The sequence below is a fragment of the Engystomops pustulosus genome, chromosome 10 (genome assembly GCF_040894005.1).
Source record: "Engystomops pustulosus chromosome 10, aEngPut4.maternal, whole genome shotgun sequence".
NCBI classification, from domain to species: Eukaryota; Metazoa; Chordata; class Amphibia; order Anura; family Leptodactylidae; genus Engystomops; species Engystomops pustulosus.
The window spans coordinates 47,863,463-48,151,820 of record NC_092420.1 but is presented as its reverse complement, the minus strand read 5'-3'; the positions used below and the strand labels follow the sequence as shown (position 1 = coordinate 48,151,820).

Sequence of the window (288,358 nt, the reverse complement as noted above, 5' to 3'; positions counted from 1 at the left end):
AACCCCATTAAGAACCTCTGGAGCATCATCAAAAGGAGTATCTTTGATGGCGGGAGGCAGTTTACATTTAAGCAACAGCTTTGGAAGGGTATTCTGTCCTCATGCAAAACAATTGAAGCAGAAACCATCCAAAAACTGACAAATTCAATGGACGACAGAGTTGAGAAGCTCCTTTCGAACAAGGGGTCATATGTGCAAATGTAACCTCGCCTAGAATACATTTTTGACTTGAAAACTGTTTGATTACAGTTTGTAATATCCTGCTAGTTCTTATAATGTTACAAATGACCATTTTTATTGTTCTTAATAAAAATGAAAAGGTGCATTTTGAATGTTTCTTCTTTTTTTTTTAAATATACTGTTATCATAGGCAGTTTGTTTAAAAACATTTCAATTATATTTGAATAATTGATGACTGGAAAATTACAATGACTGCAATTCATATAGGTAATTTTGGAAAATATGCAGTATAAACAAGCAATTTTTCACTTGTTTGCCTAGAATTACTTAATTCTGTGGATGAGGTAGGGTCCATTCTGGTGCAACTACAGTGGGAGTGCATGTACAGGACCAACTTTTATTGCAACATATGAACTGAACCTTAATATGATTTACCTTATTTGTCACATCCAGTAAATTAAAGTTTATTGAGACCAGTGAATCACCGGACAGGTGTGAATCATACTTGCATGCAGGGAGGGAGAATGCAGCAGAGTTTTTCAAGCAATGTAACCAAAAAGACACTCTGCTGATGCTGAGCACAAAAGCATTAGAACATAAAGTAACCACTCTAGCAGAGAAAGAGATCCGCCTCTTTTGGACCAATCATTCCCTACGTCCGTATAGAGACAACAACAGGGTCCCTAGAGGCCTTAGGGTCTTTAAAGAAGCAGCGGAGTTTATGAAGGCATGGAAAGAGTTGCATCTCCAACATTCCTTGAATATTATGCGACTTGTACTGCAGCGCAATGAGATTGAATACAGCAGGATCATGGCTGAGCTATGCAAAGCAAAAACGGAGTTGAGAACCAGGATGTCAGAAAGTAACTGGCAGAATTTCATGAAGAAACTAGAAAAGAAATTAAATCTGACACAAGTTGAAGTAAAGGAGAAGAAGAGGGACAAGTTCCTACGAGACAAGGCCGACTTTGACCTTGATAAGATCTTTTGCTGGAACACTTCTATCCCAAGAAGAAGACGCACCAGAGGGCAGCAGAATCGGAGGCTGAGAGCCACAGAATTTTGGACCACAGAGTCAGACTCCGGTCGGACTTCGTGGTGTATGTGGTCTACTGCCCCTGTGGTCGTTTCTACATTGGGAAAACCATTAGGAAATTATTTACCCGATTTAGGGAGCATCGAAGATCCATTACTAAAGGTAATGGAAGCCCCCGTCTGATTGAACAAGTACAAGGGCCACCCAGATGTTCTCTGGCATTTGAGAGGATTGAGCATAAGGGCGTGGGAGGGGACCGTGCAAAACTCCTCCTTCAGCGTGAGAGCAGGCTCATTAGTAAATTTGGGGCCCTGGGCCCTTTGGAGCTCAATGAACGCAACGAGCTCAATGTATTCTTGTGATATTTACTATCTCTTCCTTTTTCTTCTTTCATACTGGTCAGGCTACCTTGGCCACTTAATCCCAAGCCACCATTTTACTATAACTTGGAGCATATGCTCATACAGTATTCCGCGACCTGCACCCCTTATAGCACCCTGCGCCCCTTACCCTCTTCAAATTCTAGGGTGGTATTAATAGTTCACTGTACATAAGTGCCATTTAGCGTGGATCGACGATTAGATTGTCGCAGCTGTAGTGTCTTCTTGTTTTTAACTTCAGCAGTGGGATTGAACCTCCGGTCCGGGTTTTGGAAGGACCTCCATGCCGGGCCTGACGATCTATCATCCTCCCACTTACCTGAATAGTTTTAATTATCACCTGGTTGTCACATATACTTTGTCTCCTTGTGTGTTTATATAAGGATATTCATGTGCATCACTGAACTACTGTTGCGGTCTCATTCTCACAGGTGTTGTAATGCATTGCTTGTTACTAGGTATGGCCACGCCCACTAGGTATGGCCTAGAGAAAGCGCCACAGTGCGTGAAACGGCCCCGTTGCCGGAACCTGTCTGTTTACACCCCTGCATGCTTCCCCACCAATAAAGGATGCTTTTCATGCTTTTGGAACCGGTGAGTGCCGTCATCCTTCTCTATGTTTATGTAAAGTTTAAAGGGGTATTCTCGTCTGGGAATCTCGTTTCTAAGGGACAACATGGCTACATTTATGAGAAATTATCTTCACACAGGAACATTTTTTTTATTTTTGAAGAAATGCTTACATGTTGCAAATGAATTTAATTAAATGTGAATGCACCGATTGGAATACCCCTTTAATTTAAACAAGTTGAGATGAAAAAAAGGAAATTAATTTCAAAAAGTCGCCCGGCTAGCGACCAAAAAGAACCCTTTTCATATCCACCAGGGCTATAGTAGGTATTAGTTAAGACGTAACCTTTATTTAAATCATTGTTTAAGAGCAAGACATTGTGTATTAAAATTACAATTACAGTATCCACACTGTTAGGATCATCAGGGGATATGGCCTCTAGACTGGCTGCTAAGTAGTATTATACTCAGAGTGGGTTGATCAGTTCCCACCTATTTGTAGAGGGTGATAGAAATGGCAGCTATGATATAGAGGTCACCACATCTCCCTTTACTGTACTTGGGTACAGCAACAATTGCTATAAGTTCCCTAGGGTGTATAATAGCTAACCCCTACTTCATTCTCACAGTGCGGGTAACTGTCTATTGCCAAATTAAAAGTAGAACAAGGTCAGCTTTGCCCACCCGACATGTTTCGCCCAACAGGCGTCATCAGGGGTTAGGGGCTGACTGCAGCGTGACCATGTGAGTTCCAAGTATATATAAACTATCCCTCAATTGTCATCACCCTGCGCCACCAGATGGATTGAAAATTAGCCAATGGGACTCCGTTTTATATTACCTAAAGTCTACGGATCCTTTAAGGTTAGAAGGTATAGGTGGATGTGATCCGTGAGGCATACCTTGCGCCGGATGTTGTTATTGTTCGGGGGGTCGCAAGGTGATGACGTCTGTTTTCACGTCAGACACGATGCGACCGGCCCTACTGAGTGACCCGCGCATGCGCAGTGCAATCAAGTGATCACCGAGGGACCAAAAGGGGGGGCGCATGCGCACACTATTCTACTTCCCCCGCTGGAGATTAAGTAATGGCGCGTGCGTCAAAATATATTTGGCGCACGCGCATACTGTCCTGCGACTTCGATTCAGGACCAAGTCATAGCGCATGCGTATTAGGGTCCCTAAGATTCTTTTCGTTGAGACACAAAGCGACGCTCCAGATTATATGACATTATGCAATGTACAGTCAGGAACGCAGGTAAGTTCGATCGATGGTATATATTAAAGTATGTTGTATGGGAAAATCAATAGTCCACTTATTCAAAGGGACCATCTATATTATCCAAATGATAATGATATATGAGGAATTATTTAGAATAAATGGTACTTTGCGTGTCGCATATTAGACATACGTAGGGTATCAAGGTGACTTGATGTGTCGCATATTTGGGCATACGTAAGGTATCCAGGTGACGTTCAGGTGATCCTAAAAGGATATATATCAGTACTTGTTTAAAAGAGTTTATAACTCATATATAGGATTTATTGAGGCAAGATCATATATACAGGGATGATTGTCTGTTCTTAAATTGCAATTAGTACAGAATTTTCATGTAAGGTGCACCATATAAATCTTGGCTGGTTTCTTCTGGGGGTAACTAGTCACAGTATATAAATTTGCGGTAGTTATTGACAATAAAGGAGGCTTCACAGGAAAGATGAAAACGAAAAACCCTCGTTTAGACCCTTTTGAAATTAATTAACAGTGTGCATACCCCATCCACCTGTGGCCTGATACCAAAAGGGTCAGTAAATCTACCCCCTTGAGGGTTTTGAACTGTGTAGAAGAAAAAAAGGAAGGCACACAAATTATCTAAAGATTAAATTTTACAACAAGAAAGGTGGTAGAATGTATTCCCTAGCCAAGTAAAGGCTTATAGGAACTGAACTAGGGCTTCCAAATCTCTACCCCTACCATGGTGATGTCTAGACGTTACAGCACACTAAAAGTTTAAAAAATTGAGACTATTGGTATAATTTTTTTAGAACACAGAACACAATATATAATTAACATAAACACAAAGATTGTCAATTATTGATGAAATCAAAGACTGTCCTATGCTTTACATTGAGGATTACAGGTACACAACTGCATTGGAAGGAGCCAGAAATAAAGCGCAAAGTATAGGCTTGAAGAAATTTTATTTTAATGAACCCCTTTAAAACAATATGGAGGACCAGTTACATTCGCTTTATAAAAGCAAAACAATTAAGTTTTGTAATGAGATTTTTCATAAGCATTAACATTTTCATACAATAACATTTTATATGCTGTAATCTCATTTGTCCATGTTAGTAAAAATCTAATAAATCAAGTATCACAGTGCAGTTTTACAATACATATTGTACAATCTACATATGGAGGAAGAGAAGAATACAAAATCTTACAAGAATAGATTTCATTGTGAACTCAAGAGATTATAGAAACGGAAGGTTTATGATTGTAGTATATTTTACCTTTCACAGTGTTGTGAAGTGGGCATGAAGTATTAACAATAAAGAGTTTGTATTACATAATATATATTTCAGTTTCATCTCTATGTACAGGCTATTTGTAGTTCTGCCCACACTCTACTGGTTTACGTCTCTGTTGAAAATGTAGATTCATGTAGGTTATTTGATCCTGAAATGATGGGGGGAGGGCATATACTGCAATTGGTTTAATAGGTAGAAAGATGAACCATAGGGAGCCCTTTAAGGACAGGAGATTGTATAAACAGAGGTGCATTAGGACAAGTACAACACAGCCTGAGCGATATCCTTTACAGGCGGTCCCCTAATTAAGAACACCTGGCTTACAGACGAGCCCTAGTTACAAACGGACCTCTGGATGTTGGTAATTTACTGTACTTTAGCCTCAGGCTACAATAAACAGCTATAACAGTTATCAAAGGTGTCTGCAATTAAGCTTTATTGTTAATCCTTATGACAATCCAACATTTTTAATATCCAATTGTCACAGACAAAAAAATTTTTTCCGGAGTTGCAATGATAAAATATACAGTTCCAACTTATATACAAATTTAACTTAAGAACAAACCTACAGAACCTATCTTGTACTGGGGACTGCCTGTATCAGTCTGCTTTTTGTAGTTTAGCTGTCTATATCAGTATATGGACACCCTGGAGTAAAATAGGACTGGTGCAGTGCTTAAAATACGCTTAATACTGTAAAAGGTTTGTTAGCAAAACAGAATATTTGGCATTGAGGCATAGAGTATATCAGATGTATACTAAATAATATCAAGGTGATTTTGTCACATTTTGGCTGTTTGCTTGTTAAACCAATCTTATTTGGCAATATAAAATGTAAGTAAATAATGATTCGGTAATAATAATTGGTCATGTGACTGAACCCCTCTTGCAATGTCTATGGAGTATTGAATGAGGGTTGGGTTAGTTCAGTAACCAAATCAGCCCTCTTCTTTCTATGTCAACAGTGACAGGCACAAAGACACCTGGTTTAGCCAAGTCTGACAAGTCTGCACCAATGTCACAGACATTAGAAGAGAGGTGAAGGAAGAATTGGAACTCAACTAAAGGTGGAGGTGCTGCTACCACAAAAAAAACAGGCACTGGAAAGTGGTCACTTTATTTTCCTGGATAAACCCTTTAAAGGGGATGTCTTATTTAACCCCTTAACGCTCTGCGCGTAGCTCTAAAGCGCAGAGGTATAGGGAATGTATGAAGAGGGCTCACAGGCTGAGTCCTCTTCATACAAGGGTGGCAGTTGTTGCATATTGCAGCAAACCCCCACCGCTAATAACCGCAGTCAGTGCTTGCACGGATTGCGGCTATTAACCCTTTAATTGTAGCCGTCGGCATTTAAAAGGCGATCGGTTGCCATGGTAGCCTCGGGTCTTCGTTTGAGGCATTCATTTCAATGAGCCAGTGGCTCATTGAAATGAATGAGCTGCAAAAATGCCATATATTGCAATACAGAAGTATTGCAGTATATGGTAGGAACGATCTGACCATCTAGGGTTAAAGTACCCTAAATGGTCTAAGAATTAGTGAAAAAAAAAAAATTTAAAAAATAAAAAAAAATTAATAAAATATAAAAAATTCGAATCACCCCCCTTTCGCTAGAACTGATATAAAACATAATAAACAGTAAAAATCACAGACACATTAGGTATCGCCGCGTCCAAAAATGCCCGATCTATCAAAATATAAAAACGGTTACAGCCGGCGGTGACCTCCGAGATGGGAAATGACGACCAAATGTCCGAAATGCGACTTTTACACCTTTTTACATCACATAAAAAATGATCAAAATGTCGCACAGACCTCAAAATGCAATGCAAACGTCGGCTCATGTCACAAAAAATGACCCCTCACACATCTCCGTGCACCAAAGTATGAAAAAGTTATTAGCGTCAGAAGATGGCAAAAAAATTTTTTTTCTTTTTTGTACACATTCGTTTAATGTTTGAAAATGTATTAAAACACAATAAAACCTGTATAAATTTGGTATCATCGCGATCGCACCGAACCAAAGAATAAAGCTGAGGTGTTATTTTGACAGCACAGTCAAAGTTGTAAAAAATGGGCCCACAAGAACGTGACTTTTTTTTTTTTTTTCAATTTTTCCACATTTGGAATTTTTTTTCAGCTTCGCAGTACACCGCATGTTAAAATAAATAACATTTCGGGAAAGTAAAATTTGTTACGCACAAAATAAGCCCTCACACAGGTCTGTACACGTAAAAATGAAAAAGTTATGGATTTTTGAAGGTGGAGAGTGAGAAATGAGCCGAAAAACCCTGCGTCCTTAAGGGGTTAAGCAAATAATTAATATTGCTTAAATAATAATAAAGTTATACAATTTTCCAATATACTTTCTGTATTGATTCCTCTGTTTTCTAGATCTCTGCTTGCTGTCCTTCTATAGGAAACGTCTTTGTTTACTTCCTGTGAATAAAATGGCCTAAAATCATATGATCTACACAGGTGCACACAGCTCGTTAGAGGCACAGTCAACACTAGTGTATTATAATGAGTCATGCACCTGTGTGACTTCGTATGGCCTTGGACTGTTTTATCCACAGGAATTAAACAATAAAGACAGCAAGCAGAGATCTAGGAAACCATGAGAAACTGATGCAGAAATTGTATAACTTTTTATTACACAATTATCAATAACTATTTCTTGAAAGTGGACAACTCCTTTAAGCCTTGCTGTCTTTTCTGAAGAAACCTTGTGAAGAGCCTGATTATATTCTCATTTCTTTGTACAGCAATGTGGGGATCTGTTACATTTGCATCTATTTGACTATCAGGGAAGATTCACAGACATACAAGATTTACAAAGTTGATTTGATTAAGCCTGAATGCTGCTTGAAGCAGTGACTGTGTTTCCTCTGTACAGGGAAGTGACTTCACATCCATTTATCATGTGTGCAGTTCAGTCCTAATAAGTGAATAGGGCTGCAAAAGCAATCATAGCCCAAGTACAATATACGTACAGTACTGTACTAGCTGAGTCATGCAGTCTCTTTACACCGCAAATCCCAGTATACCACATTGAAGGGAACCTATCATCAAAGTGGTCATTTTTCAATTGTCATTTTCATAGGTAACTGCTGCAGTATTCAAGTAGAAGCTTTCTGCAGCAGTGACTCATCACAGAATTTATTGGCGCACCAGCATTCATGTGACACAAAAGGGGGGGGGGAGGGGACGTCGGACGATCCGACTGACTCAGACTAAGCGCGGGAGCAAGATATCCGGCGCACGCTCATAGTGAATCGCGGCACAATCCATGATCGTCGGACATTCTGGTTCGGGGATTGCAACGTGGATAGGTAAGTAAATGTGCCCCAATGTTCAGCTTTATATGGTGAAACTTCTTAAAGGTTCCCTTTAAATGGTTTTTAGAAGATGTTAAGAACCTCAGATGAACCCCACATAGATCCCTTTGAGTTATTTATTTAATTTAAAATACACAAAAATGGAAAAGCCACGTGTAGAGGACTAAGTACACCCCACAAAATAATAGCTTGTAGTGATCATTTTCTGGATGATCTTAGGACACAAGATATGTCCACTTTTCTCAAATGTGTCATGAGATTCTCTGAAAGTTGCAATTTTAGGCACACAATGGATGCTGTTCCTGTGCTAAATCATCTATTTTTGCCAGATTCTGGTGTTATATATATGATAAATCTCCCCCAATGTCCTAGAAGTCTTGTAGTTTAAGATGCAACTTTAAAAATGTAGCCCATTCTGCAATTCAGTTGTTGGTTTTCTTTTTAAATGAGAACAAGGACAATTATGTATAGATTGAACTTTTAATGTGCAAATTCACAATGGCACACTCAGAGGCAACTTGGGGGATTTTTTACTTTGAACATCATATTGGGTGAATTTGTTGGGACATCCACTCCTTAGAAAATCAAAGGCTTTCTTGCATGTTTATTCCTATGTGAATAATCTTTCTCACTGTAGAATGATGAACTTTAAAATAGATATAAGGACTAGTGCTTTTCAAACAGATTGTTGGTCAGCTCCATGTTGAGGTCATTCTTTCTTTCTTAGAGTTGTGTTTCAAGACAAAAAAACCTCCAAAACCTCTGCTGTTATAAAGGTGGTCACACTTGCTGCTGATCAATTAAAGGGTTTCTCTACAATTAGAGTTTATTTTTGGATATGGTCTGTTGATGGCCTCATCCTGGTACTGATGCAGGTGTCACCTCACTGAACTGGAGAATAGTACGTGTAACAGGCTTGCTACCTGAGCTCATTCTAAAAAAAAAAAAAAACCTCTGATCCCAGAAAATGCCTTAATGCAGCTTCACAGGCTGCCCCATTCAGCATAGAGTGGATCTTAATAACTGCACCAGTACCCATAAATAGGGACAAGTTTATTTTTGGTAACTATATTGTACATTGCATTTAAAGGAAATCTACCATCAAAATCAAGCATAATAAACCAGCGACACTTACTAATAGATCCAGGCACTGTAACTCTGATAATCTTCTTGTATTTGTTATCCATGACCTCCTTCCTTCTAAAATCGACTTTTATCATTATGTTAATGAGCTGAAGGGACCTGGTGGGTGTTTTCACAGCCCCTCAGTGCTATAGCTTCTCAGGCTATTACACTATGAATAGCAGATTTCTCTGACCCATTCACTTACTGCTGCTAGATGACACAGGCAGAGGGACGAGTGTAAATCTGCAGGACTGAGGGGCTCTGGTAACAACCCCAGAGTCCTTTAGGCTCGTTAGCATAATTTTAAAAGTTGGTTTTAGAAGACCGGAGGCCTTGAATAACAAATATAACAAGATTACCACAGTCACAGTGCCTGGATCTATCAGTGATTGTCACTTGTTTATCATACTCATTTTTGATGGTAGATTTCCTTTAACAGGCTTACACAATGTACAAAAGTTTTTTTTTTTTTATTTAGCTTGCTGAATATAGTTTCTATGATTGGCTGGGTGGTTTAATGCGTATGAATGTCACTACATCAGAGACCTTAAGCAAACATTGTTCTTTTGGTATAGGTTCAGCATAGTGAAGATTACAGAGTGATCCCGGTAGTGATTTAACACTTATTGTAACCTATGGTAAAAAATAGATTTACTGTTAAATAGGTCTTTCCATTGTATAGCATACATAATCAAAGATTTGGAAGTGTAATTGGAAAAATATAAAACATATGACAAAAATATTTTCTCTTATAGCCAAATGAAGAAGCTACATTTGTCCACAAAACCTATGTTACATTATACAATATATAATACATACATCTCAAACATTTGCATATTTCAAAACCCACATCATTGTAATTAGTATTCCTGGACAGCCACCTTCCACCTGGTTTCCATACATACATACATACATACATACATACATACATACATACATACATACATACATACATACATACATACATATGAAAGGATGCTGGAAATTTGATGAATTAAATTTGAGGTCAGTGACACCGACACTTTAAGACAACCATTCTTCATTAAAAGAGTATAGGAATCACAAACAATAACAAATGGAAAAAGTTATATATTTGCTTTAAATTGTAGCTGCCATTGCAGTAGTACAAGTGAAGATGAGTTATGTATATTACAGAAGATGTTCTTTCTCCAGATATCAGACTCCTCTCCTTTTCCCTGCACTGATCTATCATTCACAATTTACTTCAGCTTCAGCTGCGCAAAAGATTTTCTATAGAGTGGAGGGGAAGTAGGAGCTCCTGGACAGACTAGTGATGAGCTGACCCGAAGCTGCAATTTTCAGGTCCGTGTTGTTAACACCTGTGATCGGTGCCTTGATTGCGAGTGTTAACTTTTTTAAAAGCCACCATTTTCCAGAGGATCGTTGCTCCCTGTGATGTCATGGGGAAGAGTCGATCCTCTGGAAAATGCCAATGCACATGTGTCACCCTCATTTTAAGGCTAAACTTGGTCTTAACATGTCCGCTCATCCCTAGTAGACACACATACAATATGATGCTGCTGGATAGTTGGTGTTGGATTAAGCATAACAGTTTAAAGTACTGCTCTATTGAGGATTATCTACAGAGACATAGGGGGAAGAATAGAACAAAGTCATATTTTCTTTGTGTATAATAGCAGGTTTTCTGAGAACAACTGAAAATATAGACCCAACCAAAAGAGGGGAACAGTTGAAAAATCAGAATAAAGACTCAAGCCTGCACTTGTGACCCATCTGACATGGGAAATGATTGCCTGGGCACATTGGCACATTCTCGGTGTGATAGTGCATGCACCACACTGTGAAAATGCACAATAGAAACTAATGGGGCCATGAGTTAGCTGCTGCATGTGCACATTCATGTGTAAGAGGCCTAAGTTGTATATATGAAAACCAATATTTTTTTTTCTGGACATTATGACTGAAATTACAGCTATACTGTCACATTGTGATTTGGTCCTGATCAAATCAGAGTGGAAAATACTGTCACTTAATACAGTCTTCTTAGCAATTGCCAATACCATGAGTAATATTACACGTGACTGATGTCAATGTAAATGGGGGAATATTTTCAAAAGGGTAAGGTCTATTTTATATGAAACTCTAAAACTTCACATTATTCTCATAGGCATAGTTGTCAGACAATAGTGACAAGTATACAAGTCAAGACAGGACTGTAAATTTTCACATCACTAAAAGTTAAACTATTAGGAATAGATTACATCTGAGTATGATCTCTGGAATCACAATTTACTTCCTGCGAGACCATCATTTGAATTTTTAATATTGTGGGTGCAGGGATGTGGTGAACATTTTTCAACATTAACAAATTCTGTTCAGTTTGTAAAAAAAATAATCAAGCTACTCCCTCCCATACAGGCGTATTCCAGCCTGTATTGTGTGCTCCGAGGGAGGCTTCATGAGCTAACATATAATCTCCCTGTGTTTGGTTAAAAAAGCTCTAAAATGGAAAAATCTACTTCTTCACTTTCAGCTTCAGATCTTTGAAAATAATACTCATAGCATACTGCAGCCAGGGAGAGAGCAGAGAGAGTTAACTCTCACAGCTGTGTAACAAACGGGAGAGGAGAGGCCTGCCTTCAATCCTGAAGACAGATTTGCCATTTCTTTACAAATAAGCAGAATTTCTTAATGAAGTATATTAGAAAAAGTTCACAACTCTACCCCTCCTCCCAAAAATCATCTGAAATGACCATTACACTAAGTTTTTTTGTAAGAAAAAAACCCTACATTCAAAAACTTCTCTCCCAGATGATATCATACAGAGTAAATTACAGCTGTGTATGTATACCTAAGGCCTGAGGGTCAGAAGGATTAGGTTTTGGTACTAATTGGGAATGGATATGAATTAGAACATGATTTCCTCCATACATGTAGTAAACCATCGGATTAAGACTGATGTAAGTTTATTAAAGGGTCTGTTTTGCTACTACCATGTATCCTTTCATAGTCTTCACAGTATGGAGGATTAGTATCTGATCACAAGGGGGTCCAAATAGGACACAGGCGGAGATTTATCAGAAGTGTCTGAGAGCAGAACTGTTCTAGTTTCCCATGGGAACCAATCAGAATTCAGCTTTGATTTTTCAACAGCTGTTTCTAAAATGCAAGCTGAGCTTTGATTGGTTTCCATGAGCAACTAGAACAGATGACATCTGCATGTGGTATGTTTTTTTTTTTCTCAAATGTTGCTAGGCAACCAACTGGGCAGTGCGGAAAATAAATTCGAAAACCATCCAGTTTTTTTGTGGACATGACATATGGATGTAGAAAAAATAGATGCAGATAGGGACTGCACACAGCTATCACGTGTCTGCATTTTTTTGGGGACATGCCCTTCTGAACAAGCCTACAGCTATAAATGTGAAATATGCACAGAAACTGCTTCTAAACCGAGAGAGGTTGGAAATATCTATGTTAGTGAACTATTATGTAATGCAAATACATAATTATTGGGGAAAGAGTTTGGTATGAGAATTCACTGGGAAAAAAAAATTGCAAAACTATATGGGATCTGGTGTTTTACAACGTCACCTTAGGTTTTATAATTTAACGTATATTCAAGTAATGGTGGGAATGTGACTGCTGGGACCCCCATTAATCAAAGGAATAGGGGTTCAATGATAAATTTGCCCTTCATGTTATTGTTTTAAGCTATACATACAGTGGGTACAAAAAGTATTCAGAGCCCTCTTACTCTTTGTTTCATAGCAGCCAGTTGGTAAAAATGTTCTTTTTTGGCTCATTAATGTACACTCTGCGGCATACCCTGACAGAAAAAAAATGAAATACAGATACTTTTTCTAATTTATTAAACAAGAAAAACTGAAATATCACATGGTCATAAGTATTTAGACCCTCTGCTCAGCATTGAGTTGAAGCACATTTTGAGCTAATACGGCCACAAGTCTTATTGGCAATGATACAACAAGGTTTTGTACACTGGGGGATCCTCTGCTATTTTTTTTCTTGCATTTCCTCTCCAGTTCCTTGAGGTTGGATGGTGAATGTTGGTCGAAGTCATTTTCAAGTCTTTCCAGAGATGCTCAATTGGGTTTGGGTTAGGGCTCTGGTTGGGTCAGTCAGGAATGATGGTCAGAGTTGTTCTGAAACCACTGCTTTGTTATTTTAGATGTGTGCTTAGGGTCATTGTCTTGTTAGAAGGTGAACCTTAGGCGCAGTCTGAAGTCCAGAGCACTCTGGAAGAGGTTTTCATTAAGGATATCTCTGTTCTTGGCCGCCTTCAAATTTCCTTCAATTGAAACCAATTGTCCTGTCCCTGCAGCTGAAAAAAGCACAGCATGATGCTGCCACCACCATGTTTCACTGTTAGGATTGTATTTGACAGGTGATGAGCAGTGCCTGGTTTTCTTCAAACATACTACTCAGAATTAACATTAAAAAGTTCAATCTTTGTTTCATCAGACCAAAGACGTTTATTTCTCATAGTCTGGGAGTCCTTCATGTGTTTTTTTGGCAAGCTGCATGTGGGCTTTCATATGTCTTGCACTGAGGAGAGACTTCTTTTAGCACACTGTGCCATAAAGCCCCGACTGGTGGAGGGCTGCAGTATTAGTTGACTTTGTGGAACTTTCTCCCATCTCCCTACTGTATCTCTGGAGCTCAGCCACAGTGATCTTGGGGGTCTTCTTTACTTTGGTCACCAAGGTCAAGGAAGAGTTATGGTTGCCCCAAACCTCTCCTGTTTAAGGATTATGGAGGCCACTGTACTCAAAGGAACTTTGAGTGCTGCAGATCTGTGCCTTGCCACAATTCTGTCTCTGCGCTCCTTAAGCAGAGTCCCTTAGACCTGATAAGTCTCATCTGCTCTGACATGCACTGTGAGGTCTTATATATAATAATTAAACACAGCTGGACTAAAATGACGGAGTTGAACTATCTCAAGGAGGATGAGAAGGAAATGAACAGCAGGGTCTGAATACTTATGACCATGTAATATTTCAGTTTTTATTGTTTAAAAATTAGCAAAAATATCTACAGATCTGTTTTTTTTCTTTCAAGATGGGGAGCAGAGTATACATTAATGAGAAAAAAACTTTTTTGATCTTACCAATTGGCTGCAATGAAACAAAGCAAATATGTACTTCTATCTTGGGTTATGTAATAGTTTTTTTTAAGCTGGTCACCTCATGCCAGATATATCTGGAAATAGACACATCTGTAACTCTGGGAGCTCATCTGGGATGGAGCAGTTGCATATGCTGAACAGTTGCTCCATTAATAAAATCGTACAAGGAACCTACATGAGTGGAGAAGACTCTGTACATAAAGGAAATCTTAAGTTAACTTTTAGTGTTTTCTTATAACTTTAAGATTTTAGCAAATGAGCAGGCAACCAACATATAGTTCATGAGTTTTGCTGGAATGTTACACGTTTAGATATCAGTTCCTTATATATCATATATACGCGAGCAACATTCAAGGATAACTTCAGTACACAGCAAAAATGAAAATGCACAACCAACACAAAACATGTTTATTTTAGTAAAATAAAAAAATATATATATAAAAATGGGAAAAATAAACACTAATATGTGCAACAAACTGCAGACTGAATGTCACAAAATTGTAATGGGAGAAGACAGAATAGGCAGGTATCCCCCATACTGCTACCAAGTGAAGAATAACATCAGTTCTGCCACCTGTAATCTCTCGAGCAGTGCAGTGCCCTCTTATTGGTGTCTGGCCTAAAAGTATCTAAACAATAATCTGGAAGCATAAAAATCTCCTGCTACAGTATTTCAGCTTATGTTCAATTGTCAAGCGGCCATGTTAAGGAGAATTATAAGCGTAAAGATACAGTATTGTTGTCTTCATCAAAAGAACATTAGGTCAACAGATCACTTTAAAACATTGCATTTTGCTGCCATAGGATTTCAGATCTCCTTTCCATAGGTTGTTTGGTAGAAAATATCCAGTGGGTAGTACATAATAAAAGATATTTACACACTTTCTACAGGAGATAACACTCATGTTATGTCCTCCTCTTCTGAGCAATAGTCACGACCCTTGAAAACAAACATCAAGAAAACAGTTTCACATTATTATTATTTTTTTTTTTTTAAACTAACAGAGAAAATAAGGTTACCAATGATCTATCATTCCCCAAGGTGTCCTCCAGTGTCCTCCAGTTACTACATAAACTATTAATTTACAATGCAGCTATTTAATCATGTGGCATGTGTAATGGAGAAGCAATGGTAGTCTTTACCTGTGTGTGTATAGTTTATTTGCATATATTTTGGCCCACAACTTTTCCCTGTTAAGCACAACCCATTTGTCTTACTATTCGGAAAAGTGTCTGCTTTGTGTCACAAATTATGAAAGAATTCTGTCGCAAACACCTAGATAAATATGTGCCACTGATCTTAAGCGCACAAGGAGAACTGTGAATGTACACGAGTCCTGTGTCGGCTAAGTAATAGCAATATGGTGTGACTATTATGTTAATACAATTATTTAGTTTTAAATAAAATTTAAATTAACAAAGAAAAGAGAACTTGGCTCTCCTTTTAGGTCAAAAATTCTGGAGAATTTATTTAATCCAGAATAAACAAAAATTATTATTTTACAATGTTTCAGCCTTATAAATTCAGACCTTCATCAGGCATGGATTGCAAGGTATAATTGGAAATGGAGATGAGATGCGGTGCTATGACCGCTGGAGCGTAGGTGGAAAGGAGGAAAAGCGAGCACTCATCTCCCCAGCGGGAGAACCTGCTTTTCCTCTCCACCTGCGCTCCAGCGGTCATAGCACCGCATCTCATCTCCATTTACACTTATACCTTGATATCCTAGCCTTATGAAGGTCTGGATTTATAAGACCGAAACGTTGCAAAATAATAATTTTTGTTGGATTGCTATACTGTTTATTCTGGATTAAATAAATTCTCCTCAATTTTTGACCTAAAAGGAGAGCCAAGTTACCTCTTTTCTATAAATACGGTGTAGTAGCCTACTCGAAACATCAAGTGACATGTATTTTCTCCAATATAAATTGGCAAAGAGTCCTAACATTTCTGTTTTACCTTGACCACTTCAATGTATGGTACAAATCTAAATATACATTATGACATAGGAAGATGAACAATTATTTCCATTAAAAAAAATGGGAGGGACTGAGAAGGGTATAATCACCCAGAAAAATATACACATTGGAATAGCCTCTGTCTGTCCGTGCAGGCTGATCTGCATATCCCTAATGCATCTTCACCCCTATTGGTTTCTACTGCTATTATTGTCCCCACACCATATATTTTTGGTTTCAGAGATGTAGTGCCCCCTTTGTTGTTGTTGAGATTTGCAATATGTATGTTCCTGCATTGATAATTGTGATACAAGACAGTAGGTTGTTTTATTCTGAAATTGATCTGTTGTGAAAACTTTTAAAGGCTGTGGGAGAAATGCACCAAGACTGGCGTTTAAAGAAAAAAAAAAAAGTCAGTCTTCTTTGTCCCTGTCCCCCCCCACCCCATTTTCTTACATTGGAATATATAACAGCCAGCAACATTTACATCAAAACTGTAACATTACATTTTATTATTTACCTTTTCAATTTTTTCATCCAGCATTCTGAAAAACTCCTGCTGACTTTCAGAGATGTGTATACTAAAACCAAAATAAAAATACATTTTAACTAAAAATGTAAATGATGTTCTGAATAAACTCATGCACAAAGCTATGAAATCTATACGAACAATCTGCAAGGACAATTGGGCCTAAAAAAAGAAAAAAGATGAAATGTAGCTTACTTTATCCGATGGTGATGACCAGGTCCAGGAGCTTCAGTATTATTTCTAGGTCGAACGTTATGAGCGGCACTTTTCTCCTAAGATACAACAGATACAGTTGTACTGACAATTAATCAAGCCTAAGAATTTCAAGTATAAATTTGTTATCCTCTGCACATTAGAACAAAAATGTAATATTTTCCTGAATAAAGCAAAAAATGTATATGTGAATAACCTCCCACTAGTCAGTAATGTGCACACCAATAAATTCAAGATTACATTGCTGAAATAATCTGTGACAAATGTGTGTAAAATTGGGGCCCTAATTCATAAGGCAACTATCAAGAAATGCTATTTGCATGGTGGTGCATGTAATTCCCAGATACAATCATGGAAACACGGTTTACTTTAATAATAATATGGCAGTGCCGCCTTACCCAAGGGTATGGTCAGGCTAGGTGCACTACTGCCTTCTCTAAGGTTGTGAGTGACAGTGTGAACCGAACAAAAAAAAAGATGGCATTACATTAATTATATTATATCCATTCCCTTATATAAGAATATTATGGCTAAATGCAAATCTCGCTGTTGAAATAATCTATCACAACTGAAAATTGCAATACATTGGATGTCTGTTAAACGTCCTCCTCCACTCTGTTACTGGTAATGGCCCACATTTATCAAACACAGTTTCCTGTGAATTGTGCAGGGTGCGCCAGAGTCATGAACTGTGGCACACGTTGTAAAAGAATCTGTCTCTTCAATGCCCTGACACAGAGCACCCACTTTTTTTGTTGCACCTTTAACATAGGGGATGCTACACACTTCTGTCAGAGACTTCTTGATAAATGTCTGACTGTGCACCGTAATACCCCTTTCAGTGCAGAATTTTGTGTCACGTCGGGCAGGGGAGTTGCTAGAGTGGTAAAAGATCAGGGGCACGGGCTCCAATGCAAATGTAGCACACTTACAGTAATGCCCCCCTCCTGTACATAACCCCTTCACATGTGGTTGTGCCAATAACAACTTTACTGAGTGTATATACAGCTACAGAAAACACTGGAGAAATCCCCACTTGTTACATCCAGTGACTGCAGGTGACACATCCTCTATGTTCCCAATTAGGCCCAGCGTAACCCCATCTTACTTTACTTATTGTCCCTAAATCCCTGACAGTATTATCCTGGTGCTACTCCGAACACTCTCCCCAAATGCTGTAAGGCTGTGTTCACACGTTTGCCTTGCATTTAAACAATACAAGACACCAGGTGCCCATTACCAATTGCATGTGTTTCACTGGAAACACATATGACATCAAACCGAGGCCCGTCCTAGTGCCACTACCTCATGCATGTGATCATTAAATCATTGCAGGTCCTGTAGCCTTGCGGTAGTAATATTCTCCCGGAGGCTAGGGCCTGCAGGGGAAAGCAGTAATGCACACTTTCTCATCTTGGTCTGTGTCCCAGGACACAGATTGAGATGAGAGAGGGGAGAAATGCCCAGGCAGCAGGACAAATGTCTGGCACAAGCCCCGATCTTTTGACCTAGTGACGCCCCTGAATTCGCGTAAAGTGCAGGACTGCAGATGTGCAAAGTCAGACAAGAAAACAGCATCGCGGTTTTGACAAATCTAGGCCACTTATCCACTACTTATGTGGGCCATTACTTATCCACCACATGGCACCTGCCACACCTGCCAAATACAGTTCACATTTAAAGGTAGCACTTCCACCATCCTGGAGCACACGCAATCCTATACACACATGCAAATTACTACAATCAGTTATTATTCTTTTAGGTTGAAAACGACTAGGTCATCGGATTTAAACATGGTGTCCCCCAGATATTTAATAATCAAGATTATTTTATACCCAATTAAAAGGACACTTATTTCCCCTTATTGTACATACCTATACAAATTCTGTTGATCTGTTTGATAGTTTTATGTTATTGCTTATATTTTTACTGCCAGAAAGTAGATGCCTAGAAAATGCTTGAGAAAAACGTTTCTCAAAGAACATGAGTTCCAGGGTAATGACTTGACCTCCAGTACTAGATTTCTCATCTAACTTTAGGCAGCCACGGACAATATTCCAATAATTACCTCTAAGTCTCATTTTCTTTGATCTCAATGTCTTAAAGCTCTTTTCTTTACTTGCCCTCAATTAACCTTCATGGGTTTTTTTTATGTCTTCTCATCCTTTTCCTCGCTACTTTGGTAAGAACCACTATAGCTTCTCAGAAGCTGAAGTCCAGTAAAGATTACAGAGATCCTGTTCCTCTTAGGAATGACAAAGTGCTGAGATCCATTAAGAGTTTTCATATTTTAATGAAAATCAAAGCATTACCTTTCTTATAATGTCTGGCTGATGAGAGAAACCAGTTTACCCACATAAACTGAGTTTTCAGTTGCTGTTTGTTTGTTTGCCTTTCATTGGAAGCAAAGGAACCCCTTACCCACAGGGGAAAGACGGACAAAAACTAGAAATGTGAGCATAAAATTGAATCTTTATTAGTGACACATATACAAAGATAACATGCACACGAATGGTGCCAGCATGAAATGGCACTATATTGTGAGTACCAGTAAAATGCAATAAAATACCGAGTGGTGTGGCACAGAAAGAAAGCGGACCAACCCGGGCAATGTGGGGAAGAGGTAGTATACGAGGTATAGTAAGGTGAGGCTGGGCACAAATGGACATGGGGCCTCCTAATAAGGGAAAGTGATGGAACTCCACTGTCTGGGAGTTCCAGACATCCCGAGCCGAAACGCGCGTCAGGGACGCGGTCTTTCCCGGACAGTGGAGTTCCATTATTTTCCCTGACTAGGTAAGAGCTGCCACTTACTTTCTAATACTCGCCAAACATGATCAGTACCTACATAGGGTATAGGGTATTAAACAGATGGTCCATTTGTGCCCAGCCTCACCTTACTATACCTCGTATACTACCTCTTCTCCACATTGTCCGGGTTAGTCCGCTTTCTTTCTGTGCCACACCACTCGGTATTTTATTGCATTTTACTGGTACTCATGATACAGTGCCATTTCATGCTGGCACCGTTCGTGTATATGTGTCACTAATAAAGATTCAATTTTATGCTCACATTTCAAGTTTTTGTCCGTCTTTCCCCTGTGGGTAAGGGGTTCCTTTGCTTCCAATTTAGTTAATTTGGACAAAGCAACTAGGTGCGTAACTATATTGGGTGACCAAACAGAGGGCTTCATTTATGGCCCTGGCATACATATAGCGATTGTTTCAATCCTGCCAAAAAAAAAACACTATCTGCATCCAGCCTGCTTATTAATTTGTTTGCCTTTCAGTCTGAAGTTTTTGTCTTTAACCCCTTAGTGACCAAGCTCATTTGTGCCTTGATGACCAAGGCCTATTTTTCAAAACCAGCATATGTCACTTTATCCAGTTATAACTATAGAACGCTTTAACTTACCCAAGTGCTTTTGAGTTGGTTTTTACGTTACATTTTGTACTTCAAATCAGTGGGAAATTTTGTTTGATACATTTTACATTAATTTATGAAAAAATGTGAATTTGGTAAACATTTAAAAAAAGAAAATTAGCTATTTCCAAACTTCAAAATGTTTTTGAACTGGTTTTCAAACTGATAGTCTTACTACCCAAATTACTTACTAACTAACAATTACCATATCTCAGCTTTGTGTTGGCGTCAGTTTAGAAGTGTCCTTTTGTTTTATTAAGACGCTAGAAAGATCACAAATCGATCAGCATTCTCTCAAATTTTCAAAATTTTTTTTTTTTAGAATCAATTATTTTAGGGACAGTTTCATTTCTATAGGGGTTTTGGAAGTTCTGTTAATAGAAACCCTGCACATATCACCGCATTCTATTAACTTCACCCCGCAAACTATTCAAAGCAGCAGGTAGGAAGCTTGTTAACCCTTTATGTATGTTACCGAAATTCAAACAAAATGAAGGTTTAATTTAGAATTCACCAATATTTATCATTGATGCAATCATTTAGCTGCAAAATTTACCCACATAAACTGAATAAAAGTAGAAAATGCATCTAGGAATATATTGTGCAGTTTTTTCAACACCCCATTTGTGGATCTAACCGACTGTGAGGGCACATGGTGGGCATGAAAGGGAAAGAGCACCATTGAGCTTTTGTAGGACAGAATAGTTTTCAGGTGCCATGATGTGTTTGTAGAGCCCTCGAGGACACATCACACATGGCATGATCACATGTTGAGATAAGATTGCCTTTACTTTGCATTTAGTTAACATGTTGGAAACACAATGGGGCAGATTTACTTACCCGGTCCGTTCGCGATCCAGTGGCGCGTTCTCTGCGCTGGATTCGGGTCCAGCTGGTATTCACTAAGGTAGTTCCTCCACCGTCCACCAAGTGGCGCTGCTGTGCTGAAGTTCCCCGGAGGCGCGCTGGAATGCCCTGAAATTCACCGGCCAATACCTAGTGAAGTTAAGTGTAATTTTCGCAACACATTTTTTTGTTTTAAATGCGGTGGTTTTTCCGAATCCGTCGGGTTTTCGTTCGGCCACGCCCCCCGATTTCCGTTGCGTGCATGCCAGCGCCGATGCGCCACAATCCGATCGCGTGCGCCAAAATCCCGGGGCAATTCAGGGAAAATCGACGCAAATCGGAAATATTTGGGTAACACGACGGGAAAACGCGAATCGGGCCCTTAGTAAATGACCCCCAATGTAACCAAAATATGTGATCACGAGTGTAGCCTTTGGATTGCATTTCCAAACGTACACAATCCTTTATCCCAGAGAATTTGTAAACTTTATCATGTGGTATTGGGGGCATTTTAACCCATTGTCCCTGATGGGCTTTTTCCATTTTACTTTCTGTTTATCGCTCTCTACTTTCAAAAATCAATAACTTTTTTATTTTTCTGTTTACAGAGCTGTGTGAGGAGTTATTTTCTGAGTTACAAATTGTACTTCCTAGTGAAGGTATTTTATATTCCATTCCTTGTACTTGGAATTGGAAATACAATTCAAAATGCTGTCAAATTGACAAGAAACCGCATTTGCGCTATTTTCTTCTGGGCTCTGTTTTTACACCTTTCACTGTACATTCCAAATGGCATCTCTATTATATTTTTTGGTTTGGTTCGGTCACAGGGATACCAAATTTATACAGGTTTTATTAGGTGTTAATAGATTTTCCCAAAAATTAAAAACATGTACCAAAAAAATTATTACCTTTACCGTATTCTGACTTAAATAACTTTTTCATAATTAGGAGTAATGATTTGGCAAAGGTGTCCTCTTTACCGGGACAAGCTGGCGTTTTCATTGCTACCATTTTGGGGACTGAGCGACGTTTAGATCACTTTTCATTATGTTTTTCTATGGGTTGTAAAACGGCAAAAAAGTTTTGATTCTGACATTTGAATGCATTTTTCCGTTACAGAGTTTACCGCCAGGAATAACTGGTTTTATATCTTTTATAGATTAGAAAGGGATGTGGTGGTACCTAACTAGCATTTTTTTTTAACTTTTTTAAAATTACTTTTATATGTGTAAGGGGCTTTTGGAACATTTTTATGAATTTTATTTTTAATATTTATAAATCTTTTATTTTTGTTTTTTAACATTTTTTTATTTTTACATTACTAGTGATCATGTGATCACTAGTTCATACTAATGCACTGCAAAAACAATGTATTGCAGCGCATTAGAATTTTCAGCCTATGCATCTGCACACCAGGGGCTGGATCGAGCAGGCAGATGCCGAAGGCAGAACCGGAGGCCGTCATTAGGTCCCCAGCTGATATGCACTGAAGACGGCACCATGCAATCGCATCAGAGTGCTGGGAGGAGGAGGGAGCCCCCTCCGCAGGTACATTGACCACGGGGTCAAAGGGGTTAACAGCCGAATCGGACTCTACTGTTAGAGCAGGGTTTCGGCTGTCATATGAGGGGCACTGCTCCTCCCTGCATGGGGGCCCCACGAAAAACCTGTCGGCCGAGCCTAAGGCCCCTTAAAAATCCGTAGAGAAATCCGTATGGGCGGTCACTAAAGGGTTAAATCAGTTGTTCACTTTCAACAAATAATGTTTTGTGTATCAATTTCTTACAGTTTTCTAGATGTCTGCTTGCTGTCCTGCTATAGAAAGCTTCTATGTTTGTTTCCAGGGGCTAGAAATCTGTCCTTGAACATGTGATAGAGATGCAGGTGCATCAGCCACTGGTATCAGACATCTCTCATTACTCTCTGTGATAACGGCTTGTGTACCTGTGTGACATCACATGATCATGGACAGATTTCTATCCACTGGAAGTAAACATAGAAGCTTTCTATAGAAAAACAGGTGAAAACCGTGAGGAATTAATACAGAAAGTATATTGGCAAATTGTATAACTTTTCATTACACAGACCAATTTCAATTATTTGCTGAAAGTGGACAACTCCTTTAGCAAGTGAAGTGCAGCTCAATTGGGTAGAGATAAGGTGATTGACATGGCCATTCAATAACATGCCAGCTCTTGGCTTTCAAAGGCATAACTAGACACACGTAGTCCCTATTGAGAATTTTGAATTGGGGACCCATAAACCTTAACACCTTCTACCACCCCATCCCGCATATTACACATACTCACAGCATCATACTCTTATACCAGCTTCCCCTGATTTATGAAATGTCCAGCAGCCTCCATTATTCATGAACTGTCCAACAGCAGCCTCCCCTCACAAAAGAAATGTCCGGCAGCATCCCCTCCCTGTCTGTGCACTCTTCCTGCAACAACTGTATCTGCTGATCATTGCAGCCTGGGACTAAAGAAAAGTATCCAGAGAGGATCACCAGAGGTCAGTGGGCAGAGGGGTCTATATGTAACTAGGAGTTGTCTGTAAGTCGGGTGTCCATAAGTTGCCCTTATCCCTAAATAGTTCCATAACTTTCCATAGCTGCAATATTACAAAATCAGTTTGTAAACCCATATGCAACTCACCTGATGTGAGTCCAGTGGTATTAATGGAGTCCTGCATATTACATTTTTCTTGCATTTCCCTGCCTCCTTGTTCTTCATTGACAGGTCTCACTGCTAGGACATGCTACTGTGTGGAACTAGTACTTGGGCACTGTCTGCCAATATTCAACTACATACATATAAGGGTTAGAAAAGCTGTGTCAAATGTTTTATACAGTGCCTTATTGGAACATTGAGAGGGAGCTCTGTTACCTCATTGAGCACTTCAGGTTGTGTGACCAGGGATGTATCTGATTACATAAAATCCATGCATCCAAAGAGGTGTGGGGATGAGTATAAGTTAATGTAGGCATGGTGTGATTCCATGTGTTCAAACTCTAACCCATTATGTATCTGAAAATGTAACTGGGTAAAATGACCCAAGCAGGACATGCCCGCTCTAATGCCAGGCAATCAACATAAAGTTGATTTTGTGGCGATGCGATGGAAACAAATTTTAGCTAAAAGAAGGGTGGAATTTAGTTAATATGACTTGAGTATAAGCCTAGTATATAGCCTGCCAGCTCATGACCCTAGTATATACCCAGAAGCCCCTACTCCCCATTATATAGCCTATGGTGATAGAGGAAGACAAAAGTCTAAATGAACCTTGATGCCCAATGCTGCGCAATTTTATATATGTACTTATACTTGATATATACAGAGCTCCCATAGTGTGTATATTCTTACAGTGCAGATGCAGCAGGCTTACGCATGCGCAGTAGAACTCTTCGGATGCAGAGATGAAAGATATTAGGAACAACACGCATGAAGACCATGAGTACCATATATACTCTAGTATAAGCCGACCCGAGTATAAGCCAACACAAAAAATTAGAAAACCTATTGACTCGAGTATAAGCCTGCATTTTTCACAGCCTCTCCAGCCCCCTGCCTCCCATTCTATGGCTTTCCAGCCTCTGACCCCCAGTATACAGCCAGGACCTGCCCCCCCCCAGTATATAGCCAGCCAAACCCTGCCCTCACTATTCAATCAGCTCCTGCCCCCGAGTATACAGGCTGCCAGTCCCTGCCCTTAGTATATAGCCAGCAGCTCCTGCCGCCCCCCTCCCCCCAGTATATGGCCTGCCAGCTTATCCCACCAGTATATAGCCGGACAGCCCATGCCCCGACCATGCTAAGATTATTAAAAAAAAACCTTAACACTGTAACTTACCTTTTGGAAAGGTGAGTACTGTGTTAATTGTTTTAATAGACTTGAGTATAAGCCGAGTTAGGATTTTTGTGCTGAAAAACTCCGCTTAACTTATGAAGAAAACTGGGTTTTATTAAACGCTATAATTGCGATAAATAGTCTTGACTACAACCTTTGAAGTCTTCCCACAGAAACTGAGTTTGATTAATGAGTAAGACTACTGTTATATGAGATCCTTATTGGGAAGCATAATGGTTCAAAGGTACATCATTGTAAGTCAGAAGGGCTACATTTACATTATTGCATACAATATATGTATGAGGCTCGAGGATATATCAGTTCAACCATTATCCAATTTTTCCCATTTTTAATGTGTTATTTTTAATTGCCATTTGTTTTATAAATTAAATGTGTTTTTACTGATATTTCGTCTTACAGTTGTGGTGCATAAGGACATAGGTGGGATACACTTGGAAGTGGTGCTCTGGATAACATTATTTATTTAGTGCCTTTACATTTTCTCTTGCGATATCCAATAAATCTGAGCACACTATCTAAGAGTATTATCTTTTAAGGGGAGACAGTGGTTATGCCTTTACATTAAAATATTGATTTCAAGAAGTCAAATAAAATCCCACTTCGTCATTGGCAGCCATCTCCGGTTGCACACTAGTACAGGGGATGCGGTCAGTTCCTCATAGGACTATTCTGACTACTCAGAATAGATTGATATGCGGCTAAATGCTGGAAATCTCCCTAATCGATTCCCCTGAATCATGTCTGTAGTACCGGCCGATGTTTAGCTGTCTCAGGCAATAAAATAGGACAACCCCTCTAAGCCTTTTCAATGTCAACTTTAGCAATAATGACCACATTCCAAAGAGGCAGTTTACAGAAAAAAGTTAATTGAAAGGTTACTTCCCTAATTTGTACTTTAATCCAGGAGCAACCTACGTTATGTACTTTGCTCTGCCCAATTATATTTGTTAAAAGACAAAAAGAATAAATTCATATTCAAATAAATAATATGCATTTGTTAAGGATATTACACTGGTCTCCGACGCCATTTTACATACTGTCAGACATTTTAAAGATTCAGCATTCATTTCATATAACTTTGTGTAGTGATAACTAAAGTAGGGTGGGGTTCGTCCCTGAGCACAGCACACAAAGGCTTAGAGCTCGCTAGCACCACCTAGAGGAAGGTATCCAGGTGAACACCTGGGAAGTTTCAGTATTTGCATACAGCCAATAGTATTAGACTCCTTTGTGTGAAGTTACCAAATAGGGTTACATTTCCTGGGTGAGGACACCCAATTATATTGCTGCTTTTCTATTTACACGCCTTATATAAAGTGCCTTATAGTTTTCTATAAATGTTTCAGTCCCACAATAAACGCATCAGTCTTGTTGTGCGCTAACTTTCTGCAAGGACAGGTTTGTCTTTTCTTTTAAGTTACTCAAGACTCCAGCGCTGGAAACAGACTCCTATAATTCGTAACTCACCTTTGCAATGTGGACGAGGATAGTTAAAGCCTCGTGAATCCAAAGACCCTTATGGTCATTCTCTCTGATACATTGTCACAACCCTAGTCTATAGAATGTTTAGATCATATTCAATTATATTAACATATTTACCATCTGATCTGTTCACATATTCTATCATATAATCAGTAACATGTCTGCAGACACACATGCAGCAGTAAAGGCTTACCAAATTTTCTTGGTTCTTTTGAACAATTTTCTGCTCTTCCTCTTCCCCATTTTTCATGTACTTGACTTCTTCAACTGGTTTGATCCTGTATTCATCTATTAAGAAAAAAATATATACAATTGTGAGGGACAGCAATATCTACAAACTAAACATTTTATGTAAATTGTTGGGCAGTTCTGTAAAATACTTTTTTTTTGTATTTCTGAAATAAGACTGCTTGCTCAGTTCTTAATGATTTACAATAAAAAGTTAAAGGATACCTAAAGCACATATAACAAAGTAGTATAATCTATTGAAAACTTTTTTTATACCTTAATCATAAAAATTGTATTAAGAAAGATTAACACAAAAACACATTCATTCAGATGACATCTCTCTCCGCATTCACATGCTTCCAAATTCCAAATTGCTTGGTACTTTTCTCACCCATATCTCTTATTGGGAGGAGGAGTTGGCATACACATTGGATGGTCATCCTAACCTGCTACAAATGGTACATTTAAACAATTTACATCAAAAGTGTGTAGTGTCCTACACAGGGGTTTACACAACAAATATTGGACGATATGGCTCCAAACACAGTACCAAATATTTTGTGAACACAGATAATAATGCTATAAATTATACATATAAATAATGTTGCCATGCCAAACCGTTGGGTTTGGCATGGCAACATTATTTATATGTATAATTTATAGCATTTATATGGAAATATGGAGGGCAGGATTCTCTTTGTATTGAAAAGCCAAGTAAATAAGATATCCACAACAGCGTACAGTACAGAAATGCATAAACGGTACATTTTTTAAAAAATTGGGAGCGAGCATATTGGCGGACCCATCCCATTGTATGGCCATCTCGCAGAGGTATCACAGCTAGTGGTTGGAGGTAGATGTAGAGAAGTCGCCCAGTATATTTCTCTTACACAAGACTCCTAAATGTAATGTGAACAGCCTAACCTGTAGACATATACAGATTATAGTTCTAGTACTTGGGTAGCCTATATTACGCTTTATGTATGTATACTGGCTTAGGCGTGGGCCTAAAGAGCCTTTATGTTTTGCAGCAGTCAAGCTTATTGATCTATTGGGTACATAATAATAATAATAATAATAATAATAATAATATTAATCTTAACAAGAATATTTTGGGACTGTTGATATTAATGAGTTATTAACGTTAATGAGTAACCGTCATTTCAGATGATTTTTGATAGTGTGTGTGGGAAAGTTGTGAACATATTGTGAACATGTTTCTAATATCTTTCATAAGAAATTCAGCTTAGTTTGAAAAGAAACAGGCAGCAACATACCCATTAATTACATTGTTACTTCTACTTCTAATTAGCTTGATTTCTTTTACAAACTAAGCAGATTTTTTTTTTTTTTAAATGAAGCATATTAGAAACATGTTTACCACATCCCCCACACACACAATATTAAAAGTTATTTCCAATGAGGGTTACTCTTTAGCTACCCACGCTGTCTGAGTCTATGTACTTCTATAGTCATAATTATCTGTACTTGTGTGATAATGCCATTTATGTAATAAGACGCAGTTCATTTATCAGGAACATAGCCCACAGTACAACATATACCTGCAGCCCCATTAGCTGTGCTTCCCTGATATAAACATACTAGGGCAGATTTATAAAAAGTGTCCTGCAGTAAGACAGTGCAGAGTTAGACTAGACCGTCTTAATCTGCACCAGATTCATGAAAGTGTCTGATGAAGGATGATAAATCTGTCCTATAATATATTATCAGTCTCTGGCCTGAAATTGCACATTGACTATCATGTATGTTGGCTGACATGGACAACTTACAAAATGTGTGCACTAACATAATGCCCCAATACTTGGGTCATCAATGAAGGGACCATCCTTTTTGGGTGGATGGGGGGAGGTTATGTCTATTAAAATAAAGACCCTTTCAGCAGAACAGGATGCAGTATTTGTAAGAAAGAAGTCATTCTTCCAGCACAACTCTGTGATATGTGGAAATGAATCAATTTTATTGAGGTGTATAAAAATAGGACAGAAGGAGTCATCCAACCTACGTGTCTCAGCTCCTGGCCTTCCTCATGACCATGATTTAACGCCAGGAGCTGAAAAGCCCATGTCGGATGATTGCCTCCTGTAGATAGATGGTAACTTGTTCACTTATTCTAATGTTTTAGCTCCCAGAAGTGTAGCTTTCATATCAGACATAGATCAAGATTGCTAAATTTGACTATCACTCTAAGTGAGGGTAAAGAGAATTAGGGAGATTTATTAAAAATATAGCAAGTAAAACAGTGCAAATTTAGACAACACGGCTATATGCAGTGCCAATTTTTTTGACTGTCTGTTAATACTTTGCACCATCTATTAGTTGGTGTAATTTACAGCAAAAAAAAAGTAGTGCCAAAAATTTTGCACATTTGCATAAACTATAGGGCACAGTCTTTTCCTGCGAGACTATGCATAGTCATACTAGTTGAAAAAGTTTCTAAAACCCTTGATAAATGTGGCACTGGGCATTTTAGGCCCAAATTTCAACAGCTGTGTCACACAAAGATAAATCGATCATAATACATCTTTTACAGAGCTTCTTTTTGTCAAGCTTCACTTTTTTTCTTAGGTCTTATAGCTATAAGCAGGTTTCAATGGCTTACTGTAATACATAAGCAAGTACCCTTATTGTCCTGGTCCAGTGCATCTATATATAGAAAAATTATATAGAAAATAGGCTTTTACTAGTTTTCCTATATGGAGACTACCAACTACACCAAGCATTATAACCTGTTTGCAGTATGTTGAAAAGAAATGCACAGTGTATACATAGTTGTATTATTTCTGTCCATTATGCCCTTTCCAAGATATTCCTAGTTTAATCTGTATACTAATGAGGCAGTTGGTTCCATGGCCAGCGCTTGCACCCTGCTTACCTGGGCAAGTGCTGCGGCCCCATAAGGGCCCACAGCACACACTGGCAACACATTTGTCGCCAATGTTATTGAAAGAAGGGCCTCACTCACAGTGCTGGCACGGCTGACGGGGCGGTGACGCATGTGGACCCTCACATAATGTAACTGAATAACAATTTGCCCTACAGCTTTAGTTAGCTTTCTTTGACTTTTGTACTCATGAACTCAGATAGCCAGAGGTTCTTGTAATTTAATTCCTGTAGGGGCACAGCCTACATGAAATATTGTTTTTAATCATAAACTCAATATTTGCTGAAATGGTTTGATTGGACTATTGGAACATGAACATTCAAAGGCCATGAAACATCGATTTACACTGTGTTCCATATTATTATGCAAAAAGTGTTTAGGAGTGATAAGGTAAGAATGTTTTTGTTTGTCAGTTAACTCCTTGATGGTGATGTGTGCCAGGGCTCTTTATATGACTGAAAGCACTTGCAGACACCTGTGCTAATTAGTTTGGCAGGTGTGTCCAATTAAAGGCAAGAATACTTAAGAAATCTGAACCACATTATTAAGCAGCCTACATTTTCAGCCAAAATGGATAAGAAAAAGGATATGTCGGCTGCCGAGAAGCAACAAATTGTGGAGTGTTTAGGTCAAGGCGTGGCTACATTCAACATTGCCAAGACACCTCATTGTGATCATCGCACAATCAAGAAGTATGTCGCTAATTCACAGGACACACATGTGCATGCTGATTAGGGAAAATTGAGGACTCTTTCTAACAGGCAGGTTAAAAGAGAAACTGCAAAAATGCTTTGTCATATCAGCAGACAAGTTTTTTTAAGCTGCTGGTGCCTCCAACGTCCCCCGAACAACAAGATGCAGGGTCCTTCAGAGGTTTGCGGCTGTGCGTAAGCCATCCTGTCGACCTCCACTGCACACAATCAGAAACGGCTCCAGTGGGCCAAACAATACATGAACAGTGACTTCAAAACTGTTTTGTTCACCGATGAGTGCTGTGCAACGCTCGATGGTCCAGATGGATGGAGTGGAGGATGGCTGGTTGATGGACACCCCATGCAAACACAGCTACGGCGCCAACAAGGAGGAGATGGAGTAATGTTTTGGGCTGGAATCATGATGAGTTAGATTGTCAGCCCCTTTCGGATACCTGAAGGGGTAAAGATGAACACTATAATGTATGTGGAGTTTCTCAAATCGCACTTCCTGCCATGGTTCAAGAAGAAGAACTGTGCATTCAGCAGAAAGATCATTTTCATGCATGATAATGCATAGTCTCATGCTTCAAATAACACATCTGCATCTCTGGTTTCTATGGGCATAAAAGGGGACAAACTTATGGTGTGGCCCCCATGCTCCCCTAACCTCAACCCCATTGAGAACCTCTGGAGCATCATCAAAAGGAGTGTTTATGATGGCGGAAGGCAGTAAACATCTAAGAAACAGCTCTGGGAGGGTATTCTGGCCTCACGCAAAACAATTGAGACAGAAACCGTCCAAAAACTGACAAATTCAATGGACGAGAGAATTTGGAACATGGTGTATATGGAAAACACATGACTTCCCCGAGTACTGTTACCAGTGGTTAACCTAGCTTCCCTGCTGCCTGAGGAAAACTATAGAATGACGCTACACTGCCCCCCCCCCATGCAGTCACAATAACGTGATGAAATTGTAGTAAAAACATTTGCACTAAATTTCTTTTGGACACAGTTTTTACTGCTCTTATTGTAATTTATTGCTGGAACTGGTACGATCACAGGAATACCAAATTGATGTAGGCTTTGTTATGTTTTAGATCATAAAAAAATTAAAACCTTTTGTACAAAAAAAATTCCTAATTTTTCCCTATTCTGGCACCAATAGCTTTTTCATACTTTGGTGTAAAGTCTTGTTTTTTTTGTGGCACATAATGACGTTTTCATTGGTACCATTTTTGGGATCTTATTTTTGGCAAACAAGTCGTGTTTCGGACATTTGGCCGCTATTTTCCCTTAAGACTTTCTATTTTGATAGATCGAGACCTAAAGGACGTGATATCTAACATGTTTATGATTTTGTTTATTTTTATATCAGTTATAGGGAAAAGTAGTGAATTAAAATTTATAGCTTTTGATTTTTTTAGCAAGTCAGGAGGCAGAGAGGGTAATGGCATGGTGATGTCTACAATAATTGTATGACATCATTTTAGCTAGGGGGATGTGTAAATGTATTGGGTATTGTCGAGTCCTTGGTTACTAATGGGTGGCATGGTGACCAGACCATGTATGTGTCCCATGAGGGTGCATTCACACATGGTGTGTTTTACATGCACGCCCTCTGCATAATTAGCATCCCGGAATTCCAGATATCTCCTCCCCATGCTCTGCCTTGCTAATTATAAGTTTATGAAACTCTTTGGTAGAGAGTTCCAGAGTATGGGATATGCATGGGAGAAGTCCTGGAGACCGTTGTGAGAAGAGCGGATGGTAATAGAGTGAAGATGAAGGTCCTTTGAGGAACGGAGATTACGTGTGGGATGGTACTGGCTGATGAGTTCAGTGATATATGGGGGGGCAGATTATGGTTGGCTTTATAAGTCATTGTTTAGTATTTTAAATTGAAATCGCTGTGCAATGGGTATCCATTAAGAAGAGAGGCTTAAGAAAAGTAAGGAGACAGATGTATCAAGTGGGCAGCAGAGTTAAGAATAGATTGCAAATGCAACAGAGAATTAGCTGGGAGACCACAGAGAATAATGTTGCAGTAGTCAGAGTGGGAGATGAGTGCATGAACTACTAGTTTGTAGACTCTGGATTGAGGAAGGGCCAGATATAAGAGATGTTCTTCAATTGGAGACGGCAGGTTGTAGTAAGTACTTGTATGTGAGGATAAAGGATAAGGCAGAGTCAAAGATGACTCCAAGGCAGCGTATTCTAGGAACTTCTAGGGACTGTGGAGAGTCTAATTGAGACACAAACTCAGAAGTGGTCAGTATTGGGCCTTGTTGTTTTTAATATTTTTATCAATTACCTCAGAGGGTTTACACAGTAGAATTCTGAATTTACCTTATAGAGCTTAGCATCATCTGCAAATAACACAAAAGTGGGTTGTATAACACTAGAGAGGGGTTTAGGAAGGCTTTGGCATTTGAGAATTGGTGAGTGAAGTATAATTTAGAGGTTAGGTTCTAAGGCAAAGGAAAGAAGAAACTTACAACTGTGGCAGATTCATTTATTTTTAACAGTAACACTATTAATGTATCAAATTCAAGAAGAAAAATGGCCTATAATTTCTTACCACAGAAGGCATCCCCATTTTGGTAGCTCTTGCCGTTTTGAGTATCCTCATCATTCTGCACTGTAGATACATGCTTAGCTGAAGCACATCCCATATTTATTCAGTCAGCTCCAGACTGACTGCTTAGATGAATCATTTCTAGGGAAAACTTTTAAAGTCAGGCCAAATACCCAGCGATGTATCCAGCATTGCTGAACCTGAAGGAGAGGAGAGAGGAAAAAAAATTAGTATAAGGTCATACAACCATTAGTACATTGAGCTGTCTTTGTGATAAAGAAAAAAATTTCCTGAAAATATTTCCCTTTACCAAAATATAAATTGAAAAATAATTCATTATGAAGAACAAGCATCAACTGCACTTTGAACCTTGAAAGAGGGTGGATTTTTGTATTAGAATTCTCTCTTTCATATAATATATTTGGAATATTAATATACACAGTAAGAAGCTGCAAATATAAAAAATAAAGATTCTATATTTGGTGACCAGAAATGTATCAATATGCTTCCAATGACCTAGTGTAACTCAACACAGCATCTATGGCCATGTCTTGTATGCTATGCCTTGTGTGCCTGTGGCCGAGTTAACTCTATATAATTAATATGGTATGACGTGTTTAGCTAACCGTGAAGGGAAGCTGGAGAAATAGGACACACAGAAGCACTGGATGTCAATCACAACACCCTATATTATCACAGGGCTCAATCAACTGGTAATTTTGGCTGAAATTAGGGCAGAAAGAACCTGTACATAGAAAAATGGAGATGACTGCAACACCCAGTATTATCTGTTTTTTGCCACGGTCTCCCACTTCTGAGTGTTGTGATGACAAGGGGTATTCCAGGAATATGAACATCTGATACAAAAACCCATAATGCTATAAATAAATGAATAAAACAAAACTCAATGTCATTAGTCACAAAATTGAGCTTAAATAGTTTGATTTTATGACTTACAAAATTGTATGGGCTTTCTAAAGTAGGCAGAGTTATAACCAAGTTGGCTGCCACTGGAGACTACAAGTCCCAAGATCCTTTAGTTCTCAGTAACTCCTCCTCCCTCTTATGCTCTGCTCCCAGTGATGATGTAACAGGTTTACTTGCTCTGTAACCATAGTAATGATGTGTAACTGCCATCACCACAACACTAGCCATACTGGATGTACTGCATCCAACCAACTACAGCCAAACATTGTGGTGATCACATGACCTGCCCAGGCAGGTACAGGACATGTGATGTGGACATGTGACCAGCGGCCATCTTATTTCCTGTATCTGCTTCCTGCAGGGAAAATCAGGGTCTGATGAAAGGGTCAGTAGCATTTTAATTCATTACTGTGTACATTAACAACATTTTTCTGCTAAGGGGAGCAAAATTTTAAAACTACTAATTACATATTAGCTCATATTTTAAAGACCAATTTGTACATGAATTATGTTTATTCTTGGAATACCCCTTTAATTTATCCTGAGACTAGAAAGACAAAGAAGGCAAAGAAAATCTATTTTAATGCGTCAAACATCTTCATATTATTGATAAAAATGATTTACAACTTTTGATGACCATTTTATTCAACGTAAATTTGCCACTTAAAGTGATTCTCCAAGTGTTCAAAAATCTAGGACCCGGGCTGGTAAAAAAAAAAAAATGTACTAAAAACCTTGTTCAGTGCTCCGGATGTCCTGAGCCACGGTCCGGCAGAGCAGTGCCCCTGTAAACATACAGCGCTGCTCTGACTAATTCTGGTCAGCCCCTGTGCCAGCTCTGTATCAGAAGATGGAATATGGTGAGGCGAGTTCCTAGATTTTTATAACACTCAGACAGCCCCTTTGATTATCATCTTCTTCAACATTGAGAACGGCTTTGTTCTCAAGACTGAAGTTACAAAATATGTCACACATAAATAAAAATTATGTAACATGACTCCAATCATTGTGCTTCATGGTAATCATGAAGACTGAATACAACCATCACATTCACAGAAATACTTCAAGGAGGGACCTAAGAAAGAACACGGTAGGGAGGCTCCACAAATAAAGCCAGAAGCAGTTATGGAAGCAGCTTGATGCTTGGATCAAAGGTCGTGTATGCAACACCGCTATCAGTAATATTAAGCTGTATGAGGACTTGTTTTCTGCTTACCAAATTATGGAAAAAAAATCTGTGCCATAAAACAATGGTTCAGTATGATCAAATATATACAAAATTTGTATAGGTTTTTATTACATTTAAAAACCTTTTGTACAAAGAAAAATGTTTTTAGTTTCCTCATATTCTGATGCCAATGCCTTTTTCATACTTGGAGTGTAAGATGTAATCTTTTGGTGATTTCATTTCAAGCCAAGGTCTTGCAGCAGAGCCCCCTTAATATCCTCCAATGCTCACCCTTGCCATCCTTTTTTTTTTTAATGCACTTCACAGTTTGGATATAATAATATGATATGTGTTTAGCCCAGGTCACTACAGGCGTGACAATACCACTTTGGGCATTTCTTTTTCGTTTGTTTAACCCACTTTATATAATATGGCGAAAACTGGGATTTTTGAGGTGTTTTTTATTTTATTATATATATATTAAAAACTTTATTTACATTTTTTAACTGTTCCACTACAAATACCTTGTTCCCTTATACAACACTTGTATCTGTTATTATTTTAATGACAGTTTGAGAATTAAACACAGACTATTAGGCCTCCATACATGGAATAGTACTCAGGACCATATTAACAAAAAATCACAATACATAAACCAATGCAATACATTACTTAAATTTTATTTACATCCCCTTGAGGAAGCGTCGGCGAAACGTACGTCGGGGTGCTGCGGTGGTGGTCTTGAGAGCCTTATGGTAGATTGGTAGGCTTTTATACATGTAACGCCCTCTTTTCACTAGGGCAAAATTGACTATTGGGCCTTATTATCTACATAAAAACATATGTATATGGTTCTCTATATTTACTCTTATATCTATTCAGGTGGATTTGTGTTCCAATTGACCACCACCGCTCATGTGTGTTTGTTGTTGTGCATTTTTAGTGATGTTTTTAAATTGTTTTGTCCTTTTTGGTTACCTTGTGTGAATAAAATTTAAGTAATGTATTGCATTGGTTTATGTATTGTGATTTTTTGTTAATATGGTCCTGAGTACTATTATTGGTATTTACTTTTCGCTCTCAGTATAGGGACGTGGTAATTTTGTAGTGGTTATCCTTTTTTTGGTATTTACTCCATACATGGAAGTTACTTAGGTGTTGTTCAGACCTCTGGCTCCCATACCCACCGATTGTGTTGCACGGTGCCAGGGGAGTAACAGAGGGAATCCTTTGCCTCTGTCGGGCTTGAACTACCCTGCATGAAGAGATTTCCATGCTGTGCAGATGCAACATGCACCAGGCTTTGTGTAACTGCTGATCAGGCTGACAGTCTCACAGTGCCAGCCCAATCATCAGGTAGAGAATGTTTGTCCATATTCGGCAATGACTCGCTAATTAGGATGAGCATTCCTGTAATAAATATAATTTAGTATTAAATTATTAATCTGGGAAAGGTGGAATTGTACAGATTCATATATGACTAAGACATGGGATACTTCCAGATATCTGGTCTGAAGGACCATCAACACGATGGAGCTTTTTTTAATTTAGTCTTAATTGCTTGAAAATATTAGCAAGAAGAATCCTTGTATATTGTGCTTAGGGCAGGACATTTCCCTAAGTGCCAGGGGATATGTAACTTTTAATATGCATTTCCACATGTTTTATGTGTTATGCTTTTTAATATTTGAAGTACAACCAAATTGCTGACATTTGTATCATTTCACATCGCCAGCGACAATTATTTTTAGCAACAAAATGCAAATGAAGTCTTATAAAAACTCCCAGCTGTCTTTGCAATTTTAAACAGTGTTCTTGTACATGAGCCCACACAGTGACGCAGCCAATGGTAGCTAAAATCAGTTTACATTCTGTCTTAAAGTCTGTGCCAATAAATGTTGTTATGGTAACATCTAATTCATGACTAGTTATCAGCAACATTCTGAAGCAACTATCAAGAAACAGCTAAGAATGCTTTTATTCTAAGTAATTCTGGTTAGTGCAATGGTTCATTGGAAAATAAAGAAGTCTCACAAAACGTAAACCAAAGTAACTAAAGACCAATATGTTTCCTCTATTTTGATTTAGAACGCAAAAAGTGGTGCATGCTTTGCCTAAGAGGGAAAGGAAGAACACTCTGAAATTTCTGTGAAACATGTTATATTTCAAGTTTTCCTGAAAAGTCTATTTAGCTTTTGCTTGAACATCTATGGATTCTAAAGGCATATTCAGATATATTCATAAACAAAAGCAAAAAGGGAGTTCCAATGAATACGGCTTCATTAGTAGTAAATAGAAAAAAACCTGTGATAAAAAACAAGTCATAAATGATCACCTGGTGGGACTTGATCCTTGAGGAGAAGTCAGAAAATATCTACAAAATGCCCAAACTCATACATTTTTCTGGTTGTGAATGTTAAACTACAATTGCTAAACCAGTGGGTTGCAAAAGTACATAATATTAAACTTTTAATCGTTTAAAAAAATTACAGCACCAAACCTGAAATGTATAAATGACCTACAGATCTTGTAGGTCCTACATCCTTTTCATGCTGCCGGTCAGAATGGACCCAGAAGAGGGGAGATTTACATCACTTAGATAAGTACAAGAGATTGAATGGATGTAGCAGTGCTATGTGTGTTTCAGAGAATGGATGTAACTTCATTCCCTCAAGCGGCACTGCTACATCTTTGCACATCTTACACACACAGCTTTGTGTGTGAAGAATATGTAGCAGAGCTGCTTGTGTTTTAAAGGCTTGAATGTATGTTACAACCAATCCCATGCACACATATAGCTATGCTACATCTTTCTACATCTGGTACACATAGCTTATGTTTCAGGGAAAAGATGTAGCAGATCTGTGTGTTTATTAACCCCATTGCACTCCAGAACCTACTGTGGTATTACTTCCTGGTGCTGTGTGTGTGTGTGTGTGTGTGTGGGGGGGGGGGGGTTGTTTGGAGAGAGCTGCAGCTGACACCTGCCTGTAACTTCCTCAGTTGGTGCTGTCACTGATTGCGGCAGTTAACCTGTTAAGTGCCACGGTTGAACCCGACCACTTCAACTAACAGTGTTGCTTGTGGGCACCACCATCTTGGATGGACTATCAGCGCTCCCTATGATGTCATCAGAGTGCGCCAATCGGTTGCCATGGACAGTGATCTCAGAGATCAGCTGTAAAATTACTATATACTGCAATACAGTGGTAAGATTTCCACAAATATTTGAGGTGATAAATTCATGAAAGGTTTTATTTATTCAGCTCGTGGTATAAGTAATAGTGATAAGGTAAATTAAACAAAAATTGTGTGTAAAAGTTGAAATTCAGTCACTTTTAAAGACATTTTTTGACCTCACATACAGTATGTCATATCCTTAATGAAGGGCCATCAATAAAGACTGTGGATTGCATCAGATAAACATCTAGGGGTCAAGCCTCAAGCAAGAAAATCTATAAAATTCTATACTTACACAAATTTTTTAATTTGCATCCAAACATATCCATACAAAAAACATGTGACTATTCCATACAACTACACATGTGTACACCAAAAGTTACATTTATCCCTGGTATTCACACCCCTTTCCCAAAATAGAGCCTCCAAGTATTAAGTGGCTATTAGTGCCCTACATTCCAGTGTTAATTGAAATTCAAACAATGGCTTCCACTTATTATGAAATTTTTATGTTATAAATGAACAGTCAATTGTTCCATTCTTCTAATCTCTTCTACTCTCTGCAACCATTCCTGTACCTTAGGTGAAGAGATTTTTTCCATTTGGAAGAATTACTTATTATAGCTTTATTAACCAAATGCCTAATAACCGACTTCTTATAAATTTTTAATGGGATCTGTGATATGTGTAACAAGAAAAAGGCTGGTGAGAAAGTTATATGAGATGCTGTTAACTTGGATATCTTTTTCCATATAGTCTTCCAGTAAGGTTGTAATAATGAACATTCCCGGAATATATAAAGGAGAGTACCTTCTGTATTGACACATCTCCAACATATGTGAGATATACCTGGAAACATTGAATGACATTGAAGACAAGATGGAACACAATACCATCTTGCAGGTAATTTGTATCCAAGCTTCTGATAATAACTAGAGATTGATGTGGTATGGACCATATTGAAATTGTTTTACTTTTGTTTGTCAGTAAAAGATATGTTTAAATCAGCTTCCCACTTTTCGTTAAACCACAAACTCTTACCCAGAGATGGAGATCTCAACATAGCGTACATCTTAGATAAGGCTTGAGCTAGGCGACTTCCTCCTGTACAGATTTCCTCAAACTGAGTCAGAGTTCTTTCAAAATGATCAGCTTTAAGTAAAGAACCAGGGAATATGAGAAAGTTGAAGCGCTCTCCAGAATCCTAAACTACATGGTACATTTTGTGCATAAATCTGCTAGGGCAATTCATTGGTTCCCTTTTTAGAAAATGCCTTTCTCTAATATAAGGTGAAGGACAAGGATACAGGTGTTTACCTCTCAGGAATTTGGTACACATATAAAATGTAGGTAAAATAATATCTGTCGTGTCTGTCTTATGTCTTTGCCAATCAATCACTCTAACCAAGTGAGATGCCACATAATAGGAGGTCACATCTGGTAAACCCAAACTGCCTCTTTCTTTTGGCAGCTGTGAAACCATTTTGAACACGCAAGAATGATTGTTCCTCTAGACAAGGCCCCCCCCCCAATTTTTTCTTTTCTAAGAAAGAACGAGAGATATATATATATATATATATATATATATATATATATATATATATATATACGTAAAGATTGAATCTAAGACAAAACACGAGGAAGAATATTTATTTTTATGATTGAGCATCTGCTGAACCAAGAAAAAGGTCTTTCAGACAATATAAATTTTTTTCTCTATTGCGTAGTCTGTAGTCTGTCCAATGTCCTCTATGGTTCAACTATCCGATCCAATCCTACCAAGGAAAATAACAGCATGCACTACTCTGATCATTGTTGTGTGGGAAACTCTCCCATTAAACTCAATGGGTAGGTGAAAAATATAAAATGCATATCAGCCTAGTGCAGTCAATTTTTCATTGCTTTGACATGTTGGGGAAAAAAAGCAGGTATCAGCTCCAAGCAGATTAGAAAATCTGACACCGCTAGGATGATCCTTTGACAGATAGGACTAGCAGTGGAACTGGACCGAAATTGGACAGCTTTCAAAAAATATCTGTTTGTGTATCACGTTTATGTTAAACTGGGTCAAGTTTGTACAACAGAAGCAATGGGGTTATAAGTTTTATCTTACTACTTAGGAGAAAGCAGATTCATTTTCATTATAGAGACAGTGGGGCTTATTTACTAAGGGTCCCGCGGACGCATTTTCGTCGGATAGTCCGGATGGGGGATTGCGGCTCGGATGGGCAAGTAAATGTGCCCCATAAGTTGCAAAGTGAAATCATTTTTTTTGTGATCATTTTCTTTTCATAAAATGTAACAGAACATGACCTACAGAAGATGCATTGTAGTGAGGATTACGTAAAATGTCTACATGTCGTTTCCTGTCCATGTCGTGCCCTACGCAATCAGATCTTAGTCTATAAACTGCAAGTACAAGACGCGTCTTTCTTACAATTGTCTTTCCAAGGGAAGAAAGTATGCTAGACATTATTCCACATGACATCGATGTACTTTTGATTGTATTTTCATGCAAGGGTCATGCTGTATCTGCAGACCCATGTGAAGGTCTCTGCGCACATAGTAAATGTTTACCGCGCTTTCTGCTTCTGGACGCCTGCCAAAGAGACATTGGCTTTACAGAGCTCTGTATTCATTTCTATAAATAGCCTTCTCCCTCATTTACCATCCTGTTTAGTTTATGATTTGCTGAATACAGGATGAAACAAAGTTAACTACTCTGCTCAGAAGAAAATGGTTCAAGGTTACTTAATAAACCTATAATAGACATTATTGGTAAAGTGAATTTCCGTAATGTAATAGAACATGAAATGATTCACTCCCACCCATTCTCTGCCTCTTTATGATCATACAAAGAGAGAGACTGCTCTTTGTCTCCATAGTGTTTAGTTAATAAGCCAGGAATATGACATTTTTTACAAATATGTTCAGGAAAGCAGACGACAGAGATACTAACTTGCAGCTATTGAGCAGTCATCAGTATAACTGAATTATGGTTCAGGGCAATATCAACCCGATTTGTGCTAGAGAGATCTTCAAATATCATTAAATTTAAGTTTCTATCTTAACAACTAACATGCAGGTTTGTAACAAAGGAGTTTAGTTAGTCCTAAAAGTGATCAAGCGGTCCTACTTTAAGGTGGATATTCACAAAGTCAAATAACACCACATCTGTAGCACAATGACTTGAGATAGGGCTAAACACTGCACTATCATTCATGTATACCTGTATTTATTATATTCCCTTCTCAAAAACTCAAAACATTTAATTTAGCTGGAAAATAAGATATTGGAGCACATTTATAAAACTGGCTGCACCAGCTTTCCGGTCGCGCTGTGTCAGCTGCGACACAAAACCTTGCAACTAAAGGGGAGTTCTGGTGCCGGATCACACCGGGCACCGCATTTATGTTGAAAGTCCTACATAATTGTGGTGCATGCCTGTTAAACTGAGTGCAGGGTGCGCCAGATTATAGAAGACATAGGGGCAGATTTACTTACCCGGTCCATTCGCGATCCAGCGGTGTGTTCTCTGCGGTGGATTCGGGTCCGGCCAGGATTCATTAAGGCAGTTCCTCCGACGTCCACCAGGTGGCGCTGCTGCGCTGAAGAGCATCGGAACACATTCAAGTTCACCGGCCTATTCCTAGTGAAGTGCAAGCTCTGCAACACTTTTTTTTTTAAAAATGCGGCGGTTTTTCCGAATCGTCGGGTTTTAGTTCGGCCACGCCCCCGACTTCCGTCGCGTGCATGCCAGCGCGGATGCGACACAATCCAGGGCAATTCAGGGGAAATCGCCGCAAATCGGAAATATTCGGGTAACACGTCGGGAAAACGTGAATCGGCCCCTTTGTAAATGACCCCCATAGTGCAGTTTGCCTCACTAATGATAAATATGGGCCATTGTTGTTAATTCAAGCATGGGAGATGACAGGCGTGATATCCTCCAACCTTTCTACTGATTGAAAATGGGTGCCAATTCGGCCACCAGTTTCATAAAGATAAACAGTGCACTGTATAAGTGCTTGCTATAATGTTAGGAATTTTTTTTTTAATATAACAACTCCATATAAGCCTTGATATAATTCCGTAATATGATAAAGAATAAGGAATTGCATGTTAATTGTGTGTCCTCTATTGTTGTTTTTATAGTACTGTATAGTACATCACAGAAGAAATACAGATGTAAAACTAATAAACATGACTAAAAGTGCGCCCACTTAAGGGACAGATATAAGGGGCAGTTTCTTGTATTATTACCTAACACTACGGACTGGGTCATCATTTCTGATTGATGTCTTAAAGGGGTTATCCGCGAGTAGTAATAACAGGCTGGGACGGGCTTTTTAAAAATAATAAAGCTGTACTCGCCTCCTCCGTAGCTGCTGTCCCGGTGCTGTCCCGGTGCCTCTGTCCCGTGCTGCACTCTGAGAGCTTCCGGCCAGCAGAGGTGGCCACTCCCTTCCGTCTCTATCTTTCAGCGTTGTAAGCACTGGAATATGGTGCAGATTCCGTGCCACTGTAAACATACAGGGGCACAGATCAGACGGAACGTGCCACGGGACATCAGCAGAAATGGAGCTGAGAACCAGGAACTGAGATGTGCTGCTGTACAGTGTAACAGCAGTTTGTAAGGCCAGAGCACAGAGGGGGTAGGTTAGCCCTTCTAGCTCATTACTATAATGGATAACAAATATAAGATTACCACACCCACGGTACGTGGGAGTAATTGTTCCTGGTTTATCAATCTTGATTTTTGCTTGTAAATCTCTTTTAAGAATTCTAACTTATTTCATGGTCATTAACCATTTAAAGGACATCTACCGTCAGTTTAGTAGATGTGTAGATGTGTCCTGGTAAAAAATTCCATAGGAACATCATTTCTCAGGACTTATTTTATTATAAATCTGTATCCTGCAATCATGTAAATGCACATTAGCCTGGGGCGCTCAGGCTATGTCACCTGAGCGCCTCAGGGAGCCTAGTATTTGAATGTATATACACTGTGCGTACATTAAAATGCTAGGCTCCCTGAGGCGCTCGGGTGATGTAGCCTGAGCGCCCCAGGCTAATGTACATAACTCTATATTTCTTTGATTGCGGGATATAGAGTTATAATAGCCGAAATACTGGGGACCGATGTTCCTCAGGAACTTCTTAGTAGGACACATCTACCATCACTAAACTGATGGTAGATGTTCTTTTAGAAAATGGTTCACTCGCAGACTTGGCAGTCTTTGGAACTTTATACTGTACACAATAGTGAACTTCCTGTCAGACATTTAATGTTGAAAATTTTATACAGCAAATTAATTTGGGTGTTACCAGAAAACGGGCTTCCTCAGGAAATGTCACTTTAAACTTATACAATTACAGGTAGATGGTAAGAAAACAATCCTAGACCAGCTCAGCACAATATATTCCTACACTACTATACTTGGTTTCTATGAAAGAAATTGAAAACTATAGATATGGATTTGCCTGGATTCTCATTAGGATTTGCAATTAGCGGTTAAGATTTTATTTTTATTCATTCACTTTTAGTGTTTACTTTGTGCAACCTACAAAGGCCACATCCAAGTTGCCATGGAATTGTACATGTCGGAGGTACTGCAATCACAGTTCATAAATAGTTATTATCACAAAATAAACCTCTTTGTGTATAAAAAGTGGTTAAAGGCTGACCATATGCAGTTTCAGGTTGTTGTCCCAATAAGATCGGGAAACTCTTGGAGGTACTACATTATATATGCGGTTACCACTACAAAGTCCAAAAGGTTGCTAGCCCACTGCGATATACAGAAATGTAATTGTGGTTGGGATCCATAATTATCTCCTCCACATTCTGTGACAGTGATGGTGAACCTATTATAAACTGAGTTTCCAAACTACAACCAAAACCCAGTACGGCAACTTTGCAACAAATCGTAAATTCTTTTCTCCCTTCTCTGACACCACTGTCAATCGTATCAGGATAATTAAATAAAATTCACCCCTTTAGTAGACCTCCAAAGCCCTTTGAACAGAAAGAATCACTAGCCCAGAGGAGGAGTCCTTATACCTCCAATGATGATCCAACCCCTTCTATACCTCCTCACTTCTCCTGCAGTACAAGGCAGTCCAATATATGTCACAGACTGCCCAGATTCACAGGCTGCACTGCAAGGACAGGAATACTTGCATCATACTGATGCAAGGAATCCCTACTTCCCCCATGTAAACGGCAGCACCAATGTTGTGAACAAATACTCTGACACAGGCTGTTAACACACAGGTCAGAGTGATTGATGCTTATTAAGCAGGCAGCTTAAGGCCAATTGTTTTACAGCAAGGGGGTATGGAAGAAATCCTTTAACAAATAGGAAATAACCCTTTGTATAGAAGTGGTAATATAAATAAGAGGAGAGGAAGGGATATATTACTTGGAATTTAAGCTTTTTATTGCACCTTTTTGTATTTGGTGTTCACTAGAACACCAAATAATAATCTGATCAACTCTTTTGACGCGTATAATAAACATCTCTTATAATAAATCTGTTTGTACTTGGCGGCCTTTATCAGGCTATTCATTTTGCGGAAGAATACAGTAACAAGAGACTAGGACATTCAATGCTCAAGTGTCAGCAGATTATAAAATACCAGTCTAGCACTTCTCAGCATATGCAGAAGAGGACTTCATGATGCAGCAAGATAACAGATTGTGTCTACACATCGAGCCCCAGGTTAGGTTTTTTTTTTCCACAGCTTAAAAAAAATAATTTAACTATTCAAACAAGTCTTGAAATGAAAGCATGCGACATTTGGTAGAAAGGTTCATGATATAAAGGAGATGTTTAAATGGCACTACAATCAGAAAAAAAACTCTATTTTAGTGCACTAGATTTCTTTAACAGTGATCCTAAAACTAGCTTGTTTCATCATATAAAACAGAAAATTAAAATGATAGCGTTATTGTTGTTCAGTAGGCCTAGAGAAAGTAGGTCTAGACAGACAGGGACATTAAAAAGAGCTAAATTTCTATACTTTATAACATATAGAAGTGATCGCGAGACCGAGTGCCCAGACAACAACCAAAATCCACTTATTTACCGTGAAGTGCCAACACATCTTTTAATTGTATCGGCTGCCTGAGGCCACCAATACAGTTGAAAGAAGGAGGGAAAAATCAGACTATAATTGTAGCTTCTCTCCAGGGTCTCTCTGGACAGGAAGAATGATGGGTCCAACAGGATGACCTCCAAAGATTTTCTGTCAAAACCTCTTCATTTTTCCCGCAATTTCAAACAGTCAATGAAGTGTCGCTTTAAAATAGCGCTGAGAGCAGTTGCCTGGGACTGCAGGAAGATTCGGTGGATTTGGTTCTGTTTGGTGAACTCTGTCCTGGGGCGATGTCCTGAGTGCCCACAGAAAGGGCTCTAAGTGCCACCTCTGGCACCCGTGCCATAGGTTTGCCACCGCTGACATATAGTCAATTAAATAATTTCTCTATTAAATTTACTATAGACAAATGTGCAATATTTGTGGTGATATATAAAAACGTTAGTCACAATCGTGACACCGATATGAACACAAATAACTTGAACAACTACGAATACAAAATGAAAACAAATATCCTGAACACCTACAAAACTACAGCGTTTTACTCACAGGGTCTTTTCAGGGTCTGTAACAGATCACAGAAAACTTAGCGTAAGGGTGTATTCCCACGAACACAAAAGAACAAAAGAACACAATCTCTAATTCAATGTTATTAACAAAGATACAGCATTTCCCAGATATAAATCCAACCTTTATCAGTCCTGGTGTGAACAATTTTGGTTGCCCCTAGACTCGACCCGATCTTCTTCGAGTTAAGGGTCGGCAGCCATCTTGTTTTCTTGTCTGTGCCTGCGCTGAGCTCCTCTCTGCCTCTAGCCTCACCCTTGCATTCCAGGACGAGCTCACACAGAGAGAGACTTCCTGCCGACAAACCTCAACACATCATGAGGAGATTAAAGCTACAGTCAGATAAGATATCTTTATATCAGGGTAGGGAGGTATATAGCAGAACCTTGTGTGCTATAGGTGAGTTAGCAGGGCTGACTATCATTGTGTGTTATATCCATCTCATGATATCATCTCTGATACGTCTCCTCTCTCTTTCTATGTGTCAGATACTAGTGAATGTGCAGAAGCTAAATGAAAGTGTATATAAACCTGCACCCTGATAATCTAACCACATTGTTACCACACAGCACTAGAGGAATCATGAAGTGTCTGCTTAGAGAGTTCCCGCCCACAGAAAATTTAAATTGTTACTGTAATATCACTTACATGGTATAAAGGGTCTAGAACCACTATATGTTAACTTTGTATAAAGTTAAATTGATACATTGGGGGACCAATATGATGTGATTAGCCCCCATAGTACGGAACCCCTAGCTACAGTCATCTCTACTATGATATCAGTGCTCACAGAAAGCAAGAGAAAATGCAGAAGGGACTTTAGTGGGGTATAATCTGGTGACAGGTTCCCTTTAACCCCTTACCGACATGTGACGTAGCATTACGTGACATGCCGGGTCCCGGGGCCGAGCCCTCTCCATAGCCGGTAAGTCTTTGCTGCATATTGCAGCAAAGGCTTACCGGTAACCTGGCTTACCAGGCTTACCGTCCAGCACCGATCGCGGTGTTTTCAGGCTGATCACCGCCGGCAAAGCTTTCCAAGGATCGCCGCTCCCCGTGACGTCATCAGGGATAATGATCAGTTGCCATGGTAGCCTCGGGTCTCCCGAAGACCCGAGGATACTTTGGGTTAACCCATGGATTACAATGTGCTATCAGCAGCATATGATAGGATCCTACAGACAACCTAGGGTTAATGTACCCTAGGGAGTCTGAAATATAGTAAAAATTAAAAAAAATTTTTAATAAGTTTTAATAATAAATATAAATAAACTCATTAGGTATTGCCGCGTCCGAAAATGCCCGATCTATCAAAATATAATAAAGTTTTTTCAATGCGTTTTCCCCGTAACGGAAAATCGCGCCCAAAGTCGAAAATGGCACTTTTTGCCATTTTTAAAAAAAATTAAAAATTCTATAAAAAGTGATCAATAGGTTGCACAGTCCTAAAAATAATAACATTGTAAACGTCATCAAAATCCACAAAAAACGACACCACCCACAGCTCCATACACCAAAGTATAAAAAAAAAGTTATTAACGCCAGAAGATGGCAAAATCCCCCCCCAAAAATTTTGTACAGGAGGTTTTAATTTTTTTAAATGTATGAAAACATTATAAAACCTATATAAATTTGTTATCCCCGTAATCGTACCGACCCGAAGAATAAAGTAGACATGTCATTTGGGGCGCACATTGAAATCCGTAAAATCCAAGCCCACAAGAATATGGCACAAATGCGGTTTTTTTACCAATTTCACTGCATTTGGAATTTTTTTTCTCGCTTCCCAGTACATGGCATGAAATATTCAATACCAACATTTTGAAGTGTCATTTGTTACGCAGAAAATAAGCTGTCACACAGCTCTGTACATAGAAAAATAAAGTTACAGATTTTTGAAGGTGGAGAGTGAAAAATGAAAACGAAAAAGGCTGCAGCGTTAAGGGGTTAAACTACTAGCACCCTCAGCAAGGGTATGACATTGTTTTCTCATGTTCTTCATGTTAGTTGAAAAATTGTGATGGTATGTTTTCCGTTTATATATGAAAAAAACTTGATAAAGAAATGTGATAAAAAATTGAAAATATCTGGTTTATGCAAACAATGGTTATCTGGTAAAAAATTGGGAATGCTTTATTTATGTTGGCATGGTTTTTTTATGCATCCTCTCATTTTTGTAAGATGCTATGGGGCTTTGAACTTTGAAATTTTTCACGTTTTCATAAAAAACACAAAATCATGCTATTGAGGGACCTGCTCAGGTTTCAAGTCACTTTAACCTCTTAAGGACACAGCCAGTTTACAGCTTACAGAGCACCTGTCACCCATAAATTTGGCACTAAATTACTAAAGTAAGCAGCTCCTAGTGCTGAAGCAAACGCAGAAATGTTACAATGATAGCGTTATGAGAACCTCCGATAACGCTATCTAACACCACTGCGGAGTAAAATAGAAACGCCGGACCGCTCTCAAAGCGGTGCGGCGTATTCATGAGGGGGCGGGATTGTGGGCATGTTTAGGGGCGGTGACTGCCAAATGACACGCGACAGACACTATGGACAGAGCTATGGAGCTCCCAAAGCGGTACTACGCAGCAGTGTTAGATAGCGTTATCGGTGGTTTACTTTAGTAAGCAGCTCCTAGTGCCGAATTTATATGTGACAGGTCCTCTTTATGGCTCAGCCCATTTTCAAATCTGCACCCACAAACTATCAGAGACAGCTTTTAGGAAGATTGTTTACCCCTTGAGTTCTTCATAGTAATTGAATCAAAATGGAGGTGAAATTTAGAAAAATTTTGTTGGTTATACATTCATTTAGCCCTAAAATGTACACATTTCCAAAAGATAAAAAGAAAAAAACCCTAACAATTTGTTATGCAATTTCTCCCGAGTACAGAGACCCCCTACATGTGGCCATTACTTGTTTTATGGGCGCACGGCGAGTTGCAGAAGGGAAGGAGGGACCTGCAGCTGCCTGGATTTCCTCATTTGCCCATTTTTTGCAGGCTATAAAATTTTTCGCTTTTTCATTATTGGGGCCATGTGACAGCATTTTCTATGTAGGATGAGATGCTTTTTCCAGTGTTACCATTTTGGGGTTGGTATCCCCTATTGCTGAAAATTTAGGAATTTTTTTTTGAGGGTAGGAGTAGAAAAGCATCAATTCTGTGCTGGATTTTTACTTTTTTTTTTTTTTTGGTGTTCACCATATAGCCTAATAATCATGTTGTCTTTATTCTATGGTTCGATACGATTACAGGGATACCAGACTTCAATATTTTTTCTTATGTTTTACATAATTTGCCAAATAAAACCCTAATGTGGGGAAAAATCTATAATTTTTGCATTGAAGTCTTCTTGGAGGTGGATGATAGCTTGTTTTTTGCAGGGCATGTTGCACTTTGCAATGGTATCATTCTGGAGTACACATGTTTTCTTGATCACTTTTTATTGCATTTTTAATGGGATTCAATAGGGAAAAAAAAATCCCTGTCTGACACTGTGCCTTTAAGATGAAGTCATCTACGCCATTTTTCAGGCACTATCAGCAGGCAGCTCTGGGGTCCTGAATGGACCCCAGGGCTGCCATACCAACGATCGGTGCCCCCGAAGATGGTGCCGGGGGAGGGGGCATTGTGGTGGAAATACCCCCAAAGGCACATTAAATGCTGCGGTCACACCGACTGCGGCATTTAACGGGTTAAACACCCACAAATAAAGCCCACTCTGACCGAGAATATTACATCTGGGGTGTCCGGTATTAGTTATAGCCGATACCCTGTGTATCCCGATGCCGGTATCTTGATCGGAACCGGCATCAGCTCTGCGCCAGATATATCGGACGCAGAACCCTAAGGGGTTAAGAGGCCTAAATGAAAAGTAAAACCCCATAAATTGTCCCATTCTAGAAACTACACCCCTTAATGTATGTAAAACAACTTTTTGTTAACCCTTTTTAATTGTTTTACAGGGGATAAAACAAAATTGTGTGCAATTTTGAAATTTTCTTTTTTTTTTTTGGCTAAATGAAGGTGTTTTTCAAAAAATGTACAAATTCTCAGTGGAAAAAATACCATATCGCTCCACAAAATGTGATTTCTTCTGAGTATAACAATACCACATATATGGTGGTAACCTGCTGTATGGACACAGGCCAGGGAATTGAAGGGAAGCTGCGCCAATCACAGCAGATTATGATTGTCCCTTTATAACAGCTATTCAATCTTTTTTTTTTTTTTGATAATTTGGCTTATTTTCAGTGACAGATGCACTTTACAAATACTTTATTTTAGTTGGTCATTATCTTATTAATGAGATTTTATGAACTCTTAAATGTAAATAGGGAAAGAAAATCTTCAATTTTGGTTTCCTTTCTTCTTATATATTTTTGGCCGTACACTGTACCATAAAAATAACATTATCTTTATTCTATGGATCACTTTAGTTACAGTGATGCCTCATTTATATAGTTTTTTAATATATTTTTTACAATTTTACTGAAGAAAAACTAACAGAGAAAATCTCATTTATTTTCATATCGCCATCTTCTCAGAGACCAAACTTCTATATTTTTTGGTTATCCTTTTCAGTGGAATTATTTTGGTGCACATAACTTTTTTTGAGCACTCTTTGGAACATTTTTGTGAAGGTTTTTTTTTTTTTTTAAATGTAAATTTTTGGCAAGTTTTTGGGGTTTTGTTTTTACGGCGTTCACCAAGCGTGGTCCAATAAAGTTACTGATTTATTGTACAGATTGTTACGGATGTGGCAATACCAAATACATGGGCTTCTCTCATAATTTTGTATTTTTTGTACTTTATTAGGTATGTATAGGGAATAAGTGTTTTCTTTTTTTACTTTTACAGGTTGTCTTGAACAAGGGATGCTTTGATCGCTTGTTCAAGCTCTTATTCCTATAACACAGTGTAATTCAGATGTAGTACACTGTGTTATGTAACACACGGAGCATGCTCCGGACAAGTGGATCCCCACCCCCGGTAAGGGTCTTTCGCACTAGATCAGAGGAATCTCCGATTGCTGGTGTTAGCGGCAGGTGTTGGCTATAAAATACAGCCGAGATCCCCAGCATCTGGCACTGGCGCCGTTCGGTACGTCCTTGCCGCACATGACGTAGTACTACGTCCAATGTCAGGAAGGGGTTAAAGTGTTTGCACCAGTTTTCTGCCTGACTTTGCACTAGTAAGAAAGTGCAAACTTCTTGCACACGTATTTATAAAGTGTCTGCGCCAGGTTTGCGGCGTGGCTGCACTGTGTCCACAAGACAGAAAAAATGTGCACCTAAAGTCAAATATTGGTGCTTATTCGGACCATGTGCTACAATTGTGATTGCACCACAATGCTTCATCATGAACAAAGTGCACCAAAAATAATGGTGGAGACTTTCATATTAAAAGAGGAGATTTAGAAATGTAAATTCATATTCTACCTGAGGGCACTAGTAGTTTAGTGGGGTAAAAACCTGGTTCCCTTTAAATAAAATGACCAAAAAAACAGAGCTCCAGGCCACTATTTTTTACATGTCATATGCTGTTTGTCAATATGAGGAAACATGATTGAGCTTCAGATGACTCTAAGCAGAAGGAAGACCTAACAACAGATCATTATCTCTAGATCTAGGAAAGCTAGATAAGACTTCACTTGTAAAAGATATTATATTTCCTTAGTCAGGGAGTCATATAGAAAGATTTTGTAGAGGTCAATGTATGACAGAAATATAACTAGTGTACTCCTACTTCTCTATAGAAGCATCAGATTGAAATGACTCCCTAATGGCTGATAAGGAAATCCTTCTGTTAATAAAGCTCTTCCACATACAGCAATGCCTTTGGGAGCAACAGCTTCCATCCAACAATATTCACCCTGATAGAAATGTCTGGGGGATGCCAGAAAATAAGGTGGCGAGCAAGGTAATTCATTGGCATATGCTTTATTTACTTACCCAAAGGGAGCTGCAAAGTGAATGTGCTTACTGGAGGCAGAAAATGTATCATTCATATATAGTAAATATAATGTGTTAAACACTGCTATCAAATCCAGGCTGCAGTCAAAATGGAAAAACAATCATTTACAGTTAAAATTCATAAAATTCTATTTTATTGGGAAGATGCATATATTTACATGAAAACATTAAAAAGTTAAAAGTCCAGCAGCACTATAGCAATAGCAAAGATGTTGAAGGTGCATATCCCAATTCACATGACACACCAGGCAATTAATTGCACTTCAAAAAAAGTCTCGTTTTTTGGAATACATGCAAACATTAGTTATGTCACTTTCCTATATGTATGGAGTGTCTCATGTCAGAGGAAAAATGCAATACATTCAGAAATTGTTCACTAGTAAGTATAAAAAATGTAAAAAGTAATTGACAATCAACATATTCTTGATAAAGGACAAAACATGACTTCTGGTTTCGGCGACGGCATGGATGGATGATTTTAGCTGAGCTCCATACCCCCTGGAAGCTTATCTTTACCCTGTGGCTCCTGATACCTGCCTATCGGCACCAGCGCCCCTCACACACCTGCCACTAACCAGTAGTAGGTATATGGATTGGTACCTGCAGAAGATGGGACCATGGAAACATTCAAAGTGCTCTAATAGACGCCGTATCCTCTACCCTCAAAGATCTCCAACATGATGCAGTGCAAGAAAACCGCTCCAGGAGGGTGGTTGGGATCCCACATTCGATTCCTCAACACATTCTTTTTTTTATGTCTGTGAGACGTTAATCCTGGATCTTCTGGGTCTCCTTTACCGCTGCAAGGTTGAATGGGCCAACCGTATGGTTCCAGATCCCAAGCTTACATGAGAAGTCGGTGTTTACCCAGGACTAGCCCAGTACAACCGCAATTTTTGGATATTATTCTAAAGAGGTGACAAAACGGAGAAAGGCCTTTCCACTACTCTGCACAGAACTTTACCGAAAACAACTGCGATTGGCTCTAGCATTCCCATCCGCATTAAGAATATTCCATGTAGATAGATGAGTGATAAACCAGCATTGCCCTGAGGAGGTAAAAGCAGGATCTGCTGCAGACACAATGGGGCTTATTTACCAAGGGTCGCGCTGCTCACTTTCGTTGGCATTTTAGGGATTAGCGCCGCTTTGACAGGCATTCAAAAGAAGTTTGCGCTGGGATTGTGTCACACTCGTTTGGATTGCGGCGCAGCTGCGCTGACTTTCATGCAACGGAAATTGGGGACATGCCGTCAGACGATCTGACTGATTCGGACTGAGTGCGGGATGGTATGTCTGCATTATCTGGCACCACTGATCCCACTGGTCTCGTATTAGCCGTATTAGTCTTCACCTTTCTCACTTATGTTTATTGGTATGTGTGAATGTAGACCTATTTCCCTGCTGTTTCCTCCCTATTTTCTTCCTTCCTTCCTTTTTCCACCCATTTCTCACACCTAATAGTAGTCACTGCTTAATCATGGTTGTATAAATTTAAGCTTAGAGGTCCTCTGACCTAGGTTTTCTCTCACCTGTTATCACCATCTCAGATACTCCTTGCCTCTGGTTTCCCCCAATCCAGGGGCTTTCAAACATATCCCCACCGTTCCTCCAGCCTTCTTCCATAGACCTCTATTATCCAAATCTTGTAACGACTCTAATCTATAACCTATCCACCTGACCCGCTCTGCACCACCTTCTCCACCCTCTCTCTGGAGCATAATGGAATGCATGTTCCATATGCAACAAAGTCACTGATATTGATGACCTCTTTATTCCCCAGAAACTGTCTTTCCTGGGCCTGACAGAAACATGGCTAAATCCTTCAGACACTGTTTCCCCTGCTGCGCTCTGTTATGGTGGCCTCCACTTTACCCACACTCCCCGACCCTGCAATAAACCTGGTGGAGGAGTTGGCATCCTTCTGTCTGACAACTGCTCTTTCAGCCACATCCCACCTCTACCCTCTGTCACCTTTTCCTCTTTCGAAGTCCACTCCATCCCCATCTATACTTCCTCTAACTTCCAAGTGGCTGTCATCTACCGACCCCCTGGTCCTGCCACTGCTTGTATTGATCACTTTGGTACCTGGCTTCTTCACTTCAGCTGTAACGCTGTGAATTTCCCCACTGTGGGGCTAATAAAGGATTATCATATCTTTCTCTTCTCTGACATCCCTTCTATCATCATGGGGGACTTTAACACTCCCATTTATATAGCTCATTCTTCTACCTCTAAACTCCTCTCACTTACCACCTCATTCGGCCTCTCACAGTGGTCCTCCGCAGCCACTCACAAAGAGGGCCACACACTTGACCTCATTTTCACCCACCTCTGTCCTCTAACCAATCTGTCTAACTCTACTCTCCTCATATCCAACCACAACTTACTCACTTTCTCTACCAATCTGGATTCAACCTCTCCTGCAGTCCACAGGCTTATACACCCACTTAGGAATCTCATCTGCAAAAAGATCTGGATGCCTGCAAACTCTCCGAGACTCTTCTACCTCTCTCTTCCATATCCTCATTCAAGAAGGTGGAAATTGCTGCCACCTTCTACAAAACCACATTCTCTTCTCCCCTGGACTCTGTAGCCCTCCTTACTCTCACTACATCTAGACAACTGAACCAGCAACCCTTGCACATGGACCTCACAAAACATCTGAGGCAGAGTTCCAGAAGAGCTGAAAGGCATTGGAAGAAATCCTGCTCAAAGGATGACCTCCTGTCCTACAAGCAGGCGGTCTTCACTCACAAATCTGCACTTGCATCTGCTAAACAGGATTACTTCATTAATCTTATATCTTCTTTATCTCACAACCCCAAACAACTATTTTCTACCTTTAATTCCCTTCTTTATCCTCCTGCACCATCCCCAACCTCCTTCATTGCAACTGAGGAATTTGCCTCAAACTTTAAAAACAAAGTAGATGACATCAGGGAAAGTTTCAACCTTCATCCCCTGCAACCGACCCACAATATCCAATCCCTGTTAACCAACAGTATGCAATCCAAGTCACTGTTAACTAACTACTCTTCCCTTCCTGACAAAAAAGTTTCCTCTGTGCTGTCAAACTCACATCTCACCATTTGTGCACTTGACCCAATCCCATCACATCTTATCCCTAACCTCACCACTGCGCTCAATCCACCCCTAACTCGCCTCTTTAACCTTTCAGTATCCACTGGTATTGTTCCATCTTCCTTTAAACATGCAACTGTTACACCCATCCTAAAGAAGCCATCTCTGGACCCATCCACTCTATCGCCCTATTTCAGTACTTCCATTTGCCTCAAAACACCTGAAACAACATGTCCACCTACCTCTCGTCCAACTTTCTCCTTGACAAACTACAATCTGGTTTTCGACCCAATTCTGATGACCTACTGTCAGCTAAGCCAAAACATCACTACTCTGCTTCTCTGCTGTTGACACTGTCAACCATTCTCTTCCCCTGCAGATGCTTTGCTATCTTGGCATCACTGACCGTGCCCTCTCCTGGATCTCCTCATTCCTTTCCAACCGGACATTCAGAATCTATCAATCTCATGCCACCTCTTCACCTCACCCCCTCCCTGTTGGCGTCCCTCAGGGCTCTGTCCTGGGACCCCTGCTCTTCACCCGATACACATCTGGCATGGGACACCTAATAAGGTCCTAAGGCTTCCAATACCATTCATTTGCAGATGACACACAGATCTATATTTCTGGTTCAGACATCTCCTCTCTTCTAGCCAGAATTCCAGATTGTCTGCAGCCATATCCTCTTTCTCTCCCTGTTTTCTAAAACTTAACATGTACAAAACAGAACTCATAATCTATCCTAAACCTAACACATCCCTCCCACCTGACCTGTCACTCTCCACACTCTTCCCGGTCCCTAAAGCCATTGCCTTGGAGCCACCTTTGCCTTATCCTATAAGCCTCATATCCAGGCCCTTACTTCAACCTGCCGCCTCCATCTCAAGAACATATCTCGCATTCACCCCTTCCTCAATCCAGAGTCTACAAAATGAATAGTCCATGCCCTCATCATCTCTCGCTTGGACTACTGCAACATTCTTCTCTGCGCTCTCCCAGTTAACTCCCTAACACCCCTCCAATCTATCCTAAACTCTGCTGCCCAGCTAATCCATCTGGCTACTCAATTCTCCTCTGCATCTCCTCTCTGCCAGTCACTCCACTGGCTACCTATTGCACAGTGAATTCAATTTAAAATACTAACCATGACCTACGAAGCCATCCACAACATGTCCCCTCCATATATCTCTGAACTCATCAGGCAATACCGCTTCTCACAGGACCTTCAGCTTCACTCTACTACTATCCGCTCTTCTCACAACCGTCTCCAGGACTTCTCCCATGCGTCCCCCATACCCTCGAACACTCTACCAAAATGTGTCATACTGTCCCCCACTTTCAAACCTTCAAACGTAACCTGAAAACCCACCTGTTCAGGATCACCTACAATGCACAATAACTGCACTGCTCTCTCACCTCATTGGTCATTAGGATGATTGGTCACAGACAGGGGGCATTATACTACAGTATGTTTGGGTCAATATAATACTATGTTTGGGGGTGAGGCAATGGTCATGATTAAGAGAAGTGGAATTGACCTTTTGCCCTCTTTCCCTAGTCAAATAGTTGGGAGATGTGCACAAGCTATACCATAGCAGTAAAGAATGAGGTGGTTAAAGAGTGTAGAGAGCCTTTGTAATGCCTGCACTGTCTCGTTTACCCCCTCCTCTAAACCATCCTGGAAACAAGCTAAGACTGACTATGACAGATGGTTAAATAGGAAAGAATCCTTTAACCGAACACAAATGAAAGCTAAACTACTGAGATATCAGAACAAGGCAGGAAATATTTTAGCCTGTTTTGCTAAAGGCACCAAGCTCCTCTAGACATATTATGAACATCTTTATTCTGCACCCCTTGACCAACCTTCTAACCCCCTCCCCCCCTGGCTCTGTTTATTTGACTTACCAAATCTTAATGATGTAATCTGTAGTCTGGAAGACCCTCACCTGAGAGCATTACATTTTTTTTTAGAAACCAAGAGGGCATTGTTGGCTAGATGGCTACAACCCCCCAGTAAGTACTTTGCCCACACAACACCCCCCCCCAGTAAGTAATGTGCCCACACAGACCCGCATGTTCTCCCCCTTCCCTTAGTACCTTTCATGTCTCCACCCTCACCTCACATATGCATCTCTGCGCATTGCTTTCCCCGCCGATCATGTGATCACAGGTCCTTCAGCTTTCGGGGTATTATTTTCCTAGAGGGTAGGACCTTCAGGGGAAAGTAATGCACACGGTCCTGAGGACACAGATCGTGATGAGAGAGGGGAGGAGGGCAGATGTCCTGCTGACCCAGGGCTCCGGCCAAAAGATCCCAGGCACAAGCCTAGTGACTCCCCTGGCTCCAGTAGTCCCTGATTGTGGGCTTCTTTACCAGCCCCATAAGAAGTGCCCCAATACTTCTCCATCTCTGCTGCAGTGAGAGGGTTCCACCTGTGGGGTTGTGCATAAAATGAAGTGGGGTTTTGGGCAATATGCTGTGCAGCATAGAGATTTGTCTGGACTACAATCAAATTCAATAGCTCCTCATCAAAAATTACTTTAAAAAGTCCACAGCTCTGAGCCCTGCCGTGTTAAAAACATTTGGAAACATTCAAATATTTCTCTTTTGGGACCTATCACTATAAAACTAAATCTGTAAAATCACAAGCCTATAGCCAAAAGATGATCAAGCCTTTAGCGCTAAAGCTTAGAGTTTTATAGTTTTCTACGAATTGATTCAGTATTTTCATGTAAAAAGCTGCCAGATAGATGATTCTTTACCCACATAAGGTGACTGACAGCTTTCCATTGTCAATCACATAGTTAATGGCAGAAACTTACCAAGATAGTTCTGGAATCTCTCACTTTTTTAGCGCACAAAAGCCCAACTTAATTTTTACCGCTGTGACAGGGTCTTAGATTACCCACAGACATCTATGTAAGAAAATTTCATTAGCATAGGGTTGGCTCCATAACTGGCAAAGAAATTGTAAAGATGACAGCTATCCAATGCTGCAAATTGTAAAAATATATAGTAACAGAGGTAGAGAATGTATATGAACACCATTTGCTATCATATTTTTTTAGTTTTTCCTATAAGCCCTGCGGGCATATACAGTGTTTTATGCAGTGAATGTCAGTTGTGGTAAGCTATTAAATCCAATAGTTGCATATTTATAGAATACATTTTACATGTAGGATAGATTCTGAATAGTTTAAAGATGCCTTACAATATATCCCTTAAAGCAGAATGATGCAGAAAAATCCAGAATCAATGCAAAAGTCTGCAAGAGGGCATCATAACTGTATAGGGCATCATAACTGTGGAGGTCATATGCACACATGACCTTCTCAGCCGTTACATAAAGAGTTAGGACACGGCTTGAAGCTTGGTATAAATGAATGGGCAATAGATAAGAGGAATTTCATTCAGTAAGCGGGTTAACATCTTTACTTACATGGCACAGATTACATGTACTCACTGATCAAAGACAATTAGTTCAGATGTTAAGAAAGTGAAGGATAACAGGATGAGCTGCACATGAGGTTTAGCGGATAAATTACATCCAGTGACAGAAGACAATTATTTAGCGATGCCATCATTTCAGATATTGCAGCTGAAGTTCTGTAGCAGCTTAGTGATAAGAACACTACAATCTCAGCAAATGTTCTTCAAAAATCACATATAACAAGGACAGAGGAAGCTTTCAATCCAGAATGTTGTTTCTTTTAGCACTAAGAGACTGGAGCTTTACCCAAAAAGAAGTTCTTCCAGCCGTGACTACAAAACATGACATATATTTTAACATTTAGAATTGATGGTGGGGATGGGGGGGGGGAGTGGGAGTGTGACCAAACCATCTATGGGCTGTGGGGCCTCTGGCTATAAAACACCCGCTGAAGCCCTTCTCCCCTACCTATCTGCTCTGGACCAGAAGTACAGATCTAAAACCTCACAACTTTTGCAAAGGTAAAAGAGGGACAAAACATGTGGCGCGCTGCATGTGTTCTGCGGAGGTTTGCCCCCTAGGCCTTGCCTTTTGTCCCTCCCCTTAATCAACCCCTTTACTGAATTATTCCCTACCATCTCCCCTTCATAAATCTGTAAATCTGATTTTAGATCTACATTGGGTGTGCATGGTCCAGAACTGGTGACATTTTTGTTGGAGTTGATTTTGTAGCTTTTTATGAGGCAAGAAAACTCAAATGTTTTTCCAGGAGGAGACCAGGACTGTATAAGGTGGCAGAGGCGCTGGAGGTGAGATGCAGACATGGTGGTGGTGGCTCTGAAGGGTGTGCATAGTAATGTGACATAGGTTGTATAGTTGTGGGCATGGCGGGGGGAATTAATTTGTGGCACAAGGTATGTTTTCTGGTGCCCTTCTCTTGCACTGGGAATTTACAATGTTCCATATGGCCTTAATGTATTAAGAAGAAAAAATGGGCGTCAGAAATGACACTCCATATTCAGGAAGGGGTTTATAAGTTGCATTTTGTTGGTTTAGTGCACCAAAAAAGGTGTCTGGAATCTAGAAGTGCAAAAGTGTCATAAACAAAACCTCAAATATAATGATAAAAAAAGTTTGTCAGAAAACTGAAGTTTTTGTGGCATCAACACTCAGTATGTAGAAATGCCTCCTGGTCATGATACCTAGGCTGGTCTTCAGCTGTATCATGTTGGGACTGGCTTCATTTTAGTGCAGGACACATCTGGACAACCTCCCAACCCCCTGGGAAGGTGGGACAGCAGTAAATAGCCAGGACTGTCCCACTAAATCCATGATCGCTGGGAATTATGCTAATACTATGCACTGCTATGAGATTTCCAGCCGATAGATGGAGGGGTAGCGAGTGAAGTAGCAGGGAGGCAGAGGAGAAGGACTCTGGGGGGCATGTTATAGCAGGAGGCCCTCAGCCCGAAGTTCTTATGCTCCTCATAAAAAATATTCTTGGATCTACCGAGCAGCGTTAATAGTAAATCAACCATAAGAGGAAGTGGTAGATATCCTTTAAAGCTTTTTTAGCAGTTAAGTATGCTCCTCCATGTAAGGACAGAATATTAAAGCTACAGGTAGGTATTCACTGATAGTAGCCAAAATGACAAACATCAAAGGTTATGTTGTTTTGGTATTAACAATGTAAAAAAAAAACTAATGCGCACCACCATGTTTTATGTAGTAATATTATGAATGCCAAGTATGCTGCTGCTTTTTTTCTATGGACTTATAATGTCTCCCACCAACTTGTAATTGGAATGTGCCTTTTAATACAGTATCTTGTGAAATGTGGACTTAAAGAAGGGATAATTCTGCCTATGAAACATGCAGTCCTCTCAAACTAAATTTTGTATTTTAAACCTAATCCACACTAGGTGATCTAGAGGCAGTGGGGGAATTCATTAGGACTGGTGTTAGCACATTGTAATGAATGCGTTAAAAGGAGACAGCCTGTCACAGCGACGGATCGCCGGCAAGATGGCGGTGCCCGTGTTCTGCCATCTTTTTGAAGCCACCGGCAGCTTTTCCGGCGGTGATCAACAAGATCGTCTTTGCTGCAATACCGGCTATGGAGCCTGTGAGCCCTCTCCATGCCATGGCACCCAAAGCGTGCAGTACTATTATGCCGCACGTCGGTAAGGGGTTAAGAGTCTCTGGCTTCTTAAAGAATATGAGCGAAAACTTCACCAGCTGTAGACCAGATTGGGACTGGAAGAGGTTTTTACTGTAGTCTCTTCCATTTTTCCAGCAGAGAACCACATATAGTAAATGTGGCAGGCCAGGGTTGCAGGTTGCATAAGTCAGAAAATTAGAGGGGAGGAGGGAGAGTCATGTACCTTCAACATAAAAACTGGTGGAAAATGCATAATGAATCCCCCCCAGTTTGTCTATTTACCACCTTTGACTTTTATCCTTCCAGGCTTCCTTAACACAATAGGGTACATTTACTAAGAATGGTTCAAACTGCACCAAGTGTGGCTTGCCTGTGTATAATGCAGGGTGTGCCAGATTCATGATTTCTAGTGACGGTTCATCATGAATCTGGTACTCCCTGAACTGACCCAACAGAATGCACCATTTTTTTTTTTGGTCTATCTTTAACATGGGGCATGCAACACACTTCTGTCTGACTTGCATGTTAAATCCAGCTCACAGTCGACTGAGCACTAATTTGTGTGACATGAAGTCTAGCACAGCTGCTTGACAAAATCTTAATAATTAGTACCTTGATGTTAATCTTATAAAGGGCACTATTCCTTACTTTACTGGTCTATGGTTTTCCATGTGCGTTCATACTCTCTACATTGCTTGCTTAGACTTGGCTAACTAGTCTTTGCATTTTATGTTTCATCTATATTATGTGGCTTGCCTCAAAAATGTTCTGATAAAATGCCGATAATGGTAAAAGTTAAGCAGCTGACATAAAGTAAAGTAACAATTGATATTGCATGTCGACTCTTGCAATTCTCCAAAGGGCTCAAATTCCACAGAGTATCTGATTCCATTCTGCAAGATCACTGGCTATGACGAACTGCAGTTAAATATTTGGGGTGTGACTGTGTAAGTGAAAGGTAAAGATATCTGTGTTTGGTAGTGATTTGTACTTCTCTTCCATTTTACTACATAACAATTATGTAGGCTGAACAGGTACAGTAGGTTGCAAAAGCATTTACACTTGTTGAACTTTTCTTCATGTTTTTGTACCATTCTTTTTTTCATGTTCACATGTGCAAAATAAAATACAAAGTGAAACTTAGGCAAACCGAAAATAAAAATTACAATAACCTATTGACAAGGTACAATAACTTAAGTCAGATGAAGTTAGTAAAAATCTAGCATATCCAGAGCAGACAGGGGATACAATCGATGGGCGGCAAGGTGGTTGCAGAAGACCGAGCCTAAATATGCAATCTAAACATGTCACGGCAGATGGATGTAGCCAAAATGGCAAACAAAAATTATCTTTATAAACTGTGAAAACTATTTAAAAAGCACATAAAGGCTATTGTAGACAATAGGAGTTCCTACAAAACAAGTATATTGAAGTGATCGTGGGAGAAAAGACAGAAATAGGGGAGAGGGATGGGGTAGGAAAGAAGAAATGAGAAAGATGATACGGGATGTGATGTAGAAGAGACATTGCCAGAGTTGATGTTGTAGGGCACGTCAGTCAAAAGTAGCATAAGATGGAGATTTCTGAAAATCAATCCAGGGACCCCATGTTATAACATTTTGGATAAGGAGAAGTCTGTGTTAGAAAGGATTCAAGTGGTCTTCCACAACCGAGTGATTAGTGATTGTGTATCTATCAGGATGTAACTCAGTAGTGAGTGTTTTGCTGTGCTGGATGGGAGTAGTAATGAGAGCAAAAGAACGCTGGTTCATTAGCAAGGTCACGTCCAGTCACCATCTTAACTAATCAGAGAGCCCTATCCCAAAACGGCTGAAGCAAGGGACAAGGCCACCATATTGTCACACTATTCCAAATCACATATCCTAACAAGCTCCTGCTCCAAAGTCCAAGCATAAGCTTGCTCAAATTCGGCCCATCTATCAAGATACAAAACTGTATGCATATTCCCACCTTGTGCAGCCAGAAGCCGCAACTAGAAAAAAAGGTATAGAGGTAGAGAACCAATTACTTTTACCTCTTCTTTCTAAAAGGAACACAGAAGCATGACTTTTAAAGATTTGGAAAAACCCTTGAGGAACAATTCCTATTAGCTTTCCCGATGTGCCACTAATTTAGACTTGACCACTGAGGACTGTGATTAGCTCAGCTATTATGTGTTCAATGTAGATGAATCCATCATGCTTCATACGCATGTACTATACCACTGGGGAGGACAACTACATAGCTTAAAGGAGTTATCCTACAAGTAACATTTACTACTTATCCAATGTATACTTATTCAGAGTCCCACTTTTATAGCCACCCTTTCCTCCTTACAATGGAGTTGATCCATTTTATGTATAAGGGACTGTGTTCTGTGCTACCCAGGGTATATACATGTAATTTATTGCACATTTAGTTGAGCGAGTATTGAGAATTACACAGTCTAAATACTACCTTGGCATCATGCACATTTCCCCAGTGTTTTGATCCCACAGAGTCTGCAGAGAACATTTTTATGGGGAAAGCTCTACGAAGGGCATGTGGGCTCACAAATGTGTGTGCTCTAGGCAGGCGAGCACATGCATAACCTTTCAATGTAAATACATATGACTGTGCTAATGTTCTTATTTGTCATGAAACTGGAAAAAACATATAGCATGTGTCCGTTCTGGAGCATGTGGGCTGGAGCAGTAACCTACCATTACTGAGCAAATATAGATTACAGTGAAGGCTGCAGACTTTAACTACTGCAGTTGTTGAAAAGCTGCAATTAACTGAGAAAGAAGATATGAAAAAGATGGTGTTAAGATGTGGAATAAAGTAAACCCCACTGTGAAACACAAAGCTATGCAAAGGCTGCCTGACATTCTGTGCCCACATGAAAAAGCACACGCTGCATGGTCTGAAGTAGGCAATGTTATCATTACAGTTATAGGCAAGGAAATCAGATGCCTTTATCACAATATTGTATATGAGGCTTATTGTTCATTCTGTTCTTCTCACTTTGAAACATAGTTTTAGGATCAAAGCTGGAGCTATTTTTAGATTAATATTCCTGGACCAGATGATTTGTTCCTACTAGGATTAGATTGTCCGTTTGACTCTCATTACAAAGCTCTTGTATGGCCTTCAAATAATGACTGGTACTATGGCCTAGGAGAGAAGCAAGTAGTGTTTCCATATTAAGAGGCATATACTGGCAGGGGTATAAGATAGCTGACCTAACAACTCAGTTTCCATGTCCTGACATAAGCATGCAATACAATCCCATTAAGTGAGGGGAATCATTATTAGGCAGATTGGTGAATGTGGTTGAAAGATGATCCTTAAAAGCCCTTGTAGACAGGGGCACAAGGTTATAAGCCTCCTGCAATGAGTGGACTGTTAGAAGGTCACCTAGTTCTGTGAATATGCCCAAGCGTAAATCACATGTATGGAGCTTTACGCACATAGCAGAAAACCTGCATCGCCTTGCGCTATATGTCTTATTATATTTGTATGCCAAATGAAACAGGAATTCTCGAGCATCTTTTATAACAGCTCTGCCAGATCCTCTCAGATGCTCCAAGGAAAATTATCCATTTATTATAGTACTCTGCAATGAAAAGAGACAAGCACCTTGAAACAGTTGTCTATAGTGAGTGTCTGATTTGCCACTTTATAAGGCCTGTTTAAGTGTTTAGTACATGTAATGAGGGTTTGATTATTGAAGAGTGAAATTATATAATGCACTTTTTTTACCGTCTTTTCATAAACTACAATACATTGTTCATTTTAATGTTATATTATCCAAGAGGACTAGCATGTTAAACTGCAGATTTAATGATTAGATTGCTTATTAAAACTCTCATAATTCCAAGTCAAACACTGTCTACTGCCAAGGCTACAGTATGTTGTGTTATAGTTACTTCATTATTCCATAAATTATTTGTGACCCAGAGGAACAATTCAGAAGACAAAAGGCTCATTTTAAAACTGTCAAATATAAGCACACCCCTTCCAAATACCATGAGGAAGCTCTTCATCTGCCCTAATTATCTATTACAGTAATATGTAGAAGTGCCATGGCTTTTGGAAAGCTGAATAGCTAAAGAATTAGTAAAGAATTGGATGGTAAATCCAGATGTGTAGTGTAAATCCATTGTTATGTGATAGGAGGTGGTGTACAGATCGATAGGCCATTGGATAGATTATTTTGAATAAGTATTTGGCGTAACATAGAATTAAGAATAGAAAAACCACTTCTACTCCTTTGTGTGCACTTTAAAAAAGGGAGTGTGGTTTAAAATAAATAATAGACCTGCACAAAACGCACTAAACCGCCACCATGAAGCATTGCGGCTCATTTCCTAAGGGTCGCGCTGCTCACTTTCTTTGGACTTTGCACCATTTTTGGGGATTGCATGGCATGGACAGGTATTTAACTAGTGTTTGCACTAGGATTATGGCACACACAAAATAGTTTTTTGGGGCAGCTGCGCTGGCTTCCATGCAACACAATTTAGGCCTCGTGCCATCGGACGATTGGAATGATTCGGACTGAGCGCGGGATTTAACTTTCAAATTGTGTTGCAAGCTCAAGCACTTACATGCACCACAAAAAAAAGATGGTGAACTCTGGCAGACCTGAGGGGGGAAGCGACACACGTTTATGACTTTTTATTCCATTTTTTATGTGATGTAAAATGGTGTAAAAAGGAGCATTTCACTATTTTCCACTATGGGGGTCACTGCTGGGAATAACCGCTTTTATATTGTGATAGATCAGGCATTTTGAGATGCAGCGATATCTAACATGTTAGTGATTTTTACGGTTCATTAAATTTTCTATCAGTTCTAGTGAAAGGATGATGATTTTTAATTTTTTATTAAACTGTTTTTAAACTTTTTTTTACAATATTTTTTTTTTTTTAGACCCCTTGGGTACTTTAACCCTAGATGGTCTGATCGTACCTACCATATACAGCAATATTATTGCAGTATATGGCATTTTTACATAGTATTCATTACAATGAGCCGCTGGCTAATTGTAACAAATCTTCAGAAGCCATGCAGCCTTGGCTCTGACAGAGACCTGACATCCCGGGGGTCGATGATCGTAACAAAGATGGCGGTGCCCACACTCCACTGTCTCTTAAATGCCGCCGGTGGCATCAGAAAAGTTAATACTTGCGATTGGTGCTATCACTGCTTGTGGATATTAGTGGTGGATGTTTGCTGCAATATGTAGAAAACCCTACCTCATAAAGTCTCAACCCCTCCGTGCTGTACATGTAAGGAGCAGAACGTGTAAAGGTTAATGGATCAGCCCAAACATCGGATAAAAGCATACAAAAGATCGACAGGTTTCAGAGCTAGCCTTAGTCTTGATCTATATAGAAGTCTCATTTTAAAGATCATTTAAAAAGTACTGCCCCATCATGTATCTCTAATGGGCCTGGTAAAATTCTGGCATCATTCAAACAAGCTTTACTAACATACAATGTACAATGGTACAGTATTGTACTCTGTAGTATCATTTGAGAACACAGTATCATTTATCTAGCAATATGAGCACCAAACTCACATATTGTTACATATGTTTGTCATTATCTGATTCTGTATCATAATGTGTATCAAAAATACTAAATGAATAACCAGAAATGTAGTCATAGAAATTGATATCACTACAAGAGGATCAACACATGTAATTTCATGAGCTTAAAGCAAAACAGATTATTCCTTCATTTGATAGCCATAGATAATCTTATCAATAACACAATATCAAGTCATGACGTTTTTTGAATCCATATGGCTGTCTACTGTTCAACAAAAAATCCAGACGGATTCCCTGTTGATCAATTGTGAATTGGTTTTCATACTCTCTTTATCCTGACAGCTTAATGCGTTGATGCTTCCTGTGTGGATATTCCTTAAAATGACAGGTTAATGAAGACACATTCACAGTATCGTTAGGGATATCTGAAATGTGCCTTATAATATGCCCTTTCAGCGGATAACTAGTGCAGCCAACTTATTGCAATCTACATTCGGTACAAGTCGCCAACTATACTGTATTAGCAGTATTGCAATTAATATAGGTTTTGATCTTACAAGATTTTTGTGTCACATAAGAAGGGAACGTATTACCCCTACTTATAAAATCACGCGCTTTGCAGTGTCTATGTCCACATTTATGGCAACCTGGATGATACAACCACGAGTACCCAACATCACTCCTTTCACAGCTACTGAACATACTTGGAGAACGGGAAGTAATTATTGTAGCTGATTTTTTTTTTTTTAGCCACATTTAATTTCTTAATTTTCGTTTTCTTATTTTCCAAGAGCATCTAGATTTATTTTTTACCCTATTCATTGCCTTGGATATGCAACCTGCCAGCCACTATGTAGGCTTCTTGATTAAATCTTTTATCATTAGAACAATTCTGTTTTGATTAATTTACCATTTGGAATATTGTTAATGACATGGTTAGGATGGCAAGAAGTAGAAAGATTTGAACATTAAGAAAGGCCCTTCAAAAACATGAATACATTTCAGGTTCATCTAATTCATATTAAAAACAATCATATGATAGAATTCACTTACTGACCACCAAACCCAAAACAGGTCATCAATATATTTACCCATCCATTTGATATGCCTATGAAGGGGAAAATTTCGCCCCATGAGAGTTAAATGTATTAAAGGGCACCTACCACCCCGATTCTACCTATAAAGGTAGAAGGGGTGGTAGGTGGATGAATGGGACGTGAGGATAGCCCTTTTTTGGGCTAATCCTCACGTCCCGGGTGTCTTTTAGAAAACTTTATTACATGTATATGCAAATTTTTTTATGCAGCTACTCGGGCGTGGAGTAGCCGGACATGAGGCTACTAGTCGCGGCTACTCCACGCCCCAGTAGCCACGTTACTCCGCCTACCAGGTAATCTTTGGCGCGCAGCTCCTGGTAGCTGCGCGCCCTCGTACGGGTCCCCTGCGTTCTGCGCACGCGAGCTGCGCGCCGAAGATTACCTGGTAGGCGGAGTAACGTGGCTACTGGGGCGTGGAGTAGCCGCGACTAGTAGCCTCATGTCCGGCTACTCCACGCCCCAGTAGCCGCATAAAAAATTTTTCATATACATGCAATAAAGTTTAATAAAAGACACCCGGGATGTGAGGATTAGCCCGAAAAAGGGCTATCCACACCTCCCATCCATCCACCTACCACCTACCTTTATAGGTAGAATCGGGGTGGTAGGTTCCCTTTTAAGGAAAAAAACAAACAAATTTTAAATCAATGTAAAATTACGTGAAGAACATGTAGTACCTGCTGATTTCTGGTCACAACATGAGTGATGGCCCTCATACATATATGCACCCTAACAATAAACCAATGTGTACTGTGCTACAGGCAGATAGTAGCTGGCTTTACAAAGTAAATGTAAAAAAGACTGGCACTAGTAGACATGGTAAATTTGGTAAATTAACATGGTCATAAACTTGGTAAATTTAATTGATTTAATAAACACTAATAAAACCATTAATAATAATAACCATAATTTATGGTTTTATTAGTGTTTATTAAATCTATGAAATTTACCAAATTTATGTATTTTACCATGTGCCTGTCTGTTTAACATTTACTGTTAATTTACATTTAGAATGGGGATATACTTGAATGAAGGAAGATAATTATTTGTGGAATAGCCTGCCTCAGGAGCTGGTCACAGTAGGGATAGTAGGGGGCTACAAAAAGGGTTGTCTAGTTGTCTTCTTACAGCTAAATAATATTGATGGTTATGTTATGATATAGAATTCTCTTCCCTTTCCCTTCATTGGTTGAAGTTGATGGACATATGTCTTTTTTCAACCATGCTAATTATGAAATTCTATGGATGGTGAGGAATGGACAGCGCAGTTCAATGTAATTGATACAAATCTCAAAATATGGTATTACTCCCGGGCAGGTCTGAACAATATACCGTATATATAAAACAAATCTCCTGGCAAATCACACTGGAAGTTAATGGAAACATTTAAATCCCACAGATTTAGTGACAATTAATAATTATCTGATAAATTTGTATTTGCTGAATAATCCCACACAACTTAAGTCTATTTAGACCAAAGAAAAAAACAACTGGATTTCCATTAACACAACAAAAGCCATTTTATCTTAAGCTGTTGATTGATCCATTAAAATACACTCGGCACCATGCAAATATTAACCAAGCAGCGTTTCCTGACCTATATTTCAGACGTAGCATCTGTGCCCAGCAGTTAACTCCACACACGACTCAATATCAATGAATTATTTAGTCTGCTATATGGAGCCTTCTGTAAACATCAAGACATTTCATTACTTTATTAGATGTAAGCATTTCATTTCTGGTTAACACACTACACACTCCTGTTCCAAGAGCATTTAAGACATAGCTTTAAATCTTTTTTTAATTGATATTTTTGCCATTTTATAAAGCTGTAGAACAATATTTCTCCAAGTTATCCAAATGACAATTTCAAGACACTTCTCAGATGCTGGTTACATTCCTGCTCTGTGACATTGCTCTGTACCCGACTGCCTTAACTCCCCTTACAGTCAATGCAGGAGATAAGGTCTATGTTATCTTCTACTAATCCTTTTTCTTCTAAATGATTAGCTTGAGCTCGTTAGTCATTTTGCTCTTTATTAAATCTTGTATATTAAGTCATTACTTGATATGGTTAAAAAACCAAGGCCTTATTGTGTTGCTCATATGTTCTGCCTTGTGATCCAATCTCAGCTTATTCCATAACAAGTTGCTTAGAAGCAATGTAATAATGTGTACTGTCACTTACATAAATCATTGAGTACATCAGCACCATATTCGTTGTAGCACTGAAAGGCTTATTACATGATCTGTTAAGGGTGCTTTTACATTCTTTCCCTGCCTTATGAATACTTTGTCCATTTCTTTAAAAATGGTTAGGAATATCTGACTATCCATATAAGACAACCTTCACAAAATCTGCATTTGTGCGAAAGAACCTAGAGAAAACCTAAAGAGAATGTTGGAGCAGCAGAGTGCTACATAGTGTGCCAACCGCTCAATACTGAACAGCTGTGCACATGGTACTGCTGTATGCAGGACCCCAACAAGAGCAATGTTTCTTTATCTTAACTTCTAGCTATACAGTATATATTGGGGCATATGAAGATTAAAGTGGAAGGTGTCAACTGTTTAGGACCTCCCTTGTTACTTAGTCATAAAGCAACAGAGGCTTTTATTCAGGTAGGCCATTTGAATATTTATATTAGTAGTATAATTTTGCTGATTAGTTCTCCTCCAAAACTCGTGCACTACTACAACCTCCGCACATGACGTGTACTACTACCACCTCCACACTTGGCGTGCACAATTACATCCTCTGCATACGGCGTGCACTGCTACCAACTCCAAACACGTCGTGCACTACTGCATACACTGCTTACCGTGTGCACTACTACAACCTCCACATGCTCTACTTCTACTATCACAACACACTTACAAGTGCGGTTGGGGGCGGAGAGAAAACTGACAATAGGGGGCATAATGCAAGGAAATACGGACAGTGGGGTGTGTGTGTAATAGTGATTGTATCACATGTATCTCTCCAACACCACCAAATGCAGAATGGTGGCATTGGAGAGCAACGGATCTATCCTGACTTACATCACTGTAACTTGCCAGTCTGCATTGACTGGCCAGTTTCAGCGATGGACATCACAGGACCAATCAATTTGGTCCTGTGATGTCAGCCGGTGGATGTCGTCTTGCAATCCCTGCCGCTAACAATAGTCTCCCTGTCACAAGAAAGCGAACCAGAGAACCAGAAGGCGCTTGCATTTGATATATTGGACGCAGAGCGCTAAGGAGTTAAGGGGGTGCACCAGTAAACATCATAAAATACAGCAATAAATACTGCCCCACCAAACAAGTACCACATTCAGAGCAGACAATAATAATACGGGAGACCCCCCAGAGTAGACAATAATAATAACGGTGTCCCAATAGAGTAAAAATACTGAAAACCTTCCCAGAGATTTTATAGTGAAATTTGCTATGTAAAGTACTATGGGCCTCATTTCAAAAAAAGGTCTTAGGCCTCATGCACACAAACATGTTGCAATGAAGTAGCCATTTCTTTCCGGCTATCTAAAGACTTGATTGAGCTTTATAGGGCTAGGCCATAAGGCAGTACTCAAGCCATCTATCCGTGCCGGAAATTATAATACAGGTCCGATTACTGTAGTTTTTTCTATTGTCATTCGCAGTAAACAGGGGATCACATATTTGTGTGCATGAGGCCTAACCGTAAGATTCTTTCTTTCCTATAAAAATGAAAAAGAGCTCAGCTTCCTTTATGTTAATGTTCTTGAATGATGAAAGCAGAGTCCTGGTTGGTTTCTATGGGCAACAGACAATCATTTTAAGAAATTAATCCCATGCGTGTACCCCATTGCACACTTCTTGAAAAGAGTAACTGATTATCTTTCCGATTTACTTTCCCTGCAAATGCCTCATTCTTTTGAAATATGTCTACTTGAGTTACTATTGGTCTCACTGGTCATATGCCTGGTCTCCTAGCATGGATTTTTTTGGACAGGAATCAATTTTCATGGCCAGAAAATGTATTGTTTTAATTTTGTACCATCCCAATATTCCAACTATGAGGATGTGGAAATCGTGAATACAGGCGGTCCCCTACTTAAGAACACTCAACTTACATACGACCCATAGTTACAAACGGACCTGTGGTTATTGGTAATCTATTGTACTTTAGTCCTAGGCTGCAATAAACAGCTGTAACAGTTATCAAAGGTGTCTGTAATTAAGCTTTAGTGTTAATATTGATTCTTATGACAACCCAACATTTTTAAAATCCAATTGTCACAGAGAGCAAAAAAGTTCTGGCTGGGATCACAATGATAAAATATACAGTTCCGACTTACATACAAATTCAACTTAAGAACAAACCTACAGACCCTATCTTGTATGTAACCCGGGGACTGCCTGGTACATGAATCGCGCCGGACTTAATCTTTGTCAGACCCTCCGGATCGGGGATCGCAATAGGACCGGGTCAGTAAATTTGCCCCATTGTGTTAGCAGTGTGTCTAATGCCAACATTGATTCTGAGCCAGTTATTATAATTTTAATCTTTTTATTGGGTCTTGCAGACATTTCTATAGCAAATCCGGTTTAAATCCAACCAAGAGAAAATTAAATTGCAAGCCTCAATAGGGACAGGAATTAATGTGTGTGATGATCTCTGTGCCATATATATATTACTTAATATTAGCACTATATAAAAAAAAAAAGGGAAATTGCATCAAAGGTGTTAAGCTGCTTACATAAATGTACACTTCCACATATCAGCCAAAAGACACTACACCATGCCCAGGTGGTCAGTTTAACTAACATAATATTTTGCTAATAAACACCCATGATCCCCGTAAAAACAAATGACCTTAAACCATCAAAGTTCATTGGGGGTCGAATTAGCATTTTTGACCATGTTTCAGTCTGGGGGAAAAAGGACATAACCAGTTGCATACAGAATCTCCCAGTCAGTCCGCTTTCACCAAAATTCAGTATGGAAATTTTTACCAAGGGGGAGGGAAGGTGAGCGTAAACATTTTTGATTCTTACAAATTACAAATACTCATGTTCTTGCTTTGTTTAGCCAGAGCATGGTCCCTCTGGCAGACTACATAAACCCCAGGAAAAATGTAGGAGTTAATAGAATCAAACAATTTAATCCAGTAGGTAACCACAGTCTATATTATACAGGCAGTCAACATCTTAAAGGTGTATTCCCATATGGGTAATCACATTTATTTAATTAATCTGCCATATACTGTATATATTTTTTTCCATTTGGATGTATTTGTTTTTTTTGTGCAGTCACATTAGTAGAGGTAGTGTTATCCAAGGACAATCCTGTTTCTAAGGGACCACTTGACTACATTTATGGGAAATTATCTTCATACATGTACATTTAAAAAAAAAAATTCAATTAAAGACATGTATATATATCGAAGAAGAATTACATTACTATGTAAATGCCCAGATGAAAATACCCCTTTTAAGGACACCTAACATACAGACAGAGCTCTCTGCCCACTGTGACCCCTGATGAAGATCTCTGGATGCCGGTAATTTGCTTAAATGGGTATTCTCATGTGGGAATCTCTCATATACATAAATTTCTTCAATTGGAGGTTATTAAAAATATGTACCTGTGTAAAGATAATGTCCCATAAATGTAGCCATGTTGTCCCTTTAGAAACAAGATAGTTGTCCTTGGATACAACCACCACTGCTGGAGGTATTGCACAAAGAACCAAAACTGTTTTTGTATATGAGGGATCTGCGGAGTTACAGCATGTCCAGACATACTGCCACAGACATAACTGCAGTGCCCAAATGCACAAAGTGTTACCCTTTCACTAACTTGCCTTGGACCCAGCCTGACTAGGTGGACACATCCACATCACCATTGTTTTCTTTCCACGACTGCAAGATATTATAACTTTCTTCAAAATCATAGAGTCTAGAATAGTTTAGTTTAAAGAGAACCCGTCATGCAAAATAACCCCCCTAAACTAAATATATTTTCATAAACTGCCATTAGAGAGCATTGCCTCTATCCCTTCATTGTCCCTTTACATTCCTGAAATCCTAAGCAATGAGGTCCTAAAGCTGTATGCAAATGACCTGTGAAATGTCCAATGAAGCATTAGCATATTCAAGCTGTCCACCTTATTCATGAGTCGGAGGCACAGCCACACCCCCAGTGCATGACTGACAGCCTGTGTAATGATGTGAGGCTGTTTAATGATGTGCTTCCTGGTGCTGGCTGGCCCCTACAGCCTGTGTGTGCATGTGTGTATGTATAGGAGAGATACAACAGCTCCAGGCAGCCATGTTACAGCAGAACACGTCAGGTACATATGTAGCTGATGTCTGTGTCTCTCACCTGTATATTAGGAGGATGCAGCATGTCAGCAGATACAGCACATACACTAGCAATACTTTACTATACATTACACACAGACAGGAGCAGGGGGAGGAGAGGGGAGGGGTAACAGGGGTGACACAACTGCCTCTGACCATGTGACCAGCCTCATTTACATAATAAAGAATAGATGATTTTGCAATGATTAATGTATGAAATGAATAGATAAAGGCTGGGATGGGATCTTTGTGAGCTGCTCCAACAGGTAGTGGTGACAGGACAAGTGACACAGACCTGATGACAGGTGTCCATTAAATACTTCGGAATTGATACATATTCACGCAGCGCTGACTGACACCATTTAAAGCGAAGATGTGATTAGACTTTCTTCATCATTGATATGTATAAAAAGCTGTATATTCCATTGTTCATTGCCCCAACATGATTTTTATATTCGTCAATAAACAGTTTAAAAAAAAATGAATAAAATGATGTGCAGATATTTAGAAAACTGTGAGGAATTGATACAGAAAGAATATTGGAAAATTGGATGACCTTTCCTTATCGGCATCCAAAGATCTTCACCAGGGGTCACAGTGGGCAGAGAGCTATGTCTGTAAGTCAGGTCCTTAAAGGGGTATTCTCATCTGGGCATTTACATAGTACTGTAATGTAATTCTTCTCCAATATATATACATGTCTTCATGGAGTGATTGCGTGAAGAACTGAAACTGTTTTTGTATATGAGGTGTCTGGGAATTACAGCATGTCACACAGCTGTGCTGTGGTAATGACACTGAATTTGGGTGGTCAGCTGCCTCAATCGCAGATGTGTGGCCACCATTGACATTGACAACATGGCCACATTTATTGGAAATTATCTTCACACCGGTAATTTTTTTTTAATAACATCCATTTGAAGAAATGAAAATAAATATTTATATTAAGTGTATATTATATAGTTTATTATATTAGTATCTACCACCAGGATCAAGGATTGTAAACCAAGTACACTGACATACTGGTCTGTGCTACCTCTGGCAGGATCTTCTCTTCCTTTAGCTTCTTATGCCCTGTTTTTTTAGAGGACTTGAAATTATGCAAATGAGCATGATGGGCTCTGGGCTCCACAGGTGTTAATGGCGGCTGGCGCCCTTCAGGCTCATTTGCATAATGTTTAAAGCCTTTTTATTCTTAATAATAAGGGCAAAGGCAGCTTAAATGGGGTTTGCCCATGAAAGAAAATTCTCAAATTTCAACCCCTTCAGCAACTACTCTACTAGATATATAATTTTAAGAAAGTCTAAAATAAAATATTCACATCCTACAACATTTCATTACTGTATAAATTCAGAGTCCGACTTTCCCATCCCATGGGTCCAGCAGAGGACAATCCCATTTATAGCCATCTCTGGAGACAATCATTTGCTACTAGAGTTGTGTTATTATGTGTAGATTTCCAATTAAACCTTCCACCTTATTAACAATAGGCTGCTGTATGCAATGACTTCATATACATGACACAGTGTTATTTTAGTCACATTGCACATCGCCTACCATAGCTAGTTAAGGCAATTAAACATCACATCACACAAGTCATCACATGTCCGCAAGAACATAGTTCACTCTACATCCCGCCAGTGACACAGTGGTATTCTCCAACTCCTTGTAGTTTAAATAAACCCAGCTTTATTAGAAGTGAGGTATCATTCACCTCCATGTACTATGTGCATTACACAGAAACTAGAATTGTCAAGAATGCTCAAAAAACATTAGTCCTCAAGAGAACATTCCACCCAGTAAAAACATGTCAATTAAAAAATGCAACTGAGGTTGGAGAATGCCTTAAAGGGAACCTGTCACATTGCAAATTATGTCCAATCTGCAGGTGGCATCTTATGGTCAGATCAATGTATACTGTAGCTTTGTGGGAAAAAATTCAGTAAAACTAGTCCTAAATATTATTTTCAATCTTTGTTCATTCTAGGCTTTAAAGTCTAGTGGGCGATCCTAAGTAGAGATTGGAAGCTATTCGTGTATGGACACAAAAAAAGGGCAGGGCCATCCACTAGGCTCAGCATATGGTGACCCCTGAGACATACAGTTCTTTCTGGGGGTCACTATCTCATGTATATCTGTATGGATATTGGAAACTGCATCTAATAAAACTGAATGTGTGAACAAAGGCTAAAACTGACTAACAAGGTGTCTGAAAGCCAGTGGTGTAACAAGGAGAGACAGGGCCCCCTAGCAGGCTACTCCATGGGGCCCCCCTTCCCACCTAAAAAATATACATATTAGTATACTCACACATGCAAGTTACAATCACGTATAAATACACTCATGTGCACACACAGCATACACACACACATACAGTGCCATCTGCAACATACTCACATACAGTGTATACAGACACCATATACACATCACAGATACTGCATATATACATCACAGTATATGTTATATACTGTACATATTATGCTGGACAATGTGCAGTACAATATAGATAGAATGGTGCATCCTCCATTCTTTAATGTGTCAGGTCGGTTGACAGGACCCCCAGACACTGTGGGCCCCAAAGCGGCTGCTATGGCTGCTACCGCTGTAGTTACGCCCCTGCTGAAAGCCTTGTCTAGCTGTTTTCTTACACCCTAGTTTTTGCTATCTGAACATACCTCTTTCATGACCAAGCCAATTTGTTTCTATTTTTGGATCATTCTCTTCCAAGAGCCATAAGTTTTTTGTGTTTTTTTGGGGGCTTGTTTTTTGTGGGATTAGATTGATTTATTTTTTTACAGTGGTATTTTGTGTTTCCTATTTGTGTTTACTGAATGCACTAGTGAAGCTCCTGGTGCATGTGTTAAACAGATGCCTATGAGTAGATTCATACAGTCAGTATACACAGCGGGATTGTCACAGGGAAGTGCATGTGGGAAATATGTGTATTATAGTGTATATATTGGGGGGGGAAGCAACACAGCCATAGTAATGGTGGGTGCTTTCTTATGACACAATAGAATAAGACAAAAGACAATAGAATAAAACAAAAGATAGCAAGCACTTCAACTCCACTATTTTTGTTTTATTACATAAGTATTATAGTGACTTCAACAGAGATTAAACACAATGTGCTATGATTCTGCATGGAAATCAACATGAACAGAAGTCAAGATGATTAACATCAGATCTCTTCTTCATCATTGGTAGAGAGGAAAACCTCTGTGGAATTTGTAGCAGAATCCCAATGGAGAATATGCCCCCATGTGCATAGATACACTAACAGTGACATCTGCCAGCCACACAATTCAATAATGAAAAAGAAGGATAGCACACGGTATAAATGGATTTTACTGCATGTCTCTAGTGTAGTAAAGTGTAAGAAAACAAACATTTGTTTCCCTCAGTATATTGTGGCCCATAGGCTGATACTTCCGGTGTGTCCAAGCCTTTGGTTGCCCAAGCACAGAGTGCAGTGCCCTCAGCAATATCAGTGGAGCAAGGCCACGAGCTGTTTGCATTGCATTTATCACCATTAATGGTTGTAGTCATCTATAGAACTACACAATATTGTGGTCCGTGTATTGCATATTAATTTGCAGACAATGACATAAGGCATAATACAAAATTTGATTTGCTTATAAAAATACCTTTTTATAAATATGCTTATTATTTACTGAAATATAATTACCTCATGATCATTTTATAAATATATTTCAATCTATTCTACATCCTACGTGCAGAGGTTTGCCATCATGTATTGACAGCCATCAGAGGTCGCGGTCGGTGATCAGTCCTGGTAGAACGCAGCAGCCAGGAAGAGTTCATTAGTGATCACCTTCTGCCCTATTGTACTCTAGTCAATGACAGACAATACTTCTTGGAAATGCCAATGTGTATACAGCAAGGAGACATGTCCCAGGCTATAGGAAAACCATCCTGGACTTTTTCCTGCTCACTTCTACTTCCACAATGCAGCTTCATATTTTACAACCCAGGTTACACAGATATTGTCAAGCCCATGAAACTATTTATGATTAATAGGAATTTCCTGTAGAGTAATAAACACTAGCACAGTAGTCATGCTGCAAAAACAGGAAGAGGAGAGTCTATGTTTATCATTAAAAAAAAATGGAAAGGGGAAGTTATAGACCTACTCCTGGCATAAAGAGAGTTAATACATTATATGGTTAAGAAACATGTACACACATACACCATCTGTATGTATATTACCAATTCACTACAGGAGACACAAGAACAAAGTTCAGCTATCAGAGCTACGTGCTAGAATATCAGTCAAAAAGGAACTTTCAACCTAGAAAGTGGTAACAATATTCCACATTAATAGCCACATGATAATAAGGTATAGCAGAGAGGTAAAATGAAATTCCAATTAGAAAATAACTGGTCAATGTAACAAATACACTGATGGACACTATAGTAAACAGTAGAAATAATATCACAATCAAAACCTTTCAGAAAAATGGAATAATATAAAAATATAGATTATATATATTCTAGAAATAAATATGGATGCTTATAAGCAAGCAGTCTGCTATAAATAGACCGGAGCAGGGATATACAAGACACCCAATCTTTCCTGTCTGATAGGAGACTGCAGGCCTTTCACCCTTGTAACCTACATAGAAATAAACAGCAGGCAATTGAAATCACAGCAGGAATGATTCTGGTCTCCCCATTGACTTGACTCTGCCTCCCCTACCTTTCAGCGATGATGATGATGCTGCTGTTGCTGCTACGTTAAACAATTTAGAGCTTTTTTGACTCCAGAGCGCAGGAAAAAGGGAAGCAATGACGTTGGGATGAATAGACGTTTCGGGTGAACACAGCTGAACACGAGTGTAAAAGCTCCTTTTTGCAGTCGCTCAGCAGGAAAAGAGAAGAGCAAAAAAAAAAGAACAGGAGAGAGGAAAAAAGGGAGGGGATGGGAGGGGTGAGAGACAGCTACTCATTTAGACAGCCGGTCTAGCAGGCCTTCATAATGCTCAGGCACAAAACACAGCTGTGGCTTAAGGCAGAAATGCTGCTTATCCCTGGCTGCAGCATTGTCCTGGAGACCTGCGTTTTCAGCATCTGCGCACATTATGGCACATCTGTAATACCTGGACAGTATTGCATAGTACGATAGGCAGAAGTAAAAAGCTTCTGGCACTGAATGTGTTAAAGTGAAAGGCGCTGTGGATGCTAAAGATCACTGAGACTTGGCACCATTCATTTTATGAGGCAAATATAATTCAAGTTTACTGACACCGGTCTGTACTTACATTCTATTGAATGAAGGCAGTGTTTTAGGCTGAGGTTTCTCACAGTTAAAAACACATATGAAAAACACATTTATTTTAAATGTATTAAACCATAAGTAAAAAATCAGCACGGGGCAGTTCTAGGATGGGTTCTTCATTGGAGATTGGTGGTCCTGCAATGATCAGCTGTTATTAGCACAATGTATAGAGGCCATGTATACACACTGGGGGTCATTTATTAAGGGCCCGATTCGCGTTTTCCCGACGTGTTACCCGAATATTTCCGTTTTGCGCCGCTTGTACTTAAATTGCCCCGGGATTTTGGCGCACGCGATCGGATTGTGGCGCATCGGCGCTGGCATGCGCGCGACGGAAATCGGGGGGCGTGGCCGAACGAAAACCCGACGTATTCGGAAAAACCGCCGCATTTAAAAACCGAAAATGTGTCGCATAAGGACCGCTTACCTTCACCTGGTCCAGCTCGGTGCATTCCGGCGCGATGAGTTTACTTTCAGCGCAGCAGCGCCACCTGGTGGACGGCGGAAGAACTACCTTATTAAATCCCGGCCGGACCCGAATCCAGAGCGGAGAAGCCGCCGCTGGAACGCGAATGGACCGGGTAAGTAAATTTGCCCCACTGTGTTTAAATTGTAGGAGTTTCTACTTATTGCATATGCATTTAGACCGAAATGCTCACAATCAGGACCAGGCATTTTACCGATAAACAATGTAAAACATGTGTTGCTCATTCCCGAAAACAAGCGTTTAGATCTAAACACATATGTTTTCGCACTGTATCACTGACTGCCGGGGTCTGAATTGTGTTCATCATAATTATATCATATTGATATATGATGCACGGACTTCCTGCTTCCCTAATGTGCAGGAGAGCGGACACTGTAATGATTACAGTGTTGGCTCTGTTGTATATCGGGTAAACAAGATATATATGCATCATATATAAATATGATACAAGGAGTTGAGTCCATGACAAGGCACTTTTCACATTCTGTGGTCCCGATTCTCAAATCCCTACAGTTCTCTAATAAATAACCTTTGGTAGGATGGGATTTGGTGGTATTTCCGTATTACTTTCACATCCTATTCTTGTCAGGGTTCATTGGTGGAACTACCGCCATAGTGGCTGCTATGGGGCCCACAGCATTAGGGATGCATGGCCTGGTTCATGGCCCAGGCCCAGCAAGCAGTCACTTTATTTTTCCCAATGCATTTGATTCAGAGAGCTCCACTGGCAAACCAAATTAGAACAATGCATGATCACTTGTTTTTTTCAGAAAAATGGGGCATATTTACTTACCCAGTACTGTCGCGATCCCCAATCCGGACGGTCCGACGAAGATGAAGTCCGGCGCGATTCACTAAAATTGTGCGCCCGAGATCCTGCATGTGTCGCTTCCCCGCTGAGGTCCGCCAGAGTTCGTCTTCTTCTTCCTGGTGTATGAGAGTGCATGTCTTACGACACAATTTGAGATGTTAAATACCGCGCGTTGTCCGGATCAGTCAGATTGTCCGACAGCCCGCCCCCCGATTTGTGTCGCAAGAAAGCCGGCGCCGATGCACCAAAAACTGATCGCATGCACAAAAAACCCAAGTTAAATTCAGTGCAAAATGGAAAAATTTGGGAAACCCAACGGAATGCGCTCCTCGGACCCTTAGTAAATGTGCCCCAATGATTCCATTGATCAACATTTTATGGGTTTTTGCAAGGCATACACCATGTCACTAGAACAGTGTTTTGCAAAAACTATAGTATATCAAAATAAAACCTTTATTATGGATTATGTGATAATCATAATTAGAGAACAACAATGACTGTAGCACAGAGAAAGATTATAATAAAAGGTGAAGCATACAACAGTCAACAATCAGTATGAACTGCACGGCCTTTTCTACGAATGACTTGAGCACATCTGTGGCCATAGGACATTTTGGTCTGCAACACCCTCGCCGATGCAATGGCGAGTGGGTGCTTGCGAATAAGTCCCATAACATGTCACCACATCACAAAGGGGAAATTGCAGTGGTTAGTCCTGCCTGGCAAGGCAGAAGTTAAATCTGTATATGATGTAAAAGTCCAGTATCCAATGATCTGTGTTACATCCTGTCTCTGTGAACTGAGAGGTAATTGGAGGAGCAGCCACCACCTGACCAAAGGGAGGTAATAAAACCCCCTGGCCAGGAATGTTCTAGAGAGAGTTAGGAGAGAAGTCTCTCTCAGGAGAGAGAGGAGAGCGGTCTCTCCCAGAAGGGAGAAGAGACCGGTCCTAGTCAGGCCCTCTGGGTCTGCAGGACGCATGCAGAGAGTAGTTAGCTGAGCAGCAGCTCAGAGTCTCTAGCACACCGGAGCAGTGCAGGAAGAGCCTAGCCCCTGCCTGAAGTGGAGAATAAGACTAGAGTTAGTGTAGTGAGGAAAGGGGTATCATCCTACCTTCAAGGGTGATACCTGAAGAGATCCAGGACCGAGCTGAAGCATCCTCTAAGGACACAGCTGCCTCCCAGCCTGCCCTCTACATCCAGGCTGGTGACCTACATCCTGTGGCTCCCTCCAAATACCTCTCCAGTACTCCACCATCTTGTTAAAGGCACATTTGCTGCGGTTCCTGCGGTTCAAATAAAGAACTGTAAGTTGTTTTCTTCAACTTCTGTCTCCGTCTGGTCCCTGCTAATACGGCTGCCTTCATCACCGGCACCCTGTCCATCACCCAGAGACTCACACTCGGGACATTAAGGGGTTGCCCCAGGGAGATCCGCTACAGCAGCCTCTCCCTCATCATTTCTTGCCAACACCACCCTGCTGGAGACCTGCCAGGCTATAGGACAGCCCTCCGGTTCCCCCATACCAAGCACCGTGACAACAGCGTGCTTAGGCCGCAACCGCCAGCCACTCCGGTACTGCGGGCCCCGGCTGACTCCAGGCCTCACCTCAAGGGCTAGGCCCCGGTGGGGGATGTTGCAAGTGGCGTCACGAACAGGATATATACTTCTGTGCCTTATCCTGGCACTAAAGACTGTACTTTATTAAGAAACGATTGTACTGCCTAACCCTGCTGCCATTCGGGTATAGGCCCAAGTAATTGTGTGTTTCACATTGAACTGTTAGACTGCTGCCACGTGCTGTCGAGCGCCGCTCCAGCACTCAAGAGGTTAATTCCTGCAAGAACTGTGTCAGCTCTGCTACATCCGGCGCTGCTGCGCCTGAAGCGTTTACCTCAGAGGCGTGTGGCGCAGCAAGTATTTTCAGCCCGCCAAATCCTCACTGGCGGGAACTCCGGAGGCGTCACTAGGCTCCGCCCCCTGCGCGAGTGGCGCGAAGCACCGTGGAGGAGGAGCTGGAGCGTGTGCGGCCGGCAACGAAGAGGGTTAATCGGCCATCTTGGATTTCGGCGCAGGCCGCGCCTGAAGCCTGCCAGCAGTGTGCGCCTCATCCGGAGTTCCGGCGCACGTGTCCTGCGACTGGAGAACACCGCTGAGCATCACCGAGCCCCTGCTGCCTGTCGGACATCGGGAACGGAGACCTTCGTGCACCGGAGCTGTCCTGTCACCGCGGCTGATCCTGAGTGAGTACCGCTGGGGAAGTTAAAGGGGGGTAGAGATTGTTTCCAACGCTAGGTTATTGGCTCGCCTCCCAGGGAATAGTGACTGTGTCTTAAAGTGCCCACGTCCCATTCTAGCCATCGCCCATAGCAACGGACATTATGTAACCCTACAGACTTCCCTCAGCTAGGCCAGTCATGTCCGCCCAGGACGAAGATACGGGACTGGCGCAAGTCCCGTCTCCTGGTCCCTCCTCAGGGTACCGGAGCATGTTAAGTCCTCCAGAGAGTCCCTTCAGCCCTGCTACAGCTAGTGCCCTGGGACTCCCACCATGATGCCTCTGACTATGCCCTACTATCTGGGGGCCCCCTGGTTACCCTACTACGAGGGAGAATCACATACTCTCCCTGAATTCAGGGACAAGTTGTTAGCCACCTTCGCCTTGCTTCCATTCACAGAGGAACAGAAAGTGGGCATCCTCATCGGGCAGTTGAAAGGACCCGCTCTCCGGGAAGTCAAGTCTTGGCCCCGAGAACAGTGTCAGAATGTGGTCCGGATTCTTGATAGGCTACGCAACACCTTTGACAAGTGTACTGTCTCCGAGTTGAAGCAGAAATTCTTCGGGAAAAGACAGAAGCCCCAAGAGTCCCTCCGAGACTTTGCCCTCTCCCTACAGGAGACATGGAAGGCCATCACCTGCCTTGAGCCCAAAGACGCTGAAACCTCTGACCAAACCTTAAGGGAACAATTTATCAATGGACTTGTTGATAGAAATCAAAGGTGTCAACTAAAGATCATCTCTTCTCAACATGCCCAGGCCTCCTTCCTTGAGTTTAAGGAAATTGCCATTGACATATTAGGGGACCGACCGCCTACTGGACCGCAGAAAGAGCCTGAATCCGTGGAAATGGAGGAATCTGCTCTAGCTTGCCATCCAACGCAGTCGACATCACCTACTCCTGCGGCTACGGAAGTTGCTGACTTAGCAGGACAGGTCTCTAATCTGGCGGACACCCTGCATAAAATCCTCGATCGGTTGACCCAGTTGGAAGTGACTGTCTCCGCTATGAGGAGGAAACCTCCAGAGAACCCGGTACGGTCAGCTACTCCTCGTGAATCTCCGACTCAACAGCGCCCAAAAGAAGCGAAGTCGTTAAGCACCTGGAGTCAGAAGAAACCCCGTCAGCGGTGCAGCTACTGCCATAAATATGGGCATGAAGAGAATGACTGTCGTCAGTTAAACGACAAACCCTTGGAGCTAAGGGACGACCTCCAAGGGAAGAACTTGTAAGTCCCCGAGATGCTAACTGGATGCCCAGGTTCGTGGGGACTCGCCCCATGGTTCATGTAATCATCAATGGAGTTACCCTACCGGCCTTAATTGATACCGGCTCTCAAGTGACCACCCTCCGGAGTGCTGCCTTCGAGAAATGCCGAGGAAAAGCATCCCTAGTCCAGCCTCCAAAGGCTTACTTGAACATTATTGCTACGAACGGAAAACCCGTACCCATCCGCGGCTACTGGGAGCCCACGCTAACCATTGGAGACACTGAGTTAACCAGACAGGGCGTAGTGGTGACACGTGTGCCCGAAAACGGTAACTTCTCCCTGGTACTGGGTACCAATGTCCTCCGCAATTGCTACCCTGAAGTGCTGAAGGCTCTCCACGACTCCCTGCCAACCGTGCCCAACGGTTCCCGGAAGGTAATTCAGGAGACTATGCAGGTTCTAGCGGCGCAACAGAAGTTTGCTGGCCCTAATGGTGAAATCTGCAGAGCCCGGATCAAGGATCCCCAACCTGTCCGCCTTCAACCTGGGACTGAGACGCTAGTATGGTGTCGAGCCTGCATGGGCGTCCAAGGTCAAGACTACCAGGCGATAGTAGAACATGGCACACACCAATTCTGAATTTTTCAAATGATTTTTATTTCAGTGATTCTATCACATAGCAAAGCCTTCAACATAGCAAAAAGAATTTTAAAGAGTAATTTTTCACAGATCTTTAAACATTAAGTACGACGTTTCGGTCATCACGACCTTTGTCAAGTAGGATCTGACCTAGGGTGGAAAAACATGCAATAAATACAAGGCTAGAGTAAGCTATAAAGGGGAGAAGGGGAGAGGGTGTAGTACAAATATATACATATATACAGGACGTCCTTTGTAAGAGATATATGCAGGTGTTGAGATACATATCAAAGGTAACATTGGCAAGACTGAAGTGGTAAGAGAGAAGTATGGGGTAGCGTTAGTGCAGAGGGATAAAGGTATGTAGGGGCGATATAGAGTGGGATCAATGGGGCAGCGAGAGAGGGCAAAAGTACTTACATGAGAAGTTTGGGATATGGAGGAGTAGTGAGGCCGCCAGTGTGTGTGGCCACAGGGTGGTTTAAATAGCGTGTGCGCGTCACCGGAAGTGTACTGCGCAAAACCGGAAGTGACGTCACCGGAAGTGCACTGCGCATGACCGGAAGTGACGTCCGGGACACTACAATGCAAAACCGGAAGTGACGTATGGGTTGCTATAGCAGCGAGACGCTGTCTGGGGACAAGAGCGCCGGCACATCGCTCACCTTGTAAAAAATATAGGGTGTGATATGTCGCATCTGGCGGACTTGGGGGGCATATGTTGAGAAGAGAAAGTATGTAATTGGGAAAAAAAGGGGGGAGGAGCTGTAGGGGAACAGTAGATTGAGTTCAGAGTAGATAGTATGAGTAAAGTATGTTGAATGGATAGTAATAAAATATAACCTTAGGATAAGGTCTAATGATTGGGTGTACTATGTGTGGTAATTACCATCCTGGGAGAGACAAAGAAGAACGATGCAGATTCTATGCTGTTATTTTTTCTGTAAGAGAAGGGAAATAACATAAGTTAAAGTAAATCACATCAATGTGGCATAGAAACATACATAAATGAAATTATATAGGACATTAGGAAAAGGTTCGGTCATAGGCCCTATTCAGGCCCAATGGTTCGATTGTCTGCAGGGTGTGGATCCAGTAGGATTCACGATTGCGCAAAAACGCTATCCTGTTGCCCCCTCTACGGGGGGTTTCCACCTGTTCAATTATTTGGAAGCGTAATTGAGAGGGGTGGTGGTGGCACTTGACAAAATGCGCTGGAACTGGTAATAAAGTTTGGTTTGTCCTTATCGTTGATTTGTGCTTACTAATCCTGTCCTTTATGGGGTTTACAGTTTCTCCCACGTATAGGAGTCCACATGGACATTTGAGGAGGTAGACCACAAACCGTGAATTGCAGGTGAAGTATCCTTGTATAGGGTACCGTTGTCCAGTTCTGGGATGGGAGAAAGATTCCCCACGATGCCACATTGATGTGATTTACTTTAACTTATGTTATTTCCCTTCTCTTACAGAAAAAATAACAGAATAGAATCTGCATCGTTCTTCTTTGTCTCTCCCAGGATGGTAATTACCACACATAGTACACCCAATCATTAGACCTTATCCTAAGGTTATATTTTATTACTATCCATTCAACATACTTTACTCATACTATCTACTCTGAACTCAATCTACTGTTCCCCTACAGCTCCTCCCCCCTTTTTTTCCCAATTACATACTTTCTCTTCTCAACATATGCCCCCCAAGTCCGCCAGATGCGACATATCACACCCTATATTTTTTACAAGGTGAGCGATGTGCCGGCGCTCTTGTCCCCAGACAGCGTCTCGCTGCTATAGCAACCCATACGTCACTTCCGGTTTTGCATTGTAGTGTCCCGGACGTCACTTCCGGTCATGCGCAGTGCACTTCCGGTGACTTCTGCCAGGAAGGAGATTGGAGTAGTCAGTCCTATGTTTTTCTTGTATTGCTTTGCACCTGAATTTCTTCAGTAAAGAAGGAAACCGTTTACAATAAACTCCCTGACTATCTGGGATTATTTCTCATTGGGGTGCACCACACCTAACCACCCTTTCCGGAGAGCAGCAACAGTGGGTGATGACTTGATGGTGCCGGGCAGACCCAGCATAGCATTGGGCCACCCCTAAACTAGACACTGCATATGTATCTATTAGAGATGAGCGAACATGCTCGTCCGAGCTTGATGCTCGGTCGAGCATTAGGGTACTCGAAACTGCTCGTTACTCGGACGAATACTTCGCCCGCTCGAGAAAATGGCAGCTCCCGCCGTTTTGCTTTTTGGCGGCCAGAAACAGAGCCAATCACAAGCCAGGAGACTCTGCACTCCACCCAGCATGACGTGGTACCCTTACACGTCGATAGCAGTGGTTGGCTGGCCAGATCAGGTGACCCTGGGATAGACTAGCCGCTGGCCGCGCTGCTCGGATCATTCTGTCTCTGGATGCCGCTAGGGAGAGAGCTGCTGCTGCTCAGGGAAAGCGTTAGGGTGTTCTATTAGCTTACTGTTAGGCAGGAGTGATTCTCAAAGAACCCAACAGCCCTTCTTAGGGCTACAATAACGTTCTACTTTTTTTATTTTAATTTGCATCTTTTACCATTTTGTGAGGAATTAGCAGGGGGACTTGCTACCGTTGTGTTTAGCTCTTAGTGGCACACATATCCATAGCAAAGACCGAAGTGGGAAAATTCAGTAGGGGTTGGATTTCTATTAGGCAATAACTCAGTGTCATCTCATCTGGCATAGTAGTGTGCTTCCTTTGATACTTGGCTAGAAAATAGCCATAGGAGAATACAAACAGCTTCTTGAAGCCTACAGTAGCGTTCTATATATTTGATTTCTGGTTGATCTGCTGGTGGCTGTAGTTTCTGCAGTGCATGTACTTGCCAATTCTGAGCAATTTGTAGTGAGACTTGCGACCGCTGTGTTCTGCGCTTAGTGGCGCACATATCCATAGCAAAGGCCGAAGTGGCAAAATTCAGTAGGGGTTGGATTTCTATTAGGCAATAACTCAGTGTCATCTCATCTGGCATAGTAGTGTGCTTCCTTTGATACTTGGCTAGAAAATAGCCATAGGAGAATACAAACAGCTTCTTGAAGCCTACAGTAGCGTTCTATATATTTGATTTCTGGTTGATCTGCTGGTGGCTGTAGTTTCTGCAGTGCATGTACTTGCCAATTCTGAGCAATTTGTAGTGAGACTTGCGACCGCTGTGTTCTGCGCTTAGTGGCGCACATATCCATAGCAAAGGCCGAAGTGGCAAAATTCAGTAGGGGTTGGATTTCTATTAGGCAATAACTCAGTGTCATCTCATCTGGCATAGTAGTGTGCTTCCTTTGATACTTGGCTAGAAAATAGCCATAGGAGAATACAAACAGCTTCTTGAAGCCTACAGTAGCGTTCTATATATTTGATTTCTGGTTGATCTGCTGGTGGCTGTAGTTTCTGCAGTGCATGTACTTGCCAATTCTGAGCAATTTGTAGTGAGACTTGCGACCGCTGTGTTCCGCGCTTAGTGGCGCACATATCCATAGCAAAGGCCGAAGTGGCAAAATTCAGTAGGGGTTGGATTTCTATTAGGCAATAACTCAGTGTCATCTCATCTGGCATAGTAGTGTGCTTCCTTTGATACTTGGCTAGAAAATAGCCATAGGAGAATACAAACAGCTTCTTGAAGCCTACAGTAGCGTTCTATATATTAGATTTCTGGTTGATCTGCTGGTGGCTGTAGTTTCTGCAGTGCATGTACTTGCCAATTCTGAGCAATTTGTAGTGAGACTTGCGACCGCTGTGTTCTGCGCTTAGTGGCGCACATATCCATAGCAAAGGCCGAAGTGGCAAAATTCAGTAGGGGTTGGATTTCTATTAGGCAATAACTCAGTGTCATCTCATCTGGCATAGTAGTGTGCTTCCTTTGATACTTGGCTAGAAAATAGCCATAGGAGAATACAAACAGCTTCTTGAAGCCTACAGTAGCGTTCTATATATTTGATTTCTGGTTGATCTGCTGGTGGCTGTAGTTTCTGCAGTGCATGTACTTGCCAATTCTGAGCAATTTGTAGTGAGACTTGCGACCGCTGTGTTCTGCGCTTAGTGGCGCACATATCCATAGCAAAGGCCGAAGTGGCAAAATTCAGTAGGGGTTGGATTTCTATTAGGCAATAACTCAGTGTCATCTCATCTGGCATAGTAGTGTGCTTCCTTTGATACTTGGCTAGAAAATAGCCATAGGAGAATACAAACAGCTTCTTGAAGCCTACAGTAGCGTTCTATATATTTGATTTCTGGTTGATCTGCTGGTGGCTGTAGTTTCTGCAGTGCATGTACTTGCCAATTCTGAGCAATTTGTAGTGAGACTTGCGACCGCTGTGTTCTGCGCTTAGTGGCGCACATATCCATAGCAAAGGCCGAAGTGGCAAAATTCAGTAGGGGTTGGATTTCTATTAGGCAATAACTCAGTGTCATCTCATCTGGCATAGTAGTGTGCTTCCTTTGATACTTGGCTAGAAAATAGCCATAGGAGAATACAAACAGCTTCTTGAAGCCTACAGTAGCGTTCTATATATTTGATTTCTGGTTGATCTGCTGGTGGCTGTAGTTTCTGCAGTGCATGTACTTGCCAATTCTGAGCAATTTGTAGTGAGACTTGCGACCGCTGTGTTCTGCGCTTAGTGGCGCACATATCCATAGCAAAGGCCGAAGTGGCAAAATTCAGTAGGGGTTGGATTTCTATTAGGCAATAACTCAGTGTCATCTCATCTGGCATAGTAGTGTGCTTCCTTTGATACTTGGCTAGAAAATAGCCATAGGAGAATACAAACAGCTTCTTGAAGCCTACAGTAGCGTTCTATATATTTGATTTCTGGTTGATCTGCTGGTGGCTGTAGTTTCTGCAGTGCATGTACTTGCCAATTCTGAGCAATTTGTAGTGAGACTTGCGACCGCTGTGTTCTGCGCTTAGTGGCGCACATATCCATAGCAAAGGCCGAAGTGGCAAAATTCAGTAGGGGTTGGATTTCTATTAGGCAATAACTCAGTGTCATCTCATCTGGCATAGTAGTGTGCTTCCTTTGATACTTGGCTAGAAAATAGCCATAGGAGAATACAAACAGCTTCTTGAAGCCTACAGTAGCGTTCTATATATTTGATTTCTGGTTGATCTGCTGGTGGCTGTAGTTTCTGCAGTGCATGTACTTGCCAATTCTGAGCAATTTGTAGTGAGACTTGCGACCGCTGTGTTCTGCGCTTAGTGGCGCACATATCCATAGCAAAGGCCGAAGTGGCAAAATTCAGTAGGGGTTGGATTTCTATTAGGCAATAACTCAGTGTCATCTCATCTGGCATAGTAGTGTGCTTCCTTTGATACTTGGCTAGAAAATAGCCATAGGAGAATACAAACAGCTTCTTGAAGCCTACAGTAGCGTTCTATATATTTGATTTCTGGTTGATCTGCTGGTGGCTGTAGTTTCTGCAGTGCATGTACTTGCCAATTCTGAGCAATTTGTAGTGAGACTTGCGACCGCTGTGTTCTGCGCTTAGTGGCGCACATATCCATAGCAAAGGCCGAAGTGGCAAAATTCAGTAGGGGTTGGATTTCTATTAGGCAATAACTCAGTGTCATCTCATCTGGCATAGTAGTGTGCTTCCTTTGATACTTGGCTAGAAAATAGCCATAGGAGAATACAAACAGCTTCTTGAAGCCTACAGTAGCGTTCTATATATTTGATTTCTGGTTGATCTGCTGGTGGCTGTAGTTTCTGCAGTGCATGTACTTGCCAATTCTGAGCAATTTGTAGTGAGACTTGCGACCGCTGTGTTCTGCGCTTAGTGGCGCACATATCCATAGCAAAGGCCGAAGTGGCAAAATTCAGTAGGGGTTGGATTTCTATTAGGCAATAACTCAGTGTCATCTCATCTGGCATAGTAGTGTGCTTCCTTTGATACTTGGCTAGAAAATAGCCATAGGAGAATACAAACAGCTTCTTGAAGCCTACAGTAGCGTTCTATATATTTGATTTCTGGTTGATCTGCTGGTGGCTGTAGTTTCTGCAGTGCATGTACTTGCCAATTCTGAGCAATTTGTAGTGAGACTTGCGACCGCTGTGTTCTGCGCTTAGTGGCGCACATATCCATAGCAAAGGCCGAAGTGGCAAAATTCAGTAGGGGTTGGATTTCTATTAGGCAATAACTCAGTGTCATCTCATCTGGCATAGTAGTGTGCTTCCTTTGATACTTGGCTAGAAAATAGCCATAGGAGAATACAAACAGCTTCTTGAAGCCTACAGTAGCGTTCTATATATTAGATTTCTGGTTGATCTGCTGGTGGCTGTAGTTTCTGCAGTGCATGTACTTGCCAATTCTGAGCAATTTGTAGTGAGACTTGCGACCGCTGTGTTCTGAGCTTAGTGGCGCACATATCCATAGCAAAGGCCGAAGTGGCAAAATTCAGTAGGGGTTGGATTTCTATTAGGCAATAACTCAGTGTCATCTCATCTGGCATAGTAGTGTGCTTCCTTTGATACTTGGCTAGAAAATAGCCATAGGAGAATACAAACAGCTTCTTGAAGCCTACAGTAGCGTTCTATATATTTGATTTCTGGTTGATCTGCTGGTGGCTGTAGTTTCTGCAGTGCATGTACTTGCCAATTCTGAGCAATTTGTAGTGAGACTTGCGACCGCTGTGTTCTGCGCTTAGTGGCGCACATATCCATAGCAAAGGCCGAAGTGGCAAAATTCAGTAGGGGTTGGATTTCTATTAGGCAATAACTCAGTGTCATCTCATCTGGCATAGTAGTGTGCTTCCTTTGATACTTGGCTAGAAAATAGCCATAGGAGAATACAAACAGCTTCTTGAAGCCTACAGTAGCGTTCTATATATTTGATTTCTGGTTGATCTGCTGGTGGCTGTAGTTTCTGCAGTGCATGTACTTGCCAATTCTGAGCAATTTGTAGTGAGACTTGCGACCGCTGTGTTCTGCGCTTAGTGGCGCACATATCCATAGCAAAGGCCGAAGTGGCAAAATTCAGTAGGGGTTGGATTTCTATTAGGCAATAACTCAGTGTCATCTCATCTGGCATAGTAGTGTGCTTCCTTTGATACTTGGCTAGAAAATAGCCATAGGAGAATACAAACAGCTTCTTGAAGCCTACAGTAGCGTTCTATATATTTGATTTCTGGTTGATCTGCTGGTGGCTGTAGTTTCTGCAGTGCATGTACTTGCCAATTCTGAGCAATTTGTAGTGAGACTTGCGACCGCTGTGTTCTGCGCTTAGTGGCGCACATATCCATAGCAAAGGCCGAAGTGGCAAAATTCAGTAGGGGTTGGATTTCTATTAGGCAATAACTCAGTGTCATCTCATCTGGCATAGTAGTGTGCTTCCTTTGATACTTGGCTAGAAAATAGCCATAGGAGAATACAAACAGCTTCTTGAAGCCTACAGTAGCGTTCTATATATTTGATTTCTGGTTGATCTGCTGGTGGCTGTAGTTTCTGCAGTGCATGTACTTGCCAATTCTGAGCAATTTGTAGTGAGACTTGCGACCGCTGTGTTCTGCGCTTAGTGGCGCACATATCCATAGCAAAGGCCGAAGTGGCAAAATTCAGTAGGGGTTGGATTTCTATTAGGCAATAACTCAGTGTCATCTCATCTGGCATAGTAGTGTGCTTCCTTTGATACTTGGCTAGAAAATAGCCATAGGAGAATACAAACAGCTTCTTGAAGCCTACAGTAGCGTTCTATATATTAGATTTCTGGTTGATCTGCTGGTGGCTGTAGTTTCTGCAGTGCATGTACTTGCCAATTCTGAGCAATTTGTAGTGAGACTTGCGACCGCTGTGTTCTGCGCTTAGTGGCGCACATATCCATAGCAAAGGCCGAAGTGGCAAAATTCAGTAGGGGTTGGATTTCTATTAGGCAATAACTCAGTGTCATCTCATCTGGCATAGTAGTGTGCTTCCTTTGATACTTGGCTAGAAAATAGCCATAGCAATAGGATAGGATTGTTTGGTTTTAAAAACTCAAAAAAAAACAAAAAACACAAAAAAAAAAAAAAAACACAAAAAAACACCAAAAAAAACAAAAAGAAGTAAAAAAAAAAAAAAAGTTATAACTCTCATTTTAAAAATGTTTAACCCGAGGGCTAGGGGTAGAGGACGAGGGCGGGGACGTGGGCGTCCAACTACTGCAGGGGTCAGAGGCCGTGGTCCTGGGCGGGGTGAGACACCACCTGCTGATGAGGGAGCAGGGGAACGCCGCAGAGCTACACTCCCTAGGTTCATGTCTGAAGTTACTGGGACTCGTGGTAGAGCACTGTTGAGGCCAGAACAGTGCGAACAGGTGATGTCGTGGATTGCTGACAATGCTTCGAGCAATTTGTCCACCACCAGTCAGTCTTCCACGCAGTCCACCCATGTCACCGAAATCGCCACTCCTCCAGCTCCTGCACCTCAGCCTCCTCCCCCCCAGTCTGCCCCCTCCCAGGAAAATTTGGCATTTGAACCGGCATACTCTGAGGAACTGTTTTCTGGACCCTTCCCACAGTCACAAACCACTTGTCCGGTTGCTGCTGAGCAATTTTCCGATGCCCAGGTTTTCCACCAGTCACAGTCTGTGGGTGATGATGACCTTCTTGACGTAGTGGAAGTGTGTAAAGAGGTGTCCGACGATGAGGAGACACGGTTGTCAGACAGTGGGGAAGTTGTTGTCAGGGCAGGAAGTCCGAGGGGGGAGCAGACTGAGGGATCGGAGGATGATGAGGTGACAGACCCAAGCTGGGTTGAGAGGCCGGGTGAACACAGTGCTTCTGAGACGGAGGAGAGTCCTCGACCTGAACAGGTTGGAAGAGGCAGTGGTGGGGCCAGACGGAGAGGCAGGGCCAGAGCTGGTGCATCAGCGCCACTGTCAACTAGTGAAGCTCCCGTGGTGAGGGCTCTTGCGGCGAGGGCTAGATCTTCAGAAGTGTGGAGGTTCTTTAAGGAAACACCGGATGACCGACGGACTGTGGTGTGCAACATTTGCCAAACCAGGCTCAGCAGGGGTTCCACCACTACTAGCTTAACTACCACCAGTATGCGCAGGCATATGAATGCTAAGCACCCCACTCAGTGGCAACAAGCCCGTTCACCTCCGGCCGTGCACACCACTGCTCCTTCCCCTGTGTCAGCTGCTAGTCAGCCCCCTGCCCAGGACCCTGGCACAAAAACCCCATCGTCGCCTCCACGATCCTCCACAGCATCCACCAGCGTTCAGCTCTCCATACCCCAGACGCTGGAGCGGAAACGCAAATATAGTGCAACCCACCCGCACGCCCAAGCCCTTAATGTGCACATCTCCAGATTGCTTAGCCTGGAGATGCTGCCCTATAGGCTAGTAGAGACCGAGGCCTTTCGCAACCTCATGGCGGCGGCCGCCCCTCGGTATTCGGTCCCCAGCCGCCACTACTTTTCCCGATGTGCCGTCCCAGCCCTGCACCAGCACGTGTCAGACAACATCATCCGTGCCCTGACCAACGCCGTTTCTGACAAGGTCCACCTGACCACGGACACGTGGACGAGTGCTGCCGGGCAGGGCCACTATATATCGCTGACGGCACATTGGGTTAACTTGGTGGAGGCTGGGACCGAGTCTGACCCTGGGGCTGCTCATATACTGCCGACGCCGAGGATTGCGGGGCCTACCTCGGTCCAGGTGTTTCAGGCCTACTATGCCTCCTCCTCCTCCCACCCCTCCTCCACCTCCTCCTCCGAACTACCATCCGTGGGCACGGCGCCATCAGTCGGTAGCTCTAGGCACAGCAGCAGTGCCGTCGCTAAGCGACAGCAGGCGGTGCTCAAACTGCTGAGCCTAGGCGACAAAAGGCACACCGCCCTATTACAGGGCATCACGGCGCAGACTGATCTGTGGCTGGCACCGCTGAACCTCAAGCCGGGAATGGTTGTGTGTGACAACGGCCGTAACCTGGTGGCGGCTCTGCAACTCGGCAGACTGACACATGTGCCATGCCTGGCCCATGTGTTAAATCTGATAGTGCAGCGTTTCCTCAAGACATACCCCAATCTGTCTGATTTGCTCACGAAGGTGCGCCGCATCTGTGCGCATTTCAGGAAGTCCAGCCCAGATGCTGCCACTCTCAGGGCAGCGCAGCTCCGCCTCCAACTGCCCGCTCACCGACTGTTGTGCGACGTGCCCACGAGGTGGAATTCAACACTGACCATGTTATCCAGAGTTTACCAGCAGCGCAGAGCGATTGTAGACTGCCAGATGTCAACTTCCACCAGAACTGGTAGTCAGGTCAGTCAGCTTCCTCAAGTCTACAATGAGGAGTGGACGTGGATGTCTGATATCTGTCAGGTGCTGAGTAACTTTGAGGAGTCAACACAGATGGTCAGTGGCGATGCCGCCATCATCAGCCTCACCATCCCGCTGCTTGGCCTGTTGAAAAACTCTCTGGTCAGCATGAAGTCGGAAGCTTTGCGCTCGTCACAAGAGACGGGGGAAGAATATTCCCTTGTTGATAGCCAAAGCACCCTGAGGTCTGTTTCTCAGCGCATATCGGAGGAGGTGGAGGTGGAGGAGGATGAGGAGGAAGAGGAGGAGAATGTTGGCGAGACACAAGAGGGGACCATTGTTGAGTCCTTCACTGTTCAGCGTGTATGGGCAGAAGAAGAGGAGTTGGAGGAGTTGGAGGAGGAGGAAATGGACAGTCAGGCCAGTGAGGGGAGTGAATTCTTACGCGTTGGTACTCTGGCGCATATGGCAGATTTCATGCTAGGCTGCCTATCCCGTGACCCTCGCGTTCAAAGAATTTATTCCAGCACCGATTACTGGGTGTTCACTCTCCTGGACCCACGGTACAAGCAAAATCTTCCCACTCTCATCCCTGGAGAGGAAAGGAGTGTGAGAATGCATGAATACCAGCAGGCCCTGGTGCACAAGCTGAAACAGTATTTCCCTTCTGACAGCGCTAGCGGCAGAGTGCGTAGTTCTGCGGGACAAGTAGCGAGGGAGAGTAGGCGAGCAGGCAGCTTGTCCAGCACTGGCAAGGGTACGCTTTACAAGGCTTTTGCCAGCTTTATGTCACCCCAGCAAGACACTGTCACCTGTCCCCAGTCTCGGCAGAGTAGGGCTGATCTTTACAGAAAGATGGTGAGGGAGTACGTAGCTGACCATACCATCGTCCTAAATGATCACACAGCTCCCTACAACTACTGGGTTTCAAAGCTGGACATGTGGCACGAACTGGCGCTGTACGCCTTGGAGGTTCTTGCCTGCCCTGCCGCTAGCGTCTTGTCCGAGCGGGTTTTCAGTGCAGCTGGTGGCATCATCACCGATAAGCGTACACGCCTGTCGACTGACAGCGCTGACAGGCTGACGCTTATTAAAATGAATAAAGGCTGGATTTCTCAGAATTTCCAATCTCCACCAGGTGAAGGAAGCTCAACCTGAATAATTGATCCACTCCTCCTCCTCCTCCTCATTTTCCTCCTTCTCCTCCTCTTTGTACAGTAAAGCAGAGGAAACTGGCTATTTTTTGACAGGGCCCACTGGCTCTTGCTATAGTACTTCATGCATTTAATTTTTCTGGAGGGCCACCTACCCGGTCCTCTGTTTGAAACAATTTTTGTGAGTGCCACATACAGGCACTCAATCTATTCCATTTTTCTGGAGGGCCACCTACCCGGTCCTCTGTTTTAAAAAATTTTTGGGACTGCCACATACAGGCACTCAATCTATTCCATTTTACTGCAGGGCCACCTACCTGCTCCTCTGGTTTGAACAATTTTTGGGACTGCCACATACAGGCACTCAATCTATTCCATTTTACTGCAGGGCCACCTACCTGCTCCTCTGGTTTGAACAATTTTTGGGACTGCCACATACAGGCACTCAATCTATTCCATTTTACTGGAGGGCCACCTACCTGCTCCTCTGGTTTGAAACATTTTTGGGACTGCCACATACAGGCACTCAATCTATCCCATTTTACTGGAGGGCCACCTACCTGCTCCTCTGGTTTGAAAAATGTTTGGGACTGCCACATACAGGCACTATCCAAATTAAATTGTCTCCATAGCAGCCTCCACACGTTGTCTCCATTGCTACCTCCAAAAGTCGTCCATATAGCTGCCTCCATACATCGTCCCTTTATCAAACGAGGTGTGTCAGGCAGAAATTTGGGTTGTTTTCATGGATTCCACATCAAAGTTGTTAACTTTGTCGCCACCCTGCTGTGTTATCCACAAAATATACTGGCAAACTTTTACCATTTAGGGATATTATTTCAGCGCTTCTTGCGCATCTGTTTACATTCCCCTCACCCGGCATATCCTAAACTTATAAGAACGCTACTACACTTGATCTTATACAAAAGGTTCTTAGAAGTGCTGTTTGGGGAGTAGCCTAGAGACAGGGGCTTGGATTGGCGAAAGCTCGCCTGGCAGCGGAACGCCAGCTCCATGCGCATCATGCGCTTCTTGCGCATCTGTTTACATTCCCCTCACCCGCCATATCCCAAACTTATAAGAACGCTACTACACTTAACTTGGTGCAGGCTGGGACCGAGTCTGACCCTGGGGCTGGTCATATACTGCCGACGCAGAGAATTGCGGGGCCTACCTCGGTCCAGGTCTCAAAGGCCTACTATACCTCCTCCCACCCCTCCTCCACCTCCTCCTCCTCCGAATTACCATCCGTGGGCATGGCGCCATCAGTCGGTAGCTCTAGGCACAGCAGCAGTGCCGTCGCTAAGCGACAGCAGGCGGTGCTGAAACTGCTGAGCCTAGGCGATAAAAGGCACACCGCCCAAGAGCTATTACAGGGCATTCCACATCAAAGTTGTTAACTTTGTTGCCACCCTGCTGTGTAATCCCCAAAATATACTTGCAAACTTTTACCATTTAGGGATATTATTTCAGCGCTTCTTGCGCATCTGTTTACATTCCCCTCACCCGGCATATCCTAAACTTATAAGAACGCTACTACACTTGATCTTATACAAAAGGTTCTTAGAAGTGCTGTTTGGGGAGTAGCCTAGAGACAGGGGCTTGGATTGGCGAAAGCTCGCCTGGCAGCGGAACGCCAGCTCCATGCGCATCATGCGCTTCTTGCGCATCTGTTTACATTCCCCTCACCCGCCATATCCCAAACTTATAAGAACGCTACTACACTTAACTTGGTGCAGGCTGGGACCGAGTCTGACCCTGGGGCTGGTCATATACTGCCGACGCAGAGAATTGCGGGGCCTACCTCGGTCCAGGTCTCAAAGGCCTACTATACCTCCTCCCACCCCTCCTCCACCTCCTCCTCCTCCGAATTACCATCCGTGGGCATGGCGCCATCAGTCGGTAGCTCTAGGCACAGCAGCAGTGCCGTCGCTAAGCGACAGCAGGCGGTGCTGAAACTGCTGAGCCTAGGCGATAAAAGGCACACCGCCCAAGAGCTATTACAGGGCATTCCACATCAAAGTTGTTAACTTTGTCGCCACCCTGCTGTGTAATCCCCAAAATATACTTGCAAACTTTTACCATTTAGGGATATTATTTCAGCGCTTCTTGCGCATCTGTTTACATTCCCCTCACCCGGCATATCCTAAACTTATAAGAACGCTACTACACTTGATCTTATACAAAAGGTTCTTAGAAGTGCTGTTTGGGGAGTAGCCTATAGACAGGGGCTTGGATTGGCGAAAGCTCGCCTGGCAGCGGAGCGCCAGCTCCATGCCAAGATCCAACTAACATAGTTTTAACTGCAGCACCTTTAATCTACTACTAGTTCACTGCCTCCATACATCGTCCCCTTATCAAACGAGCTGTGTCAGGCAGAATTTTGGGTTGTTTTCATGGCTTCCATGTTAACTTTGTCGCCACCCTGCTGTGTAATCCACAAAATATACTGGCAAACTTTTATCATGTACCGATATTATTTGAGCGCTTCTTGCTCACCTCCTTTGGTTCCTCTCTGCCACCCATTGGTTTGAAGCCTGAGTCCATTTAGGGTATGTCGCCATGACACTCTCTAGCCTGCTGCCGCTGCCTCTGCATGCCGTCCCCTATAGTGTCAGGGTCAATTATTGGATGTTTTAGATGCTATCTAGCTTCATTCTGTCACTCTGTCATGGCCATGCTGTTGCCCATAATTTTGGCATAATGGTGCAATTATGCAGCCTCAGAGGCATCCATGCATGCTGCCCCTGCTGTTTCCTGTCCATTTCCGTGGTGTTTCCATCCTTTTCTGAGGTTCCCAGGTGTTTGGCCAAGCTTCCCTGTGCAGAGCCTTGGTCCCCTTGAAAAATGCTCGAGTCTCCCATTGACTTCAATGGGGTTCGTTATTCGAGACGAGCACTCGAGCATCGGGAAAAGTTCGTCTCGAATAACGAGTACCCGAGCATTTTAGTGTTCGCTCATCTCTAGTTAGCAAACTTCACAAAGGTTGTTTAGAAACTGCACCCCTCAAAATATTAAAAAATGTCATTTGTGGGAGTTTTCTGTCATATAAGCTTTATAAAGTCACTTCTATTTCAATTGGTCACCCCAGAAATAGGTTCTGATGATTTTAGTAAAAATCTAAAAAATCACAACTAAAGTTATAAATCTCCTAACATCCCCAAAAAAGGAAAGAATGTTTCAAAAATTAGTCAAAGTTAAAGCAGACATATGGAAAATGATAGTTATCAAGATATTTCTGTGATATAACTAGCTTTCCAAAAAGTAGAAAATCTTGAATTTGTTAAACATAGTTTTTTAAAAAATTTTCACCAAATTTCATTTTTTTCATAAATAAATACTAAACATATTGCTTAAATTTGTAAACCAATCTCAAAATCACCTGAATATTTTAAAGGGTCCAAAGTGGTTGTCCAGGATGATGCTCATTAGTAGGGTAGGCCATAAATAAAGAAATAGATCCCCTACTTGCATTGCCTTACGCCTGTAGCTCTTGTTTTTTGTTTTGAAACAAAGGCCACAGCGGTGATGTCTGGTCGATGATATGACCTATTATTGTGATCATATTTTGTATGTCTTTTATACTATGTGGCGGCACACTGCATGTATCTTATTTTATATGGTTGCATGCTGTATGTATTTGATACTGTAACGGTCACACATACAACAGAAGGTACCTGGGAGTACCCAGGAGGAAAGTCTCTATGGGAAGAGTCCAGAGGGAGGAGTCTGTGGACCCTCTGGACCACCACGGGAGATGAATAGAGTACTAGCCGCAACCCGGGACCAGAGTCTAAGTAGCATCCTGGTCTTCACCAGGGCCCGCCGCAAAGCGGGATGGTCTTGCTGCGGCAGGGTGCCTCCAGGTCGTTCCACAGGTGCGACTTAACCTGTGGTGGCAGCCAGGGATGACAGGAATGTAGGACACAGTCCGAACCTGGGATGACAGCAGGAGTGCGGCTTGGAAGGATGAGCTGGAACTCATGGCAGCCAAGCAGGCAGTAGCTGGCCCAGGCGGGCAGGAACAGAGAGGCCCTTGGAGGAGAGTTGGTGGCTTGGAGGCATCTGGGAACGCTGAAATGCGGGAGCCACCAGGAGCGTATGGGAACGCTGGAGACAGGAGACACAGAGGCGTCTGGAATTGCTGGAAGACAGGACACACCCAGAGCATATGGGAACCCTGGAGGCAGGAGACACGGAGGCGTCTGGAAACGCTGGAGGAATGCGGTGGCAATTACTTCAACAGGAACCGCTGTGGGAAGCGAGGTGTGGAAACCTTGGAGGTTCCAATAGAATGCTGAAGATCCGGCCAGGTAGGAAGGGAGGTGCCGGATTATAAGGGCTGAGCGGGATTAGCCAGCGCCAATCAGGAGGACACTTTAAGGCTGAGAGAGATGTGCGGGTGCGCAAGGAGCAGGAGCGCGTGGCCTAGTCAATTGGGAAGCAGGCTTGTGGAGAGAAGTCCGGGCCGGGGACCGCATCGCCACGCCGGGGGACAAGGATTGGGCATCCGTGACAGATACTATATGATGGTATGCTGTATGTATCTTATACTATATGGCGGTATGCTGTATGTATTGTATACTATATGGCGGCATGCTGTATGTATTGTATACTATATGAAGGCACGCTGTATTTATTGTATACTTTATGGCTGCATGCTGTATGTATTTTATACTATATGGTGGCGTGCTGTACACATTTTATATTCTATGGTGGCATATTATATGGTAAGCTTCTCTGCAGTCCCACTGACCTTGTACTTTGCATATAAGGGCAGCCGATGACTGTTTCAATCAACACCATCTTTATTTATTAAAATATTTTATTCTGTTCCCTTATAAAGAATGGTTAGTCCAATATACAAAGAGTAGGCAGGGAGGTGAAAGATCACATGGGCAAACAAGCTCACTAAGGAAAGAAATCTCCATGGAGACATGGAGAAGAGATTACACAGCAGGAGATGGACTGTACAGGGGAGAAGAGCACATGCTGAGAGAGAGATCATAATAGCAGACACTTTGGACAGCCATGGCATGGAAAAAGGGAGCACAAGTAGGAGAGTGTGAAGCTGAAAATGTGCAAACTGGAGAATCCGAGGGGCAGAGAACAGTGAGAGAGGAGAAAAGGGGGAATGGCATCTACAGAGGGCCATGTGCTGCCTACAGAGAGTGGAGATAAGGGGATGTGCTGCCCACAGAGGGCGGGGATAAGGGGGTGTGCTGCCCACAGAGGGCGGAGATAAGGGGATTCGCTGCATACAGAGGGCGGAGATAAGTGGATGTGCTGCCTACAAGGGGATTTGCTGCCTACAAGGGGATGTGCTATAAGGGGATGTGCTGCCTACAGAGGGAAGAGATAAGGGGATGTGCTGCCTACAGAGGGATGAAATAAGGGGATGTGCTGCCTACAGAGGGCGGAGATAAGGGGATTTATACAGTGATTGCTCCCAGCAATCACTATATACAGCTCCCCCAGCAATCACTGTATACAGCTTCCCCAGCAACCACTATATACAGATCCCAGTAATAAATATATACAGCTCCCCAGCAATCACTATATACAGACCCCAGTAATAAATATATACACCCCCCTATAATAACTATATACACTCCCCTATAATAAATATGTACGGTCCCCCTATAATAACTATATAAACTCCCCTATAATAAGTGTATACACCTCCTATAATAACTATATATAGTCCCCCTATAATAACTATATACAATCCCTCTATAATAACTATATACACTCCACTGTAATAAGTGTATACACCCTCTATAATAACTATATATAGTCCCCCTATAATAACTAAATACAGCTCCCCTATAATAAATAACTATATACATTCCCCCTAAGTAAAATAATAAAATTGTACGCACCTTCCATCGTTCCCCCGATGCACGCCGTCCTCATCTTCCCTCCTGGTGTCAGGTGGATATTGGGTTTAAACAATGACGGCAGCGCCCTGCTACAGGCGGCGCCGTGATGTCACACACTAGCACGTCACACTAAACGCCGCCATCTTTGTTTAAACCCGATCGTCTATGGCAGAACAGGGGACTTATTGTTCCCTCGCTCTGCCATAGACTAAAGTCTAAAAAAACTACTGGCAATTCGGAATCGCCCGCATTTGGTGGGGGCCCCCTTATGATCCGGCCCTGATGTAATGCAAATGGCTGCTAGGGCCAGAATTTTTGGAATATTCAGCTACATATAAATAACTGGTATCTGTGTAATTTCTTTTCATACAAAAACAATTCTTCACTCCTAGACTCCCATTGATCCCAATATACTTGGATTGCCATAACTTTTTATTAATTGTTTCCTTTAAGAGAACCTGCTATGCAAATAACCCCACCCAAATTGTATACTGCATTAAAAACTATGATTAAAAAGCATTACCATTATCCCTAAATGGTTTATTTTCCTAGCTCCAATGTTAAAAAAAAAATCAGTTTGTATACTCATATGCAACTCACCTGATGTGAGACCATCCTACTATGTAAGTCCAATGAAGCAAATTCAGTGGTCACTGCGTTGCACTGCCTCCTTGTTCCTGATTGACAGGTCTCACTGCTACAGAACATGCTGCTCTGTTACATCATTGGCCACTTAATGTCATGTGACCAGGGTGATGTCTACCCTATATATGTATTTGATCACATATTTGATGTATTTAGTGATTGCTGGGGGAGCTGTATATAGTGATTGCTGGGGGAGCTATATATAGTGATTGCTGGGGGAGCTGTACATAGTGGTTGCTGGGGGAGCTGTACATAGTGGTTGCTGGGGGAGCTGTATATAGTGGTTGCTGGGGGAGCTGTATATAGTGATTGCTGGGGGGGCTGTATATAGTGATTGGGGGGCTGTATATAGTGGTTACGGGGGGAGCTATATATAGTGGTTGCTGGGGGGCTGTATACAGTGATTGCTGGGAGGCTGTATACAGTGATTGCTGGGAGGCTGTATACAGTGATTGCTGGGAGGCTGTATACAGTGATTGCTAGGAGGCTGTATACAGTGATTGCTGGGAGGCTGTATACAGTGATTGCTGGGGGAGCTGTATACAGTGATTTGCTAGGAGAAGTATATAGCAATTGCTGTTCCCTGTCTGGATTACATTTAATGGGGGCCCCCACCAGATTTTGCACCCATGGGCCCCCACCAACCTTAATCCGGCCCTACTGCCATGTGATCAGATACATACATGGGGTGGAAATGAGTAGATTGGACACGCACCCTCTGATACCAGTTAATACAGGATAAAACTAGCCCCATCTGCAATCTTAGTTGCATTGGATGTGTCCAAGAGGACTTATAGAGAGCTTGGAGATAGCACATTCTGAGAAGTGTAACTGAGAGATTGCGCCTTTATTGCTAATGGAAGTGTAACAGAGAATCATCAGTAAAACAATGTGAGCAAGCTTGGTAGCCACCACCACCTCCTGTATGTTTTTATTGCCCACAATTTAGTCACATCACACTCTCATCATAAGCTTGCCTGAATGTCCGGCCTGATCGCTCAGAGACAGGGACTGAACTGACATGCTGAATTCAGCCCAGTTCCTAAGTGTTCGGGCCAAACATTCAGGCAAGCTTACGATGTGAGTGAGATGTGAGTAAATGACCTAACACTCCCTCGTAGGCAATCGGCCTCACACCATCAAGAGGTAGATATTTCATTACTAGGACCTGCCAGGAGACCTGCCCCCCAAGGGTTCTAGAAATCTCCCTTTTCCAATTGCAACACCAGTGGCCACAAGAACAAGAGACAACTGTTAGGCCCATGTAAGATAAATATATATTTTCAGCATAAAGATGCATTAGTAAATTTGTTTTACTTTACACCACATATTAAGCATATATTTGCGTTGCATTGTTTTCTATAATTTCAAGGATAATTTCTACAGTAAGGCTATGAAAATGGAATATAAGTAACACAGCCTGTTACTATCTGTGTGATGTGTGCTCCCTTTGGCGTAGGAGAGACCCAATAATAGCATGCATGGCAGTAGTGAATTTTGTGTTCCTATTTCCCAGGAGAATCCTTGTAGAGCTTTTATGATGCTACATTATAGAGAACCAGTGCATTATTTGCTGCCCATATTTTCTTGTTTTTCCTTTTTTTTTGTTGCTAAAGTTAAGAACCAATTCCACGATGGAAGAAAGAATTACAGCTTCCCTCCACTCTGCAATGACATTCTTGACAAAACAAAAATAAGATTATCTTGTCACACACTGCGAAGCGCCTAAGATACTGTATACATTGGCAAAGTCTATTGCTTTATTAATGATATTTTATGACCCTTAAGGCTATTTCACACAAGACAGCTCTACAGCAGACTTTCCCATCAGGCAAAATCATCAGCTTTTCTGTTGTTATTTGAATTCTGCCACCCATAAGAATTCCTAATATAAGGTATTTTTGTTGGTTTACTCCCTCTGTAATCACATAGGCATGTGGATTTTGTTTTTTTTTTATCTACTCCTCCAGTTGTACACTTGACAATCCTTATCTATGTGTGACCCATGTACTCGCACACGTCTCCAACTTGTAGGGGGCACCAGCCATGGGCACATAGTTTTGTTTGCCTTCTTTGAATTTGTATATATGTCCCAACATGCCCACCTGTCCCTATGTCCCAGGGTTGTTTCAGGCACAAGGACCTGGTGACGGGTTGGCTTGCCCCTGTAAACATGCTTGTAAACATGTAAACTCACTGCTGATAACCCTGAACACACCATCCTCACCATAAACCAATGTTTATTACTATTTGTTTTGGTTTTATATATTTCTTTTACACATAATTCCACTCAATTTCATCATATTTACTTTTTCTCATCACATTCATATATTTTTTTACTGAATGAGGCACACTTGTAAGATCGTGGCCATGGACAGGCAGGAGGGCGAGACAGGCAGCACAGGATCAGAGTCAATAACAGAACCGGACCACTACGGGTATTCGGAATACAAGCACAGGGCATCAGACACAGCTTTCTCTAAGGCTGCATGGCTCAAAGATCTGGTGGGGTATGCAGGGAGAGGCTGGGTTATAAGGGATTCTAGGAATGGGCAATCAACAGTGCACTGACCCTTTAAATCTTCGGGATCCGGCGCGCATCCCTCTCTCCCTGGGCGTTCTCGCCACATCCTGAAGATTTAAAGTGCCAGCGCACCGTTGATTGGCCACGACCGCCAGAGCAGGAATGGGGAAAGGTGAGTGAAGCAGCGGGCGCGCTGGAACACGGAGAGGGGCACGGGGAGCACCCGTGACACTGTGTAAGTTATGGTAAACTATTGTGTACCCCTTTCTTACTTTGTCAATTGATATTCATTTAGAGTGAATTCCCGTGTCTACACTGCTCCTTGGCAGGGCCGGGGTCTGACAGACGCCACACCGATGCACTATGTCCGGCTCTAGCCCTGCAAGCGGTTTGCTAATGATCCCCTATGCAATTAGTATAGCAGGTGGTATTACATCCTCACATCTCTTGTGCCCACTTGGAGAGGGCCGATCCTTTCATTGTGGAGCAGAACTGCAGGTATGTGGATGTCTAGCAATTAGGGAGTGAATACACAGAGGTATGTGCCATTGGTTAAAATTTCCATTTAAACATGGAATAGTCATAAAGCACCACCACTTGAGGAGGGCTCGGTTCATAGAAACACATGTTGTGGTGGATGCTGTTTGACACCTCAAATTATGTCATATTGGGGGTGTAAAGGCTGTGTAGACTAGAAGGTCACATGGGATGTATGGATTACGCGGCTTGTCCGTGTAGTTGGTCTTCGTGTGCATTATCTAATTTTTCTGTGTGCCGATTGTGCGGTTTATCCGTGTATTTGGGTGCACATTATCTAATTTTTCTGGTGCACGTTATCTTATTTTTCTGTGTACAATGTCTCAGACCTACACCGTATTGGAGGCATACAACATGCTGGAAAGTCCAAGGACAGAACGGCACTTACTTTTCTCAATCCCCGATTCCTTTATTCAAGCGTTAAAACATCAGACATCTGAGGACGCCGGGGTCCACAAGGTAACAGCCTGTTTCGCGTGTATAGCGCTTTGTCAAACCTCCTCATCATGTCCAGGACTCCACCCTTATAAAAGCCAAGGGGGAGGTGCTTGTATCATGGCGAGCAGTAAAAGTTACATTCATTAGTGCACAATACAAAAAAACCTATTCGTAGAAAATTACTGGTTAGCATTTGATTGCAAAAATTACAATGTCCACATCTAAAGTTGCCTTTTGGGGTACATGTATCTAGGCATGTTCCCGTAGGTGTACTGAAGCGGCTATCAACCAATAGACTTCTAAGGGTTTTACTTCTTCTAAAGGCTATTATTGGTTTTTGAACCGCTAGTTCTTTTAAGTGTGGATCCTGTTTAAGAATACCCCAGTTTCTGTTTATGGAAGAGCGGATCTCCGCTTCAAAAGTATTATACTTGAAGGAAAAAACAAAGCGATCCTGTTTTTTGGTGATATTTCTACTTCTCACTTACTGCTAACCAGTGATTTTCTACGAATAGGTGGTATTACACATAAAGTACATGATTTCATAAACTGTAGATCGTCATTTGTTGTAATTTTTTGCCCGTGCAAACGTTTTATATTGGTAAAACCATACGTAACCTTTTGTAACTCTATTGCGACCCTAAAAGGTTCCCCAACATTGATTCAGCATGTCATTGCATCCCATGGTGGTAATGCACGTTCTTTGAAATTTGCAGGAATTATACATGTGAGGAATAACCCAAAGGGAGAGGACCGTCAGAGGGAATTGCTAAGAGAAGAAGCAAGATGGATTATTAAGACGGGGGCTATGGGTCCGAGTGGACTTAATGATAAAAATGACTTGAGCGTATTTCTGTGAAAATTATGTCTGATGCATACTTACTAATTGCACTGTAGTTTACATTGTTGTTAGTAATAGAAAGGTGGATGTTAGGAATTCACGGTAAAAGAAAGTTTTATTTTAAAAAAAATATATATTTTTTTTTTTGTATTGTGCACTAATGAATGTAACTTTTACTGCTCGCCATGGTACAGGCACCTCCCCCTTGGCTTTTATACGGGTGGAGTCCTGGACATGATAAGGAGGTTTGACAAAGAGCTATACGCGCGAAGCAGGCTGATACCTTGGAGACCCCAGCGTCCTCAGATGTCTGATGTTTTAACGCTTGAATAAAGGAATCGTGATTTGAGAAAAGTGAGTGCCATTTTGTTCTTGGACTTTCCACTACTGGCTTCTATTCTATTGGGAACAGAGCAGCACAATAGATCCCATTACATCAGCGATTGGAGAAGGTACCGTCCTGTGCTATTGGGGAGAGTTCACACTGTGTTCACAGTATGGAGAGACTTGGGTAGTGCCTGTTCTTCTGCATCTTTCTATATTTGAATTATACAACATGCTGGCCTCTGACACTAAATCAGCTAGTAGGGATGATGTCCCCTTTTACCTGTTCTATTCCTCATCTTCCAGTGACCTGGAAGAACCCCGAAGAAGGAGCCATAGGGTTCATGCGGGAGAAGTGCCTGGGACTTCCACTGACCCCACATGGGTGACCCCAGATAATTATGCCCCTCGGGTTACAGACTTTATGGAACGCTGGAATTAAATTTGATAAAGCAGGGCTCAGAGCTGTGGACTTAAAGTATTTTTTTGATGAGGAGCTATTGAATTTAATTGTACTCCAGACAAATCTCTATGCTGCACAGCATATTACCCAAAACCCCACTTCATTTTATGCACAACCCCACAGGTGGACCCCTGAGATGGAGAAGTATTGGGGCATAATACATTTTATGGGGCTAGTAAAGAAGCCATCAATCAGGGACTACTGGAGCAAAGACATTCTGTATGAAACCTCGATGTTCCACATGACGATGAGCAGTGCACTTTGAAGCCATCCATAAGTTTTTCTATTAAACCACAACACACAGTGCCCACCCAGAGACACAGGGAGGACCCCGGTTATGATCGTTTGACTAAGGTCAGGCCCATACTAGCCAATTTTAGTGGTAAGTTTGCCCAGGCATATTCCCAGGGCCGCATCTGCCATGAAGCAAGATGAGAATCTCGCCTGAGGCGGCAGATGTCAGAGCCCTAAGGGGGGTGGCAGCAAACGGGTGAATCACTGTTCGCCTTGTCATACTGTTGTAAGTGTTGCTGCTGAGTCCTCAGAAGTGCTGCCAGAATCCCAATGGCGACACCGCACTTACTGTTAGTGCCCATCCACACTTTTGGTCAGCTGCGGATGTGATGTGAAATGGGAGCAGAGAGGAACTGTGCAGTGTGTACTGGAGCAGAACCCTAAAGAGAGGATTGGAGAGGAGTTGTAAAGAAAGGAGCAGTGAAATGAGGGCGAAAGAGGTGCGGAGCAGAGAGGAGTGAGAAAGAACGGAGAAGAGAGGAGCAGAGGGAGGCTGCACAGAGAGGACTGGAGACGAGCTGTGTGGAGAGGAGCCCTGCAGATAGGACCAGAGAGAAGCGATACAGAGAGGACAGGAGAGGAGCAAGTCATAAGTGTGATCAGTCCATCTATCTGAGGGCCTCAGGCAAGTATCTGGGCCAGTACACCAACAAGTCAGCTGTGAAGCCCTGTTGCTCTAAGGGTGAACAAAGTAGGCATCGTCACTGGGCCAGACATAGGCCATGCTGATTTGTTAACCTTAAAACGCTAGGACATCACCAGTGGCGACTGGCAGATCCGGGCCCATGAAAAGGTATAGAGCAAACTCTTTTAAAAAAGTCTCACACATAGCCTTTCCCCAACCCATGAGGAACATTGTGCCTCAGTTCCAGAGACCAAGTTCCAGAGTGACTGGAGCTCTATGACCCTCACTAGTGTTGCAGTGATGTGCAGGGTCCTATCTCCTGCTCACTGTCTCCTCTCATTGCCGCCACTACATGTGGGGGAGGGGTGCATAGAACTTGGTCTGGTACTCTGTGGACAGGTGTGCACCTGGAGACCTGTGACACCACTGAGCAGAGGTTAGAAGCTGTCACTGATGACCATAAATTACAAGACCCTTAAATATACACAGAGCCCAGCTACACGCCTTGCTGATAAACCTTGAAGCTCAGTTCTTCTGAATGGCTGTAATTTATCAGAATTTAAATCCTTTTTGCAGCTTTCTGCCCATCTGACATTACCTATAGCAAGTTAGCAAGTTGATCATTAACATTAGAGATGGGCGAATTTGTTAAAATTCGTTTCGTCCCGATTCGCCAAATTTTTCGAAAAAATTTGATTCGAATCAAAACGAATCACGTTAAAAAACAGGCATTTCCTGGCTGGTGAGAGCCTGTACGGTGTTATAGAACATTGTGCCATGCTTAAATATCCATAGGGAGCGTGGTTTGGTCTTCAAACAATGCTGTGTTTTAGTATGACACGCACATGACAGCCGCGACTCTAAGAATCGCTGCACTCTTCACTTCCATGTGCACTTACATAGGCCAACTTCCCCAAATAAGCGAAGCGGGAATGCAGCCTGACAAGATAACGTCTGTGCCAGCTCAAAAGGACCGAGGTGAGGGCCAAGATCCCACTATAACATCAAAGAGTGCACTCTTTTTACACTGACATCAGATGATTCCATAGATTACGACAGAACCTGTTCTGTTAAATGCGGATACATGTGGAAAGCCCCCCAAAAGAGTGCAGAGGATATCGGCAGTAATTTTGCATTGACGTCACTGATCATTTTGCCCTTCTTTTCACGCGTCAGTGTCCTCTTTCAATAGGTCAATAATCCATCGGTATTGCTAAAGCCAAAAACAAACAGGAGTTGATCCAGAATAGAGATGAGCAGCAAATGGGATACTTTCATGTCCTCTGTGTTCTGTATCCACTCCTGCTTTTGGCTATCAATCCTGAAGCTTTTCATTCTTCTGACAGATGAAATGAAGGGGAAAACCAAACATAGTGGCAATGTCATAGAGTGATGGAGGGTGAAAACAGCATTAGGGAAATCACAGGGTGTTCCAGGGAGACAGCGGTCAGTTGGCAGCAGCATGAGTAGGCTGCAAAGTGGCAAATGACAAATTATGGAGGTGGCGGAAACATGGTAGGCCACAAAGTGGCACAATGATAAGAGTGTGGAGGTGGTGGCAGCAGAAGCAGCAGCAGGAGCCCACAGGTGGCAGCAACATGGTGGCAGCAACAGGGATAGCCACAGAGTGGCACAATGATATAGTGTGTTGGTGGCATCAGCAGCAGGATCCCACAGGTGGCAGCAACATGGTGGCAGTAACAGGGAAAGCCGCAGAGTGGCACAATGATATAGTGTGTCAGTGGCATCAGAAGCAGCAAGAGGGCAGAGTGGCACAATGATATAGTGTGTTGGTGGCATCAAAAGCAGCAGGAGCCCGCAGAGTGGCACAATGATATAGTGTGAAGGCGGCATCAGAACCAGCAGCAGCAGGAGCCCGCAGAATGGCACAATGATATAGTGTGAAGGTGGCATCAGAAGCAGCAGGAGCTTGCAGAGTGGCACCATGATATAGTGTGGAGGTGGCAGACAATTCCAATCCCTGGTAAAGATGTAAGGAGGCAGATGGTGCAACTAGCAGCAGATATGTTGCAAAAAAGGTATGGCAATGTGCGTTATACAGATAACCCACAACTGACAGCTCACTGCTTCAGATGCATGAATGTCAAACAGATTTCTTCCTATTCGATTTTGTCACTAAATAGAACTGCTATTTGGGGTATATAGAACCCCCTTAGAGAACAGCGAGGGATTGCAGCAAGAATCGCACAGTACAATAGCAGCAGCTGGACGCTACAACATGAAGTGTGAAGTGCTGAGATAGAAAATGGCTGGTTTTATAGGGCTGTGTGACATCACATAAGCCTGCTGGTCGCTGATTGGCTTACAGGTCTACAGATCTGGGTTCCTTTCTCCTACCCAGAGTTCTCTGCCCCATGTAATATGTTGTTCTCGCGCCCATTTAGCAGAAACATGAGGGGGAAAAAAACCAACTTCGTTCCCGCGAATCAGCATAAACTTCGGCTTCGTGACGAATCGAATTTTTTCTGAAATTCTAACCGAAGTTAGAATCATTAGAATCGATTCACCCATCTCTAATTAATATGTACAGGGATACCCCATGGTTATCAAAGGTGACTGCAAACCTCAGTGGGTGGTGCTTAGCCCAATCACATATGTTTCCATTCAAACGCATGTGATCAGTTACTGTTTATCTAGCATTTTTCAATGTGGCATTATAATGTAAGTGACTTGTTTTAAGGTGCACAGTTTTGAGATGTGCTGCCCAGAGCTGAAGACGTCTCCTGTTGAATCTTGCAGCGATAAGTCACAGCCAGAGAAGTCATCAAAGTTCCATAACTGATGGAGAAGAATTGTCATCTCTCAGGAGCCCCTAAGAGGAAAATCAAGACCGATAAAAGCTAGAAGGTTGGGGCAACAACTGATTTATTCAGTGAGTGATGTCTGTATCTCCTTGGAATGCAGTACATTTTAGAATAGAATAAAACTTGACTTATTTCTTCGCTTTAGCCACCGTATGGTTAAATAGTTCTATTACCTTTGGGATGAAGGAGTTGTGGAACCTTGTGGTACGGCAACACACCTGGCAGTAGCAATGAAGTGTGTCGTGTAGTAGGTGGGTGCCGTTTTTTGCAATGACGTCAAATTTCCTAAGGCATCTGGTTTGCCAGACTTCCTCTAGTGGACACAGCGGGGCAGATTTACTTACCTGGTCCCTTCGCGATCCAGCAGCGCATTCTCTGTGGTGGATTGGGGTTTTTCGGCGATTCACTAAGGCAGTTCCTTCGACGTCCATCAATATATATATATATTGATGTGCACCTATATTTAAGTTACTTATATTCTTATATATAGTGTGGGTGTAGCGTGTGTGGGTGTATGTGTGTGTGTGTGTGTGTGTGTGTGTATATATATAATATATATATATATATATTATATTAGTGCTGGGATTATATGCTTGTTATGCATATATTGGAGCACATTTACTCACAGGGTAACCGGAGTTCACAGTGCATTGTCCATTTATAATGCAGCGTGCGGAGATTCACTAAGATTGTGCGCCTGAAATCATGAATGTGTCGCTTCCCCGTTCAGGTCGGAGTTTACCATCTTTTTTTGTGGTGCATTTTAAACATAGGGCTTGCGACACAATTTAAAGGTTAATTACAACGCTCAGTAATTTGCACCACATGGAAGCCAGCGCAGCTGTGGCATAAATAGGGTCGCGTGTGCCATAATCCCAACGTACACTCTTTTAAAATATCTGTGCAAGCCGTGGACTTCACTGCTTACTTACTTACTGGCTGCAGCAATTGACTTGGTTTAATCCGTGGTTAAAATCCAAAAGATCTTTATTCAAAAAGTATCAAAAAGTTAAAAGATCAAATTCATCAGGATGAGGTTGCTTGTATTTCATCATGATGAATTTTGTCTTTTAACTTTTCGATAGCCTAATTAAGATTTTTGGGATTTTAACCATGGATTAAACCAAATCACTTGCTTCAGCCAGTGCCAAAAGCTCCTCTTCTAATTGAGTTATACACAAGTCTGGCTGTATATGCTATCTACTGGGGTGTCTGGCTGTATGTACAATCTATGGGGGATATTTGACTGTATATAACATCTATGGGGGATATCTTGGCTGTATATAGTTTCTATAGGTGGTAAACAAAAAAAGCCACGGACGGGCACCTCGTGGAGAAGTCCCACAAGGAAGCTTAGCTTGAATAATGGACGTTCTTTATTTAATAAAAATGCACATAACCAACACAAGAAGATATTGGTTGACACGTTTTGGCTTAGCGTCTTCGTCAACCGATGTCTTCTCGTTTAGGTAATGTGCATTTTTATTAAATAAAGAGTTGGGTTGGGTTCAACTCAAATGGTAGCTTTTTTAGAGAAGCGCCAGGCAGCAGTCTTTCTGGTGAACAAAACAGGTGTCCTTATTTTGGACATAAGTATAACAGGCAAAAGGGCTTGCTCCAGCCGGCAAAACAAAACGCATAGTCCATATGATAAATCTCAGTCCATGTTATCAAGCAAAGTTCACATTCACAGGCACAGTACCATACTTCACCCTCCTGGGTTAGGAGCACTTTTCCAGTCCTCAGACTTCCCCACACAGCAAGCCCAGCTCTGGTTCTGCTATCCATTGTGTTCCACTCAGCTACACAAACAGGTAGGGATCCACCCCATCTTCACCTGACACAGGTGGCTTTACACATAGGGCTGTAAGCACTGGCCTGGGACGTGGAAGAAGCCATCCCACCCAGCACTGTGGCTGCTCCAGAAAAAACTCGCCCCGGATCAGCTGCATTCCTGCTATGCTAAAATAACAAAAGTGTGTCAGTGGCCGAACGCCGCTGACACCAGCAATACTGGTTTTTACTTCACCGAGGCCAGGCACCACGGTGACACGTATATACCATCCACCACAACACCTTGTCCCTTTCTGCAACTGTTAGGGGTTTCTGTCAGTATATACCATCTATATGAGGGTCTGGTTGTATATACTATCTTTAGGAGGCTGTATATAATTAAAATAATGGGGATATTTATATAGGGGCTGAATTTTAATGGGGGTTGTATATGGAGTACTGTATATAATTTTATTTAGGAGCATGTATATGAGGTCCGTATATAATAAATTGTGGGTGCTGTACATACTATTCGAGGGACTATATTAAGGAAGTTTCATGTGGTAATTGTTTGTTCAGTCGTGTTGAGAGGAAAATATTTATTTAGGAACACAGTCCATTATACTATAACTGACTGCACATCATTCAGATAGCACTATATACTTCTTATGTGTTATATCGATGTGCAGGCCAGAGGGGAACTATTTTTGAATTTCAAGAGGTGGTTATTAAGCATTTTCTTTCTGGAAGCAAGGCCACAACACATATTGCACCAGAGCAGCACTTCTCAGGAGAAGTTCCATAAACTGCAAAGTAGGGGAAGACACAAAAAAGGTGCAAGGTGTGCTCCAAAAAAGGCATTTGGAAGGACACCATTTATTATTGTGAGACATGCCTAGAAAAGCCAGGACTATGTATGAAAGATTGCTTCCATATTTATCATACATTTCTGGACCTTTAGATTTAGATTTTACCCTGATGCACTCTCCACAGCTTATACATCATTCTGCATTCCGCACCTTCTCTTCTAAGCCCTGCCGTGTGCCCACCCTGTAGATTATTGCCACATATGGGGTATTGCCATACGCAGGAGAACCTGCATCATGATTTTGGGGTCTTTGTCTCCCGTGGCAGGAGCTGGGCACAATATGACATAATGGATATTTTTTACTATGCACTATCCATTATGCATTTTATTTGGGCTCCACCTGTGAAGCTAAAATGCTAACTATACCCCTAGATTAATTCATGGAAGGGTGTAGTTTCCAAAATAGGGTCAGTTCTCAGGGGTTTCTACTGTACTGGTCTCTATTGGCATCTACAAATGCTTCATGATCCCAAAAAAAAAAAATATGTAAAATGTCTGTGCTCCAAATGTCAGTTATTCCCTTTTGACCCCTGCCGTGTCTCCATCCTGCAGAATATTGCCACATATGGGATATTGCCAAACCCGGAATAAGCTGCAGAAAGATTTTTGGGGTGTTTGTCCCCAGTAGCATGAGTTGGACAGATTTCATTAGTCACTTCAATGGCACATTTGAGAAAACAATGCAATTTCTATGTTGCCACATTCAATTTGTATTACATTAGGTGTTAAAATGCTCATACAACCCTAGATATTCTTTGAAGGGTGCCCGTTCCTAAAATGGGGTCACTCATCAGGGGTTTCTATTCTACTGGTACCTCAGGGGCACCCCAACAGCAGTCTAGTTAAACCTGAGCTCCAAAAGCTAACCTACTGAGCCCTGCCGTGTGCCTATGCTGTAGTTTATTGCCACATATAGGGTATTTCCCTAACTGGGATCACCCGCAAAATGATTTTTGACGTGTTTGTCCCCAGAGGCATGAGTTGGGAAAAATAAACATCATGGCATATTTGAGAAAAAAAATCTTTTTTACTCTGCTCCATTCATTTTGTAGTACATTTTGGCCAGCATCTCAGGGGTTAAAATGCTCACTACAACATGAGATAAATTAATTGAGGGTTTATAGTTTGCAAAATGGTGTCACTTCTTGGGGGATTTCTATTGTACTGGTACCCAGGGGTTTTGCTAACACGACATGGCACTCCAAAACCAAACCTGTGAAAACTTGCTTGTTCCCTTCTGACCCCTGCTGTGTGCCCAACCTGTGGATTGTTGTCTCTTATGGGGTATTTCTGTACCTGGGACAACCCGCAGAATTATATTTGGGGCACTTGTCACTCACTGGTATGAGTTGAGCTAAATTTATTTAGCACTAAAATAGCACTTTTGAGAAAAATTACATTTTGACCAGCATGTTGGGGGTTAAAACGCTCATCTTAACCCCAGATAAATTCCTTGAGAGGTGTAGTTTCCAAAATGGTGTCACTTCTTGGGGGTTTCTATTGTACTGGTACCTCTAGGGCTCTGTGAACATAGCATGGCACTCCAAATGCAAACTCTTGAAAATGGAGCTCAAAAAGCAAAATTTAGCTCCTTTCATTCTCGGCCCTGCTGTGTACCCAGTCTGTTCATATCATGACAACCCGCAGTAAGATATTTGGGGTGTTTGTATGTAGTGACATGAGTTGGGCACAATATATTTGGTTATGTTATTTGTATTACATTTTGACCTGCATGTTGGGGGTTAAAATGCTCACCACAACACCAGATAGATTCCTTGAGAGGTGACGTTTCCAAAATGGTGTCATGTTTAGGGGTTTTCTATTGTACTGGTACTTTATGGGCTCATCAAGTACGCTGTGGCACCACAAAACATTTGTAGACAAATTGGCCTGCCAAAACCTCATAGCATTAACAATTAATTTTGTGATATATATTTACCTCACATTACTTCTGAATGTGTACATATACACAAAATTTAAAATACCGTATATACTCGAGTATAAGCCGACCCGAGTATAAGCTGAGACCCCTAATTTTACCACCAAAGGGTCCATTCACATGCGGTATGCCCGCCGTGCGCGCATACCGCCGTGTGCTGGAGAGGAGGAGGAGGTGACCCCTCCTCCCTCCATAGAGAATAGCGGCGCACGGCCGCACACACGCCAAAAGATAGAGCATGCAGAGTATCTGCGCCTCGTCGCTATTGCCTTCTATGGGGACGTACATGTGGCTGCAAATTTGCGGCCACATGTACGTCCCCGCAGACGGCCATGTGAATGTGCCCAAAAACTGGGAAACCGTAAAAATCATTTTACTTGTGGGGGTATATAATCTATAAGCCTAAGTCTATGTCACTCAGTCTCCCAGTCTGTCTCTCTGTCACTCAATCTTCCTGTCTGTCTCTCTGTACCTGACTGTCTCTATCCCTATTCATCTTACCTCACACATAAGCTGTATTATACTCATTGCCTATAGTAACCAATGAAAGCTCAGAGCTGGTATTAATAATCTGTGGCAAAATAGAAGATGAGTTGTGATTGGTTGCTTATAGCCACAGCCATATGATGGTTATTATATTACTACACATCTTACTTCACACCTAAGATTGTGTTCACACGTTGCGCTTTGTTTGCATTTACGCATACGTTTTCAAACGCATCACAACATCTGAGAAGAGATCTGCTAATTGCTGTCAACATTGTGTTTACATCGCCTTAACATTTGCGCTTTGTAAACACAGTGTTGACGACAATGTAATTAGACAAATCTCCTCTTCACAGCTGTTGTGACGCATTTGAAAATGCATACGTTAACACAAACAAAACACGTGTGAACGTAGCCTAAGCTATATCATACTCATTGCCTATAGTAACCTATCAAAGCTCAGAGCTCATATTAATTACCTGTGGTAAAATAGAAGCTCAGTTGTGATTGGTTGCCACAGCAGACAATGGCTTTTAGTATCTAGTGGTTATCATATAACCTTATATTACCTCACATATTACTTCACATCTTACCTCACACCTAAGCTGTATTATATTTATTGAATATAGTAACCAAGCTCAGTGCTCATATTAATGAACTGTGGTAGAATTTTTTTTTTGGTGTTCACCGTATAGCCTAATAATTATGTTATCTTTATTCTATGGGTCGATACGATTACAAGGATACCATACTTGAATATTTTTTCTTATGTTTTACTAAATTTGCCAAATAAAACCCTAATGTGGGTAAAAATCTATCATTTTTGAATTGCCATCTTCTGAATGGCATAACATTTTTAGCTATTTTGGTTGATGGCTTATTTTTTGCGGGACATGTTTTCGTTTGCAACAGTATCACAGGCACCATCTTAGAGGCGCTGCCATAGGAACGATCGGCGCCAGCCCCCCCCCCCACCCCACCCGAAGACGGTGCAATTGTGTCACAAATTACAATTATAATCTGATTTGTATTACCAGATATTCCAGTGATTCTGTAGCACTGGGTTTTGGTCCATGATCTCTACTTGAGAGAACAGATACTATACCTGAGAAACAACGGCTGTCTTTTAAGCAAAGTAGAAAATTAAAAAAATAAGCACACAATTTCCAGTTTCTTTGCTGCACAATACATGAGGTGTAGATGTAATCAAGTTAACATTAAAAAGGGTCTCCCTTTACACAGTGGGGGGAAATCATTATCATACCTACACCAGATTTCAGGCAGATTTGCACCAAAAAAAGTGTAAAACCTCTGCCAACACGTTTATCAAGGCTTTTAGGCCAATTTTTGGCACTTTTCCGTCTTGACAAATGGGTGTGGTCTCTGGAAAATAGGTGTTGCATTGGAAAAGGGACATGGCTGGTGGGAAATAGTCTGGGGGCTATAAGATTTGTATGGTGGGGCACACCGTTTAGACCACCTAAAGGCAGATCTAAAATAGAACTTGAAAGTCTTAAACTGCACCAGAATTCCTCATCGTAATGATGAATCTGGTGCAGCACTAGACAAGTGTTGTCGAATTCTGCACGGTCGGACTAATGAATTCCCCTAGTGCAGTGATGGCGAACCTTTTGGAGACAGAGTGCCCAAACTACAACCAAAATCCACTTATTTTCCCATGAAGTGCCAACGTGGCATTTTAAGCAGTAACTTTATTGCTACCTGTTCTTCCACATCTTTCAATTGCATCACCCCCCTGAGGCAACCAATACAGTTGAAAGGAGGAGGGCAAATTCAGACTCTTGTAGCTTCTCTCCAGGGTCTCTCTGTAGAGGAAAAATGGTTGGTCCAGCAGTATGACCTCCAAAGATATTGCAGTTCTGTCAACACTTTCTCACTTTTCCCACAGTTCCTAACAGCCAATGAAGTGTTGCTTTAAAATAGAGCAGCATCTCTTAAGTTGCCCGGGACTTGGTGGATTTGGTCCTATTTGGTGAACTCTGTCCTGAGGTGATGGTCTGAGTGCCCACAGAAATGGCTCCGAGTGCTACCTCTGGCACCCGTGCCATAGGTTCGCCACCACTGCCCTAGTGTGTCAACACAAAATCTCACGGGACAAATTGACATTTCTCTTCTCTCTAGATTCCAATGTTTAAAACAAAAGGAGACGTTTAGGATTTTTAAATTTCAATGTTTAACACCTTTGGGTCTGAATGAAAGTTTGGAAGGTGTGTTGTGATTTCTATATGGTTTTTTAATATTCTTTTTTCAATATCATTTCAATTTATTTTACAGGTTATATGTTTACCTACCTGAAGCAGTTCCTTCCAGTCAGTAAAGGTAATTGTTGTAATTGTTGTTATTTATGCTTATAAACCTAGTTATATAATCCTAATACTTATAACAGTTGTCTTATATGTCCCTTTTTATTTGATTTTAGTTTAAAAGACATGTGTCTAACTTTCTATGAAACATATTTAATCTGACAAAAGGCAGTGACCCGCACGTGTCATTGGCACCTTATACGACAATAATCTTTTCTGAGTTGTTAGATTTTTGTTTAGAGAAGAATTCCCCTGCTTTTTTCTATTTTACAATAAATTGTCACAGTGCCAGCAATTCTTCTTTTTTTACTGGACCTATTATCCAGATGGCAACCACAACAGTAAGGAATAGTTTATGAAAAACCTAATTTCCCATCAGTCTAAATTTGCTGAATTATTCAGTATGTGCACCTTCAGTTATCTTAAATGACTGCATTTTCCACTTACATTAACAAATGTTCATCATCTTCTGTCCCAATAGGCTCGTAGTAGCCACATATGTAGCACAGTCTGAATAGGAAAATAGATTGACACAAACTCACAAATCTAGCATTGCAATCTCACACATATGGGTAAACACATGCTTTTAGAGATGATGCATTATATGATGTATGGCAGACAAGGATTGTCAACTAGTGAATGTGCAACACCCTCGCCGATTCAAGGCGAAGGAGTGCTTGCGAATACGTCCCACAGCATGTCACTACATCACACTACATAGTCCTTATAGGACACAGGGGACATTGCAGTGGTAGATCCTGCCTGGCAAGGCAGGAGTTAAGTGTTTTGTATGATGTAAGATCTATCATCCAATCACCTGTATTACATTCTGTCCAATGTAAGCTGAGATGTAATTAGAGGAGCAGCCACCACCTGACCAGGGGAGTTACAAAACCCTTGGCCAGGAATGTTCTAGAGAACAGCTTAGTCTGAGCTCAGCTCAGATCAGAACAGCTAGAGACTAGTTTAGCTTAGCTCAGATGAGAAGAAGCAGACTGGGTTACCCCAGTCCAGACTCTATTCAGCCAGCATACCATACCAGAGCAGGAAGAGCCTAGCCCCTGCCTCTGAAGAGTGGAGCTAATAGATAAGAGTTAGTGAGGAAAGGGGTATCATCCTACCTTCAAGGGTGATACCTGAAGCACTCCAGGACAAGCTGAAGCTTCCTATTAGGACACAGCTACCTCCCAGCCTGCCCTCTGCATCCAGGCTAGCGATCTACCTCCTGTGGCTCCCTCCAACTGCATCTCAGTACTCCACCATTCTGTTACGTTGCTGCGGTTCCTGTCGGTTCCAATAAAGAACTGTAAGTTGTTTTCGTTCAACCTCTGCCTCCGTCTGGTCCTTGCTACTACGGCTGCCCTCATCACCGGCACCCTGTCCACTACACAGAGACTCATACTCTAGACACCAAAGGGTTGCCCCAGGGAGATCCGCTATAGCAGCCTCTCCCTCATCATTTCTTGCCAACACCACCCTGCTGGAGACCTGCCAGGCTGTAGGTCAGCCCTCCGGTTCCCCATACCAAGCACCGTGACACTAGCATGCCTAGGCCGCAACCGTCAGCCACTCAGGTACTGCGGGCCCCGGCTGACTCCAGGCCCCGAGAAAAGGCTAGGCCCCGGTGGGGGATGTTGCAAGTGGCGTCACGAACAGGATTGATACTTTATATCAATCAATATCCTTTATTGAAAAAGACTGTGCTGCCTAACCCTGCTGCCATCCGGGTTTAGGCCCAAGTGATTGTGTGTTTCTGGATTGAACTATGTTACTGCTGCCACGTGCTGTCGAGCACCGCTCCAGCACTCAGGAGGTTAATCCCTGCAAGAACTGTGTCAGCTCTGCTACATCCGGCGCTGCCGTGTCTGAAGCATTTTACCTCACGAAACTGTGGCGCAGCAAGTAATTCCAGCCCGCCAAAACTTTCACTGGCGGGAAACCCAGATGACACACCAAGCTCCACCCACGTGCGAAGGGCGCGAACCCCGCCTCCTGTGGCGCAGGAAAAATTAGAGCCCGTCACAGCTCTTGGAGGAAAGGACTTGGACTCCTCCCTCTGGCACGAAACGGACTTCCTGCCCCGCCTCAACGAAACGCCAGAACTCGTGCGGATCTTGAACAGTGAGGTCAGCACCATGTGGGGTCCTCCGCCATTCCCTTCCGTGGAGCAAGCGGAGTTCTTGGAGGTTCTGGAGACCATGGTTGTGGTCTCTGCTCAGCCGGTCCGGAGGCCCTTCGCTGGTCACCGTCTGCATCGAGGACTGACCCGAGCCTTCATCACCAGGAGGTATTTCCAGACGGTGACGGAGTACCAAGTACCACCCGGGCGGTTCCTCGTGCCTCTCCCGGCTGCCATGCCGGTACCGCGGGCCCACGTGGAGGCGCCACGTGGGGAGGCCCCGACTTCTGTTGAGCCAGCGCCTGGGCCTACTGCTGCCGTGCCACCTGCTCCGAGGCCTACTGTTCCTGCCGTTCAGCCTGCTAGCCCCGCTGTGATGGTTCCTGACCCTCCGGCTGCTCCTGCTCCAGTTCCGGCACCTGTCCGACAACCTGCGAGAGCCGAGCCTACACCGGAGCGACGAACCTCAGCACCGGCACCTCCGCAGCCTCGAGGCCGAGGTGAGGCCCTCCGCCGGCGACTCCGGGACGCTGTCTCGGAACAGCGGCGCCGGGAAAAGGAGGCCCAGCGCTACATGGCCGGCCGGTCTACAGCTGGAGCCTGGGTGGAACAGAACCGCACCACCGGCATGGTCAAGTACTTCGACCGGCAGCGTGGCTATGGCTTCGCCACCCAGGACTACACTGGACGGGAGGTATTTATTCCCCGCCGGTCCGGTCCGTCTCCCTCATCATTTCTTGCCAACACCACCCTGCTGGAGACCTGCCAGGCTGTAGGACAGCCCTCCGGTTCCCCATACCAAGCACCGTGACACTAGCGTGCCTAGGCCGCAACCGCCAGCCACTCAGGTACTGCGGGCCCCGGCTGACTCCAGGCCCCGAGAAAAGGCTAGGCCCCGGTGGGGGATGTTGCAAATGTTTAGAAGTACTTTGGTCAGTATTTGGGAGATTGACCATAGGCATTGTTGTAGCACTGCTACTGTATAACAAAGCATTCCTCCACCCAGTAAGGAGAAGGCATAACCACTGATCACTCTCCATATAATCTTAACAATGGTTGATTACAAAATCAGTTTTACTGATTTAGCAATTTTATTGTGTTTTTTGAGTCATAAGTGACTCATGTTCTTGTGGATATCATCTCTGAAGACAGAATGGCTCAACTATGACTTGCCTACAGATAACTCCACAAAAGCAGCAGCAATAATGATGAAAAATGAACTGCAGTAATCATTACCTAAGGGCCTGTGGGGAAACTGATAGGTAAATAAAGCTTTGGGTTTTTTTATATTTTCACTTTGCTGAAGTAAGGAAAACAATTTATCATCTAAAAAAGCTTGGGAAAAAAATACATTCATTTCATGCCATTTATTAAAAGCCCATAAAACTGCTACAAATTATTTGCATGACTGAAGCCTTTCTTGTGTTATTTACAAAATGATCCTCTGTCCGTAAAGTATGGCCGAGGATGTGCTGATAGTGTCATTTTGTTTCATTCTGTCCTTACTAGTCTGGACACTGGTTTATATCTTTCTAGTTGTTGCTGTCTTTTATAACTCTGATGCTGTACACTAATAAATAATCTGCTCTATTTGACAGAGTCTATCATTGCTAATCTGTCTGATGTCAAGGTATTCTCAAGATCTTAAAGATCAGTACTCTTTGTAACCAAGGTTATTTTGTTAACATATATCTTCCCTTAAAAAAGGTGCCTGATCAGTATAATAAACTTAATAACGTGCCTAGTGCTATTAATGTGAATTATATATTTTTATACCCTTATGGTTTGTATAAATTTGTAAAACTTATTGCTAATCAGTGATAACTCAAGGTTGTGTTTATAAAACCAAACCACTCTATTATCTTAATATACCCTAAAGTGCTAAGTGCATATCATAAATTCAAATCAGTGATCAATCCATTGTGATTATCATACAACCACTAAATGTTAATCCTAAAACTTTATTACAGTGGAATTCTATATACCTCCATTTTTTGCCTGTTTCTATCAATAGCAGAACTTAGTCCCCCCCCCCCCCCCGGATGTAAAGTTAGATCACATTATAATAGTAGTTTACATTCGTTATCATTCATTTATTTTCTTACATTTCGCCCTCCATCATAGCATGCTGTAATGATGTAGCTTTTCAGCCTCATAATAGTTCAGGTTTAAGATTGTGTTGGAAAAAGTCTTTGTAATTCTTTTTATCTTTTGTTCTTTCTTTTTCTTCTCCTTTTCCTATTTTATTTTTCTTTATTATTCCTTCCTCCTTAATTTCTACAAGAGCCTCCGTACTTCCCTTATCGATGAGCTTCCCCCGCGTCAGTTTAATAGCCATAATGTAATATCTGGCTATATAAATGATTGACAGGTTCAGGAACCAGTAGAATACATGGGATGAAACTAAGGAAATAGATCATGATTGGCCAGCTTAGGGTTTAAATAGCCAGGTCTTCCCTTTGTTTGGACACACCTCCTGTGGAAGCAAGCTAGCGAAACACGCGTCGGGGCGCAGACGTGTGGCAGAGGTAATAACTTTTGTAGTGAGGAGCATATACCCTATAATGAATTTATATTGAATATGATATTGTTGGCAATGTATATCCTTGATTAATTCAGACTACTAAGGAAACCTATTATGCTGTATTCGTCTGCAAACAGTTTTGTCCACCCCTCAAAAATTGGGGCCATTCCTGATAACCATCAGATGTAATGTCTTATTTTGTTTTTTAAAAAGTATGCAATAAAATATTTTAATTTTTTTTTACTATTAAGTGATTGATTCCCCTATATTGTGGTGCATAGTTATATAGGCTGGGGACTACCAGTGAATGGATAGGAGTAGGACAGAATTAATTTTGGTGATATTATATAATCTTTTATATTTATCTTCTATCATCAATCTATCCATTATCTGTCTCCTATAAAATTCTCCGACAGCCCCATATTACAGATATTTACCATACTGCTACTTGTAAACTATAAGGTGTTATTATTGTGCAGGGCCAAATGAGCCTCTTACTGACTGTGACTGTTTATAAAATAGTTTTATTTTGGGGCCCCACTTTTAGTTTTGCCCAGGGCCCCATTTTGTTTAAAACCAGCCCCGCTAACAGATGTTTATCCTCTTCAACAACTATGAATCCTTTTGGATATCTGTATTTCTTGTGTGTGTGAATCCCTGAAAAGGAAGACTTACTAGGGAATTACTTGAGAAAATCTGTGGACTAAATGCAGAAAAATCTTAATTTTTATTAATATGTAAATTAGGATTTTCAATGCATCATAAGTGCGTCTACAAAGGAAGTAGGGTGCGCATTTCCTCCTGGCCACACCCATAACCATAATTGCGTTATGATTATTGTTTTATTATTGCAGAAATAATGATAATGATTTAACACATATTTTAATAGAGAAAAAGTGAATGACTTTAAATTTGATCTATTAACAAGAATTCAAAGATCTGATCTCTCTGCTGGCCACCAGGGAGCAGCAAAAACTGCAAGATCAAAAAGTCTGTAGGCTATAATGAACTGGAATTCACATTGAGCCAGGATGACCTAGGATGGGTCTACCATTCCTCCCTCCATTGCTATATAAGACTTTTATGAGTAGGTATGACAGAAAAATGAGATAACACAGATGATACTTTGTTGTTTTCATGTTACTTTTATTGTAATATGACATATTTGTGTACTAATGTACAAAAGTTACACACTAATACAGTTATACACTAATGTATCCATCTGATTGTACCCGATTCTGTTATGTTTATTGCTTATTTTTCAAATAAACAGGTTTAATTAAAAATAAACTTTATTACTAGAGATGAGCGAACATACTCGAGATGCCATTTTCTCGAGCTGGCGAAGTATTCGTCCGAGCAACGAGCAGTTTCAAGTACGCTAATGCTCGAACGAGCATCAAGCTCGGACGAATACTTCGCCAGCTCGAGAAAATGGCATCTCCCGCCGTTGTGATTTTTGGTGGCCAGAAACAGAGCCAATCACAAGCCAGGAGACTCTGCACTCCACCCAGCATGACGTGGTACCCTTACACGTCGATAGCAGTGGTTGGCTGGCCTGATCAGGTGACCCTGGAATAGACTAGTCCCTGCCCGCGCTGCTCGTATCATTCAGTATGCTCAGTATGACCACTTCCAGTCAATTGTTTGTGTTCCACCACAGCGATCTAGTGAGTTCTTATTATATACAATTTCTTTTTAAAAAAATTATCTTTGGGTTCCTTAAGAATAGTTGATATTATGTAATATTGATTTTATTATGCCCCAACAGGCTTTTTTAGACTGTTTAATGTATTATGTTAATTTGTATACTGGCTGTGACATCACTTCCTCTAAGGGGATATATATATATCACTCTATCAGTAATGTGAATTTAGACCTGATGAAGCATCCGATTGAGAGGACGCGAAACGCGTTGTCTGTATTTTAAATCGGTTTTATTAGATTAAATAAAATCGAATCTGTTTTACCAAAATCTTGGATCGGTGTGCGCCCTGGAAATAGTCTTTTTTTCGGACCTGCGAGGAAGGTAGTGTATCCCAGCCTTGCAGACAATTTTTGCATATTGTGAGTAATTTGCTGGGAGACTTGCGACCGTTGTGTTTAGCTCTTAGTGACACGCATATCTACCTCAAACACCGAAGTGGGACAATTTATTAGGGGTTTGATTTGAATTAGGCAGAGTCTGCTGATTTATTTTTTTTTTTACCTTTATTTCTTTTTATAACTCAAATTCATCAGGCACAGCACAAAATCCAGTTGTGTGCTGTCAGTGTAGGTTAGAAAAAAGCCATAGCAATAGGATAGCATCGTTTTGTTTAAAAAAATAAATAAATAAAAAAAAATAAACACAAAAAAAAAAAATTTTAAGTTTACACTTTAATTTGGAAAATGTTTAACCCGAGGGCTAGGGCTAGAGGACGAGGTCATGGACGTGGGCGTCCAACTACTGCAGGGGTCAGAGGCCGTGGTCCTGGGCGGGGTGAGACACCACCTGCTGATGAGGGAGCAGGGGAACGCCGCAGAGCTACACTCCCTAGGTTTATCATGTCTCAAGTTACTGGGACTCGTGGTAGAGCACTGTTGAGGCCAGAACAGTGCGAAGAGGTGATGTCGTGGATTGCGGACAATGCTTCTAGCCATTTGTCCACCAGTCAGTCTTCCACGCAGTCCACCCATGTCACCGAAATCAGCACTCCTCCGGCTCCTCCACCTCAGCCTCCTTCCCCCCAGTCTGCCCCCTCCCAGCAAAATTTGGCATTTGAACCGGCATACTCTGAGGAACTGTTTTCTGGACCCTTCCCACAGTCACAAACCACTTGTCCGGTTGCTGGTGAGCTATTTTCCGATGCCCAGGTTTTCCACCGGTCGCAGTCTGCGGGTGATGATGACATTATTGACGTAGTGGAAGAAATGTGTAAAGAGGTGTCTGACGATGAGGAGACACGGTTATCAGACAGTGGTGAAGTTGTTGTCAGGGCAGGAAGTCCGAGGGGGGAGCAGACTGAGGGATCGGAGGATGATGAGGTGACAGACCCAAGCTGGGTTGATAGGCCAGGTGAACACAGTGCTTCTGAGACGGAGGCGAGTCCTATAGCAGAACAGGTTGGAAGAGGCAGAGGCAGGGCTAGAGCTGGTGCATCAGAACCAAATGTTTCCCGTAGTCAAGCTCCCGTGGCGAGGGCTAGATTTTCAGAAGTCTGGAGGTTCTTTAAAGAAACACCGGATGACCGACGGACTGTGGTGTGCAACCTGTGCCAAACCAGGATCAGCAGGGGTTCCACAACTACTAGCTTAACTACCACCAGTATGTGCAGGCATATGAATGCTAAACACCCCACTCAATGGCACCAAGCCCGTTCACCTCCAGCCGGGCACACCACTGCTCCTTCCCCTGTGTCATCTGCTAGTCAGCCCCCTGCCCAGGACCCCAGCCCAAACACCTCTCATGCGAAAACCCCATCTTCGCCTCAACGATCCTCCACAGCATCCACCAGCGTTCAGCTCTCCATACCCCAGACGCTGGAGCGCAAAAGGAAGTATAGCGCAACCCACTCACACGCCCAAGCCCTCAACGTCCACATCTCCAAGTTGCTTAGCCTGGAGATGCTGCCCTATAGGCTGGTAGAGACCGAGGCCTTTCGAAACCTCATGGCGGCGGCCGCCCCTTGGTATTTGGTCCCCAGCCGCCTCTACTTTTCCCGATGTGCCGTCCCAGCCCTGCACAAGCACGTGTCAGAGAACTTCATCCGTGCCCTGACCAACGCCGTTTCTGACAAGGTCCACCTGACCACGGACACGTGGACGAGTGCTGCCGGGCAGGGCCACTATATATCGCTGACGGCACATTGGGTTAACTTGGTGGAGGCTGGGACCGAGTCTGACCCTGAGGCTGGTCATATACTGCCGACGCCGAGGATTGCGGGGCCTACCTCGGTCCAGGTCTTTCAGGCCTACTATGCCTCCTCCTCCTCCCACCCCTCCTCCACCTCCTCCTCCTCCGAATTACCATCCGTGGGCATGGCGCCATCAGTCGGTAGCTCTAGGCACAGCAGCAGTGCCGTCGCTAAGCGACAGCAGGCGGTGCTCAAACTGCTGAGCCTAGGCGATAAAAGGCACACCGACCAAGAGCTATTACAGGGCATCACGGCGCAGACCGATCTGTGGCTGGCACCGCTGAACCTGAAGCCAGGCATGGTTGTGTGTGACAACGGCCGTAACCTGGTGGCGGCTCTGCAACTCGGCAGACTGACACATGTGCCATGCTTGGTCCATGTGTTATATCTCATAGTTCAGCGTTTCCTCAAGACATACCCCAATCTGTCTGATTTGCTCATTTCAGGAAGTCCAGCACAGATGCTGCCACTCTCAGGGCAGCGCAGCGCCGCCTCCAACTGCCCGCTCACCGACTGTTGTGGGACGTGCCCACGAGGTGGAATTCAACATTAACCATGTTATCCAAAGTTTACCAGCAGCACAGAGCGATTGTAGAATCCCAGATGTCAACTTACACCAGAACTGGTAGTCAGGTCAGTCAGCTTCCTCAAGTCTACAATGAGGAGTGGACGTGGATGTCTGATATTTGTCAGGTGCTGAGTAACTTTGAGGAGTCAACACAGATGGTCAGTGGCGATGCCGCCATCATCAGCCTCACCATCCCGCTGCTTGGCCTGTTGAAAAACTCTCTGGTCAGCATGAAGTCGGAAGCTTTGCGCTCGTCACAAGAGACGGGGGAAGAAGATTCCCTTGTTGATAGCCAAAGCACCCTTAGGTCTGTTTCTCAGCGCATATCGGAGGAGGTGGAGGAGGATGAGGAGGAAGAGGAGGAGAATGTTGGCGAGACAGAAGAGGGGACCATTGTTCAGTCCTTCACTGTTCAGCGTGTATGGGCAGAAGAAGAGGAGTTGGAGGAGTTGGAGGAGGAGGAAATGGGCAGTCAGGCCAGTGAGGGGAGTGAATTCTTGCGCGTTGGGACTCATATGTCGCATATGGCAGATTTCATGTTAGGCTGCCTATCCTGTGACCCTCGCGTTCAAAGAATTTATTCCAGCACCGATTACTGGGTATTCACTCTCCTGGACCCACAGTACAAGCAAAATCTTACCACTCTCATCCCTGGAGAGGAAAGGAGTGTGAGAATGCATGAATACCAGCAGGCCCTGGTGCACAAGCTGAAACAGTATTTCCCTTCTGACAGCGCTAGCGGCAGAGGGCGTACTTCTGCGGGACAAGTAGCGAGAGAGAGTAGGCGAGCAGGCAGCTTTTCCAACACTGGCAGGGGTAGGCTTTACAAGGCCTTTGCCAGTTTTATGTCACCCCAGCAAGACACTGTCACCTGTCCCCAGTCTCGGCAGAGTAGGGCTGATCTTTACAGAAAGATGGTGAGGGAGTACGTAGCTGACCATACCATCGTCCTACATGATCACACAGCTCCCTACAACTACTGGGTTTCAAAGCTGGACATGTGGCACGAACTGGCGCTGTACGCCTTGGAGGTTCTTGCCTCCCCTGCCGCTAGCGTGTTGTCCGAGCGGGTTTTCAGTGCAGCTGGTGGCATCATCACCGATAAGCGTACACACCTGTCGACTGACAGCGCTGACAGGCTGACACTTATCAAGATGAATAAAGCCTGGATTTCTCATAATTTCCAATCTCCACCAGGTGAAAGAAGCTCAGCCTGAATAATGTATGCACTCCTCCTCCTCATTGTCCTCCTTCTCCTCCTCTTTGTACACTAAAGCATAGGAAACTGGCTATTTTTTGCCAGGGCCAACTGGCTCTAGCTATAGTACTCTATGTATTTAATTTTTCTGGAGGGCCACCTACCCGGTCCTCTGTTTTAAGCAATTTTTGGGAGTGCCACATACAGGCACTCAATCTATTTAATTTTTCTGGAGGACCACCTACCTGCTCCTCTGGTTTGAAAACTTTTTTGGACTGCCACATACAGGCACTCAATTTATTTAATTTTTCTGGAGGACCACCTACCTGCTCCTCTGGTTTGAAAACTTTTTTGGACTGCCACATACAGGCACTCAATTTATTTAATTTTTCTGGAGGACCACCTACCTGCTCCTCTGATTTGAAAACTTTTTTGGACTGCCACATACAGGCACTATCCAAATTAAATTGTCTCCATAGCAGCCTCCACATGTCGTCTTTTTAGCTGGCTCCACACGTTGTCTCCATTGCTACCTCCACACGTCATCGCCATAGCTGCCTCCAAAACTTGTCCATATAGCTGCCTCCATACATGGTCTCCTTATCAAACGAACTGTGTCAGGCAGAATTTTGGGTGGTTTTCATGGATTCCACATCAAACTTGTTAACTTTGTCGCCACCCTGCTGTGTAATCCACAAAATATACTGGCAAACTTTTATCATTTACCGATATTATTTCAGCGCTTCTTGCGCATCTGTTTACATTCCCCTCACCCGCCATAACCCAAACTTATAAGAACGCTACGACACTTGATCTTATACAAAAGGTTCTTAGAAGTGCTGTTTGGGGAGTAGCCGAGAGACAGGGGCTTGGATAGGCGAAAGCTCGCCTGGCAGCGGAGCGCCAGCTCCATCCCAAGATCCAACTACCATAGTTTTAACTGCAGCACTTTTAATCTACTACTAATTCACTGCCTCCATACATCGTCTGCTTATCAAACGAGCTGTGTCGGGCAGAATTTTCAGGTGTTTCACCAGATATCTGTCGCCGCCATGCTGGAGACCTGAAGTTGCAATCATAGCAGCGCAATATGGATGCCCCATACTGTCGCTCTTAATCATGGAACCATTTCCGTAAAAACAATTAAAAATAGAACCACTATGCTATTCCATTATTCCTAGGTGAAATATTCAAACGACCCGGCCTGCTTTGAAAATTATAATTTTTTCAAAGTAAACGCTTCTGGCCCCCAGGCCCATTTTGGGTGGAGAGGAGCCGAGAGACAGGGGCTTGGACAGGCGAAAGCTTGCCTGGCAGTGGACCGCCAGCTCCATCCCAAGATTAGGCAGCCTCAGAGGCATCCATGCATGCTGCCCCTGCTGTTTCCTGTCCATTTTGCCTCCACGATCCTCCACAGCGTCCACCAATGTCTCATTTCAACTCTCTATACCCCAGACGCTGGAGCACGAGAGGATATGCAGCACATCATCCCCTTATCAAACGAGCTGTGTCAGGCAGAATTTTCAGGTGTTTCACCAGATACATAGTGGAACTCGGCCCATCTGTCGCCGTCATGCTGGAGACCTGAAGTTGCAATCATAGCAGCGCAATATGAATGCCCCATACTGTCGCTCTTAATCATGGAAGTCGTCTCCATGGCTGCCTCCACATGTCGTCCCCTTATCAAAAGAGCTGTGTCAGGCTCATTTTTCGGGTGTTTCACCAGATACGTTATGGAACTTGGTCACTATGTCGCCACCATGCTGTGTTATCGACTAAATATACCGTCAACCTTTTTGTTCACATAGGAAATCATTTCAGCGCTTCTTGCTCACCTCCTTTGGTGAAGCCTGAGTCCATTTAGGGTATGTCGCCATGACACTCTCTAGCCTGCCGCTGCTGCCGCTGCCTCTGCATGCCGTCCCCTATAGTGTCAGGGTCAATTATTGCATGTTTTAGATGCTATCTAGCCTCATTCGGTCACTCTGTCATGGCCATGCTGTTGCCCATAATTTTGGCATAATGGTGCAATTAAGCAGCCTCAGAGGCATCCATGCATGCTGCCCCTGCTGTTTCCTGTCCATTTCCGTGGTGTTTCCATCCTTTTCTGAGGTTCCCAGGTGTTTGGCCAAGCTTCCCTGTGCAGAACCTTGGTCCCCTTGAAAAATGCTCGAGTCTCCCATTGACTTTAATGGGGCTCGTTATTCGAGACGAGCACTCGAGCATTGGGAAAAGTTTGTCTCGAATAACGAGTACCCGAGCATTTTAGTGCTCGCTCATCTCTAGTGATTACCTATAAGATCAGTAAATATTTATTAATTGTTCGGTGGGCCACACAAACACGCCCAAAATATTAAATGCAGATTAATATAACATTCTGATATGTCACTGATTGGAAAGAACATTGAGACTTAGTTTTATATCCATGGTTCTATTCTACAATGATTGTGATATGTAGAGTATTTGTTTAGATATTTGCCCACAATTACTTAAAAATTAATGCAGTTTGCCTGAGGATGTGCAGGGGGCGCCTCCCTGTACTGCCCCAACAGAGCGCACCATTTGATCTGCACAAGACTACAGCCCCAGCAGTCCCCTAGGCGGGCTGTTACACATCCATCAGGACCGTTCCGTCGCACCTCTGCCTGACACGGAGGGGGTGAGGACATGGAAAATTGCATGGAGAAATAACTGCTTAGAAATGCTCAAAAATTTCAGCCCCCTGAAACATACCACACACAGCCAGCACCACCTCCAATGCGCAAAGCCAAACCCCATGGGCACTCCGACACAGAACGGGGCGATAGTGACTCAAAACAGGGACCCGGAGATGCCGCAAGAACTAGTGGCAGAGGTGGTTGCAAAGTTAGCCCCAGATATCCAGAAAGCACTGGAGTCGACCATGCAGGCGGCTCTGAAGTCACTACGTCAACATATAACAAACCATGATGCTAGAATTACGGAGGTGGAGAACAGGGTAGCAAAGACGGAAGACTCACACCATGTTATACGACAACCATTCGAATTGGTTACCCTAGAACTGAGAAAATTATCTGAAACACTTGATGACAACGAGAACCACTCATGACTCAACAATTTACGTCTTCCGTAGTAGGTCTTCCGGAAACCATCCTTCTGGGAGAACTGTAAGCATTCTGTGAAAGTGACCTGCCAAGGCCAAATGCAGAGTGGATAGGGCCCATCGACTGGGTGCAAATCCAAAACAGACGAACCCACAGCTTTCTACCAAAGACCTCAACACTATTTGACCCCAACAGAACATAATGGGATATTTGGATTATAACGATAAAACGGATGTTATCAGAGCCTTCCGCCAGCGTTCGAGACCTCTGCTGTTCTGTGGGTTGAAAATTCTCTTATTGTTTTTCCAGCGACCCTGCGTGTGTTTTATGAGCATGGTTCAATGGGAACCTACACCACACCAGAAGCAGCAGAGGAGGCAATAAGCAGACACCGTCTCCTATCATCTTCCAATCCCCCCAGAAAAGGAAGGAAGAGGTTCGTCCCACCGCATCGCAGGAGGGAACCGTGACGCCACTTCCGCAGCCTAGACTCCCGAACTTCATCGCCTGGGAGAAGCGCCAACTTCCCGAGAAACCTGAGGGACAATTGAAGAATCGGCTCCCCTGGAGGGGATATGAATAAACAGCCCCGCACATATCCCTGCAGAACATTAACTGTCCCAGCACTGGGCTGCTATAGCTCAGAATAGACCACACAGGCCACATGACTTGCCTGAAACATACATAATTCCTTCCCCCGCTCTCCCTGATTTGAGAGAAAATCTGGCCGTAGATTGTAGTCTGCTCACACATCACAGAAAACATTGAAGTCCCTTGACCCAAGTGGGACACAATCTACAATGGCCATGGGTTGTCATTACTCACGAACTGATTGCGAGCTTTTGTTGTTACTGTTGTTATATATTTTGAATTTTCTGTTGGAAAACCAAATAAAATGTTCTTAAAAAAAATGCAAATGAGCCTAAGGGGCTCCATGTTCAATTAACATTTACTCACTGTTGTAAAGGTTGTATTTCAACCACACTCTAAAAAGCAGAACAATTATGCCAGGGCTTATTTTGAGGGCAGTTTTTATTTTTAGGCAGGTAAATAGTTGAAGCATGCATGAGTTGACTGTACAATTGTAGTAATCTCATGTACCAACTGGTGACTGGCTCATACAGTGTTATTAATCCTTTGTATCTCGTATTGAATGAGTAGCCCAGTGTACAAGCACATTTACTTCTTGAGTCTAATTTCATCTGTAATGCGTTCCCTTCCTGGACAAGTGTCTTTTTTCAACCGTATAAACTATGATACTATGAAGTGCTGCAGAATATGATGGCTCTATATAAATAAAAATGATCATAATCAGTACAGCATCAGTTGCACACACTTTTGCTTGGGAAGGCATATGCAGCAGTTTATCAACATTTTTCAGGACACTAGAGGGCAGTGAATACACGCAGGTGACAGAGAGATGCCAGTCAGTCCAAAATCATAAGTGCCAAATCAATAAATGGTGAACAATTTAAAGTCAAGCAACAATTAAACAACACAACAGGCAAAATGGTAGCGAAGACTGAGTCACAGAATATACAATTAGCTGCTATTGTTGCAAGAATGCAAACATTCCTTAATAGAAACGTGGGCCACATGCACACAATTGTTGTTTCCTCTGGTGATACGGCTGAGGTTTTTGCGTCTGTGGTATGGCCCCATGTATTTCTATGGCCTCATACACAGGTTTAGGATTCCTTAGTTCTGTGTCTCAGCCTAGTGCCCCTGATTAAGAAAAACTCATAGCAGGTCCTATTCTTGGCCGTGTTTGCGGCTCTGCAATCTCACAAGACTATAGGGCTGTGAAACATGAGGCTGAAACACAGTGGGGCACATTTACTAAAGCCCCTGAGACAATTTTCTGTTTTCACTTTACACTTTCTTTTACATGTAAACTGCTTGCACATTTATTTAAGAAGTGTCTGTGCCACATATGTGTCGCGACTGCACTATTCTTCATGCAACACAAATCCCGTCATTGAAATAAGCATTCGGACTGTACACCACATTTATCATGCAAATTCTGACAGAATTATGTCACACATTCTTTGTTAAAGGAAACCTACCACATGAAATTCAACTTGTAAGCTTTAAATACTGAGCACCTGCTCAGGGTGAGCTGGTGCCGGAGCATATTTTCGTTATTCTCGTATTTCGTTATTGCGGTTTAAACACTTAAGTAATCTTTATATGGGAAGCTGGTTCGCCGCACCGTGGTATGGACTCGGCACACCATGCGCGCGACGTCACCGGCTCTCCGATACTTCTTTTTTAGGCACTCGTCGCGCACATGTCGAGTCGAGCGCGTACCAGGGTGCGGCGAACCGGCTTTGCATATAAAGATTACTAAAGTGTTTGAACCACAATACAATACGGTTTAGGAGAATAACGAAAATATGCTCCAGCACCAGCTCACAAGTTGAATTTTATGTGGTAGGTTTCCTTTAAAGGTGCACTAAAAAAAGTTGGTGTGCTTTGTTGAGGGCAGGGATCATCAGATTCATGAAGAACTTGCGCCTGAAATCCTGAATGTGGAGCCCTCTGCACACTACACATAGTGCAGTCTGCGCTGTTTATAGGAAATGTGCCCCAGTGTGTCATCTGTGTATTGTCCTTATTTGTGGTGGGTTGCTAGGCAACAACCTCACTTTTTTGTAATGTGGTCGGTAAAAATGGATGATACACAGGGGCCTACTTTGCAGCCACTCTCTAGAGACATATGGTCCTCCAAAACCTGTCGTTTTATGTGGCGGTAGGAAAAAAAAGGTGGTGTACAGGAGGCCGGAGTAACATAAACATCAAAAGATCATCTACATTTTAATAACATATTTGTCATCATCATAACTATAACAAATGTTTGCTGAACACCCAAACTGTGTACCCACATAATAATGCAAATGGTCAATGGCATATAATTAAGACAACTCAAGAATGCAAAAACAATAAAAACTGGTGGAATGTAGGAAAGTAAAAATTAAAATTCTATTACTCCTAAATAGTCCAAAATTGTCTTAAGGGGTTGACATAGGTCATCGTAGTGTTTATTCAAGTCTAAGCAGGCAGGTGTAGTCTGTAGAGGATTATGTGCAGCAATTCAATGCTACTGAAGTTTAAATCAGCTGGAGGGCTCACTTTAAGTCTCCCAATAATCTCCACAACACATAAATATAAGAAAATGGGAAGTGAATCGTTATACAATAACAAGCATTCAGTACTAAGACACAAGAGGTATTCCAACCCTCTGTATATATTGATTAAAAACTCCATCATTCAAGCATACTTGATGAATTGTGACAATATGGGTACAAAAGGAAAATGTAATCAGTGAAAAAAGGAATCCTTAACATGCAGTCATGATCAGTCTCAATTATTAAATTGTAGGAGTATGGTATGGAAAATGTGCAGGGAAGGTTCAAAAAGCACAGTTGAGATTTACCAAGACTTACCAAGATTAAAAAATTTAGTTTATTTAACCAAAAGGATTTAAATGTTAAATCCTGCACTCAGTCCAAATCCGTCGGATCGTCCGACGGCCCGCCCCCCAATTTGTGTCGCATGAAAGCCAGAGCGATTGCTCCAAAATCCGATCGTGTGTGCTACAATACCCTTTTAAATGCAGCACAAATCGGTAATCGGCGAAATATCCAACGTTTGTGTGGTCCGCCGGACCCTTATTAAATGAGCCCCAATAACTGCCAGGATCGCCAACACATAAAGAAATTTTTGTTCCATTAACATACATTTATGTTATGTTATATATCTCTCAAGAAAAGTGTCCATCACAACATTCTGTAGCAGAGAGTTCCATAGAATCCCTGTCTATGGCGATGGTAGGAGATATTTTTACACTGTAATGAGACTAGACCTTATACAGCTAGTGACAGGTTCCCATACAGCCCTATTAACAAACTGGCCCCCTTCTTTTACCTAAAATGTGTTTCCCTTACATCCCCATAAATTATCTTTGTTATATTCTGTGGCACCACTCGGGGTGTGTCCTGCTCAACCGCCCCCTCCCATCTACTCTTCCGCATGTCCCCTTCCCAGTGGCGTAACAAGACAGCACTGGGCCCAATGCGAACTTTGGATCCGGCCCACCATATAAATAAAATTGTCCCAAACATTACAGTTGAAAATACACACATATATACTACACCGACATACTGGGGCACATTTAATAACATTCCTGCTGTAGTTCACTGAACTACACTGTAGTGCATTGCATTGTCCGATCAGGTCCGACAGAGTTCACCATCTTTCTACTGGTGCATGTAAGTGCATTGTCTTGCGACACAATTTGAAAGTTGAATCCCGCACTCAGTCCAAATCAGTCTGATCGTCCAACGGCCCGCCCCGTATGGAAGCCAGCGCAGCTGCGCCAAAAACCTACAACACAATCTCAGAGCAGATACCTGTCAAATACCAGTCTAAGCTGCGCAATCCCCAAAAAAGTTGAACAGTCCGACGAAAGTGTGATCCGCGACCCACTGTCTAGCCACTTTCCTCATATCCAGCAGCAGCCTCCACTCAATAAAATGTCCAGAAGCACACTCCCCTTATTAATAAAATGTCCAGAAGCACACTCCCCTTATTAATATAATGTCTAGAAGCAGCCTCAATAAAATATTCAACAGCAGCAGCCCTCCAATCAAAAAAAATACAACAGTAGCCTCCTCTCAATAAATCCAACTCTCAGTAAAGTAACAGCAGCCCCCACTCAATAAAGTAGAAACAGCAGCATCCACTCAATAAAATAGCAGCACCCCCTCCTCAATAATGTAGGAGCAGCCTCCACTCAATAATAAATTGTCCATTAGCAGTAGCACAGACAGGCCACAACTCAGTACTTACCTCCCACACTCCGATTTCCTCTTCTCCCTGTGATGTCCCATGCAGTGCGTTCACATATTTATTTATATATCTCATATCTATATAGCTATCTGTGAGTCTGCCTATCTATGTATTTCAGAATCTATCCATGAGGGTGCATTCACACATGGTGTTTGCATTGTGTTTATAAATGCAATGCAAATGCTGGGGGCGAGGCTCGGCCAAATCATTTCTGCATTTCCAGTCAAATGCATGTAATCCACAACAATCGCTGGAAATGCAGATTTGTAAACTCAATACAAATGCCACGTGTGAACGCACCTTCATAGATATATTTTGACATACTTAAGATGGTTACTGTGATAAAGTATGTGTTATGAGCTCCCTTCCTATGATAGGTGCTAAGGGGAAGTTACCTTTGCCCTATAAGATTATGTAATTAGCTCCTGGGCCGTAGGGCAATGGATCCCACCCCCCTCTGTGGTTTCCATTATTCTCTTATCCCCCTTAATTGGTTTCCTGGGTCCTGTGAATTGATAGACTTGGTGTCTCCTAAACCCTCATGTTTTTTTTATGTGTTTTAAAATGGCTACGTAAGAACATGAAAATTATACTTCAAAGACAACTTAGTCATAAAGCAAATATTTCATTTTCTGGTCAACAAATCTGGATCAGAATCCCCTTATCGTCCTGGGGTGTTGAGCCCAAAGGATTTTAGAAGAAGGGAGCCAAGAACATGGGCAACATTTTATATTGGTGTTTGTTATTGTTATATTTGTTAATTCATGCTGGGAAATGTGCAGGCTCACGTGAGAAGATATTACTTGATTTAGAAATATGTCCCCCAACTTTCCACCTTGATTCAGGTCTAGCCACACCCCTCTCACATGACCAAGGGGGCAGATCAGGGAGTTAGTTAAAAGGAACATTGAGTTCTTGTTTGTCTACAGAGAATGCATTAAGTTGTAGGACTTTCATCGGTTTTCTCCTCCACAGATATCTATGCCAATACAATTTGTAAGAGGTCTGTCTTTTTCTTTTACTTTATCCCTTTTATTTTACTATTTGCTGTTATGTATGTCTGTTATTTCATCATTTTGTAACTATTAAGCATTGTGCCTATTTTGCATATTAAGTAGTCCTTTAATAAGGTTTTCCTTGTGCTATGTCTGTTTGCTAACAGTAGCTGTAGGCAGTGAGTGTCTGTGTGCTAGCAGGAGCTATAGACAGTGTGGGTCCAAGTGATCTGTAAGGCACCTAGAGAAGTATGTATCTGGGTGTATGTGTGCAGTCCTGGTGTGGGCGTCTCGTGAGCCGCAGTTACGAGTGGTGGCAGCTGTTAGCATAAGGACGCCATTTTGTGTGAGTGGGCGTAGCATAAGGGCTAATGCGTGGTTCCCTGGCGTAAGTGCACCCCATGTTTGGACTCCGGCAAGTGGGGTTCGTGACAGTTAGATAGATTAACAGATAAACAAATAGATAAAGGTAGGTGAAGATATAGGAGGGAGCTGGAAAATATGGAATAAACATACATCATACATCTGTCTGCCTTGTTAACAGGTAGCTTGGTAGTGGAGAAGGGGAGCAGCTTCCTATACCTTATGGGAATGAATTTCATCTGTATTTATCACCTTACTGTACAGATACAGCCCGGGCTCTGGTGATTCTTATTCTTCCGTGATCACAATTATGCCCCTCCTTCATTCTCCAGGGGCCCCATAGTCTCATCGGGCCCCATCGCAGTTGCACCCCCTGCGACCGTGATTGTTACGCCCCTGCCTCTTATAAGTATTCAACACTTAATATCATGTGATCAGGGTGTTGTCATTGAAGGTCTTGTTAGATACACACACGGGGTAGACGTTGCAGATGTATCTGATCACATGAAATCACAACATGCCTCCATGGAGGATGGGGAGGAGTAAAAATCAATGCTGATTTTATGTACTCATATCTGCAATATCTACACCACGTATGTATCTGAGTACATAAAAATCATAGCATGTCTCCATTTATTTTTACTCCTCCCCATCCTCCATGGAGGCATGCTGTGATTTCATGTGATCAGATACATCTGCAATGTCTACCTCATGTATGTATCTAACAGGACCCCAGATCACCCTGGCTACATGACTAAGTACCCAATGGTGAAACAAAGCCCTCTCTCTTAATGTTCTATACAGCAGCATGTCCTTGCAGTGTTACCTGTCGATCAGGAACAAGAAGGCCTGGCACTACAGTAACCACTGAATATGCAGGGCCTCATTGTAGAAATACACTCATTGTACTCACTTCAGGTGAGTTGCATAAGAGTTTACAAACTAATTTAGGGAGAAGTTTAATCATAGTTTTTTTAATGAAACATTTATTTTGGGTGGGTTAATTTCCATGACAGGATCTCTTTAATAATGTAGGTCAATCTTCTCTGATTCTCTATAAGGTAATTAATAGAATTATTAAAAAGAAGTGTGCCCACTGGTAACTGCAATCCAATCTGAGAATGTGCCATTAACGCTGGCCCTCTGCTCTTTATCACTAAACCATTGGATAACCCGAATGCATAGATTTTCTCCTACTCTAAACAGTCTCATTTTATGTACTAAACTTTTAACTTGGCACTGCACCGAATACACAACACCCTTAGTCCCTCTCAGGTCCAGTTAAAACTTACCTCTTCCTGTTTAGATTAGTCTAAAAGGAGCGGTACCTCATAAACCCATGCTGATGCTGGGTTATAAGGTTATAAGGCTATATACAGTGACATACTCCAGCAAACCCTTCAAAAATATTCCCCACAACCAATGTTAAACTCAAAGGTCTTTAGTTACCAAATTCCAAAACCCATATGTTTTATTTTTGTGTACAAATTGTACTTCTTGGTGGAATCATTTAACATTCTGTGCAGTGAACTGCGAAATTGGGGAAATTGCCTGCTAAATACCCGTCCCAGCGAGGCAATCTCCGAAAATGTCGGAAAACCCGATGGAAATGCGGCCCCTTAGTAAATAAGCCCCAATGGCTTGACAAATGTGGCATATGAGGTGTTAGCCCTTTAAGGACACAGTCTGTTTGTATGATAAGGCTCAGTCTTTTTTTTTAAATGTGACCAGTGTCTCTTCCTGTGGTAATAACTTGTCAACGCTTTAAGATATCCCTGTGAATTTGAGACTGTTTTCTTGTGAGACATTGTAGTTTATGTTAGTAGTGTCATTTCGGTGATCAGTTTCTTTTTTGGGGGGCAAAAATTCAATAATTAAGGAAAGATTTGAAAAAAATCATATATTTCAAAGTTTCAAATGTTCTATTTTTTGGACAAAAAGACAAACCACAATTTTTTTTGGTAGAAACCTTTTGTCATTGGTCTTCTTTTTATTTGCATAATTTGTTTTAAGTTTTTTTTAAGGATGTGAGAAGGTTTCAAGTTTTGGTAGCAACTTCTGTGGGTTACCCCGGTTAGGGCAATACCCCACAGGTGGCAATAATCTGCAGGATGGAGACACTGCAGGCCTCAGGAGGAAAGGAGCAAAATTTAGGAGTTTTGGAGCTCCGTTTTCACTAGATTGGTGTTGGGGTGCCCCTGAGGTACCAGTACAATGTAAACCCCCAAGAAGTGACCCCATTTTGTATAGGGCACCCCCTCAAAGAATGTATGTAGGGTTGTATGAGCATTATAACCCCTAAGATGTTGGGTCAAATTTAATACAAAGCCGAACTGGCATCGGGATACACGGGTGCTGGCTGCAACGAACAGCCGACACCCCAGTGTAGCACCAGCAGTCTGAGTGGGCTCCGATCACGGGTGTTTAATTGTTAAATGCCACAGTCAGCGCGACCGCTGCAATTAAACTGCTTGCTTGGGGTCTTTCCCCCATGATCACCCCCTCCACTTGGAAGACGGTGATGCAAAAATGATAGATTTTTTCCCCACATTAGGTTTTATTTGGCAAATTTAGTAAAACGGAAGAAAAAATATTCAACTTTGGTATCCCCATAATCGTACTGACCCATAGAATAAAGAGAACATGATTATTAGGCTATACGGTGAACACCAAAAGAAAAAAAGTAAAAGAATCCAGTACAGATTTGATGCTTTTCTACTCCTGCCCTCAAAAAAAAAAAAGTTCCTAAATTTTCAACAATAGGGGATACCAACCCCAAAATGGTAACACTGGAAAAAGCATCTCATACAGCAAAAAAAATACCATCACATGGCCCCAATAACGAAAAAGCAAAAATTTTATAGCCTTCAAAAAGGGCCAATGAGGAAACTAAAATCTGGCAGTTGCAGGGCGCGCCTTCCATTCTGAGACTCGCTGGGGGGGTCGACCACATGGGGGGGGGGGTCTCTGTACTCGGGAGAAATCGCATAACAAATTGTAAGGAGAGTTTTCTCTTTTTATTTTTTGGAAAATTGTAAATGTTAGGGCTAAATGAACGTATAACTGACACAATTTCACCTCCATTTTGATGTAATTACTATGAAGATCTCAAGGGGTTAACAATCTTCCTAAAAGCTGTTTCTGATAGTTTGAGGGGAGCAGATTTGAAAATGGGTTGATTTTATAGGGGGTTTTTATGTTAAATATGTAAAATTTAATTCAAAAACTGTATTTATACCCAAAATAGTCAATTCTGAAAATACGGAAAAGCGATATTCGATTTGTAAGCCACGTGACATCAAAATAAATTATCCAGGCATTTCAAAAATTATGAAAATGTAAAGTAGACAAATGGGAAATTATATTCAGCAATTTATTTAGGTTGTAAATCTATCTGCCTGAAAAAGCAATGATTTTGAATTTCGAAAATGGCAAATTTTTCAAGAAAATTCATAATTTTTTAATTTTTTAGTAAATAAACACAAAACTTATCAGCCAGCATTTACCACTAAAATGAAGTGCAACACGTGAGGAAAAAACAAACAATCTCATAATCGTTTTGATAAGTGTTCAAAAGTTAGAAACATATAAAGCGACACATGTCAGAATCCAAAAATGGGGCTAAAAATGTACCTAGCTTGCCCTAAGACGCCCTAACTACCGCTAATGATACTGTGCAGCGCTATTCACACGGCATACTGAAAAGTGCACCCAGTGCAGAACAACGCTAACACAGCGCACTGAAAAGTGCATTTGGGTACAGAAGGGACAGACAAGAGATGGGAAAAACGGAAGACATAAGTGATCACGCAAGGTGATCACACAGGGAACACACAAGATGCAGGAGGGAACAGATAAGGATCAATAGGGAACAATAAGGATCAGATAGGAAAATAGTGATTTAGTGCAAACAGTAACGCTCTGCTCCTCTCTCCAGCGATACCAAACCAAAATTGAGCCGCTGGAGATAGAGGAGGGAGCTAAAATATATTTTTAGCCTGTAAAGATTGACTGCCCAATTGCAGCGGTCGGTGGACGGGACCAATCCGATTGGTCGGGTGACGTCAGCACGGGGTTCTCCTGTCCCCGTCACATGTGTCTCACTGCGTGGTGACACAGGAAAGCCCAGGTGCCCTCGCACTGAGCGCTAATCGCAGGAGCCAGCGCCGTACTAGTACGGCACAGAGCGCTAAGGGGTTAATGTCTGTAGTGGATAGGCAACTTTTGAGATAAAACAAATGTCACACAAAGGTCACAAATTTTGCACTGGTTCCTAAGTTTTTCGTATACCAGTGGAGGACACAGATGTCTAGCACATCTGGTGTCACGTTATACATCTAGAGTAAGTCGTAAGGTATAACGGGAATAAATAGTGACAGCATTTTTCTTTAAAAATACATTTTATGTAGAAACCAAAACAATGTACATTTAAATGAACTAATATTTAGTGGCATAACCATCACTTCTAAGATCTGATGCAATGTCAACTTTTGGCACCTCAGAATAGGTTTTCCAGTCCAGGAAAGGTTAAATTTACTGTAATAGTTTGTCAGCATTTTGGGTATTGCCCTATAAACCATATTTTTTGTCACCACACAACTCTATTGTATATATTGAAAAGTATCCATGACGGAATAAATAGACCCAATGCCATGGTATGCCTGCCACCATGTTTACTGCCATAGTGGGCACTTCTGCAGTCTGTTCACAGCACCAGTCTCAGTTAATTCAACTCTGGCTCTAATGTGGAGTGATGAGCAGACACGAATTTGAAAAATCTGAACACCAGATTGGGATATTGCAGGGAGTTTTGCTGGTAATTTGGTTTATCAGGTTATGATTGTAGCAGTACTTATTGGTAACTTTAGATCTTTTTTTAGGTTATCATTGGCTGAGACTTTGCCAATTTGGCTATTCTTCCATCAATTTGAATAGTAGCTTCCCAATTCTTTCTGCATCTTTTAGGTTTTAGTTGTCACATCAAAGTATTTGTAGTAATTGTAGCAGAGCAGAATTTCTTTGCACGCCTTTTCTTCTCCAATCGATTTTTTGATCAGAACTATTTTTGGAACAGCCGATTTCCCAGTATTTCAGAAGGAAATGCTTTCAAGCAACATGTGCAAAATTTGCCACCCTACTACCTTAAATATGACACCTGTTACTCCACACAATCAGCGGCATGTTTTTCCTGATTGTTGCATCGGTTTGCATCCACTACTCTACAACCATTACAGGTAAATTATTATATTAATGTATCAGGTTATTAATGTTGGACTGATATTCTCTATCTTTTACTGTATTTTTCTTAAGTATCAAAGAGTGTGACCAGTGATGAACTGTTGATAGGACATATTTGTTACATGTTATCTTGGCACTTGAGTTATAATAGCACTAGTAACAGCTGCACATGTCTCATGTTCTAGCTTGCCTGGAATGTCAGTATTATCCCATTATTGTAGGATGGAACCATCTCCAGGTGCAGAGCATTTAGTGGCCATTAAAACAATAAAATAAAACATTTTGTTAAAGGACAGACTGACCATGGAAGAAACATTGCTTTGTAAATGCTTGAAAGTAGTAACAACACATATGAGGGGTTTGTGTAAAATACCTCTGTAGAGATGTTGTATTTTACCTATGTAGGTCTCAGATTTTATTTAGAGGTTTCCAAATGAAAAAATGATAGTATATTCCAGGAAATTCTGCATGTACAGAGTATTCTTATCTAGATGTATTTCTATAGAAGGAATAAACTGCAATAAAACAGAGGAATAATATTACAACATTAGAGATGGTTTCAAGCCACATCCTGTTCAAGAATAAATTTATAGAAGTCACACAATAGGACAAGTGTTAAAAAGTAACCAAACTTAAAGGAAAACAACAAAACAAACCAGAAATACTCACCTCCACTCCTCTTCATTCCAATCCCGGTGGTGTTCTTTAATGACATGGTGGGATCATGTAGAAAAAAAGAGAAAAAGAAAATTAGCAGCCAGGAGTGTAGGGACGAGATGTCCGGTGTTGTGGGCTGCTAATTATGCATTCCCTCGCTACCTACCCGTGAATTCAGGTGATGTCAGGTGCAGGATGCATAATTAGCCCAAAGAGCCTGACATCCGGTCCCTGCGCTCCTGGTTGCTAATTATATGTCTTAACATTTAAGAAGAACACCGCCGGGATAGGAATGAAGAGGTTATTTAAATGGTTTTCCTTTAATCAAAATAAATGCATCACATAAAATCTCAAATTCTGCATATAATCTACTTTTCCCTCCATATAAATATTCTATTAGTTAGAACCTGTAGGCTGGCTATCTCCCCCCCAAAAAGGGTCAGGATTTTGGCACAAATAACCAGATGCAAGACAATATATTGTTGTTACATTAAGAAATAAATTCTTGTTAATAAGAAGCAAGGAAAGTTTACTCAAATGACTGCACTTTATTCACAATATGGCATATATTTACAGGGGCCTTTTTCACACCTCCACCACCCAAAGTTTTTGCTTCCTTTAACAGGTACTGTGCCATGGATTCCAGCACAGTTTTTTTTTCCTTTAGTTCCCACTGCTCACACGCAATCATTATCCATATTTCCTTCTATCTGCCAGTTGGGCCGTGTCGTGTTGAAGGCTTCTGCCAAGGACTCCACCTGACAGTGGAGATCCCAATTACCATGGTTTAGGGTAGTTTCACTTTTTTAGGGTAGTTTCAGGGCCAAAGAAGTCAACCTGGCTCTGGCAGTAGAGTTCCAAAATAATGACACTGGTTGCTTAGGAACAGTGGTAGCTAAAGCCAAATTTCCACAATACCATAATCAGGGAGCAGCACATTTTAAAGGGTGCAAAGAGTTAATACAGTTAAGATATGACCTCTTTAGACAAAGGAAGGGAGGAAGCAGCAAACATACAAGTCACAATCTCCACAGCAGGCAATAAGGCAATATTTGGTTATAGAGGTTGAATAAATAAACATTTCCCATTCACGTGAACTACCTGTTATTGCTTGTGAAGTAAACCTTGTGTGTAACACATAAAGACAAAATGCACACAGTGCATTGAAGGCTTCCATACTAGGGAACTATTGGAATGTAACCCATTACAGCAATGCTTTAGGGCACAAAACAGTGAAAAACAGGAATACGCATTTGACCGCTTCTCATTTCTTGATGTTAGTACTGAATAACATCCCTAGGTGCTCTTGGTCTTAGACTTTATGGTAAGATTATCGTATGATGGCGGACACACCTCCCCTTGTATACATCAAAAGGCTTACTCCAGAAAACTGGCATAGAAGCAGTGAAACTTCCCCCAATGTGTTGGCAATACCTACATTATCTCAGGTACAATATAAAATATTAAATACTAGATAAAAAATTTGTAAACAGTGTCTGGATCACTCTATGTATGTAGGACTATGGTAAGCCATAATAGCCTGCATAGAATTAACATCCGGGTCACCGCAGAAACCTCATTTTCCTTTTTTTCCAACGTTTATTGTCCACATCTTCAGCAAAATCCGGGGGATCTGGTATCACAAATCCATCTGTCAGTTTGTAATAGACAATAGTTGAATCAGTTTCAACAACAGCTAAGAGAATAGAACAGGCAGAGTTTTGACCATTTTCTGATGTCTGGTTCAATTTCTGGAACTGTTGAATTCTAAATTGGAGAAAAAAAAAGATTTGACATACAGTATCATAGTAGCAGAGTAGAAAAGGTTGGAAAAAGACGGAGGGCTATCAAGTCCAACCTATAAAATTAAACTAATGTTTTCTTCCCATATGTAAAAAGTGATAATTAGCCCTTAAGCTCTGTCGACTTAAAATATGTCATTACACTAATTTCTACTCCCAAGCACTCAGCCCACTCAGTCACCCCAATACTTGTCAGGAAAACCAAACGCACCAAATGCACAGAGCCACTCTGCCCCCCGATACTTTCACACACCCACACTTTTCCCAGCTGCCACCACTGGCAATCAAGGCTTACAAGACGCCCCCGCCATACAGTCCACCTGGACCTACACCATCTATTGCTACTGCTAGCACACACTCACAAGTTAACACAGCTTAACGGTAGTGGCAGGGTTTCCCCTCAAACTGCAGTAATATTACGTCCTGCTTATGGCACCGGCTCACAAGTGGAGCTGGTTCTAGAAGCTGCGGGTGCCAGCCAGGACATTAATAACTACACAGCGTGTCATAACCTATTATACAATGTGTTCTATCAGGTCTCCCGCGTTTACAGTCCTACATTGTAGTAGTCCCCTAATTAGGTTCATTCTGCGTAATCAGAAAATAAATGCCTTTCCTACTGCTGGAATAAAATAAGAACATTACTATCCTTACTGGTAATACAACCTGACAATGTAGATGAATGAAAGACATTCATTGAAACAGTAAAGTCTCTGTGGCACAAGAGAACACCAGAGCCTCCACTTCAACCCTGTTCTTCCCAAACCCCTGAATATTCACAGGCAGACAACGGACACAGCAGCGTTCCACACCACAGAGCATTTCTCCAAGTGACTGTACGAAATGAAAGGAAGTCTTTCCCCCGGGAGGATCCTGAACAATCACGTACTTGTGCTGCTCGCGAGCGTAGATGTGGCTACAGAAATTCAGAGTATTCAAGGAGATTCTAGAGTCTATTGCATTCACAAGTTAAAATAACACCAAACCAAAAACTCGTGCCTACACAACTCTGTGTATTGTTCAGTCCCATTTCCGAATTTCATTCTGTCATACAGGACAGTTCATTCTACATCAGCTCTCACTACTTTATTTCTAAGCTTCATTCATTATTTACCTTCATAAAATTCAGTACACTTCACAATTTGCTGTAATTGTTATCAGTAGTTTAGACCACAGTAAATAGTGCATGTTGTAATGGTATACAGGCAGTCCCCGGGTTACATACAAGATGGTGTCTGTAGGTTTGTTCTTAAGTTGAGTTTGTATGTAAGTCGGAACTGTATACTTTATTAATGTAACCCCAGTCAATATTTTTTTGGTCTCTGTGTCAATTGGATTTTAAAAATGTTGGATTGTCATAAGAATCAGGATTAACAATAAAGCTTCATTACAGACACCTGTGATAACTGTTGTAGCTGTTTATTGTAGCCTAGGACTAAAGTGCAGCAAATTACTAAAATCCAGAGGTCCGTTTGTAACTAGGGGTCATATGTAAGTCAGGTGTTCTTAAGTAGGGGACCGCCTGTATACTAAAAATATTCCATTATCCCTAAACAGTGTGCCCCATCAGCTCCTCCAAAACCGCATCAAAATGCTGAAAAATTGCTTCAGAGAGCACAATACAACTTATGTATACAATCAGAGGTTGGAAATCTAAGTTATGCCTATTATTGACAATTGGGAAGCTCCTCTACAACCAATAAACCTGGGAGACCTCCTCTCAGCTGCCATGGTGACAGGAAATACTAGTATCCTCACTGGAATTCCTTACTGGAATGCTCCGACCCTAGTAAATCCAGGAATTTCCCTCATATAGTGGCTCTGTTGGGAAAGCTTAGTGTTAATGCGCCTGAAACAGTACGGAGACTTTATTGGGTACCGCATACAATTTATCTACAATAACATCATATAGAGAGATGCATTAGCGCCACCGAGGTTCAGAAACTCTCCTGCTCCTGGATAACTGCTGAATGTGTCACTAGGCCAAGCCTCATAATATCAGGGTCTTGGGAGACAGCATGAAACTTATTATTGGCTTCTTTTTTCTGTATATGGTGACCAGGTTCTTCTTGGAACTTTACAAGCTTCATAGAGGGGTATCGCCATCTTATAAAGCCATCCCATTAAGATATTCATTACTGTATTTCAGACCATTAAAATGGGATTGCCAGAATCTAGTATTGATGGTTTGTGGTCTGAATAGACTCTCCATGGAAAATCCTGGCCCAGCACTTTCTCTCATAATCAGTGGTGCTTAAAACTTTATTGCAGTTTAGTTCTTATTTAAATGATGATATCTTACAAACTGCTTTACATATCAAAATCATTTTTACTGATTTATAGAAGTATTTATAGAAGTACACAAATACATAAAAGCATATGTATCAAGGTATCATACTTGATTTTCATGGTAGATTTCTTTAATAATAATTTTGCAGGCAACCAGGAACTGAAACTTACAACAGTAGGAGGCAATGCAGGCAAACTTCACAATCAGTTTTTTTTTTTTCACTTTTAGGGTGCAGTGACATGTGGCCATTTAAGCAATGCAAGACACTAGGTGCTGATAACAGATTGCAAGCGTTTACATGGAAATGGGCTGAGGCCCGCCCCTGTGCGTTTGCCTTGGAAATCCCAGACCAGTCTAGTTCTCCCAATGTCATGAAGAAGTTGCAGATAACTAAATAAAAATCTATAACTGCAACTTGGAAACCATAGGCCTGAATTAATCATTGGCTTCACCAGTGTGAAAAAGTCAGATTGTGTGTGCAAAAATTGTGACTTTGCTATATCAGTTCTTACTTCTAACCCCATAATTACAAGTTCTTGCTGGAAATAGGCTTTACCTGTATAACCCTAATGGGTCTAATAGTGTGTTTCCAATTTTTTTACACCCACCTTCAAAACTTTTTAAAAATGTTTTCATGTAAACAGCTGTGTGATGGCTTGTTTTCTGCGTAACAAATTGCTCTTCATAGTGACGCTATTTAGTATTCCATGCCATGCACTGGGAAGCGGGGGAAAAAAATCCAAATGCAGGGAAAATGGTGAAAAAAGGTACTTCAGGTACTTCAACCCTAAGTTGTCTGGTCCTACTATTTATCGCCATACTACAGTATGGCAGTATATGGGAGATTTTCCTCATCATTCATTACAATTTGCAAATTACACATTGTAATGAAAAGGTTAAAACCAGACAGCCTCGGGTCTCCGTAAAAAGAAGCAAGATGGCAGCACCCATGTACCACCAGGAGTTAAATGCCAGATTAACAAGGTTGACACCCGCAATCCGTGCCAGAACCGACCAAGGGTGTTACCCGGTGGGTGTTTGCTGCAATATGCTCACCTTGTATGGAGAGGGCTCAGCCCGAGAGCCCTCTCCATACACCTGCACCCGGTAGGTAGGGGGTTGTCCACTTTCAGCAAATATTTACTGTGGTTTGGGTAAGGAAAAGGTATCCAATGTTCCAATATACTTTCTGTATCAATTCCTCACAGGTTTCTAGATCTCTGCTTGCTGTCCTGCTATAGGAAGCATCTATGTTTACTTCCAGTGGATAGAAATCTGTCCGTGTGATGTGATGGACATGCAGGTGCACAAGCCATTATTATCACAGAGAGTAATAGGAATTGTGTGATAATAATGACTCGTGCACCTGCATGTCTATCACATCACCATGTACATATTATATCCACTGGAAGTAAAAATAGAAGCTTTTATAGCAGGACAGCAAGCAGAGATCTAGAAAACTGTGAGGAATTAATGCAGAAAGTATATTGGAAAATTGTAGAACACACAAACCATATCAAATATTTGCCAAAAATGGACAACCCTTTTAACCCCTTACTGACGCGTGCCGTAGTAGTACAGCGCACGTCGGGTCCCGATGCATGGAGAGGGCTCACCAGCTGAGCCCTCTCCATAGCTGATAAGTCTTTGCTGCATATTGCAGCAAAGAATTACTGGTAACACCCACGATTGGTGGTAGTACCGATCGGGGGTGTTTTCCCGAGGATCACCACCGGCTTCAAATAGATGGCGGCGCTTGGGCGTCATTGGGGAGCGGCGATCCGTTGCCATCACAGCCTTGGGTCTTCCGAAGACCCGAGGCTGTCTCGTTTTAACCCTATCATTACAATGTGCTATCAGCACATTGTAATGAATGAGGAGGAAAATCCCCATACACTGCCATACAGTAGTATGGCAGCATATGATAGGATCGATCAGGCAAACTAGGGTTAAAGTACCCAAGGGAGTCTGAAAAAATAGTAAAAATTAAAAAAGTAAAAAAAAAAAAAAATTTAAATTTAAAATCACCCCCCTTTCCCTAGAACTGATATAAAAATTGATAAACAGTAAAAATCATAAACACATTAGATATCGCCGCGTCCGAAAATGCCCGATCAATCAAAATATAATAACGTTTTTCACCCGATCGCATTTAACTCCTGGCGACGTGTGGGCGCTGCAATCTTTGATTTGATTGCTGCCCCATGCTTCTTTTCACGAAGACCCGAGGCTGTCTGGTTTTAACCTATTCTTTAAAATGTGCAATTTGCAAATTGTAAAGAATGATGAAGTAGACATGTCATTTGGGGCGCTCAGTGAAAGCCGTAAAAAATCCAAGCCCACAAGAAAATGGTACAAATACCTTTTTTCACCATTTTCCCCTGCATTTGGAATTTTTTCCCTCTTCCCAGTACATGGCATGGAACATTCAATACCATCACTATGAAGTGCAATTTGTCACACAGAAAACAAGCCATAACAGAGCTCTTTACGTGTAAAAATAAAAAAAGTTATAGATTTTTGAAGGTGGGGAGTGAAAAATGGAAATGAAAAAACAAAAAAAGGTTATGTCGTTAAGGGGTTAAAGTACATTGTCACAACTCTGCCATCTTTGATACCATCACTGCCCTGGGTTGTTATTGGTGGGGAGCAATGGTCACAGAAACTCCAAGATCTAACCTTCTGCAAGCTCTATTACACAGTTGCATTGCAATATATGTACCAAAAAAAAAGCTTTTATCTGCACTGTTTCACCCTGTCCCTAGCCTTCTGTTACTCTGTAGATGAACCATTAGTTTTTAGAGAAGTCTTTAGACTACATACCTTTCAAGACTGCAAGACATGGAGACCGGTGTTGGCATAAGGATTTGAGGTGCGTCGTCATCTTTCTCTTTCCCCCACAGATAAATCATGTGAAGTTCAGAGGAGCTCAAAATCTGCACCTCCTTCCAATTCCTCACTAAAAAAAAAAAAAAAAATTACACAATTTCAGTTGCCCCTTGTTTCTGATCCTGTATCTTCCGTCTTTGGATCGGGGAAGCCATCTTGCTTTTCTGTCTGATGGGGCATTAGCTGAGATTTCTCTCTCTCTCTCCCTTTACCCCCTCCTCGCTGCATTCCAGGACAAGCTCACAGACACACATTTACATCCTACCGGCAAACCACTAACATCGTGAGAAAATGCAAGCTACAGGAAGAGAAGTTCTTTATCTGGGAAGGCACATCAGATCTCATAGTGTGAGAACAGATATGTAGCAGAGCTGACAGTGTGTAATGTGCATCTCATGAATCTCATCATCTCTGATCTGTCTCATCTCTCTAAGTGTCAGATACCAGTACAATGGTCAGAAGGTAAATGAAAGTGTATATAAACCTTGTACCCTGATAATCTAACCACATTGTCAGCTCACAGAATTACCGTATTTTCCGGACTATAAGGCGCACTTAAAAACCTTGGATTTCCTTGGAAATCCAAAGTGCGCCTTATAGTCCGGTGCGCCCTATGTATGGCACAGGGCAGCGGACCATACTTACATAGGTCCCCGCTACCGGAGACGGCAGATCTCCAGCGGGAACTGCAGACCACGCGACACGAACAACTTCTGCCGCGTGGTCTGCAGTTCCCGCTGGAGATCTGCTGTCTCCGGTAGCGGGGACCTATGTAAGTATGGTCCGCTGCCATCCTCCACCTCCCCCTCACCTTTCCCCGCGTTCCGCGTCGCGTCTCGTCCCGTCGGGTCTCCGCTCCGCCCCCGGACCCTGCGCCTTATAGTCCGATGCGCCTTATATATGGAATTATTACATATATAAGGCGCATCAGACTAATGCGCCTTATATTCCGGTGCGCCTAATGGCCCGGAAAATACGGTAGATGGATCATGAAGTGTCTGCTTAGAGAGTCCCCACAAACACTCTGGGATTTTACACTGACAATCATGAGACCTAAAACAGCATTAAAACTGAGTAAAATTGTAAAGCAAGGGGTTAAAAATGATCTTTATTGTGCGAACATCGCTAGGGGATTAAGATTTGAGAATTTTGATGAGGATCCTGAAGATAGGGCCTAACTTTTGTTTGTGGGAAAATCCCTTTAAAGGGGTTTTTCCACAAATAAAAGTTAGGCCCTATCTGCAGGATCAGCATCACTGAGACCCCCACAGATCACGAAAACGAGGCGTCCGGTGGGGTCCCACAGAACTCCTTCGGACCCCTCGTCGATCTGTCAGACTAATGGAGCAGACAGCTGCGCATGACCATTGTGCTCCATTAATCTCTATGGAGCTGACGGAAATTGCAGAGCGCTGCGCTCCAGTGGCGAGAGAAAGAGGTTGTTCACTAATGGTGCATGACCCTAGCTACTTACCAGCTCTCTTAGCCCTACTGGGTTGCCATCCCTGCGATGGTGGCCCCCTCCCTGTCATAATCAGTGGGAAAGGTCCGGGGACCACCGCACACCAAGAACACTACGTCCCATGCGGGACTGTCAAGTTGACTGGTGATCTCCTCCACTGGGTTGTGGCCTGTATTGTCATCTGCCTGTCTCTGACTAGTAGTAGTTTTGCTACCTACCATACTTAATGTGTTCTTTATTTGACCTACTTAGTAGGCTACATTGTGGGTCAGAGAGGGACCTTGAAGAAAGGTTAATCACCTCAAGTTGATTTTTAGATCTCTTCTCTGATTGATTATTCGCTGTCCACTTCCGTTTTGCTCCGAAATTCTGTGGTTCAGTCTGAGTATTATTTTGAGAGTTCTGAGTAGCTGTATCTCCTGTCTGTTTTTTTGTGTTACTCCTAGTTTTTGGTTTCTGATGTCCCCCACCAGAACCCTGTGATGAGACCGATATGGATCGGGATCGGGATCTATATCTGGTACGCCCCCTTCCATGTGTCCATCTATAGACTCGCCCTACTTGGTAGTCCGTCATATCTCTCTGCAATTTTTCGGATTTTGTATGGCAGACCCCTTTTTCCCATTTCCCAAAATCACTGTCTAGTTCTTGGTTCAGTTTCTCTAGGGCTTCTTTAGATAGTGTTTGTTTGATTTGTTCCTGAACAATATCTATTTCGGTCTCCATTTCTATCAATTGTAAGTTGTTCATTTCAATTAATAGTTCAATGTACCCAAATGAGCATTTTGAGGATAAGTTTTCCCATTTTTTTCTCATCATTTCATCCTCTACTTCAAATGAGGGGAATACCTGTATCCTAAGTCCCCTAGGTATCAGTTTTTTCTTTAAGTATTTCTCTAAGAATGCCCTATTCCACCATATTCTAGTTCTTTTTTCTAGGAGTCCCTTCAGCTTTGCTACAGAGTCTCTCATGTCTATACCATTCACATTAAAATCAATATTGGAATCTTCTTTAAACATTACATCCAATTGTTCCAACCAGGATTGGTCACGGACTCTAAAATCCATATTTAGCGTTGAAGAAGTTGCTGTGAAAAACACAGAAATCGTAATCAGAAACCACATCTTCATTTTGCTACATAATGGGACCGGGCATCCAGCCCTCTACCATAATGGCACAGGGCATCCAGCCCTCTACCCTTAAATTACGGAATTTACTCCCAAATACATTACATACCACAAGAAAAATAAGGAGTCAAACAATTCTCCAAGGAGTCAAACATTTAAATTCCGGCTCCCCAGCGTCTGTTTCGTACCCCCTGAGGAAGCGTGGGCGAAACGCGCGTTGGGGTGTCTGGGAGCTTTCTCTACCTACACTACATTATGGGTAAGACACTGGTCTTTTACTTAAATGCTTCACCAAAATGGAAATGTTATACCTAAGTAGATGCTGTTTAGGCACCTATGCACTTTACTCCTCTTTTTGGGGAAATAAGCAACAACTGTGATAGCCTTATGGTGAATATACCCTTTTGTTAGTGAGGTGGGTAGCACACCCAGACCAATTTTTTGGATATCCTCCATTTAACATCCATTGTAATTGTAATTTTAATATATCAATGAAATAAAAAACTATATGTAATTTTATTGGAGAATTGTTTGACTCCTTATTTTTCTTGTGGTATGTAATGTATTTGGGAGTAAATTCCGTAATTTAAGGGTAGAGGGCTGGATGCCCGGTCCCATTATGTAGCAAAATGAAGATGTGGTTTCTGTCTCTGTTCTATTAATGTAGAAATAAACTGGGGAAAATCTTAGCTTATGCCATATCTGACAGTTGCGGCAGGGTCTAAAATAAGATCTCCAACGGGGATAGCCAATTCTTTCAGGGATTATTACTCCTCCTTATATCATCTTTAGCCACCCAGACTCCAGACTGAGGGAAACATCCAGTCTTATCTATACTTGGTGGATGCCCCTTCCCTGTCTGCAGAGGAGAGGAAAGCTCTAGAGGCCCCGATCTTGATGGAAGAGCTTAAATTAGCTCTTGAATCTATGCAAGCAGGTAAATTCCCTGGCCCCGGTAGCTTCACGGTCTGTTACTACCTTTCTAGAATTTCCTCTTTCATGTGAAATCTCCTCCAAGTCACGTGAAAAGAAGCAGAAAAGAGTCACATTTGCCTGAGAGGAGTTAAGAGGATACAGTGTCACTTCAGACGTCTTTATCTTATAGCAGCTAGAAACCTGCTTTTGTGTCACTTAAAGATAAGAATCTTAGCTTTCAAATTAGGCTTGTGGTTCTGTGATCCATAAAACTGGAGATACAGACAATAAAGAAAGCCATGAAAATCTGTGGATGCCACAGTGAGATCATATGAGATATTAACATGAAATTCAGCCTCAATTTACTTCCCCCGATTCCCCACCACTCCAGCAGATTGGTTGGTTAAATGCAGCGTAGAGGATAGTTAGAATAATGGAGGTTACCTTCCAAGAGATCCATGTACACCAGGAATGCTGCATAAACTTGCGTACTATCTGCCACATCCAGCTTCATCATCTCCCTAAACTGCAAAAGGAATTCAATAAAATGCATTTTATTGTTTATCAAGAACAATCCAACATGGAGGAAAAAAGAAACACATAAAGTGCAAGTCCATTGATAGACTACAGGCTATTCTACATGGTTATAGAAATCCATGAACTCTATCTTCTATAGATGGATTATAACATTTTGTTGATGGTTCACTTAGTGGTGTTTAGTAGTTTTCTAGTTCCTGGACAAAATTTATAGTTAATTGAATTGTATCAGGACAACTGTGGCTCATCTGTCCAAAACCCATAACATCCCAAATCAATAAAGTTCACGTCTAATAAACCGGCAAAGACAATTTATCCAAGCACAGGTCTAGCTGACTGGGCCCTAAGGGTCAATTTAATCGTCTGGTTTTGATCAGCAAATGTGGTCTGTGGGTTGGCCAGATTTCGACCCTTGAGGATGTAGCCAGTTTGTACGCTAAGGCTCAGCCTGGTCTGGTCGCTTTATATGGTTGTAACTTTTGAACATGTTAACTTACCAAAATGATTTAGAATCCCCCTATGATTCACCCCCCCCCCCCCCCAAGTACACCCTCAAACTACTAGAAACTACTTTTAGGAAGATTTTTAACCCTTTGAGTGCTGCATAGTAATTAAAACAAAGTGGAAATGTGTAAATTCTAAATTTCACCTCCAGAGGATAAAAAAAAAAAAAAAAAAAATCTTAAAATTTGGCATGCAATTCTCATGAGTAGTATTAAACAAAACAAAAAACCTCAGTAGCACTGAATAAGTAAAGTAACCAATACTTCATATGGTACACATAATTAATCTTTATTAATCACATCAGTCATACAAAATGACCAGAAAAAAACACCCCATTAAAAGAGATACACATAAAAAAAGTGTGATAATATCACGACTGGGAGTTATCATATACCAAATCTATAACAAAATTCTGGTAAAACATAACTCACAGCAGCAATTACACATTTTAGAGGAACACAGAAGGTTAAATACACAAAGGGGCAGATTTATCAAGCAGTCTGAAAGTCAGAATATTTCCAGTTGCCCATGGCAACCAATCACAGCTCCGCTTTCATTTCACCAGTGCTCATGAATATTTTAAAGGGGAGCTGTGATTGGTTGCCATGGGCAATTGGAAAAATTCTGACTTTCAGACTGCTTGATAAATCTGCCCCAAAGTCTAGTCTAATACTCTAATTCACCCCAAATTATTCTGAGCCAGCCATGACACAGCCATAATACCAACCAGAGTCCATACTCCACAAGTCCAGTACCACAATGTCCGAATACCACAATTCTCCCGAGTTGGGAGGCACCCCGCATGTGGACATAACTTTTTTTGTGTGGGAGCACAGCGAGGAGCTCTGTGTAGCTGACAGTTCTGTTCTGTGGATTTTAGTTCTCATTGCCACCCTTTTGTAGTCTCTAAAATTTTTATTTTTCAATTAGTGGGGCCACGTGACAGCATTTTTTTTGCACGATACCATTTTTGGGTTGCTCTGCCCTATTGTTGAGGGGCTGAATAGAAAAGCATCAATTCTGTAATGGATTTTTTCTTTTTCAGAAGCTTTAATGGATAGTACTAGCAGCCCGGTGTCTCTGCAGCAGTGGGCACTTCCCACATTCCCATATCGTCTAGCTTGTTATATGCAGAACACATTGGGGCAGATTTATCAAGTGTCTGAAAGTCAGAATATTTCTAGTTGCCCATGGCAACCAATCACAGCTCAGCTTTCATTTTACCAGTGCTCATGAATATTTTAAAGGGGAGCTGTTATTGGTTGCCATGGGCAACTAGAAATATTCTGACTTGCAGACAGCTTGATAAATCTGCCCCATTGACTTCCTAATGGCACCATATTATATTCTGTGCAATGCTAGAAAAATATGGAATTAGACTTACCGGTAATTCGGTTTCCACTAGTGACCATGACGGCCCCCACCTGGAGGATGCTCCTATATCCTGTAGGGACAGGAAGTGCAAGAGATTAAAAGCTCCTCCCTAGCACCCAACACCAGTGTCTACCAAAGTACCACCCGGAAGGATGCAAGTACAAAAAATTTATATAGAACCATCTCCAAGAAGGAAGACAGGGAGGGAAATAATGGGGGGCCGTCATGGTCACTAGTGGAAACCGAATTACCGGTAAGTCTAATTCCATATTTCCACCACGTTCCATGACGGCCCCCACCTGGAGACTTACCAGATTACCCCATTATTTGGGAGGGACCACCGCCTGCAGGATTTTCCTGCCGAATGCCAGGTCCTCCTGGGAGGCAATATCCAAGCGATAGTGCTTTGCAAAGGTCGAGGAACTTGACCACGTTGCTGCTCGGCATATCTGGTCCAGAGATGCACCCCTTTTTTCGGCCCATGATGTTGCCATGGCCCTAGTGGAATGGGCTTTAATATCCATCGGAAGGGAAGTGTTTGCGGTCTTGTAGCAGAGAGATATGGTGGATTTTATCCATCTGGCTAAGGTCGCTTTTGAGGCTTTCAACCCCCTATTCTTTCCCCCAAAGTTGACTAACAAACTAGAGTCTTTACACCACCCTTTTGTTGCTTCTAAGTAAAAGAGAACACATCTCCTAACATCTAAAGTCTGCCACTTCTTTTCCCGTTCAGATTTAGGATTAGCACAAAAGGAGGGAAGAATAATTTCCTGTTTACGGTGGAAATCAGACACAACTTTAGGGAGGAAGAGGGGATCTAGTTTGAGAATTATTTTGTCATCTAGGATTCTTAAAAAAGGTTCTCTGCGCGAGAGGGCCTGGATTTCGCCCAGTCTGCGTGCTGTGGTAATTGATATCAGGAAGATCGTTTTAAATGTGAGGATTTTTATGTTTACAGGATCCAGAGGCTCAAAGGGGGGTTCTGTGAGAATATTTAGGACCAGCGAGAGATCCCAAGAAGGGACTGGGTTGTGTATATGCGGTTTAATACGAGAACAGCCCTTAATGAATTTTTTATCCATCTGTGATCTGCTAAGGGGAAGTCAAAATATATACTTAAGGCCGAAATTTGGACTTTAAGGGTGCTTGGTTTAAGACCTAGAGAAAACTCTGCCTGTAAGAAATCTAAAATTTGACTTAAGTTTGGATTTTCCGGAGAGGGAGGATAATCCCCGCACCATGTACAGAATTTTTTCCAGATCTTGGCATAAATTGCGTTAGTCACTGGTTTCCTGCTTGCTTGAATAGTGTCGATCACTTCGGTAGAAAGGCCTTTGGTCATTAGGTATGCCCTCTCAGGATCCAGGCCGTAAGCTTTAGATGTCGCACGTCTTGATGATACAGTGGACCCTGTAGAAGAAGATCCTGACGATAAGGTAGATGAACAGGATTATCTATAGCTAGTTCCTGAATAACCGGGAACCAACTTCTTTTGGGCCAGTATGGAGCAATAAGAATCAATAATGCCCGTTCAGTTCTTAATTTCTGTAAGATTTTGGGAATTAGGGGTATGGGAGGGAAGGCATAGACTAACCCCGACCCCCATGTATGACTGAAAGCATCTAACCCCGTAGGAGAGCCCCTATGGTCTAGAGAAAAGTATATAGGGGATTTATTATTTAGATGGGTTGCAAAAAGATCTAAGGTTGGAGTCCCCCAAATATGACAGATTTCCCTGAAAGTTTGCGGGTTTAGCGACCATTCATGTGGATCTAATATAACCCGGCTTAAGAAGTCTGCTTCTATATTTTCTGTACCTTTGAGATGGACAGCTGAGAGGGATAGAAAATGTGTTTCCGCCCACCTAAAAATTTGATGTGATAACTCTGACAAAGATTTAGACTTTGTGCCCCCTTGCCTGCGCAGATAAGCTACTGTAGTAGTGTTATCAGAAAGGATTCTTATGTGTTGATTTTTTATGTACAAGTGGCTCTTTTTGAATGTTTCTAGGACTGCCTTTAACTCCCGGAAGTTTGAGGACCTAGAACAAGTCTGGCTGTCCCACTGACCTTGAAAATAGTGGCCTGCCAATGCAGCCCCCCAACCTGACAGGCTTGCGTCTGTTCGTATTGTTAAGATTGGGTTTGGATTCCACCAAACTCCTTTCTTTAAGTTTATGGGATTCTTCCACCAGGATAGAGAATGTTTAACTAAAAGGGGAATTTTTACCTTGTGGTCTAGATGTAGAGGGTTTTTGTCCCACACCCGGATTTTCCAAGCCTGAATAGTCCTTGTGTGATTTTGAGCCCAAGACACGCACTGGATGCAGGACGTCAGAAGATCCAGAAGACTCAGAGCTGCTCGAATGCTGCACGACTCTTTTCTCTGGAAGAGACTTATATTTTCCTTTATTTTTTGGATCTTTTCTAACGGTAGGAAAGAACTCTGTTTCACAGAATCTAGTTTTACCCCTAGAAACTTTTTTACCCTCTCTGGTTTTAAGTCTGATTTTTCCTTGTTTATGACCCAACCTAAGTCCTGGAGGAGATCTATGACTATCTGAAGGTGAGTCTTTAGTTCCAATTTGGTCTTGGCAACTAGAAGTAGGTCGTCTAGGTAAGGAACTATAATTATGCCCCTCAACCTTAGGTGGGCCACTACCTCTGCCATAATTTTTGTAAAAATACGGGGTGCTGAAGAGATCCCAAATGGTAGGGCTTTGAACTGATAATGAAGTATTTTTCCCCCCGGGGAACGAACTGTGAATCTTAGATATTTCTGGTGATCCTGGCAAATAGGGACGTGATAGTACGCGTCTTTTAGATCGACCGTACATAAAAAATAATTTTTCCCTATCAGGGGGGTTGCTGACTTCAACGATTCCATCTTGAAGTGTTTGTACTTTATAAATTGGTTTAATCTTTTCAGATTTATAATTAGACGGTAAGACCCATTGGTTTTTTTTATCATAACTAGAGGGGAATAAAATCCTTCCCCTTTTTCTATCTCCTGGACTGGAACAATCACATCCATCTGAAGTAACTGTTGGATGTTGGTCCAGAGATGGAGAGTTTGATTTTCTGGCAGATTTGGATTCTGAAAATGTTGTGGGGGAATATGGAGAAACTCTACCCTGTAACCTGTCTGGATGGTCTGGAGTATCCAAGGGTTCTGGCAGATTTTTTCCCATTCGGGTCTGAAATGGGAAAGTCTCCCCCCCACCTGAAGGTCATTGTTTCCTCTGCTTGTGGTCGGGGTTAGAGAAAAACCCTCGACCTGCGCCTCCTTTTGCGTAACTCCATCTACCTGTCTTTCCTTTGCCCCTAAAGGGAGGTTTCTCTTCCCTGGAAGTACGAAAGGGAAAGGGAAAGGAAGGTTTTTTAGGGGGGATTCTATTAACCGGAAACCCCTTTTTTCTGTCTGCAGCATTCTCTAGTATAGAGTCTAATTCGCTGCCAAACAAAAATTCACCCTGGAATGGGATACCGCAAAGCATAGATTTAGATTTTGTATCCCCCCCCCACTGTTTTAACCAGAGAGATCTCCGGACAGAATTGGTCAAGGCCGCCTCTTTGGCCGAAAACCTTAAAGCTTCAGCAGAAGCATCCGCTAGAAATGCTGTAGCGGATTTGAGGAGGGGTAAAGACTCTATAATGGAATCTCTAGAGGTTTTATTTACCAGGTGTGATTCCAATTCTGACAACCAAAAATATAGAGTCCTGGCGACAGAGGTGGAGGCAATGTTGGTCTTAATATTTAAAGAAGACGTCTCCCAAGCCCTCTTAAGTAAGGCATCAGATTTACGGTCAAGGGGGTCTTTTAATTGGGCACTATCCTCAAATGGGAGATCCGTCTTTTTTACTACCTTAGCAACTTGGATGTCGACCTTAGGTATTTCATCCCAGAATGTATTATCCTCAAATTGCAACATATTCCGGAATTCTTTGGGGATAGAAATTCTTTTTTCTGGCTCCTTCCACTCCGATAATACTAAATCTTTTAATGTGTCAATTACAGGAAAGAAACTTTTCTTCCTGTATTTAAGTCCCCCAAAGAGGTCACTCTGTACTGAGGTTGGTTCTGACACATCTTCTATTTCTAATGTGTTTCTCAGGGCTTTTAATAAGTTGTCTAGATCTTCGGACGCAAACAAATACTTTGTGTGCCCCTGATCTTTGGAATATCCCCCCTCTAAGTTTCCGGTCTATCATCTATAGAACAGGAAGGGAAATCTGAATCTTGATCAGAAGAGGATGACTGAACGTATCTAGGTTTTTTCCTAGGTGGTTCGGGTAAATGAGCAGCAATAGAGGAGGAAACTTCTTCCTTTATTGCGGATCTTATTTCGTCCATTAATGACGATCTTTCCTCTTTCAAAATTTTGGTCAGACAGTCTGAACACAGGCTTTTCCTATAATCCTCGGGTAATTTAGAATTACATAAGCCACATCTTTTAGAGGGTTTTTTAAGGGGTTTATCTCTCTCTCTCTCTCTGTTCTTTCTCTTTAGGTTCTTTCTGCTCTTTCCCCTAAGAGAAGCATACATGATAACAGTTAATAGACAGGTATGAAATGTATGGTGAGAGAGAAGAGGTCAGCCCAGGGCTTGTACTTACGGGTACCAGGACCTGGAACAGGTTGGATGCGTCATCAGCCATATTTGCTGGAAGCACCAGAGCCACCGACTAGGTTTCTCCAGGGACGCTTAAATCTGTTTCCTGCCGCGTCTGGAGAGGCTCGTCCCTCCTCCCCCTTCCGGTGAAACCGGAAGCGATCGGGCTCCTGGACCTGCGCATGCGTCCACGGAGCCGGCTTTCGGGTCCGCCCCCAATGACGCGCTCACCGGAAGCCGCGTCATTTTGATGACGTGACGCGGCCCGACTTCCGGTACGCGGCCACTCCGGACCTGCGCACCTAAGAAGCGCGCGCACGCCATCACTCCTGCCCGTGCTGAGGATCGATGCCCCTCAACGCCGGATCTCCGGCAGAAAAAAGGGGGCTCAGCCACAGGTATTGTGCTTGTCCCCCCGCCACCACCCAGCATTGGTCTCCCGGGACCGTTGGTTGGGCTGGAAGAACGGGGGGTGGGGAGGAGGTATGTTTTGGTGTTCCCCCCACTCTGTTGTGAGGCGGAACCCAGAAAAAAAGTAAAAGTAAAAGTAAAAAATAAAAAGTAAAAAGAGAAAATGAATCTCGTGTCTCCCTAGGGAGACCCTCTTGCATCCTATATCCCGTAGGGACAGGAAGACACTGGTGTTGGGTGCTAGGGAGGAGCTTTTAATCTCTTGCACTTCCTGTCCCTACAGGATATAGGAGCATCCTCCAGGTGGGGGCCGTCATGGAACGTGGTGGAAAATACAAATTCGGGGAAACTGACTTTAGGTTGATGGCTTGTGTCCCCACAGACGGGGCTCCGAATGCCACCTCTGGCACCAGTGCAATAGGTCCAACACCACTGATATAGTGTACCAGGTCACAGTGTGTACTGATGATACAGTGTATGAGGTCACAGTGTGTACTGATGATACAGTGTAGGAGGTCACAGTGGGTACTCATGATACAGTGTATGAGGTCACAGTGTGTGGTGATGATACAGTGTATGAGGTCACAGTGTGTGGTGATGATACAGTGTATGAGGTCACAGTGTGTACTGATGATACAGTGTATGAGGTCACAGTGTGTACTGATGATACAGTGTATGAGGTCACAGTGGGTACTCATGATACAGTGTATGAGGTCACAGTGGGTACTCATGATACAGTGTATGAGGTCACAGTGGGTACTCATGATACAGTGTATGAGGTCACAGTGGGTACTCATGATAGTGTATGAGGTCAGTGTGTGGTGATGATACAGTGTAGGAGGTCACAGTGTGTGGTGATGATACAGTGTAGGAGGTCACAGTGTGTGGTGATGATACAGTGTAGGAGGTCACAGTGTGTGGTGATGATACAGTGCATCAGGTCACAGTGTGTACTGATGATACAGTGTATGAGGTCACAGTGTGTACTGATGATATAGTGTATGAGGTCACAGTGTGTACTGATGATATAGTGTATGAGGTCACAGTGTGTACTGATGATATAGTGTATGAGGTCACAGTGTGTACTGATGATATAGTGTATGAGGTCACAGTGCGTACTGATGATATAGTGTATGAGGTCACAGTGTGTGGTGATGATACAGTATGAGGTCACAGTGTGTGGTGATGATATAGTGTAGGAGGTCACAGTGTGTACTGATGATATAGTGTAGGAGGTCACAGTGTGTACTGATGATATAGTGTAGGAGGTCACAGTGTGTACTGATGATATAGTGTATGAGGTCACAGTGTGTACTGATGATATAGTGTATGAGGTCACAGTGTGTGGTGATGATATAGTGTATGAGGTCACAGTGTGTGGTGATGATACAGTATGAGGTCACAGTGTGTACTGATGATATAGTGTATGAGGTCACAGTGTGTACTGATGATATAGTGTATGAGGTCACAGTGTGTACTGATGATATAGTGTATGAGGTCACAGTGTGTACTGATGATATAGTGTAGGAGGTCACAGTGTGTACTGATGATACAGTGTAGGAGGTCACAGTGTGTACTGAGGATATAGTGTATGAGGTCACAGTGTGTACTGATGATATAGTGTAGGAGGTCACAGTGTGTACTGATGATACAGTGTAGGAGGTCACAGTGTGTACTGAGGATATAGTGTATGAGGTCACAGTGTGTACTGATGATATAGTGTATGAGGTCACAGTGTGTACTGATGATACAGTGTATGAGGTCACAGTGTGTACTGATGATATAGTGTAGGAGGTCACAGTGTGTACTGATGATACAGTGTAGGAGGTCACAGTGTGTACTGAGGATATAGTGTATGAGGTCACAGTGTGTACTGATGATATAGTGTAGGAGGTCACAGTGTGTACTGATGATACAGTGTAGGAGGTCACAGTGTGTACTGAGGATATAGTGTATGAGGTCACAGTGTGTACTGATGATATAGTGTAGGAGGTCACAGTGTGTACTGATGATACAGTGTAGGAGGTCACAGTGTGTACTGAGGATATAGTGTATGAGGTCACAGTGTGTACTGATGATATAGTGTATGAGGTCACATTGTGTACTGATGATACAGTGTATGAGGTCACAGTGTGTACTGATGATACAGTGTATGAGGTCACAGTGTGTACTGATGATACAGTGTATGAGGTCACAGTGTGTACTGATGATACAGTGTAGGAGGTCACAGTGTGTACTGATGATATCGGGTCACTATAATACTGTGTGATGACGCTGCCTAATAGAGCACTGGAAGTGGCCGTGGTTTCTGGCAGATGACACCCGCAGGAGCGCTGTACAGGTGTATCCCTGAGCACGAGACGAGGCTGCAGCGCCGCTCTGTACTATCTGTCGGGCTGAGCTCTAAGGTCCTGTAGCCGCTGTGGCACTACCTCCGGCCTCTCACCTTCGGGTGTTCTTCTATCCAGGGCTCCTCCCCTTCCCGGGCACTAGCACTTAATTCAGCAGCACCATCCATAACCAGCAGAGTGTAGACACCAGAACTGAGACAGCTGAAGGACCTTTCATGATGTCACGATCACGTGATCTGTGCCATATATGGGCGGGTTTAACGGAGTGCAAATGGGGACTGTACTGTACCTAGATGATGAGAAATGTGTGTACAGCAGAGCAGTGTGTAGCACATAGATGAAGTGTACAGCAGAGCTGTGTATGTTGTTAGTACCTAGATGATGAGTAATGTGTGTGCAGCAGAGCAGTGTGTAGCACATAGATGAAGTGTACAGCAGAGCTGTGTATGTTGTTAGTATCTAGATGATGAGTAATGTGTGTGCAGCAGAGCAGTGTGTAGCACATAGATGAAGTGTACAGCAGAGCTGTGTATGTTGTTAGTACCTAGATGATGAGTAATGTGTGTGCAGCAGAGCAGTGTGTAGCACATAGATGAAGTGTACAGCAGAGCTGTGTATGTTGTTAGTACCTAGATGATGAGTAATGTGTGTACAGCAGAGCAGTGTGTAGCACATAGATGAAGTGTACAGCAGAGCTGTGTATGTTGTTAGTATCTAGATGATGAGTAATGTGTGTGCAGCAGAGCAGTGTGTAGCACATAGATGAAGTGTACAGCAGAGCTGTGTATGTTGTTAGTACCTAGATGATGAGTTATGTGTGTACAGCAGAGCAGTGTGTATGATGCACATAGATGAAGTGTACAGCAGGGTTGTGTATGTTGTTAGTACCTAGATGATGAGTAATGTGTGTATAATGCACACAGATGAAGTGTACAGCAGGGCTGTGTACATTGTTAGCACCTAGATCAGTGGTGGCGAACCTATGGCACGGGTACCAGAGGTGGCACTCAGAGCCATTTCTGTGGGCACTCAGGTTATCATCCCAGGGCAGAGTTCACAGGAACAAATCCACCAAATTTTCCTGCAGTCCCAGCCAACTTAAGAGATGCTGCTCTCAGCACCGTTTTAAAGCGACAATTTATTGGCTGTTTGGAACTGCAGGGAAAGTAAGAAGGTGTGGACAGGGCTGCATTATCTTTGGATGTTCTCCTGCTGGACCAACCATTCTTCCTGTACAGAGGGACCCTGGAGAGAAGCTACAATGAGAGTGTGAATTTGCCCTCCTTCTTTCAACTGTATTGGTGGCCTCAGGGGCTGATACGATTGAAAAATGTGAAAGAACAGGTAACAATAAATTACTGCTTAAAATGTCATGTTGGCACTTCACAGTATATAAGTGGATTTTGGTTGTAGCTTGGGCACTCGGTCTCTAAAAGGTTCGCCATCACTGACCTAGATGATGAGTTATGTGTGTACAGCAGAGCAGTGTGTATGATGCACATAGATGAAGTGTACAGCAGAGCTGTGTATGTTGTTAGCACCTAGATCAGTGGTTCTCAACCTGTGGGTCGGGACCCCAGCGGGGGTCGAACGACCAAAACCGGGGGTCGCCTAAAGCCATCGGAGCTGCAATTTTACTGTGTTTTTACTGCAAGTTGCATGGTTTGGGGTCACCACAGCATGAGGAACTGTATTGCGGGGTCACAGCAATAGAAAGGTTGAGAACCACTGACCTAGATGATGAGTAATGTGTGTACAGCAGAGCAGAGTGTAGCACATAAATGAAGTGTGCAGTAGAGCTGTGAATGTTGTTAGTACCTAGATGATGAGTAATGTGTGTATAATGCACATAGATGAAGTGTACAGCAGAGCTGTGTATGTTGTTAGTATCTAGATGATGAGTAATGTGTGTACAGCAGGGCAGTGTGTAGCACATAGATGAAGTGTACAGCAGAGCTGTGTATGTTGTTAGTATCTAGATGATGAGTAATGTGTGTGCAGCAGAGCAGTGTGTAGCACATAGATGAAGTGTACAGCAGAGCTGTGTATGTTGTTAGTACCTAGATGATGAGTAATGTGTGTGCAGCAGAGCAGTGTGTAGCACATAGATGAAGTGTACAGCAGAGCTGTGTATGTTGTTAGTACCTAGATGATGAGTAATGTGTGTACAGCAGAGCAGTGTGTAGCACATAGATGAAGTGTACAGCAGAGCTGTGTATGTTGTTAGTATCTAGATGATGAGTAATGTGTGTGCAGCAGAGCAGTGTGTAGCACATAGATGAAGTGTACAGCAGAGCTGTGTATGTTGTTAGTACCTAGATGATGAGTTATGTGTGTACAGCAGAGCAGTGTGTATGATGCACATAGATGAAGTGTACAGCAGGGTTGTGTATGTTGTTAGTACCTAGATGATGAGTAATGTGTGTATAATGCACACAGATGAAGTGTACAGCAGGGCTGTGTACATTGTTAGCACCTAGATCAGTGGTGGCGAACCTATGGCACGGGTACCAGAGGTGGCACTCAGAGCCATTTCTGTGGGCACTCAGGTTATCATCCCAGGGCAGAGTTCACAGGAACAAATCCACCAAATTTTCCTGCAGTCCCAGCCAACTTAAGAGATGCTGCTCTCAGCACCGTTTTAAAGCGACAATTTATTGGCTGTTTGGAACTGCAGGGAAAGTAAGAAGGTGTGGACAGGGCTGCATTATCTTTGGATGTTCTCCTGCTGGACCAACCATTCTTCCTGTACAGAGGGACCCTGGAGAGAAGCTACAATGAGAGTGTGAATTTGCCCTCCTTCTTTCAACTGTATTGGTGGCCTCAGGGGCTGATACGATTGAAAAATGTGAAAGAACAGGTAACAATAAATTACTGCTTAAAATGTCATGTTGGCACTTCACAGTATATAAGTGGATTTTGGTTGTAGCTTGGGCACTCGGTCTCTAAAAGGTTCGCCATCACTGACCTAGATGATGAGTTATGTGTGTACAGCAGAGCAGTGTGTATGATGCACATAGATGAAGTGTACAGCAGAGCTGTGTATGTTGTTAGCACCTAGATCAGTGGTTCTCAACCTGTGGGTCGGGACCCCAGCGGGGGTCGAACGACCAAAACCGGGGGTCGCCTAAAGCCATCGGAGCTGCAATTTTACTGTGTTTTTACTGCAAGTTGCATGGTTTGGGGTCACCACAGCATGAGGAACTGTATTGCGGGGTCACAGCAATAGAAAGGTTGAGAACCACTGACCTAGATGATGAGTAATGTGTGTACAGCAGAGCAGAGTGTAGCACATAAATGAAGTGTGCAGTAGAGCTGTGAATGTTGTTAGTACCTAGATGATGAGTAATGTGTGTATAATGCACATAGATGAAGTGTACAGCAGAGCTGTGTATGTTGTTAGCACCTAGATGATGAGTAATGTGTGTACAGCAGAGCAGAGTGTAGCACATAAATGAAGTGTGCAGTAGAGCTGTGTATGTTGTTAGTACCTAGATGATGAGTAATGTGTGTATAATGCACATAGATGAAGTGTACAGCAGAGCTGTGTATGTTGTTAGTACCTAGATGATGAGTAATGTGTGTACAGCAGAGCAGTGTGTAGCACATAGATGAAGTGTTCAGTAGAGCTGTGTATGTTGTTAGTACCTAGATGATGAGTAATGTGTGTACAGCAGGCAGTGTATATAATGCACATAGATGAAGTGTACAGCAGAGCTGTATATGTTGTTAGTACCTAGATCAGTGATGGCGAACCTTTTGGAGACAGAGTGCCCAAGCTACAACCAAACCCACTTGTATGTCGCAAAGTGCCAACATGACAATTTAAAGGAAACCTACCACTTGTAGTGGCAGGTTTCCGATGGCAATACCGAGCACCAGCTCAGGGTGAGCTGGTGCCGGAGCTTATTTTAGTTAGTGTTTTAAACCGCGGTATCGCGGTTTAAAACACTTTTTAAACTTTATAGCCGGCGCATGGAGGTACGCGCTCGGCGCTTACCGTGCACGCGGCTCTCATTCACTTCCTATGTAGCCGCGCGCACGGTAAGCGCCGAGCGCGTACCTGCCTGCGCCGGCTATAAAGTTTAAAAAGTGTTTTAAACCGCGATACCGCGGTTTAAAACACTAACTAAAATAAGCTCCGGCACCAGCTCACCCTGAGCTGGTGCTCGGTATTGCCATCGGAAACCTGCCACTACAAGTGGTAGGTTTCCTTTAAGCGGTAACTTATTGATCCCTGCTGTATCACAGGTTTTAATCGTATTGGGGTCCTGAGATCACCAATACAATAGAAAGATGATGGAGAAATTTGGATTGTAGCTTCCCTCCAGGGTCCCCTGAAGAGGAAGAATCAGGGGACCCAGAGCAGGAGCTCCAATGACAATCCATCTCTATCCACACCTTCTCGCTCCTCCTATAGTCCTGGCAGCCAACAATGTCGCTTTAAAATAGCGCTGAGCATGGCACATCCTGGGTTGTCTTGGATCACAGGAGAAAGCCTTGAGTCCTAGCTGGCAAACCCTGTGTTGGGGTGACGTCCCGGGTGCTCACAGAAAGGGCTCTGAGTGCCACCTCAGCAGAGTGCAGCAGAGCAGTGTGTATAGTCGCATAGATGAAGTGTACAGCAGAGCTGTGTATGTTGTTAGTACCTAGATGATGAGTAATGTGTGTACAGCAGAGCAGTGTGTAGCACATAGATGAAGTGTACAGCAGAGCTGTGTATGTTGTTAGTACCTAGATGATGAGTAATGTGTGTGCAGCAGAGTAATGTGTGGCACATAGATGAAGTGTTCAGCAGAGCTGTGTGTAGAATGCACATAGATGAAATACCTAGATGATGAGTAATGTGTGTACAGCAGAGCAGTGTGTAGCACAGTGATGGCTAACCTATGACACGCGTGTCAGTGCTGACACACGTAGCCATTTTCACTGACACGCCGCTGCCTGAGAGTTAAGTTTCATCCTACATGATCAGGTGCAGTAGCCGGGAGGCTGAGAGATTGCACTGAGCTTCCAGCACTCCCCCCTCCTCCTCCCCCGGGCGGGCCCCTCCTCATGTGTGAGCTGTGCCTAGTGTCTCCAGTCAGCACAGGTATCAGCACAGGGCACAGCAGGATAGGTGACCCAGCCATACACCCAGGAGGCTCCTCTGCAGCTCCTGATAGTTTTGGTGGGGGAAGGATGGCAACACAGTCAGAGGCCACATCGCTGCTGCCTTGTGTGATGTCCCAGCAGCTGCCACCTCTACACTGACCAGCTCCAGAGCAGGGATGAGGGAGGACAACCACTCCCATCATACAGTGAGTAAGGTCAGTGACTGTATGATAGACAGTCATCAGGGCTTGTGTGTCAGTTTTGTGACGTACAAGCCCTGAAATAATCGCAACGCCTTGCAAATTGCCAGACATTGCGATTTATTTTGCTCCGCACACCTTCTCCATGCCAAGAGGGCATAAGGGAGATGCAGACAGCGGCACCTGCGCCCTCGCTATAACCTGTGAATTTTCATGACTGAAAGTTTGCAGGTTACTAAGCAATTTCACACCTGTCTGATTGTATGGCAGTACATGGTAGGATCAATCAGACAATCCACGGTTAAAGTACCCTAGAAGTTAAATAGTATACATATTTGTTATTTAAACTATAAATATCACAAAAATATGTTTTTTGTCAAGGTGACACACCACCCGAGTTATGCTCGGTTTTTTGGCAAATTTTGACACACCAAGCTCAAAAGGTTGCCCATCACTGGTGTAGCACACAGATGAAGTGTACAGCAGAGCTGTGTATGTTGTTAGTACCTAGATGATGAGTAATGTGTGTACAGCAGAGCAGTGTGTAGCACATAGATGAAGTGTACAGCAGAGCTGTGTATGTTGTTAGTATCTAGATGATGAGTAATGTGTGTACAGCAGGGCAGTGTGTAGCACATAGATGAAGTGTTCAGCAGAGCTGTGTATGTTGTTAGTATCTAGATGATGAGTAATGTGTGTACAGCAGAGCAGTGTGTAGCACATAGATGAAGTGTACAGCAGAGCTGTGTATGTTGTTAGTATCTAGATGATGAGTAATGTGTGTACAGCAGAGCAGTGTGTATAATGCACATAGATGAAGTGTACAGCAGAGCTGTGTATGTTGTTAGTACCTAGATGATGAGTAATGTGTGTACAGCAGAGCAGTGTGTAGCACATAGATGAAGTGTACAGCAGAGCTGTGTATGTTGTTAGTATCTAGATGATGAGTAATGTGTGTACAGCAGGGCAGTGTGTAGCACATAGATGAAGTGTTCAGCAGAGCTGTGTGTAGAATGCACATAGATGAAATGTGCAGTACCTAGATGATGAGTAATGTGTGTACAGTAGGGCAGTGTGTAGTGAACCTTGATGAGTGCAGCAGAGCTGTGTTTGTCCAAGATTATATTTAAGGGTGCATCCACACGTCCAGGTTTTCAGATGCTGTTTTTGATGCCCAAACCAGTAGTGGAGTGAAAATAGAGGAGGAGCAGCACTTCTTAAAGGAAACCTACCATTTGATTTGATGCATTATGAACCAAACATACCTTGAGAATGCTGCAGCTACTACACTGATCATATCTTGGTTAATCCCTGAGCTGAGTGGTTTTGCTGATAACAATTATACCATTCAGGACCTTGGGAAAGCTGGGACAAACTGGGTTACACATTATGGCTGCTAAGTAAAGCATGATTAGTCAAGCACTAATCAACCTGAGCTAGATCACTCATACACAGCAGCTGGGGGATGGTGCAGCAATTGATTATTCTGTCTGGCAGGAAGAAAACTGCAGGAGATGATGATGCAATCAGAGAGAAACTCTTTGCTATGAGAAGCAGGAAAGCAAGCAGCAGAGCAGATATAGAAGCCACAGAGCTTCATTATCATAATGTTATATCTGTTTTATCAGCAAAACCACTTAGCACAGGGATTAACCAAGATATGATCCTGCATCAGTGTAGCTACAGCATTCTCAGGGTATGTTTAGTTCATAATGCATCAAATCAAATGGTAGATTTCCTTTAATGACAAGTCCTCGCACATTATGATTCACACCTGCATTTGGGTTAAAAAAAATGTATATGAAAAACTGAACGTGTGGCTGCACCCTCAAGGAAATCAACCACTCAAAAAAAAAAAAAGAAATGCTCACTTCCGCTCTTCTTCATCTTGATTGTGTGAAAGGGAGGTGATGTCATGTGCGAATCATGAATTTTAGCCTATTGCATGACCTCACCTCCCTCTCCCAGAAGGTGCGGAGAGATGCATAATTAGCAGTCGGGAAAGTCGGACATCTTGTCCCCACGCTCCGTACTGATAATTATAACTTTATTTTCTAGGGGATCCCGGCGTGTCAAGAACTAGCGACTTACAATGCCGGGATCAAGTTGAAGAGGAGCGGAGGTAAGTGTTTCTGGGGTGGGGTTTGAGTGGTTGATTTTTCCTTTAAAGGGGTTCTCAGAGAATTTTCAAAAACTTCTATGTGCCCGGAAGGGGGCTGATTAAAAAAAAAAAAAAAACTTACTTCCCGATGCATTGTCTTACGGTGCTGAGTTTAGCTTCATGCTAATTGGCCAGCCATGCCCACCTGTCCCTATATCTCCGCACATGATACAGCGCTGGAAGCTAAACTCAGCACAACTTCTGTGTCCTGTAAACAAACAGGGGCACGGGCCAGATAGAACATACCTCCCAACTTTTGGGCTAGAGAAAGAGGGAAAAGTCCCTCCCATTTTCTTAAACCACGCACCATTGTCCCACCCTCAAACATAGCATAATATCAACCTAAACCGTGAAAAATAGGACATACTCTATATTTTTATACGGCATGGTACAGTACGGTGAAATATGGCCATGTACATAGAAGGCCGTATTGCCCATTGGAATGCAATACGTTCTCTACTCGTTCATGTGCATGGGGCCTAAGTCTAGGTCCAGACTATGATGTGTATACAGTATACTGACAGTGATATGAAGATAGACTGAAGCAGTAGGAGGCACAATGTGATACATGCAGAGACACAGTAGGCAGCAAGGAGTTGTACAGGGTATACAGGGTACCAGGTATATAGGCATGTATATAAATGGACAAGGGGGAGGGGGTTCAGCCATCACAGACTACAAATGGTGACAAGCCCAAGGGCAGCACAGAATCAGGTCTCAGACTGAGAGGCACAATAGCTGTAGAGTGTGCAGGCACGTGAGCAGGCTTACAATGGCTGCTGGAGTAATTCCTGCTCTGTACTACTTCATAACCTGCTAGCATGTAGCACAGTCACATGACAGAAACCAGTCACATGACACTCCCGGAAATGGTGAGCATAAAGGTGTACTGGGCGGAGTCTGCCTGACTGCACTGACTTCGACATATGTACAGGGGGTTGGCTTAGTGGAGGAGGGTGTGGACGGTAATAAATGCGAGGAGAAAGGGGCAATGCCTACTCCCCCCTCTCTCTGCCTACACTTGCCTGCCTTGCTTTATTGTCTCATTCTACGACAACATGGTATTGTATATGTTGGGCATGTAGGGATCAATGCATCAGAGCTTTGTTACATTGGTCAATTGCACTTTTCATGCATAATTTTTTGCACTTTGGCTCTATATGGTTATTTATATTCTGGTCCTTATGGTTACTGTAGTTCTACTCTTGGCAGACTGTAGTAGGGGGTTTCTAGGGCAACTTGGCCCTTGGCAGCTTTGTACACCCCTCTGGTGTACTTTTTAAGTGTTTTTATATTTATTGTTGTCCCGTCTTGATTGTGTTTAAAATTGTTACTTATCCAATAAACATTTTTTGTTATTTCTGTCTAGCCTTGTGTACGCATTGTGTACCTTTTTCTTGTTTTGTTTGGATTGTATAGCTATCGGGGTGCGTTGGCTTACATACATTCGTATACCTTGGTAGTGCCTGTTCTACACAATTTCGGTCTAGAGAAAGGGGCAATGTATTCATAGTGAGACGGTGGATAGAGGAGATCAACATAACAATAGAGTAGATGTCCCAGGCCATACCTCCTGCTGGATCCAGGACGGCCGGGAGGTGTTGGTAAATTTAGGGGTTTTTTTTAAGCAGCCCCCTACTGGCCACATAGAAGTTTTTGAAAAGTCTCGGACAACCCCTTTAACCCCTTAAAGGGGTATTCCCATCTGGGCATTTACATTTAATGTAATTCATTTGCCATATTTAAACATTTCTTCAATTGGATGTTATTAAAAAAATGTTCCTGTGTGAAGATAATTTATCATGAATGTAGCCATGTTGTCCCTTAGAAATTAGATGGCTTCCTCGGATACGACCACCTCACATTTTGGCAGCGGTGGCCAGACATGTGTATTGAGCCCTGCCTGACCACCTGGCTTCAGTGTTCATTACCACAGGACGGCTGTGGGACATGTAGAATGTCCCAGACATTTCATATACAAAAACCCTTTGTGTCTTTGTACAATCCCTCCAACAGAGGTGGCCGTATCCGAGGAAGCTGATCTTGTTTCTAAGGGACCATATGACTACATTTATGAGAAATTATCTTCACATGGGTAAATTGTTTTTAATAACATCAAATTGAAAAAATGTATATACATGGCAGATAAATGAAACTGAAAGTGAATGCCCAGACGAGAATACCCCTTTAAGGACGCAGGGCGATAGAGCCTCAGTGTGACCCTTCATGGGCCACCCTCCAGTAGACACACTGCCGCCCCTACCCCGCGTAGCCACACTGACCCCTTCCCCCTGTAGACACACTGTATCTCCCCTCCCGCTACACTGCCCCCCTCCCCCTCCAGCAATACTGTAGCCCCCCCCCCCCCTGCAGCTACACTGCCTCCCTCCCTCCTAGAAAGAAAAAAACTCACCTTTACTTGTTCCCTGAAGCAGCGCAGGAACAGCTGCCATTTTTCTTCGGCATGTGCTGTTGTACGCGTCGGCTCTGAAGCCGCCACACGTGATCCAATGACGTCATCATGTGCGCCGGCTTCAGAGCCGTTGCATACATTGGGGAGCGCCGCTTTGGGGGAACAAGGACAGGTGAGTTTTGGATTCTGCTTCTATGCTGCACTCCCAACGAGCGCAGCATAGAGGCAAAAAACAACACAAGCCAGAAGGGGATCATTTGTACCAATGTCTTAAAACGACACTGGTACAATTGATCCAGGGACCCGAGTGGGCCAGTTTATGGTTATAACTTTTGAACACTGTTACTTATCAAAACGATTTTGAGATTGTTTTCCCCCACATGTTGTACTTCATTTTAGTGGTAAATGTTGGCTGATAAGTTTTGCATTTATTTACAAATAAAAGAAAAAATTATGATTTTTTTGAAAAATTTACTATTTTTGAAATGATTGCGTCTTCAAGCAGATAAGGTTATCCACCTAAATAACATTTCCCATATGTCTAGTTTACATTTTCATAATTTTTGAAATGTCTGCATAATTTATTTTGATGTCACGCGGCCTAAAAAATCAAATATCGATTTTCAGTTTTTTCAGAATTGAATATTTTGGGGAAAAATACTGTTTTGTATGAAATTTTACATATTTTATATAACAAACCCCCTATATAATCAACCCATTTTCGAATCTGCACCCCTAAAACTATCAGAAACAGCTTTTAGGAAGATTGTTAACCCCTTGAGATCTTCATAGTAATTGAATTTAGAATGGTCAAATTTTGTCGGTTATACATTTAGCCCTAAAATTCACACATTTCCAAAAGATAAAAAGAGAAAACCCTTCTAAAAAATTGTTATGCAATTTCTTCCGAGTACAGAGACCTCCAAATGTGGTCGTTACTTGTTTTATGGGCGCACAGCGAGGCGCAGAAGGTATGGAGGAACCTGCAGCTTCATCGGCCCCTTTTGTAGGCTATAAAATTTTAGTTTTTCCGTTATTGGGGCCATGTGAGGCCATATTTTTTGCGGGATGAGATACTTTTTCCTGTGTTACTATTTTGGGGTTGATGTCTCCTATTGTTGAAAACTTAGGGGAGGAGTAGAAAAGCATCAATTCTGTACTGGATTCGAGTCTCAGAAGGGAAGGAGCGCCCTGCAACCGCCAGTGTTACCATTTTGGGGTTGGTATCACCTATTGTTGAAAATTTAGGAACTTTTTTTTTTGAGGGCAGGAGTAGAAAAGCATCAATTCTGTACTGGATTCTTTCCAATTTTTTTTTTTTTTGGTGTTCACCTTAAAGCCTAATAATCATGTTATCTTTATTCTATGAATATTTTTTCTTACGTTTTACTAAATTTGCCAAATAAAACCGTAATGTGGGGAAAAATCTATCATTTTTGCATTGCCGTGTTCCGAGTGGCATAACATTGTTACTTTTTTGGCTATGGAGCTGGTTGATGGCTTGTTTTTTGTGGGCAATGTTGTTCTTTGCACCAGTATCATTCTGGAGTACATATGTTTTTTTTTATCACTTTTTATAGCATTTTTTGTGGGATCAAATAGGTAAACTTCATAATTTTTGGCAGTTTTTTTTTTTAATGGCGTTTATCGAGGGGGTTCAATAATCATTTACTTTTTTGATTAAGACTTTTTTTGTGTTATATCTCTTTATATGTTATGGGGCTTATTGGCATTTTTATTGATTTATTGCTTTATTCCCTATACACATGCAATAAAGTGAAAAAAACACAAAATCGCCAAAAAACCACACATATTTGGTATTTCCGCGTCCGTAACAATCCGTACAATAACTCAGAAACATTATTGGGCCCGCTCGGTGAACACCGTAAAAACAAAACCCGAAAAACTCGCCAAAAATGTAAATTTTTCATAAAATCTCTTCACAAAAATGTTCTAAAAAGTGATCAAAAAAAGTTGTGCGCCAAAATGGTACCAAATGAAAGGACAACTCAACATGTAAAAAGTAAGCCCTAAACTAGCTCTGTCAACAAAAAATTATTAAACTTACGTCTCCAAAAAGATGGCGATGCAAAAACAAATGAGATTTCCTCTACATTAGTGTTTTTTCCAGTAAAATTGTAAAAATAAATGAAAAACTATATAAATGAGGTATCACCGTAGTGACCTATAGAATAAAGATAATATAGTATTTTTAGTAAACGGTGTACGACCCCCAAAATATACAAAAAGAAAGGAAACCAAAATTGACAATTTTCTTTTCACCCATACATTCAAATCTCATCAATAAGCTAATGAACCACTAAAATGAAGTATTTGTAAAGTGCATCTCATGTCGCAAAAAATAGGCCCTTATATTTCCAAATTGCCAAAAAAATAAAGATTGTATAGCCAATAAAAATTGACAATGCATAATCTTCTCTGAATGGCGCAGCTTCCCTTCGATGCCCTTGCATGTGCCCATACAGTAGGTTGCCTTCACATATAGAGGATTGTTATACGTGGGAGGGATTGGGTATCACATTTTGTGGAGCGTTTTGGTATTTTATCCACTGAGAACTTGTACATTTTTTGAAAAACACATGAATTTAGCCCAAAAAAATGTACTGTATATACTCGAGTATAAGCCGAGACCCCTAATTTTACCACCAAAAACTGAGAAAAACTACTGACTGGAGTATAAGCCGAGGGTGGGAATACAGCAAGCCCCTAGTAGTATACAGCAAGCCCCTAGTAGTATACAGCAAGCCCCTAGTAGTATACAGAAGCCCCTAGTAGTATACAGCATCCTGCCCCCACGGCCCTTAAAAAAATAAACTTAAATACTCACCCTCCGATATCAGCGCGGCTCCCCGATGTCGGCGCGGCTTACCGATGTCCCCGATGTCAGCGCGTCCCGTCTTGTTTCTTCTCCGCGGCTCCTCTTCTCTCTTCTTTCTTCCGGCATAGCATGCGCATACTATGATGCGGCCGCTGCTGACATCATAGTATGCGTGGCCACGAAGAAAACATGACCGCGTCCATGCCGGAAGAAAGAAGAAGAGCCGTGGAAAAGAAAGAAGACGGAACACGCTGACATCGGGGACATCGGTAAGCCGCGCCGACATTGGAGGGTGAGTATTTAAGTTTATTTTTTTTAAGTGGGTAATTTTTTTTGTAATAGACTCGTGTATAAGCCGAGGGGACGTTTTTCACCACCAAATTTTTTGTGCTATAAAACTCGGCTTATACACGAGTATATACAGTACTTTCAAAATTGTATGCAATTTTGTTTTAACCCCTGTAAAACAATTAAAAGGTTAACAAACTTCATAAAAGTTGTTTTACATACATTGAGGGGTGTAGTTTCTAAAATGGGGTAATTTATGGGGTTTTACTTTTATTTAGGCCTCTCAAAGTGATTTGAAACCTGAGCAGGTCCCTCAGTAGCAGGATTTAGCGTTTTTTATGAAAATGTGAAAAATCGCACCTAACTTTCAAAGCCCCATAACATCCTACAAAAATAAGAGTATTCATAAAAAACCATGTCCACATAAATTAGACATTCGGTGAATGTTAGTTATTAAGTTTTTTTTGCGGTTATGACTATGTGTGGAAAAAGTAGAACATTTTGAAGTTCGAAAATTGAGAATTTTTCCAATTTTTCACCATATATCTGATTTTCTCATAAATAAATGCAAAACATACCAGCAAAGTTTTTCAATTAACATGAAGTACAATGTGTCACGAGAAAACAATTTTAAAATCACTTGGATATGTTAAAGCGTTTCAAAGTTATAACCATTTATAGTGACACAGGGCAGATTTGAAAAAAATGGGCCGTGTCAGGAAGGTGAAAAGTGGCTTCGGCGTTAAGGGGTTAATATGCAACAAGCTACGATTCAATACCATTAACCAGTCCTGGGTGTTTAACCTTGGAATATAAGTCTATAAAGGATATACAGAGCAAATGCACAGATATCAGAATGGATAAAAATAGTCGAAAATATATAATAAAATGTATAAAATGATTGCCAGGGCCTTAAAACATTTGTATGAAGCCTTGTTTATGTCCCATAAGTAATGTAACTGGTATATGTAATACTATAGATCCCAATGGAAAAAAAACTAAATATGGATAGACCCAGTGCTGAACAAATTCAATTTTACAACTCTTTATCACAGGGTTTATCCATTGGGACTTTTTAATCCTAATATTTTTTTCAGCACATACATGTTTTTATCTACTGTACTAAAAGGTTTGGGGGACAATTTTATATATTTTGTATTATATATTTTTATCATTTTATCCATATCACGCAACATATTTGGGATCTATTTAGTTGTACTAATAAACTAATGTGATTGTGCCAGAAATTAGTTTGTACTTTTTTACCCAATGTCATGAAGTTACCAGGCCAAAGGTCATAGCCATACTTTGCATGTATGAGATCAGTAACATACTACTAACATACAATGGTTTCTCTGTTTTTTTACCTGTACCTCTTCTGTATCATATCTGTGCCATTTTATTAATGTGAGGAGCCCAAAACAGTAACATGTCATGTAAACTCCATACACATCCATCACTTCTGAATATTGTCTCATGAGGGAGTGGTTTGCAATTCAGAAAATGTGAACAGGGTTTGTTGTACCTCCACCATACACCTCACATCTGGAAGTCGTTCCGCCATTGTTATAGTATTAATAGCATATGTTGAGAACAGTCACTTCCTCCTATGTGTACTGCATATAGTAGCTGCAGCTGAGCGCTCCTGTAAAATAAGGTACACTAATGGACCCAATATGCAGCCTTAGAAGTATCACTGCCGTATATTTCTGACTCCAGTGCAGTATATAGGAAAGGGTCGGACATGGCAAGTAATCTGAACTAAGCCTCAGCTGAAGCCATGACATACAGTGATACTCTGGCTACATAAGTAAGCAAAATGTATAACGCACCCCCTTCTTCCAGATTTCTTATTTCTACTACTTATGTATAGCACATGCATTCACTATAATAAGAACCAGGTACTGACCGGAGCACTGTGAAAACCAAGTAGAATTAGTAATGCTGAGGGTATGTAAAAATACAAATATGACAATATATTGTAAGAAAAGGCTCATCTGGAATTGCACTCTTTTAAAATGGCTCTCCTGTTGTACTAAAAATATACATGTCAAATATATTTCGAAAATCTGTCCAAGGACAACAGACTCGGCTGTTACCGTTACCCCCCACACAGGGACGGCCACGGAATCTAAAGTGGCCACATTCTATGGGTGGGGTCAAAACAGGTAGGCGTGGCCATATGATGTGGGTGAAGTTACTAAACTCCAGACAAACTGTTTATAGGTGGTCCAAATTAACATGTAAAATACAGAGAAAAAGACTACTACAATACCTTCTCTGATAAACAAGAATGTAACTACTATAATTCTGCTCCTAAGTAAAATATATTATTATACTGCGTTTTATGTACAAGAATATAATTACTATAATACTGCCCCCTATGTACAAGAATATATCTAGTCCCAGCCTGCAATAATCAGCTGTAAGGTGTCTGTAATTAAGCTTTTTTTGATAGTCCTTGGTCCAATTACAGGAACAAATTTTGAAACTCCAATTGTCACTGGGCCCCAAAAATTTTTTGTCTGGATCTACAATGATAAAATATACAGTTTCGACTTGCATACAGATTCGACTTAAGAAAAACCTATGGAACCTATCTTGTATGTAACCTGGGGCCTGCCTGTACGATAAAGGTACAATACATTATCTGAGATACTGTAGGGAGGGAGTGCCCCTGGAGGTATGGCAGTATGAGGTGGGGGGGTTCTTTTAAAAAGTTTTTGCTTCCTGACTAGCAGGACTTCTATTCTCTTCAGTTATCAAGAGAAAAAAGAATACAAGGTGCTCTGGGTCTGCCGCCTACTTATAGGAGGGGCTACCAGTCGGTTAATTAATTTTATTAACCTGTTATCTTCTGATTTGTACCTAGAGGAACAAAGACCCATGTGTATGTGCTGCTGAACGGACGATAAAGAAAGTACAGGCAGTCCCCGGGTTACATACAAGATAGGGTTTGTAGGTTTGTTCTTAAGTTGAATTTGTATGTAAGTCGGAACTGTATATTTTATCATTGTAATCCCAGCCAGAACTTTTTTGGTCTTTGTGACAATTGGATTTTAAAAATGTTGGGTTGTCATAAGAATAAGTATTAACACTAAAGCTTCATTACAGACACATTTGATAACAGTTACAGCTGATCATTGTAGACTAGTTCTAAAGCACAATAAATACCAATATCCAGAGGTCGAGGTCTGTTTGTAACTAGGGGTCGTATGTAAGTCGAGTGTTCTTAAGTAGGGGACTGCCTGTAGTTATATTCTTGTACATAGGGGGCAGTATTATAGTAGTTATATTCTTGTACATAGGAGCAGTATTATAGTAGTTATATTCTTGTACATAGGGAGCAGTATTATAGTAGTTATATTCTTGTACATAGGGGGCAGTATTATAGTAGTTATATTCTTGTACATAGGGGGCAGTATTATAGTATTTACATTCTTGTACATAGGGGGCAGTATTATAGTAGTTATATTCTTGTACATAGGGGGCAGTATTATAGTAGTTATATTCTTGTACATAGGGGGCAGTATTATAGTAGTTATATTTTAGTACATAGGGGGCAGTATTATAGTAGTTATATTTTTGTACATAGGGGGAAAATTCTATTAGTAGAAAATACTTTTCCATCAAATAAATCAAAATCAGAAGTCATTCAGTATGCGCATAAGAAAATAAAATTAGATTAACTGTAACTTGGGTCCATTTTGGCTAGAAAAAGGGAAAAAACATAAGAAAACATGTACATTGTACAATCATATATCAGTCTAGATGGATGTTCCTCCATAGACTCCTAGTCTCCTCCATTTTCTTGACCTCTAATGACCTGATCCACCTAAGCTCTGACATGATGAGGCTTTATCATGATAGAAGTTCTCACCATGTATGGACACCCTAGTCCTGTTTTGCAAGTGATAATACTTGATGACCTGTATTATCAGATACATGGTCTCCCGGTTGATGTTGCTAGATGTTATATCATAGATGATTTCTGGGTAATGTAGGGACTGCAATGATGGACTCCTAATCTTAGTAGATATGATACACCAGATATTCCGTCCACCCCAGCACTCAGAGATAAAGTGGAGTATAGTCTCTTCGGGTCTTACACCCGAGGGGACACATGCGATCTGACATACTCAGGAACTTTAGGTTCCCCTGTAATGACAGCCAGGCGATGTCACGAAACTTGGGGGGCAGCCTCCGACGATTTAGTAACCTCAGACTGTTCTTTAGCGTGGTGGTTGGAGAGTCTGGAAGTGCCATCTGTAGAAAATAGAAGGTCTTACATATTCGGGAATACAGATCTTTCCCGGTCTGGTCACCTTATTCCATACTCCAGATATTGGGGGAGGTAGCCAGAAGTCCATCGACCCCTCTTGAGACTGCCGCCTCGCATCCAAGATTCTGCAGAAGGCATTATCCAGTCCCTGATACTATTCACCCACAGGGAACTGTTGTTTGAGTCCAGGCAACCAAAATTAACTTTCAGAAACTTGGAGTCAAAGAAGACCCTTGGATTTAATATATCCAATCCACCCACTTTTCTCTGTAGGTAGGTTATCCTTCTTTTTACTGGGTTCAACCTGTTCCTCTATAAAAGTTCGAAGAACAGGCTAAAGAGCCTAGCTGAGAAAGATTCTTGGCAAAGGAAAGACGACAGGGACGTCCAGGAAGACAGAGACCAGGTAAGTCCTTCAGCAGAGCAACCCTTTCTCTATAGGTCAGCCTCCGGTTCTTCCATTGCTGAACCTTTACATTTCCGGTTTCCAACTTATCCTCCCAATTTAATGTGGAATTATCTTCCCTCACGAATTTGACCCCAAGGATTTTAATATGGGTGGAGGCCTGTGCAAACTGTGGCAGATCAAAGTCAGGATCAGAATCTAATCTCCAGAAACCTCTTCTCAAAGACCGGAGGCCTTTGAGTAACTTCTGATGGCTGCAGATAACATCTCCACCTCACAAGGCTCAGATATCACCACAATTACATCATCAGCGTAGGCAACAAAGTCTAGGGGCAAGCAATGGGGGACCGGCACCCCCTGAAAATCATACCGCGGCAGTGATCTCAGGAACAGATCGATAGCAAACACATACAGCAGTGGACTCAGAGGACAACCTTGTCGCACCCCTGCATCTACCCTGAAAGTGTCCCCCTGCCAACCATTAATCAGAGGAAAGCTTTTCATCTCTCTATACAAAGTCCTGAGCCAATCCACAAATTGTCCCAGAATAACGTACTTTGATCAAGTAGCCTATAGATATTCATGATCAACTCTGTCAAAGGCTTTAGCCTGGTCCAGACCTACAACATATCTCCCACACCTCAGAGCTTTACATCTCTCAAACATCTCCCTTATAGAGATGACTGCTTTAGAGAAGTTCCACCATTTTACTGTGCCGTAATCAGAGCCTGCCAACAGTGCTGGGGACAAACAGACTAACCTATAAAACAGAATTTTTGCCAAAATGTTCCTGTCAACATTCAAGAGGCTCCCTACCTTTGGACAGCAGATTAAGCGATGAGACCCTCATGGATGGAGGCATCAGGTGATTTTTATAGGCAATTTCTATACACATCCACAAGGATTGGAGCCAAGAGGTCCCTGAACTTCTTATAAAATTCAGCGGTAATACCATCTGGACCTGGTGCCTTCCTCAGATTTAACCTATAAATGACCTCTTTTATCTCCTTCACCGTTATTTCTGCTGTTAAAGGAGAAAAGTTCATTTCTCTTATATCAGGGACTGGAGTTGCCTCTAAGAATTGGGTCACTTTTACTTTATCCAAAGCCTTCTTCTAAAGCAAGTCACTATAGTAAGATCTCACCACTCCCAGGATTCCCTCCCGAGCCTCTTGTAAGACACCCTGGGAGTCAGTGAGACGTGCAATCAGTTTTTTTCTACACACGCGCTCGGCAATTCTCAAATGGATCAGGTGTCCCTCGGGTCCCATAATCTATTTCAACTACCAGGAAGGTTTACCTACTGTCTTATCTCAGATTTCAGCGGTCAATCCTTTGTTGGTCACCCCCACGCGCCGAATAGAGTGACTCCAATTCTTTACGGAGTCTCAGATACTGGCTGTAGTTACTTCTCCCTTTCTTAATTGACAGTCTCTGCAAGAGGGACTGGATCTACTCGTTGACGTTGCGCAGATCTTGGCCACATGCTTCACCCCTTGCCTCTGAGCATAATGTGTGATGACCTCCTCCCGGGTTAGCCAACATGGCGCAAGTCCAAGTGGGTGACAGAGCCAGAGGTTCGGAGCAGTCGGAGTAAGTTCTACTCACTCCCATCTGGCACTGGTAAGTCTTGTGCGCGCGATCCCTAGATCTTGCACGTTTAAATGTTTGGCGCTTGTTTGAGCTCGTCCCGCTTACCAGGCAGCTAAAGCCCTCTGAATTTGAGGTTTGCACGCGACGGAAATTGGGGGGCGTGGCCAAACGAAAACCTGACAGATTCGGAGAAACCGCCGCATTTAAAAAAAAAAAAGCGATGTGGGACACGCGCTAACCTTCACCAAGTACAGGATCGTAAACTCCGACGGGCCTCGGCGGACTTCAGCGCAGCAGCGACACTTGGTGGACGTGGGAGGAACTGCCTTAGTGAATCACCGGAGACCCGAATCCACCGAAGAGAACGCGTTGCTGGATCGCGAATGGACCGGGTAAGTAAATATGCCTCCATAGTCTGTAGGGTATGTAATTAACCCCTTCCTGATGACAGAACAGCTGAGGAATGTTCCTATTACACAGCATCAACCCAGGTAGACTCTCAGGGTGATGTCAGACGTGCCATGGCCCGATTGCATCGGCGTTTCTATGGTAACGCCTGCGATCACAGGCGTTACCATAGACACGCGGTTGTGATCGTGCCGAGGCCCGCCCCTGGGGTTGCAGCTTTGTTTGCGTTTGCAAACATAGACAAAACGGTATGTGTTCCATCACCCTCAGAAGCCTCAAGCAGGTGAATTCATGTCCTGGTTCAAGGAGCAGCTGACATATGCCTTTAAGGAGACCCGATCCTCCCATCTTAAAGGTAAACAAAGCTTTCATTCTAATCAAATTTCTATACCTCTCTCCCCACAATCCTCTGCTTCAGAGGATTCCTCAGATATGGAGATAACATCCTTACATGAGGACTCTGATGATTCTGATGAAGTATTCATTCTAAAGAAAGAGAATCTTAAAGATTAGTTTAAAGCTTTTAAAGCTACTGTTGAATCTTCAAAAATTGCGGAGGAGAAATCTGGTAGAGAAAAATTGTTTTATTTTCCTATATCCAGAAACAAAGGTCTGCCTAATCACCCTGTTCTCACTAACATGATAAAACATGAGTGGGATACCCCAACCAAGCGCTCTAACCCAGAGGCAATACCAAAAGTGGACATGCCAATTGTTAAACTGTCAAAGAAATCTATATTTCCATCGGTGGAAGCTGCCATTCTTCCTGACCCGGTTGACAGAAAGGCTGAAAGTTCTTTGAAAATGACATATCAAGCCTCCTCTTTGGCCTGCAAGGCAGCATTCCCCACAGTCCAGTAGCCAAGGCATTGAGAATTTGGCTTAACCAGTACTTGAAGGACAGTGTTCATAGAGAAATAATATAATGCAATCTCTCCCACTCTTAAAATCAGCGGCTGAGTTTTTATGTGATGCACCCCTTGGTGTTATAAAGTATTCATCTAGGGCTATGGTTGCTTCTAACGCAGCAGGAAGGGCTCTATGGACAAAGTAATGGAAAGTTTATTACCCAGACAAAGTGAATTTTTGCAGCCTCCCGTTCCAGGCAGAAAGCCTTTTTGGCCCTCAACTGGTGAAAATTTCGGAGGCTCTGAGAATTTCGGAGAAAAGAAGCATTCTTTTCCTCAGCCCGTTGAGCAGCCGAGCCAGTTCAGAGCCTTTCGGTCGCATGGCAGAAGATTGCCAAAATTTAAAACGTCCTCAAGGAGTCACTATAAACAGAGGAAGTTCCAGGCCAGAAGGTCCCTTAACCTCCCTAAGAAAATGCATCCGACCTCCAAAACTGGAGACTCAGGACGCCATCTGAATGCAGATCCCTGTGGGAGGAAGGTTAAAGTATTTTTTTGCAAAATGGTCAGAAACTTCCTGCAATGCCTGGGTGTGTTCCTCCATCCAAAAAGGTTTATCTCTGGAGTTCATAACTCCCCCTCCAGACAAATTCATATGCAATCCATGCAACAATATTCTTCTTCTCCAGATACAGGAGCTGATACGCAAAAATGCTTTAGAGGAAGTCCCCTCATCCCAATGCGGTCAAGGGGTTTATTCAAAGATCTTTCTAGTACCGAAACAGGGAAACAAATGGAGTTTGGAGACAAATGGAGACATACCTCGGTTTCTAACGAAGAAATGTTTCAAAATGGAAACGATTCGCTCTGTACTGACCTTGTTGAAGAAAGACCATTTTAGGGCATCGCTGGATCTCACGGATGCATACCTTCATATTCTTATTCTATCGGCACATCGGAAAGACCTCAGACTGTCTATTCAGACACAGTCAGAGATTCTACATCTACAGTTTGTTGTACCCCATTCGGGATTATCTCAGCTCCTCATGTGTTCACGAAAATTATTATTGTTCTACTAGCCTTCCTGCATCTCCAGGGGTTAACTATGATACCATATCTGGACAACTGGCTAGTGATTGCTCCTTCCGTCTCAGTGCTGACACTTCATCTGCAGATGATCCAGGAAGCCCCGACAGAGCATGGTTTCCTAGTAAACCTGAAAAAATCTCATCTACAGCCTGTTCTAGAAATAAAATTTCTAGGCTTTATTATAAATTCTCAGCAGATGAGCATACACCTTACAGAAGACAGAGTCAACAAGTTGTCTTCAGCAGTGTCTTCCCTAATTCTGTCTTGCAGATTTCCAATCCGCTCAGCGATTAAAACATTGGGCCTATTGACCTCAGCGCTGGATGCGGTCCCTTGGGCAAGAGCCCATATAAGGCTTCTGCAGAAGGATATTCTGAGATCCTGGAATCACTCCCCCACAAGCCTAGATCCTCTTATGTTGCTCTCTCACAGCACCATGGTGGATTTAATTTGGTGGACTCATCTCCACAAGCTTCGCCAGGGAAGGAGTCTGACGCATCATCATCCGGTCATTCTCACCACGGATGCCTTGTCTTGGGGCTGGGGTGCCCATGTACAAGAAAAATGGGTCCAAAATTGTTGGTCGCATCAGGACAAGACCTTGTCCTCAAACCACAAAGAGCTAAATTCCATAAGATTGGTGCTGCTTCATTTTCTTTCAATAGTATCGAAGAAGAAAGTATTGATCCAGTCAGACAGCATGGTGTCTTTCTTCCATATAAACAAGAAATGTGGAACCCGCTGCCCTCTTCTCCTCCAAGAGTGCAGAACACTGTTCATCCGGGTGGAAAAGAATCTGCTGGACTTCTCACCGGTCCATATTCGTGGTGTGCTCAATCACAGAGCAGATACTCTGAGCAGAGTTTCTCTACATCCAGGGGAGTGGGGCCTGAACTCCAAAGTGTTATGTTCAATCACACAAAAGTGGGGCCTGCCAGTGATTAGATGTGATGGCATCCACCAAGAAATTGAACTGCTTCTGTTCCATATCCACGATGGGATATCCACTGGCGATAGATGGTCTATTCATAAGTTAAGTTCTGATCTACATCTTTCCTCCTCTACCCCTAATTCCATTAGTATTTCACAAAATAATATCAGAGAAAATGGAAGTGATAATGATCTAATATGATGATGATATAACTAATATAATATATAACCATCCAGCCCCCCCCAGTATATAGCCAGCCAGCCCCCCCCCAGTATAAAGCCAGCCAGCCCCCCCCCAGTATAAAGCCAGCCAGTCCTACCAGTATATAGCAAGACAGCCCTCCAGTATACAGCCAGCCTGCACCCCACTCCCTGTATACAGCCATCCCTTGCCCCCCAGTATACAGACTCCCCCCCTGTATACAGCCAGCTCCCCCCCCCTGTATACAGCCAGCTCCCCCCCCCTGTATGCAGCCAGCTCCCCCCCCTGTATGCAGCCAGCTCCCCCCCTGTATGCAGCCAGCCTCCCCCCTGTATACAGCCAGCCCCCCTATAGATACAGCCAGATAACCTCAGTATACAGCTTGCCTGCCCCCCCCACTGTATACAGCCACAGCCAGCCAGTCCCCTGCCCAGCACATAAAAATAATAAAACATGTACTCACCTTTCCAACGCTCCCCCGAAGTTCCACTGATGCAGTCAAGCTGGCAGTGACCGCTCCGTGCACGTCGGCGGTTCACAGACTATGACATCAACTGCTTGCCGACTTCATAGTCTGTGCGACGCCGGCGGTCGTGGAGCTGTCACCGCCGGCTGGACTGCATAAGCAGAGCTTTGGGGAGCATTGGAAAGTTAAGTACATGGTTTTATTTTTATTTTTCTGACCGGCCCCACCAGTCCTAGATGGGCCCCCCAGCCGCCCCAAACTTTTGGGGCTTGATGGCCAGTCCACCCCTGCCCCCACTCCTTGGGGGTGCGTCGGGGGCAACTTAAAAATCTGAAATCGGTACCCCCATTTTATACTGCAGATCTGGATTCATCAGGAAAAATTACATTGATTTGACCTAAGTATTTTCAATTTTGGTGACACATGGTGCTGTAATTGGCAAAAATCTAACTGCGTGCAAAAATGTTAAAAAAGGGGGATATTTTGATAAATACACATGAGATCTGAAAGCTGAAAATAGACGCATGCAATGTTTTTCTGTAAGCTATCCAATGTTACCAAATTCAAGCACTTATTGAAGAGTGGTTCTCAACCTTTCTAATGCTGAGACCCCACAATACAGTTTTTCTCATGTTGTGGTGACCCCAGACCATGTAAAAGAATATATCTACTATAATACTGCCCCTATGTACAAGAATATAACTACTAAAACACTGCTCCCCCCCAAGTCTTATCTTTCTCCTCACCTCAATCAGGTATCCCCCCATATCTGCTCCCCACTCCTCATACAGAACTCCCCCAAGGTATTGCCCCCCTCCTTAAACAGAATCCCACCCCCTGGTCTTGTAACCCCAAACCTCTCTACAACACAAAATTCCCTCCCAGATCTGCCCCCCCTTCACAGAACAACCCCCGCCCCCCAAAAGTTACCCCCTCCTCCCCAACAAAGAATCCCCTCCCCAGATCTTACCCATGGTCCCCACAGGTCTAGTCCTCTATCCTTGCCCCCCTCCTCGCTGTCAGCAGCCCTGCTGTATTTGATGCAGAAGTCGTCATCACAGGTCCTTAGCTGGTAGGCTGTAGGAGCTGTATTTCTGTATATGATGTAATTCAAGGCCCTGCAGCAACTAGTGTGTGCATAATGCACACTTGTTTTATTGTGTTTTTGCCACACTCGTTTCATTGTGTTTTTGGTAAGTGCATAATTCCTGACTTATTTTTATTTTTTACATTGCTTTAATTCAGCGTCTAATCTTCTTCCTCTGCTGAGTTAAGTGCTGTTGTTTCTTTCCTGAACAATCCATTTATTCTAGATCTTTCTGTAACACTAGGATGCAATTTTAACATGTCAATACTAAAAAGAATTCTTGACATTGTGTTACATGGTCATAAATCAAACATATTTTCTGTTTCCATGGAAAAATACAAATATAAAATAAAGGAAAAACCAGTGAAGACATTTATATACCCTATTTTTTATTTTAAGTAAATCATTTCCCACCAATAAGAGTATTGATCTTTGTATAATACAAATATTGGTAGCACTATGTTGTCTTTATCTAAAAGAAGGTTACACCATACATGTTAGTGATGAATATACACCCTAGGCCAGTGGTGGCGAACCTATGGCACTGGTGCCAGAGGCAGCACTCAGAGCCCTTTTTGTGGGCACCCGGACCATCGCCCCAGCGCACCAGATAGGACTCAAAGAATCTTCCTCCAATTCCAAGCAACTTAAAAGATGCTGCTTTCAGTGATATTTTGATACTTACTTCACTACTTGGGAATGTAGGAAGAGGGAGAATGTGTAGACAGGGCCGAATTATCTTTGAAGGACCTTCTGCTGGCCCCACAATTCTCTGTGCACAGATGGACACTGGAAATAAGTGATGAAAATGTCCATCTTTCTACTGTGTTGGTGTCCTCAGGAGGCCAATATGATTGAAAGTTGTTGAACAGGGAGCAATAAGTTACTGATTTAATTTTTGGTTGGCACGTCCCGATAAATAAGGGGGGTTTTGGGTTGCAGTTTGGGCATTCGGCCACTAAAAAATTCGCCATCACTGCCTTAGGCTATATTTACACTGCCATATGGGGGGTGTATATACATCCCCCATAGATGGCAATGGGCACACGGCGCTGTACGGGAGCGGTATGGTGCACACGTGCTGCACCGTACCGTTCTGTAGTCGGGAGAAAGATCGGACATGTCCTATCTCTCACCCGAATACGGCTCCATGCGCCATGTTTCGCTATGGAGAGGGGCGGCGGTGAGTGGCGCTACGGTACGGCAGGCACATGTTAGTGTGAATATAGCCTTAAAGGGGTTTTCCAGGTTCAGGGTTTTTTATTTATTCCAAATTAAATAGAAGAACATAATAATCTGTGCATACCTTGGTTAATCCTGGGGGATTCTGACTCTTTTATGGTGTGGCTGACAAGTTACTATTGTGGCCTGTCAGGCTCAACAGTGTATGTACAGCATGTTGTATGTACAACCCTTTATACGGCTTAGCTGGTCCGCACCATAGAAGACATGTTCTACAGCACTGGCTCTCTGGGATAAAACCAGGAAAGTCTGAAGTCCTGTCTGATCTGTGGTGGAGTGAGAGCTGGAAGAAAGTAATTGGGGCTGTTGTCCTCATGTATGAATTGAAAAGGTATAACACTAAAATTAAGTTTTTAAGCTGTGTTACCTGAGAACCTCCATGCTGTAACTTCACAGGGAGTTACACTGTGCACAAGCACATCTCACCCCCACCCCCTGCTCCCTCGGCACTTCCTGCAAAGTGTAACAGCCTGAGAAGCTACAACACAGAGGGTTTCTGGTATCCTCCCGTCCTTCTGGCTCATTAACAGCTCATTACCACAGTCATGTTACCTAAATCTATGAGTAAGTTTTCCTGGTTTATCATTCTTGATTTTGATAGTAGATTTCCTTTAACCCCTGGTTTATTTCTGGTTCTATTACATTAAACGATACTGGTGCATTTTGTTAGCTGATATTATTATCTTTAAAGTGACAGAGAGCATGAGTCTAGGTGCCATAGAGACTGACATGTACTTAAAGGGCTATGCCCATCAATGAAAGTGTGGCACCGTATCCCCGCCGTGCCGCTATTGCCGTCAGGGCCGGCGCTATGGGTAGGCAAAGGTGGCAATTGCCCAGGGCCCCTAGGGAGAAAGGGGAGAATCTCTTCTTTCAAATGAATCTTGAATTGTGTTTCTAGGTGCTATGGATCCAGAGATATTCAGGTTTAAAGTGAGGATATCAGGTGCCATTTTTATATATAAATATCTCCGTTTTTCTACATTTTAGAAACACAAATTTATATTCATATAAAAGAGGAGACTCTCTTCTTTCATAGGAAAAAAGAAGTGAGTTTCTATGAGTCACAGAGCCAGAGATACAGCCCCCTGAACTGTGTCCCCCATCTCCAGATTCTTAGCCATCAGGCTGCGGGAGCATTTGCTGGACACAGGAGCTGCTGCACCTCACAGATAATAGAAATATTCACTTTATATGTTACTACATTTTGAGAAGGGATTATATCAACTAATATTCATGTTTTTAACCCTTCTCTATGCAAATCTAAGAACACACTTTGGGCCACATGTATCAATCGTTTTTTTCTGTTGTTTTTGCGCCTTTTCATTCAGGCGCACCGTTTTTGTGCCATTTTTGCGACTACATGCCAAACTAGCTGCGCAGCAAAAATAACCAGTTTTCCCTCATTTATCCTAGCAATCCAGATGTTTTGATGCGCCTAATGATATTCATCACTTGCGACTTTTCATTTAGGCGCAAAAACGGGCACAAAAACACTCCAGCCCGAAGGTGGCGTTATCTGAGAAGAAAGCACTGAGCCCCTTTGCAGAACAGCTCATTTCTAGCAGAAAAGCTCATCCAGACACTGCAGACACTAGAACAGATCATACAGACATGAGATACTCTGCAGACACTAGTACAGATAATACAGTCATTAGATACTCTGCAGACAGGAGCTGCAGACTCTATTTACAGTTCATCACCTTCTATTTACAAAACATTCTGCAGAATCCTGAGCTCAAAGCAAGAGCAAGAGAGAAGAGAACGTTACAGAATGTTGCACATAGTACTGACAAGTGTCCCCCATGTAATTCTGCACAGTATCACCAGTGTGTCTGAGGGGGATACTGTGCAGAATTACAGGGGTGCAGCAGGAGATCAGCACTGGGGGATCCCCTCCAGGAGAAGCCACTGCTCAGGAGGTCACTGTGTGCAGGGTGTCACACACCTGGGTGCTGCTGTGAGTGTTATCTTCATTCTGGGCTGTGGGAGAAGCAGAGAGGAGCTTGTAGCAGGATCACATGTAAGTGCCCGAATCTAACATTGCACCTAAACTGCGCCAAAATTGCGCCTAAACAGTTTTTAAGTAAAGTAAATAAGAGGCAGAAAATTACCTTATCACAGATGGTTGTAGCTTGTGATAATTCTGGAAAACAGTGCGACAGAATTTAGGCGCAACTACTACTCTTAGGCGGACAAAAGTGATAAATGTGGCCCATTCTCTCTTATTCCCTTTTATTTTGTGATAGTTATTTTTTTGTTCGGAAAATTGACTGATACGATGAACATTCAATCTTCTTCGCTTAATGTGACTACACCGCGACCAGAACATGTCCATAAAGTTATATGTAACACCAAAAACACACACATGTGGTGGAATAAAGTTTTTATTTCTCACCATCCTCCAATATTTACACCCATGTTATGACATTCTCACTTTCATTCTTATGAAGCGCGGAGGGATCTGTTATTGTGCAGCTAATACAATGGCGCATATCTAAATGTGACTTATTATCTCATTAGAGAGGTTTATGGATATATAGTTATTTATTTGGGTTACCATTGTGTAAGGAGCAGACAATGATAGATCTGTGTGAATTTTCTGCAGTTCCCTTTGCTGCATATTTTGGTGAATATACACATGTGGGGTATGTATGCTCTCCTCACATCTTACTGTTTTAGGAAAGATTTTCTTTATATAAGTATCTGGATTTGTACATATTTTAGAGGAAATTTTGAATGTTAATTGCCAAATGCATCGCCTGGTTGTCTGCTTTCAAAATTCTATAGGTTTTATGGCGCCTTTACTTTTTATTCTGTTTTATTGATATATTTTGCAGGTTGTGACTGTCTAAAAATGTCTAGCTGAAAAGCAGATATCTAGTTATTACAGTTTTAGTGATATTATGTGGATTTATTCATGTGAACATATCAATAGGGCACATTTGTGAACTCTACAAATGTCCATGTTTGTATCAAATTTTTTGCCATCAAAGTCAAATTTTAAGTATTTTTAATAAAATGTTTCAATTTGAATCAAAATTGCATGAAGGCGCCTATGTCTATAAAATCTTTGATGCAATTTTGAAAATGGGGCAAGTGTCTGCTTTCAGAAAATATCGGTCCCTCTTCCCAATGGGCCTCACAAGTCTAATCGGCCTACCAGTAATTTTTTGGAGTGTGGGAGGAAACCAAAGGACCCGGAGGAAACCCACGCAGACACAGAGAGAACATACAAAATCTTTGCAGATGTTGACCAGCGCTGCAAGGCTGTAGTGCTAATCACAGAGCCACCATGCTGCCCATAAATCTCCCTATCATTTATCTATCTCCTATAAAATTCTCATATTACAGTTTGTTTTACCATACTAAATGGAGCCTCTTACTGACTGTGACTGGTCATAAAATAGTTTTATTTTGGGGCCCCACTTTTAGTTTTGCCCAGGGCCCCACTTTGTCTAGAACCGGCCCTGATTGCCGTCTATGGGGACGTACATGCGGACGCAAATTTGCCATGTGAATGATCCCTAAGTCTGTGCACGATGCTGCTTGACAGCAGGAAGTGTCTTATGTGTGAGCTGGTCTTTTAATGGAGGGGGAGGGGCAGAGAGCACACTGCATCGAGCTGACAGGAGAAGCAAATCATAAGAAGAATCTGTCCTGCCCGACCATAAATATCAGACCAGGACTGATAGAGACAGATTGGAATTATATCTGTGAAATTCTGTATTTTTGTTAATAACAGTGAATTAGAGAATATGTTATTTTGTTATTCTGAGTATATTTAAGGAATTTGTCTTCATGGGAAACACCCCTTTAAAATATAAATGTTATTAACAAAAATACAGCATTTCATAGATATAATGCTGACCTGTCTCTTTTAGACCTGATGTATATTTTGGTTGTCCTTGGATGCAACCACAAACTCAGTCTTGACAATGATTGGGCACATTCCTCTGCCATAAGACATACCTCCTGTACTGCAGGAGAGAGGGGAAGGAGGCAAGGCAGAGAGCAACAGAGGCTTGTTCTGTATAGCAGTATGAGTGTCACGGATGCTCCCGCGACCCACGTGTGATCCTCTGTGTGCCCCAGCGCCCTCCTCTCACCCGGCTCGTCCTTGGCTACCGCCATGCGCGTACGTCCCTGCCTCCCAGGGAACCCGGCGCCGGCTTCAGAAGATGTAAAGGGCTAGCACTCCACTGATTGGTGCTGGTCCTTTTCAGGAAATGGTTAAAAGCCAGTTTCCCCTAGCATTCCCTGCCGGAAAGCTTGCTCCTTTGCCTTGTGCCTGTGAATTAATTCCCTGTTGTGACCCAGACCTTTTCCCGTTTACGCTCCTCCGCTGCCAGCCAGGCCCTCATCCTCTGCCTTCTGACCTGGTGGTACCACGCCGCAGCAAATCCAACCCGCTTTGCGGCGGGCTTTGGTGAAGACCGGTTGCCACTTAGACTCCGGTCCCCGGTGAGTGGTCACAGTATGAAGGGGATGGAGAAGAGAGACCACAATATGAGGAAGATGGAGGACAGAGGCCTGCGATATGAGAAGGGTGGAGGACAGGAGGCCACAATATGAGGAGACTGAGGGACAGGAGGCTACAATGTGGGGAGGCTGAAGGACAGGTGCCACAACATTAGGGGGATGGAGGACAGGTGTCACAATATGAGGAGGATGGAGGACAGGGTGCCAAAATATGAGGGAGATGGAGGACAGGAGGCCACAATATCAGATGGATAAAGGGAAGGGGCCACAGTCTGCGGAGTAAGGAGCAGAAGAGACTGCAATATGAGATGGATGTAGGACAGGAGGACACATTATGAGGGGGAAAGAATGGGGCACAATATTAAAAGTTGGAGGACAGAGGCTATAATATGAAGAAGGGGCCACAATATGAGAGGGAGATGGGAGGGGGCAGTTGTACAGAAAGCTAGGGCATTCTAAGTATGGGGAGATAAATAAAAGTGGGGTACCAAATGTATAGGGAGGATGAAATTAAAGAGGGGATATTATATATGGGTCCATAATGAGGTTGGCCACAGGAAGGGGGTATTATACTATGTGGGGGCCATTAACCCCTTCACGGCACGGAATACAGCGATGGGCTTTGCTGCACCATCGCTATCACCAGCAGCCGGTCCTTGCAAAGTCGCCGGTGCTACTGAAAGCATGGGCGTCGCCATGTTGCCTTCGATCATTGCTCCCCCGAACGTCATTGTAATGAATCGTGTGCAAAAATGCCATGTACTGCAATACTATTAAAAGCTCGAATCACCCCCCTTTCCCTAGAACATAATAAACATGATATAATACATAATAAACAGTAAAAATCACAGACACATTAGGTATCCCTATGTCCCAAAATGTCCAATCTATCAAAATATAAAACCGGTTACGGCCGTTGGTGACCTCCGGAACGGCAAATGGTGCCCATATGTCCGAAACGCGACTCAAAATAGGCCCTCACACAGATCTGTACACGGAAAAATGAAAAAGCTATGGATTTTTGAAGATGGAAAGCGAGAAATGAGCGAAAATACCCTGCGTCCTTAAGGGGTTAAGGCCCTCTTTCCCTAGCCCAAAAGTTGGAAGGTATGTTAGATAGCAGAGCTGAGTGTGTCTTTATGGATTTTATGTCCAACTCATTATTCTGATCGGTCTCATTTCACTTGTTCAGTTTCCTACATTAGCAGATTCTTCAGAAGCCAAAATGAAAGTGTAGCTAAACCCTGTGCCCTGATAATCTTAGTACATTGTCAGAACGCAGCATCTTGTGCATGAGTATAGCCTGCCCACACTTATGAATTTTCAACTGAGCAGCTAATGCTGTGATAGGAGCAAAAGCAGCAATAAAACTGAATAGAATTGCAAAGTAAGGGTTTAAAAACTATCTTTATCGTTTTAACATCACTAGTGGATTAAGATTTGAGAATTTTCTTTTATCGGAAAACCCTATTAACTGTGGCTCCCCCTCCAGTCATTCAGTGTGACTCATCTCATGTAATATGCTAATTAGCATAAGACTTTTGTAGGAGTTTTTTAATAGGTGAATGAGTGATTTTTAACATAAAAGAGGAAAATGTCATACCTTCCTGAGGGCGCTGTTAGGATAGTGGTGACATTCTTTTGACAGGTTCCTTTTAATTAATAGCTCAGGACTCTTCCTCTGCATTATGGCATAGTTTTAATAAATAGTACTTTAATAGAATTTGTTATAGAATATTGTGCATCTAAAGGTTTACTTCAATTTTAGGGCTTCTGAAGATTGTTTTTATTACCACTATTATTTTCTGATATGTAAAACCAAAAGAATAAAGGAAGGAGTACTTACTGATCCTTGTGCTCAGTATGACTTATTCAATGGCTGTTTTCAGGAGGCTACAAATACATCATATATAACATGTCTAATGTATCATGTGCAGCTAAGCTTCAAAGAGCTATAAAGAGCAGCAATTAATAAAGCACAGGAGATATATTCAGGCTATTCCTCATTCTGCAGATCATTTACCCGTCTTGTGATTAAATGAACTTTTTCCTAGTGCTTCAGATATTTTCGGTACAAACACCTTTCCTTCATACTTTTCCTCTAAAATATCCCTAGTACCTTGAGGTTAACCACAGATGACCAGAATTAAGCAGGATAGGCACAATTCTGGAGCATGGCATCGGCAGGCAGGGATATAAATGTGATGAACTAACAGAACATGATGTCTCTGTCTAACCCTGCCACATGTACATACCTGGACTACATTTGTCCCATAAAACAAACCTCATTATTTTGTCATTTAAAGGTGATTTCTCAGTCTTAGGGTAACATATAGACTATATAAAATGTTCTGCATCCTAAGCTAAATACTCCTAATGCTGAGAAATATTCATTTTTATGTATAGGCAAATGGTTATTTCAGTGCACTGGGGGTGTATATAAAGTCCAGTGCACTCACTCTTCAGTCCAGTTTTAGAGGGATAACAGAGAATGTAATGTAATTGAAGTGTAAAAATGAAAAAGAGACTGCAAAGGACCGCATAGATATACATAACAATTAAGCCTCCTATAAGCCAAATTTAAAGGGGTGCTTCAGGATTTAACAAGAACTATGTATGGCATGGGGAGGGGGTAACTACTAGAACAGTAAAGGGAACCTGTCAACAGGTTTTACTGCACTAAACTACTAGTCCCTCAGGTAGGGTATGAAATGTCCTTTCTAGAATTCCCTAAAATTTCTAGAAGGTTCTTGCTAGTAGTGTAGATTTGTACCGTGTTAGCCATGGAGAGCAGAAGAAGAGTGAAGAAATCAGGCGATACCTTTTTGAGGCTAACTGAGTATATTTGATGGTGAGCTTTCGAGAATACTAGTTCTCTTCGTCAGACATGTTATGCATGAAAAAGAAAATTCACAGCATTTTATACACACTATACAGTGATCATCAAAGGGTATTAAAAAAAACCTCTAAAACAACAGATTGATAAATACAGGGACATCTTATTTACGACGGGACGGCAATAAAAAGATTAAAAACCTGTGAGGCGAGACACCAGAGCTCTGACTCTTATCTGCTTGTGGCCTCCAGGTCAGAGATAGGTCATGAAGCAGGCTTTGTAAGGTGTTGAATCTCCTCATTAATTTATACTCCCATTCTTTCCGTTCCCTCTGTGTCTTAAAACGTCCCTTTAAAATAGTAATCTGCAAGTCTTCCATGGTGTGGTCCTCTCTGGAGAAATGTGCAGCTACTGGGAGATCTTTCCTCTTATTTTTAATATCAGCTCTGTGTGAGTTCATACGTTGATGGAGTCTCTGACCTGTTTCCCCAACATAAAGGCCTGTGGTTGGACACTGCTGACACATGATAAGGTAGACCACATTAGAGGACCTGCAGGAAAAGGTTCCCTTGATCTGATGTACCTGCTGTGATTGAGGTACAGGTACCTAGTCACCTATGCGAATCTGCTAGCACGTTTTACACCTGCTTTGCAGGCAGGGTGAGGTACCATTTTCTGATGGAGGTCGCAGGGCACTCCGGACAACCAGTTGTTTCAGGTTTGGTGGTTGCCGGAAGGACAGGAGAGGAGGGACTGGAAATATTTCTTTTAGTCTTGTGTCTTTATGCAGAATCGGTTGGAGTTCCTTGGCATCTCCAGTTGTGGGCTGTAAGTGACTACTAGGGGCACTCTGGCCTCCTGTTGGGTCTCCTTATATTTGAGTAAATCATCTCTGTTGATGGCTGCTGCTTTACCTATTTGGTCATCAGTCACTTTTGGTCTGTATTCCAACTGAAGAAATTCAGACCTGAGCTCCAGGAGGTGTTTTTCCAGGTCTTTCTTGTCTGAACAGATACGGTTGTAGTATAAAGCCTGGCTGTATATGATAGATTGTCTGGTATGTTTGGGGGTGGAAGCTGTTATTTCTCAGGTAGGCCGTTCTGTCTGTAGGTTTATGGAATATTGTTGTGGTTAAGTGGCTGTCTTTAATCTGTATTGTGGTATCCAGAAAGTGTATCTCCTTGTCTGAATAGTTTAGTTTCAGATTTATGGTGGGGTGAAAGTTGATGTAGCCCTCATGGAATTGAATTAGGGCCTCCTCACCTGCAGTCCAGATGATCAGAATATCATCAATATAATGGAGGTAGATCATGGGTTTTGTGGTGCATGAGGATAAGTAAGCATCTTCCAGCAATAAAAAGATTGGCATACTGTGGTGCACACCTTGAACCCATTGATGTTCCCATACACTGTAGGTACAGATCCTCTCCAAATGAGAAATAGTTGTGGGTTAGCACAAATTGTATGAGATTTGAGTTCTGTTAGTAAGTTGTGCTTCTCCATGTGTGCCCAGCATGCTGCTATTCCATCTTTATGGGGGATGTTAGTGTATAGAGATTCCACATCCATGGTGGTCAGAATGGTGGCTAGAGGGTTCTTGTGTAGTCCTATGTGAATATATCCTAACTTGTGTAAAATGACACAGAATAAAAATGTAAATGAGTGCAACTGGGCAAGGAAGGTGTTCTTGGGAATGTGCAAGACTTGCAGATGTCAGGTGATGTCAGCCTGAGGGCCACATATACTTATTTCGGAAGTCCTGAAAAAAAACCACTGCCAGTAACCCCTGGAGGTAAAAAGCATGCTTGGAGGTAGTTTTAGTCATGAAAGCAAGTTTAATTTATTTGGGTCTGATTGGAAACATTGGTCGACATTTACTCAGGGCCTTACAACAGTTTTCTGTTGGATTTTGCATGTTCTTTTAAGTGTACAGGCAGTCCCCGGGTTACATACAAGATAGGGTCTGTAGGTTTGTTCTTAAGTTGAATTTGTATGTAAGTCGGGACTGTATATTTTATCATTGTAATCCCAGCCAGAACTTTTTTAGTTTCTGTGACAATTGAATTTTAAAAATGATGGATTGTCATAAGAACCAGGATTAACACTAAAGCTTCATTACAGACACATCTGATAACTGTTACAGCTGATCATTGTAGCCTAGGACTAAAGTACAATAAATTACCAATATCCAGAGGTCCGTTTGTAACTAGGGGTCGTCTGTAAGTCGAGTATACTTAAGTAGGGGACCGCCTGTATATATACTGCTTGCATGTGTATTTAAGAAGTGTCCGAGACACATTTGTGTTGCACACAATCCTTTTGTGTCTCGCCTGCACTATTCTTCATGCGACACAAATTTCAAGTTTCACAGCTCAGGCGGACCACGCTCCACATTTAACATGCACAGTCCAACCGAAGTGTGTTGCATTTTTTCTGCAACAGAAGTTGGACCTCTCATACAGCTACATGGGAGAGTGAATGCAACGGTGTATCAGAACCTTCTTAAACAACGTGTGGTTCCTCAGCCAGCCATTTTCATGCAGGACAATACCCCCTGTCACAAAGCAAAATGGGTAAGGCCTCTTTCACACTTTGGTCAGGGTTAGATCAGTGAAAACTGACATTTTTCATCAGTTGAATCAGTGTCTCCGTTTTTCACACACGTTTTTTGTGTTTCCAATGCATTTTCATTCAGACTCAGGACTGAGGTCTATCTTTTCTATGGCAAATGATCAGTGAAAAACATTGCACTTGCATTGGATTTGCATGTGTCACAGAGTGCAATGCGTTTTTTTATGCATCTCCATATATGGAGCATTTTTCACACACGTGACTTATAAAAGTAGAGCATGCTGAGATGTAAAAAAAAACGTGCATGTGTGCGGGGAAAAAAATGCAAGTCTGAAAAAAAACATTGATTACAATGGGTCAGAGTGCAATGCAAGTCAAAAACACGAGCCTAAAAAACGCAAGTGTGAAAGAGGCCTAAAGCACTTCCTTGAAACTGAAATCATTGAAACAATGAAATGGCCAGCCCAGTGTTCTGATCTAAACCAAATAGAAAACCTCTGCAAAATACTTGGTGACATAATACTTATGGCCAAAAAACCCACAACAGTTACAGAATCATGGACCAAAATCACACCAGAGCAGTGTGATAAACTATCAACGTCCTGTGGCCCCATATATGCTGAAGTCATTTAGAGTGGTGGTCCCTAACCACCAGGCTGCGGCCCAAGCCCAGGGCTCGGAGCGTCCGGGCCGGGGCAAAAAGGACTTAAAATAAAAAACTCTATACTCGCCTCCGCAGCTCCTCTTCTCCCTCCGACTCTGGGTTCTTCTTCCCTTGCTTCCCAACAGACTACCAAAGGCACATATATGCACAGGCAGTGCGCACAGATGTACCTTTGGAAGTCTGCTGGAAAGCCGTGGAGAAGAAGAACCCAGGTCCGCGGGGAGAAGAGGAGCGTCTGAGGTAAGTATAGAGTTTTTTATTTTTAAGGGGGCCGGGCAGGGGGCTTAACTGTGGGGGCTGCTGGACAGGGGACATTACTGTGGGGGCTGGGCAGGGGACATTACTATTGGGGGCTGTGTGTTTTTGAGTGTACTCTGCTTTGGACATTTTATTAATGAGGGGAGGGTACTGCACATTTTGTAGCGTCTGCATTTCCCACACTAGGATTATACTGAAGTCAATAAGTTTCCCAGTTAATTTTGTGGTAAAATAAGGTGGCTCTGGTAATACTGGGGTTGATTTATACTCGAGTATATTTGGTATAAATACAGAAAAAGGAACACTATCAGGAGAGGGCTACATAAAAGGGGGAACTATGAAGGGGGATACAGAAAAGGGAAGGGGGCTACAAAAAACCATGGGGAACCATAAAGCGAGCTACAGTAACAAGAGAGGTTTACATAAAAGAGAGCACTAAAAAGGGGCTACAGAAAAAGAAGGGGGCACTGTAAAGGGTGGCTACAGAAATGGGGGCATTTTAAATAAGGGGCTGCAAGAATTGACACGATGGGGCACATTTACTTACCTGTCATGTCGCGATCCCCGCTGTGCGTTGTCCGACGATGATTCAGGTCTTCCGCGTTTCACTAAGATTGTGCGTTTAATTTCCTTCATGTGTCGCTTCCCCCCGCTGAGGTCCGCCAGAGTGCTCCATCTTCTTCCCGGTGTATGTGAGTGCTGATCTTGCGACACAATTTGCTTTTTAGATTCTGCGGTTTTGGCCCGAATCAGTCGGGTTCTCCGACATCGACGCCCACCGATTTGTGTTGCATGCAAGCCTGCGGCGATGCACCACAATACAATCGCATGCGCCAAAAACCCGACTGATTGCGACTGACAATTTAGCGCAAAACAAAAAAAAACGCGAAACCCGGCGCAAATGCGTCCGATGGACCCTTAGTAAATGTGCCCCATCAAATGGGTTGGGGTTAGATATGGTGTATTTGTTGGGCATTATTTTTTTTTTCCAGAGACCATGGAAAAATGTGTGGGTGCAGCCGATCCCCAAAAACAAAAAGGTTGAGAACCACTGATTTAGAGCAAAGGCCTCTTCACTTCCTACCGGTAATGTTTTATACACTTATGACAATCTTTGGTAATTTTATAAAACACAGTTCTAAATGGCATGGTGTACCTGGTGTTGGTCCATGGAGATAGAGAAAAAAAATCTGATCTCCAGTGTACATATGAGATGTTTGGGTGCTCGCAACCATGAACTGAATGTGACACCTGAAAAAAATGACTCCCAATCCACATCCAGGAATCAATAAGCTTATATTAGAGGCTTTCTTTAGTCTAGGGCAACATTTACTGAACTTCTTCCAGCTTCCCAAGGGCTCTGATCCACAAATGTGCCAAGCTGTGCCTCAGCGTAGGACATTGTAGATTTAATATCTGGCACATTTGGTTGCAGCCCTTTATGGTTTGACTGGTTAGACAATAGTAGGGAACTAGGGAAAAGTTTTGGGATGAAAGTGGGAGGTGTTGGTGGGTAGGTGATTGGCACCTGTGCAGTGCACTAGGACTGCCCTAGGAGAGGTTTGCTCTAGTTGTAGTGCCCAGGTATGATAATGCCCCCTGTGATGGAGTAGGCTGAGGAGAAGAGCTGGCAGCATTGTGTGAGGCTGTCATGAATGGCAGTCATTATTAGCTGCCTGTCTCCATCCAGCCCCCTCCGTGCTCTCAGGTTTCAGCTCCATCCCCCATCCAGTCGTCCGTCCATCCCTGGCTGCAGGAGCCGGCAGAGCAGTATGAGAGCAGCGGAACATGGCAGCAGTCAGCGCCCGGCTCCTCGTGCCCCTGTACCTCTCCGTGCTCGGGGCCGCGCTGCTGGCCGAGGAGCTGCCTGCGGGTGAGGAGACGCCTCCGGAGTCTGCCCGCCAGAAGCCCAGTGTCCTGCTCGCCATCATCGCCAGGAATGCCGCGCACACGCTGCCCTACTTCCTGGACTGCATCGATAAGCTGGACTACCCCAAGAACAGGATGGCAATCTGGTGAGGGCTATGTTTACATAGGACTGCCTGCTGCAGGCGGCATTACATTGCTATGGATAAGTTATGGGATGCACGTTAGATGGCACACACTTGTTGCCATTTATGATGCTTAAAGGGTTTTTCCACTTTTTACCAGTTCTCTTGCTCTGTAGGATGTGCAGATCCTCATCTACAGAGGTGAAATAACCTCCACATCACCATATATACCCGGGTCTGGGGGACAGGTACTTTACCTTCAGCTTTGGGCAGCAATAGATAAGTGTAGAAGAGAGGGTCCAACTAAAATACCCACCAGTAGTGAGATGCAATTAGCAATTAACTTGGATTTGCTATAATTGAATCAGGTAGATGCAGAGAATTGTCCATACCTGTCATACCCCCAGACCAATGCCTGAAAAACATTCAGACTACAGCCGATGAATGAAATGTAACCAGGTGACCAATGAGACAGTATTCCTTCTGTGGTGGTCCTCTAATCTGTCTGATGTGCATGGCCCCCAGTGCTGTCATAAGCACCAGGTTATAGCATCCCCGCTACACATCATCTGCCACACACAACCTTCCCTGTATTGTGTCACAAATGGAGAACTAATCTCTATGATCACTCGGTTATGACACTGTGTATTCTGCTGTGTCTGACGTGTCATTGTACCTTGCTGTATGACATGTTTTGTACGTGACCTCTTAAGTGCTTATTTCTCTCTAGTCTTTTGATGAATGTGTTCTGCAGGGAGGCTTTTTATGATAACCCTGGTCACAGACATAGAGCCTTCTTTACTATACTGTTGCATATGCACAGTTCCCAGGATCCAAAGTTCAAAGCACTGCAGGTTCACTTCCCAAACTTTTAATATTTTATTATATTCTCTCCACAGGATGGGGGATAAATGTCTCATAGCTGGGGTTATACGACTGGGATTCTTACTGATCACACAAATAGAGCCCCCCATGTCACGAACAACGCTACATTTACGTCAGTCAGACTGGTAGAGGTTTAATGCTGGCCATGTAGTGCACCTGCATTATCTTCACTTGTGGTTCTTACATGCTCCCATTCTTCTGATGGCTGGGTGGCTGGACCCCCATGGATCAGACACCTATCCCCTCTCCTGTATATACAATACACATATATTCAGTATGAATATCTGCTTGACACCGAAAAGCCAGTGTTTTGGTCTTGTAGTGACACTCTCTAGCTCATCTTCACTTCAGAAAGACCCAGTGCAGACCAAATATGCCGACCTAACTAGTGATATTTTATGCTTCCTATTCAATGTACCAGTACATGTAGATGCTGATGGATACAGTTGGACAAAGGGGAGAAAGCCCATGAAAAGCTATTGATGAATTAATTGCAAAACCAACTAGTGGATTAACATCTAACAGCACCTGATATATATTGAATCGGATGGATTCTGTATTAACATATGTAGTTGGGGTGACCAACATTATCTAGGATTTATCATTCTACATTGTATTTCATTAGTGGGAGTTGGGAAGGTGAAAGTAAAGGTCTTATTACTTGTAGCAACTATCAGGCCATTAACATTAAGTGGCGCCTATGTGAGGAATGTCAGTACCATATAACACAGTCTGAATACTTTATACGCCCTCTTGGGTATTGTCTTTTACATTTTGTTTAGTTGTTGATGTGAATGGTATCTAGTAAATGTTATATTTCTACCATGCAATGCCCATATGTCGGCAGTCAACCTCCATTTAGTTATTACTTCATAAAGTATCGAAATTATCAGATTGTTATCAATTTCGTTGATGGTCTCTCTGGATGTGTACAATATCGGGAGTATGGAAGGTGAAAGTAAAGGTCCTGTTAGCCCTTTAACATTTTGGTACCATTTAACTTCTTAAGGTCTCTAGATTTGTTCTCTAGACATGCATGGTGCAGGGGGGGACCAGATAAGGTAAAAGAGGCTGTGATTTGTATTCCAAATAGTGAACTGAGCTTTTAGGTTTATAGAATTATTGTCAGTGTATTTCACTAGTTTGTGATCAGTTAATTCTCATAAATAATGAGGAATAAGAGAATTATACATTGTGTACTGTGTTGTGAGCTTTGTTAAGTGATGAATAGCAAACCTGTGAGGATTGTCAGGATTTGTTATGGCAGGTGTCTGTACTGCAGGTACTTTTCCAGTCAGGTCACTGGAGAGGATCAACTAAGTATTGAAAATACTATGGAAAAATTAAATCTTTGAGTTATTTACTCCGTTATTTTCCAATGAAGAAGCAAAGAAAACTTTAAGCTTCTTTAAACTTCACTTTGATAAATCATCGCTAATGTTGCAAAATGCCTAGACCATCTTCTCCTTTCTCCAATATAGGGAATAGTCCTGTTATTCTTCTATTCCTTTGGGTATGTGCTCACAATATATTCTCCTGCTGCCATTGCCATATGGTAAGTTCTCTCTTGTAAAGGTTGTGGTACTCTGTGGCCTAGCTGTGTGATCAGTAATGGGTAGTAGGTAGCGATTTACAGACCCATTCAGATTTATTGTGGAGCCACGATCATTTAAAAACTGCCTGCAGCAATTAAGGGAAACCCCTGCAATCGGTGCCAGCACCTATGGTGGACTATACCGGTGCTTGATTGGAGAGAGCCCATCAACCTGCCCGAATGCTGAACCTTAACTTGGGTGAAGTCTGGTTTCAGGGATCCAATCTCACAGCGTTTGGAACAAACCTGAACATTGTTGTTTGGGTCCGCTAAACCCTCGTAATGGGGTATTTAATATTCTACAGATTAGAATGGATAAATGTCCTACTTTCATTGCTGTAGGGATTCTGTAGTGGCTGTATGCATTGTGGAGCTGTATGATTTATCCTTTAATGGCTTCTAAATGAATTTGACTTGTAGTTTTACTGCGGCCAGCATAACTTCAGTTCACTCAAGTGTCAAGTGTAAAGCCTATTGCAAACTTTGTTAGGAGGCCCTGTGAATACTAGTTGTGCCAGTTCACTGATGCCTACTATAATGATCCCATTTATGGACCAATCAGAATGTATTCTATGTCAACATCTTCTTATCCCCTCTAAGTGTATGAGAACAGAATTCCATGTATTTTAACTAGTTAACTGCTGTCTGTAGTGGGTATGCTGTCCATAAACGTGACTTACAAATCTTTAACTTTGTTAATAATGGTACAGTTCGCACCACAATAGGCATATAAAAGTGTCTTGATCGCATACAGATATAGTTGTATAGTACCAGATAGAAATCTACTTCCTTTTCATACTTTTCACTATGCTCAACAGTAGAATAACTATCCAAGATATGATATACCTTTGCCCATTGACACAGGACAGTTTTCTGTGCCTGGATTTTAAAGGGGTTGGACACTCTTTTACATAAGTTTCCCATGTGCTTTTACTGCCTTCTGGATAATCCCTGAATGTTCATCAAGTGACTAAGTAGTCCTGCTACTTACTTTTGTACTGTCCTCAGACCCTCTGTGATTTTTTCTTTACTTCTCTAAGCCATGCTGAATCGGAGGGCCTGTAGACAGAGTACAGGCGGTCCCCTACTTAAGAACACCTGACTTACATAAGACCCCTAGTTACAAACGGACCTCTGGATTTTGGTAATTTACTGTACTTTAGTCCTAGGCTACAATAAACAGCTATGACAGTTATCAATGGTATAAGAAAAGACTTTAAATGATCCAGCCAGGTTCCAATGAAACTTTGGGTTCCAATGAAACTTGCAGACTTTTATTTAGTCAACATCGTATATCCACAGCATGGTTTCAATATTCTCCTTAAATCCTTGGATTTAAGGGGAATATTGAAACCATGCTGTGGATATACGAAGTTGACTAAATAAAAGTCTTAAAGTTTCATTGGAACCTGGCTGGATCATTGAAAGTCTTTTCTTATGCTGTTTCGACCTTGACAAACGAGGTGGAGTCCGTGCCATTTCCAGAGTACAAGGAGGCTGGAGGTGAGCTGGAACAGTTACTTTTCTCGAAGTTATCAATGGTACCTGTAATTAAGATTTATTGTTAATCCTGGTTCTTATGACAATCCAGAATTTTTAAAATGTAATTGTCACAGAGACCAATACATTTTTGACTGGGGTTACAATAATAAAGTATACGGTTCCGACTTGCATCCAAACTTAACTTAAGAACAAATTTACAGAACCTATCTTGTATGTAACCCGGGGCCTGTGTGTAAATGATTCATCCTGCTACTACCCCCTCCGCTCTCCCTTTCAGTGTGGACAGAGGTTGAGAAGAGAGAGGGTGACAACCTAGAGCAGTGAGAGGGTTATGGCATCTGTGTGTGTATGCAGAGGGCAGCAAGCTGAGATCAGGGAAAGGCAGCAGCTTTTAAAAGGAGGCAAAGACACAGGTACATAGACATGCAGAGACTATGTAAAAGTAGTCAAACACTTTAAAGGGGTTTTCCCATGGGGAAAAGTTAGGCCCTATCCATGGGATAGGGCCTAACTTGCTGATCACTGGGGGTCTCAGTGATGAGACCCCCACAGATCACGAAAACGAGGGGTCCAATGGAGTCCCACATACCTCTGTTGGACACCTTGTCGCTCCGTAAAACAAATGGAGCAGATGGCCGGGCATGACCGTCCATTAATCTCTTTGGAGCAGACGGAGATCTGTGAGCGCGGCGCTCGGCTATTTCCGTCATCTCCATAGAGATTAATGGAGCAGAACTGCCATGCGCGTCCGTCTGCTCCATCAGTCTGACGGACCGACGAGGGGTCTGTTGGAGGTATGTGGGACCCCATCAGACCCCTTGTTTTCGTGATCTGTGGGGGTCTCATCACTAAAAGGGTTTTCGCTGATTGAACAGTTCTTAGTCGAGGATGGTTATTTAGTTAAGCATGTCCACTTCAGATAAGTTTCCTATTGGTTTCCATCAAGCTATTATATGTTAGCATATATAAGGTAAGGAATAGTGCAGTAGGTCAATCTATTCTACATGTGCTGTAAGCATAAATAACATGTGTAGCATAATAGATTATTGCAGTGAAGGTGAACCTTTTAGAGGCCAAGTACCAAAACTACTGCCAAAAAATCCACTTATTTATCACAAAGTGGCGACAAAGCAATTTAATCGGCAATATATTTTGCTCCATGCTCAGCTATCAATCGTATTGGCGTATTCAGGACACCAATACTTTTGAAATAATGGTAAATTGAACAGGAAGAATGACTGGGCAGGAGCTTTAATGATAATCCAGCCCTCTCCACACCTCCGTGCTCCACCTGCAGTCCCAGGAAGCCCTGCAAGTGTTACTTTAAAATAGCACTGAGTGCAGCACATCCTGAGCTACCCATGAATGCAGTAGGATGAGTTAAGGACCCTTCCACACGAACATTGTTGGAACATATATCCGGCCGGGACAAAGAGCATGCTCTATCTTTTCCAGTAAGTACGGCCGGGGTAAGCAGCACCTCCCAGCCAAACGTCTGTCCAAACGGGCCTGGCCCAGGCGTAGCAATACAATACAATAAAATAAAGCTTTCTTGATCACTGAGGAAATTGTGATGTACATGGCTCCAGCATTAACACAAAAGAAAAATCATAGACCTAGTCAGGAACACAGACGTAACACTGAAAATGGGGGTACAATATGGGGGGACTTTCAGTGGAGGGGCATTTATTGTAGAAATCGATGGCTCTCGGTAAAAGAGAAGTTCTGCAACCTTGTTGTTCAGCAGCTGATCTGCCTTTACCAGTCACTTCTCATGCTCTGTTGTTGGAGTAGTACTTGGTCCAATGGATGTAATGCGTTTCCTGCAGTGGAAATAAGCTTTCTGGGACAAATGCTGTCAAATAGGCTTTGTAGGTGATAGCCTGAGCCCATCTTCTGGTGATTTTGGCCAGCCTATTACAGGCGGTCGCCTACTTAAAAACACTCGACTTACAGACGACCCCTAGTTACAAACGGACCTCTGGATATTGGTAATTTATTGTACTTTATTCCTAGTCTACAATAAACAGCTGTAACAGTTATCAGATGTATCTGTAATGAAGCTTTAGTGTTAATCCTGATCCTAATGACAACCCAACATTTTTAAAATCCAATTTTCACAGAGACCAAAAAAGTTCTTGCTGGGATTACACTGATAAAATATACAGTTCTGACTTACATACAAATTCAACTTAAGAACAAACCTACAGACCCTATCTTGTATGTGATCAGGGGACTGCCTGTATATAGCTTTTTTTGATTGACCCTTCCCATCAGACAATGGTGTGGCATATAATGCTTGCAATAGTAAATTCATAAAACATCTTTAGGATTTTGTTACAGATGTTGAATGACTTAAGTTTCCTGAGGAAGTACATTCTGGAGGAATCTATTTTGAGTGTCATGTCGCGGTTCACGGTCCATTTTAGCTTATCATCGATTACGACACCAAAATATTTATAGGTAAGGACCCGGTCGATGGCTCTACCTCCCTGATGCAGCCAACAATGACTGAATCATCCCAAAATTTCTGAAGGTGAGAGGTGTCAGAGCGTGAATGAAGCCTCAGTCTCTCAACCTCTTCTGGCAGACTCAGTGCCAGGGTAAAGGCCTCAGTGCCCACACAGATAGCCATAGGTTCACTAACAAATGTCTATGGGTATCAGATTGTATCATAACACCTGTACACCACAACCTGTGGACATCTTCCTTGCTCATCTGTCCAGCTCTCGAGGTGCTCTCTCTCCAAATAAAGAGGCCTCTGTGACCATATCCGTTTAATTATACACTATATTATTTAATAAGTATGTCATACCCTGCCATGTTAGCATACATCACAAAAATCCAGATTAGGATGTCAGTTGAGGCATTATACAGGTATTCTGTATGCAAATATCTTTAGTGGAGCTTCCCCAGGGAGTTACAGAAATGTAAATATACAAAAATGTTCAGTCTGTGAAGCAACAAAAACGGGATCCCTTTCAGGGGTACAGAACAACTCCACTACCAACACAGCAGGTGTTCCAGGATCAAGTTGCAAATGCTGTGTGTGTATATAAAATGTTTTCCACGGTCTTTAATTGAGATAAAATAGAATTTCTGGTGGAATAGTGAGTCACAGCAGCTAGGTCTCCTTGCAACAACTGGGAGAGGCCGGAAATAGAAACTGCAGAGGGGGTGTAAGAAAAGGAAGATCACAAGTTACGCAGTGACCAGAAATTTGATTAATGCCTGATGTATACTTTTTTTTAAGACTTTATTTTAAATTTTCAGAAACATGACCGAGTAAAAACGGCAAACCTCCAATATCAGTATCCCGGATTTGTACAAAAGAAATGGTGCAGATAAATCTCATCAAATAATATTAACCCCTTAAGGACGCAGCCATTTTGTAGCTTAAGGCTCAGCCCGATATTTTGGATTCTGACTTGAGTCGCTTTATATGGTTATAACTTTTGAACTCTGTTACTTATCTAAACGATTCTGAGATTGTTTATTCCTCACATGTTGTACTTCATTTTAGTGGTAAATTGTGGCTGATAAGTTTTGCGTTTATTTTCGAAATGCGAAATCATTGCGTTTTCAGGCAGATAGATTTACCACCTAAATAACTTGCAGAATAACATTTCCCATTTGTCTACTTTACATTTTCATAATTTTTGAAATGTCTGGATAATTTATTTTGATGTCACGCAGCTTACAAATCGAATAGCGATTTTTCCGGGTTTTCAGAATTGACTATTTTGGGGATGAATACAGTTTTGAATGAAATTTTACATATTTAGCATCAAAACCCCCTATATAATCAACCCATTTTCAAATCTGCACCCCTCAAACTATCAGAAAAAGCTTTTACGAAGATTGTTAACCCCTTGAGATCTTCATAGTAATTGAATCAAAATGGAGGTGAAATTTAGAATGGTCAAATTGTGCCGGATATAGCTATTTTACTTCGATTTTTAATAGCCTGCCCTCTGCTGGCTATTAGAAATCATTGCACATGGCAAGCCTACCAGTCTCCATGATACTCTAGGTTGCCATAGCAACCGATCGCCAGCCTCCGATGACGTTCCAGGAAGTGGCCATCCAAGATGGCGACGGGCATTTTAACAGTAAGTTAGGTGCCAGCACCGACCGCGGCAGTGACAGGCGGGTGTTGGCTGTTTTATACATCCATTACCCGGTGTGTATGGAGAGAGCTGTTATCTTGGATCTGATGAAGGGAACAGTGCGTTTCTGAAACTAACAATAAAAAACTCACCTATAAACCATTGGTCAAACCTTTACAAATTGAACTATAGATGGACACAACAACCAACAAAGCTGCAGCACTCGCCAATTAAAAATTGTCCATAATATTTATTCAGAAATTGCTCCTAAAAATTTCAGCAGCCAAGGTGAAGTAAGAGAAAGGGGGAGCACCACGAACAACAGCCTGTTTTGCTTGTATAGCGCGAAACAGGCTTTTGATTGTGGTGCTTCCCCCTGATCCTACTCCACCTGATTGGCTTTTTTTTGTAGAATTCTGTATAGAGATTATAGACAATTTTTACTGGTGAGGGCTGCAGCTTCTTCATACTTTTTAAGGATAGCATGCAGCTGAAATGTGAATTGCAATGCTAAAAAATAAGCATTCTGCATTTTCTCCAACCCACAGGGGGTTATATGCGTGGAATTTACAGGAACCCCATCCTTTATATGAGATACTGCATATTTATTTTTATTTGCATCTCCTTTTACATTTACATTTTTCTATTATTAAACATTGACATTACAAGCACTTAGGTCATTGCACCTAAATTGTGGTGAAGGTTCTCCTCCATAGGTTCTCCAGATTACCTGGCCTACAATAACGTTCCTTCATGAAGTTACATATATTCCTTTGGAGGATCTATATGGTAGAATAGTAGCAATCTGCATAGTTTTGTAATAAATTTTCCCGGTCCTTTTCAATGATATTGCAATGGTTTATGTATGTGTTTTGACGTAATTTATCATTGATTTGCATCAAGAAGAACTCAAGCTGGTGCCTTGCTAGATACTTTTCAAAGGTCAGTTGTTGAGTACCAAAATGTGCCAGATCTGTTACTCACAACATGGAAAGCAATGGTCAAAAGTAACTCAACTGGAAAATTCTGCCTTAAAAAGAAGAGAGTGTCTAACTTCTTGTAGAATGTGCCAAATCTATCACGTAGCCTGCGTCACCGTGATGAACTTGGCACATCGTATGACTGGGGGAGTTTAGTTCTTACTGTCTGACTTGTAAACAGATTTAGTAAACATGGATCAATGTATTTTGGATTTACATTTTAATCACAGTTCTCTTGCCATATTGTTTCTGAATGCTATCTGCAGAATATGGTGGTGTACTAAAAAAAGTTTGTTTTAATGATGATGATTATTATTAACTGGTCCATACAAGGAAATGTATGTGTTTCTGTTGTGCAGTGTGTCATTGATATTAATTGAATATTTTGTATTATTTTTGGTCATATTATTTACACAGCCTAATTGGTATAATTCAAGTCAGTAAACATAACTGATCCCGTAGTCATACTTCTTTGTTATCTGTACCACTTGTCTTGCTTATCTTGTGAAGGCTTTAGTGAAGCTATGACAGAACTGCAGATTCAGACTGCATAGAAGTTTTTGCTCTCTCTTACTATGGAGGCTTGTTTTATTTAATTTACATTTTTAAAGCAAATGGTTTTTGCTTTACTTTGATGGGTTTATACATGGTATCTTTTTCATAAGCCTGTAAATCCCCAAAGGTATATTCTGTTTATACCTGGAAAATCCTGCCTTCCAGCAATATGTTTCAAACTGTCTGAACTTGTGTCAATTCTAGATTATCTCAATCCGAAATTTATTATACTTATTTCTGCCTTTATTGTTTAACAGTACAGTGTACCGGCATATACAGATTGTATTAGACTGCTTATGAAAGCAGGACAAATGCTAATTGCCACATGGCCTAAGACATTTAGTAGCTGTAAGTGGGACATTCGTACAGCCGGCTGCCGTGTCATTTGACTGCACCATAAACATTCACAGTCAGCTTGACGTCCGCTACTGGTATCATTCTTAGAGAATTTCTTTCTTAATACATTTGGAAGAATTACAGTTAGTCTGAATGGGGGAGAGGGGAGTCTATTGCTCTGTCATAGGTTTTAACTTTTCTAGTGTAACAATTCTGTCCCAATTAAACCCAATTGACAAAACCAGCTGCATCCCAGACATTTGGGACCCAATGAAGCTGAATGGGATGCATAGAGGGAAAATCTGGAAATCTGCTTTTTAATGTTATAAGATAATGATTGGGGTCATTTGCACATCTCAATGCAAAATATACAGCAATAAACAATTATTAATATGGTTTGGTCCTCTTGAGGCTTTTTTGTTGCACTGACCAAAGCTGTTTCAATGTGAGTTGAAACTGTGCCTTCTCTATCTCTGAAGAACCACAAATCCATTAGGAAATGTAGCCTACTGAGCTTAAAGGGTACGTGTCAGGCAGATCTAGCCCCCCAAACCAAAGGTCCTCCTTCCTTTACTGTAGTGAGGTGAAATTAACCCCTCACTCTGCATTGTAATCCTGTGAATTGAGTCAGCTGGGTGTTCATGAGTTGAGCGGAGTCAGGATGCAACACCCCCATCCGTCCCATCTTAGGATGGATTTTCAATTTTGGGGTGACTAGATGTGCCGGACACGTTCCCTTTAAATTTTCGGCACTAGGAGCTGCTTACTAAAGTAAGCTGCTCCTAGTGCTTGACCAAACGCCGCAGTGTTAGAGTGATGGCGTTACCGGAAACCTCCGGTAACGCTATCAAACACTGCGGCGGGGTACAGTGTAATCATCGGGGGGGGGGGGCGGTCCGAGGCGCTGCCTCTTCCCCGGACCGCCCTGCTAGCTCCATAGGCCGGCAGTGACTGCTCCTAGTAAGCAGCTCCTAGTGCCGATAAATTGGGTGACAGGTCCTCTTTAAGTGAAATATGTATTAAACTTTTCATGGTGATGACAGTTCTAGAGAAACTTGTGGCTTTCATTGCTCAGGTCTGATTTTGGCCGATTCTTCCACACAAACTCTCTTCAAATTCTGAAGGTTAAGTGGACTCCTTATATGAACTCTGAGCTTTATTTCCTTTACGGCCATTTTATTTCTCTGAAACCAGTTGAGAGTTTCTTTGGCTATGTGTTTGGGATAATTTTCTTGCTGAAATGTCCACCTACATTTCATCTTCATCATGCTAGTAGATGGGGACTGTATGTATTTATTATAGGGGGACTGTATGTAGTTATTATAGGAGGATTGTATATAGTTATTATAGAGCGCTGTATATATTGATTATAGGGGACTATATATATTTATTATAAGGGGGGTATATATAGTTATAGGGGGTCTGTATATAGTTGTTATAGGAGACTATATAGTTATTAGAAGGGGAATGTATAAAGTTATTATAGAGGGCTTTATATAGTTATTATAGGGGGCTATATTTATTTATTCCTATGGGCTGTATATAGTTGTTGCTGGGGGACTGTATATAGTGATTACTGGGGGCTGTATATAGGGATTGATTTGGGGGCTGTATATAGGGATTGATTTGGGGGCTGTATATAGGGATTGATTTGGGGGCTTTATATAGTGATTACTGGGGGGATGTATATAGTGATTACTAGGGAAGCTGTATATAGTAGTTGCTGGGGGAGCTGCATAAAGTTATTAGTGGGGATCTGTATATAGTGAATCTAGGTGCTGCATATAGTGATTGCTCGGGGAGCTGTATATAGTGATTGCTTGTGGAGCTGTATACAGTGATTTCTGGGAGGCTGTATTTAGTGATTACTGTGCGCTGTATATAGTGATTGCTGGGGGAGCTGTCTATAGTGATTACTGGGAGCTGTATATAGTGAATATTGGGGGCTGTATATAGTTATTACTGGGGAGCCTCTATATAGTTATTGCTGGTGAGTGGTATATAATCTTTGCTGTTCCTTGTGTAAACTACATTCAATGCGGGCCCCCACCAGATTTTGTGCCCAGGTTGCCCCCACCAACCATAATGGTGTGTATTAAGACATCCAAAGAGTTTAATTTTGATCTCAGCTGACCAGACTTTATTCTTCACTTATTTCACAGACTTGTCTAAATGTTGTTGAGCAAAATTTAAAAATACTTGAACATACTTTTTATTCAGCAAATGAATCTTGCATGGTGAGTGTAGTTACAGGCAGAGGTTGAGGACTCATTGTACAATTTATTGCTGATCCTTCTGCAGTTCTCCACAAGTGGTCCCTGGCACTTGGACAATTCTGTCTGAATTCTTGCAGGTAGCACCTGGTCATGGCTGGTTTGTTGTGAAATTATGTTCTTTTCACTTCTGGATTATGACCCCAACAGTGCACACTGGTAGCTTCAGTAGTTTAGGAATTCTTCAGTAATCCATGCCATAATTATGTTTAGCAACAATAAACTTTCTTCATTTATTCAAATTTGAAATAGATTTTACTTTTGAATAATTGGTGAATGCCCTGTATCATAAGCAAGTCTTTATTGTGAAAATCGGTGAGCATTTCAGTGACCTTGGGATCAGACCATGTGGCCACAAAGTTCAGCGCACCCTCTTAGAGAGGAAGAATGGAACAGTATGGCATCCTATTTAATGGCTTTCAATTAAAACAAGAACTTATGTAGAAAATGTTATTTAGACTGATAACTGGTTTAACCCCTTAATGACTGCCCTATCGGGAATCTACGTCGGTCATTAAGGGTACTTCTTCTGACGCGACGCCTTTCTACAGCGTCAGAAGAAGATTTAGGGACAACACGTTAGGTTGGTGCCGGTGTTGGGCTGTGATATCACAGCACAGACCCGGCACTAACACCTGGGATCGGAAAAACTCAGATCCCGGGTGTTTAATGACTTACACGCTGCGGCATGTAAGTGTCCCCACCGTGGATTGGACCCCCCCTTTCACCTGGTGTGCTTACTGGGGGATCCGAACCCTCCTGCTGAAGCCCCAGGTTCCGGCAAGTGACCCGAGGCTCAGTTACTTACAGTATACACTGCAATACAAGTGTATTGCAGTGTAAAGGCTTGAACAAGCGATCGGATGAACGCTTGTTCAAGCCAAAAGGTGGAAAATGTATAAAAGTAAAAAAAAAAAAAACATTTTATAATTAGTTAAATAAATAATTGAAATAAAAGTCCCATTATCTCCCCAGTTGCACATAAAATGCAAATAAAGTATATAAAACACAAAAAAGTACATATTTGGTATCAGCGCATCCGTATTAATCTTTATAATAAATCTAAATCCATATTCAACCCGCTCGTTGAACAACATAAAAAAAAAACACAAAAAACTTCCCGTAATATACAATTTTTCATCAAACACCATCACAAAAAATGTTCTAAAAAGTTACGTTCCCTAATATGATACGACTGAATAGAACAAGTCTTTACGGAAAAAATAAGCCCTCAACCAGATCTGACAACAGAAAAATACAGAAGTTATGGCCCTGAAAAGTTGTTGTTAGTAAAAAAAAAGTGATTTCCTCCAATATTAGTTTTGCTCAGTAAAATTGAGCAACGATAAGAAAAACTATATAAATGAGGTATCACCGCAATCGTAGTAAACTAGAGAATAAAGATAAAATATTATTTTTACTTTACAGTGAGCAGGGAAAAAAAGTGCTAAAAATCCAAAATAAAAATTGATGATTTTGTTTGTGTCCCCGTGAAATAGTTAATAAAATTTCACGAATAAGCTTAAGACCCCCCCAAAATAATTATCTATACATTGTATCTCATCCCGCAAATAATAAGCCCTCATATGTTCACATTACCAAAAAAATGTAATTTTATAGCTTATACAATGTGACAATACAAATCGGCTGTGAATAGCGCTACTTTCATTCTATGCCCAGCCGTGCGCCCATACAGCAAGTCCATATCAGTACACTCGGGAGAAATTGAGCATCAAATGCTGCAGAGCGTTTCATCATTTAATTTATTATGAAACCATCAGTTTTGGCCTAAATGAATTTATTTTCCCAAAAAATTCTAAAGTTTCTTAATCGCAGGTCCATATTGTTAACCCAGGATTAATCGACTTAATAGAAGTTGTTTTACATACGTTGAGGGGTGAAGTTTCTATAGTGAGGTAATTTATGGGGTTTAACTATTATTTAGGCCTTTCAAAGTCACTTGGAAGCTGAGTTGTCCCTCAAAATGTGAGTTTTGGGGATTTTCATGAAAATGAGAAAAATCGCACCTAAAGTTCTGCACCTCATAACATCCTAGAAAAATGAACATTTCGAACTTGGAAAATGAAGAATTTTTACAAACTTTTGCCAAATTTTCACTTTTTTTCAGACCGTAACGCAAAACTTATCACTTAAATTTTTCAACTAACATGAAGTACAATGTGTCACAAGAAAACATTCTCAAAATCACCGGGATATGTTAAAGCGTTCCAAAGTTATAACCAATTATCGTGACACAGGGCAGATTTGAAAAATCGAGTCTGGTCATTGAGCTGAAAACTAGTGTCGGTGATAAGGGGTTAATAAACAATTAGCAAAAATGTATGTTTTTCCTTCACTTTCAAGTACCTTTGTTGTGAGTGTTCTCAATGTACAGTCATGGCCATAAGTTTTGAGAATGACACAAATATTATATTATCACATGATCTGTTGCCCTCTGGTTTTTATGTGTGTTTGTCAGATATTTTTTATCACAGACAGAAATACAAGTACAATCATATTATGGGTAACAAAAGCTTTTACTGACAGAATGAGTTACTGCAGCAAGTCAAGTTGCTCTAGGAGGAAACTGCACTAAAAGTGCTCTGCTTGTGTATAATGCTGGGTGTTACAGATTCATTAAGAACATGCGCCAGAAATCATGCATCTGATGCTTCCCTGCACTGACCTGGCAGAGTTCACCCACTTTTTAGTGGTGGACCTTTAACATAGGGTGTGCGACAGAATTTGCATGTTAAATCTGGCGCAGGGTCTGAATGAGCACGCCCTTTTGTTGCATAGAGGCCAGAAGGGATGCGTGCGACACAATAGTGACGCAGACACTTCTTAAATACCTGTGCAAGCAGTTTACACCTAAAAGAAAGTGCAAAGTCTGTCAGAAAACCAGCGCAAAGCCCTTTGTAAATGTGCCCCAATATGTAGTGATTTGCTCCTTTCTGTGAGGGCGCTGGTCATGGCATTATGCAAGGTAAAGTTTACATCTGTTTGGGATTCCATTAAACATGACAAATACCTGAACAGAAGCCCAAATGACCCCTTTATAGACAATAGGACCTTTTGAACTATTTTTTCCTTTGATTAAACACGTGGGGCTTCCTTTATTTTTGGTGTACTAGTCCTGTAACAATATAGATATGCTCACTGCATAACTTTTATTTGTTTTGAATAATGTAAGCAAGAATTGGACAGTGTTTCATATGCTGATGTTATAAGAGAGTTATTTTTGTTTGAAGACCAGACATAAATGTAAATGGTGGACAACTGTATTGTGTGTTACAGACACTTTTTGTAATCATATTTTTATACCTTTTAATTTTGAAAATCTCAAAGAAAAAAAGATCCCATGTGTTTTATATTTATTGAAGACCTGCACAATTTCGAATGTATGGCTTTTTAAATTTGAGTGGGGGGTATTTATCATATGCCGGCACTCATAAATAAGATAGCCTTGCCGACCATCCGACACAGCCGGATACATCAAGAGGCTCTGGCCGGGGTGGCTTGCTGTGCAGCACCTTATTTCTACGCCAGGTTCTAGAAATAAGCATAAAAAACAGCAGTCACAGGACAGGAACGCCCCATGCCAACCTACCGTCCATGCTGCCTGTGCACCCCTTCGCGTCCCTCAACGCCCACTGGCATAGAGGTGGTGGAAAGCTATGCACATGTTGGTGCTTGTAATTGTTTTTAAATGTCTTGGCTTTGATTATTTCATGTATATATTTTTGCTATAATAATAATTGTAATAGCATTTTCTATTGACTCACTTAGCATATTATTCTAGTACCTAGTCACACTTTCTTGTGGTATCTATGTAGGAAAGGGGAAAATAATCGCAATATGCTAGCATTTGCGATAAGTATAGGGTTTCTGATAAATCCAGATAAATACCCTCCAATGGCTCCAATGAATCATGCCATGTGAAACAGTTTTTGGGCATACAGTACATAAAATAGACAAATTTTAGCCGAGAGCCATGCAACTTTGTCATATTTTTGTACCACGTGTGACAATTTTAAAATATTAGACTCAACAGGGCGGAGAACAAGGCAGTTACATTAACCCGTGCCAAAAAAACAGGTGCACGTTATAGCTTCAATCTAAAGTGCTAGACATAGTGTAGATGTCACTTGTACACTTTAAATGAGTTCAGCACAAGAATTACTAAGAGGTTGAAAGCTGTTGTCTACCAGTCGTAATACATCAGCCCCATTATGTATCATTTTAACAGGTTATAAATTAACGCTCCCTCAATTTCAGATGCCTGGGAAATACCCAAATATTCTGGGTAAATCTTAATCCAGCTTCAAATACTTGGCCATCAATGTTGCATAGGAATGAAGTGTATGACCTTCCCAATGAGGGAAATACTTGCAGATTTTGATGAAAGAATAATGTATTTTACTCACATTTGTGTAGCAATTAAAAACTGGTGTGGACAGGTCAGGGTGGTAACTTAAAATATGGCAAGAGATGAACAGGAGCACATGTGTGAAATATTTTTCCTTTGATGCTTCTAAGCGGGTTCACATACATCTGCTCTGCAGGCTATTACATGTATGGATCATACAGTATGCGCTCATTTCTCATTTCAAAGACAGGAAGTGGTAGATTTTATCACACCAGTCCATGGTGAGTAACATGAGGTCAGCCTGGCTCAGGTTTTGTGATTGAACCATAATATTTACTATGAACCTGAAGTATTCAATAATCCAAAACGAAAATAGAACATAATACCACTAACACAGATATAAATCTAGAAGTAAAACAAATCTTCTGGAGCTAAGCTGGTTACTTTCTATATCCAGTATAACGATTAGAGCTTTAACCATAATCAATTAGGTGAAAAGATGAAGGTCCATCAAATGCAACCCATAATACTGAAGTGTTGATCTAGAAGAAAAAAAAAAAAAGGCTGATGCCAAGTGAGCCATTGTGGGAGGAAAAAACTCTTAGCACGGCAGTCAGAGGAAATCCATGGATCAATGTCCTATCCCAAAAATCTATTTCCCATAGCATGATATCTAGCATCCAGGCCTCTTTTAAACACCCCCTCTTTTGTGAATCCCCTGTTCATTTCATAAAGAAGATTTAAATGAAAATAATTAGTGAAAATAGTTTGTAGTAAAGTTCAAGAAAGACTAAATTGTCTTATTAACATCTTCAATTAGTTCCTTGTAGCTACTTCCAGAAAAGACAATAGAGAGGAAGCTGCTCCTGCACAGATTTATGTAATTTTCCTAGACATATTTGTTATATAAATCTATGAGTATGTAAGATAATGGCTTTTAGTTTTCATATTTTTTCTTGTGTTGTGTCAGTATGCAGACATCTGGCTGAGATTCTTCCAACTGCAGCTCTTCATAAAACCGTGTTGTACCTTCCTGACTAGTACTATTACCCCTGTTACTTCTGGCTTTAGATTGTGAGGTAACTCAGTTGATGTAGTAAATCCTTCGACCCCCCCCCCCCACGATCTGCACCACAAGGCTGTTCATACGTGTGTAGTATGAAACAAACACTCTCTGTTAGTTTATTTTCTGCCACTTGAGGCTGTTAATGTTCATAAAGCGCTTCCATCTGTTAGGGTCCCTCACAAATCTTTAAGAAAAAACCCTGTGCTTCGGTCACCCGGTCACTGGATGTTTTAATGTGGTGCTGATACCTTCATGTAGACATGTGAGGTATTTTCAGTATTTGAGGTGTCCATATTTGTACTGGCTGCATACCATTGAGTTGCTCCGTGAAATATAATATTCATTACTACATGTATATAAAAGAAGGCTGTTTTCCCACAGACAACTCTTACAAGCTGTTAGTTATACAGAGTTTCATGGCACCTCCTTACAAGGAAGTGTGTACATTCTTTTGGGTTTCATCCATTTCTGTTAATACTATGTTGGAGAGGAAATTCAATGACATAATTGTCTGCATTCATCCTATGTAGAAGTCCACTACAGATGTAATACAGGAGATGTAGTAAACTAATAAAGCCTAAAAAACAACCCTAATAAGCCATAATCCACAATGACCACTATTACAAAACTTTACTAGGGTAAGTAAAAGACCCAGTACTTACCCTGGTCACCCTTATTGTACGTACCCTGGTAACTTTTGTATAATGGCGGTTCACGTGACCCGCCAGTCCTGGCAACTTAACCCAAACTTTACCAGGCAAAGTAACATATACGGTTAATTTTCTTATGATTGGCATGCAATAAGGCAGCATCCAGTAATGTCACCTCCTACTGTTTCATAATCCAGTAGTTGTCGGTCATGTTTTTGTCTGTAGCGATGTAATCCAATATCTATTGCTTATCTGCATAATTAGTTCAGCATAGTCAATCACTAACAAAACCAATTTGTTACAGACCAAACTACAGGTTGAATATCACATTTATCTCCTGTTTAATTATTTGACCTTAAATGTTTCACACGTGCTGATATGCTTTGGGAAGAACAAATATGTTGTTGAGGAGTTTAATAATTATGTGATTTTCACTTTGGTATAAATCATAATTGTTATTTTTGATGAGAGTCTTTTCTGTTTTATATGCATATTTATATACATATCCTGGTAGTTATGGCATGCGCAGTGTCATTGCCGGTTCAAGAATGGGACAAATCACCTGACACACAGTCGTAGTTAAAGTGGTGTTTCCATTTCAGCAAATACATTGTTTGAATATTGAAAAGTTATACAATTTTCCATTACACTTTCTGTATCAATTCCACACAGTTTTCTGGATCTCTGATTACTGTTTTGTTATAGAAAGTTTGAGTGTTTATTTCCGTTGAACAGATGTGTCCATGGTCATGTCAGTGCACGGCTCGTTATATCACACGGCTCTGATTATTCTCTGTGATACTAACGAGTCATGCACCTGTGTGACCATGGTCAGATTTCTGTCCACTGGAAGTAAACATAGAAGCTTTCTATAGAATGACAGCAAGCAGAGATTCCGGAAACCAAGAGGAATTGATACAGAAAGTATATTGAAAAATTGTAGAATACTTCTAAAGGTGCGTCACACGTTACATTTTAATTGCATTTTGAAACACATTACAATAGCTGAGGAGAGGTGATTTGCCGAATTACATTACTGTTAACATTTGCATTTCCAAACGCAATGTAAATGTGACGTTAACACATGTGTTAACATTGTGTTTACAATACGTTTTGTAAATGCAAATGAAAAAAAAATAAACCTATGATACATTGATACATGTCCCCCTGTATAAATACCTTACATCCATGCATTTGTTTTGAGCCCCCTGAGGAAGTGTCGGGAGTGTGAAACACGTGTGTTATATACTGCTTTTCACTATAGAAATCATCATGGGTACGTTTGTAATTTTTGATGTATAGGAAACTCGTAAATGATTGTGAGGACTGGTTATTGTTGCTAGGGACACTGTGTCCAGGTATAGGTTTTGTGATGTGTAAAAAACTTTATTATGTCGGCCCACTATCGATAGAAATGTGGAACGCATGTAAGAGCAGCTCCGCACTTACCCAGCGTTACTTACCTAATCCTGCAGATATCCTGCTGTCAAGATTCCGGGCAACAAGGTCAAACGTGGCTCCGGCCTTGGCCAGCGGACAATGAGCAAGGCCAGAACCTCCGGGGCTGCTGCAAAACTCCGGGAATATGCATGGCGTGGCTCACAAGATGGCGCCGGCCCCTCAGAACCAGCGGTTCCCGCCACTCTCCCCGCACCTGATGATCAGGAGCAGGATTTTGAATCTGATTTAGAGGACGCCGACCTTACCCTCAAGGAGGTTTCTAGCCAACTGCTGACGGCCATACAGACCTCAACCACGTCCCTCACCTCTAAGATAGACGAGGTAAGAGTGGATGTAGGCCTAATTCGGCAGGACCTGCAGAGACTCAGAGACCGGGTCAAGGAAACCGAGACCCGCATATCGCAAGTGGAGGACCTGACAGCTCCTATGCCGGAACGCCTGCAGTCTCTGGAGAAGGCGGCGGCCCTATGGGCCCTCAAGTCGGACGACCTAGAGAACCGTCTCAGACGCAATAATGTGCGTATATTGGGCCTCCCTGAAAGGTCGGAAGGGAACGACCCAGTCGCCTTCATAGAAAAATGGTTCAAAGACGTCATACCCACTGCAACACTGTCTCCAGCCTATGCGGTCGAGCGAGCCCATCGCGTTCCCGCTAAACCACCGCCTCCGGGTGCGAGACCACGGCCATTCTTGGTTCGCCTGATGTGTAGTAAGGATCGCGATGCCATCTTACAGGCCTCAAGACGCATGGGGTCCATCTCATATCAAAGTGCGGACATTTCTCTGTTTCCAGATTTCTCTGCAGCGCTGCAGAAGACCAGAGCATCCTTCCTAGGAGTCAAGAAAAGGCTGCGGGAACAGCAAGTGGCTTACTCCATGCTATTTCCAGCACGACTACGTGTGGTGTATGAAGACCGCACCATTTTCTTTGAGACGCCACAAGAAGCGGACGACTGGCTTAACACCAGGAGAAGGCCTCCTCGACGTTGAAACTCCCGCTAGCACCTGGGACTCAGTTCTCTAAAGGGACTGTTGCGATAAGTACCCAACATTTGTGATTTTATGTCCTCTTTTTGTTCTTGGGCCTGGCCCCATATCTTGTTTAGCAGAAGGTCTTCTGCCGTTACATATATAAATGTTACTAGCAGGCCAAACGGCCGTAGAGGCGCACAAATTAGTCTATGCCATCCATAGTTTGCCCCGGATGACAGCCGTTATCCGTGCGCTGGGTGTTCGGCGCATAGGTCTGTAGTTTTCCACCAAACTTACACAGACCTTCCCCGTTTCTATACTTGTTTTATTGGGTGGTCTCTCCCCGGGGCTCTCGCCACTGTCTCCGGAGCAAGGGGAGGCACGGCGGGTGCGCCGAGGTGCACACGACCCACAGACCTGGGCTGTCCATGGTGTGTACTGGACAGACCTAGTATATAAATATCTTGTATTCTATCTGTTTTGTTTTGTGGTAGTTAGTTAGTTACATAGTTAGTTAGTTAATAGGTAACACTCAAATGGCTTTGTCTGTATTAACGTGGAACGTCAGGGGTATGAGAGACACCCGCAAACGCAATATTATATTTTCTTCCATAAGAGCTCAGAACCCCCATTTAGTATGTCTGCTGGAAACCCATATAGCCTCCGGCCATTCTAATAGAATAGATCGCCCCTGGGTCCAGTGGTCGGCACACGCGATGCTATCAACACATTCAAGAGGAGTGTCTCTACTGGTTCACAGAATGGTTAGGTGGGAGGTGGGAGCTGTATTAGTGGACCCGGAAGGGAGATACGTGTTTACCCAAGCCTGGATAAACTGTGTGTCATACGTCATCCTGTGCCTATATATTCCCCCCTCTTCAGGCTTATCGCTTCTATACGAGGCTGCTCGATTCGCTTCTAATTACCCCGGATCCTTAACCATTTGTATGGGGGATTGAAATACCACATTAGACCCATCTATAGATAGATTACATGGACCAAACCCCACCACACAGAGTAATCGCCCCACACCTCTGGCCAAATTTCTTGGTGAGATAGGATGGTCGGATCTTTGGCGAACTAGCCACCCAGAGACTAAAGAATATACATGTTACACCCCGGGAAGGGAAGCTTTGTCTCGTATAGATTATGTTTGTGGAAACGATAAGGCATGTCTGGCACTAATATCAGTGGAACATCTTCCCCGTGGTCCCTCGGATCACTCACCAATACTTGCAACATTTCAGCTTTCAGATCAATCAACAGGGGGGGCTAAGCGCAAAATACACCCGTTTTGGTTAGGTGTGATAGGCGACCAGGATCGCACTCCTGCGCTTCTAAACTATTATATTCTGTATAATAGTCCTAACAATGATTACAGTTATTATTGGGAGGCACTTAAATCATACTTGAGAGGTTGCCTACAGTCTGCTATCTCACATATCAAACGCTCAGCGGCTAGGGAGGAAGAGGCGCTGGCACTGAGCTGTAGCAGTTTGGAGGCAACATTTGTAGCTTCTCCCTCTGAAGAAAACAGAAGGGCATGGCTCCACCAGGGGAGAAACTACTTAAACTGTCTTTATGAGAAAAGCAAGAGGCGCTTATTCTTTACCCAACAAAAATATTAAGACTTATATAGTTCCAAGGTAAATAGGACCCCACATCAAATAGATGACTACTTAGCTAATATCTCCTGCAAGACGCTAGACGCTGCACAGAGAGACTCATTAGAGGCCCCAATAAGTTCAGAGGAGTTACAGGAAGCCCTTTCCAGTATGTCTAAGGGTAAGGCTTCAGGGCCAGATGGCCTCCCTCTGGAGGCAGTAATAAAATACCAGGAATCACTACTCCCGGCCCTGCTTCAGGTTCTTAATGGTTCATTTAAGGAGAGCTGTCTGCCGCCATCCTTTTATGAAGCAGTCATAGTCATATTGCTCAAGCCAGGTAAAGACCCCATGGACTGCGGATCGTATCGCCCTATCTCACTGCTCAACGCAGATTACAAAATTCTTACTAAGGTACTAGCTAACCGGTTGAACCGGGTGGTGGCATCGGTAGTCCATGGGGATCAGACTGGATTTATTCCTGGGCGCTGCACCACAGATAACCTCCGAAGAGTGCAGACCATGCTACAGATAGGGGTCGAGACCGGAGAGGATTGGGCCTTGGCCTCACTGGATGCGGCCAAGGCCTTTGATTCCATTGAGTGGCCGTTTCTGCAAGGGGTCCTCCGGGCAATGGGCTTCGGCCCAGTCTTTCAGAAGTGGGTATCCATTTTGTACAAAGCTCCCAAAGCCTGTATATCTCTGAACGGGACCTGTTCCGATCAATTCCAACTGGCAAGGGGCACACGCCAGGGGTGCCCGCTGTCACCGCTTCTTTTTGCGCTGGCAGTGGAGCCTCTGGCGGTGAAGATCCGGAGTGACCAGCTATATAGGGGCATCACTTACAAGTCCCGTGAGGAAAGGCTGGGGCTATATGCAGACGACCTCCTCCTCTTTTTGTCTGATCCTGAACAGTCCCTCAATAGGGCAGTGGATCTCATCGACGAATTTGGAAGTTACTCTGGCTTAACCATAAATTGGACTAAATCATGTGTTATGTACCTACAAGATAGACCGACTATGGGCCTCTCAGTTGCCAGTCAGGCACTGGAAAGGGTGCCTACTTTCAAATACCTGGGGATCCTTATATCTAGGTCACCATCAGAGATGTTGGCTAAGAATATTTGGCCCTTGATCGCTCATTTCAAATCCAAATTTGAAATCTGGTCCAAACTTCCTCTTTCAGTGGCAGGGCGTATAAACCTCATCAAGATGGTCGTGCAGCCTAAATGTTTATATATGACTACTAATGTCTTTGTTCCCATCCCCAAAGCCTTTTTTAAAGACATGGAATCTATGTTTATCCCCTTCATTTGGGGGTCAGGTCGGTCCAAATTGAAATTGTCCAGCCTACAGCGTCCAAAATCCATGGCAGGGATGGCCTTACCAGACATATACTTGTACTTTCTAGCGGGGCAATTAAAGCACTTGGGAACCTGGGTGGAAGATGGGATTCCTAGTACACCAGACTCACATCTAGCAACACACTTAGATTTAAAACAGCTTTGGCACCTCCTACATGCCCCTTGTTGGACAGGTAAAAAGCTTCTTCCAATACACAAAGTGGCCAGACTCGCGTGGCGGGAGGGTAGACGCCTTGCCCGATACAAAGACATCCCCCTGGAAACACCTCTTTGGGAAAATCCTAGCCTGTCACATTTTTCTTCGAAACAAGGCTCAATTTTTTTGGAGCTCTCACAGGGTGCACAGAATATCTGATGTTATGCAGGACAATGTTTTTATGTCATTTGAACAATTTTCCACTAAATACCAACTACATAAACACGATTTATACCGTTACTTTCAGCTCAGGCATGCCTTCCAGTCCCAATTTCCAGCAACCGCTAACCATATTTTCTCATCCTGTCCCTTGATAGGGGTGGTAAGGTCCCAAGGACCGGCGGGTTTGATTTCTACGATTTACTCTTTTCTTATTCAGGCCAAAGCCGATGTCAACCAGGGCAAGGCACTCTCAGATTGGAAGATCTTAATACCCACCTTAAGCGAGGAGGACTTCGCGGACCTACTCGAGTCGCACCGCTTTGTTTCCCCTTCCATTAATAACAAACTTATTCAACTTTATATAATTCACCAATGCTATCTCACTCCGATACGGTTGTACAAGATGGGCCGCATTACTGCCCCAAGTTGCCATAGGTGTAACCATTCACCTGCCAACTTTTGGCACATGATTTGGGCATGCCCATTTCTACAGACCTTTTGGAAAGAGGTAATTGACACCTTGATAGATAAAGTCGAGACACCGATTGACATTTCCCCGACTATATGTTTATTTGGGCTCTTAGAAGAAGAGCAATGGCCCCATCACACTAGAATTTTCCTCCGAGAGGCATTGTTTATGGCCCGTAAGGCAGTGGCGCTCCGTTGGATGGACCCTCGTCCACCCAGATGCTCTTGTTGGAAAGCATTGGTTAATAACATAATTCCATATGAGAAAATAGTATTCTTGCACAGGAATCGCCCTGAAAAATTCACTAAGGTATGGGGGAAATGGTGTGACTCGCCCCTCACTATGTATTCTACCTCTGCTATGTCCTCCTCGCTCGAGGCTTTAGCTTGCCCTTGATTGAGGAGCAAGCTTCATACATCTTGAACTATTGAACTATTGCTATGTTTACAATTTTGCATGTTGCTCCCCGACTGTTCCTCATATGTTCTGACTTATTGCGAAGCCATATGTTAAATGAGTGTATGCCATTACATGTGTATGGTTGTTCTTGTATATTTTATATGGTTGTATTTATTGAATATGCACATATCAGTGCTACTTATGCCATTATATCATTTCACACCAAAATGGTGCCTTCAACAAGGATGACACTGCACTGAGAATAATGTCTATGTATGACTATTTGTTTTTATTATTCAATAAACGAGTTTAAAAAAAAAAAAAGAAATGTGGAATTCTGCAATATGAATTGCCATGACCCGATGTAAGATTATTAAGATATTAAGATTATGTAGTAGATGTAATTAATCTAATTTAATTATTTTATATGTGGCTTTTAATGACGATCAACAACATTTTATTTTTATATAATGACCTGTGGCTCCTCTTTTTCTGGGTTTTGCATCACGAGTTGATCTGTCGGAGGGGGGTGGGAGTTGACACGCAGAAACTGTCCCTTCAATTCACTAGACCATCAATTGTTATGGATTTGTTTTGGATTATTGTGTAAGAATAATAGTGACCCTTTAGTATGTAAAACATTAATTTGTTTAGGCTATTTCTCAATAGTTATTTCTATAAAATCCCTTTATGGCGGTAAGGTATATTTCTGAAGTTTTGAAGTTATTGACTTGTTTATAAAAACATAGAAAATAAATAATAAATTAATGGCTTTAAAAAATTGTACTGGACTGTCATGTGTGGTGTATGTAATTGTGATGTGTGAAGAGTCAATTGGTGCCGTAATAGAAAATCTCACTAAATATCTTTCACCCTATAACTGACCAGAAGGCCAGCAAACATGTTATGGCTTGATGACCACCTTATTCTTCCTTTCTGCCAAGGCTTGTCTGAAATCCTCAGGGTCAGAAATTCTTCAGTTCTTAGGTGTAGGAATTCCACTTTCTCTCTTCTTGCTGCCATGGATTAACATAAACTTTCTGAATGACAAGACCTGACCTCAGGCATCCTGCTGAAGTGTGCTCCTTTCTCTTGATGCCTTTATTTCTTCTGTCCATAAATCAAATTTCTTGAGACTGAATAATTCTTAACGGTCTTTCCCTGAATAAAGTACCTCCCTCCTCTCTTAGCTTGCCATGTGATCCCTTTCAATGGTTTCGCTGATGTTGACAATTTTGGTGGACAGTAATGTACAGGCGGTCCCCTACTTAAAGACACCCAACTTACAGACGACCCATAGTTACAGACGGACCCCTCTGCCCACTGTGACCTCTGGTGAAGCTCTCTGGGTGCTTTAATATAGTCCCAGACTGTAATAATCAGCTGTAAGGTGTCTGCAATGAAGCTTTATTGATAATCCTTAGTCCAATTACAGCAAAAATTTTGAAACTCCAATTGTCACTGGGACAAAAGAAAAAAATTTGTCTAGAACTTCAATTATAAAATATACAGTTTCGACTTGCATACAAATTCAACTTAAGAACAAAGCTCCGGACCCTATCTTGTATGTAACCTGGGGACTGCCTGTATATGAGTACTTTAACCACTTAACGCTCTGCGCCGTAGCTCTAAGGCGCAGAGGTATAAGGAGTGTATGAAGAGGGCTCACGGGCTACAAGGGTGGGGGTTTTTGCATATTGCAGAAAACCCCCACTGCTAATAACCGCGGTCGGTGCTTGCACCGATCGCGGCTATCATCCCTTTCATTGCCGCCGGCAAAGTCGCTGGCGGCGTTTAAAAGACGGCGGCGCGGGGGCGGCGATCGGTTGCCATGGTAGCCTCGGGTCTTCGTTTGACACGAGACTACATGGCTTCTGCAGATTCGTTACAATGAGCCAGTGGCTCATTGTAATGAATGTGCTGCAAAAATGCCATATATTGCAATACAGAAGTATTGCAGTATATGGTAGGAGTGATCTGACCATCTAGGGTTAATGTACCCTAGATGGTCTAAGAAATAGTGGGAAAAAAAGAAAAAAGTTTAAAAAATAAAAAAAAAATTATAAAATATTAAAAATTCAAATCACCCCCCTTTCCCTAGAACGGATATAAAACCTAATAAACCGTAAAAATCACAGACACATTAGGTATCGCCGCGTCCCTAAATGCCCGACCTATCAAAATATAAAAACGGTTACGGACGGCGGTGACCTCCGAGGCAGGGAAATGGCGCCCAAATGTCCGAAATGCGACTTTTACACCTTTTTACATCACATAAAAAATGAAATAAAAAATTATCAAAATGTCGCACAGACCTCAGAATGGTAGTAATGAAAACGTCGCCTCATTTTTTTTTCTTTTTTGTACACATTCGTTTAATTTTTGAAAATGTATTAAAACACAATAAAACCTGTATAAATTTGGTATCACCGCGATCGCACCGAACCAAAGAATAAAGCTGAGGTGTTATTTTGAGTGCACAGTCAAAGTCGAAAAAACTGAGCCCACAAGAGCGTGGCACGTGCGTTTTTTTTTCAATTTTTCCACATTTGGAATTTTTTTTCAGCTTCGCAGTACACGGCATGTTAAAATAAATAACATTACGGGAAAGTAAAATTTGTTACACACAAAATAAGCCCTCACACAGGTCTGTACACGTAAAAATGAAAAAGTTATGGATTTTTGAAGTTGGAGAGCGAGAAATGAGCGGAAAAAACCTGCGTCCTTAAGGGGTTAAGTCTTCGTTTAATTATTTAATATTTAGATTAATGCAATACTTAGCTTTCCACAATTTATTAAATAACAATAGTCGAGTTGATGATAATGAAATATGTAATATATTTGACAATTTCTGTAAATCAGCTTTAGGACATATCGGTTATTCTTAAAAATCTATTGATAATACCAGTTGCGGTAACGTACAGATAAAAATACATGGTAATGAGATAAAAAACACATTAATGAGAAATATACATACTTTATATAGAAATTGTAGTAGAAAGCAGTGGCTTGTTATGGATGCTGAGAGGTTGCTGATGAGGAAATACAGAAGCTATGAAGATAAAACATGTGTATAACTAGCAAATAGCTCACAAGAAAATAGACAGCAACTGCTGCTGATATAGTGGATAAAAAACTTTCTCAAGTTTATTACATGTAGTGAACATATGCCTTAAATCTCAATCTAGCGGGTGCTGCTCTATTCCCAGAGTTTAGTTTTGTATTGGAGTACTAATACATCAGAATAGGGAGACACAGAATGTACTTTTTGTGCATATTTTGTGTATTTTTATTCTAACTATATATATAAGTATGCTTAATGGCATCAGTGGTTAGTACTACAGCCTTGCAGCACTGGGGTCCTGGGTGCAAGTCCAATCCAGGTCAACATATGTTTGTATGTTCTCTCTGTATTTGCGTGGGTTTCCTCCAACACTCCAGAACATACTGGTAGGTTGATAAGATTATGAGCCCCATGGGGACAGGAACTGACTTGGCAAGCTCTGTGTTTCACTGCGTAATCTGTGTGCGCAATATATGAATAAAGGAAATATTTATTATCGTAAAACCTCTTTTACATAACAAAAACTCCATATCAAAACCATGAAAACCCTTATTATTCGACAATAATCGCTCTACAATTTTTGACTGCTCTGGATTTAGGAGTTGAGCATTGTTCTTTTTGTATTACATGTTAAATGAAATCTACCATCTAAATCAAGCATGATAAACCAGGGACATTTACTCATAGCTCCAGGCAATGTGAATGTAGTAATCTTATTATATTTGTTGTTCATGGCCTTCTACCTTCTAAAATAAATTTTTAAAAATGTGATAATGAAAAAAGTTTTAAATTTTATTTTGGAAGGAAAAAACAATGGATAACAAATATAATAAGATTACCACAGTCACTGTTGATGGTAGATTTCCTTTAACCCTTTTACGACCCGGGACGTAATAGCACGTCACGGGTCGGCTGTGGGTGCATGGAGAGGGCTCACGGGCTGAGCCCTCTCCATAGCCGGTAAGTCTTTGCTGCATATCGCGGGTGATAACCGCAAAAGATGGCGGCGCATGGTTGCAGAGGATCATCGATCCCCATGACGTCATCGGGGAGAGGCGATCCATCACCATGACAGCATCGGGTTATTATGAGGGTTAGAATTTAACCCCTTACTGACGTGTCGGGTCCCGATGCATGGAGAGGGCTCGCGGGCTGATCATGTGTGTTTTCCCTCCGATCACCATCGGTGAGCTGCTGCCGGCAGCTTCAAAATGAGGGCGCTGCCATCTTGTCGCTGATCATCGCTCCCCGATGACGTCAGCGGGGAGCGGCGATCTGTTGCCATGACAGCCTCGAGTCTTCTGAAGACCCGAGGCTGTCTTGTTTTAACCCTTTCATTACAATGTGCTGTCGGCACATTGTAATGAATGAGGAGGAAAATCCCCATATACTGCCATACAGTAGTATGGCAGTATATGGTAGTATCAGTCGGAGAACCGAGGGTTAAAGTACCCTAGGGAGTCTGAAAAATAGTAAAAGTAAAAATTAAAAAAAGTTTTTTAAAAAAACCCTAAAAATTCAAATCCCCCGCCTTTCCCTAGAAGTGATATAAATATAAATAAACAGTAAAAATCACAAACACATTAGGTATCCCTGCATCCGAAAATGCTAGTTCTATCGAAATATAATAACCGTTTTCATTGCATTTAACCCTGTAACGGAAAATAGCACCCAAAGTCGAAAATGGCACTTTTTTTGTCATTTTGAAAAATATAAAAAATCTATAAAAAGTGATCAAGAGGTCATACAGTCCTAAAAATGATAACAGTGAAAACTTTATCAGAAGTTGCAAAAAAAGATTCCACCCACAGCTCTGTACACCAAAGTATAAAAAAGGTATTAGCGCTAGAAGCTGGCAAAATAAAAAAAAAAATTCTACACAAGTCTTTAATTTTTGTAAATGTATGAAAACATTATAAAACCTATACAAATTTGGTATCCTTGTGATCGCACCGACCCAAAGAAGTAGACATGTCATTTGTGGCGCACAGTGAAAGCCGTAAATTCCAAGCCCACAAGAAAACGCTGCTAATGTGTTTTTCCACCAATTTCCCTGCATTTTGAATTTTTTTCCCGCTTCCCAGTACATGGCATCGAAGAATAAATACCATAACTATGAAGTGTAATTTGTTACGCAGAAATCAAGCCGTCACACAGCTCTTTACACCTAAAAAAAAAAAAAGTTATAGATTTTTGATTGTGGGGAGGAAAAAATAAAAATTAAAAAACAAAAAAGGGCGAGTTACTTTAAAGGGTTAAATAAGTATAAATGTTCTCTTTTTTTTAATGGGTCTTTGTTCTTAAGTGACCTTTCTTGTTATTAGAGATTTCAAGATACAAGAATATGGTACTTGATTGTGTCACATGTGTCCCTGCGTGCCTCGCTCCGGTCCCAGGTCTCCTCTGTACCATTAACACTGCTAGTGTATATTGGGAACTCTGCAACAGTACTTTACTTAGAAAATGAACTTTATGTTAATGAAAAACTATTATTTTTCCTGGAGCACTTCTCCCTTGCCTCCCTGCTCTCTCTGCACTCCCCCAGGTGGGAGGTAGCCTGTTGGCTGCAAGACTTCCGCCAGAAGGTAGGCAGGTAAGCCATGCTTCTGCTTGCATATAGTTCTAACAACACTTCTAGTATTAAGGATTTAGGATTAATAAAGGATGAAGTCTACCGGTAGATTTCCTTTAAACCATTAAGAACATGGGCATTTTATTTTTTTTGTGTTTCGCTTTTTTACTCTCTGTCTTTAAAAATCCATTACTTTTTTTCCTTTTCTGTGTACATAACTCTATGGGGCTTGTTTTCTGCATAACAAATTAACCTTCCTGGTCATGGTATTTTGTATTCCATGCCATGTACTGGGAAGCTGGAAGAAAATTCCAAATATGATGAAATTGTAGAAAAAAAATGCATTTGTGCCATTTTTTTTGGCAGGACTTTCACGGTACACTCCAAATGATACCTGTGAGTCGGTATGATGATGGGGATCCCAAATTTATATAGATTTTAATAGGATTTAATAGACTTTGAAAAATTATTGTTTTTTCATTGTATTGTTAAAACGGAATGACCGTTTTAATACTTTGATAGGTCAAGACTTTTGGGATGCAGTGATTTTTTTATATGCATTCTAGGGATAGGAGATAATTCGAATTTTAAATTTTTTTATTTTCAAAATATTTTATTTTTTATTTACTACTTTTTAGGTCCCCTAGGGTGTTTGGACACCAGTTGATCTGATCACGCATGCAATATACTGCAATACAAATGTATTGGAGTATATTATGATTATACAGCTCATATATTACAGCCTGCCTCCAGCAGAAGTGAATTACTTAGTCACAGTGCGCCATTCTGAAAAAACAACTTAATGCCATTCTCAAGCCATAGCCAAGGAAAATATGAAGCGCTAAAGTTATATCTTGTTTTCAGCCAGCTACTGTCTGCTGGCCACATTTACCTCCTGATCTATTTTCTCTTAAGTTTTGTGAAGTCATAGCTGTCTAGCTGGCAGCAAAATACTTCAAGTGTTCTTCCAACCAAATAAGAAGGAACTTGCCAGGATTTATTCTGTCATATTTGTTACGGTAAATTGCAAAACATGTCATGTTGTCCTCACACTCTCCACCTTGTGGGGAGACTTGTCATACTTTTCCTAAACATAAGTTAATCCCACTTAAAATTATTTCTTGACTTTTAGCAAAATTGTAATTTTTGGAAACAAAAAAAAGATACAATTAATTTTTTAAAATTTAAAACGCAGTCTTATAGGGGGAGATTTATCATACAACGGCACTTCTCCTCTTGATGTTTCCACAGCCGGCGAGGGCAGTGGGTAAAACTATGCCAGGTCCGTGAACAATGCACACTTCTACGCCCCGCCACTACCACATTTGCGATTCTTTCACTGCTTTCACACCAGAAACTGGCTTAGAAGCAGTGATAAATCTCCCCTATAGTCTATTTTGTACATTGGCCAGCAGGTGACCACTGCAGCCAATCAGAGGCTGAGTGGCCAGGTGAGATATTAACCACCTAAGCCACCATAATGTGGGGGAACATCATGGTGAGCTTCCGTTTGGGCAACCATGATATTCCCCACCGTCTTGGGGATCACACAGGATCAGAAGCAGAGCCTGTGTGATCCATGTAGGAGGCATGTCCACTGGTTTTTACTCCTGCAGTGCGTTTTTGATCACATGTGGGATAGTACTGCATTCAGGGGAAACTGGGTAACAAACTATGGGGTGCATTTACTTCTTTAACCCCTTCTAAAAATAAAAATGTAGGACCCAGAGGAGCATAGTTTTAAAAAATGGGGTGATTAGTGGGGAGTTTCTATTAAATAGAACTTTAAAAACACAAAGATGAACTGTCCTCTAAAAATATTGAAAATTTGGAAAATTCGCTATTGGAACTGTAAGCCTCCTAGCGTTCTAATTTAATAAATTAACATATAAAAAATAATGTTAGCATAAAGCAGACATATGGTTCATGTTAGTTGGCAACCAATTTGAGTGTTAAGACTAACTGTATGATGAGTATAACATTTAGAAAGTAGGAATAATAGGAACATATTTTAAAATTTTCAGCAAATTTCCATCATTTTTTTTTTACAAATAAGTGCAATATATTAAAACTAAAATATAGAGTCAATGTGAAGTACAACATGTCATGAAAAAACATTCTGAAAAAAACTCTGTAAGATAAAGCGTTACAAAGTTATAACTGCATATCGTGACATGTGATTTGAAAAATTGGGCTGTGTCCTAAGGGTGAAAATGGAGAGGTCTAACTAATGGAGAGGGCTAGCACCGATCACGGTTGTTATCTCGTCAACTGTTGCCAGCAAAGCTGGCGGCGGCTTCAAAAAGATGTCTGTCTGTCTCGTTTTAACCCATTAATTATAATGTGTAATTTCACATTGTAATGTATGAGGATGAAAACATATACTGCCATACTCTAGCGTCAAAAATGGCACTTTTTTGCCATTTTGAAAAATATATAAAATTCAATAAAAAGTGATCAAAAGGTTGTACAGTCAAGGTGCAAATGCAGTTTTTCACCATTTTAACTGCATTTGAAATTGTATTCCCGCTTCCCAGTACACTATATGGAAAATTAAATGCCATCACTACGAAGTGCAATTTGTTATGCAGAAAACAAGCTGACACAGAGCTCTGTTCATGTAAAAATAAAAACGTTATAGATTTTTGAAGGTGGGGAGTGAAAAATGGAAATGAAAAAGCAAAAAAGGGCCAGGTCGTTAAGGGGTTAATGCCAGGTTGTCTACTGCCGTTCATTCTGTATAAGGTATGACACCGCTGGTTATGTTACAGATTCACACACCTCACGTGGAACTCAATATTATATGTTTATGGTGTAAGTAAAAGATGGGCAATAAATAAAAAAGCTAAAAGATTTAGCCACTCTTCTAAAGATCAGAACCTTCTCAGCTGGAATCTGTTAGTGAAGTGTAGGCTCATTGCCAGGAAAGATGCGGTAATCTTTTAGCAATCACTGAGATTCTAAGGTATAATACCAGCTGTAGCTCGGGAGCAATACAGAATGCAGAAAATTGCTTCTATACCTATAACCAGGTTCCTTTTTCTTATGATTGAGTAATAGAAGTTCTGGAGACTATAGTATGATACTAGAACATAGCCCAGGATGACATTCAAAAGCCTCAAGGGGACATTGTGTAAATATGTGTGGAGTGTCTGGAGCGCTGAGCACAGTTTACAGCTGCATATGTTTTGTAGGAGGTGGTTGTGTATGTTTGTTGCATCTGCTTGTAATTGACTGCATCATTTTGCCTTAACCTTGTTAGAGTAGTGAGGGGCTGTGTCTTCTCCATCTCCTATTACTCCCTCTCCCTCATACCAATGCTAGCCTTTCCTCCACATTTCCCTTCCCTCCCATGTCCCCTGCAGCAGTGATAACATGCAGAAATATGTTACCTGATACTTGGACACAACTAAATTACCATTTGTATCCATGAAAATCTGTCCGCTCTCTCAACATGTTAGTTAAATAAATATTCACAATTTCCATTGAATATCATTTTTGGAGCATTTTATACACTCACTGGCCACTTTATTAGGTACACCTGTCCAACTGCTCGTTGACATTTAATTTCTAATCAGCCAATCACATGACGGCAACTCTGTGCATGTAGGCATGTAGACATGGTCAAGACAATCTCCTGCAGTTCAAACCGAGCATCAGTATGGGGAAGAAAGGTGATTTGAGTGCCTTTGAACGTGGCATGGTTGTTGGTGCAAGAAGGGCTGGTCTGAGTATTTCAGAAACTGCTGATCTACTGGGATTTTCACGCACAACCATCTCTAGGGTTTACAGAGAATGGTCCGAAAAAGGAAAAACATCCAGTGAGCGGCAGTTCTGTGGGTGGAAATGCCTTGTTGATGCCAGAGGTCAGAGGAGAATGGGCAGACTGGTTCGAGCTGATAGAAAGGCAACAGTGACTCAAATCGCCACCCGTTACAACCAAGGTAGGCAGAAGAGCATCTCTGAACGCACAGTACGTCGAACTTTGAGGCAGATGGGCTACAGCAGCAGAAGACCATACCGGGTGCCACTCCTTTCAGCTAAGAACAGGAAACTGAGGCTACAATTTGCACAAGCTCATAGAAATTGGACAGTAGAAGATTGGAAAAACGTTGCCTGGTCTGATGAGTCTCGATTTCTGCTGCGACATTCGGATGGTAGGGTCAGAATTTGGCGTCAACAACATGAAAGCATGGATCCATCCTGCCTTGTATCAACGGTTCAGGCTGGTGGTGGTGGTGTCATGGTGTGGGGAATATTTTCTTGGCACTCTTTGGGCCCCTTGGTACCAACTGAGCATCGTTGCAACGCTACAGCCTACCTGAGTATTGTTGCTGACCATGTCCATCCCTTTATGACCACAATGTACCCAACATCTGATGGCTACTTTCAGCAGGATAATGCGCCATGTCATAAAGCTGGAATCATCTCAGACTGGTTTCTTGAACATGACAATGAGTTCACTGTACTCAAATGGCCTCCACAGTCACCAGATCTCAATCCAATAGAGCATCTTTGGGATGTGGTGGAAAGGGAGATTCGCATCATGGATGTGCAGCCGACAAATCTGCGGCAACTGTGTGATGCCATCATGTCAATATGAACCAAAATCTCTGAGGAATGCTTCCAGCACCTTGTTGAATCTATGCCACGAAGAATTGGGGCAGTTCTGAAGGCAAAAGGGGGTCCAACCCGTTACTAGCATGGTGCACCTAATAAAGTGGCCGGTGAGTGTATATCTTGCTGTCCAGCAGTGCTGAAATATATGCGGGCATCCCTTCCCAGTGCCTTATTCGTCTGATCTACAGCAAGTGCAGCACACATTTGCCTCAAGTAAAAGTCTAGAAGAGGGGTGCATAACCTGTGCCAACAGGCCACATGCGGCCTGCCAAGCCATGAGCTGTAGTCCACGTCCTGCTGGCAGGAGTCCAATGAGCTCTCTATAACTGATGGAAGAGTTCATTGGTGCAGAAGGGTTAGGCCTCACAGCTCCCGGGTCCTCTCTTGCCACTCCACTCTGGATTCTGGGTCCTGAAGCTGGTTCCCATAACAGAGACGAATGGCACAACAAGGATTGAAAAAGCTTCAGTGTGGTGCAGGGAGGATAGAATAAACTGCAATGCAGGGAGTAGAAGTGGAAATGGGAAAGGAGACTGTTGGTTTTGTTTGGAACCAGGCATATAGAGTAAATTTGTTCACCTTTTCTGTGTCACACAAAGACTCGGTGGTTGGAACCAAAGATCTCAAATTTTCTCTTATCAGACCAAAACACAGATTTCTACTGGTCTAATGTCCATTCCTTGTGTTCTTTAGCCCAAACAAGTTGTTTCTGCTCGTTGACTGTCTTCAGCAGTGGCTTTCTAGCAGCTATTTTGCCATGAAGTCCTGCTGTACACAGTCTCCTCTTAACAGTTGTTGTAGAGATGTGTCTGCTGGCATTGACCTGGAGAGAGAAGAAGCTGCAATGCAGGGAGCAGAACAGGAACCAGCAAAGGAGACTGTTTGGTTGTTTTTTTTTGTCTACTCTGGGGATTCCAGTATTAATAGTTTTATACTCTTTGGGTGTCCAGTATTAGTAGTTGTATGTTATGTTCTAGGGGTCTCCAGTATTTAGTATTTGTCTGATCTGGGGTTTTTCAGTATTGTTAGTTTGCTATGGGGTCTTCAGAATTTGTCTGCTCTGGGGGTATTTGGTATTATTTTTTTTTTGTCTTTTGTCTTCAGTATTATTTTTTGGCTCTGGGGGTCACCCGTATTATTGTCTACTATGTGGATCTCTCTATAGGATTGTATTTTGTGCTGTTCTGTGGTTGTTGGTGAATCTATTGATGGCGAACCTTTTAGAGATTGAGTGCCCAAACTGAGACCCAAAAAACAATAGCTTTTCCCAAAGTGCCAACATGGCAATTTAGGCAGTAACAAACTTATTGCTACCAGAATTTTGCTCCAATATGACCCTGTCCACATCTTTTTACTCTTCGGACAGGACCAATCAGCACAGGATGGGTCACCTTAAAATAGCAGGGCACTACTTGGACTGCCCGAGACTGCAGGAAGATGCCTTGTCTGGGAGACAGCCCGTGTGCCCACAGAGAGGCCTTCGAGTGCCATCTCTGGCACCAGTGCCATAGGTTCGCCACCACTGATCTAGGGTGTTGGTTACTGATGTAGCCCCTTAAAGATGAGCAACATGACAATATGGCCCTTGGGCCTATAAATGTGCTTACCCCTGGCTTAAATTGTTAGGTAAGGAAAAAAACTGACATTTAAAGGAAATTTAATAATGTATATTATTTATTATATGTTCGTGGAGTCAGAGTCTGTATATTTTATCATGATTCCGACTCCACAAATTGGCATCAACTCTGAATCCACTGCTCTTACTCCACAGCCCTTTTATAAGAACCCTAATAATCACCCACTGTGGCTGCTGTATCTACACTTTGTACTTACCCAGCATACAGTATGTGTAGTGGCTATATTAGAAGCTGATCTGCAATCCATACACTTTCCAGACTTCAAGGCGTTGGACCACAATTGATCTGAAATGTATAACTAGTATAGGCCAATAATATGTTGTCTTGGACAATAAAAAAGTTTCTCTTCGCTAGAGCTTGGAAAAATTCTCAATCCCCTACCACACAAGACCTATAGGAAATGCTTACCCAACATTGTCATCTGGAAAGAACCCTGGCTCTCAGAAACCGAACCCTCAGAGCCTACTATACTATGGTACGTGGGATCCATAGTACAGAAACACAGGTGCATTAACCTAAATAAAATCTACAATGATAGCCTCCTCTATTGTTCTTAAAGTCATCATACCGCCCTCCTAAATCTCATAATGGTACATAATGGATAGGAATCTCGAAATCTCTCCGATTTACGTTACTATGTAAATGCTTGTATTTACGCTTGTAAATGGAAAATGAGTTTACTTATGTTTTCATTGCATGTCTGTAATTATAAAATTTGACTCCATAAAAACTAGTTAAAGAGAAAACCAAGCACGATAAACCAAGAACACTTACTCATAGATGGAGGCACTGCGACTGTGGTAATCGTCTTACGGTATATTATTTATCCATGGTCTCCTTCCTTCTAAAATCAACTTTTAAATTCTTCTAATGTTCATAAGTTCCTTCCCAGAGTCCTTTTAGCTTGTTAAGAGAATTTTAAAAGTTGATTTTAGAAGGAAGGAGGCCATGGATAACAAATATAAGAAGGTCACCAGAATCAGTGCCTAGAGCCCTTGGTTTATCATGCTTAATTTTAAGGTAGTATTGCGTTTGAATAATGCTAGCTTTGGATTTTAGCCTTTAGTAAATAAGCCTTCTTCTGTAGATACTGTTGCACAAAATTCTATTCAAATCTCAGTTTACGGTAAAATAATCCTTCCATAACAGTCCATAGCCATGAATGCTAGCTTTGTGCCTTAGCTTAGACAGTGTGTGCAGCAATGTAAACATGGACCCTGCATGGTGAATTCATACAGGATGATAAAAGACCTGTAAATATATATTTATTCTTCACATGCTAATGTATGGCATGCTCTGGGAAACAGATGGCTGAAATTCCAACACAGCTGTTGGACACAGTAGAGTCTGTTTGAAGCTTGGATGTTATTTTTTTAATCAATTTGTGTTCCATTTGACGTCTGTAGAAATAGATATTGTCTAATGCACAATCATAACAGATAATAATTCCTTTATTTATATAGCGCACACAGACTACGCAGCGCTGCGCAGAGCCTGCCAAATTCGTCCCTGTCCCCATGGGGCTGACAATCTAATCAGCCTACCTGTATGTTTTTGTAGTACACACAGGATAAAGATAACTGTGTCTGAACTACCAATGTGAAAACTAGGGAAGAAGCATAGACAGAGCCATGACTTTATTCAAATGAAAAATGTTCCAGTCAAAACTGAAAATAGTTATGTCTGCCATTTAGACACACTAGCCCTATGATTCTTACAACAACTGATTGTAGTGCTTCTTGTTACAGTATTCTCGGCTTACAATTAATACCAGCACCACTTATAGATAATATCATATAAGCTTTCAAAGTAAAAAACATATTCTCGGAAATGCATGTAACTTCATGGTGGATACGCCACTGGCACAATGAAGTTGGGGTGTACTACTCCAGCTCCATTGAAACACTGCACAGGCGAGGGGAGCACCAGAGATGAGTCTGATGTGCCTTATTGGACTCATCTCTTGGTAAGTAAGTATTGTGGCCACAGAGAGAGTAGTTAGTTGATTTAGTGTCCCAAATTGCCCTGACAGGTTGCCTTTCAAATATGGATGGAGTCATCCCCCAAACGGACACATGCAATACAAAGGTAATTAACAGATATACAGCATTGCAAAGGCTGCGAATGAACTGAAAGGTAAGTATATAGTTGAAAGAAGCATTAAGCAATTATCTTCTGATGACTGGTTCAAGCAGCAGTATTTTTATTTACCAAATTATTTTATACTGTTCCCTTAATAATGGCTGGAGCATTATACAAGCTCTTATACCAGTGATGGTGAACCTTTTGGAGACAGAGCGCCCAAACTACAACCAAAACCCACTTTTATGTCGCAAAGTGCCAACATGACAGTTTGAGCAGTAACATATTGATCTCTGCTGTATCACAAGTCTCAATCGTATTGGCGTCCTGAGGACACCAATGCAATAGAAAGCAGGAGACATTTGGATTGTAGCTTCCCTCCAGTCTCCCCTGAACAGGAAGAATCAGGGGACCCAAAGCAGGAGCTCCAAAGATAATCTATCTCTGCCTACACCTTCTCGCTCCTCCTGGAGTCCCGGCAGCCAAGTAGGTGTCATTTTAAAATGGCACTGAGCATGACCTGGGCTGTCTTGGACTGCAGGAGGAAGCCTTGAATCCTATCTGGTAAATTCTGTGCTGGGTGCCCCCAGAAAGGGCTCTGAGTGCCACCTCTGGCACCCGTGCCATAGGTTCGCCACCACTGTCTTATACCTTTTCTGTCGCACCCTTCACCATTTTCTTCCCGGTTTATGTAAGTGCTTTGGATGCGACACAATAAGAATCTTAAATCCGGTGCTAAGTCCGAATCAGTCGGATCATCCGACGACGCCCCCCTCCCATTTCTGTCACATGAATGCCGTTGCTGGTGCGCCAAAATCCGATCAGGTGCAACACCATCCCCTGCTAAATCTCTGCCCCACGGCACAAATCACGGAGGAAATGTCAGAAAGTCCGACGGAAATGCAATCCGCGGACCCTTAGTAAATAAGCCCTATTATCTTTGTATGTTTTATAGACAGTTACAGTAAAAAGTACATAAATATATGGATACGTTATCTAGTATTCCTTTCTTGTTTTCCGCTCTATCCTCTTACACTCCAGGGGATTCAGTATCAATATACAAGACATTAACTTTGTAAGCAGCAAGATAAATAAATGACTTGTAGCAGCCTTGTTACATAAGATTCCTCTTGGGTACTAATCCATAATTAATAGGTTTGTATGATTCCGAGTGTAAGGATCAGCTCATGTGTTTATACAGGGAGTAACTTGTGCGGTGCTGGAAATTTCTCCGTAGATTTCCACAAATCATGAATACTAATTCTCCATGAAGGCTGCTTCTTTAGTGTACAGCTTTTCTGTTACACGTTATTCTTGTAATACTTTATAACATTGTGCAAATCATGATGCAGGCAACATTATGTTATGATGGAGCATGGAGCATTGGAGCATCCCTGCTCTTGCTTCAACCTTAGCGGAAGGAATAATAGTGCTTCTAAATGTTGCAAATAATTTCTAGAACAATTGGGCACATGTATCATTAGTCTGGGATTGTACAGCTTTTTCCCCCTGCTTTTATTCTTGTCAGATGCATCTTAGTGTTAGATACATGTGCCATTTAAGTAGTTAAAGAGGACCTGTCACCCTGAAAAACCCACCCACCAAATGTGCCCCCCATAATCCTCCCCCAGCCCCTTTCTCCCTAGCAATTTTTTTTTTAAATTTATGTCCAGTAAATTCATTTAAACCGATCCGACCTCTTACTAAATAAGAGGTCAGATTGTGTATCTGGTGTGCTAGCAGTCGGTGGTATTCATTAGGGGGCGTGCCGACACCCCCCCAGCATGCCGCCTGTGAGCGGTCACATTGTAGGAGAAGCCGGCACCATCGATCACATCGCTGCCGGCCGGTAATGTAAGTCCAGGCTGCGGCCGCAGCCGCTGCTTCTCCTACAATGTGACCGCTGGCGGGGTTGTGTTGGCACGCCCCCTTATGAATAAGGCCGACTGCCAGCACACCAGATACTCGATCCGACCTCTTATTTAGTAAGAGGTCGGATCAGTTTAAATAAATTTACTGGACATAAACTTAAAAAAAAAAAGGCTAGGGAGAAAGGGGCTGGGGGAGGATTATGGGGGGCTCATTTGGTGGGTGGGTTTTCCAGGGTGACAGGTCCTCTTTAAGCTTATATATTTAAATTATGACTTTATGTTCAAAAGTCGCAATCTACTCATGCTATTTCCAAGGCCTGGTGGGGGCTACGTATTCTGTGTGACAAATTTTTGACCTTAAAAAAATTACATCACCACTGCTTCCCTAAAAAGTTGCAAAAAAGCAAGAAAAAAAAAAGCTAACTGAATGATACATGTATCCCAATATTTAGGACTTTATCTTCCACTTCATGAGGCAGACATAACAGGTGAACAGCAAAAAAAAGAAGATAACCAAGAACAGTGGTGGTGTGCAATAGAAGTATTGCGCAAAAAGTGTTGGGGTTTGCACTTTAATGATACGGATGACCTGTGTGTAGGATAAGTTATCAATATCAGATTGATGGGAGTAAAACTCTTGATTTGTTTGAAACAAAAAAAAAATTACTGCTGGGGCGGACTGGAAATTTTAAGTGGCCCCGGAAAAAATTGTAAAAGTGCCCCCATTCTGTGGGCGGGGTGAAAACAAGTAGGCGTGGCCTTGTGATGTAGGTGACGTTACTAAACTTCACACAAACTGTTTATAGATGGTCCAAATTAACATGTAGAGCGCAGAGAAAGAGACTCATACTGCCTCCTTGTACAGGAATAAAGATTCTTTTTTAAAAGAACACAACTTAATACTGCCTCATATATTTACACGAAAAAAAAACTACTACAATACCTTCTCTGATAAACAAAAATGTAACTACTATAATACTGCCCCTAAGTAAAATGTGTTATAACACTGCATTTTATGTACAAGAATATAAATACTATAATACTGCCCCCTATGTACAGGATTATAACTACCATAATACTGCCCCCTATGTTCAAGAATACAAATACTATAATACTGCTCCCTATGTACAGTAATATAACTACTACTACTGCTACTACCACCAGCCAGTCTGTATATAACCAGCCAGTCCCCCCCAGTATATAGCCAGCCATTACCTCAGTATACAACCATACCCCCAAGTATATAGTCAGCCAGCCCTCCCCTGTATATAGCCAGCCAGTTCCCCCAGTATATAGCCATCCAGACCCCCCAGTATACAGCAAGCCTGCCCCCCACCTGCTGTATACAGCCAGCCCCTGCCCCCCTCAGTATACAGCCAGCCTGCCCCCTGTATACTGCCAGCCTGCTCCCACCCCTGTATACAGCCAGCCTGCCCTCTCTATACAGCCAGCCTGCCTGCCCCCTGTGTACAGCCAGTCTGCCCCATTTGTATGGCCAGCCTGCCCACTGTGTTCAGCCAGCCTGCCCCCCCTGTATACAGCCAGCCTGCCCCCCCCTGCATACAGCCAGCCTGCCCCCCCTGTATACAACCAGCCTGCCCCCCCTGTATACAGCCAGCCTGCCCCCCCTGTATACAGCCAGCCTGACCCCCTGTATACAGCCAGCCTGCCCCCCCCTGTATACAGCCAGCCTTCTCCCCCCCCCTTGTATACAGCCAGCCCCCCCCCCCTGTATACAGCCAGCCTTCTCCCCCCCCTGTATACAGCCAGCCTTCTCCCCCCCCTGTATACAGCCAGCCTTCTCCCCCCCCTGTATACAGCCTGCCAGCCCCCCCCCTGTATACAGCCTGCCTGTCTCCCTGTATACAGCCTGCCTGTCTCCCTGTTTACAGCCTGCCTGCCCACCTGTTTACAGCCAGCCCACTCTAGATACAGCCAGCCATCTCCCTCCTGTATACAGCCAGCCAGCCCTTCCCCGTATACAGCCAGCCAGTCCCCTGTATACAGCAACCCCCCCTCTAGATACAGCCAGCCTGCCCCTCTGTATACATCCAGCCTGCACCCCTGTATACAGCCTACCAGCCCCTCCTATATACAGCCAGCCTGCCCCCTGTATACAGCCAGTTTTTATACTTTACCGTTGTAGTTATGGGGGCACAGTGGCTTAGTGGTTAGCAATACAACCTTGCAGCGTTGGGGTCCTAGGTTTGAGTCCCATCCAGGTCAACAGCAAAGAGTATGTTCTCTCCAGGTTTCCTCCAGGTCCACCGGTTTCCTCCCACACTCCAAAACATAGGTTGGTAGGTAGATTTTGAGCCCCATGGGGATAGGGGATTGGCAAGCTTTGTGCAGCGCTTCGTAATCTATATGCGCCATATATATGAATTATTATTATTATTATTATTATTATTGTACTTTAAGTGCCATTTGCCTGGTCCTAAATGCCTCCAAAGCCAAACATAATGCCATGTGGGGACCTTACAATTGAGGGCATGAAGATTGCCTCCGAATCTTGACACATTCCTGTGATTTTCCATGTTTGGTGCTTTTAGCTTACCCCAGGACGTCAATACGGCAGAACGTAGTGATAAAACATTTTGTTCTAAAAAAGAAAAACTTTTTCCACACGTCTCAATTTATTTACACACACAGAAAACGGGTCTTGTTTCTACAAATGTACAAATGAGGATGGAGAGTCTCCACAAGTAAACAGATATTTCCTGTAACCCAAACACGTCTGCCCTGTCTAAAGGTTCTCTGTGAGAAGAAATCTGGAAATAAAAAGCCATTTTGAGGGATAAATGACTAGGATGACAACCAGGATAAGATGAAAACAGGCTTATTTTAGTAATTATTCAGCTCTATCTATATATATATATACCAGGGGTAAAGCAAAAAGTTCCTTGCTGTGAATACCTGCAAGGATGGAAATATTCCACATGCTTCTAGGATAAAGGGTTGTCCTGGATTTAAAAAAAAATAAGTTATATATGACTGGGGGGGGGGGATAAAAAAACAATAGTCTGAATCGAATGCTGTAGCAGGTGCTTGGATGTGGTCGGGACGTCTCTACTGGCCTCTGTAAACAAACAGACGTAGGGTGCTGTTACTTTAGCTTGGAGCCCCTAAGGGTCATTTGCATAATTTGTAAAGCCTCTATTTTTGTAAATATAAGGGCATAAGTAGCTAAAAGAAGTTCAAGCACACTGACATGCCCACTATGACAGAATCTGGTTTACAATCTTTCATCCTGGTGGGAGATTTCCTCATGTACATGTACAGCATGGAGCTGCTATTACTGTATGAAGAGGTTTCACAGGGTATGCCCTGTCATAAAGTTTTAAGGTTTGCGGCATATTGCGAGTATTGACTCGATTAACTTGATTTACGCCATCTTTGGTGTGAGCAGCGCTTCCCATGATGTCATTGGGGAGTGTCGAGTGGTTGCCATGACAGCCTCGGTTATACCTATCGATGAACCCCATAATGGAAAATAGCGGCCAAATATCTGAAATGCCACTTTTACACCATTTTACATCCCGTAAAGAAGTTCACAGAAAGTGCATTGTTCGACGATCATGCACTCTGCTGCAATTCACTAAGATTGTGCACCCGATATCCTGCATGTGTCCCTTCCCCACTCAGGTCCGACAGAGTTCACCTTCTTCTTCCTGGTGTATGAAATTGTATCATCTTGTGACACAATTTGAATCTTGAATCCCTCGCTCAGTCCAAATCAGTTGGATCTGACAGCATGCCCCGCCCCCTGTTTCTTTCGAATGAAAGCAAGCGCAGCTGCGTCACAATCCGATCGCGTGCAACACAATCCCAGAACAAACCCCTGTTAAATAACTCTCAAAGCTGTGCAAATCTCGAAAATGGCAAACAGTCCGGTGGAAGGAAGCAGCGCAACCCTTAGTAAATAAGCCCCATTGTTCTAATTTTTTAAAATGTATGGAAACACAATAAAACTTATATAAATTTGATAACACTGTGATCATACCAAACCAAAGAATAAAGTGGACAAAAAATTTGAAGCACAAAGTGAAAGTTGTAACAAGCACAAGAAAGTGACTGAAATGTGTATTTTCACCAATTTCACCACATTTGGAATTTTTCCCAGCTTCCCAGCACATGGCATGGAATAATAAATAAAGTCATGGAGAAGTGAAATTTTGTTACACAGAAAATAAGCCCTAACATAGCTGTGTACACACAGAAAGGAAAAAGTTCTAGATCATTGAATGTGTGTAACAAAAAAAAAACAAAAAAACGGTGCATGGTGAGTCCCCGGGGAGCAGTTTACCAGCCTGTTTGTCATTTGGATTTTTTACCTCACAGCATATTTCACATGTGCAATTGTTTCCCACTGTACTGTGTCCATATTAGGACATGGTCAGAAGTCAGAGTTATAGATCATATAATAGCATATTTGATACCTGATACCTCACAACTCGGTGTCACAGGCTTGTGTAAAGGATACACTGCTACACTTCCTGCCTAGCAAACATGCTCAAATGACGTGTGAGAATGATATCTGATAATCTTTAGACCTCACATCTCAGTGTCATAGGCTTGTATACTAGATACATTGGGGCACGTCTACTAAGGGTCCGAATAGCGCATATTTGTCGGGCTTCCCTTTGTTTTCTTGGTGCACGCGATAGGATTGTGGCGCATCGGCGCCGGCTTGCATGCAACACAAATCAGGGGCGTGGACGTCGGACAACTCAACTGATTCGGACAAACCGCGTAATTTAAAAACGAAAGTGTGTCGCTAGATCAGCACTCACATGCATCGGGAAAAAGAAGGTTAACTTCGGCGGACAACATACATCGGGGATCAGGACGGGTAAGTAAATGTGCCCCATTGTATCTTCTTATGAGGAAGAGAGCAAGGGAAGGGGGGGGGGAATAATCAAGAATCCATTGTATTAGTTTCGCACACTTGAAGAAGCTGCTGCTAGAATCTTTTTAGCTAAAGGCAGGTAATTAATAAATGACTTATAGCTACTGTAAGAGTTAACCATGTGCATACATCTCTTATCACTAGAAATCCCTGTATGTTCAATGCACATAACAGTTGTGATACCAGTAATGTTCATATTATACCTATGTACAGATCAGTACAGATCTAGTTTATAAAGTGGAATGTTACATTCTGCACAGTATATATGTATACAGCCTTGCAACACTGCGGTTTTGGGTTCCAGGGTCAACATCAACAAAGAGTTTGTATGTTCTCTCCGTGTTTGCATAGGTTTCCTCCGGGTACTCTGGTTTCCTCCCACACTCCAAAACATACTAGTAGGTTGATTAGATTGTGAGCCCCATAGGGACAGGGACTAATTTGACAAGCTCTGTGAGCGCTATAAAAATAAAGGAATTATTATTAGCTCATTCTTTAAAAAGGCATAATAAAGCTTCTGTATGTTGTATTGAGCTGTACTGTGGAACCTTGTAGTGTAGTGTTTCATACAAAATCATTCAATGCGATGTATGAGTTATCTGACAGGTAGGTTTATCTTTGAGGTCTGTGGGATATGGACTGTGTGGTGACAAGATTTCACTAATCCAACATTTACCCAGGAAAATATTCCAAGCATTATGGTTATACTTGATTCAGGGTGTCCTTGTGCTGTTTTGCTGCCAGTCTGTTAGTGATGGGTCGTTCACGTGAACAATATATATATGGAATTGTATAATTTATAATTGTCAATTTGTTTTGGTCTCTGTGACAATTGGATTTTAAAAATGTTGGATTGTCATAAGAACCAGGATGAACAATACAGCTTAAATACAGACAACTGTGATAACTGTTACAGGTGATCATTGTAGCCTGGGGCTAAAGTACATTAAATTACCAACATCCAGAGGTATATTTGTAACTGGGAGTTGTCTGTAAGTCGAATGTTCTTAAGTAGGGGAACCCCTGTAAATATATATCTGTGTATATCCCAAAAAAAAAAAAAAAAAAAAAAATATATACACACCGTATATACTCGAGTATAAGCCGACCCGAGTAAAAGCCGAGACCCCTAATTTTACCACCAAAAACTGGAAAAACCTATTGACTCGAGTATAAGCCGAGGGTGTAGTATACAGCCAGCCTGCCCCCTGTAGTATACAGCCAGCCTGCCCCCTGTAGTATACAGCCAGCCTGCCCCCTGTAGTATACAGCCAGCCTGCCCCCTGTAGTATACAGCCAGCCTGCCCCCTGTAGTATACAGCCAGCCTTCCCCCTGTAGTATACAGCCAGCCTTCCCCCTGTAGTATACAGCCAGCCTGCCCCCCTGTAGTATACAGCCAGCCTGCCCCCCTGTAGTATACAGCCAGCCTGCCCCCCTGTAGTATACAGCCAGCCTGCCCCCCTGTAGTATACAGCCAGCCTGCCCCCCTGTAGTATACAGCCAGCCTGCCCCCCTGTAGTATACAGCCAGCCTGCCCCCCTGTAGTATACAGCCAGCCTGCCCCCCTGTAGTATACAGCCAGCCTGCCCCCCTGTAGTATACAGCCAGCCTGCCCCCCTGTAGTATACAGCCAGCCTGCCCCCCTGTAGTATACAGCCAGCCTGCCCCCCTGTAGTATACAGCCAGCCTGCCCCCCTGTAGTATACAGCCAGCCTGCCCCCAAGTAGTATACAGCCAGCCTGCCCCCCTGTAGTATACAGCCAGCCTGCCCCCAAGTAGTATACAGCCAGCCTGCCCCCAAGTAGTATACAGCCTGCCCCAATGGTAGTATACAGCCTGCCCCAATGGTAGTATACAGCCTGCCCCAATGGTAGTATACAGCCTGCCCCCAGTATGCCAAGTGAATAAAAAAAACAAACTTAATACTCACCCTCCGACGATACTCACCTTTGATGCTCGGCACGGCTCCCGGTCCTCGGCGGTGGCTCCCGGTCCTCGGCGGTGGCTCCCGGTCCTGGCGGCGGCTTCCGAACCTCGGTGGCAGCTCCTCTCTTCTTTCTTCACTGGCGGCTCCCGGTCACTTCGCTAGCCGGCAGTCGCGTCCATGCGATCTGCGGGCGGGCGCACACTATAATGCGGCAGTGTCGCCGCCGATGACCTCATCAGCGGCGACAGCGCCGCATCTTAGTGTGCGCCCAACTGCCGGCTAGCGAAGTAAGCAAAGAGCCCGGGAGCTGCCAGTGAAGAAAGAAGAGAGGAGTGGAGCCGCTGCCGAGAATCGGGAGCTGCCGCCGAGGATCCAGAGGGTGAGTATTATTATTTTTTTTTTGACTCGTTTTTTTTTTTTTTTTTTAGTTGACTCGTGTATAAGCCGAGGTGAGGTTTTTCAGCACATTTTTTGTGCTGAAAATCTCGGCTTATACACGAGTATATACGGTATATATACGCACACACAAAAAAAGGGATACATCCAAACATATTCCTAAAAATTTATATATGTATATGTAGGTATATAATCATCGCTGACCATATTGATACATAATAACAAATCTTGAACAATGATGGGGGAGATAAAGAACAATTTTTAACTATGATACAGTGTACCTAACTGGCCATTTGGCTCCTGTATCCCTATAATGACACCAAGCTTTGGTCTAATCAACCAAAATATAATACCTACCTTATCCCAATACTGGGAAAAATAAAACCAAGGAAAAATAGATTGAAATAATTATATTATATTATTTCTTATTTATAATTCTATTTTTCCTTGGTTTTGTTTTTCCCAGTATTGGGATAAAGTAGGTACCATATTGATACGATGTACGTGTATTATTTTGCATACTATATGTCCCTAGACGGTTTGGAGCTGTTATTAAATTAATAAATTCACTATGCTTACTAGTGCCAGTCTTTTTTACATTTTGTTTTTAAAGCATTTTTAGTAGCTTAGTGCCAGCTTTTCTTGGCCTATAGCACAGATAATCGTTAGGGCGCATCTATGTATAAGTGCCATCCCCTTTTTCTAGAATACAATACTATGACACTGAGATGTCTCAGGTGTCAGTCTCAGGGGTCAGTCTCAGGGGTCAGTCTCAGGGGTCAGTCTCAGGGGTCAGTCTCAGGGGTCAGTCTCAGGGGTCAGTCTAAGGGGTCAGTCTCAGGTATCAAATATCCCATTATATGATTTATGACTCTGACTCCTGTGTGGACACTGCACCACTGACTTTCTTTGAAGGAAACCTGTTGTCAGGGATATATTACTACTACTGTCTGAGTCCCAAACAATCACAATACAAGGGTCAAGGCAGTAAACAGTGAGACAATGTTATCTATTACCTGCCAATCTCTATTACAGATCTGTATTATATATTCCATTCCATTCCATATCATAGCTCCCAACCGTCCCGATTTTGACGGGACTTTCCCGTTTTTCGTACCTCTGCCCCGCGTCACGGGCAGCTATGAGATTGTCACGGATTCTCCCCCCAGGTCCCGCTGTGTCCCGGTGCTGTGTCCGCATAGTAAATACTTTGAAAGTCTGAACTCACAGTACAGAATGGCTTCTACAGACATCGGGAGGGAATCCTTTTCAGAGAAGTGTCGGGCTTAGCAGAGAGCAGGGACCACGTCATCAGCTTCAGATCTCTATCCATATATGGTCACTGCATCTCCTAGGCTTCCCCAGAGCAGACATCGGGCAGGGAATCCTTTTCAGAGAAGTGTCGGCTTAGCAGAGAGAGCAGGGACCACGTCATCCGCTTCAGATCAGCATCTGTCCATATATGGTCTCCAGGGCTTCCCCAACCACACGCTCTTTATATAATTAAATTAAATAAAGTTTTGCCCAGGCAGAGATTCGAACCTGGGACCATCTGCACCATAGACAGGAGCTTAACTAACTGAGCTATAAGCCCAGTGATACAGAGCTGAGGATTTCTGGTAACTAAGAAGTGTTATCTGCCATTTACACTGTGACACAGACTAATGCACTGATATATAGAGAGGGATCTTCTCAGAGATTATTATTGTAATTATTGAGACTATTATTATTATTATTAGAAATTTTATTATTATGGAGACGATTATTAATAATGGTAAAAATAATAATAATCATCTCAATAATAATAATAATAATCTCCATAATAATAACAATAGTCTCAATAATTACAATAATCTGAGAAGATCCCTCCCTATATACCAAGGCAGTATATAGTCATAGTTCTTAGTTACCAAAATTCTCCACCTTGATAATCACAGAGGTTATAGCTCAGTGGGTTGAGGTGCTGTGTTATTATTGTACATGGGTACTGCAGGTTCTGGGTTCAAATCCCAATGAGGATAATTTTTTTTTTTTATTGAGATGATTTTTATTATTTTAATATGGCTAAAATTTGGGGAGTGGCCAGGGAGTGATTGGGGGTGTGGCTTAGGGGGATCGCCGCGGCACAAATGTTGGGAGGTATGCATATGTTCGTAGATGTAGATGTTCCTATTGAATAATATGTCATGGAACATTTAGCCCCCTAACCAGAGGTCCTACTTAACTTTCTGTAGTGAATTGCTCTGCATATATGCTGCATTGTATGCAGAAAGGAAAGATGTGTATCCTCCCCACTCTGTGGCTTGTTTGGTCTATCATTCTTGGTAATGTATTGAATATGTAGCATTATATTTAAAAGTTTGACAGATATAGGTGGTGCATCATTAACTGCGTATATTATTATATTTCAGTCACAGTTAGTGACCTCCTAAAAATAATAATAATCTTTATTTATATCAAGTTCCGTAGCACAAAATATAAGGGACATATACAAATACAAGACTACAATACAGAGTAAAAACAGTCATATAAAACAATAGGAAAGGGGGCTCTGCTTCCAAGAGCTTACAGTGTATTCCTATGTATTTTGGTACTCTCATTATTACTGCATACCTTGTATTTTGCTTCATACCTCACTTGGACCAATTTGAGTAGGTTTATGGTTGTAGGAACGTCACCCAAATCCTGGGTTTTCGTGTTTTTAATATTTGTGTGAGCTGAGTCAGGATGCGACACTTAGCAGCTTAGCAGGAGGCGTTTGCAGGGGACGTGTTTACAAGAGGAGGAAGTGGGTGTTGCGTCCTGACTCAGATCCGCTCCGCAACACCCGGCTGACTCAGTTCACCATTTTACAATGTGGGGGTCAATTTATAATTCACAAGAGCTGCTGACTGATTTGAATATCACCATGCAGAGCAACTCACTACAGAGAATGCATTAAGGGCTAGATGTGCCTGACAGGTTTACTAAGTGCAAGAATTTGGGATAACGATAGCAACTATGCCATCTCCACCCCATGTGGGCGTAAAGGGGACATAGAAGGGCTCGACAGCCAGTTGATTGGGCCCTGTGCCTGCGTTCTTTTGCAAAACTAGCAAACTTTAGTTCGCTGATTTTTACACAAAGCTATGCCACGTCAGACCTAGCATAGTTTTGCACGACATCCACGCTGCCTGCTGGATAAATCAAAAGGACTAAGCCTAAGTATCCAGCGACAAGGGGTACGTGGCCACAATCATATGATAAATCTCCCCTATAGAGTTCTCAAATAAACACATTCATTAAAACAAAAAATGTCATCTATTTATATTTTGGCAATTGTGATTAATGAATGATATTTCATAGAAAAATCTGAAAATGTATATATTAAAAATTTCTACGTTTGTTAATTTTGTTTCTTTTAGGGCAGCTACAGATCACAATATCGATAATACTACAGCTATTTTGCGAGAATGGTTAAAGAGTGTTCAAAAATTATACCATTATGTAGAATGGAGGCCTATGGCAGAGCCAGGGTAAGTAATGGTATTTTACTAATTCTTCCAATGATACAATCTAAAATGGCCATTCTTTGTGCTCCATGTCTTCAATCGAGTTAAGGAGTTGTAAGGGGACACGTTAGTGAAAAAACGTTATTATATTTTGATAGGGCATTTTCGGACGCGACGATACCTAATGTGTTTATGATTTTTACTGTTTATTTATATCAGTTCTTGGGAAAGGGGGTGATTAGAATTTTTAGGTTTTTTTTATTATAATTTTTTTTTAAACTTTTTTTTACTTTTACTACTTTTCACACCTCCTAGGGTACTTTGACCCTATGTTGTCTGATTAATCCTACCATATACTGCATACAGTATGGCAGTATATGGGGATTTTCCGCCTCAATTCATTATAATGTGCAAATCGCACAGCCTCGGGTCTTTGGAAGCCCCGAGGCTGTCACGGTGACCAATCGCAGCTCCCTGACCAAGCTTTGCTGGCGGCCATCTACAGGATAACACCTGCCAGTATTACCGGTAAGTCTTTGCTGCAATATGCAGCAAAGACTTACTGGCTATGAAGAGGGCTCAGCCCGTGAGCCCTCTCCATCCACCCGACACGCGCTGTACTATTACGTCACATGTGGGGAAGGAGTTAATGCTATAACTGAAAATGAGCTGGCTCTGAGCTGCCCCCATGTTAAGGCAGCATTGTATGGGGCATATTACAAGCATTATAAGCAGTCTAGACATCCTTTTGCTGTCTCTTGTTGATACATTATTAAAACGTTTTCTATTTGTAGATAAGTTTATTCGTCCCTGGGGGAGGGCTTTGCTTGTTTTTCTGCTTGTTAGATGATTTTGGAGCAGATAGTGCCTCATTCCAACTACTGGAGGAAAACTTAGATTTAATAGTATATAAGCTATACTAGGTTCCCCATAGAAATAACATCCACAGACATCCAATATCTATCTATTAACATGTTTTAGTTTTCAATGGTCGCTCATACGCAACTTTTTACAATTCTTTACAAGAATATGGGTGAAATGATTGTTCCAGCTAGAGATTATGCTCTACTCTAGGCTTCAGTAATAGCTCCTATCATTGGTTAATTATAGCTAAGTTCATTAATGTACAGTATATTAATTTGTGGATCTGTAAACTATGTAACTCTTGTCAAGCTGTAGTTTGAAAAATGTTGAGATAATGATACACTTAATCAACAGAAGTAAGGGATTACGTTTGTTCTCCTTCAACTAACATTGTAAAAGGAGCTGATAGCCCAACCAATTGCTGAAGTGTAAGGCTGCAATTATATGTTGCACTTGGAACACAATTTACTGTTGCTAGTTTTGTTACTATGTATGTACTGCTTTTTGGCGTTAAAAGATTCAATGGATTTGTAAATTACATTGTTTAAACATTTCTCTGATTTAGTGTTTCCTGAATAGCTTATACAGTCCATGTATGAGCTGGTGATTGTGATTGTTTGTGTTTTTAATGTCTGATTCTATATTATACTTTGGCTTAACAATGATTGAATTAGTGAAAGGAACATTTTGTGATAATTGGAAAGTACATAGCAGATTTTATAGATCATTATCTGTATTTTCAGATCCTACACTGATGAAGTTGGACCTAAGCACTGGCCTGCATCCAGATTTAGCCATGTAATGAAGCTTCGTCAAGCAGCTCTGCGAACTGCAAGGGAAAAATGGTCTGACTTTATATTTGTAAGTTTTATATTTGCACATTTTTCATTGGATGAAATACCTTGATGCATTGTAATAATTATTTTTTAGCTTATGGATATTATTTTTCTATGCTATTTGGTATATGTACACATTAGAGGGATTTAGTAGTCCTCCCTTTATTTTATATTTGCTATGATGTAAATTCAGACCACAGCCTAAAATAATCGTTGCCTATTTTCGTATTGCTAGACCCATATCATGACACATTTGCCAAAATCTTCAAAGTAATGAAACTTCATTCATTTCCAACATATCGTATATACTCAAGTGTAAGCTGACCCAAGTATAAGCCAAGACCACTAATTTTAACACAAAAAAATGGAAAAACCTATTGACTCGAGTATAAGTGGAAGGTGAGAAATTAATTGGTCACAGCCTCCCCAGCATATAGCCTTCCAGCCCCCTGTAGTATATAACCTGCCAGCCCCCTGTAGTATATAACCTGCCAGCCCCCTGTATTATATAGCCTACCAGCCCCCTGTAGTATATAGCCTGCCAGCCCCCTGTATTATATAGCCTACCAGCCCCCTGTAGTATATAGCCTGCCATCCCCCTGTATTATATAGCCTACCAGCCCCCTGTAGTATATAGCCTGCCAGCCCCCTGTATTGTATAGCCTACCAGCCCCCTGTAGTATATAGCCTGCCAGCCCCCTGTACTATATAGCCAGCCAGAACGATACTGGTACTTGGTATTTTTCCATCTTAGCGAAAATACCAAAACATGTCTTACTCAAATGGCTGCCAAATCCAAACTAACCAATCAATCAGTCTGCAATTTGTTTTGCCATCGTTTGATAGATGGCAGCACACGATGATAACACCAACTTCCCTCAGGAATGCCCTCTGTCGTCAAACACGGGTACTTATTGAACTGCCCTCGTAGTCTTCCTGCCCCTGTAGTATATAGCCTGCCAGCCCTTGGAATATATAGCCTGCCAGTCCCTGTAGTATAAAGCCTGGCAGCCCCCTGTAGTATGTAGCCTGCAAAAAAAAACAAAACAGTGTACTCACCTTTCGACGCCCCCTCAGAAGGTCCTCTTCAAACGATCGATGCTCCGCCACTCGCTGACATCATAGTGTGTGCCGGCACATATAGTAGAACGTCAGCGAGCGGCTGACATCATGATCCCTGCAACGGATGGCGCAGGGACACAGAAAAGATACCGGAGCATTGATAGAGGACCTACCGGGAGGGGGCATCAGAAGGTGAGTACACGGTTTGTTTGTTTTTCTTGACTCGAGTATAAGCTGAGTTAGGGTTTTTCAGCACATTTTTTCAGCACAGCTTATAATCAAGTATATATGGTAACTGTTTAGTTGCTCAATATCCTGTAGCTCCCTTATATTTGGTTTTTCTTTGTAATAATGTGTTCATGTAAATTTTCTTCATCCAGTATGTAGATGCGGACAACTTTCTGACAAACCCACAAACATTAAATCGCCTGATTGAAGAAAACAAAACGATTGTGTCTCCTATGCTAGAGTCCCGGACGCTTTACTCTAATTTCTGGTGCGGGATGACACCTCAGGTAAATATTAGTTGCAGAACGATTACTCAGAAACTTTATGTGCATTATCCTGTTCTGTATAGACCTCAGTGTCTCCATGATAGTAGTGCAGATTGCAGGAGCTTCGCAGATTCGCAGACTAGCGTGTAGGACACCAATCTTCACATGTAGGCTGATCTGGCTTCATGTGCGCTACATTTACCCTCTAGTTAAATGGCGCCACATCTTGGGCCTGTGCCATGCACCAGCTCTGTATTTGTACTATGATTTATGCAAATTTTCTAGTGTATAGTAAAATACATTAGTCGGGCTCATCCCTACCTGTTATCTTGTAACCTTTTCTCAAAACTGTTGTGAAGCAGGATGTCAGCTTCAGAATAAGTAGGCACAGGGTGCAGGTCTTCAGTGCAGGCTCTGCAAGGTATATGTATACGAGTTGTTATGACATGGAAAAGTGAATCTTTTTCACTGTGTAATTGCTTTCATATTATTGTGCTTTTTGTAGAGACAGTGCTCTGCGTGCAGGTTTCGACTATAGGGCTGTAGTGTTTTTATTCCTTTCTTCTGTTCCGTGTAGAGTGAAATGGTCTTAAATATGCAATGTAATCATTCTGGACTGCAGACGGTGCCCTAATTAAGGACAGACAGACCCCTAGTTACAGACGGACCTCTTTAACCACCGTGACCTTTGCAGCCTGGGTGTAAAGTAAAGCATCCACCAATGATCAGCTGTAAGGTGTCTGTAATAAAGCTTTATTGGTAATCCTTGCTCCTTACAAAAAGTTTGTATGAAACTACAAAACTACAAACTCAATACAGATATGACTTGCCTACAAATTCAACTTAAGAAGAAACCTAAAGAACCTATCTTGTACGTAACCCTGGGACTGCATGTTTTTTAATGCAGAAATAACTTCTGTAAGTGTGACCAATTGTCCGGCATCTAACACATAAACACCTAGGCTCCGCAGTTAAATGTCTTTTGGAAATTATGGGTCAAGGCTGGCGTGGATATTTGTCAATGTTCTTGGAACAGACTGCAAATGCGGCCAAAAAAAGCAAATGTACCCAGAACTAAGAACTTTACTTTGTGCTTGAATCAGAGGAGTTGTGACTTATAACATAACTTAAAGGGGTTTTCCCATTACAGCAAATTAATGTCTTTCTTTTTAATGATAAGAAGTTATACAATTTTCCTAGATACTTTCTGTATCAATTCCTCATAGTTTTCTAGATCTCTGCTTGCTTTCATTCCATAGAAAGCTTCTATGTTTACTTCCAGTGGACAGAAATCTGACCATGGTCACACAGGTGCATGACTCGTTAAGTCACACAGCTCTGCTTTCTGTCTTTCCATAGAATGACAGCAAGCAGAGATCTAGAAAATTTGTGAACAATTGATACAGAAAGCATATTGGAAAATTGTATAACTTTTTATCATAAAAAGAATGACAATATGCTGTAATGGGAAAACCCCTTTAACTTTTACTAATACATATATAATACTAACTTTTGGAGTGGAATAACACATCTGTGTTATGCTCCAGCTGTACAATATAAAGGTGACTGCCTCATCCTTTTTTGTTTCAATCTGGAAAATTCTCAGGATTGATTGCAGTTTTGAATTGAAGTTCTTTCCCTAACATTTTATTCATTTTTGAAAAATTGTTTTGCTATTCAAGTCTTTAATAAGTCATATCAGCTTCTCTGTAACTAAAAGGGGATGTCTGAATGTCCGCAATATCTGAAGCCAGGTCAGCCCTTTCAGTTCTGTGTCTTGACACAGAGAGAAATATTGTTACATTGATGATTACATTTTGTAACATCAGCAACACCTTCTAGTTTTTGTTTCTTTCATGGTCCTGTGTGGTGGCATCATCCAGAAAATCAACTTTGAAGTGAGCTGTAAATTGGTTGGATAAAGTCAAGGAGGAGGAGAGTTTAACACTGTAGTCAAGATGGGGAGTCCCGAAAGTCTCCTCCTCTGTGATCAAAACAACATGCATCGGACTTCAGGAGATCTGGTTAGGGATGTCTCTTGATACAGGACCATCAATTACAGTGTAGGGGGCTTTCTGAGAGAGAGAGCTGGACCTCAGTGTCAAAACCTCTGCCTCCTTGACTTTAAGCAATAAATTTACATCTCACTTCAAAGTAGATTTTCTTGATGATGTCACCACACTGGGTCATGAAAGAAACATGATCTTGAAGGTGTTCGGCTGCTTGACAACGTACTGGTAGTGGTTTATTAGGTCAATTTCTGCTGACAGATTCCCTTTGAAAGAACTTTTCTGTTCTCTGTCATTTCAAATTTTGTTGTCATAGTTGCACACTTATTGTTTGGCACTGTATAGAGGGATGTGCAAAGTCTTTGACATGGGAGTTGTTATTACGGAGAGGTTGTGCATCCAGTAATTGCAGCATTTTATTAGTGACCTTTTAACTTGTGTGTTTTGCAGTATTTGTTAGTTTTTATTAATAAAAGAAAAACGGAAATGTTTTTAGAGGAAACCACATTTGCAAACACATTAAGGTTTTCTTTGTATCACTTTTGACAAAACAGTAATGTACTAAACAGCTAGCTGGCAGAGGGGCACTCCCATGCGGTAAGGGAGCGCATGCGTGTGAACTCCGGATAGATAAAGCAAAGTGTTGCTGAGAGGAGGCTGCTGTGGGAAGTGTCAGACGATGATCGGAAACGAACAGTGTTCAGGAGGCGGGGTTTCCTGACTGCTTGGTCGTATTTCCCACCTCCTTCACTGCATCTTAGGTAGAAATAAAAGTACTCTTTTTGGATATGCTGCAACATTAAAAAGTTAAAACTTTAAAAAATTAAAACTCCTGTAGATTTACAAACGGAGGAGCAAGGTACTGTTTGTAGAATTGGGAGGTTTAATGAGGTGACAGGATCCCTTTAATATACCAGAAAAGCAAATATGGCTTCATTTACCTCTTGTTTTTTTCCTCCGTTTCATGTTGGGAGGATTCCTGATGTATCCTTACAACAGTGGGCTAAAAAGAGTACCAGTGTATGCTTATACAGGGTGATGTTTCGTCTCCTCCCCTAAAAGCGAAAGGGGGGGGGGTTAAACATTGTCAGAAGCCACTGTTTTCAGTGTCTCACGAATTATGTTACTGTCTTTATATGTACAGTTGCATCACTAGGGATATTACCACAGCGTATGCTCAATAGAGGTTTGGGTTGCATGACCATTGTCAAGGAATTAGATGTTATATCCCTTTGGTAATTTTATGTAATGCACCTTATGGTACCACACAAAATGCACACCACTAGGACCATGTCTGTATAATTGTAATATACTGTATGAAGTACATATTTAATGGAAAGAGAAATCTCTCAGTAATGGAAACAAATAACCTTTACATCCTAAATCCACTCTTTTTATCTTAATTCAAGGGTTATTATAAGAGAACACCAGACTACATTCTCATAAGAGAATGGAAGAGACAGGGCTGTTTTGCTGTTCCAATGGTTCATTCAACAATACTTATTGACCTTCGAAAAGAAGCCTCCATGAATCTCCAGTTCTTCCCTCCTCACGAAGACTTTACATGGAGTTTCGATGACATAATTGTATTTGCTTTCTCTTGCAGACATTCAGGTATGTATATAGATTCTTGGATTACATGATCACATGTCTCTAGTCCCCAATAGGGGCTTCTTAAACTATTTTTTTGAGTGATATAAAAATTGTAATCAACCCCTTTCTGTAGATAGTATAGTCACCTCTGGTGACATTCTTTTGGGAATGTTTAGGAGTAAAATGCTGTAAATGTTTATTTAAAAAGGATCACATATACTGTCACCTTGTGGGTTCCTCTGTCCCTTTTTATTCCTTTTCATTTTTGTGATTGAGCCTATGAGTACAATAGACTTTGCTGAAGGGCGCCTGTCAGAAGTTTCGACCTGGAATATTTTCCTTATTTTCCTGCATCATTGATAAAACTTTCATTTTAACCTATAAGTGCTATGGAGGTGGTTCCCCACTTTGAAATGTCTTCACAGAGAATTGCATTGCATTGTTATTCAAGTGTATTGGGGAGGAGTAGCTCCCAAATGGATATGTGATGAGAAATCATTGTGCTCAAGAAGTAGCATTATGACACTAAACAAAGTAAAACATGTGTTCCTAGTTCCTAAATGCAAGTGTTTAGGTCTAAGTACCTGCGTTCAGGTGTTACCTTTTCCATAAGCACTTGAATTGCGTTTCAAGCAAATAATGTAAACACAGTCTTAAAGTGTTGTATGGAGTTAATTGCAAATATTCTTACAAATCTTACAGCGATAATTAACTTATACACATGACCCTTATGGAGCTCCAAACCACGTGTTAAAGGGAACCTGTCACCACATTTTCACAAATACAGCTAGTGACAAGTTCCCATTGAGCCCTAGTAACTTACTGATACCCTTCTTTTAACTAAAAGTTGTCCCCCTCAGATTCCCATAAATTCAAATTTAGAATTGTATCTTGTATCCAAACTTGTCTATAGCTAGAAGGGGTGGGCATGGCCTCTTCAGGCTGAATCGTCAGCCTCTACCCATGCTGTCTCCTCATGTAGCAGTACTTTTATGTGACCAGGGCGACAGCATCGCAGGTCCTTTAGCCTCCTAACATTAGCAATTTGTACACCAAGCTTATAGCTCATGAATTCCTCATATCACATGAAATCAAAATAGCCTGCATGGAGAGGAGTAGAAGTCCATGCAGACATACTGTGATTTTTATGTGGTCAGTTATATTCATAGGGTACAGTTTGCTAATCTTAACAGACTGAAGGACCTGTGATGTCACCCTGGTCACTTGACATTAGGCCACACCCCTTGACTCACTTTATAGATCATTAGATACCAGGCAAGTTTATAACTCATTTTATGGTGATCTGAGGAACACAATTTTTAGATAAAAGAAGGGTATGGGGACTTTATACGAACCTGCCACTAGCTGTATTTGTAAAAAATGTGGTGACAGGTTCCCTTTAACACCTAGCCACATGTCTTTACTACTACAGAAGTAAGCAGCTCTATGAGGACTTTTTTCAAACATTAACTTTACTATGTGGTACAAGGCCATTGTTTCCTTGTTTAAGCTATAGAAACTCTAGGATCTATAAGCATGTATTTGGCATCTTACTGACTAAGCCCTGCTGACAGGGCACTACATACCTTAATTTAGAAGATTAATTTTCCTATAAAGAAACCAATGAAAATTGTTGCAATAACGACAGCAGCATTCCTCTTCCTTATACACCGAAATTCATGCATAACCATGTCTGTTTTAAGTTAAAATTTATCTCCATTTTCAATTATATCTGTGCCTCTTCACTTGCAGAGGTGCAAAGGTAAAAATGGTAACATTTTCCATTTTTACCCAATAGAGTAATTTAAAGGGCATCTGAAAGACAGAATGAAAGACTGTATGCAAATTACTCTGAGGGGATCCAGGCTCCATAGGTGTTGATAAAGCGTGGAGCCCCTCCAGCTCATTTGCATACAATCTTTCATCCTCGTGGTAGATCTCCTTTAATGTCAATTTAATTAACCACAATCTCAGAACAACTAGATAATAGCAGCCCAAATTGCAAAAAAGCCCCTCTGGAAGGTAAAGTAAACATGAATGAGTAAAGACAAAAATGGGAGAAAATCCCACAAAGATTCATTCTTATGTCATTAAATACATTCTTCAATCTCAAAAACCATTTATCTGCCATTAGTCTTATACAATGCTTCCTTTCATGAATGTTTGCTTTACTGTGTGCTTTCTAGGAATTCAGATGTATATTTGTAACAAGGAGCATTATGGGTACCTTCCTGTGCCACTGAAACCACATGAAACCCTGCTGGATGATATTCAGAGCTTTACACATGTATTGACGGAAGCAATGAGTAAGTGATGCTCCCTATTAATACTAACTGCCACATGTGGTGAGCTTATGACTGCCTGCAAAATCCTGCCCCAATGATTGTTTACAAACAGGAAGCTTGGAACTAAAAAGGCATTACATATTTGATCAATCTCTGCATCTTTAGAGCGTGCACAGAGGCTGACAGTGTGTTCTACAATTCTTCTGATATTCAGTTGTTATCATCATCAACTCAAAAACCCCTTTAAATCAATCATTCCGAAGACTAGATCCTTAAGTTATTGACACCCCCGAATAAGCCTCTTAGTACTGTTTTCACTAGAATGACTATGCACAGCTATGTTATTTTTTTTTTATTTTTTTTTTTTTACAATATAACAGTAAAAATCGGTTTTCAAAGATAAGGATTAGTTTCATAAGAATATTATAGAATCTTGGAACAGAATGTATATTTGTGCCTGCTTGTTTAGTTATATAACAGGATCTAGTTCTTGTTTTAACATTCATACCAGGGTTTATCTAAATATTTTTCTTAAATATCATTTATATATATTGTTATAGAATTTTCACTTCATATTTTTTTTAATTTTCTCCTACACTGTATATTTTCCCATATGACTGGGTGACTTTCAGACACGCACGCCTTTGATAAGGTCAAGTCTATATAATGCTGACTGCCATCTGCTGGTGAATGGTAACTATCTCCCATGTAATGTTCACCTTTAACCAGCAGATGGCTGACGAGGAGGAGAGCCACTGCCAGAAGAAGCAAGGCCACAAAGAACTTGTGTATTTTACTTACTGTTTTTCTGTTTCCGCAGAAATATTAATGTTTGTCGGCATAGTCGCTGTCCATTAAAACACAACAATGTGCGATAACTTTATGAGTAGATGATGATTGCAGACACTCAGTAGCACAATAGGTAGTGTTATGTACAGTTGGTAGAGCCCTTCCCCAACATAGACAATTTTTGGAATTCCCATCCATGTCATTAGGGAATAAAGTACAAACTGTAGCCAGAAAATGTAGCAGGTGAACTAATAACATTCCTTTTTTTAAATATTTATGTGGCTGGTTTCCGGAAATACAAATATATGATTTCAAACCAGCCAAATGCATGAAAACATTTACCGTATTTGTCGGACTATAAGGCGCACTAAAAATCCTTAGATTTTCTCTGAAATCAAAGGTGCGTCTTATAGCCCAGTGCGCCTTATATATGAACCTACTTACAGACAACAGTTGATTTGAACTGTGCACAGGTCTGCCACCTTGTGGTAATTCATTCTTATAATCAGGTGCGCCTTATAATCCGGTGCGCCTTATAGTCCGAAAAATACTTTAAATATGCATTTCAGATGCATGCAAGTCTGAGATCCAAAAACTTCACGTGTGAACGCACCCTAACTGTGTGAGGACCCCTATACACAACTAGTAATCACAAATAACATGTATTACATCACTATCAGGCAGAGCGCATGTGATGTAATATATTACATCACTATCAGGCAGAGCCCTATATTACATTACTGTCAGGCAGAGCGCATATATTACATCCCTATCAGGCAGAGCGCATATATTACATCGCTATCAGGCAGAGCGCATATATTACATCACTATCAGGCAGAGCGCATATATTACATCACTATCAGGCAGAGCGCATATATTACATTGCTATCAGGCAGAGCGCATATATTAAATTGCTATCAGGCAGAGCGCATATATTAAATTGCTATTAGGCAGAGCGTATACATTACATCGCTATGAGGCAGAGCGTATACATTACATTGCGATCAGTCAGAGCGTATATATTACATCGCTGTCAGGCAGAGCGCATATATTACATTGCTATCAGGCAGAGCGCATATATTACATTGCTATCAGGCAGAGAGCATACATTACATTGCTATCAGGCAGAGAGCATACATTACATTGCTATCAGGCAGAGCGCATATATTACATTGCTATCAGGCAGAGCGCATATATTACATTGCTATCAGGCAGAGCGCATATATTACATTGCTATCAGGCAGAGCGCATACATTACATTGCTATCAGGCAGAGCGCATATATTACATTGCTATCAGGCAGAGCGCATATAAATTGCTATCAGGCAGAGCGTAAACATTACATTGCTATCAGGCAGAGCGCATATATTACATTGCTATCAGGCAGAGTGCATATATTACATTGCTATCAGGCAGAGCGCATATATTACATTGCTATCAGGCAGAGCGCATATATTACATTGCTATCAGGCAGAGAGCATACATTACATTGCTATCAGGCAGAGCGCATATATTACATTGCTATCAGGCAGAGCGCATATATTACATTGCTATCAGGCAGAGTGCATATATTACATCTCTATCAGGCAGAGCGCATATATTACATTGCTATCAGGCAGAGCACATATATTACATTGCTATCAGGCAGAGCGCATATATTAAATTACTATCAGGCAGAGCGCATATATTACATCGCTATCAGACAGAGCGCATATATTTCATCTCTATCAGGCAGAAGGTATATATTACATTGCTATCAGGCAGAGCGTACATATTATGTCGCTATCAGGCAGAGCGCATATATCACATCACTATCAGGCAGAAGGTATATATTACATTGCTATCAGGCAGAGCGTATATATTATGTCGCTATGAGGCAGAAGGTATATATTACATTGCTATCAGGCAGAGCGCATATATTGCATTGCTATCAGGCAGAGCGCATATATTACATTGCTATCAGGCAGAGCGCATATATTACATTGCTATCAGGCAGAGCGCATATATTACATTGCTATCAGGCAGAGCGCATATATTACATTGCTATCAGGCAGAGAGCATACATTACATTGCTATCAGGCAGAGCGCATATATTACATTGCTATCAGGCAGAGAGCATACATTACATTGCTATCAGGCAGAGAGCATACATTACATTGCTATCAGGCAGAGCGCATATATTACATTGCTATCAGGCAGAGCGCATATATTACATTGCTATCAGGCAGAGCGCATATATTACATTGCTATCAGGCAGAGCGCATATATTACATTGCTATCAGGCAGAGAGCATACATTACATTGCTATCAGGCAGAGTGCATATATTACATTGCTATCAGGCAGAGTGCATATATTACATTGCTATCAGGCAGAGCGCATATATTACATTGCTATCAGGCAGAGCGCATATATTACATTGCTATCAGGCAGAGCGCATATATTACATTGCTATCAGGCAGAGCGCATATATTAAATTACTATCAGGCAGAGCGCATATATTACATCGCTATCAGACAGAGCGCATATATTTCATCTCTATCAGGCAGAAGGTATATATTACATTGCTATCAGGCAGAGCGTACATATTATGTCGCTATCAGGCAGAAGGTATATATTACATTGCTATCAGGCAGAGCGTATATATTATGTCGCTATGAGGCAGAAGGTATATATTACATTGCTATCAGGCAGAGCGCATATATTACATTGCTATCAGGCAGAGAGCATACATTACATTGCTATCAGGCAGAGAGCATACATTACATTGCTATCAGGCAGAGCGCATATATTACATTGCTATCAGGCAGAGCGCATATATTACATTGCTATCAGGCAGAGCGCATATATTACATTGCTATCAGGCAGAGCGCATATATTACATTGCTATCAGGCAGAGCGCATATATTACATTGCTATCAGGCAGAGCGCATATATTACATTGCTATCAGGCAGAGTGCATATATTACATTGCTATCAGGCAGAGTGCATATATTACATTGCTATCAGGCAGAGCGCATATATTACATTGCTATCAGGCAGAGCGCATATATTAAATTACTATCAGGCAGAGCGCATATATTACATCGCTATCAGACAGAGCGCATATATTTCATCTCTATCAGGCAGAAGGTATATATTACATTGCTATCAGGCAGAGCGTACATATTATGTCGCTATCAGGCAGAAGGTATATATTACATTGCTATCAGGCAGAGCGTATATATTATGTCGCTATGAGGCAGAAGGTATATATTACATTGCTATCAGGCAGAGCGTATATATTATGTCGCTATGAGGCAGAGTGCATTACACAAACTCCATATTCCCCACCGACATCCTACACTTATCACAGCTTAACAATATCTCCTCTCCCCCATGCTGCCTCTGGAGTAAGTAGCCATGTGGGGGTGGAGCTTCATTTTTCTGAGGGGCGGGGCTGACAGCAGGGGAGAGGATTAAGTCCCCACTGTCAGCCGATCAAACTCTCACCCCATCCCCTCTCGTAAGCAAAACGGAGCAGAGGTGGTACCTTAGTCAGGAGCCTACCTCTGCCTACCCCTCATCCCGGCAGTCAGCTGCAATTCAGCGTTTCACCAATATTCATGCTGCTGGTAGGGGCCCATATTAGGAGCAATTTGGGAGGGCCCCGAATTGAGCACCTCGGAAGCCCCGCTTATAATCTGGCCATAATTATGTAACATTTGGTTGGTTGTTTGGTTTGTTGTCCATGCCTATGCAAATAACCTACACTAACCAGCTACAATGTCCAATGTCAGTGCAGTGGATGAGAGTTAAACAAATAGTAAACTTCAGGTTTAAAGTTTTGTATTATGATAAAACAGGAGTCGCTCACTCAGCCTGTTCACTTTAAGCACTTTAACCCCTTCCCGACATTTGACGTAATAGTACTGCATGGCGGGACGGAGCCGGGGCCAGAAGCTGCGGGTGTCAGCTATATATCATAGCCGACACCTGCCCCTAACACCCGCGATCGGAGATTTCTCCGATCGCGGGTGTTAACCCCTAACACGCCGCGGTCGCGCTGACCGCGGCGTGTTAGAGGCATTTAAAGTTTAACTAAAGGGAATCGGACCCCCCCGCGGCGCTTACCGGGGGGGGTCCGCTGCTCCGATCGCAGCCCCGGGACTGCCGGTGCCCGGGGCTGCGAGATCTTCATCCCGGTGCCGGGTCCCTGCCTTCTGGCAGGACCCGGCTGTAAGACACTGGGCATGCGCAGCATGCTCAGTGCCTTACATTACACAGTGCAATACATCTGTATTGCACTGTGTAACCTGTAAAAAAGCTTGAACAAGTGATCTGAAGATCACTTGTTCAAGCTTAGATGTAATTACCTGTAAAAAAAGTAAAAATAAATAAATAAAGGTTTTTTTAAATAAAAATAAATAATAAAAGAAAGTGAAAGTCCCCCCAAACACCACATTTCCCTGTACACAAGTAATAAAGTATAAAAAACACTAAATCACAAAAAAACCCCACTTATTTGGTATCGCTGCGTCCGTAACAATCTGTACAATAAATCCTAAACATAATTGGACCCCCTCGGTGAACGTGGTAAAAAAAAAACCCAAAAACTTGCCAAAAATTTAAACTTTTTATCAAATTGCTTTACAAAAAATGTTCTAAAAAGTTATCCGAAAAAGTTACAAGCACCAAAATGATACCAATGAAAAGAACAACTAGTCACGCAAAAAATAAGCTTACAACCAGCTCCGTCAACCAAAAAATACTATAATTATGCCACTATAAAAATGGCAATACTAAAACAAATGCAATTTTTTCTATTCTAGTTTTCCTTCAATAAAATTGGACAAATATGAAATAAAACTATATAAATGAGGTATCACCGTAATCGTAGTGATCCGTAGAATAAAGATAATATATTATTGTTATGCTACAGTGAACACCCCCCAAAAAAATGCTAAAAATCCAAAACAAGAATTGATGATTTTATTTTCCTCCACACGTAAAAAGTTAATAAAATTGCTTCAATAAGCTAAAAACCCACTAAATTGAAGGTTTTTTTTACAGTGCATCTCATCTTGCAAAAAATAAGCCATTATGTGTCTAAATTGCTTAAAAAATAAATAAAGATTGTATAGCCTATTCCCAACGCGCATTGTTATAGAACGGTGCGGCGGGTAGTGACTTGCCAACACGGTTCAGACACAGTGATCGGGGCAAGATGGCGGCTGTTCCTGACGGCCATTCATCCTGCCCCATGGACCAGAAGGGTTACGTCCCCCCCACACACCCCCAGTTTATTATCGCTGCTACTGGCTCATCAATTCAGACGAGCCAATAGCAGCGAATTTACTTATGACGTCAGTAATACCGATCACCATGTCTGTGGACACGGTGATCGGGGCAGGGTGGCGGCTGTTCCTGACAGCCACCAATTTTGCCTTGCGGTCCAGAGGGGTTTTGTTGCCCCCCTCTGTCCATGTTTGCCGCTATTGGCTGGTCGATTTGGTCCAGCCAAAAGCAGCAATATTCGTCACAATGGGCATCGATAGGGTAAATAAGAGCAACACTTGGCGAAAATTTCCCTACGAAAAAACAAGATTTGGTACAAAAGCGCTGGCCGTGCACATTGTACAGATTATGCTGTACAACTCTTACGAGCTGTTCCAATGTGCAGGTCCTGCCGTATCATTTCTCCATTTTCAAGAGGAAGATATTAGGAAACTAATATTGGGACAAGAAGGACGGGGCCCCAGTACCTCTGGTTTAGATGTTCCTGTGTTTTGCCAGGACAGCATTTTCCCGGTGAATTCTGATGCTTCTAATGGTAGGACTCAATAAAGAGTCTGTTCCCAAAGAAGAGTTAGGATGGACACTACATACTACTAAGAGACCTGCGACATCTCCAGAGTGACAAAAGTTTAGTTGGTCCCCTGGTATATTCTACCTCCTTATACGCAACACATTCACAATTCACGCCCAACCTGTTGTGAATTAATTTCGGTAAAATGAATAATTGTAACAACTGTTATGTCCCGTTGCTCCCTATACCCCTCCATTATTTCATAAGGGGCGCCACATAACGGGCACTGAACTTTCCAGAAATAATTGCAATTTCCATCTTGGACTCCATTGCACATGATATTTGGAAACCACCTATATGTTCAAATGCTCATTTCACCACGTGTATTACACTACACCACATATTACACCTTGCTATATTCCCCAAGGGGTGTACATTCAACAATTAGGGTCACTTTTCGGGTTTTCCTCTGTTTTGGTACCACTACGGCTCTCCAAATGTATCCTGACACATATGAAGGATTTCTGTCAAATTTGGCCTCTAAAAGACAAACACCCCTCTTTTCCTCTACTGTGCGCCCATAAAGTATTTTATATGCACATGTGGGGTACTTCTACACTCGGGAGAAATAGTTTCACACCTTTTTTGGGGTTATTTAATATATTATCCCTTGTGGCTTACAAAAATTAGGGGTAAAGTGACATTTATAGGAAAATTTTCACCTTTTTAATGTTTAGGGCCTAATTGGATCATTCACCTGTAGGGGCAAATACATATATTACACATTGCGAAATTCTCTAAGGGGTGTGCATTCAAAAATTAGGGTCACTTTTCGGATTCTTATCCGTTTTATACCACTAGGGTTCTCCAAATGCATGTCAAACATTTCTGTCAAATTTGGCTTCTAAAAGGCAAACATCCCCCTTTCCTTTTACTATGCGCCCATACAACATTTTATATACACATGTGGGGTACTTCTACACTTGAGAGAAATAGCTTTACACATTTTGGGGGGTTATTACATTTTTTTTATCCCTTGTGGCTATAAAAAATTAGGAGTAAAATGACCTTTATAGGAAAATTTTTAACTTTTTCCTATTTAAGTCCTAATTAAATCAAACACCTTTATGGACAAATACACATATTACACCTTGCTAAATTCTCTAAGGGGTGTGCTTTCCAAAATGGTGAAACTTGTTGGGGTTCCGCTCTGTTTTGGGACCACTACGGCTCTCCAAATGCATCCTGACATATGTAAAGGATGTCTGTCAAATTTGGCTTCTAAAAGTCCAACGCCCCTCTTTCCCTTCTGAGCTTCACTGCGTACCCATACAACATTTTATTTGCATGTGTGGGGCAATTTTATACTTGGGAGAAATGCTAGTACACATTTTTTTGGGGTTGTTTCATCTTTAATGCCTTATGGGATACAAAAATTAGCCGTAAAAGTGACTTTTTTGGGAAAATGTTCATCTTTTTCCTTTTAGGGACCTATTTGAAGCAAACACCTGTAGGGGAAAATACACATATTACACCTTGCTAAATTCTCCAAAGGGTGCACTTTCCAAAATGGTGACACTTGTTGGGGTTCCCCTCTGTTTTGGTACCACTAGGGCTCTCCAAATGCATCCTGACACATGTAAAGGATGATTGTCAAATCTGGCTTCTAAAAGGCCAAAGCCCCTCTTTACCTTCTGAGCTTCACTGCGTACCCATACAACATTTTATATGCAAAAGTGGTGCAGTTCTGTGCTTAGGAGAAATAGTTCTACACATTTATGGTGGTTGTTTCATCTTTTATCCCTTGTGGCTTACAAAAATTTGGGGTAAAAGTGACTTTTTTGAGAAAATTTTCACCTTTTTCCTTTTTGGGGCCTAATTGAATCAAACACCTGTTGGGGCAAATACACACATTACACCTTGCTAAACTCTCCAAGGGGTGTACTTTCCGGAATGGTGTCTCTTGTTGGGGCTTTCCTCTGTTTTGGTACCATTATGGCTCTCCAAATGCATCCTGTCACATGAAAACTTTTTCAGCCATATTTACCCTCCAAAAAGGAAACAACGCTCTTTCCATTCCAAGTGCCCCCATGTGCCCGTACAGCAGGGAACAGTGACAAAATGGGTATTGGCATACTCAGGAGGAATTGCCCTCAACATTGTAAAATGCATTTTCCTTTTTAACCCATTGTGAAGGTGCAAATTTTAGTGTTCAATGAATCTATAGTAAGATAAAATTACATTTCTGTAATTTCACTTTCATTTATCTTTCACCCTCATGAAACGTTCATAGGGTTAACAAAATTCCCAAAGGTTGTTTTGAATATTTTGAGGGGTGTAGTTTCTAAAATGGTGTCATTTGTGGGGGTTTCCTGTCATGTGGGCCTTATAAAGTCACTTCTAACTAAATTGACCCTCCAAAAGTAGGTTTTGATGATTTTCGTGAAAATCTGAAAAATTGCACCTAAAGTTATAAGCCTCCTAACATCCTAAAAAAAGGAAAAGATGTTTGAAAAATGATGCCAAGTTAAAGCAGACATATGGAAAATGTAAGTTAGCAAGTTATTTTAGTGATATGACCAACTTTCCAAAAAGTAGAAAATTTTGAATTTGGAAAACATAGTTTTTTTCAAAATTTTTGCCAAATTTCCATTTATTTCATAAATAAATACTAAACATATTGATTAAATTTCTCAACCAGCATGAAGTACAATGTGTCACAAAAAAACAATTTCAAAATCAACTGGATATGTTAAAGTGTTCCAAAGTTATAACCACTTATAGTGACACAGGGCAGATTTGAAAAAATGGGCCGTGTCAGGAAGGTGAAAAGTGGCTTCAGCGTTAAGGGGTTAAAGCAAGGTCAAAACTGTCTGTATATAGGGATGAACCTAGCCTCTGTACTGCCAGGGGCACACTGTAAAAACCATCCCATGTGTGGTCAAGTAGTTATACATTATGCTATTCCCAATAATCAGTCCCCATTTCCAGGTTAAACCCCTTAAAGGGATTGTTAGGGGGTGTAAGGAGTTGTTTAAACATGGCTGGAGGGGGTGTGTATGAACCTTTCTCTGTAGGCATAGCATTACTGCCGACCACTGTATACAGAGAGTAACAGTGAGGGGCAGCACCACAGCTGAATAGGAGCACGGACAGGTAAGTATAAGAGGATTTTTATTTTTGCACCTCATCTCTATTATATATGTCCACATTGGACATGTGAAGCAGAGCTGATGTGGACAGATGTAGCAGAGCAGACAGATGTAAGAGTGCAGAAGTGGACAGCTGGTGGTAGCACAAATGTTAAAAAAATAAATGGTCCCAACCACTTTTTTTTGTATCCGGGGCCAGTATGTACATACTTACACAGACTGTCTGTGACGCTAAGCTGCGTGGTCCTTGTTTATTATTTTTATGGAGATTAAAGAAGACATTTTTTACAACCCATCGTGTAGTGCTGGACATATGTTTGTTGGTTGTGTACACAGACTTCTAGTAGGATATATTAAATAAACTTATTAATCTTCAGAAATTTCTGCCTTTTGGGGTCTCTCCCATCATGAGTGTCATTGAGTGAAGTTGATACAAGTTTAGATATATTGTTAATATTTATTTTTTTGTCTTATGACTGCTGGATATTTTCATTTCTGACACTGGGAGTGACATCTTTGCCAGTAGATTCATTTTGCCTGATTTGATTATCTTTTTCAAATTTAGGAACTTTAGGGATACTTTATCCAAAATATGGGTGAAAAAAAGAATAGAAACAGACATTTTTTGTTTGCTGTCAGCCTTGTACAGAGGAGGGGGAAGCAGGAAATTGCCGCCTTCCAGATGCATGGGTTCATGCAATGTGCCTTGTCCTCGCGAATGAAAGAAAAATCATTGACTACATATTCCCTTCATCTCGCCTCTCGTCTCCCAGGACACTGGGCGTGAAGAGCATGTCGGGACCAGTATGTCATTGTTTCTAAATTATAAATCTGCAGACAGGCAAGCCATACAGATTACTTCTTTGACAGACTTTCTAAAGGTCATGCATTGAGTAGATTGACCCTCCTGGAGATATAATGTAGATTTTCTATCCAGAAAGAATTTTATATAAATGATCTAAGTATAGCAAAACAACCAGGACCTCAGAAAAATGTAAACTTTGGTAAAATCAGTCATATACACAATGTCTTATTGATTTCTATAGTGCTGTGCATTACATTTCTTCTGTGGGAAATTACACCTATTGATCAGACCCCTCATGGATTACAGATATCACAGGGGTTTCAGATCAGAGTTTCAAAGAAAGTCAGTGATTATTCCAAACTGCATATATGATACATATGTTATTTATTTATTTGTAGTTGATCGACCTCCCATGGAGATATCGCGATATGTCCACGTGCCACCTAAACAGCCTGACAAGTTGGGGTTTGATGAGGTTGGTTATAGCTTGTGTTTACCTTTTTTTATAGCCCCATTGATATTGTCAATGTAATCTTAATTTCATAATTTACTTGTATACACCAGCATATTATTATTTTCAATAGAAACCAATGGTTAAAAAAATGCTGTCTGCTGTTTTGTTTGGGAGTTCAGTGGGTAGTCTCGCTTTAGGATAGAAAAGATAACTATCAATGACTGATAAGGACCACCGGTGGACTCCTGATCATGAAACTCAAAAATATTTATCAGTCTGATCCTCCTGCTCTGTAAGGCTGCGTTCACATATTGCATTTACATTCTTTTTTGACACACAACACAACAACTAAGGAGAGGAGCCTTGCCTTATTACATTAACAATTGCGTTTCCTCTGTAACACAGGGGATCAGTAACTAGAACCGTGTATTTTCCATGTAAACAATACAACACATGGTGCTTACTACCAATCGCCTGCATTTTAGAAGAATTGATACAGAAAGTTTATTGAAAAATTATAACACTTTTAGACAAACAAAATCAATTATTTACTGAAAGTAGACAACCTCTTTAAAATGTACCGTAAGTCTGTTACACAGCATTTGTATTTTACACCAGTTATCTTGAGTTTTATGCTACTTGTGGAGTAATCGGAGAATCTGGGCATTGGTGTCCTGTCACCAAAGGTCTTCGAGCACATGGTTGGTTTGTATATCGTGGAGCTTGTTCCTCAATCGATACACAACACTTGTATGTCTGCCGGGGTTGCTGATATAGTTCAGTTTTATCATGTGTTTAGCTGAAAAGACAATTATTGACACCCTGACTGAAATTATCAAAGAGAAGGAGTAGTTATATTAACATAACATTCACCACAGATTAAAGCACTTAGCTGGATGAAAGGACGATTTTAGGTGCCTTGAAGGCATCTTTTTGAGGACCCAAATTTGCAAGTTACAATTATTAACACCATGAAATGTGAGATTCTCAGTGACTTAGAGTCTACAATTTCAAAGGTAAATGAAGCTGGAGGGGAAGCTTTAGGGTTAACTGGTTAAATTTGTTCCAGGTAGTAAGTAATAAAACCATTCCAGGGATTCCAGGGCAGGAATGTAACTGGACTAATTGAAGAGTTTCTTGCACTAATTGTCCCCAGGTGTCTCCAGGCTAAATTAGAAGACCTAAAAGCCAAGGCAGCTTCCTCCTCCGGATCAAAAGATTAACTTTTCTCTATACCAGCAGTGTTCAAGGCCAGAAGTTAATAAGAGAACCTTGTAGTTTGGTTAATACTTCAAATACGTTTTTGAAGTTATTATTGCAAGCGGCCTAGTAGTAAATAGTGAAATGAGTCCAATAATCGTCCAAATTTTATCATTAGAATATATGATAAGATTGAGAAGGACATGGGGCAGACATCCCCTTTAAGCAGTAGGGTAAGGGTAACTCATAATAGGCTAGTAATGTCATGCACATACAGGTGAACCTAAACTCCCAGCTCCCTATAGAATTGCGCCCCCTCCAACTCAACCAGTAGGTTGAGTTGGGTTATTTTTTTAGTACATACACCAAAGAAAAGTAATGAAATTTTTATTATTTAATTCATCAATGTAATCATTTCAAAAAGAATGCTTGCAAGAAGAAGTTTTAAATGCATAGATACTTTATGCCCTTTGAGACTCTATGTGTATCTCTACAACCCCCACAACTGATAACCTCTGTCGGGTCTATGGCATTTTGATGAATAATTTATCCACTTAGTTTCCGCCATTTGTCTAGATTTTGGGAGCGTGAACTTGGGAAGTAGCATTTCCACAGTCTTCTTGGCTCAGATCATTGTAAGCTCTTTCACAAGGCCCATGAGACCCATTATAAAGTGCTCTCTAGTTGGTATAAGGTAAAATCCAGACACCACTCTCTTTTCCTAAGTCTCATACCAGGTGCTGGCCCTGCTCCAGAGGTGGGGATTTTATGTTTCACATTCCCCATCAGGCGGCCCTCTTTATCCTCCTTGTAGCAGCTAGTACAGTCATTCCAAGAATGTGGAACACCCCCCCTCTTCAACTCATTAGCATAATTTTAAAAGTTGATATTAGAATAAAGAAGGGCAGGGATAACAAATCTTAACAAGATTACCACAGTCACAGTGGCTGGGTCTATGAGTAAATGTATATTTATCATGCTTGGTTTTTGATGATAGATTTCCTTTAAATAGAACTAAACTAAATCGCTGACCGCCACTCATAATGGCAATCAATTTGTTTTTCTAAAAGTTAAATATATTGAAAAGGGTTGTTTCTGACAGTAATTTATTTCTTGTCTTTAGAATAGGAGAAAAAGTTACAGGTCAAAAGTAAGAGTGTCAAAAGGTCCACTGAATGGAGCGCTGATGCAAGTCCATAACTGGCATCTTACATATTGATAAATCAGATGATAAATCATTGATAATTCCCCACTGCCATAGTGGATGCATCATGATACTTAGTCTGGTCTGGCATAGTTTTGCGTAAAAACCTGTGAACTTTCAGCAGTGAATGTTCACAGGCTTTTACAAAGTGCGTAGGCACAGGGCAGGAATGCCCCATACCGACCCACTCAATCTACAGCTGCGCCTGTATCCCCCACCAAGCCCCTCCCACACCCACTTGGCATGGAGGTGGCGTAGTTGCATAATTAATTTCGATTTCTTGCAGTGCACAAGAATTTGCGATTGTTTCGATGCTTTTACACCACAAAACTGGGATAACGCACTGATAAATCCCCCCCTATGGGTCTATGTGAAGTCACTGTCCAGCAAGAAGTAAAGGGAGCATTAGTAATGCAGGGACTCTCCTGATTGAGTCACTTGGGATCTGAGCAGTTTGTAGCTTATCCTCTATTTTGTCAATAAGGATGAGTTAGTTTCATGGGATAACATCACTTTTACACATTATGAGCTATAGTAGGTAGTCTTAAAGATGAAGGAAATATGGCTTGTACATTTTGGTTAGGAATCTTTGGTAGGAAAGTATCACATGTAAAGTGATGAAAAATCCATCCATACAGAAATATACAAGACAAGAAATCCGCTTTGAGAGATTTGTAAAAGTGTCACCCTGTAGTTATGTGCAAAAATATTCAACCATCTATATAATGTACAATGTAATGTATGTGAATGCTTTTTGTCAGATTTATATGATCAATCTGAAACGGCGCCAAGATCGTCGTGTCCGGATGCTACGTAGTTTGTATGAGCTGCAGATCCAGGTGAAAATATTTGATGCAGTGGATGGCAAGTAAGTCTGTACCACCGAATGACTGTTGTGTCTCCATTTTATTGTTGTAATATTCTCCTAGATAATGTTGTGGTGTGCATGAGGTCTTAGACTGAGATTTTTTTTCAAGGGAAAATAAAAATGGGCATTGGTTATATACACTATGGTTGTAGTTATATGAGGACACCACTATCCAGCTGCTCTACTCAATTGTCCAAAATGAACTAGTCTATAAAACATTCTTATAAAACAATAGCCAATAGTTATAGAAAGCGCCAAAGATAACCATGCACTGTACAGTTCCCTGCTTGCCTAGCTGTCTCTGCGATGTCTGGTCGCTGCTAGGCACTGAATAGCTGCATTTTATAGAGCTTTGCCCCCATCCACATGAGTATGAGAACTCAGGGATGCTGTCTATAAAGGAAAACAGGAAGCAGCATGTAGGACATTCCTGGCCCCTGTAGTGATGACACAGCGCTGGCATCAATGGCGCTATTCAGGGACTGCGCCAAAACACCTGTATATTGAGAAATATCTTTGTGAATGTATAAGTGTAATTCAGCAGCTGTGGCCTAGTAATAGTGTTACATTGCTACGTGAAGCCCAAGTTTACACATCTGTAATAGCACCATGGTATGGGACCATACTACAAGTTTGTTGTAATGCAGAAAACACTGACTTTCTTCTGCATTCATTTGTTTTCATTTATTTTCAGGGCCCTGAATACAAGTCAGATTAAATCACTGAAAATAGATGTCTTACCCGGATACCAAGACCCCTACTCTGCTAGGACACTGACCAGAGGAGAAATTGGCTGCTTCCTCAGTCATTATTATGTGTGGAAAGAGGTAAATGAATGCACTGCTGTGAAATATCACACAAGAACATGGAGGTCATAGTTTTTTTTAATAAAGTAGGGCATACCTATATTTTTCACATTACATGTAGGTACATTTACCATATATACTCGAGTATAAGCCTAGTTTTTCAGCACAAAAAAATGTGCTGAAAACCCAAACTTGACTTATACTCGAGTAAAAAAAATATAGGTTTTATCAGGTTTTGTGGTAAAATGAGGGGCCTCGGCTTATACTTGGGTCGGCTTATACTCGAGTATATACGGTATTTGAATTTATAGTGCAGAGAAAAAGTACATTTTGGACAATTCTCTCTGTATGGCTATATGTCCACTGGGTGAAACTATGCTATGTGATCTACCAGATATTACATAACTAATGAACTCCACTCATGAAAATCATGAAACCTGGAAATAGGGACATGTAATACAAATACAAATGTTACATTCTGGGCGCAAACTTCAATACAGTAAATGTTGCTAAAAGATGAGGTATATACAGCTCCCCCAATAATGAATATATACAGCTCCCCTATATACAGCACCACCCCCTTTAATACACATATATATATAATACAGCTACAACCCCAGTAACTCATAGATATAACACAGCCCCCCAATAATACATAGATATATACAGCACCTCCACCTATGAAATACATAGCTATATACAGTCCCCACCCCATGATGTAAATAGCTATATACAGAAACTATCCCGCCCCCTGTAATATAGATATATTAAAAAAAGCAACCCCCTCCTCAGGAATACATAGTTATATAGTTATATATGCCCCCCTCCCCTAGAAATACACTGCATAAATATACTGTATATACGCTGAAAACACACGGGCTAGTCTAACTGTGGAATTTCTTACTTTAGGAAACTTTTAATGAATAGCCAAATCGAAAACGGTGAAAAGGTATTAAAACATAACATTTAATGAATCTACATCAAAATAACAAACCCACTAAATACTAGTTACCAAAATATAGAAAAACAACAGACCATGCCAGCAATACTACCAAAGTACAGTGTGACCACTAGATAAGGCAAAGACAAAGTGGTTTGGTCTTACTAGGGAAAGTGTGGTTATCCTTACCCAAGCTAGTGGCTGTCTCCCCCTGGACCTCCTACTCCTGACTGAGGTAACTGGTCTTGGTTTGTATTTTTAAAGTAGATTTTTAAAAATTTTGCATTTGGTTATTGATTGGTTGGTGAAACGTTAGTATACTATGACCCAGACAGGGATTTTCCGTTTGGACTGATCTCATATACCATTGTTTGACTTTTAATGAATATATTAATTGGGTCCATAAATTGCACAAAAGTCTATTCAGCTTTCAATACATCTGCTCTTCCAACATTGCTGACTCCATACCTATGTTTTTTCAGGTAGTGGATCGAGGCCTTGAGAAATCGCTGGTGATAGAAGATGATGTACGATTTGAGTTTAAGTTTAGAAATAAACTTCTAAAACTGATGAATGACATTGAAACCGCAGCTCTAGACTGGGATTTAATGTATGTATTGGTATCATATTTTATATGACTTGATTAGGTCTATGTATCTGAAGAATGAGGATGGAAGGGACAAGTGTAAAATTATGCATGGAGCACATCTTGTCATGTGAAAGTCTGGAGAATTTGAAACTAGCCTGTGACAAGCAGACTCAGGGTGGGGACCTTTCTTTTCTCATTGGGGGTTTCCTTTGCCTTTTAAATGGGTTATGTCATTAATAATAATCCCCCATCTACAGTATAATTATCAGATTGTGGAGATCGGCATACAGCCTGGCCAAAACCTGAAAGTCCCAGTTCTATAGAGCAGATAAGTGGAACTTGCAATTCCCCGTTCTGCTGATAGTAGGGTGGGGGTGGGAGGTCTAACAAATTAGACCCCATGCATTCTGATCTAATATCCACAGGATTGGATATACCGTACATATTATTAATAACACAACCCATTTCCGTTTTGATCACCCATATCCATCTTTCTTCATGATTATTTCTTGCCATACCATTATGCTATGAATTGATTTACCAAACTTGACATATATTTAGGGTCTTATTCACATTTTGCATGTTCCAGGATATATGTTTCTAACCTGCTAGAGACCATTGATGCACTTATTCTTGTACTCTGGCTGCATAGACATTGGAAGACGAGTTACAACCTTAAACATTGTCTTTCCCTCTTCTTTCAAGCATGCTATTGTTACCCCTTTACTAAAGAAACCTTCCCTGGACCCATCCAGTGCTGCTAACTACCGACCAGTTTCTAACCTCCCTTTCATCTCCAAACTCCTGGAACGCCTGGTCTATTCTCGACTTTCCCGTTTTCTCTCAGCTAACTCCCTCCTTGACCCCCTGCGATCTGGTTTCCGCCCTATGCATTCTACTGAAACTGCTCTTACTAAAGTCTCCAATGATCTCCTCACTGCTAAATCCAAAGGTGACTCTTCTCTCCTCATTCTTCTGGATCTCTCGGCAGTGTTCGATACTGTGGACCACCAGCTCCTCCTCAGGATGCTTTGCTCCATTGGCCTAAAAGGCTCTGCACTCTCTTGGTTTTCCTCCTACCTCTCTGACCGCACTTTCAGTGTCTCCTTTTCTGGATCTATCTCTTCTTCTGTTCCGCTCTCTGTCGGGGTTCCTCAGGGCTCAGTCCTAGGTCCTCTTCTCTTCTCCCTCTATACTGCACCCATTGGACAAACCATCAGCAGATTTGGTTTTCAATATCATCTTTATGCTGATGACACCCAGCTGTATACCTCAGCACGTAACATCACTCCTGCCTTAATCCAGAACACTAGTGACTGTCTCTCTGCTGTCTCTAACATCATGTCCTCTCTCTTCTTGAAACTTAATCTTTCTAAGACCGAACTTCTTGTCTTTCCACCATCCACTAACAGAGCCTATCCTAACCTCTCCATATCAGTCTGTGGGGTCACCATAACCTCAAAGCAGCAGGCCCGCTGTCTTGGGGTTGTGTTGGATTCCGACCTCTCCTTTGAGCCACACATTCAATCTCTTGCTCGCTCTTGCCGGATGCATCTCAGAAACATCTCCAGAATCCGACCGTTTCTCACATTTGAAACCTGTAAAATGCTAACTGTTGCTCTGATTCACTCTCGACTAGACTACTGTAACTCTCTACTAACCGGTCTTCCACTCACCAAACTCTCTCCTCTCCAATCGATTCTTAATGCAGCAGCCAGGCTCGTCTTTCAGACTAAACGCTACACGGATGCCTCCAGTTCATGCCAGTCACTGCACTGGCTGCCTGTCTCCTTTCGAATACAGTTTAAAATAATAACCCTCATCCACAAAGCTCTGAATAATGCTGCACCTTCCTACCTCTCCTCTCTTATCTCAGTTTATTGCCCAACTCGTGCTCTTAGATCCGCCAGTGATCTTAGATTAACCTCTACCCTAGTGCGGACCTCCCACTCGCGTCTCCAAGACTTCTCTAGAGCTGCACCAATTCTATGGAATGCTCTGCCCCGGACTATCAGACTAATACCTAACCTCCAAAGTTTCAAACGTGCTCTTAAAACCCATTTCTTTAGGCAAGCCTATAACACTCATTAACTGCATGAAGTTTTAACTCTTCTACTAACCCGTCCTGTGTCGTCCTCCCATCTGTTATCCAGCAACCAACAGGCACCAGACTTCTCTGCAGTCCCATTCACCCTGGACCTTGTATATAAGATGACGGCTGAGTGGTTCAAGCGACAGCAATTCCACTTATTATATTTTGTTCTATTCCCTAAGAAGAATGGCTTGACCATAAAATATTCTTTTACCTCGTGTTACCCCATCATCTTCATAAACCGTAAGCTCTGGCGAGCAGGGACCTCACTCCTGTTGTTCCATACAAATGTTGTGCTCTGTCATGTTATATTATATTTGTATTTGTTTCCTATGATTTGTAAAGCGCTACGGAATATGATGGCGCTATATAAATAAAGATTATTATTATTATTATTATTATTATTATTATTAAACATTGTTAGATTTACAAAACCTTAAGTGAATGTATATTTTCCTTGCCATTATTTAATATTTGTAACAACGTATATATATTTCTCTTTTAATGGCTTTATCATAATTTACAGTTCCTTATTCTCATTTCTCACATCTATAGTTATATTGGAAGAAAAAGAATGCAAGTACAACGTCCAGAAAAGGCAGTTCCCAGTGTAATGAATTTAGTTGAAGCAGATTACTCGTATTGGACGCTGGGTTATGCCATATCACAGACAGGGGCACGAAAACTGATTAATGCTGAACCCTTGGGCAAGATGTTGCCAGTGGATGAATTTCTGCCAGTCATGTTCAACAAGCATCCAGTGTAAGTATATACGTACAAAAAAATAGTGTAAATGTGTTAAATAGTTGTAAAATCATACACCATCAAGCAATCCTGTGCTAATGACAGGAAACTGAAAAAAAAGTTCCCTTTCATTAAACCTCAGAACTCTGTGCTGTTTGGCAGAGAATTTCTCTTAAAAGTGATCAATATTTGGTTAAAGCAGAAAGAAAAACATGTCATACTGACAAAAACCCAAATGTAAATAGTAAATTGTATCAGTTTAAAGATGGACTTTTTGCAACACACAAGTAAATAGGATTTTAAATTCATGCAGTGTCCCCCCCCCCAGTGTTTCACCACTTTTCTATTTAGAAATATATGTAGTTCAGTGTTTATTTTCCCTTTTTTTCACCAATAATTTTTTTTTAAAACACTTACCAAATTGTCAAATGTGATTCCACCTTTCCAAACAAACAGAAGGATGCACAAATTTTGTTGCTCACCTTCTGCTTGCCAAAGTTATGGCATTTTCTGTTCTGAAACTACTTGTCAGAAATATTCCTCAGCAGCAATGAAATCAGTGAAGACTAACCTCTTCCTCTGTTTGCCCTAAAGCAAAGTTGGTTATATATTGCCCTCATTTCCCCTGATTCGTTGTGTTCTCTCATTGAAATTGAAGTAACTCAGCAAATCCATTGAGATTGCTACAAGTAAATCCACACATACAGGACTATAAAGTGTCTAGCCTGGCTTGAATGAGCATGCAATAAGTAGTAGTATCTCACAATAAAACAGTTACATGAAGTGTATATTCTGTAGTGAATGAGCACTAAGGGTTAACAGCTGCCTGTGTAGATAGTGTCTGGAGAGCAGAGGCTAAGGGGAGGCTACTGCAGAGAACAACTTGAGGTGCAAAGACAGAGAAATTTACATTGTATCACAGACTGGGACGGAGGGACTTATAAGGAACAGTGGGTATCTTGTACATCACTTTATGCAAGAAACATCTGCATCCACATAGCTGCACAGATACAGCTCTCCTGCTTGCTACACAGAGCAGCATCACATGACCTCCCCGTTCCTTCAGATTGAGAATTTATAATATGTCCGGTTTATTATGTAAGCACTATATTGTCTCATAGACATTAGGATCATAGCCAGGGGCAAACAGCTACTGCAGGGAGTTGCACTTAAATTGTGTATTTAAGTTTTATGGTTAAAGGCAACTTCAAGGTACACTTCTTTATTCTTTGTAACAGTAATCCTGATGAGCAAAGTTACAATATGTAACATATATATTGATGGATATGAAACTATGATATATTAAATATATATACAGTGCCTTGTGAAAGCCCCCTTGAACTTTTTACATTTTGCCACATTTCAGGCTTTAAACATAAAGACATAAAACATAAAACAGCTCGAGTTTAGTGAGGTTGGATGAAGAGCGTTTGTGAACAGCAGTTTTCAGCTCTTTCCACAGATTGTCAATTCATTTGGCCATTCTAACACCTGGATACGTTTATTTGTGAACTATTCCATTGTAGATTGTGCTTTATGTTTGGGATCATTGTCTTGTTGGAAGATAAATCTCTGTCTCAGGTCTTTTGCACACCCAAACAGGTTTTCTTCCAGAAGGGTCCTGTATTTGTCTCCATCCATCTTCCCATTAATTTTAACCACCTTCCCTGCCCCTGCTGTAGAAAAGCGGGCCCATACCAAACACAGAGGTGGATTAAATTTATCATCATCAGTCATTTAGATCATTCAGAGATTCCCACTGAACTTCTGGAGGCGAGTTGCACTGAAAGTAAAGGGACCGAATAATATTGCACCTCCCACTTTTCAGTTTATTATTTTTACAAAAGTTTAAAAAATCCAATCAATTTTGTTCCCCTTCACAATTGTGTCCCATTTATTGATTTTTCACCAAAAAATTACAATTTTATATTTTGTTTGAAGCCTGAAATGTGGCAAAAGGTAAAAAAGTTCAAAGTTATAGTTGTGCCAGACAAGACTAAACACAGTTTATTAAATCTTTTAATAGCTTTAATGTGTTTGCACTTTTGCTATTTGAATGATATATCTTCTCCTCTTTAGAGAGAAATATATGGAGTATTATTACCCGCGGGACCTCAAGGCCTTTTCTGCAGAGCCTCTGCTTGTCTACCCAACTCATTATACTGGACAACCAGGATATTTTAGTGACACAGAAACATCCACCATATGGGACAATGAAACTGTGGCAACTGATTGGGACAGACAATACTCTGGAAAAACAAGACAACAGGGTCAAATCCACACAGATGCTCAGAATACAGATGCCTTGACGCAGCAGACTACACTTGACACATCCTCTCGTGATGAACTATGATTACTATAATGTGGAGTGTATAGAATCTAGGTTTTGTAAAGAAAAAAATGTTTACTGTGAATATTTTGAAATAGAAAATATTTTTTTTTATGAGTCAGCACATGTATCGAAGAACATTGCCTGTAAAGGTCCAAATACAACTGCAAGTGCTGCTGAGAATGTCACTGTAAGAATCTTTTTCCGTGTTATGCCAAGTTCACACGTAGGGGGTTAGGACAGAAGTGATGAGGTGGAGAACTACAGCAGTCACAAAAGTAACCATGATATATGTCGCATATGTCACATGGCTGTGTTGTACTTACCTGTAATTTTACACTACTGTTACATCTGCTACAGGTATAATTCTTATCAAGCCAGTATTAAACCAAAACTTTCTTTGTTGCTATTAACAACCAATCATAACACAGCATAACACATTTCTTAAATTTCTTAAACTCCTATATAGACCAAATAAGCACAACTTTGTTGAGCTCCTCATCAGTACAAAAACCATAGACATAAATATGGTTGGGTGCAAGCCGCTCAACAGCTATTATCATCGCTGCCTTACAAAAATGTATAAAACCTCTATCAAATGTATTTCTATGTTTGTATTTATGTATATTACAACATATTATATGTTCTGTGTGGTAAATTTGCAGCACATTTTGATACTGAAGAACACGTGTATGTGAAAATTGATTTTGACTTTGATACTTGGAATTGTATCAGAAAATATTATTTGACGTCTGTGTGCAAGATATTTAAGTGGAATATGCATACGTTTTCATTCAGGAGAAATGTTAGTTAAAAAAAAAGTTGTTTTTTGTTACTGAGATTGTGATGTAAACCAGAAAATTTTTCATAAAATAAAGCCCATGGACAACCTCTGTAAAACAGGCTGCACCTAGTGTTGAAAAGAATAACGCTTTAGACGGAGAGATTTCAGGTGATTTTCCTTTATCAGCAATTTTGTGTTATGATATCATTAGAAAAAGTCTCCTTGCTCACCACCTACCAAAGGTGTCAGCAGTGACCACCAGGAGCACAATCCTCTTCAATTTTTTTCATAAACTAGTGTATTTCTACTTTACTACAGCTACAGTTTGCCAAAGTTTCTCCTATGTTAGAATTTATTTTCTATTGAGTTTCATTATAAAAGTATAATGGCAACATTTTCTGTGCAGAGATGTATAGTAAGTATTTGAATATAGTCAGTAAGAGCCAGTTTCCAGGCATATAGGCACTCAACTACATGAGGCTTTGCCAAAAGAAAGAGCACTTGGTCTGCTTCATGGAAGCGTGCGGATACTGTGCTCCGTGGTTGTGAGCGGATACTGTGCTCCGTGGGTGTGAGCGGATACTGTGCTCCGTGGGTGTGAGCGGATACTGTGCTCCATGGGTGTGAGCGGATACTGTGCTCCGTGGGTGTGAGCGGATACTGTGCTCTGTGGGTGTGAGCGGATACTGTGCTCTGTGGGTGTGAGCGGATACTGTGCTCTGTGGGTCTGAGCGGATACTGTGCTCTGTGGGTCTGAGCGGATACTGTGCTCTGTGGGTCTGAGCGGATACTGTGCTCTGTGGGTCTGAGCGGATACTGTGCTCTGTGGGTGTGAGCGGATACTGTGCCCCGTGGGAGTGTGCGGATACTGTGCCCCGTGGGAGTGTGCGGATACTGTGCCCCGTGGGAGTGTGCGGATACTGTGCCCCGTGGGAGTGTGCGGATACTGTGCCCCGTGGGAGTGTGCGGATACTGTGCCCCGTGGGAGTGTGCGGATACTGTGCCCCGTGGGAGTGTGAGCATACTGTGCTCCGTTCGAGTTTACTGATTCTGTGGGAGTGTTTGGATACTGTGCTCCGTGGGACTGTACTGATACTGTGCTCCGTGGGAGTGAGTGGATAATGAGCTCCGTGGGAATGTGTGAATACTGTGCTCTGAGGGAGTATACTGATACTGTGCTCTCTGGGAATGTGAGCATGCTGGGCTCCGTGGGATTGTTAGCATACTGTGCTCTATGGGAGAGTGGGGATACTGTGTCCCATGGGAGCGTACAGATATGTAGTGCACTGGTCCGGAGAAGAATTGAACCGAGACTGTGGTGTAGCTACTACCGCAGATACGGAAATGAAGAGAATGTGTGCCGTGGGTTAAACGAAGAACCTCTTAATTCCCCAAGATTACACCTGGATGCCAAGGTTTGTGGAGACTCGCCCCATGGTTCCTGCGACCGTAAATAGAGTAACTCTACCGGCCTTAATCAATACCGGCTCTCAAGTGACCACCATCCACAGTGCTACCTGTGAGCAACCCTGTTACAGCCTCCAAAGGCTTATTTGAACAACATTGCTACCGATGGGAAAATTGTACCCATATGTGGCTACTGGGAGTCCACACTAATCATCATGGATTCCGAGTTATCCAGACAGGGAGTAGTGGTAACGCAAGTGACTAAAGATGGAAACTTCTCCTTGGTCCTCCGCCACTGCTAGGCTGAAGTGCTGAAGGCCCTCCAGAACTCTCTACCATCGATGCCCAGTAACTCTAGTAAGATGATTCAAGAGGCTATGCAAGTTCTGGTAGCGCAACAGAAGTTTGCTGGCCCTGACTGAGAAATTTGCAGAGTCTGCATGGGTGTTCAATGTCAAAACTACCAGGCCATGGTAGAGTACCTACCAGCGGATGAACCTACCCATTTTGGCAGCAAGGATCCTAGTCACGGTATCTCGAGGACAAGTACCCATCAGACTGCTAAATGTGGGAGACCCATAGTAGATCTGAGAATATGTCAAGCCGAGGCCACTCTCTTCAGCCTCCTTTTCCTGAAGATCTAGTGGAAACCTCCCTGTCTGCCTCCAAACAGTTGGAGGTCAAGCAAAGTATTGAAGGCAAGCCTGCCGAGCAATCCTAGTGGCTTGAGCTCAATATTGGAGACTAAGATATCACTCCTGCGGACCAAGTGCAAGGTGTACTGGAAGTCATCATGCAGCACTACCAAGCCTTCAGCAAACATCCACCGGACTTTGGGCTGACAACCCTGATCCAGCATACCATCCCTACTGAAGAAGATTTTACAAGAGATGAAGACAGCCAATGTCATCCAGGAGAGCCACAGCCCTTGGGCTGCCCCTCAGGTCCTTGTGAAAAAGAAGGATGGAACTCTTCGCTTATCCGTGGAAGTGTGAGCATATTGTGTTCCGTGGTATTGTGAGCATACTGTGCTCCACGGGAGCATGTAAATACTATGCTCCATGCGAGCGTGCAGATATGTAGTGCACTAGTTCGGAGGAGAA

At 41.8% G+C, this 288,358-nt stretch overlaps 3 protein-coding genes and 1 long non-coding RNA gene across 8 annotated transcripts in view; 2 read left to right on the top strand and 2 right to left on the bottom strand.

Annotated features, from left to right (window-relative positions):
• Positions 1 to 118,558, top strand: part of LOC140104832 (uncharacterized) — a 119,700-nt gene extending 1,142 nt beyond the window's left edge. Inside the window, exons 2-3 of the long non-coding RNA XR_011850425.1 lie at positions 39,059 to 39,205; positions 118,503 to 118,558. This is a non-coding gene — a long non-coding RNA (uncharacterized lncRNA). The remainder of the gene's footprint in view (positions 1 to 39,058; positions 39,206 to 118,502) is intronic.
• On the bottom strand, positions 4,352 to 78,644 carry C10H1orf21 (chromosome 10 C1orf21 homolog). 2 transcript variants are annotated; one of them, XM_072128563.1, is made up of 6 exons: positions 78,318 to 78,644; positions 33,031 to 33,227; positions 26,818 to 26,912; positions 16,979 to 17,055; positions 16,775 to 16,835; positions 4,352 to 15,235 (listed from the first exon to the last, which is right to left on the bottom strand). In XM_072128563.1, exons 2-6 carry the CDS (start codon positions 33,122 to 33,124, stop codon positions 15,197 to 15,199), a joined length of 366 nt encoding a protein of 121 aa, XP_071984664.1. In that variant the 5' UTR covers positions 33,125 to 33,227; positions 78,318 to 78,644; the 3' UTR covers positions 4,352 to 15,196. The 2 variants fall into 2 exon arrangements, with proteins under 2 accessions (XP_071984664.1, XP_071984665.1); XM_072128564.1 differs by lacking the exon at positions 78,318 to 78,644 and adding an exon at positions 33,985 to 34,056.
• A 25,993-nt stretch (positions 118,559 to 144,551) lies between the features above and the next one.
• On the bottom strand, positions 144,552 to 164,547 carry TSEN15 (tRNA splicing endonuclease subunit 15). Of its 2 annotated transcripts, none has more exons than XM_072127058.1 (4): positions 164,393 to 164,547; positions 154,954 to 155,035; positions 150,939 to 151,074; positions 144,552 to 145,790 (listed from the first exon to the last, which is right to left on the bottom strand). In XM_072127058.1, the coding sequence occupies exons 1-4, from the start codon at positions 164,462 to 164,464 to the stop codon at positions 145,586 to 145,588; spliced, it is 495 nt and encodes a 164-aa protein (XP_071983159.1). In that variant the 5' UTR covers positions 164,465 to 164,547; the 3' UTR covers positions 144,552 to 145,585. The 2 variants fall into 2 exon arrangements, with proteins under 2 accessions (XP_071983159.1, XP_071983160.1); XM_072127059.1 differs by lacking the exon at positions 164,393 to 164,547 and adding an exon at positions 164,225 to 164,363.
• Positions 164,548 to 167,090: 2,543 nt separating this feature from the next.
• On the top strand, positions 167,091 to 285,974 carry COLGALT2 (collagen beta(1-O)galactosyltransferase 2). Of its 3 annotated transcripts, XM_072127117.1 has the most exons (13): positions 167,091 to 167,157; positions 171,650 to 171,713; positions 254,078 to 254,188; positions 255,772 to 255,889; positions 257,307 to 257,441; positions 260,839 to 261,043; positions 263,209 to 263,328; positions 274,237 to 274,313; positions 277,458 to 277,564; positions 278,259 to 278,391; positions 279,793 to 279,920; positions 282,547 to 282,753; positions 284,815 to 285,974. In XM_072127117.1, the coding sequence occupies exons 3-13, from the start codon at positions 254,175 to 254,177 to the stop codon at positions 285,086 to 285,088; spliced, it is 1,518 nt and encodes a 505-aa protein (XP_071983218.1). In that variant the 5' UTR covers positions 167,091 to 167,157; positions 171,650 to 171,713; positions 254,078 to 254,174; the 3' UTR covers positions 285,089 to 285,974. The 3 variants fall into 3 exon arrangements, with proteins under 3 accessions (XP_071983218.1, XP_071983217.1, XP_071983216.1); XM_072127116.1 differs by lacking the exons at positions 167,091 to 167,157; positions 171,650 to 171,713 and adding an exon at positions 184,318 to 184,336 and having other exon boundaries at positions 284,815 to 285,973; XM_072127115.1 differs by lacking the exons at positions 167,091 to 167,157; positions 171,650 to 171,713 and adding an exon at positions 202,012 to 202,671.
• Positions 285,975 to 288,358: the final 2,384 nt, after the last annotated feature.

What these genes read in the sequence shown, in the direction of transcription:
- TSEN15 (XM_072127058.1), bottom strand. Translation starts at nt 164,464, where the DNA reads ATGGATGGTGCTGCTGAATTAAGTGCTAGTGCCCGGGAAGGGGAGGAG. An exon ending in GGATAGAAGAACACCCGAAG is followed by an intron (nt 155,036 to 164,392) that starts GTGAGAGGCCGG and finishes TTCCTTTTGCAG; the next exon opens with TTTAGGGAGATGATGAAGCT. An exon ending in GTACATGGATCTCTTGGAAG is followed by an intron (nt 151,075 to 154,953) that starts GTAACCTCCATT and finishes TTTTTTTTTTAG; the next exon opens with TGAGGAATTGGAAGGAGGTG.
- C10H1orf21 (XM_072128563.1), bottom strand. Translation starts at nt 33,124, where the DNA reads ATGGGATGTGCTTCAGCTAAGCATGTATCTACAGTGCAGAATGATGAG. An exon ending in AAATGGGGATGCCTTCTGTG is followed by an intron (nt 26,913 to 33,030) that starts GTAAGAAATTAT and finishes TTTTCTTAATAG; the next exon opens with ATGAATACAGGATCAAACCA. An exon ending in AAAAGAACCAAGAAAATTTG is followed by an intron (nt 17,056 to 26,817) that starts GTAAGCCTTTAC and finishes GTTGTATCTTAG; the next exon opens with GAGAAAAGTGCCGCTCATAA.
- COLGALT2 (XM_072127115.1), top strand. Translation starts at nt 202,445, where the DNA reads ATGGCAGCAGTCAGCGCCCGGCTCCTCGTGCCCCTGTACCTCTCCGTG. An exon ending in GGTGCGGGATGACACCTCAG is followed by an intron (nt 257,442 to 260,838) that starts GTAAATATTAGT and finishes TCTTAATTCAAG; the next exon opens with GGTTATTATAAGAGAACACC. An exon ending in TTTCTCTTGCAGACATTCAG is followed by an intron (nt 261,044 to 263,208) that starts GTATGTATATAG and finishes TGTGCTTTCTAG; the next exon opens with GAATTCAGATGTATATTTGT.